Source organism: Asterias rubens, chromosome 9 (genome assembly GCF_902459465.1).
Source record: "Asterias rubens chromosome 9, eAstRub1.3, whole genome shotgun sequence".
Classification (NCBI taxonomy): domain Eukaryota; kingdom Metazoa; phylum Echinodermata; class Asteroidea; order Forcipulatida; family Asteriidae; genus Asterias; species Asterias rubens.
The window spans coordinates 557,162-845,519 of NC_047070.1; the positions used below are offsets into that span (position 1 = coordinate 557,162).

Genomic DNA, 288,358 nt, shown 5'->3' on the forward strand with positions numbered 1-288,358 from the left:
GCTTCAACGTGCCCATCATTAATATCAGTAGTTCATATTATTATTATTATTATTATTATTATTATTATTAATCATAGTTTTTCTTTTACAACATGCCGTACGAAGAGCTCTATTTAAAAGACGATAGCCACCAATACAGTACCATATAAAGGTTTTACCAAGCAATGCCGTGATGCAATAGCCAGACGTGCCAGAAACACCATGTAACCCCTCATTATCACGAGAAGAGTACTGGTTCTTAAAACATGCAATACACAACACATTCAACCAACCGTAACAGTTTATTAACGTCCCGTGTGAAGGACAGAGCAATGACAATCAAGTGTCTTGCTCTAGGGTACACGACCGGGAGCCGAACCCGCACTCCAGCAACGCCATGCAGAGACCACTCAGGCTAGACACTCGACACGTAAAGTTAGCACAAGCGTGCATCAAATAAAACGTGACTAAAATATAAACTATAAACCGTAATTCTCTGTAAACACGACAGCTAATTAAATTATCACAGATTGGTTGACCCGTGCTCACGAAAACCAGACAAAGAAACTATAGAGAATAGCAATGAAAGTAGAGAAGAGCAAAGAAAGTAGAGAATAGCAAAGAAAGTAGAGAAGAGCAAAGAAAGTAGAGAATAGCAAAGAAACTAGAGAATAGCAATCTAGAACATTAAAGAAAGTACATAGTTATAGCAAAGACACCATAAATAGAGATTATAGTGAAGCAGTACATCACAAAACATCGAAGAACTTCTCTTGAAACCAAATCGAAACAAAATTCACTGAATGTTTATAGACCAGTTTTTCTTGTTAAGTGTGTGAAGTCCCCTCACCCTCCCAATTGTTCTTGCACGCCACCCCCCCCCCCCCCCTATGAAAATTTCTAATTACGCCAAAAGCAAATCCGTATTTAAGGGGTGGGATGCGACAAAACTGTTTTAAATTGAGGGAATGACATCCTTTTTTCAGTGAGCTATGCACAAATAAAAAGTTTACTTAATGTGGGCATAACACTTTTCATTTTGTTATCATTAATGATCGCGTAAAATTGCTGCGGATTTATTCTCAGTTGTAAAGCAGCAGACAATTAAAGCAAAATTCATTAGTTGCCGCGTCAAAAAAAGAATGAAAATCTTATAAATAAAGGATAATTTGAAGGTGAGTTGACTCGCCGAGACGGTAATAGATTTCACAAACATAACCTTTAGTTCAACGGCATTCACAGAGTCGATTGCCAAACGACTTGAATTGACATGAGATTATTGCAACGGAAGCCTAATTATTTCATTCCAATGCCTACGAATAAGGTGTGTATAATAAACCTAGCCTAATTAAAGTTTGAATCAGCAAAGGTAGAGTGTTTAAAGTGCGGAATGCCGCCGCAGTAAATACACAACGCCAAAGGAAATCAGGCCAAGTTTTCTTGCATAAAAGCAACCAGTAAATATCACTTCATTAAAGCCTCCATACACGCTCGATTGGTAATCATCAAAATATCGAAAAGAATGCATTTTTCTTACTCCTATTTTGAAGTTGTTGTTTTGTTTTGTGGGGCCCAGTATTTCCAGAGAGTTGGTTCCAAATAAAAATCGGGCAGCGTGTGGTAATTATATTGCCCTCCCAACGTTCAATTGTTATTTTCCACTAATTGAGAGTTCCTTCCACAGAATGTAATCAACTCAAATACAGAACTTTGGTCGATTAGTTCAATAAGGCACCCACAAGTTGGTGCAAAACAAGGTGTACGCTTATGGTTATCGGCTGATTGTACTTATACAGATAAAGTGTAGTATGGGGGCAGTGGCAGCTACTGGAGGATAAGAATAATACCCCCCCCCCCCCCCCCCGTCAGTTTCCCTCCCAACGCCAATCTTCGAGGAAGGTTGCGCCGTATAAATACTGTGATGTAGCGGTCTAGAATTTGAAAATAACACCGTTTCCGGAAATAAAACTACAGACTGAAGCGAATACTTTTTTAATTAAAACACGACGGGCCGAATTTGATGAAACTTGGTCGTAAATGCATTATTCAATCGTTTTCAATCATTCCAATCCTTCAAAGTTTTACATTTACTTCTAGAATGGTTCCTGTATTTCATTAATGGGTTGAGATTTTACTACGAGACTGTACCTGTATGGTGATCTTTGAACTAATTATTCGTCCGATCAGAACAAGACAATTCCATAATCATGGAGATGTGGGTATTACAAGTCGATTGGATTGAATGGCTTCAAGCTGTGCATCCCACGCTGTCCTTCAGAGCCTCATGGGGAGTTTATAATCGTCTTTACCTGATTGCAGACATCCTACAGAGTTGGGTTTAGTCTCTATACTTGCCTGGTCACTTAAAGATGCTATGTCAGATTTTTGGCCCCCAAACATTAAAAAATTGATTTTTTTTTGAGTGAATGGTATTTCAAAGAGCATCACCCGCTCTAACGAAACAAAATTTAACTTTTACTTTTAATGGTCAGGAACCATGACACAAATCTAAAACGTTTCTTATAAAACACATAAGAATTGGTCACGCGAAAAAATAATTTTGAGCACTGAATTTCACTGCTACTAATAATTAGCGGACTTTTTCGAGCTTGTAACTTTCTCGACCTCCATCAAAATACCTATTGAATTTTAAATCAACAAAATTTTGGGGTCAAATTGGCCAAAAGTCTGACATAGCATCTTTAAAAGCAAGCAGCTAAAGGTCTGTATATGAAAATCGTGTTTTGGTGTGCTTCCATCATGGCAAGATCCAGATACCATCAACAGATCGTATAAGTTTCATCCGATCAAAATGTTACACTTGCATTATTTTATTTTCTGGAACATGCCATTCTTTTAGGCTACTATGTGGAAGCTGACATGGGGGAATTGATGATATTTTGAGGGGAAACATGCATAAGTTAATAGTAGAGTATAGTTTAGGCAACAGTGGGGTACGCCTACGACACTAGATAGATCGACCTGATAAAACGGTCAGCAGTGCCATGTGTACTGGGGGTATGTATGAGGTATAAAGAGATAGAGGGCGCAACATTAAAGCAGTGAAGGCATAGATAGATAAATTTTGTTTTGCTGTCGTTCGTTTTCAAAAAGCCAAACTAAAAACATTGCAAACATTTATTCTTCTGAGTGCCGTTTTACTCACATGAACCTGTCAATGTTGATCGGAGGTTTGGCGCCAAACGACTGGTCTGATTTGCATATCGTGACTGTTCTTGCACATTGTTTTGTCCTAAGAAATGTCGAAGCAGAAAAGTCTCGTCCGAACTGAAAGACATGTATTGATTTAGAAGTCACCAAAACAGACTGACTGCTTGGATTTTTTTGTTCTTCTTTTTGGGGGAGGACTTTTGACTGTATTTTGGGGAGACACTGACACTGTTCCTTATCCCATCGTGCGATTTCTGTCTTCTATATTTCGCCTGGGGTTAAACATAGGCAGCTTCATGAGTGACATAGAGTTCAGGTCCTTCTGTGTGATAATCACACGCCTCGTCTCTCCAAGGCGCTAAACTCCCCCCCTCCCCCCACCCACAGCGTTCACTAAACTGTGCCCCATTTCAATCTGCCGGGGTAGAGTGTTTCTAGGCTTCGGTATTGGACACGTTAGTGGTGAAAGTGGTTACGTGACACAAACTGCTTACTCGTTGTGACACAGCATTACGCAGCTCTGACATTGTAATCAGTATGTGGAGACACTGTAACTGGATTGATTAATCTGTGGCAGTATGTGTTTAAAGAAGAGCCACATAGCCTGGACTCGCTGTAGGTACGACTCGGACATCATACCCATGTCCAATATCCTCAATCTTAAAACTTATGGAGATTGTACTGTCTGAAATAAATAATATACCAAAGGAGGGGCACATCTTAAAACTTGTTCAGCAGTCATTACTGTAATTCTTAAGTTTGTGTGGAAATGACGACACAAAATGAAAACAAAATGAACCAATTTGACCAGTGTAGTATCTTGTATGCCAGGAAATGCACATGAAAGAACAAGCTCTCTACTTTATAAGATTATGGTCTGATATGGGGGAAAAGTTTAATTTGAAAGTTCAATGCTAGGTTCATGCTAGTTGTATATACTATCTCCTACAGAAAAATACTAAAAAATACTGTCGAAAAGTATAATAAAAAAATAATATAAAAAAACACTGGCTTCTTTCTATTGCATTACTCGATATGAACCACTATCTTGAAGAATTCGCCGAAAACATCCAAAAAGTAATCACCTTGCTTGATGCCATTCACACAGATAAGTCCATACCATGTGCCAATTGAAATCCCTAAATCATTGAATGTTTGAATGCGCCGATTGATTAAAACGAAGATGTTGAATATCAGGGGAGTAAGCTCTCATGGGATGTACGGTCTGGTTGAGCTGAATACACAAGGGGCTAAGACGGGGGTCTAAGACGGGGGTCTAAGACGGGGGGGGTCTAAGATGGGTCTCCCGTGGTAAGACATTAATCAAGATATGCTGCTTATTACTCAAAGCTAATGACACATTGTCCTCAGAATGGATTGATAGAAATCGAACGCACTTAATGCCAACATTTACGGTTTGGAAACTAGTTGGGTGTGTCACAATTTATCTTTAACAATCTAAGCAATGACTGTGCCCCCCCCCCCCAAGCCTTTGCAATTATGTACAGATTTCCTCGTTGTATGCAAGAAATATCCTCGTTAAGTTTCAGACTAAAATTGACTCTAATCAACTGAAACTTAAGTGATAACTGAAGACGATTTTGTTTCACGTTTCTATCGATTAAAGTGATTTTCAGTTTATTTCTATGAATGTACCTGTCACTCACATTCGATCCTTCCTGCAGATTCGGGATATTTTGTTAAGTCTGAATTTTATCAGAAAGTAAGTCTTTGACAAACTTGAGTGCTGGGAACGGATCCTTTGAAATAATAACACGGTAATGACGTTTGCTTCTACATCCGGCAGTCCCTCAATGTTTGATAAGTAAACTGTCATCAGATACCAAAAACATCATCTGCGCACGTTTTATTTCAAGAATCATACCCAGTCTGTCCTCGAACCATATTTCAGTTTCATTATTTTTATCTTCTTCAATTATTAAAGCATTTCAAACAAACGTAGTCCATTAGGCATCTATTATGCATGGCAAACATTGCTAGCAAACAAAATCGGAGCAGCTCATCCCATGAAAAAACTGCGACATCATTAAAGCAGAAGTAACAAAACGATGAACCAAACATCATTAACAGACCACTTATTTTGAGAAGGTAACCCTGAAATTGGGTCAGTGTTGAGTGTCCTTAGTACTCAATAAAGAATAGTCCTTGGACAGTAAAATTAAAATGCCACTTCATGGTCTGCTGAGATCATAATCCAAATAACATAACAGCGGTAAGCGTTTACACGAACGCGTTATAACTGATTGCCACTCGTGTTAAGGCGTTTCGATTGAGATGATATCTGTTAAATAAATTTCCAAAAGGCCGCCCGAGAAAAACAATTAAAGCAAGAGGAAGCCTGTTTTTTATCCTGACCTAAAAACAGACAACTCTGATTAATTTGATGAGACATAACATGTTACATAGATTAATCATGTTAGTGTATGAAACGCAGGTGCAGCGCTCATTCTGAAATCATTAAATCTTATTCTTGAACCACTGTACGGTAATTGTTTGTACCCCATTTTAGTTCCGAGCCATGTTTTGAGTAGCGCAACGGCAAAAAACACACCACGAATTGGACAAGAAAAAAGTTAAAGACAATTTTATGCACACAAGAAACTTGAAGGCACATCGTTGCACTGTGCAAAGTGAGTTGTTAAAACCGACACCATGATGTTGTCAAAAGGGAAACGTACAATCATACATGTAGCTCTTTGCAAACAGACGAGGAGATGAGAAAAACCGTTTTGATAGAAAAAAACATATGAATATTTGCAGTCATTGGATCACAACTACAAATGGGCCTGAACATCCACAAAGGAATATTTCGGTAGTCAAAGTGATCAACTGACATTGGCCTTTGGCCTATTGGATGAGAACATCCAATAATAATTATCCCCTATGACCAAACTAAACTAAAACTGGCAAACTTTCATAAAAGTAGGTCCGTTACTTTTCGCAAAACACAAAAACACGTTTGTGGCCGTTTCCGAATTTAGCGGCTTTCCGCTGAATCTGCAGCTTTGATCTCAACGGCTTTACACCATATTGAAGTACATGTTCCCCATTACCGACACGGTTCATCGTTCTGTGAAGGGTTTGATGCACGTTGTTATCAGCAAATCGAAATCGAAACAAGCCTTCCCTCCCGTTTAAGACTTTCAAACACCTTTTTTTTTTTTGGGGGGGGGGGAACCCGGGTTTTTTTCTGTTTCCGTCACAATAAAATTGCCTTCTCCCTTTTAAAGATATCTTCCTTCATCAATTAATTACCTTTTCTTCTTCCTCTCATATTTGATTTTGTCATTGTGTGTTTCCAACTTATTGTGCCCAAACCAGCCTTGCCTTTTTGTCTTCACATTCTTTCCGACTCGCTCTCCATCTTTATTCATGATTTTCCATTTGCATATGTCTGTTACGCTTGTTTGCATGTTGATGTGTGTTGCCATTATCATTCGAAAAAGACTCTGCTAGGTCGAAACGTCGGGAAAATAACTATTTTCGCCTAATTTTAAATCATAAAATCTTTTTGCTGAGTGGGAGGGGCATCCTATATTTCCATACATTATAAATAAATGGGAAACCCAAAGTCAAATCGATCTGGGTGGGATTATATTTTGCTCTTTATAAATAAACAAAGTTCAAGCCAGTCAGTTGGTCTCTAAATCAATGTCTCTTTGTGTCACTAGATGAATATTTCAAGGGGAAAACGTGCGAACACAAAAGCCCCCGAGTTGGGCCAGGCCAGTCCAATTGAAAACACATCGTTCCTTTGTACTGCGGACCATTAGCTAGGAAAGACAAGTCGTCCTTCACTTTAAAACCTTCTCTTGTGTTTACACATGTTGACTTCGACATCGAACTTGACTTGTATATAGATCTATAGATGCTTAGGATGACTATGGCATTCATATTTTATGTATGTACCGTGCCATTGAAATGACTCTATTTTTTTTTAATTCAGGAGTACATCCATCCCGTGTGCATGATTTATTTGGCAGTAGAGGGCGCTTTCAAAGCCGAGTTGCCCTGTAGATAGAATTTTGATTGCAAAGTCACAGCCAGAGATTTTGCCAACCGTGGTTGGAGTATATGGACAACCATAAAATGCAAAACAAAAACAGATGGCCACAGTTTGTAACAATCTCACACAACTGTTCAAAACAAATGTTGATTTGTTGGAGACAAAGGCAACCGTTCATGTAACTGTAAGTTTGCAAAAATGTTGATTTAGTCAGAACATCTGTGTGTTTACAGATTTGATTGATTGTCTAACATTTGGCCGTCCATGCAAGCCAGCTCGGTTTGTTTATCAACAGTGGAAAGGTCTATAATTATAAATGCGTTCCGTTGAGGCGAGAGTCATCTTTGTATTATTTTGTTCATGATGCAATTATACAATTTGCCTTTATTCGGCAAATAAATGCTCACGACTACTCATCCCTTTATGCCAACAGAGGGCGCCAGGCAACTACGCAAGTGGCCGGCACAAGATTATTCAGAAGCATTTTCGAGATGATTATCTGTTAGTGAACACCTTCCACACATCTTAACTTTGCAGCTTACCGTACTGAGTACCATGTCCCTGGACTTTCTTTCAACAGAATTAAACTACATATACGCACTACAACGTCATCAAACATTTCTAACAAACTTAATATAGATCTTAATAATCACACTAATTAAAATTTTCAAAGAAAGAATACGGAGGAAGGGGTATCATGGGCTCCGCCTCTCGGTGTGGGGTAAATCTCTGACGTTATTTTGTGTATGGTTTGAACATTCGTTGATGTTTGGTTTCCAAGGGTTGGAGAGAGATGTTAAACTAAAGCTCAGTCGACAGAGCGCGGGCAAGAAACGACAGATAACGAATGACAGAAAACGTAATGTGAGGGCGACTGCTGATATATCAACCATCTTACATCATCTAACTAAACAGGGATTGAGGTTAAATAATAACACAGGCTATAACAAAGTGGAAAGCATGAATCAGACAAAACTTACTTCCAAAAAATAAAGTACATTTTATTGATAATCTACATCCACTTAAACCGCAATTCTATAATCTAATAAAGCAAATAAACAAAAAACATCAAAATCATTAAAAAGTAAAAGTTAAAATTTCCCCAATGCATGTAGTGCATTCATTGGTAAAACACACAATAATAATGTCCTTATAATGGAAACATCGTCGATCTTTTCATATGAACCTCTGCCTCAGAATAAGGAAATAAGTAAACAAACATATAAATAATTCATAATTTACAATATTATCAATAATAAAGTAATAGGGGCCTAAATAATTCACAGTAACACCACGATTGTTTTATTAAAAGAGAAGAAAAACAATAATAAACAAATAAATACTATGACTTATGAGACTTCTTGCGGCCATTACACTCGGGGGTTAGTTTCATAAAACAATCTTGAGAATTACATGATTGGACTTAAACTAAATAATGGCGCTGCAGAACTCCTGCCGTACAATAATATACTAAACGATTGGTACCAAACCCAACTGCGTTATAACAGGAACATGCAAACGTGATGACGGCATTTATCGCTTTTAGAGTAATTCAGCTTAAGAGTAAATGAAACTGCAACAATATGCTGAACTTCTCGGTTGACACAAAAAACAATTAAAGCAAACTTCAACGAGAGGTTATAAAAAATGTTTAAACGGAAAACAAGTTTGAATTTTTACAGAGATTCACCGAAGAAGCTTGACAAGAGCAACTGTGGTAGACCAAGACATACAGTAATGGGAACCGTGACAATTAGGGTTTAATGTAGAATGTGGATTTTATAAAATGTGGGTAGAAATGGGTCTAGTCAGGAGTAAAGTATATGGTACTGTGCTACTCCTGCATAAATTGAACTTAGGGTAAATGGGTCTAGTCAGGAGTAAAGTAGATGGTACTGTGCTACTCCTGCATAAATTGAACTTAGGGTAAATGGGTCTAGTCAGGAGTAAAGTATATGGTACTGTGCTACTCCTGCATAAATTGAACTTAGGGTAAATGGGTCTAGTCAGGAGTAAAGTATATGGTACTGTGCTACTCCTGCATAAATTGAACTTAGGGTAAATGGGTCTAGTCAGGAGTAAAGTAGATGGTACTGTGCTACTCCTGCATAAATTGAACTTAGGGTAAATGGGTCTAGTCAGGAGTAAAGTATATGGTGCTGTGCTACTCCTGCATAAATTGAACTTAGGGTAAATGGGTCTAGTCAGGAGTAAAGTAGATGGTACTGTGCTACTCCTGCATAAATTGAACTTAGGGTAAATGGGTCTAGTCAGGAGTAAAGTATATGGTACTGTGCTACTCCTGCATAAATTGAAGTTAGGGTAAATGGGTCTAGTCAGGAGTAAAGTAGATGGTACTGTGCTACTCCTGCATAAATTGAACTTAGGGTAAATGGGTCTAGTCAGGAGTAAAGTATATGGTACTGCGCTACTCCTGCATAAATTGAACTTAGGGTGTCATAAAACTCTCAATACCAACTTTATCAAATAAATCTTTTAGAGCATCAAACTTCCATCATCAAGTCGCATTACGAGTTTACATCCAGTACATTTGATGTAAACTTGCGACTCATTTATCCTATGACACCACCACCATTACCTGTTCTGTTCTGAGAGCAAGCGAAATGCAACAGGACCCATAATGACTGTTAATTCAATACTATAGCATAAACTTTGTTCTACACGTTGGATCCTCTTTCATTCAATGTGACTGCCGATTCAATATTATAGCATAAACTTTGTTCTACACGTTGGATCCTCTTTCATTCAAGGTGACTGCCGATTCAATATTATAGCATAAACTTTGTTCTACACGTTGGATCCTCTTTCATTCAATGTGACTGCCGATTCAATATTATAGCATAAACTTTGTTCTACACGTTGGATCCTCTTTCATTCAATGTGACTGCCGATTCATATGAAGTTACATTCATGCTTGTTAAAAACCTACACACGCCCAATCAAAAGAAACAAAGTATGGCGGTTTTGATAAGTGTGATTTTGACAGGCAAGTGCTTTCCACTTCAACGTGACGTCGCTTCCGATTAGAGAACATTATAAATTGAGAAATGATGCATTAAGAAAGTAGAGACAAGAGGCTGGGATAGGCTTCAACATAAACATGGACCTTTGGAGCAGGGAACTAAGGAAGTACCCTTTGAGCATAGAACTAAAGAGGTACTCTTGACATACGTCTGGTTACCAGTCAGCAATCAGTATTGAACTTTAAAGGGAAGGTATACGTCTGGTTACCAGTCAGCAATCAGTATTGAACTTTAAAGGGAAGGTATACGTCTGGTTACCAGTCAGCAATCAGTATTGAACTTTAAAGGGAAGGTATACCTCTGGTTACCAGTCAGCAACCAGTATTGAACTTTAAAGGGAAGGTATACGTCTGGTTACCACTCTTAAAATAATGGCAATATGTTTTTTTGTTAGAAGCCTACAGCAGCTTTCGACTGTATAAAGCATTTTAAAAACATCCTACTCCGAAGTAGTGTGGGGTTATATGTCGACAGATAACCGTATTTATGCCAAACAATTTGAATCCAAGGAGCATTACAGCCTGTATTACGTATACATCTACAATCGGATTTAAAGAATCATAAACCAAAAACCAAAGATATACCTTTGCCTTCATTGAGGAAAAGTATACATCATCTATGACCCTTTTCGAAATAACGATTTAATCTTTCTTCAGGCTCTGTCAGTTATTAAGAAAACGTGCGCATTCCTAACGGGGCTTTAAACACAGGGATGTGGAGCCCCTAGACTTGATTCAAGTCCTATTCTCGTGTGAGAGGTCCCTAGCTATTACCGCAATTTACTATGAAACAACGTCGTAGCATACAGTACAGTGCGCGCTCGCCGTCAAAATGGCCTGTCCTGCATGCGGAACAGGTTTTGGAATGTAGAGCATCACAAAACAGTAGTTTTCTGGGGATGGCACGGGATTGGGACTTGGGTCAAGTCTGTGGAGCCCCAAGCTCAAAGCCTTGGTTTCAGAGAAGCATTATTACGTTATAATACACGCCATTGAGAAGGGCGCCCTCGTCTAGAGGTCAAAAGAAGGTTGGCCATTTAACCATACATGTCCGGTCATATTGATGAATGCGGGGAACAATGCCCAACTTTCTTCATGTTCTTATGAAACAAAACCGTTATTTTGCATTACGACAATAAATAAATCATTGATAAGCAAAGTGGCAACAAGCAGCAACAAGCACAACTTTACTGACTGGACCTGTACATTAAGTCAGTAAATGTCAAAACTAAATCAATAACAGCTATATTAGGTTTGGGTAAATTGTCTATAACATATACACCCAAACCAAAAAGAGTACACTCCAACAGTGGCCATCATATCTCAAAAATGCCATAACCGAAAAGTAATCGAGTATGGTTTGCGGTATAGCCACCTTGGACATAACCCTTTTCTTAATTAGTTATTTCTGAAAACCACCAAGACTATGAGAGAGATGTTTCTATATTGTAAAGGATGCAAAACTTTACTATATTATCCCACCACATAGCTTCAAATCATGTAGAGAACTATCGTTACAATGTATTTATTAATATAACTCATAAAAAGTTCCCTTGATAAATTTATCCATATCTGGATGGCTCAAATGCTTTTCAATAAATCTATAACAATTTGCATCGTGGGAAACGGAATACTAATAGTAATATTTTAAGTTTGTACGCCTACACAATACATGTACCTTATCTTTTTTGGCACAGCATTATGTCTGTATATCGGTCACACACTATACATTTTGGGATATCAATAACATCTAAAGATAGAAACAAAAAACCTACTCAGTCAAACTGAAATCATGCACCCCCAAACTACAATTCAAGTCCAAATATGTACAAATTATATCTCAATCAAAGGGATGCCGACAAATAAAAAAAAAGTAACCCTACCACTTAATAAAATCAAAGATCAGAACCCAATTTCACAAAGCTGCCTAAGCAGAAATAATCACTTTAAAAAAAGTATAAAAATCAAAGAGGATACCAGTAACAAATGCCACATGTGGTATGGTATTTTGGCTGGCAACCTTATTTTGGTAAGCTTAATTTGTTTGCAGCTCTATGAAATTGAGCCCTGTGCCTAATATAATAGAGCTTCCAAGCACAAAATATTGCTTACAAGTTTTCTCCTGAACAATGAGGTCCTTGACTTTGTTATGTTGAGATTAAACTGGACGTTATTGGTTCCAATCCCGCTCTAGTCAATGTGTCTTTGTTCAACGCCACATTGTTGAGGTTTTGAGTACAGCAAACCTTGACAATAACACATGAACTCGAGGTCCGTCAAATAAAGCTGCAGTCATCACTGGACGTAAGAGGCTTTCTCTTGTTCAATGTTTTGTCTTATTACTGGTTAGACATTCAAGTGTTGCCTTCTCATCTTTGATTGGTGCTTAATTAACTCCTCAAAAAACAACCGACAGAACACTTTAAGATGGTTGGTTAACCACTTAGACATATCAAGAGTGTCATTATGAGCGTCTTAAACACTTACATCTCTCAAGTCAATTAAACAACAATCTTAATAACTTTAAAATGATTATTACAATAAATTCCAAAAGGACGTTCTTTCTATAAATAGATGATGCTTCAGGACTGAATATATCGCAAAACCCAAGAGAGACGAAGGATTACAAGTTGATGAGGTTAAGTTCGCATCCGATTTGGGCTCGTTCAAAGATGCAAGTGCTAAGAAGTCTTTGCCAAACTTGAGGCATTTCAGCACTTTTCCACTGTATCTCTTATACCCATGGAATAAAGCCAACACTTCTTGCAAGAGTTTTACATGTGGTTGTAGACTAAGTTTACTAACAAGTTTGTTTTCAGAACTCGAGTAAACTGTAATTTTCAGCTCCATGTGGAATATTCTTAAAACATTTTTTTCTGAATAAACAAATGTAACAAATAAATGTTCCAAAACAAATAAATGAGACCATTGTTGTAAATGCATCACAATGACGTTATGGGTAAAGGGTATAGGAACATGATCATCATGCTTGCACAGACAATGCATGCTGCATCAGGCATCATTTGAAAAAAATGATCAGTTAAATACTATTGTGTATGTACAGTCTGCGCAGCCTAAAAAGAGATTTTTTTGTGACTGACAAGTTAAAAGATGTACATAACAGTCAATTTGAAAATTACAAAAATAATGGATGAATACATCGTACAACGAACATCTTCAAACTCCTCAAAATGTATTCAATTATAGAAATATATAGATATATAGAAACTTGTTTTTACATCAATGTCAAATATACGTACAATTTAGTCATTCAGGCCTCTACTCAGTTAGGCCCTGTACTTAATGCTGTTTGGGCAGTGGCTATGGCTGCTGCAGCCATTAGCACCAGCCAGAGTCAAAGTTGTTTCAATCAAACACAACCTTAATATTTTCCCTAACGTGGTAAGTTATCATTGAGTAGATAATTGAGTTAAATAATGTGTCAGGTAGTAGACAGTTACCAGCTAAATTAATGTGTGCACAGACAAGTGACCAAGACTTAGTGTAGTAATCCCATACCATTACCATAACTACATCATAAAATACTTGTTATCATTACGCCAAGATAAGAAGTATTGTCGATATTACTGTAGTTTAACCCTTACACCAACGTTTGGAAATTACTGTATTTTACCCCATGCTTTCCACAAGCTACCGTCATATCAGATTTTCAAAAATTAACATAGGTATGACATGAATCAAATGGTCCCAAGATATATTTACAAAGAAACTTTTACATGTACGTACTTTCAGAACACTAAGCCATTACCCGCACTTTTAATGTTGGATCAAATCACCTTATGTTATTACTATTGCGATCATTAGTTCTTAAGCATTCCTGAAACCATCCCAACTCCTGGAGTATGCAGCACTAAGAGCCAAATGCTAAGCATTTATATCAACAGTCTCTAGCCATACAGGTACTCATTGACTCTATGGTAATGAGAAGCATTTGTAAGTAAAGTGTCAAGACCAGGATTCGAACCCACAGTCAGGTAGCTCAGCCATCAGGAATTGAGTTTGATGCTCTAGACAGAGCCAAACATGCTACGAGCAAACCTGAAGGGGTAGAGAAATTTTGTGGTTTTTGTTCACTGATTAAAACATGCAATAACAAATGCATTATCACTGAGAAAATAAAAAAGATGCGCTTAAAATTTAAATGGTCGGGGTACTTTTTGCAGGACAAAAAAAAAAAAATCTCCACAGATATACATTAAACGACAACGTACACAGTTTGAAGATGATGATAGTAGAAAGCTTCCCTAAAAGTATTACTTGCTGAGGTGCTTGTAGTTTTTGAGAAATTAGTAAAACAATGTCATGAAAATAATTTTCGTCTTGTAAAAACGTATTTTCATGACATTGATTTACTAATTAATTTTCTGTAAAAACTACAGCACCTCAGCAACTAATATTTTACGGTCGCTGTCTACTATCATTATCTTCAAACAGTGTAAGTTTAATGTGAATCTGTGGACATTGTGTTTTGTGTTACAAAAAGTACCCAAATGCTTGTAAATTGACATTGACAGACTTGAATAAATTGTGGAATCGGTTTGTCAACTACTTATAGAGAAAGCAATATAATGTTAGGAACATCCATGATTTGGTCACAAACCAAATAGAATGTTATTACAGCTAGAGTCAAAGTACAGTTTGCAGCATTGGTCATGCTGACAAAACGTCCTCTACAGTTATGACTATACACGTACCTCATTTGAATCAAGCTAAGGTACAGCATTAGTAATGGTAGAAAAGTGTTTAAGAGTAAATCACTTTCTTTGGATAAAGAAGACACACTTTATTATTAGTGATGTAAAAACCTATGGTATTACTTTGTGACATAGTTTGCCATGTGGCTTGGTAACACTGCCCCCTATTGGTCAACAGTGCACAGTCTGGCTCAAGCATTGTTCCTATTACTTTCCTACAGAAGATCCAATAATAATTTTCAAATCTCTAGAGCAACACTTGATGAGACCATAGTAGCCGCAAGTGGCTTGTGCCAAAATGCAAATAGCGATGGATTTGACCAAGCTTTAGTCAACTAAAGAGGTCATAGTTGAGGTCATGTCATCAATTAACAATTTCTCAAGTTCCTTAACATGCTTAAGTTGACAGGCTATCGGTCACATCGAAAACAGAGCAACAATTTATGTTGATATTAACTATTCAGGCATTATATATTTGGTTTGCGGTAACACCATGTGTGTATCTACTTGCTAGGTAGAGTATATAAACCAAATAATATATTGATACCTCACCGTGCAATGCCTCAGGCATTCTCTAAGACAAATAAGTGTGGAAAAACCCAGCAATATCAGACATGCGTGGGCATTTAATATAAAGTTTTAGAATTAGAAAAAGTCAACTTGTGTTTTCCGCATTAATTTTTCGCTTGTGCATGCATCCGCTCCATGCACTCACAAACTTGAGCTAAAGATCTCTTAAGAAATAAGTGAGTCAGTTGCTTTTAAGGGTGAAGCTCCACACCCAGAGATTTAAAATCAGTAAAAAACGTACAAACACCATCCAGAGTGGTGATTAAAACATACAGGTGTAGAAGATGACAACTTCTTAAAAAAGTTGCAGGAATAAATTCAAAGGTGATGACTATTATGAAAGTTATCCGGGTAAACTGATCCATCCAGTTTAACTCCAACAAGGGTGGCCTTGGTTGCAGGCAGCGTACATGTACAAGTTGCCCACAAGCTCAAAATCAAACTGTCATTGACTGTCATCGACTGACATTGACTGCCATGGACTGACATTGACTGTCATTGACTGACATTGACTGCCATGGACTGCCATGGACTGCCATCGACTGCCATGGACTGCCAGTGACTGCCATTGACTGCCATTAGCTGCCAGTGACTGCCATCGACTGCCATGGACTGCCAGTGACTGTCATTGACTGCCATTAGCTGCCAGTGACTGCCATTGACTGCCATTGACTGCCATGGACTGCCATTGACTGATATTAACTACCATTGAGTGGCGCTCAATGTATCCTGGAAGGACCAAATAACCAATGACAACCAACCTCCCTAGGGTCGGAGACAAAATCGCAGCCAGTTGGATGCAGTTAGCAGGCCACTGTTACAGGCACCCAGAGTTCGAGGCGCATAAAGTCATTCCCCGGAAACCAACTCACGGGCTGAGAAAACGTGGAAGATCAAAAATATCTTACACCGGGGTGCTGCAAAAGGACAAGAGTGTAGAATCAACAGACAAACTGGCCACCTTCATGCAAGACAGAATTACTTGGAAAAGCCATACTCGAGCCTGCATGTGGGTAACCGAGTGAGTGGGTGAATGACTGCCAATGACTGCCTCCGACTGCCATGTGTACAAGAAGCTGGAATACATGTCATTACTTACAGAGAATAAAACAAGTTGAGTAAACATTACTAATGAAAGTTTGTAGGCACTGTTTCTGCACGTGATATTTACCCACAGTGGTCTGGTCTAGAGTTCCAGCTCAACAGAAGTAGCAGCCAAACCACCGTCTGTAAACTACAAACAGAAAAACAAAAACGAAAATTAACACATTCTGTCAGTAAAAAAGGTAAACGATTTGGTTTCACCAGAGAAAAATTACTGGAGCAGAACTTGAACCAAAGACCCCTGGATTAAAGTTCAGGCGCTCAACCAACTGAGCTATCCAGCCCTATGTTGGTAGTTGGTTCAAGCATGTAGGAAGGAAGAGAAGGAGTTCAAACGAAGGGATTTCTGAACCCGTGGTACTGCGGTCATTTAACGACACCTCGTAATCACTCACATACCTCATACAAACAATGGGCGACCAGTTTGTGCATGCGCACTTGGTTCTTCACGCAACTATTGCGTTGTATGTCGAATGGATATAATAAAGAAAAAAATACTTTTTTGAGACCTGATAACATTTTCGGGCGCTTTCGCCCACCAAAACGAAAAACACAATTGAGTACAAACCACCCTCGTGTGCTTATACCCAAATTTGGATCCAGCGCTAGTGACAGGAAAGTCACAAAAAATGTAAAAACATGCTATGATATTTCCATGAAAACACCACAACCGGTAAATGAAGAAGTCAATTACAACTCACCATCTACAACTCCGATTTTCATGTGATTAAAACCAAAAGAACCGGCAAAAATAACGCAATCGTTTGTACCATGTGCGCATCTATGAAAGACAAAAAAAAAAACACTGCGCATGCGGAAACCTTCTATTTTCGCAATTCTTGTCTCCAATGATTCACCTTTACACGAAGGCAACGGTGCAGAGTGGCGGTACCACGGGTTCTGTACAAAGAGATCTAATCCCGCTCGCTAATCGGCCGTCCTGCAGGAGGTCTCCTATGGTCAGACAGGGGCATTGTCAGGGTTTTCTTTTGTTACTCTGCGGTTAGTCTCATCGTTCGAACTCCTTCTCTTCCTTCCTCCATGGTTGAAGTTCCGCTCAAACATGTTCAGTGGTCAGTTTTTGTTTTTCTACCCCAAACTGTTTAAATCTACAGTTTCCCTTGTGATTTATAACTTCAAAAAGGCACTTGACGTAAGCGAGGAACTAACTGCTGATGTCAGAGCCTAATTTTTGCTTACTGATAAGAAGTGCCATGGATTGGGCACTGGTTATAAAGTGCACTGGACTGTTATATGTATGACATCCAGGGGAAACAAAAAGTGGGGTCAAATGAAAGTCGCAAGTTCGGAACTAACAAATGCGGAAAAATTGCATGAACACAGAGGTAACATGAAACTGACATAAAATTTCAAGAATTCAGAGAAGAAATAATGCGACTTTAGTGTTTTTAAAGAACGTAATACAGTATGTTGATTTATTTTGTGAAAAAGTAGCTGGTAAACCACAGTTTAAAGGAGAATGCTGTTGAGAGTAAACTTGTAATTTCCAAGAACTTTTAAGAGTAATACATGTATGTCTATAGGGTTATGTTATACTTACTACCAATGCACTACTAAGGCACCAAGTGAAGCCAGCACTCCAATCATCATAATGTTGAATCTGCCTTGCCATACGCCATACACAGAGCGTGGTCCCTCACGTCACCCCAACCCCCATTAGGTTTAGACATCTTCCTGTACAATGCCCTCGTCATTGGAGTCTTGGTGAGCGTCTCAGGGAATAAGAAGTCTGCACTAGACGCGATGACCTTGTCTAATTGATGGATAAGCTCCTCTGAATTGCACTTTCCTTTGTGGTGGATGCCACTAGAGAAGGAATGGAAAATGTACAAAAATACAAAGTGACATCAGTAGGATTTGAAACTTTGCATGGTGGAAATACGATATGGAAAGGTTTGCAGTAACACCATGTAATGACTATTTCTAAATTAGTTGGGGCGGTTCTAAAATAAGCCGGTGGTTTCAACTCTAGAGTTGAAGAAGAGTTGAAACCAACGATTCTTTTCAGAACAACGCCAACTCAAGAAGAGTTGAAACCAACGATTCTTTTCAGAACAACGCCAACTCATTTAGAGATAGCCATTACATGGTGTTACCGCAAACCTTTCAATTAAGGGACATCAGGGCTCAAGCTTCAACAGAGTTTTCAGTAGCGTAAAGCCCTGAAAATACTGAAAATAATGCAATACAAATTTTGAAATCAAAGGGCTGTCTGCGCTGAGAATCTTTCGCAGGAGTTCAGCACAAGTCAAGTGAGTGATGCAAGTTTGTGACGCCAAAATTTGCATCGCATTCGCAGGAAGTATGAACCGGTATGAATGCGATCCTGTGTTAGTTTTGAGCCCTGATATGGGCTAATAACAACACAGTCTGCCCAAAACAGTATGTCCAAGTGAGGCATGTTTTACAGTATATCTTGGGGGGAAAGGTCGACAAATTTTTGGTCACCGGTCTGCGCGTCAACCTAGTTGATTGTTTGTTCTTTTTTTGTTTTTTTTTACACAGAATAACAGACTTGGCCTCTTTTGCCCCTGGTCTTGGCCTGGTCAAAAATCGCAAATTCACTATAACTGCAAATTCAAATACAAGTTTGGCTGATAACATAACAGCTTACCATTCTCCTATATGAAAGATCCTGGGTGCGCGGGGTACCATGACAGTCAATGGTGGCTTCAGACAATTGACACTAATATACTGTAACGTCCAGTCCCAGTTGTAGTCATCATACTTGCAAAACTCCTGGATTACCATAAACAAAATAAAAACAAACTAAAGTCAGAAATATTATCGAGAATAACAAATAGCAGAATACAATCAAATGTTCATAATCCTTATCCAAATTTTACATAAACTGTCAACATCAAGTGTAACATATATAATTGAATAACTCAAATGTATAGTTAAGCCTGAATTGCTGTGTGTATATATAATACAAAATTGAAGCAAGGACGCCCTCGCTCTGTCACAACACCCAACCCCTTGTATTTAAGTCCATGTTTTAAAACCAAGACACACAATTGGTTACATGTGTGCAGTGAATACTAAACACTAGGCCTGCATTACTCCACTACAATATCTACACACAAACCTACAGTGTTAAGTTTAATATTTATCACCAAATTCCTCCTCAATATGTACACTACTCAAACAACCAAATCATAGAATGAACTCCTTTCATTTAATCTCATCTGTTACTAAGCTACAAGCCTACACCCTTCTTTTGGTATTAAATCGACAAATTACTCAACTGTTTAAAAAGAAAACACACAAACAAAATAGCACAGGGCATCAGTGATATGAGTGGTTGGTCTAGGGGTCCATGGAGACTTATAAGCACGTTCAGACTTCCTGCGAAAGTGTATGCGAATGCAATACAAATTTGGCGTCACAAATTTCCCACTCATAATTGGCATTCAGTTAAAATGTCAGCTGAACTCCTCCGAAATATTCAAAGCGATGTCTTTAATTCGTATTGTATTTGCATTCGCAGTAAGTATGTACCGGTCTTTAAAGTCAATAGTCACCAATAGCTCAGATAATAAGAGTTCCAGACATACCATGATACACCACATGTATACCCTTGCACTTGATTATAATAATTACATAGATTAAATATATCTAGTCGTCAGGCTTAATCTTAACCTGGCTGGTTGTTGTTGGTTAATTTCACCGAGGGACAAGATTAGTATTTTCTAGATTAATCAGTTGATTAGAGGGCCTCAGCAATGGCCACAGCGCAAGCATGGTTAAAGACGCTAACACATTCTTATGCTTCGTTTTTTAAAGGGCACGGGCACCCAGGCATTTTCTCCTTGGTAAAAGGGCAACTTTATACTGCAGAGCATTTCAAGGGCATCAAGCCAATGACCCTAGAGCCCTGTTGTGTAAATGAACTTAAAATAACCCAATACATTTGAAGCATTCTGAGGAATTAGGCAGTTAGCCCCAGTGTTTTTGGTAGTATTGGCTACAGATTGCAAGATGCACGCTTGATGAGTTTCATAATTCAAACATAGTTTTTCAAAAACTGTTGTAAAGAAAAACTAGCGCTTTGAGATACCATCAGGTGTGTCAAAGCTCTATATAAAAGAACTTGCACTATTATTCATTTTTTATTAGAGCCACTTACATGTATATGCACCCCTTTAATGCAAGAGTCTCAGGTTTTAACTGAAGGCTCCACTGGAATTTAAGTGCAAGATTCAATCTTTGCAGTGTGGATTCTAATGCATTGGTTTCAAGGGACATGTGCTTTCTTTTTAAACCTCAGGTTAAATCCTGAGATGTAGTGATATATAATTAGTGTTCTTGATTACCAAGCGCCGGCTAGGTAACGCAGCTAACCTTCTGACGAAGTCTAATGTCTTAATTTATCCTGAAGATCATGCAGTCAATGAATGATTAAATAATGAGAGCCTCGAGTGTCATGTCTGACTTGATTTGAGGAAAGTGAGTGCCACAAAAAGCCATTAGAAACTGTATTCTAGCTTAACGCAGGTGCACTCTCTGTGTTTCTTGTCATCAAGTTAGTACTTTTATGTGACATTGACTTTGAGGTTTTTCCCTTTTTTTCATTTGGACTCAAAATGTCTGCAGACATTGACACAGAAATCTGTTCCCTCTTTTCTAATCCATTTGTTGTAGACTAAAGGAGTCTTTGCGAATATGGCATGTATGAGGCATAAACCTGTACACTAGTCCAATGGTGTGGTTATACTACACACATGATGCACTCTAGTTCACAAAGTAACAAACAGCTGCTCAAATATAGCAAGCAATAATTATTATAATTATAATCAATATTACTAGTAATAAAGGAATGGCTGTTACTGTCTCATCACTGCCTAAGGTGGATTTATGATAAATGGTGAATAACTCGAACAGAACAATTTGAAAAAAGCACACTGGTAAATTCATACGACTTGGGATACATCCCTTTCCCCCCTAACAAAAAAATAAATAAATAAACTAAAAAACAAACAAACAATAATAATAAATAATAAAAAAACACCATTTACAATAAACATTGTAGACATGGTAGATGGAAAAGAAAAATTTAAATACAAAGGCAATAACAAAATTTAGTTTTGTCGTAGATGTGTAGAATAAAATGAAAGATCACAAGTACTTTGAGAGAGAAGCAAAGACAAGTGTGGTTAGAAGCATTAGCATCAGAGAATGCACGACATAATCAAAATACACTTGGAGAAAGAAGGGAAGGAAAAAAGAGTGTTATTGTGCACCTGGATAAAAGTTATTCAGTAATACATGAATATTTAAAACACATTAGATATATACATGTATGCAAAAGAAACAAGACTTTTGACAATCTTGCCAAAATTACTTGAACTTTCAGCAAAATACACAACAAAATACAATAAAAGAATGTTTGCATCATCATAAACAGTATAGAAATGCAATAAATACTTGGCAATTTTAAAGATATATTGTGCAAATAATAGGAAACAAGGTCCGTAAAAATCTTACACAAATATTACTTGAATTGTTTGTTTTCAGGCATACAAAATACACACAAAAAGGAAAGACAATAAAGGGGTATTTGCACATTGATAAACAGTATAGCAATGCAGTAATAATGAAATAACTGTTTGTCTTCAGGCATACAAATATTATACACAAAAGGAAGGACAATAACAGAATAAAGGGGTAGTTGCACATTGATCAACAGTATAGCAAAACAGTAATAATTAATACAAAATGATAGAATGCAAACAAGGTAAGAGAGCAAATATCGCAAAAATTATATATGGGCAAATATTTTCAGTTGTTTTTCTGCAAGCATACAATACACACACATGATAATGGGAGTGTACACAATTATCATTATCTTTCAATGCAGTCAAACTTTACATTACAAAATATGCAATAACAGTGAATGATTTCCTTGTATAGCATAATGCTACACAAAATGTGACAATTGCTTTTAAACAATCGTCATTTGCAGCTCAATATCAGCATTCAGTTTGCACTTGATACAAGTTCAGTCTTTACTGCAAAAATACTGAACGATTCCTCGACAAGAAAGAAGGCAAGCATAAAAAATACACCACAAAAGGGGACAACAAGAATGTATCATGCACACATGGTTAAATAAACAAAATACAAATTAACACAGATTGTGAAAACTTTCAGGACATTACAAGTAATAAGCACAAATGCATTAAAAAAAAATATGAATAAAATACATAAAATAATAATACACACACAGAAGGGAAATTAATGGCAATTTATGTACATCTTAAGACAGCTGTTGTTAGACATGTTAGATAGAAGAATGCATTAAAATTTGAAAACAAAATTACAAATACACGCAGCCTGTGAACAAAATTCAGGACATTCAAGTCAATTGTTTCAACATTGCAAATAATTAGCACAAATGCATTAAAAGAAGAAGATATTCAGATACATAAATATATACATGTGTACACAGAAGGGAAATTAATGGCAATATACATGTATACACGTTAACACAGCTGACGTGAGATAGAAAATATGTGAATGCATGAGAATTTCACAAATTACAAATACAAGCAGCCTGTGAACAAAATTCAGGACATTCAATGTCACAAAAAATGAACGCAACAGCATTGCAGCACATTCTAATATCGATGTGACATTTGACTCAAAGACGTACCTTAACACATGGTTGCAGTCTCTGCCAGGTACTTCTATCTAGGGCCATTCCCATGTTATGTTTAGATGAATACCATTGTAAAACATCAACCTACAAGGTGCAAGAAAACAAGCGGATATAAATCATTCACTAATCAAATTAACTCTGAGTCCTAAATGAACTTCTCACAAAGCCTTGACCGCCTCACTGAAATCAATAAAGCAACATCATAATTATACAAATTAATAACACTGGTGTTTAGCTATTTATAAGGCGCACTTTACCGTAAAATGAATTTAAAGGAGCCAGCCATGGGGAAATAATGCTGTCAGATGGTGTGAAGAAGTGTGTTCTCAGTTGGTTATTAGAGACTGATGTTGGGTGCGTGTATTTTCCAAGGTTTCCAGGTACATGTGGTGAATCCTAGAGTCTCTAGGGTGCAATGCATGGAAATGCCCAGGTCTTCGATATTGAATAAGCCAGACAGGGGATTTTGGGCACCTTGGTAGCCCATCTCAGAGCTTGTCTCAGGACTTGTCTTGTAGTATGGGCATAAAAAGGTTTGTATCGGGTGGAACTTAACTCATGCATGCGCCCACCTGTCACTAGCCACCAGTTTAAATCTCTTCAGATGTTTTTTTATAAAACAACAGTTTTTAGAATGGGAAAGAAAACTCTTTGACTTTTGAGGGTTCTAACCATTTTATTTTATTTTATTTTTTATTTTTTACATTTTTTTTGGGGGGGTCACCATTTGCAGAAAATGCTCTTTTGTTAAACCACCCTAAAATTGACATCATGAATGAGCAGATTAAGTTACCTTAGTTTTCCGTCCATTATTTGATTGAAATTTAAGGGTAAGTAACAAGACAAAAATAATAATCTGAAAACTAATTTCAGAGTACATGATGGTGTACATGTAAGCCTGCATCTCCATTCAAATTGTGGAAAACACTTTTTGGTGGTTGTTGTTAGTATTAAAATAAAAATTTCGAATAAAACCTGCAAAACCTGCTCACAGATGTAGAGGGGTCCCCTTTAATGTCTTGTATAGCACAGGGTGACAAGGTTTTATGTCTTAGTATTAGTCACATGACATGCAGCAGCGTTTGAAGTCAATTAAGCGTCATCTGATTATGAGATGCTTTGCCTGTTTCATAAGAATTAAACACCTTATTTTGGCAATGCATCTGAGGTCCACATTAAGGACGTCTGACAGACACAGTATACTTAAAATATATACTTAAAGGCAGGGTGCTTATGGTACATGTATTGTCACTTGGTGTATCCCAACATGGTGTAAAATGTACAAAAAATGTAAAAAAATTGACTCAGTCATCGAAGTAGCAAGAAAATAATAAAAAAGAAACAGAAAATTACTTGCAGAGAATTGTGTGGCTTCTAGCCCCATAAATTGGTCCAATACGGAGTGGATTGGAGCTACGTGGCTTCAATACGAAGTGGATTGGACCGATTTATGGGGCTATGTGGCTTCAATACGGAGTGGATTGGACCGATTTATGGGGCTATGTGGCTTCAATACGGAGTGGATTGGACCGATTTATGGGGCTATGTGGCTTCAATACGGAGTGGATTGGACCGATTTATGGGGCTATGTGGCTTCAATACGGAGTGGATTGGACCGATTTATGGGGCTATGTGGCTTCAATACGGAGTGGATTGGACCGATTTATGGGGCTATGTGGCTTCAATACGGAGTGGATTGGACCGATTTATGGGGCTATGTGGCTTCAATACGGAGTGGATTGGACCGATTTATGGGGCTATGTGGCTTCAATACGGAGTGGATTGGACCGATTTATGGGGCTATGTGGCTTCAATACGGAGTGGATTGGACCGATTTATGGGGCTATGTGGCTTCAATACGGAGTGGATTGGACCGATTTATGGAGCTATGTAGCTTCAATATGGAGTGGATTGGACCGATTTATGGGGCTATGTGGCTTCAATACGGAGTGGATTGGACCGATTTATGGGGCTATGTGGCTTCATGCCTTCCAGATTAACATTTTGTGGTGAAAAATTACCTTTCTCTATGACAACATTACTACAAAGGGTGTCATTTCTAACCATGTTTTACCTTTCTCTATGACAACATTACTACAAAGGGTGTCATTTCTAACCATGTTTTACCTTTCTCTATGACAACATTACTACAAAGGGTGTCATTTCTAACCATGTTTTACCTTTCTCTATGACAACATTACTACAAAGGGTGTCATTTCTAACCATGTTTTATAGTATAAGCGTTTCTTACCAAGTATATTTTCATGATCATTTCTAATAATCAAACTAATTTGCTGACGGTAAAAGCTGCTGGCAATCGGACTGTAGAAATAGGAAAAATATCGTGCCTGCTATATCAAGGTAATAAACTAAGGCACTTATAATATTACCGATATCGTCCTTCACTCGGCACGCATTATCATTTGCGATTAGCGATTCATAGAATCATTAAGGGTAATTGGAAGTCCAAACAGCTCCCAAATGAATAGGAGTGAGGACTGTAAGACTGTAAGACTGCAAACAACATGTAGAATAATGTACACCGGACTAGCGATCATAGTCATAGTGTTAGTTAGACACTATAGTACCATGTGTGTAGTGGTGTATGACCACCATTATGTCTACCAAATCATAATTTATTTATCTTTCTTCGTCTTGCTTTATTTTTAAGGGGGGGGTTAGATATATAACTGTTCAGAGAGCCCTTTCAACAATCTTTTTTTTCTCAGATAATCCTTTGGGAGCTGTTAAGCTTAAGCCCTCCAGTTGTCTAAACATTCCCCCTCTGTATATTGTTCACTTCAATACTACTGTAGCTATTTGAAATCCATGTATCCCAAAGTCAATATGTACTTACCATATCTGCTCTGTTTTTATATTTTCTAGTCTTGTCGTAAGTTCCTAGCGTCAATATATCACACTCAGGACAGTTCCTTTAAAATAAAATTGGCAAATAAAAAACAAAATCAAGTCATGAAATAAAATGTGGTGTAATATCATCAACCTTTGAGCAGTGTTTTCCGTGACATTTAAGCTTGAGACTGTCTTCCTTCCTTGCTACGACAATAAATAACATGTAGTTGTTGCCTCAAGTCATTTTTGGCAATGACACTGCCTCAATATTAAAAGAAAATGTCATACGGGATACGATTTGTCAAAAGAAACATTTTGTGTGATGAGAAAAAGGCTTTTTACTGTAGTCCTTGGTCAGCAGAGCTGCCAACATTTGCAATCTTGCAATCACAGAAATTTTGTATAATGATCAGAGAGATATGTATTAGAACTACATTCAACGTAACAGGGACAAACTTTCCATAATCAGGGAGAGAGTGCCCAGTTTGTTCTTGTTTTCTTTCTGGTCTCATAAGAAAATTTCTTGTCTAGTAAACATTTTTATCTACAAGCCCAACAGTCAACAGTCTGCAAATTCCAACCCTGATGGTTCTATGTAGGTACTATGCACATGATTTGTGGCATACTTGTACATGATTCACTTGGCAGGTACAATTTATTCATCAACTTACGCTGTCACTGATTTCCTTATGAATAATTCAAAATACAATCTAAGATACACTATAGATCACAAGCTTGGGTGTAACAGCAAATATTGTACACAATACATACATGTAACAAAAAAAATACAAGATAGGCCTACAGTACAGAAGCTTGTCCCCAATGACACAAGAGCTTGTCAACTTAAACACCAAAGTTTTCTTTTGTTGTTTGTGAATCAATAAGGCTAGTAACTTGAATCACTGTTATCAAAATAAAGCATCAGATGATGAAATGACTTTGAGAATAACTACACGTAATACAACATGTCCAAACCAGGGCCCAAATTCAAGAAACCATTTAAAGGATGGTGCATAAAGCACGTAGAATTACATGCTTAACAGGACAGCGAATTCAGCGCAAAAGGCAGTACGGTAAACTTGAGCCTAGGATTTTACAAATGTAACTCCAAAGTCATGCAACAAGTATGCTCTTGTGTACACTGCCTGAATCTTTTAAATGTTCCCAAATAATGTCATGCAATTCAGTATAATTGGATGGGGGTATGTCGTCATGATCGAAGCAGTCTGTGGCTGTACATGGAATTATATAACCCTAACAAACTTACTGCATGCACACGCAAAACTCTCCATATATGATACAGAGGGTGGGTAGGGGGATGGCACCCTCTTAGAGTAACTTGGTGAGAGTTCATATTCAATGTACAGCCACAGACCTACTTTGATTATGACAACACAGCCCCTTTAAGTTTTATGATTTTCCAGCAAGTTAACATTCAGGCAAACTATTGTTGTTTGCCAGTGCTTGCTGTCAACAGTTTCAAAACAAACAACCATGAAATAACAGCAATGATAATAAAAACAAAACAAAATTGGAAAGAAAGGTGATCCTTTATCAAATGTAATGTTCAGAAACTGTTATTCCTTTCTATAATAGCAACCTTGCATGCAACCAAGAACAAACAAATAATAAGCTCACCTTTTCTTGAGTTCATACATCTTTTGGAGCACATAGTACGAGTCAGGGGCCATGTAGTGATCTTCCTCTATAAGTAGCACCAGACCATTGTGGTTCTTAGTGACACCCAGACTCCCGAATACATGCTGCAGCTGTTGGTGTTGACAGAAAGAACATGCCAACATCAATACACTTATTTTACTCCAATGTTATCTTTTGGCTGAGACTCAAAGATTAACATACAATGAGAAATGATTGAACTATGGGGGAAGAGAAGTAAATTTGCAATGATTTTTTATGACAAAGTCTGATACAAGATTTGTAGAATGTGGCATATTCAATGGTGATCTTCATTATAGTGAATAGTCTCTGGCAATGCAGTGTGGACACCATTATGAAAGTCCCAGGGGAAATAGAAAGGCACTATTGACCTCATTGCCAGTCAATATATTATATGTACATACAATAGACCTTTCTATACACCACAATTTGTATGGTGGACCTTGAACACCACCAACATTATATAACGATTTATTTGTTACCCAGTACGTCTTGTCTTTGTATTCTGTTGTGTTTTTCTCAGAAGCGCTTAGGGACATGTTTGATTTCTATGTGTTATGCGCTATATAAGAATGGTTAATTATTATTATTATTAACAGTTTTGGAAAAACTGTACCATTTCCAACCAAACTGATACCAGGATCTGTACATTCCACTTTGTCAGTGCCTAGCCAGCAGGAAGTACAATATAGTTAGCTTGTCATTTTACTGGTTGATGAGCTTTTTCACCAGTCAATATTTCATATTTATAACACACCTCTTGCTTTTTCTGTATTCTGGTTGGCTGAAACACGGTCACGTGGGATGAACTAATATAGGCTAGTGATCGCGCGCGTGTTTTGCGGGAATAGTACCAGAGCGGGCACTAGTCTTTGCAAATAGTGCCCCCGGTAACAGCGCCCTCTCTTGACTTGAACCGTGAACAAACTACAAAATTCCTTTTTTTGTTCTTAGTTGACATTTTAAGACCGACCTATGTTATAAAACACATATTGACTGGCATAATTCGGTAACTAGTGTACGTCTATTCCCCCTCGGGCCTGTGAGTGACCAGAAGAGGGGCCTATTTCCCTCGGCCTTTGGCCTTTGGAAATAGGTCGCTCTTCTGGTCACTCAAAGTCCCTCGTGGGAATAGACGTATACTAGTAACCTCGTTGCCAGTCAATATGTGTATAAGAATATTCAACACTGAACGAGCCTGACCACTTGCAGGGAATTATAACTGGTCCTCGGGTGTTTTAACTGGCATTTGGCCAGCGGACCACTAGTAAAGGAGAACGCTGTATAAATACATGTACATGTACGCTATGTTTGTAATGGTACATTTGTTTTGGTAGCACTCTTTTCAGTGCTACAATGTGTAGCTAATTTTACATCTTTCAAAAATAAAGGATTTTTTATTTTTTTTTTCAGTGACAGCCACTTGTCTGGGCCTCTCTTTCGCACATTGAATTCAAACGCTCCCCTGGAGCTTAGCATATTGACACGCCGACAATAGTACAGACCAGAAAATACCCTGGTAGAGCGATTTGTATGAAATATGAAATGTGTATTGTATTGCGGCTTCCACATGAAAACAAGGGAATTAGTTGTTGTGGCAACAACTGGTTGTTAACTGACAACAATGGCAAGTGGATTGAATGCAGACTTTATTTGAAAAACGACTTCCGTTTCGACTTCAGCAGAGTCTTTCTAAAAAAACTCTTTACAGGTGGATAATTGGTGTAATTAAAGCATGAATTAAGCCTATCAAGATAACACATAGTAAAAATGGGTACTCATTGTATATTTTGTTAACTGCAAGGATTTGATGAACTAAAGGCCATCCAAGTTTGCTGGAAAAAAATTTCTGGGTGTCCAAATTGTTTATTTACAAAACATTTATACTAGTAAATGACATTTAAAACATGTCTCTACATGTAAATTTAAAACAGGAATAGACACCCAGATAACCCTCTGGGTAACACTATTGTTTAAAACACTCAGGGCACTATTGGTAATTGTCAAAGACCAGTCTTCTCACTTGGTGTATCTCAACATATGCATAAAATAACAAACCTGTGAAAATTTGAACTAAATTGGTCGTCGAAGTTCGGGATAATAATGGAAGAAAAACACCATTGTCACTCGAAGTTTTGTACTTTCAGATGCTTGATTTCGAGACCTCAAAATCTAATTCTGGGGTCTCGAAATCAAATTTGGTGAAAATTACTTCTTTCTCAATAACTAAGTTACTTCAGCATGTTCAGAGTGAGCCAATTCTCACAATGTTTTATACAATCAACAGCTTCCTTTTACTTGTTGCCAAGTAAGGTTTTATGCTAATAATTATTTTATGTAATTACCAAGAGTGTCTACTGCCTTTAAGCATAATGCTACTCTATTGTATTTAAAGAAGATTTTAAATGTACACACTTCCAGAGCTGCCAGCCTTGTACTTTATAATTAACAGGGAATAGCAGTGTGATGGACTGCATGGTAATGACAGGGTTGGTGGTTGGCAGCTGTTAATGGACAGAGGCTAAAGGCAAGGTTCATTAACACTGGACAGCCACCAAGGTTATAACCACGCACACAGCGGCTAGCTAGTCAAACCATGCACTGGAATACCAGGTCACCACACTGTTATTCCTATTAATAAATCCTTTAATAAAAACAGGGAAAGAGCATTTAACACATTTTTTGTAGAATTTTTCTTTTCATGGTCAAGGACCACTCTTTAGGCAGTTAAACTTTTCGCTTGGCACCCGATCTCTTTCCTTAAATCGTGATGTACATGTACATGTATGCATATTGTCAAAAACCAGACCACCTCATGAACTCTGACATTTACAAATGTAGCAATACATTGATTGGTGTTTGTGCATATCAGTTATCTTAAATGTATTTATTTTTAGAGCATTAATAATACTGTTGGAAGTCTACTCCATGTTACACTTACCTTCCAAAACCAATGATGTTTGGTCATGACAAAGCCAACCTCCCTATAATGCCCATACTTATCAGGGTGTTCCCAGTTAGTACACTTCAGTTTCTTGGCTCTGTGGAATAATAAATAAAGTGTCAAGAGTCAAGAATCCTTTTGACACCGTAATATAAATGACCTGTAAGATACAATACATATTAGGTAACACATGACAGGCCATTGTATATGTCATGTGAAACTTTGTATTGGCGCACAACCACAATGAGTAAACACTTCTTTTTTAAAGTAAAATATAAAACATTTATTACTGAAAATAATGGAGGAAATGTGGTTAGATTAAATGAAACCAGAAATCATCACAATACATAAATTTTAATTGGTTCAAATTAAATGCCAAACGTCCACCATAAAAGTTGCACGGCTCAGCTACAATATTGGAGCAAATTTGGCAAAAGCTGTGACCTTTAAAATTCTTACTGGCCATGGGACGATAAGGACAGGCAACAGACATAAATGAACTATACTGGGAATGAAATGTCCAGTATTGGATTTTGTAAAAATCCAGCAGGACTGGATGATTGAAAATGTTCAATTCGGTGAAGTACAGTTTTACACACATTGAAAGATAGGTATAACTTCAGGGTATGAAATATGTAAAAGTTAATAACATTGAACATTGTTTGAGGACGGACAGGTGATATAAGCTCCTTGAAGAATCGGAAGTTGACAAGCTGGCTCCTGAGGCGAATTGGAGGGCCAATTGAGGGGAGCTAATTTATGTACATGGGCATTAAAGGAACACGTTGCCTTGGATCAGACGAGTTTGTCTATAAAAAGCATTAGAAAAAGTTTGTTATGAACTGCATGGTTAGAAAGATGTTTTAAAAGTAGAATATAATGATTTACACAAGTATCACTCAAAGTTACACGGTTTTCCCTTTACGTCGCGAACTACATGTAACACGGTCGGCCATTTATGGGGGTCAAAAATTTGACTCCCATAAATGGCCGACCGTATTAGTCGACGAGGTAAAAAGAAAACCACGCAATTTCGAAGCATATTTGTGTAGATCATTGTATTCCACTTTTACAACATCTTTCTACCCTCATGCATTTTATAACAAGTGGTTATGGAATGCTTTTCAAAGACCAACTTGCCCAATCCAAGGCAATGTGTTCCTTTAAAGCAAGTCATATGTTTTACTAAATAACTCAAACTTCTCTAGCAACTAGCACATGCTCATTATTAAGCTTGGGAACATGTGGCATTATGTGTACACCATCTTTTCATGTGTTTGTAAGTGATGCTAACACATGTTATTATTTGTGGTTTATTAAAAATCGAGCTTGCTGCCACACAAAAAATTGCATTGAATTGTACATAAAATACAAATAGTGATAATAATGTAATTTATTACTTCCGTGCAACAGTTTCACAGCTGTTTCGTAAAGAGCATGCATTAAAGGGAAGGTACGTATTGTGTACACGTTTGGTAATTACTCAAAACAAATATTAATTTAAAAACTGATTTGGTAACGAGCATTGGTGAGCTGTTGATAGTATAAAACATTGTGGGAAACGACTCCCTCTGAAGCAACGTTGTTTTTGAGAAAGAAGTAATTTCTCACTAAAATATTAAAAGACTTCTAGCTAGAAGTCTTTTATTCCTATCTAAAATCACGCAAATTCGTCCAACAAGGGTGTTTTTTCTTTCATCATTTTCTCGCAACTTCGATGACCAATTGAGCCCAAATTTTCACAGGTTTGTTATTTTTATGCTTATGATGGGATACACCCAGAGAGAAGACTGGTCTTTGACAGTTACCAAACGTGTACAGTGCCTTTAAAGACAGTTGCACACATGTATGCATGCAAAAAGTCTACACTTATTCACCCTGTGTGCCAATACTGGCATGTGCCTTTAGTGAACAGCAAAATAGATTATGATAGTGAATGGACCGGCAACAAATTCAGCTCTTGTTCATGATTAAAGATCGTTTTAGTAACATACATTGTTTAACATTAATTTTGTGTTCTTCATCATGTATGTCAAGCACTGGTAGACTCCGGACTTACCCAAAGTCCTCTGGCATGTCTGGGAAAGAACAAACCTATACGTACCGAGTGGGATTGCAACCCTCAACCTTTGCCATTCTAGGGCAGATGTCTTATCACTACACCATCGTATTTCTTCACTTTCATATCACTCAGAATGATACTAATGGTATCTGGGATACACATGGAATTGAAAGCATTCTGAGACTCTGTACTTTGATTTAAGCTGGATTCCAAATGTACTTACTCATCTCTTTTCATATCTCGCTTGCAGTCACCAGGATCCAGTCCCGGAAATTCACTCTCGTAGACTTGTAATAAATACGGGTAAAAAACTTGCATAGACTGCAAGAAAACAGATGGAAGATTGGAATAAATGAAACAAAATGAAACCATAAATGCAATTAGATCCGTGTAGTTCCTGAAACTGAACACCATCAGTATCAGCAACTAAGGTTTTGGCTTTGAGTTTAGCCAAGCATTCGAAATTGGGTACACAGCAAGAAGGTTCATCAACCAATCATGAAAGGAATTTGATACTCTCACAAGCCGCAAACAGTACTTTCGCCCAAGAATTGCACATTCCAAAATGATGTATTATTACTATTACAGATGGCTTACTTTACACTGTGTGACGCCAAGTGGGAAGTATTAACAAATAGGATTTGTTGTTTATGAACATGTTCTTTTTTTTATCATAAACAAATAAAACTTCTGCAAACAAAGTCCATCCGTCTGTAACGCTTTTTGTACTATAATATGTGCATGGACAACTATAATTTGGGAAGAAAAGAGGGGAAAGAGGGCGTTGAGGAATGTGAAAGCAGAAAAAAATACAAAAATAATTTGTACCTGACAAAAGTCAACAGTTTTAATCAAAGCGTTGATCTCCTCATCGTAGTAATCATGACTAAAGATGATCAGCGCATCTCCAATACCACGCACTTTACGTAACGAGTTAATGAGATATCGTAAATACTCCAGTCTTTTATGCACCATTACTAGGAGTACTATGCTTTCATTGGACCGCGATGGAAACCGAGCGAGGTTGTGCACCTCCTCCTTGCTGTTAATGTCTAAGGCAGCTTGCCTGATTCGTTCACTATCACCTGTCCTGTTAGTTCTGACATTCACAGGGTTATGAGGCACATCGTTAAGAACCTTGTTTTTCTTTACTACTTCAATCGGAGATTGCACAATGACACTGTTCCCCTTTTTCTCAACGTCTTTGATTTCCGGAACTTCGGGCGGATGGGGTACCGGTGGTTCCGGTTGAATGGGGTTACGAATTTGTTCTGGAATGGCGTTGTGATCTCCCTGGTTCCCTGTGTTGAAATCCATTGAAACCTTGTAGACGGTGAATGTTACGAGGCATATCATAGCCATCATGACTTTATGGAATCTCCGGAACCTCATTATGAAGTCAGGGTTCTTTAGTACGTGATGTGGAGAAAACACTTCACTCTCATCACCTACCGATGATCCTCAGTGACACCGGCTAAATCCTGGAGATAAAGAATCAGGAAGAAATTGTTAATTAGTAAGTGGCACATGAAACTAATGACTCATTAACTGCATTCAATCTAACACATTGAGTTTGTGTTCATAACACCTTCCTCAAAGTAATTACTTACCGAATTGCATATTATACATAGAGTGTTTGTACATCTACTTACAATGAACATTATAACAACTGTACAACGACGTCTGTAAAAGCAATCATGGTGGTGTCATTTTACTAACCTAACCAATTCTAACAGGACATTATTATTCAGAGTAATGTACATACATGGAAGCCACTTCCAATCTATATATTGTTCACCAATAATCAATCATTTCATTCCACAACACATACATGTAGACAAATGCATTCCCCCCCTGGGTAAATTAGTCCAACTAAATTTAATGCATCCAACTGCTTACTTACATACACCTGGCTAACTATAATTGTATTCAATGCACAGCTGTTCAGTTAATCTTAGTACATTTCTGCCTCTAAAGTCTGTACAAGTATGTAGCTGATTTAATAGCTGAACTTAAGGTTCCAGGAAACCTCCACTACAGTAGGCCTACATGTACAGTACAGTTACTAGTTCTGTAGCTCAGAAACACCACAGGCCAGAAATATTGTTAACAAAATATTTCTTTGTTATGTTGAACTTCTAGGAGAGGTTTGTATTGAAATGCTGCGTTGTCATGGATGTGTTTGGAAAAGCACAAGTCAGGGGGGCCATTTTTGGTTGGGGTGGCGGTTACTTCAATGTGAGAAAGTACTAATGTACTTGACTAAATGCTGCAACTACTGGACCGTGACCCAGTTAGTATTGCAAACCCTGAAATACGTACATCCTGATGCAACTACTGGACTGTGACCCAGCTAGTATTGCAAACCCTGAAATACGTACATCCTGATGCAACTACTGGACTGTGACCCAGCTAGTATTGCAAACCCTGAAATACGTACATCCTGATGCAACTACTGGACTGTGACCCAGTTAGTATTGCAAACCCTGAAATACGTACATCCTGATGCGCCTGGGTAATCAAGTTATAAAACACTTACTACTTTTATTCATAAGTAAATCAATCAATCAGTATTTTATATCCACTCAATCAAACAATAATACATGGTTAAAGGCAATGGACAGACACTATTGGTATTTACTCAAAATAATTATTAGCACAAACCTTACTTGGTAACGAGTAATGGGGAGGGTGGTAGTGTAAAACAGTGTGAGAAACAGCTCCCTCTGAAGTAATGTATACGTAGTTTTCGAGAAAGAAGTTATTTTCCATGAATTTGATTTTGAGACCTCAGATTGAGAATTTGAGGTCTCGAAATCAAGCATTTGAAAGCACACAACTCTGTGTGACATTGACAAGGGTGTTTTTTCTAGCATTATTATCTCACAACTAAAACGACCAATTGAGCTCAAATTTTCACAGGTTTGTTATTTTATGCATATGCTGAGATACAGCAAGTGAGAAGACTGGTCTTTGACAATGACCAATAGTGTCCAGTGTCTTTAAATATACAGAATAGGAGGAGATTAAGTGGTGAGGGTCTCTAAAAAGCAAAGCTTATCAAGTAGAGACCTCAATGACATGTGTACCCCTGTAGCTTAAATGATGTACAACTATGACTGTACTTGTATCTTTGTAAAGGTTAGAAAGTCTACTTATGTCAATTGTTAGCTGCACAAATATTGCTGTACACATAATGTACTGTCAGCTGCAACCATGTATGTAAACCATTGCAATTCATTATTTACCATTCAGTGTGCACAACACTTTGTCCAGTCTAAATATTTTGCTATTAAGATGTAAACATGAAATAGTTCTGTAGTATCAGGCATCATCACAGACTGTCAATCAAAACGATCACAGCTTAAAGGCAGTGGACACTATTAGTAATTAGTCAAAAATAATTATTAGCATAAAACCTTACTTGGTAACGAGTAATGGGGAGAGGTTGATAGTATAAAACATTGTGAGAAACGGCTCCCTCTGAAGTGACGTAGTTTTCGAGAAAGAAGTAATTTTCCACGAATTTGATTTCGAGACCTCAAGTTTAGAATTTGAGGTCTCGAAATCAAGCATCTAAAAGCACACAACTTCGTGTGGCAAGGGTGTTTTTTCTTTCATAGTTATCTCGCATCTCCGACGACCAATCGAGCTCAAATTTTCACAGGTTTGTTATTTTATGCATATGTTGATATACATCAAGTGAGAAGACTGGTCTTTGAAAATTACCAATAGTGTCCACTGTCTTTAATAAGTGCGTACAAATAGCACTTGTAACTCAGAACTACATTCAACCAGAATCATTTTGAACAAGATATTTCTTGGTTTATAATATTTGTTTAAAAGATTTTAGGGAGAGGACAATTGTAATTGAACAACTTTAACATGTTTAGGGAAAATACCAGTCAGCAGTCATTACCTTGGTATCTTTAAAATGTCCAAGAAGAAGAGAAACATTAAAAGGCAGTGGACACTATTGGTAATTACTCCAAATAATTATTAGCATAAAACCTTTCTTGGTGACGAGTAATGGGGAGAGGTTGATGGTATAAAACATTGTGAGAAACGGCTCCCTCTGAAGTGCCATAGTTTTTGAGAAGGAAGTAATTTTCCACGAATTTGTTTTCGAGACCTCAGATTTAGAACTTGAGGTCTCGAAATCAACCATCTAAATGCACACAACTTCGTATGACAAGGGTGTTTTTTTCTTTCAGTATTATCTCGCAAGTTCGATGACCGATTGAGCTCAAATTTTCACAGGTTTGTTATTTTATGCATATGTTGAGATACACCAACTGTGAAGGCTAGTCTTTGACAATTACCAATAGTGTCCACTGCCTCTAAAGGAAAAGCTGCCCTGTCCTAAAAGGACAAAGTACCAAGCCAGTTTATAATGTCACATTGTGAAGGTTACATTCTTTCATATTTATTTCATATTTCATCTAGATTTGATGTATTTTTGTATGAAGGGTAAATTTTTACTGTGTATTTTTTTATAACAATTTTTAGACACGCAAAACCAAAACGCATTTTACTGTACAAATATTTTTTTTTTTACAAGTGACAATAAAACAATATTCATATTATTCATATATTCATCTTTTTGTCCTTAGATTCTCTTTAACTTCAACATGTTCAATGTCCAATACATCTTGACAACAGCTAAAGCACACGGTGATTGCAACATCCAGAAAAGGCCAAACATCGCTTTTCAAATGTTACTCAGTAGACCAAACCAGCTGTTTTCAGTTAGACTAAGATTAGGAGCAAACACTCCAACAAAAAAGTTGTACCCGCAAGTTTACTATTTATAGAACTTTCTTCCTGTGTCTCCTGCCTACTACATGTATGTATTCAACCACAAAGTGAATCACCTTGTTACTGTCAGTGTCTGACCCCTCACTAATTATTTGCCAATATCACCATCTCACTGTCGGATTGCCACAGTGAAAGAAACATTTAAAGTTACCCTTCATCTTGATGCCCTTACCAGGCTGCAAAAGACCTAAAACGCTCTAAATCCTCTTAGTGTAAAAACAGCCGCTTAGCCCAAGTCCTTTTAAACAAAAACTCATTGTAGCCCAAACCCTTCTCAATCCTCCTGTGAAAAGCCAAAATCCTTCTCCATCCTGAACTTTGGTAATGAGAATATTGAAGGATTTAGGCTCTTTAATGTCCCATTTTAAGGACAAAGTACAATGTAAATATTATGGTGAAGTTTCTTGCTCAAGGCTACAAGTATTTAACAAGTGAGACTAAAACCCACACTCGGCTGATCAGACAAACCAGAGCTTGACTCTGTTGCTCCTTAAATCGCTCGGCAAAGACACACATCATAACTACTGAGTTCTTTTAATTGAGATGTGCACTGCAGGGATAATCATTGTGCAATTGTAAGTACGCAATGATTTCTTATCAGTTTGCAGTCTGTGTAACATATGCTTCAAACATCCATTTTAACTTTACCACCTCCCTCAGTTCATTGGCCACAAAAGACGCAGGTCAGGAACTAAAGCGTTTTGCAACATACAAAACAAAACATTCTAAAAAGTATTTCAAAATCAAAATCATTCCAGACCAAGCAATAATTTCAAAATCACTCCAGACCAAGGAATTATTTCCCATACAGCCATTATTTGTACATGATTTCAGATTATTACCGGGTATATTTGGCACTGGATTAAAGCTCTGGTGTTTCTGATCAGCTGAGGTTAAGTCAGGTCTTGATGCTTGTGTCCTTGAGCAAGACACTTGACTGTAATTGCTTCATCCTTCAGATTGGACTTCAAGCCATTTGTACCATCCATGTTCTATGGTTATGGACTGCAACTGCAAGTAAAGGAACCCAGTACACTTGTCCTTTAGAGAAGGGGTTTGCCCTCGTGCTTTCTAGTAAGGTTTTACAGAATGCTCCACAGCAATTTGAAGATTGTTCCATGGAGCTACAAAGTATGTAAACAAATGGTTTATAGCTTTCTGACTTGGCCTTTGAGAAAAACTCTGCTAAGGTCAAAATGTCAGGCCATTAACCAATTTGTTTGCTGTTTTATACAATAAATATGAAGCTTGCCATTTGGTTGGTAATAGTTTGCAACAATTCTGTTTTCTCATTTAAAGACAGTGGACACTATTGGTAATTGTCAAAGACCAGTCTTCTTACTTGGTGTATCTCAACATATGCATAAAATAACAAACCTGTGAAAATTTGAGCTCATTGGTCACCTGAAGTTGTGAGATAATAATGAAAGAAAAAACACCCATGTCACACGAAGTTGCGTGCTTTCAGATGCTTTTAATATGAATTCCTGGAAAATTACTTCTTTCTTGAAAACTACTTCACTTTAGAGGGAGCTGTAAGTCACAAAGTGTTATACTATCAACCTCTCCCCACTCGTTACCAAGTGAGGTTTTATGCTAAACATTATTTTGAGTAATTACCAATAGTAATGCCTTTAAATAATTATGGGTCTTATATTTCAAACATTGCTAATGCATGCCTTGTAGGGGGGAAACATTAGCACTTAGCTCTGCCCTTGGGTGTGATCAGCACTTAAATTGCCAAGTATTATCAAATATCAATTATGCCTTCCCTTTTAAAAGCTTCACAATAGGCACTTTAGATTATTACATGAGGTGCCAGTCTTGGGCACACTGTTTTCAGATTATCCATTGGCAGATTCCCATGAGGTGCCAGTCTTGGGCACACTGTTTTCAGATTATCCATTGGCAGATTCCCATGAGGTGCCAGTCTTGGGCACACTGTTTTCAGATTATCCATTGGCAGATTCCCATGAGGTGCCAGTCTTGGGCACACTGTTTTCAGATTATCCATTGGCAGATTCCCATGAGGTGCCAGTCTTGGGCACACTGTTTTCAGATTATCCATTGGCAGATTCCCATGAGGTGCCAGTCTTGGGCACACTGTTTTCAGATTATCCATTGGCAGATTCCCATGAGGTGCCAGTCTTGGGCACACTGTTTTCAGATTATCCATTGGCAGATTCCCATGAGGTGCCAGTCTTGGGCACACTGTTTTCAGATTATCCATTGGCAGATTCCCATGAGGTGCCAGTCTTGGGCACACTGTTTTCAGATTATCCATTGGCAGATTCCCATGAGGTGCCAGTCTTGGGCACACTGTTTTCAGATTATCCATTGGCAGATTCCCATGAGGTGCCAGTCTTGGGCACACTGTTTTCAAACCAAGTATTCTACCCATTACATGAGTAATACAACACGTATATAGTACTCAGCAGTGTTGCCAATATTGTAGATCCCCCCATATTGTTGACTGAACATTTTTGTTGATTTTGTACAACAATCCAGGTGGTAAAGATTCAACATACTGTACATGTAATAAAGGAAATGTTTCCATAATGTACACATTACATCTGAGCATGGAAAAGTGGTTATTTCAAGGAAACTTTCTGCAGAAGTTACTGAAAAGCTACATGTACAAGAAAATAATTTCTTTCCTGTCCTGAAATGAAATCTACAACTTCTAATAATGTGCAATTTAAATGGAAACTGTTGTACTTCCTTCAATATGGATGATATGGCATATCCAGTAGCAGTTGTTGAAATAAAAATCATGTGAAGTGTCAGGAAATTAAATTGAATACTGTTACTCCGCTGTCATACAAAATAACCCAAGGGTCAAAACTCAAGGATTGAATTTCAAGTAAACATCTACAAACAAAAGGGTTCTTAGTCTGACATCTCAATCGAAAATAAAAAATGAAACAATTACTAGACGTCACCACTGCCTCAAATCATATAATTACTCGCCACTTCTTCATGACCACAGCCAATTTTTGTTTTTCAGAATTTGTCGCTTGCACCTTTTGGTTTGAGGACATTAAAGCCACAATTCTGAACAAATATCCAAAGCTATGACAAACAAGGTAAAAAAAAAAAAAAACATGATTGGGGAAACTAATAACGGAGGAAAAACAAATTTAATAACAATACACTTCCTTTATCGGTTTTCGGCAAAAATTTGATCTCTGTAGAAAAAAACTTTGTTTGAGGTTCCGCATACAGTACATTGTTTTTTTGTACATACATACTACAAACAAGCATGATCCTGCTGATACTATTTGATTTTAATTTTGGTTTGATTTACTTGAACATCTTTATTTAATTTAGCTCCACTCCACTCAGCACACAGCACTGCTTTCCAAACAGGCCCTTGGTAAAAATATCATATTAATAACTGTAGTTAAATCTATTATTACACGGACCATCAAAATTATTTTCAAAGAGAAAGACACCATAGGCTTCTTTGTTTTTTTGTTTTTTTTGTTTTTCTTTTTTCGAGGATTGAGATTAAAAGACACTTTAAAACAGAAATCAAAAGTAAGTAAAATAGGTTCAAATTAAAAGACCTTCGACTGCAACCTGTCTGCTTGAGATGCTTGACGGAAATATCAGCTCTTTGATAAACTAATGCTAGGCACGTCTATTCACAGATTGTACCAAAATGTAAGGACAGCAGTTTTTATAGTACTAGAATCACATAACGTATACTACAATGTCATGAATGTTTAAATAATGCATCAAGGGGGTACAGCCACAATTATCCCCCCCCCCCACACTTTTGTAATGTCCTCATTTTTCAATAGAACCCCTGGATATAGTCATCGTCTGATTGGGGGCACAGGTCTTTAACCTCCTATCCTATTAAAATGTTGATTGCCATTGTGTTTGATACATCTCAATTCCAGTGCATCCAAAACAGCTAAAGACTTCATTCTGAGAAAAAATTATCAGTTCATAACTTACTTCTCCGTAGTGATATTTGTTGGATTTTAACAGCCAAGGATACAATATTTACACTCACAGGTGGAATGTTTCTTTAGGAGTCCAAAGGTCAAAAAGTCAAGGCCATTTTGATTGGTTACTTGAGTCCCGACTTGAGTCAGACTCTGACTCTTAGTCATAATTCCTTGAGCCTTCCAACTTAAATATTCTAACACTCTCTCTGACATGTCTGATGCATTTAACTAGAATACTGCAAGCACAATGCATCTCAATTTGTCTGTGGGTCATTCCATATCAGACCAACGCACTTTTTTACCTCATGTCTTCCGATTTTGATAAAAATTGCTGTGATTGTAGGTCCTTATGAGCAATGAATGCACAGCAATTTTTAGCCCGATCGGACTTACCATGAGGTCAGGGCAGAAACCACTAAAATCTGACATTTTTAGGGTAAAATACCACCTTTTTGGTAAAAATATGTCATAACAATGTCAATTCTCATCACATATATGCAAATTTGGTATCAAAATGATGAGAATTGCATGTTCAAATCAGTTCTTTTGTCAAAAATAAATTTTCTGAAATGTAGGTCACTGTAATCTTTAATACGTTATCGTGACCTTTGACCCAGTTTTTGAAATAATGTATCATTCCAAAAATCAATGAAATAAAAATCTCTTGATAGAGCATGTCTTCCTCTATCAGAATCCACTAAGAAACAGTTCGGCTCTTCAAAATTTACAACTTTATGACTATTTTTGTACAAGTACCATGATCTTTAATATGTTATCGTGACCTTTGACCCAATTTGTGAAACAATGCATCATTCCAAAAATCAACAAAATAAAAATCACTTGATAGAACATGTTTTCCTCTATCACAACCAACCAAGAAACAACTGGGCTCTTCAAAATTTACAATTTTATTACCATTTTGTACAGTTGTTAGGTCACAAACTAGTCAATTTATATACTTTACATAATAAATCCACCAACAAACCTCACTCTTCTGTTTCTAAAGTTACTTAAAGTGTTCATGGTTTGCGATTTGTTTCTTGTTGAGGGCTGATGTGGTTTAACCAGAATCAGAATTTAAACTATCAGCAGTGACACACCCAGGATTTATTATTTTTGGGGGGTGGGCCATATTTTCCCCCAAAATTTCTTTCGAAGATTGTAAAACAAAAAAATCAAAACAAATCAAACAAACAAATTGATTACCTTGGAGGGGCTGGGATCAATCCCCCAGACCCATCGTCCCCCACCCCCCCTCTTTCGGGTGCACCACTGTGATTATTAGTGATCCCAGTTAGAGATTACATCAAGGTTGAGATGGAGAAGCTGTCGAATGCCTTTCTTCAGTAGATCACAAACTTATGCAGTCTTACTTTAACCCCCTGTGATGAATCTTGAACAAATTAATGCATAGTAACTTTCTGAGAAATCCTCAAGAACAATTTGATTTCCATTTAACCGTAGAGCACACGAAAAGGCATGCTAACCTTCCGATGAAGTCAGAGTTGCAGCATGGTGACATTTTTTTTTTACCATCTTGGAAAGAATTTTGTTTCGTTAGTGGTTTCTGCCCTGACAACATGGAAAGTCCGATCGGGCTGAAAATTGGTGTGCATTCATTGCTCATTAGGACCTACAAGCACAGCAATTTTTATCAAAATCGGAAGACATGAGGTAAAAAAGTGCATTGGTCTGACATGGAATGACTCCTGTTTCCATGGGGAGTAGCAACACATTCTTAAACATTCAGCATCTTCTAAAGTAATCTCCACTCCACTGTATTATCATTCACAAATTCTCCGGCTGTTGCATTTTAAAAATTTGCTGGCTTGATTTTTTCTGTTATAACACCCTGAGGTTCAAGTATATATTTTATAGTCATTTTCGGCATTGGGTCATTGAATTAAAATTTACTTGTATGATTTAGAATAGTCCTACTGAAGGATCTGTTGAAAATGACTTTTAAAACTACAACGTACATGTACATGTACATAGGATTTGAGGCATTGCATGGTGAGGTATATATGTTTGGTTTGCGGTAAGACCATGTGGGTATCTACTTGCCAGGTAGAGTTTGTTCTTAGAGAACTGTCTGTTATTCTACTGCCGCGGAGTAGATAATAGGGGATTCGGGAGACTTCTCAGTTCTGAAAAGAACTGTCCTGCTTTTAACTATTACCCGGGCGGATGGTATAGAAAATAGACTTGGACTACCGGTACTACTTTAACTGTACTGCCGCAGAGTCAGTTCTGAATTGGTCTCAACGTTTCGACTAGCTTGCTCTAGTCATCGTCGGAACTGAGAAGTCTCCCGAACCCCATATTATCTACTCCGCGGCAGTAGAATAAATGCAAGACAGTTCTCTAAGAACAAACTCTACCTTGCAAGTACAATGTAGATACACACATGGTGTTACCGCAAACCAAATATATGTACATGGAATACCGGACACTTCGGCACCTCGCAAAGTCGGCACCTTGCAAATTCGGCACCTTGCACACTCGGCACCCACTCGGCACCAAGAAAGTCGGCACCATACAAACTCGGCACCGGCCTTTTTTTGACTAACAAACTCGGCACCAAGCGAAAAATTAATATCACCTCGAAGAGTTATGTCATTACAAACAATGTAACGTGCGTGTTTTACACAATAAAAAATGGTTTGGTAGTTTTAATAGTAGCTTTGTAAACTATCACTAATTCTATGGGTGATGAAAATTCCAAACTTTCGAGAACATTTGGGCCCCCGGAAGTTTACCGTCCGGTGTGGCCCGCATGTGCCATGTTTAGTCAACAAGTAGGCTCAGTGCACGTCGTTGAAAGTGCGGTGCCATTTTCTTATGATTTTGGCTCTGAACAATTTTAATAAGGTTTTTTTTAGTTAGGTTAATAATTTTCAATGGATTTTTGCCTCTTAACAGAGTGTGATTTGCCGAAAGGCACTGGCCGGATAATTTCCCCGAGGGCTCCGTTTTGTGCGTGATATGGACGGCACGCACACGCCACTAGATCGTTTGGTGTGCACAGTCCTTCCAGTGCTCATTTTTTGTTTGTTTTTACGATAATCATATTCCAATAACATTTGCAATGTTTTTACTAATAACTTTATAACAGAATCAAGGTTGTGGGTGCCGAGTTTGCAAGATGCCGAGGTTGTGGGTGCCGAGTTTGCAAGATGCCGAGGTTGTGGGTGCCGAGTTTGCAAGATGCCGAGGTTGTGGGTGCCGAGTTTGCAAGATGCCAAAGTGACCGGTACCCTGTACATGTACATACAGTACATGAATAATAAATGGAGGAATTTTGATAATATTTGGTTAAATCTTTTGATGACGGCCGATGGTGTTTGATCAAGTGTTGGATTGAGGATGATGGATGAAAAACTCACAAAAATATACTACTTGTTTCATTTTACAATAATTAAAACATTCTGAACCAAAACTGTACTTTTTGCACCCTGCGCAGATAGTTTGTTTTTTTCTCCCAATGTTTTATTGAGTTTTCTCCCAATGTTTTATTGAGTTTTCTCCCAATGTTTTATTGAGTTTTCTCCCAATGTTTATGGAGTGCCGACTCAATTTTCTCATATGACAACATCAAATCAAGGAACTAATTGTTGCCTTTCAGAGTTTCATTGCGGCGACGATAATTTAAAAGGAAAATATTTACTCAAGAAGCTCAAAATTTTTTTTACAAATAATAATGAGGGTGGGCCAGGACTACTCCTAGAACTATGAGGTTCGTTCGGCAATCGTCTCCCGCTACAGGAGACGATAGCCGAACGAACCTCGTCTCCCGCTACGGGAGACGATAGCCGAACGAACCTCGTCTCCCGTTAACGGGAGACGATAGCCACTCAAACCCCATACATGTAGTTCCACGAGTAGGCCTGGACAATTTAATATAATTTATGTCCATGATTTTTGAAAGTGGTAAAAATGGGGCAAATCTGGTGATTAGCAGTCAAAATTCTACGTGTTGGACCATTTCCCTGTGTTCAGACAACTCGTCCATTGGACCACTAGACCGTACGGACAACTCAACTGTTGAGATAGCTAGACTGTTCAGACAACTCAAAGGACGTTTTTTTCAAACTATCAGACAACTCGACTTAGGACCAAGAAAAGTCGACGGATTATTATAATATTATTATAATATAATATATTTATTTGGCCAAGATTTCAACAAACAGGATACAACATGACCGAAAAAATATAACAGTATAAGAAACAACAAATGTAAACTTAAAAAACATGTGACACCTATCAATAGTAAACCAATGATGGAATTCAAACAGAATGTTCCCCACTTGGCAAATCAAAGCAAGACAATTATAAAAACAGACAGGACAAGCCCATTCTAAGATGGCCAAGATAAATAAAAGTGAACCAACCAATGTGACTCAAAAGCCTTTCACGGATGGCCGTGACGGGGGACTCAGCATGGGGCGTGCATGGGGCCGGGAAGGGGGAGGGGGAGGGGGGGGTAGGGTTAGGATTAGGGTTAGGGTTAAAGTTAGGATTAGGGTTGGGTTAGGATTCTCGAAATTCGTGTTACATGTCAGTAACGGAGGTCCGTTTAACCGTCGACTTTTCTTGGCCATCCGTGTCTCAATTTGAGTTGTCTGAACCGTCGAGTTGTCCGAATGGTCGAGCTGTCTCAACCGTCGAGTTGTCCTAACCGTCGAGTTGTCTTACCATCGAGTTGTCCGATGGACGAGTTGTCTGACATCCATTTCCCCCTGATTGAACTGGGTGTCAAAAATCCATCTTGTAAACCTTCAGGCCTTGCGACGGTGTCGGGAGAAGGGTTATGTTATCGCAACTACTAACGATGGTCAAGACGCATGACAGCTAGCAGCGCTACGAAATGGAAATCATGCAGTGAAAGCACAAAATCGGCCGTTAAGCAGCTCTATGAGTATGATTGAAATGGCCTTTATTTTGCCTTGCCTTGATTGATAAAAAAAAGGATTTACCAACCAAATTTCCACATGATTTTCAGAATTTATTATAAGCAAACAACAGCCATGAGTATGACATTGACAGCTGAATACCAGTAACAAGCAATTATGGGAACCCCAATTATGCACAAATGGAAACAACAGCCATGAGCATGACGTTGACAGCTGAATACCAGTAACAAGCAATTATGCACAAAATGGAAACAACAGCCATGAGCATGACGTTGACAGCTGAATACCAGTAACAAGCAATTATGCACAAATGGAAATTGGGTTGGTTCTCCTGTATTTTATCAAGGAAGAAATGTCCTGCTAAGCAATTAAATGTGACAGTAACACATGGTGACACGAACATAAAAATAAAATGTCAACACGTCGTTAATTTTACTTTTTGTTAATTTTTGTTTAGTTAGTCGTTAGTTTTAACTTTTAAGTTTTAGTCCATGCCATTTTTACCCCAAAATTAAGTATAACTTACCATGAAATGTCTTTAAATTGGGCCCATGTTGCCATTGTTTATTGTTCATTTTCAGTTGACATCATCATTGACAAAGTTGCAAGTAAATTTGGGGTTTTCCTGAAGAAGTTGTTGGTTCTTCTCTTAATAAAAGTGTTGCACGGTCGTTCGGTGTCGCTCGGCCGCAGTGCATTGACTGCACACATGATTGTGTATGTGGGATGTGCCTCCCGAACAACGGGTTGTGTCTCAACTGGTAGTACGATTTTGTCATGAAGATTACACATAAACTGGTACCCATTCAATAAATCTAGCATCAACTGTTTAGTGCGCCCTCAAGCGCTAGGCACTCACCGTTAGAAATATTGGAGGACATTCCCTTTCTGGGCCAAATGATTTCACAAAGCTGGTTCAGCAGAAAATTATGTTTGAAAAAATATATGTCTTTGTTAAGCAAAGAATGAGTGGGACACCAGCCATAACAATGCAAACTCAGTGGAATTTTCATTGGTAGCATGTTTCTGCTAAAGCAATTCTAGTTTGTGTTTAGCAAGTTGTTATGTTTCTCTCTAGGAAACTGGCCCTTGTTTTGTCCTGTATTATTTTTTTCATTCGGTATGAAGATACATAGCCCACCTTGTTGAGCTGTAAATGGCTCCGCTTTTAACAGTGATGAGACCGATGTTAAAAGCGGAGCCATTTACAGCTCAACAAGGTGGGCTAAAAGATACATAAATGGAAGAAAATACAAGAACCAGTGTATCCCAATAGTTTGACAAACTAAACTATATAAAGAGAATGAAGCCCTCTTTTTTCATAAAAAAAAAGTATTTTCTTAACATGCCTGAATATTATGTTCTGTCTCTTTTCTCTTAGTCACTTAAAACCTCTAATTACAAGAGACAAACTGAACTTGGGAGAGGGCTAGTCTTATCTCAAGTTAGGACAAGTTCTACCTCCAATAGAGTAAGTACAGAGAAGTTACTCGTCCTAACTTGTAACTAGTCGTACGCTTTAGTCGTCTCATATAGTGTAGGACTGGTCCTAAACTGGTCCTGACTCTGTGATGAGGTCGACCCCTGATATAATTGCTAACGTCTATTTCCGCTGCACACTTTTTTTTTATAAGTATTGGATTTGTAACTGTAACTAATATTTTTGTAGTATTGTTTTTCATAACTTTTTAAATATTGTAGTGTGTGGTTTTAATTATGGGTGGTAAATTTTTGTGGTTTATATTTTTAGAAATCTTTTATGCTCTTTGGTTAATTCTGCCTCTTGTTCTGAGCTATTTTAATTTGTACAGGGCCTTGGGGATCAGCCATGAATGTTAGGCGCTTTATAAGCTTTATCTATTATTATTTATTATAATAATAACTAAACAAAAAGATTAAATAACCAAAATATTGCTTTATTTATTTATGCCGTGTCATTACAGTGCCACTTATGCTTGGTTTTCTGCTGAAATGTTGCTAAGAAGTTTGTTAGCAGTTTTTTAAGCATTTATATACACACAGGGACAGCATTATAAATTATTTCCCCAAGGACTGGTTAGCTCAATGTGAAGAATCGAGGCCAGAAGTCATTTAATACAAGTGTTTGTGTAAATAACAAACAAATTTGATTAAACTGCTGGACTTTACCCCTTGTGAATTTTGTGTAATTTTTAAACAAAACATAAAAATATTTCAAAGAAATAATAACTCAGTCAGAGACATTACATTAGATAAAATGTGACTTGAATATATTTGTCATCATCATTGCCGCAAAGAATATCCCGTCTGATTCAAATCCTGAATAACTTAGAAGCTTAAAGTCTGTAAATAATACAAGTCAACATACTTTGTTCAAGTATTTTAGTGCTGTTAAATTTTAAGTACATGTACCATTATATACAACATAAAACAGCTATTAATTAATGGACGAAAGTTTTAAATCAAGGTGAAATGAAACGAAGTGGTCTCCAAACTTATTTTGTATTTGACTTCGTGTACCTAGGTTTACAATTCATAGAACTCCTATATAACTGCAAATATTACTCTACAGTTTTCTTCTCGACAAAAAACTGACGAGTTTATACAAATTGTTTCTCAACATCACATGTCTTTGTTATTCAGTATGGTCCTGCAACACTTTAGCTTTTAGCTTTGTTGTGGCTTTGTTGCTTAATTTTCATGTTTCGTCTTTTAAAATTGGAGACCAGTTAAGACCACTGTCATGAAGCATCCACTCTTTTTTTGTCAATGTCATGGAAGTGACGAGCAAACAAACCAGTCGAGAAATTTATAATTAAAATTTAGACCCAACAGTAAGTACCTAAACCCACAGATCCTTCAAATTTTCCTTTTGACATTACATAAGGTTGTGTTTTTCCCAAAATATTGAAATCTCACAAACAATCATCCAAAACACAAAACAAAAGACTGCAAGTTTACTTCGATTTTGTCAAAAAGTCATTGCGAAGTGAACAATTCTGATGACAGAATATCTCATCTATATCGACAAATTTGAGAAATTGAAAAAAATTAATTTTTTGATTAGCTGATTGACCTTCATATAAGTGCTCCATGACAGTGTTCCTGTAAATATTTATAACAAAACAACAGATAAGCTACAAATAAAAAAAAAGACAATCTACACATTCATCAAATTAAACCATCAATTACATCAAAAGAAATCAGTACTATTATTACAGGTTTTGCTGTATTTAGAAAATGGAGGTTGCTCAACTGTTCATCATTAAACGAATTACTCAGAAATATTTAGCACTTGTTTAGCAATTTCACAAGTTGGTTTTACAATCAAAGTTCCTTTCACCCTCTGTGCTGAAACTCAATGACTACAATTACCATCCAGAGTTTCTTAGGGATTTACAAACCTACAAACTTAGTCTAAGTACATAATTAAAGAGAAAATAGAATTAGCTGTTGCAAACAACTTACCAACCAAATGGACCGAGAGTATAAATGCAAAAAATAGTTAATGGCCTGACGTTTCGACCCTAGCAGAGTCTTTCTCGAAGGCTCTGCTAGAAAGACTCTGCTAGGGTCGAAACGTCAGGCCATTAACTACCTAATTAAAGGTGACCAAACTTTCATAACAATTTGTTATTAGTCATAGAACATTGCCAGCAAGTAGTTTCCGAAAGGTTTTAACCTAATGCGCCCAATAAAAAAAATACAAAGAACAGAGTACTGGATACGGTATTATTATTTTGCTTCCTTGAACAGGGCACAATACATTGGTATATTTGTTTCTTTGAATAACTTGCTGGCAGTGGATCCATGTAACAACATTTTAAGCTTATCTAACATCTAGACACAAAAAAGGGAATTTATACATTGTTCCTTTACAGGTTGGAAATCATTAATAGTATAATACAAACCACAATGAATACACTGATGTCTGTTTTAAGATGCTACCTGTTTCTTGAACCCCCATCTTAACCCTTTAGAGACCATAATGATCACAAGAAGCTTGTACCAAAAAACCCAAAAGCCGCAAGATTTGACCTTCTTCATTCACACACTCACATATAGAGGTCAGAGTAAAGGTCATGATCGGATAAAACATGAACGTTTCCTTAGTTTCCTATGTTAACATAACGCCCCAATTACCAAAAATAATAAATATGATTTTCACTTCATTTTTGTTGATATTTTTTACTTAAAGCAATTTGAACAATATTACTTAGCGATGTCTGGGCGCTTGGTGCTGATTCTACAGAAATAAACGGTCTACAAAAGGGTTATAGTACTGACATCTCTGAATAAATTATCATTTGAGCATCTCATTATCATTTGAGCATCTCATTATCCTCACAGCTCCTGAAAGAGCACTGTTTTAAGATGAGTGGTTAGCCTGATTGGCTTCGTCTAAATGTGACTTTGATATTTACAGCTATTACAACCATGTCAATGTCAGGGCCGTGTCACACAAGGCAACTTTTGAACGCAACTTGGAGGCAACCATTTGCAGTACAGACTAAAAAGTACCACTTTGATAGCATGTGAGTAATGTTCCAAACAATTTTATACGATCCCAAAAATATGATTTGTCATGGAGATTGCCTGGAACTGTTCCATTACCTGGTGTGACATGGCCCTCACGTCACAAGATACCACCACCTTGTGTACAAGATACCACCACCTTGTGTACAAGATAACACCACCTTGTGTACAAGATACCACCACCTTGTGTACAAGATACCACCACCTTGTGTACAAGATACCACCACCTTGTGTACAAGATACCACCACCTTGTGTACAAGATACCACCACCTTGTGTACAAGATACCACCACCTTGTGTACAAGATACCACCACCTTGTGTACAAGATACCACCACCTTGTGTACAAGATACCACCACCTTGTGTACAAGATACCACCACCTTGTGTACAAGATACCACCACCTTGTGTACAAGATACCACACCTTGTGTACAAGATACCACCACCTTGTGTACAAGATACCACCACCTTGTGTACAAGATACCACCACCTTGTGTACAAGATACCACCACCTTGTGTACAAGATACCACCACCTTGTGTACAAGATACCACCACCTTGTGTACAAGATACCACCACCTTGTGTACAAGATACCACCACCTTGTGTACAAGATACCACCACCTTGTGTACAAGATACCACCACCTTGTGTACAAGATACCACCACCTTGTGTACAAGATACCACCACCTTGTGTACAAGATACCACCACCTTGTGTACAAGATACCACCACCTTGTGTACAAGATACCACCACCTTGTGTACAACATACAATGAGAATCAGGTGTTATCCCTGCTAAAACATTCAAGGCACAATTATTGGAAGTGTCAACCAATCAATATTCAGAGAAAAAGGTGTGATTTCTACCTTTCTAATTCATCAAAGTATTGAGGGAATGAATATCAACTGGTTAAAACATCAACGTTATTTAAATTTATAACATACTACACTGATCCTTGTTATTTGATCAGTGAAACACGCATCACATGTCATCCTTTATCTTACCGTGTATACTGCCACAATGCTTTACTAATTTAGATATAGAAGTCCAATATGGATAACTACTATAGGGCGCTTACGCTTCCAGAATTATTGCTTCCCATCTGTTTGTCAGAACTAGGCAAGGTTTTGACCATGTCCGACTTGGCACCTAGATTTCTGCGTCAGCATCTGTTAAGGTGTTTCTTAACAACACCCTTAGCAAGAGCCATAGCTGTAGCTCTAGAACCGAATTCAGATATGGCCAAATGGTCTCATGCTGTTTAGAAGTTTTTCAGAGTATGGGGGTGGTTGAGTTTCCAAATCTGTTTTGTATTATTGTGAAAAATATTACAAAAAAACAAGGATCTATGTGTAAGTTATAAAACAAAAAATATTGAATGCACTTCGATTGTGCATTGTCGCAGAATACAATCACTCGTTGAAATCTGGCTTTTCCGTTTCAATCAGCTTCACCTCTTGAATTGGATGAGTCCAGATTTTACCCCATGTATTCTGTGACAGTACACTCACATGCATTCAACATTTGTTGAAGGTTTGCAGTACCACCATAGAAAGGATCTTCCTCTTAGTTGTGGTATGTCAGAAACGAACCTGTAGTGTAACAATAATTCCAATCAACTACAAGTAAATGTCTCTTTTCAGAACCGCCACAACTCACCAGAAAGATGTTTTTCCATGGTGTTATTGCAAACCTTACTGGATTGTATTCCCTCCATGCAGTTTAAAATCCAACTGCTTCTTACATTTGTTTCTACATGTATGTGACAAACTAATATAGTGGGAAACCATACATATTAAGACACTTTTCTAGATTTCATCAAAGAGGCGGGAAAAATTACGCATTATCAATTACCAGAGGCAGCAACAATTAAGAAAGTAATAAAAAAAAACACCCTTTGTTGCACAACTTTCTGTGCTTTCAGGAGCATAACAGAAGGCTTCAAGCCTGAAGTCTTTTATTATTTGAGTGAGAAATTACCTCTTTCTCAAAAGGGAGCCATTTACCTCAATGTTTGACACGATCATCAGCTCTCCGTTGCATATTCTAATTAAGTTTTTATGCTAACAATTTATTTGGTTAATTACCAATACCGGTAGTGTCCAGTGCCTTTAATTCATGCATCAATCATTTTAAAACACACTGATTGTTTTACATAACAGGGTTTGCCCTTTTCGGTGACTAGCAAGCAGGACCAGTGAGCTTTTCATTTCACTTGTCTAGTCAGCTTTTACAGGTGGTCCATATTTTTGGGGTTTACTCTAGCATGAGACTGTGTGATTGGTGATTTGAAGCAATATAGACAATCAGTGGTTTACATGAGCAGTGGCAAGTAATCAACTAGCCAGCCGGACTAGTTGGACAAAGTTCTGACTGGTCCTTGGTTGTTTTAACAGTGGCAATTGGCCAGCGGACTTGTGGAAGGGAAAACTCTGCAAGTTTTTACTCATGGGGATGATTGGGTTTATGAGTTTTATAAAAATCTTTTCAAATTAAGCATCTAGCCTGAAACTCTGAGTAATTTACCGACAGGTTGAGATGATAAACTGGTGACTAACTTCAAAGTTTGACACGACTGTATCAGCTGGTACTCACGCTGCTAGACAGTAGTTTCACTGATGCTTGGGTGATAACCATTCACAAAGGATGTCTCAAGGAATGTCTCGAGTTTAACGAGACACGCTCAGTCTCTGAGAAGAACTACTTCTTGGAAATATTACTTTTTCTTTGTCTGTGTTTGTTTTATTACCCAGTCGATACCATCCTGCAAACAAAAAAGTAACCAGAGATGTTGTAGTTTAGTATAAATATAAAAGCTATGAAGATTTGTTATTGCTAAGCAACATTGTCGACAGCTGATATTTGTATCCACACTTTGATACCTTGATACGCTTAAGCCCGGTTCATACTTCCTGCGAATGCGATACGAATGTTGATGTCTATTATTCGCAACGAATATGTCGTAGCAGTTGAGTTGTGCTCAACTTTTGTGAAACATTCAGTGCGAAAACAGGGCTGTGACGTCAAATTCGCTTTGCATTCGCAGGAAGTATGAACCGGTACAAAGAGTGACATAGAAAACATGCCTTGTAAACTCCCTTTCCAGGAGTTATTGTAAAAACCTTTGTCAAGTTCTACAAGTGTGGCATACGAGAATGGACAGACTACCACCCATGTTTGTCATTATATTCCGGTCAAGGGAAGGTAAGTGTGAGTATAAAGAGATTCTAGCCATGGCAGTTTATCAGCCTTGGCTCTCAGCCGAGATGCTGCAAATTATGGTCAGTGCCTACTCAATGTTTTCACACAATAACATCAAAAACGTGAAGCGATTTCTTTTACTTAAAGCGATTTCTGAAATGGGCTGTTCGACAGCTTCTAAAGTAACATTGGGGAGGTAGTGCTTTCTGCTCTACCAGCCAGGCTTCTGATGGATGATACCCAAGCCTACATCCGTATGGACTGTAAAGGGGGTAACCCTGTTTCTGGCCGACGAATATTTGGCAACGACCTCTGGAAAATGGTTGTATATAGCCCACACCTTGAAGTGGCCTTCAGGCCTTGTGTGTCTAGGCGACTTGCATTAAAAAATATTTTAAAAACATCTGTCTAAAAACTCCTTACCGTTAATCCTTCACCTCTTGATGCGGAACAGGCCTGAATCTGCCAAGCTCTGTGTCTGATTTTAGTGAGGTCCATCATATCGGATATTTCACTTGGGTGGGCGGCTAGTGCTAAGTCTTGTTTGTTAGCATAGATCAATACTGGAACATTGTGTAACTTCTCGTCTTCCAGCAAATTATTTAACTCCTGGAGGGAGAATGAAAATATTGTCATGAATAATAATGATTGCAACCATATTAACTAAAATAATAATAATATTAATAATAATAAAACACAGCATTTGTAAGGCGCACTTTCTCTGTATAAACATTCAAAGGCGCCGGTCCAGGTCAATAAAAGAAATCTTAGATGTGTTCAAATGCCAGTCTGAAAAGATGTGTTTTAAGGGAGTTTTGGAAATGAGAAATGTCATGTGTATCTCTTAGACTTTGAGCAGAGTTCCAGAGGCGGGGGGCAAGTTTAGAGAAGGCCCTATCACCTTGCTACACTATGCTACACGGTTAGTTGAGATTCATTTGTTATAGATTCATTTATCGTTTGTTTTATTACACATCCAACAGTGCAAACACCAGGATGATGTATAGAAAAAGAAAAGAAATGCTCCGTTTTAGATGAAGGATGAAAACCCCAAACAGGAAACCCCACTCAATCAGATAGGGTCTGAAAACCCAATCCACATGCAAAGCTCAAGGTCAGCGGTAGAATTCGAACCGGGTTCTACAAAGGTGAAAGGCAAGTAAAGAAACCTTGAGTCAACCTGAATGCCGATATATTACAGTTATACATCAGGCCTGTAATTACACAGAGGACAACAAGACCATTGCCTCCGTTGCCTCTGGTCTTGGACTTGGTGCCCCTTTCAAAAGATTCCCATACACTTTAAGATGGCAGTGCTCTTTGCAAAATGAAAATGGCCTTTGTTAAAAGAGAAACCTTTTTACTACTTATGAACTTCAGCTGTTTACTACTAAGTTTGCCAAGCTAGCAGAATGTTGTCTGAGCTATTCATCCTCCTGCCAGGCATCCCAACTAAGAATTAAACACTTACAAGAGATGCCTCTTCGATTCTCTCAACATCTGAGCTATCAATGACATAGATAAGTACTGATGTGTTCTCGTAATAATTCCTCCAGAACTGACGAATGGTCTTTTGTCCTGAAGATAGAAAGGGGGATAAAACATGTTAGAGGTTTACACAATTGATTATTTCTCACAAATAATTCACTTCAAAAACATTTGTCGAACCGTTCAATCCGAAGATTTCATGAAGAAAACACTGACAATTGCCTCAATCAATGCCCATGGTCATTGCATTGGCGACCACTGAAATGTTCTAGTAGAAATTGATTTTTTTTCTTCGCCCTTTTCTGAGGAAATTGTGAATCTTTAGTATAGCGTGTTCTTTGCTTTGTTTATAATCAAAATATTATTATTTTCTCAGATTTCGGAGGGTTGGTGTCCATTTGCGAAATGCTGCAGCCAGAGATGCAGTTGGTACCTGCTGTCACCTCGCTTAGCGTGGATGGATTAGACGTTCCTGTGAAAAAACAGTTATGCTGTTTTCTCAGCAAGTAGACTCTGCAATCAGCAGAAACTTTTATTGTACCTTTCTTTATAATTTTGCCCATATATCGGCAATCATCGACAAAAGCCAATCTATGACCCTAACTTTAAAGGCACTGGATACTGTTGGTAATTGCTCAAAATAATTGTTAGCACAACAATGGAGAGCGATCAATGGAGAGCTGTTGATACTGTAGTATAAAACATTGTGAGAAATGGCTCCCTCTGAAGTAACGTCGTTTCGAGAAAGAAGTTATTATTATTTTATTTTTTTTATATTTGAATTTGATTTTGAGACCTCAGAACTTGATTTTGAGATCCTGAAATCAAGCATCTAAAAGCACACAACTTTGTGTGACAAGGGTGTTTTTTCTTCCATTATTATCTGGCAACTTCAACAACCAATTGAGTTCAAATTGTCACAGGTTTGTTGTAAGTGCATATGTTGAGATACACCAAGTGAGAAGACTGGTCTTTGATAATATTACCAAAGGTGTCCAGTGTCTTTAAGGTGTACTTGACCTGAAAATAAATGTTGAAACATTTTATACCTCCGATGTCCCAGACTGTGAGATTCCAATTACAACACCTCACACTCTTGACGTTGAAGCCTTGTGTGGGATTAATGTGGGTGATATCTTCACTCGCCAATGCCTTCAGGATTGTAGTCTTACCAGCGTTGTCCAAACCCAAGAGAAGAACTCGTAGATCATTTGTCTGATCTGCCTTAAGGCTTCGTAACAGTTTCAGCAAACCCTGCCAAGCATTGGAAAATAACAGTTAAACAAGGTCAATAACCAATCTAGGAGTATACAGGAGTATATATATTAAAATTTATGGCTTGTAAAGTAGTGAGAAGGTCAAGCGCACTGGACTCAAGCAGAGTTTGGGTTCAAGTCCTGGTCTTAACACTTGTGTAGGTAGCGAGTCCCCCGATCCGCCCCTTTTGGGTATTTGTATCTGTCACACGTAAAAAAGGGCAAACTTCATCGATAAAAAAGTGCTACATATACATGTACGGCGCTTTAGTTGCTCCAAAATACCTTATAAATGTTGTTCAGGATCATGAGTTGTAATCATTTATTGTTTTGTTTTTCAACTTACGTGCACTTAAGATGAGGAAATTTTCGATTAACTTTCACCTTTCAGACAACCACCGCTAACGCGGGCGCATCCATTTTGTATTTTTTCACGTGACGATGTGTTCTCGTTTTCGCCTTATGATCTCGTGAGAGGATGGTGACACAAGTATTATATTTATTTCACACAATTGTTGTAGAGAAATAAGCATTCCCATTCGTGAGAAAGTTGTAAACATTTAGGCTTTCAAAAGGTAAGAAAATTTGCCTCAAACTTTGTATTGTTTGTAAAATTTGTTTCAGATTCATTTCATTTCGTTGATTACTGAAAATCTAAAACCAAATAAAGTCCAATAGGGGTATAATCATACGTGTTAGGGTCACCGCTACAACATGAATCCATAATTTTTGTTGAAACCGCTGGCGCATTTTAGCGCAAGCCCATCTTTTGGAGGCAGGTCCAGACTCCATTTTTATCATTTTAGTTTTCCATTTTCTGTTCTACTATTTGTCGTCAAGCCGCCGTCAACACAACCACTACGCAGATGGCAGTATTTGATTAGTCTTGGCAGAAGACGTCAGTGAGCAAATTACAGAAAGCGATGTACATAAAACTTATGAACGCAACCTCGTCCCCAGGATGTGTCGAGCGGTTACAAGGGTACCCATTTGTAAACATGGTTTAAAATTAAGTAAACTATGGAGACGAGTTTGATATTCACAGTAACGATCATTAACGTCTTTTGACTTCTCAATTTGCTCAATGCTTTATCTTTTTTTTCTTTTGGTCACTCGACCACCAAGTGCTGTACACCAGCCTACTCGCCGAACTGCCAAGCCACGACCGAGTTGGACTAAACCATTCTGTAAAAGGGGTGTTACAAACCTGTGTGGCAGTGCTTGCGCTGTTTGTTTACAATAATGAATCAGAGTCAAATCAAATGCATATCATCGTCAATTGATATGATTGTCATGCAACATGATTGAAACATCCACATCATAATCCGAGAAAGGCGATTTGTTTGTGCAGACATGAAAACTAATAATAATATCAAGAAGAGTAAGACTCAATCATTCAACTTGATAGTTGCGATAACGTAACCCTCCTGCCGACGGCGGAGCCTTCCTTCCTTCCTTCCTGTGAAGTGCAGCCTCGCATATGTGAGGATAAATGCACTGCGTGTTTGCGCATGCGTCCAAGAAAAATAAGCAGGACATGCTGCCGAGTGCGGAAATTTTTAGTGTAAACAAGTGCAAGTAAAAACTGTTGGATATGGAGAGCTACTTAGATGGATGAGCCTCAAGTGCAAGCTTAAAGGCGTCAGCGATTTGTACTCCGCTGGATCTACTGCTAGGCTATTCCAGTCCCGGATGGTACGTGGGAAGAAGGAGTTAGTAAACACAGTTGATTTGGTGTGAGGGATGACAAAGAGGGATTTATGACCTCTTGTTGATGTAGATAGATGGACGAGGTACTGGTTCCACTCAATGTCAACGAGACCATAACGGATTTTGTACATCATAGCCAGGCGACTGCTAGTGCGTCGGTCCTGTAGGGATTGCCAGTTTAGCTCTTGTAGGATAGCAGAGACACTTCTTGTCCTGTCGTAGATCCCTGTGACAAAGCGGGCTGCATTGCGTTGGACTTGTTCCACTTTCTTGGAGTTGCGCTGTGTGTGGGTGTCCCATACAACACTAGCGTACTCGACTGTTGGTCTTACGAATGTGTTGTATGCAGACTCCTTGATCTTATGACTGCAGTGCCTGAGATTACGGGACAGGAAAGCTTGAGTGGAGTTGGCTTTTTTAGTGATAGTGTCGACATGGGTATTGAAGCTGAGATGGGAGTCGATGTGGACTCCAAGATATTTGGCTGAAAGCTGAACGTCTAATGTGTGGCCATGAACGGAGTAGGATGCGTGGATGGGCCTGCGCTTGTTGGTGATTTGGAGCACATTGCATTTCTTAGCGTTGAACCTCATCAGCCACTTTGATTCCCAGTCTTGTAGGGCATCAAGATCTTTTTGGAGGCTGGTCGTGTCGTTGTGGGATGAGATGTGCTTGTATACTACACTGTCATCAGCAAACAGCCTAGTTGTTGAGTGATGGACGCAATCGGGAAGGTCGTTGATGAAGATAAGGAACAGCAATGGACCTAATACGCTACCCTGTGGTACTCCTGATGTTACTTGGGATTCGGCGCTCTTCTGACCATCAACTACAACGACCTGGGACCGTTTGTGGAGGAAATCACGGATCCAGTCCAGGGTGCTGTTGCGAATGCCGTAGTGATCAGCCTTTAATAGGAGGTGACGGTGTGAGACTTTGTCGAAGGCTTTCTCAAAGTCAAGAAGGATCATATCAATTTGTGACTGTCATCCAATCCTCCCGCTAGATCTTGGACCGTGAGGATGAGCTGGGAGTCACATGACCTACGCTGGCGAAAACCGTGCTGTGAGTCTGACAAGATGTTGTTGTCATCGAGATGGCGGATTATTGCACAGTAAATGATGTGCTCACAGAGCTTGCATAGGATTGAGGTGAGAGAGATGGGCCGATAGTTAGCTGCATCTGACCTGCTACCCTTCTTGAATATAGGGACAACGTGGGCTTTCTTCCACTGCAGTGGCACTCTACCTTGGTTGATGGAGGACTGAAGTAAGAGTGTAATTGCAGGAGAGACTTCTTCCGCTATTTCCTTCAGGAGCTTAGCAGGTATGCCATCGGGGCCAGATGCAGTAAATGGCTTGAGGTTCCTGAGAAGTTTGATGACTCCATTTTGGCTTACAGAGATGGATTCCATAGCAGGATAGATGGAGGGACCCAAATCAGGAGGCGCTGAGCCATCGTCCTTGGAGAACACGGAGGTGAACTGTCGGTTTAAGGCATTGGCTTTGGACTTTGGTTCCACATGCAGGAGTCCGTCTTCTTTAAGTGGGGCCACTCCCATCTGGTCACGTCGTAGGGTTACGAGTCACTCCCAATCAATGCAGGGCGAAATGGTCAAACACGTACAATTTCGACAGCTAGTCAACAGATTTGCTCAATTTTTACCTACAAAAACTTACCAGATCCCGGAGCGAAACAGTCACAAATTTCCCAGGTTCTATTTTGAACCTGTCGCTTCGCCATTTTGTGACTTCCCGATGTTCATTGCTGTTGGACTAAACCATTCTGTAAAAGGGGTGTTATAATGCAGCGCGGCAGTGCGTGTGCGCTGTCCGTTTACACTGCCCGCTGTTCACTCACTTAAAGCACTGCCGCACTGCAGCACCCCTTGTAACACCCCTTTTACAGAATGGTTTAGTCAAACTCGGTGGCGGCTCGGTCGGCAGGTCGTCAATTCAATTGGCTGGTACCTGCGGTTGGGTTCAGCGCTTGGTGTCAGCGCATATGGTAACCAGTGACAGGTTCAAAAATAGAACCTGGGAAATTTGGGACTGTTTCGCTCCAGGAATCTGGTAAGTTTTTGTCCTTTTTTTCAAAATATTTTCTCAATTGTGTTTTTGAATGTTATTCATTAGACATTGAGGATTAAGTTCATAGACCTGTTCATAGAATTTGTGTCATTATTTTTTAAAAGTGGTAAAAAATGAGCAAATCTGTTGACTAAAATATTTCCCCCTGCATCGATTGGGAGTGACTCGTAACTCGTAATTTCGGCAGGAGGGTTACGTTATCGCAACTATCAACTTGAATGCAACGGAGGAGTCCAACCTGGGGCTGGGGGAGGTCACTAACTCAGTTCAGTGAACAGTGAGTGTGGATTTCCGTGAGTGTTACCGATGCAAGCCAATTTACAATCCACCTGTACTCACTTCACTGACTGAGTGACGCCTAGCCCCACTTGTGTGGCAAAGGATGGCTGTTCAGCTATCCTTGGCCACACAAGTGGGGCTAAGCATGGAGGAATAAATTACGGGCTAAGTCATAAGTGACGCCTGCATCATTTTTTGCATGATGATCATTTTTGACATTTTGAATAATTTCTGACCATATTTGGTAAGGTTTTCATCTAAAACAAATTGCTATACCACCAATCAATACTCACCATTGTAATGTGGAGGAACTTTTTCAGTAAATGACAAAACAATGACCAGGATAGGAACTCTCTATTTTAATTATTTGTAAATTTTAACATGCGAAGAACGCCGTTTCGTAGTAGTGAAATGTGTGTGCGGAGCTGAGCAGCAGTAACTATGTATGTGACGTCACAACAATCCAGGATAAAAAAATTGTTTTACTACGATCCTACTGGACAACTTGTAATTATCCGAGAAACACTTATTGGGAGTATTTGTAATGTTTATTTCAAACTATTTTTAAATATGCAAGTTTAAAATACTCACTTTAACGTCATAAATTTGTGTGGAAATTATCAACCAATGTGTTTTATTTACCTTATTCCAAATTAGTCGTGGGAATTCAATTTTGTGTACAATAAGGTCTTGTCTGTACCCCAAACTGGTTGAACGCAATTTGATGAAAAAAATCAATGTGCACCAGTCTTTTTTGTATTTGTATAACCTCTTCTCCGGGAGATAGAATTATTTTTGTGTGAAACTGATACGACTTTCTACCTTCTATGAATACGAGGTTTAAAGTTGTTGACGTCGCGATGAGTCTCTCCTTGATTGATTGAGCAGATTGAGTGTAAGTTTGTAAAAGTTGTAAGCAGCGTTTGCGCAAGTTGTGAGTGGTGTTCCCGGTATGATATTTGTTTTTCACAATGTTTTTTTATTACTAATAATTTATATTTTATTATTTAGTGCAAGTATGTTTTGTCCAGACATTAACCTAAGCTGTTTGCTACTCTCTTCAGTTCGACTTCGGCGGGGGCTGATATGAACCCGCTGATATCGAGGGTGTGCAGCGGCGGTATATAGAGCTGGGACTTTTTCAGTGGGCGGGGCGGGTGGGGGCATTTTTGGGGCATTTTTGGGGATGGAGGCGGGGTTAGGGGGCGGTGGAAAAGAGTTTGTCCCTGCCTGGGGGGATGCTATTGCTAGCCCACCTTGTTGAGCTGTTAATAGTTAACATATCGATCTGATGATACCGGGTGTAAAACTTAAAATAAAACTAAAAAAGAGAGCCATTACAATTTACATTATTTATTAACACTACAGCTCAACATGGTGGGCTAGGCTAGGGGGAATGCAAGCTTTTATTTTGGGTGGTTATGCTGCACCCCTGCAGGGGGGCCGCATTCCTGGTCACGATCATTCCCTGGGAGTGGGACCCTGCATTTTTGGTAACTAATTTTGCTTTTATTTTAGGCCTATTTTTTTGTAAGCACTGATTCTTTTTTTTTGTTGGGGGGGGGGGTTGGGGACTGGACATTCCTTTTACAAAGTGCTGGATGCCTGTTTGTCAACAGAATCCTTAAAAAAATAATTCATAGCTCAAGTTAGCTCAAATCTGTTCAATCAAGACTCCCCTTCACTCTTGCTCAGCCTTTCACTCACTGCCACTATCACTCAGTCGTCAAATACATCAGCTGGAAGAATAAAATGATGACATTGTTTTCAGTTTTCTTCCTGTGATAATTTCTCACTGTCATACTTACAGGCTTAAAAGACTGCGTCTCTCTTGGAAAGATGGCTGAATCTCTGGTCAACCAGGAGCAAAATGTTCAAATGACGCCGTTTGGGAAGCCTCCAAGATTGGACTTGTCCAAGCCACGCTGGGACCAAACAACCTTCGTAGGCAGACTGAAGCATTTCTTCAATGTGACTGACCCACGTACTGTTATATGCAGTGACAAACAGCTGTATGCAGCAAAAGATTTGGTCAACAACTACAAGTGAGTCCTAATAATATATCAGGCACTTTGAAAGGTCAAGGGCACCAAGGCATTTTCTTTTTGGTAAAGGGCACCCTATGAGGAAATTGTAAATTTCTACTGGAGCATTTCAAGGGCACGGAGACAATGACCAGGATGGAGGCAATCGCCTTTGTTGCCTCCTTGAAGTGTAACGATGAACTCTACTCCAGTGTGGTGGTTAATAACTTAATTCATAATTTAAGAATTTGTCAACAAGCGGTTATCTTCCTAATAAGTAACACTGTTTACATTACAAATCTCTGTCTGTGAGTTGTGGTGGTTCTAAAAAGAACTTGTGGGGTGACAACTCAATGCTTTGATTTTGTACCAGAATCTGTGCAGCAAACTACAAATGGGACATTCTGAAGGTTTTGTGCCCTGGAAGATAATTGGGAAGATGGTCAAAAGTAGCAAGCACCCTTTGTGAAACATACAAGTTAGCATTTGTGTATTTTTGGTTATAGAAGAATAATTGCCTTTTGTTTTGTTTGATAGAATGGGCCTTGAACCACCGGGTACCACAGAGGAGCAGCTTTGGTTTGCACAGAAGCTTTATATGTCAGCTTTCCATCCAGACCATGGGGAGAAAATGAATCTGATCGGAAAGATGTCATTTCAAGTTCCAGGTGGTATGGCAATAACGGGGGCCATGTTGCAGTGGTACAAGTAAGTAGAATGGCAATAACGGGGGCCATGTTGCAGTGATACAAGTAAGTAGAATGGCAATAACGGGGGCCATGTTACAGTGATACAAGTAAGTAGAATGGCAATAAGGGGGGCCATGTTACAGTGATACAAGTAAGTAGAATGGCAATAAGGGGGGCCATGTTACAGTGATACAAGTAAGTAGAATGGCAATAAGGGGGGCCATGTTACAGTGATACAAGTAAGTAGAATGGCAATAACGGGGGCCATGTTACAGTGATACAAGTAAGTAGAATGGCAATAACGGGGGCCATGTTACAGTGATACAAGTAAGTAGAATGGCAATAAGGGGGGCCATGTTACAGTGATACAAGTAAGTAGAATGGCAATAAGGGGGGCCATGTTACAGTGATACAAGTAAGTAGAATGGCAATAAGGGGGGTCATGTTACAGTGATACAAGTAAGTAGAATGGCAATAAGGGGGGCCATGTTACAGTGATACAAGTAAGTAGAATGGCAATAAGGGGGGCCATGTTACAGTGATACAAGTAAGTAGAATGGCAATAAGGGGGGCCATGTTACAGTGATACAAGTAAGTAGAATGGCAATAAGGGGGGCCATGTTACAGTGATACAAGTAAGTAGAATGGCAATAAGGGGGGCCATGTTACAGTGATACAAGTAAGTAGAATGGTAATAAGGGGGGCCATGTTGCAGTGATACAAGTAAGTAGAATGGCAATAAGGGGGGCCATGTTACAGTGATACAAGTAAGTAGAATGGCAATAAGGGGGGCCATGTTACAGTGATACAAGTAAGTAGAATGGTAATAAGGGGGGCCATGTTGCAGTGGTACAAGCAAGTCAGAGACTTCATCAGGGCTATAATGTGAGGGTGAGGGGGAATTTATTCACAAGGGGTCATGGCTCACATATTTTACTGGAATAACACCAGGGGTCGATTTCACAAAGAAATAAAATTGATCGCAAGACAAGTTGTCAGTATTGCCATAGTGATTTGATTGAATTGCAGTTAAGATCAATCTGAGCTCTTTGTGAAATCAACCTCGGGGGCTATATTTATTAAAGCACTAAGATTCATCATAGGATGACTTGTCAATATAATCAGAGTGATTTGTACCGTAGCATTCAGCAGTAAAGATTGATCCACACTTAATATCAATCTTGGCTCTTTGTAAAATCAAAATGAGAATAAACAATAGTTCAACTTCTAAAACCATAAACTGGTTTTAATTGAACAAACACTAAGAGAAGTCTTATTGGCTGTTCCATTAGCAATGGCTAAAGCTGCAGCTGTCATTTAACTTGGACAAGGCCTTGTATTCTTGGGTTTCCTCTTTTCATGATTTGTAAACTCTTTATTTTTCTTGTCCTTTAGAACAATGCCTGCTGTTATCTTTTGGCAGTGGATCAATCAGTCGTTTAATGCACTTGTTAACTACACAAACAGGAATGCTGCATCAGCAACCACCAGCAAGTAAGTACTAAGGATTGTGTCACCTTGTTTACCAAAATAGTCACCTTGTGCATTCCAGGGTTTTCTTGGTAGGCAAGAGACTATACCAGTTAGATGAGAAATCAGTCAAACTTGTTTTTACAAAATCAACATAGAAGGAAGAAATATGTAAAATATCAGTTGAAAGTTTTGATATGTGCCCCCTTTTCTCGTTTCAAAAAATCTTAAAAATTGAACTGTGGAATCTTTGTAAGGTTTTCTGTTTCTTCCTTTGAGTACAAGAATTGTGCCTGCAGGAAATCTAGAATATGGGTTTGGCGATTGATGTGGGTGCGATGCAGCCAGCATGCACATCAGGAGTGCGCAATTATTTACACACATGAATGACTTGGCCTAAATTTTTTACATTTGTCACAGATTTTATTAAGTTCTCTTGTCGTTTTCAGAGAAATTGGTATGGCCTATGTTACAGCTACCAGTGGTGCCTTGGTAACAGCTCTTAGTCTGAACTCATTAACAAAGGTAAACTCAGCTTAAGCTGTGCCAAATAATAATAAGTAATAATAATAATAATAATATTAATAAATATTTATCCTACAATTTGATTTCTCCAATCAGAAATTAATAAGCTATAATGAACATTACCTGGGATTTTGGCTGGCACTCTGTTTGTAGAGTTTTCTTTGCTTTTAGCCATAGTTTTACAAGATTTAACACAGAGGGGTGAAAATGATGAACCAAGTTTGACTTGACTGCTGACTTATTGTTGATTTTTCAGTTTATCTGAACCGTTTTGTATCTTTATGATCTGTGCAATATGCAGACAAATTGTAATTTTAACAAAGCTGTAAAGGAAATAGAAAACGAGAGACAGTCAAAAACATATGACATGATGTTTTGGCTGGTAACTTTCCCCAGTAAGTAGTTGTTTTTTTGCTCAGTTTACTATATTGCGTAAACAGTTTTATAAAAAGGCAGAAAACAATAGGGTAACTCTCGGTGACATTTTCATTTCTAGGCTATGAACAACGTTTCTGAAAAAGTTTAGATGTATTTTGATGCAAGTCTCTTGGTTGTGTTTTTACAGAAATCCCCACCCCTTGTAGCCCGGTATGTACCGTTTGCAGCAGTTGCAGCTGCAAACTGTGTCAACGTTCCAATGATGCGTCAACAAGAAGTCCTCTCTGGAATTACAGTTTGTGACTCTGATGGGAAGGAACTCGGTAAATCACAAGTAAGTCAAAATGAATCTATCATTTTCCGTCATGATTGTATCCTGTGAATTCACTTAAAGGGTTTTGATACCTTTTGGAGATCAAGTTTTTGGCCATGACACTGTGAATGAAGATGTATGTAATATAGTTTACCTGTAGAAGTTTCAGCTTCATTAGTCCTCAAGTTTTTGAGAAAAAAAGTGAAAATCCCAGAGTGATGTTTTCAGGAGAGTCACGTGTATACCAGTAATCATAATGGTAAATACATTGTACATGCTAAAATAGTGTTTGTCTCCTGAGACGAAACTTATCTTCTGTGCACAGTTAATGAACCCTACACAAACCAGACAGTTGAATGGTTTTGACTGGTTGTTAAACTCAATCAGAAATGTTATGGAAACTAAGAGGCTGTAATAAAAATTGTTCTTGTGTTTTTGTTTTTATCTGATTAGAAAGCAGCTAGGAAAGGTATAGCCCAAGTGGTGGTTTCCCGAATCACTATGGCAGCGCCTGGCATGTGTGAGTAAATCTTGTAAATTTTTGGGAGTTACTTTTCAAGAAAAAAGTACAAAAATATCTGTAATAGATTTTGCATTGGAGATATAAAGTATTGGATTTTACTCTTACAATGGTATGTGTTAAACACAGATACCTTTGACAAAAATATATTTGCCAAATTATTGGGTCAGTACAGAAAGGAAATGTAAAGTTGAAAGTTCAAAACATTTACGTTCTTTCTATTGTATAATAATGGGACAAATATTATCTTCAAGTCATGGAAGTCTGTGAAAACAAACATTTCTATATCAGCATTCTGTACATGAGCCTACATGTACATGTACATGTGTATTACATGTATCTTGCTTTCCACACCCCTCTGCCCACCATGCAGTAAAAGTATTACCACCTAGACATGTTCGATTTCACAAATTGGAAACACCCACAACAAGGTTTTATGTCAGTGTAGATTTGTTGCCCATGTTTGGGCTCCATAATAAAAACAATTTTGTTGTGCTAACATCGGTATCAAGACTACTATTTACTGTCTGTTTTATTTCAGGTGTGTTACCTTTGATAATGGAAAGGCTACTCAAGTTCCCTTGGTTTAAAAGAGTCTCTGTTCTACACGGACCATTTCAAGTCCTGGGTGTCGGCTGCTTGTGAGTATAGACGCTTTTTTTTTTACCCATAGCCATGTCTGAATTAGTGGCTACAGCTACGGCTACATTTTGCCTCTATCATGCATTGAAGTATAGTTTGTCATTAGCAACACCCATAGCAACAGTCGTAGTCGTAGCTGCAACCGCAAACTTTTGTTCTTTGCATTTTAGATTTGTATGATGTCTGCTACAACGACTTGCTAAGTCAAAAGTGCTCGCTTAACTTGGGTTCCTTAGACTTTTTTTGGAGAGGGTCGGTGTGTTGCATGGTTAGGGGGAGGCTTTTACATATTTTATTATTTTTATTTATTTCAAATCTTAAGACATACACAATTATTAAAAGATAATAGATAAGAGACATAGATAAGAGACATAGATAAGAGATGCAAATTTAACATCTTTTATATCGTTGCGGTACCCGCTGCCAAAACATAGGATTCAAACTGCCTCTAGCTGCCGGGCAACCTCGGTAGTCTAGTTGGTAAGACACTGCTCTAGAATTGCAAGGGTCGTGGGTTCGAATCCCACCCGAGTAACATGCCTGTGATATTTTTTCACAGGACTCGGGAAAGTACTGAGTATACAGTGCTAACACACATCGGTGTATGGGTAAAAACCCAAATTAATATTCTTTATCCCCGATGCAAATTTAACATCTATTATATAGAACTTCAAAAAAAAATTGATTTTGGGTCAGGGCCACACCAAGCATGAATAAGATGGAACAAAACATGTCAACGCAGTGTTCTTATTTATTAAAGGTAACAGTGTTTCATTCAGTAGGCTTTCTGCCAACAAACATTGAACAAACTAAATTACATTATTTTCACATGACAAAACCTCTAAACTAAACCATGTCTTTTGAATAATCATTTTTTTCTTCTTTTTACAGTTTGATTTTTATGACGCCAGTGGCATGTGCCATCTTTCCTCAACAGTGGTAAGTCAATTGAATATTGTTAATTACTGTAGATCTTGGAATAACGGTTCGGTCCCAACTTTATAAAGCTGGGTTAAACTTCATTGCCTTGCTCAGCTCAGATAGTTGTACTCGCTGCACCATGTAGAACATTTAATTCAATGGGCTTTAAATATAGAATATCACTCCACACTAATGATGTCACTTTTGCTCAAAATACCCTAATGTCAGACGAACATTCCACACCACTCACACTATCATCGAATAATCCACATGCCAGATCGCAATAAAAGTAGTTAAGTTTGTACACAGGAATAAACACTTGGACAAAGAATTTGCTCAGCAAAGAATGATAAAAAAATGGGAAATTAAAGGGAAGTTACTGAAGTGTTTTTAGAGCGGTAAGTAAAATTTCCACCATCAAGTTTGCAACAAAGACGCTGGACAGCCAACCATTCACTGAATTTGGTGCTCACATTTTAGTGACAATGAAAACACCTGTACATGTTTGGTAAGCCCATTATGAACTGTTAGGATTTTTTATTGGGACCTCCACACTATTTCAGATGGATATATTTCTATGGAGGATTGGTACTAATTTAAACTTTAATGCCAGTGAGCTTTCGGATATGAATCAATGTTTGTATTATTTTTTTTTTCTTTTTAAATTTATGTTTCCCATCTTTATCTTTCAGTTCTTTGGCGGTGAGCAAGTTGGAGCTAGACTTACAAGCTTCAATTAAAGCAGAATTTGGAGACAGTATTCAGACAGTTTACTTCAACAAAGGCTTGTAACGTCAATCACTTCTAAGACATTATACTATTTTATACAAATTATATAAATACTGCAGTTTGTTCTGCAGTTTGGGGTAATTTTCAAAATGATCTCGAGAAGGTCGGATTTTGCGGATGAATATTAAGCTGAGCATAGGATATTGACTGCTTTTACTTGTGCCATGGTTAAAACTACGACCACAGTATTGTGTGCTCAAGACCTTTTCTTGCCCCGAGTTTTTGCCTATGGAAAGCCATAAATACAAAACAAAACAAGATGGCCACAATTTGTAACAATGTTACACAAATCTTACATAATAAAGTTTAATTTGTTGGAAACAAAGCAACCAATCATGTGGGATATTTTATGTCATAATAAGTTTGGAGAAAATGTTGAATTTGGTTAAAGCATGTTGCAACATGATTGAATGTTTTACTAGCATTCGGCCATCCATGCCATTCAGGGCAGTTTGTGTATTAACAATAAAAAAGGACTATAATAAAGCTGATTCTCTCAGGAGGTTGTCGCCATTAGGAATGCCATAGAATATTATCTGTAACCAGTTGCCTGCTAATTTCACTCGGTGACTGTGACTGTATCTGAATGAGCGACTGTGGGCTTACTCCAGGCCTGTCTGTTTCGATTTTGAAAGTCTGCTTCGATTTGGTAATGGGCGTCCTATGAGGAAATTGTTAATCTCTACTGGAGCATTTCAAGGGCACCAAGGCAATGACAAGGGGGCACAGAGGCAATCGCCTTCTTCACCTCCGTGAAGTATCAGGCCTGCTTAATCAATGCCCGTAGCAACAGCCATAGCAGCCAATTTGGACACAGCCTTAATTTCTTTATTACCGTCATTTTTTCTTGAGGTATTTAAAATCGGCCATGGAGGGCAACTTAGTTGCTGACCAAAATAAAATTTTGGCATGAGGATTTGTCTAACAATCATGAGTTCTTCCTTGAGATATTTCAATAATACCTTAAGCTTTATATGATGTATGTATTAAGAAATGTATAATGAATAACAATATATTTCTATCTGAGAAACAAAATCAGCTATTGAGGTCATCGTATATAAAAATATAGTTACTGTCAATAAATTATGAAATTACTAATCAACCAGTTATTGTCAGTGTCACTTTTTTCAAGTTCAGACGCAGGAAGGGATCATTGAACATTTATTTGAACCCCTGTACAAACCCCCATACATTGTACATGTTTTAAACACAGCGTGTTCCACTTCAACTTGTAAGCATATTGCACATTTTAAAACGCAAGCGCAAATCGGAACGGGAATATTGGTTTTTAAGTCACAAGTGAAAGGACCGAAGACAAATCCTTAATATGCTGCAGCAATTGCAACCGTCATTTATTTATTCTTAAAATAATACAATAGATGGTAAAGACACATAACAATACATAACCACAGATTCCTTGTATACAAAGCTATATTTTTACAACTTAAATATCTTACATGTATGCCATGCATTCTCTTGACTGTTTCTTTGTTTTAAGCAAGTTCACTGCTTTGAATAAAATGCCCATTTTTAAATCATAAAAAACTTAAAGAAGTCCACTTCTGAAGACTGCCGTCCACAATTTGACATTAGTGTGCATGTCGATTTTAATTAATTTCCATTATTCACTTTAATATTCACAATGACATCACACAATTATATTTTGTCACCAATAAGACTCGATATGTATCTCTGCAGATTATTTGGTTAAGTTCATTCTTGTACTGTAAACTTTCAAGATTACAAGTGCTTTTCCTGAGACTTTCAACAATAAAATAAGGCACCTAATAATATGTCGGGAAAAACACTTGGTGCATTGTTACCTAGAGTGCATGAGAGAACTTTTAACAGTTGAAACGAATTGCCGGAGACTCGGTTTTAGTGGTATAACATTTCGAACCAAACAAGACCAGAGGACATGCACTAAAGAAGTTAATCATGGCATTAATTCACTTTGTTTTTACGGACTTGGTTAAAAAATTACATTTACATACGTCACAGGTTGTAGGCATTGCTACATACCCAAAGTTCATGGCACTGCTTTTATCTAATCTTAGGGAGAATTTGTATTAACAGGTGGAATGCCAGGAGGCGAACCACTCGAACTAGACTTGGTGAAAGAAGCATGCTCCTACCCAGTAAAAACAACAAACCATACCGTTCCAGGGAACTAGACTTGGTGAAAGAAGCACGCTCCTACCCAGTAAATACAACAAACCATACCGTTCCAGGGAACTAGACTTGGTGAAAGAAGCACGCTCCTACCCAGTCAAAAAAAAAATGTGTCCAATGTGAGAACGATCACAACTTATGCATCTTCTTAGTCCGTCTGACCCAGCGCTCTGTTTCCACCTCATTCTCAGATATGGCAATACAATTTAATGCAGAACGTTCATCATAAAACCAATTAAATACATTTCGGCATGCAAAACTCAACATGAATAATTAATTAGCACAATCTACCCCCCGATTTTCTCAACGGATTCACATTGGTCGACTTTTGAGTCGAAAAAGACGGAATTCCGGCAAAAGCCGGAAAAAATCACAGCCCTGTATCTTAGGGTAGGATTTGTATTTACAGGCGGAATGCCAGGAGGCGAACCACTCCACTTTTTGTACCAACATGAAAAACTGTTTGCCTAAAGCTGGCATAGAAGTTTAGCTCTAGCCTTAAAGTGGATAGTGGTGTTTTATCAGGATGAAATTACAGTTAGCAGTGCCATGAAGTTGGGTCATCTTTGCCTGCCAATTCAACAAGTACGACATACATGTACATGTAGAGAAATTACTTTCAATAAATACCAGTTAACCAGAAAAATACTACGCATGATTGAGAAATATCATTTGCATTCAAAGCTTCAAAATAACAAAATCTTTGTTAAACCATCCCAACTGTAAAAGTTAATTATGAAAACATGCATTTACTTTTTTAAATATCCTACATTAATAATAATATACATTATTGATAGGTTTCTGTGCTTAAATTGACACACGTTGTCTTTACAGTAACCAAACCTGGGAGGCCCTTAAATGTAGGATCATACTTTAGTACGTGACCCGTAAGACGTTTTGGTGTGTACATATTTGTTCATGGCAAACCCATGTGGAACCACGAGGCTGCACAACCCATAACCTAGTTCTGTAGCAGCTTGCAAGTACATGTAGTGCTAGATTATCAAATATTAATTTGCTAAAATCTTGGCATAATTGCACAACATTTTTGTTTATAATGCCGACCAGTGTTTACAGAGTCAAGGGCGGCATCACCTTTCCCATGACCAGAGTCAAGGGCGGTATCACCTTTCCCATGATGTCAACTAATTGATTAAAACAGACCCTTCATGTTTGTGGCTGATAATGCCGGCTGCCAACTTTGAAAATGCCCTCAACAGATTTAAGATGTTGATTCATAGTTTAAAACCAACGCCTACTTTATAGTTGACTTTTGCTGACTATGTAGGCCTAATGCGTAGTCTCCTTTCCATCCAACCCAGATTTGTAGAACTCAAGTCCAGGACCCAGACTCGGGTCCATCTCGAGTCACAATTCCAATGACTCAGACTTGACCCAAAGGATTTGTGACCCGGGAGTCATTTATTTTCACCAACAATACAATTTTTTTTTTCAATAATAAATTCAAGTCTGATGATTTGATTGACATATTCACAGAGAAATATTAACATTTTGCACATGACTCGACTGGCCATGCGTCTTAGACTTGACACAGGTGACCGCAATACTCCAACCATGTGAAGAAAAAAACTCAATCATTAAGAAACAATGGGTTGATGTATTTATAGGCAACAAATTTACATTGCACACGTAAATCAGGTGCATAATCAGAAGTGACTTTGACAGGTAACCCTGGTAACCCTAGTTGGTTACATAAAGATCCCCTATTTAGTCTTGAAAATTAAAATGCTTAGCAAAAATTTTACCTAGAAGCCTTCTGAATTTCATAAAATGTTATACTATACACATACAACTAACCTGGTTTTTTTTTACCTACACTTTTTGAAATCATACTCAAAAGGCCAAGGATGAAGGACCCATATACAGTTAAAAGAAAACAAAGGCAGTAAATACAAACTTTTACTCCTTGATTTCATTTACTTTTTTTTAAGATGTAAAGCTTTGGGTGAGACAGTACGCCATTTATTTTTTTTTTTTTAAAGAAGGAATAGTCATGTCAAGTGACTGTCAATTTCCTTTCCATGAATATTTAGACATGCATTTAATTATAAAATCAGACAGTCCATTTTACGACACCGTTTTAATTATCCCAAATTCGCCTTTTATACATGCAGCATAGTTTAAATTCTTTGGAAATAACTTTTTTTTTATCAACAACAATAAAATAAATAAATGATTGAATCACTTCCCTACAGGTCATGGGGTCACATTACCTAAACAATATGTACCTGGTTTCTTTGTCTTTTCAAGCAACTTCTACCAAAAAACATAATGATTTCACATATTTTTAGTTCAACCAATTCGCCATCGAGGTCAGACACAGTTTCCTCCACAGGTCACACTCAACTAATAACACTGGTTCATATATGGCAGCCACAAAATGTACACTCAACACAGAGCATAAACTTACACTTTTAAACATGTAGTATTAGAAGATCTATCAAAACAAACGGTAAAGTATGGTGAATTGCTTTACAGCAGTTTGTAATCATACATGTACCATTGAGAGTCATAAAGGCAGTTACTGTTGGTTACTGAAGGAGTAAGATGCAGATTACAAAACATAAGTTCCATGGAAACATGTTTAGTTTAGCATTTTGCCACAATTGAGATGACATTCATGGTTTATCGTTAACTATTGTGTGTAACAGACAGCATAACCATGTTGCTATGGTTACAGTTTGGACCTGGGGATGACTATGGCTGTGATGACGAATACACAAAGGAACATTTTCCATTTAATAATGTTACACCCTTAAAGCTGAGACACCTACGATGAGAAATCTTTCAGAACAATAAACTTATCTTTCAAAACATAAACATTGAAAAAATACAATTTCAATATCAAAATTGGAAATGGTCTTAAATTTTATACCAAATTTACCTTCGCAAAAGAGATATTAACCAGTCATCGTTTTTATTTCAAGGCTAGTGTAGAATTCATTGTGAAAAACTCACACAGATTGATATATTTGATTGATAAAACATCAATCATAACTTTTTTCGCTGAAACTCACTCTGGATTTGTGTTCACAAAAAGTAATGTATTCCCTTTGTAGAATAAAGTGAGTTAACTCTTACACCAGTTTACTTGGGGCTCAGTTTCATAAAGCTGTTTAGCAGAAGATGCTTCTAAAAGGCACTGTACAAGTTTGGTAATTGTCAAAGACCAGTGTTCTCACTTGGTGTATCCCATCAAAGCATAAAATAACAAACCTGTGAAAATTTGGGCTCAATTGGTCATCGAAATTGCGAGAAAATGATGAAAGAAAAAACACCTTTGTTGGACGAATTTGTGTACTTTCAGATAGGAATAAAAGACTTCTAGCTAGAAGTCTTTTATTATTTTAGTGAGAAATTGCCTCTTTCTGAAAAGCTACGTTACTTCAGAGGGAGTCGTTTCCCACAATGTTTTATACTATCAACAGCTCTACAGTGCTCATTACTAAGTCAGTTTTTAAGTTAATATTTGTTTTGAGTAATTACCAAACGTGTACCTTCCCTTTAAAAAAAAAATATTTGCTGAGCAAAATTTGACAGGGAACCTGTCAGGAACTACCAGTGAAAACTGCATGTTTATTTGGCTGGTAACCTGTGTTTGTTTGTAAAGCAAGACTTTTTTGTAATATATGCTTAGCAGCTTTATGACATTGGGCCCAAATGAAAGAAGTGCACATAATGTTGGCAACGTACCCTGACCAGGAGCACATTTATTTTGTTAGACTCTTGAGTTTAAAATCAGATTGTAGCGACATGTCTTAAGACTGTTTACAAATCTCTTGAATGGTAGTTTTTTTTGCACTAGTTGGATTCGAACAGGCTACCTTGATGAATGCATTATGCTGCTAAACTTGATACTCAACTTGATCGTGGGGAAATAACACGTAGGCCAATGTAGATACTGCAAAACAACAACAAAAATACCTGATTTATTAAAAGGTATTAACTTTATATGACATGCATGATGGTTTGATGTATAGGCTAATGAAAATTATTTATAAGTTTATTTATTAACATAATTTTAGACACATTGGTTCAACTTTGACTTTTGCTTGTGAAAAGTTTGGCTGCCATTGTTTGCTCTTCTACATGTACTTTTGTTTTGAAATGACAAGACTGTAATGGTCCAATAGCCAAACATCTTTTTCTCATGACACGCTCTGACTGTGCACATAGCGTGTGCACATTAACATTTTGGTTGGCAAAAATGAGGAAACTTCGCGATGTTTTGTACACGGCTAATTGCTGCGTGACGCATACACGATTAAGCGTCTGCTTATTGCACATCTCTATGGCGTTTGCCAACCAACACGGTCTGTACGAATGCGTGAATGTAATTAGCATATTTTCATGAAAAGGGTCCATTGTTGAGATTTTGACATACTTACCCAAGTCCCAAGGTGAGTAAATTGGTGAGGATGAGGGACGGAATGAACACACTCAGGACTTCAGCCGATAAGAAGTTACTTTTCATCGCTTTGGACTTGCGGATACTCAGCCGGGTGTGGTCAGGATGCTTGAAACGAAACTCCCTGAAAAATTAAACCAACAGGCTATGCATAAATACACTGATGAAGACAGTTCTCCAAAAACTAAAAGCCAAATTCTTATGTGTCATTTTCCTTCCCATTTGACATGTTTTGATGAAATCCAACTTCACACACACATGTGATTTGCATTCGAGTATATGAAGATGCTCTACCTTGTCAGACTTTTTGTTTAAATAATATGAATACATAGGCCTAATGTAAAGAACATAACTCTAGCCTGTGCATATGTACCTGTACAATGTATAGTATCTCTAATCTAAACAAATTGGTAACAAAACTAACAATGAATAAGCCTAGTTTAAACACACTAAAGTTAACGTGAAGCAAAATTTTGTGATGCAAACAATCAGTAAGCCCTGTTTTCCATAAATTGTAGTGACTCCAAAATAATGTGCTTTTTTGTCCTCACATTTCACGATAATTTTGCAGTAGGCTTTAGAAAGTTGGGTGTGTGAAGTTTTCAGGGTGTTAGAGTTAAACCTTTACAATCTAAAATTTAGATACACGTGTACGTATTTAAAAAAAATATATATCTCTAATAAAATGTATGCCAAAGGTTTAACTTACAGGACCCTTTAAAAAAACACTTAGACAGTTCACTGACAAACTGCTTATTAAAATGATGGAGAGGTCAACAAACTATTTTAAAGGGGTACATCCCAGGGGCCTCTCTCAAATCTCTGCTTGGGGGCAGGCTCCGCGCGCTGCCAACACAGGTCAGCCTTTAAACTGCACTTTGGAGCAGTGCGTACTGCATGCAGAGCCTTAGCAGGAGCCTAAGCAGAGAAAGCCCCCATATTAATTGATACTTCAGCGGAAATGACCGAGGACATGGCCATTTGATGACCCCTTGACCATCTTATAAATTTACCGGTACAAATTGGTCTATAAGGGCCGCAACAATGACTAAGATATTACTGTTTAAAGCAGTTACTGCATTCACATCAGGGCCCATTTCATGGCTCTGCTTCCAAAAGCACACAATCGGTGCAAGCAGGGAATTCCGTGCTTACGTCAAGCATACTTCAGGGGTTAGCAGGGAACTTTTGCTTGTGCACACTTCACATAACTAGGCATTCTTTGCTTACACAGCTAGCACAGACATTTGGCGCTTACACAGTAAGCAGCAAATGGTGGTTGTGAACGCAGAATTTGGCGGTAAGCAGAGCCATGAAATTGGGCCGAGAAGCCTGAAGGGTAATCCCTGGTTACTGTTCAAAGGGAATTCATACAACAGAAAATAAAAACATTACCTAATAACAGGCATCAATAGGTAAAATATCCCAAAGTGTCTCACAAAAAAATTATTTGAATCAGATTTCCTTAATGCAATCTGTAACAAGGCAATTGAATAAAATCTGAAAATAAAATACAAAAGTGCAGAGAACCATCCAAGTACTTCAAACACATCAATAAAATACAATAAAAGGAAGTTCAAATGCAAGATGATAATGTAGAAAGCTCCCTGAAAAACAACAAATCATGTTCTGATTCACCAATTTGAAAACAAGAGAATATTCCAAGATATTTATCAAGACATTCAAATTATTTAACATTATAAAATAGTAACATGTGACAATTAAGAACAGAAAATAAACTAAACATAAAAACACGCACTAGGGCTAGGTCAGAGGGTAAAAACCCTAGAACACAAAAACAGACAAAAAATCATTACTTGATTTACTTACTTTGGAGGGAGTGGTTCCGGCCTGCTGGACCAATCCCAAATCCACTCTGTACCATGACCCACAGCAGTACTAGAGCCGGGTAGAAGAGGAGCCGTCTAAAACAGAAACGACAAATACCTTCACATTAAAGAAAAAACTCCAACAAAGTAGTTTCAAGCGCCAAAATGGTTTCCAGACAAAATTTGTTTTCAGTGCAGTTGGAATCAATCTCAGGAAAGGTTCTAAAGTTAAAACATCATTTAATAACGCCAATAACTCTTATATGCAGTAGGCCTAACATACACAGCACAAATACAGATTATTGAAATTAATACGTTGTAGGCCAATAACTAATATTAAATTAAATTCTGCTTGGTTACACATTGTTATGACATCCCTAAACTTAGACACCCCTACGTTCCGACCCCCTAGTATATTTTCCTACTCAACCCTAACCCTAACCTTACTGTGTGAATCAAAAGGTTTTTTTTTTAACATAAAAGGGTTGTCAAAACATCAGGGATATCAGATAGAGCAGTCACTATCCACTTTAGTGAACAAAGTAAGAAAAACTCTTCTCCTGTTAAAGGAAATCAATCAAAATCTCAGATATGTGACACAAGAAAATGAAGATGAAACACTGAGAATTTGACAACACAATTTGACCACCTGAAAGTTCTAGAAAAAGTCTTTGCTCTAACTTTCTTCATCTTTTTTAACTCTTTTGGTGACCTTTACAAAAGATCAAAATCAGAGCACACTGTGCATAAAAATGACTCATCAACTTTAAGAGTAATGTTAATCGTCACATAAACTTGTATGCATGTCCTTCATTATGGTTAATAAATACATACAATTACACACAAAGATAAGAAATAAGTGCTGGTACTAAGCTACTCATGTAATATCTACATGATCTAGGGAAGTCACATTATTCATGCATTCATTTTTAAAATAGAAAATATAGTGACAGGGAATGGGAAACACACTAACATCAACAAATTTAAAGTCACCATATTTCAGCACAATCTCAATATTAACTGAATCAGTCTGGTGACAACTTTGGGTTTGATTTTATGAATATATCAAATGCAATTTTGAGTCCGTTTTGTCACAAAATAAACACAATTCACACGGTAAAGTCTTGACTATGGCATGGACGAAGTGACAAGTCAAGTAGTGAATTTTGCGATTGTGACAATGTACGTGTACAAATGATGCATAAAATGTTAATCGCATAGATCTTTTCCTTTGCATTACTTTCACCCCAAAAACAGAGACGAATCTTTTTTAATTCTAGCCAACGTGGAAGACCATTCTATGCAGACATTTCCTGACGTGACAAAAGTGCCATATATACCTTGTTGTGCTGTTTGGAAAAAATGTGCGGGGGAATGCTTATTTTGAAACTAAGCCTTAATTTTAAAGTATCGAGGGCATCCATGGCAAAATAAAGGATGACACTTGACATGTGTACCAACAATCACATTACAAGGATCTCTGTGTGGTATAAGAACAGTGAGTCACCAAGGAGGTTGGAATGCATGTCTCCAGAAGGAAGAACCCCTCCATTCCAATCCATACGGCATTTTATACCCAAAAGGTCACAATGTAAAACAGAGATCACACATAAATTACCAAGGTTAAGGTTGGCATACATGAAATATGTACATACATTCCATTTTTAAATAGTATCATGCATAAATGTGGAAAACATTCAACAACGTTCATAGCTTGAATAAAATGATAAAATAGTTCAGACTCCAAGCATCCAGAGACAGTTGTGACTGGTGTCTGTTACAGGCTGGTACAGGGTGGTATTTGGCACGTAGACATCCTAGACAGACAGCCAGGTTCTGTGTACTTCGATCTCTAGAGTATTGTTCCCAGGAAAATAAATCAAAACAACACATGATTCTAGGCAGAACTGGGTCAACTTATAGACCCAAACCCATGACCACCTGCTACATTTATGAACACTCTACAAGAAAAGTTGCAAATTAAAATTTCAAAACAGGGATACAAAGCACACAAATTGAAGGTCTGCTGGATTAAAAAAAATAGGTTTTGTTTTAAAAGTTTGACTTACCTGTGATCTGTCTGAGCCATTGCTGTAGGTAGACCCTGGGGCACTGTTGGCACCACTGCCATTCGGACTGGGTGGACCTTTGGGGCTAAAAATTACAAGCAAAAAAGAAGGATCAGTCAAATACTCTGCTCTCAGTGTTAACATTTTAAAGGAACCCAAATTTTATTATAAGAAATCAAATGGTCTCTGTGACCTAACTGGCGGTGTGACTAGTGGTTATGATCCGACTAGAACACAGGTACGTCATGGTTCAATTCTTTTCAAACTAATCAATCTGATCCAAACATTGAGGTTACACAATCGTTTTGTTTTTAAGTAGGATTTGAAACTTTGCATGGTGGAAATAAGATATAGAAGAGTTTGCGGTAACACCATGTAATGAATCTCTAAATGAGTTGGGGTGGTTCTGAAAAGAACCGTTGGATTAACTCGACGTTTCGATCATCAGTATGCTCTGATCGTCTTTTGGAGAATGCCGTTTTGTTTTTGTTTTTCAGAACAACTCAAAGAAAGATTTCATGCAGCAATCTCCATCAGTAATCTGCTGGCCAATCTCTAGTTTAAAAATCACCTGTCAAAATGATCTCCAAGCAGTGGTTCGGCTGGCTAGTTCATAGCCCCCCATACTTGTGTGGCCAACTCTCTGAATCCTTGCAGAGTTGGCCACACAAGTAGGGCTAGCTTAGTGTAGAAAAGCATCCCTCTGGAAGCTTTATTTCTAAAATATGAACCATGGACCAATGAAAAAGCTGATGGACATGATGGACTAGTGAAAGTAAAACGACATGTATCTGGTCCTGCGGACTAGTTGCTAAAAAAAGATACTTGGGTAAACCCTGTCATAAATGGTGGTTCTGCAAACCTTAATATATTTTCATATTATTTCAGGCCTGTATGCTTCGTTTTTGAAAGAGCAACAACACCAAGGCATTTTCTCCTTGGTAAAGGGCACCCTTTATGAGCAAATTGTAAATTTCTACTGAAACAATTTAGGGGCACCAAGGCAGTATGACAAGGGGGCATAGGAGCATCACCCATGTTCCCTCTGTGAAGGCCTGTAGTTTGTTTTGTACCTTCCTCCCTGAGAACTTCCCCTTGATGTTGATCTTGACTCCCTCTGAGCTTCCATCAACAGCTTTTCCATGTTACCATTGTAAATAGAGTGAGGTCTGTTGCCATCACCTCCTTCCTGATTGAAAACTACCCAGGAATCTGCAAAATAATCATGATTCAAATCCACAAAGTTTGTTATCGTAATGGTATTGATGGTATTTAATTTAATTAGATTGGAACCAAATACTGTAAAGGAATTTAAAGTCACCTGGAAGTGGTATTTTTTTCAAAATAAAGCTTTTGTCACTAATATGTGTTTTGATGAGTGGAATGTGAATAAACAGTTAGCTAAGGTTTAAAAAAATAAGTTCTTATGTTATTTACAAATTTAAGAGTAGACCCCGACCCGAGAAGGTGCTGTTCGTGACGTCAATCGAGGCAGACTTTGCCTGTAATGCGTAGAGTAAACACAATTGCAAAGTACATGTACGGACCAAATCGTGAGTTGGTACATTTAAAAAAAAAATGTTTTCGTTTTTTTCCGGCAATGCCGACCAGGTGTATTGCTGCTGAATGCAGAAAAACACTTTTTGAAACCAACTCACGACTTGGACGTACATGTACTTTGCACGTGTGTTTACTATACGCATTGCAGGCAAAGTCTGCCTCGATTGACGTCACAAAAGGGGTAGGCGGAGTCAGCCCCCCAAACAAATTTATATATTTTTTAAACATATAAATCGTGACAAACAATTACTAAAAAAAATGTTTTATTGTTCGTAAGCATATACATGTACTCTTATGTTTGAAAGAAAAAAAATTCTGTTTCCAGGTGACTTTAAACAAACAGTTATCAGAATTGAGATTTATACTGCTGTACGGTTCTCATGTTATTTTTGCTTCTCTGGACTGGTGCATGTAATTGTCTGTATGCCTGGACTCTGGATGCCTGGACTGGAGTAGAAACAAGGTGATGTTCATTCATCTCAATCTCCATTGGTTCAGTCAGCAAAATACCCTGCTGGATACATCAATGCTAACAATTGATTTTGTCGATATTGTCATGGAAGTAATTGGAAATAATTATGTGTATACGGAGGATGCAAACCCCTCAAACATATTTTGGTCTAAATTTGTGTTAGTTTATTTTCAGAATCAGTATGTATACTCCCAGAACTTTAAGATGACGTTTCGCAACAGGGAGACGTTAGCAGATCTTTTCCATTTCAATACTGATTTATACTGCCAAGAATCCATGATGTCATATTATGTAGACCCTATTGATTTTGTCATTTGATTAATTTCAAAGGGTTGCCTCACAGTCACATCCTCCTCTAACATTATGATCGTAACCCTCCATCCATCCTCCCGTCATCCCAACTAGTTAAGATAATCTGGATCTGGAGATGGATAAATATTCTCCCTCAATACTCTTATTATTATTATTATTATTTATTTGGCAATTCACATAAAAATACAAAAATACAAAAATTGTATACGTAAAGGATAAAACTCTTAAAAACATTAAATATATAAATATATACATCTGGATTGGAAAACATTAAAAAGGGGGATACATCAAGATATAAAAAAGGAGGACAGTCAGTAAAAGAGAAGACAAAGTACTACACGACTGAGGACAACAGAAAGACAACAATCCAGGTTTGCCACAGGACTGACAAAAGTGCCTGCACTGTCACCAGAGGTGTGTCAGTCCAACCTGGAAGGACAAGAGACAAACAATTTCACATAAAAACCCAGAGCAAAAGATTACAGAATAACAATACAATTACAAGAAGAGCCCATCACTCAGCCCATATAATCTTCCTCCATGATGATCAGCACAAGTGTCACTACCTACAGCAAATAAAATTCACTGTCGAGCAAAAGTTCAAAGCATAGAGAAAAAGAGCAGTAATCTAATAACTTTATTATAAAAAAAAAACAATTTATTGCAGATTAATTAAACAAGAACAACTGCTCGTTTGTTTGTGACCTGACCTGGTATGAGGTGTACTGTTTATTCTAAACTCAATCTAGAACAGTAAATTCACAACTTGTTGATAAATGATCAACGAGCCACGTCCCAGCATTCGAGCTGACGTTGGCGGCCACGCACTACAAACGTCATGCAGTGGCCCCTGGCCTAGAATCCAGATGTTTCTATATTGTTTTTCTAAACTAACTGCAAAATGTATACTGTGAGCCATGCATTAGAAACGAAAGACTTGGACGAAAGCACAATCAATCCAATCTATGAATATTTACCATTTAACGATTCCTCTCCATGTCTTCGTGGTGAATTAGTAGCCATTTTCACGTCTGTTTTTATCTGTCGTATGTGGAAAACCTGTTTTTATTACGCACGTAAAGTCGTACCATACACACAGCGTTGCAATGTTTTGCTTCCGTAATCCGGACAGGGGAGACCCTCCTATTTTTAAATGGGAATGTTTACAAATTGTTTCTTCGTTTGGTATTCCCTTTCGACATTTTAAAACATAAACAAAATATAGTAATAACAAAACTGTTACAACAAATCTAAATTTGGAAGTAATTTGAGTGAAAAGTATAAAAGTGGTATAATTTAAAAAACGTAAATAAACCCATATTGAGACGAGGAGTGTGCACTCTGTAAAACTGCGCTAAACCTGCCTCCCTTAACGTAATTAGCATAATAAATGAATATTTTGACCAATGAGAAAGCTCGAATTGGCAGGAGATAAGATGGTCCGATGAGACACGATTGACGTCATTATGTAAACACACAACATGTGGCAATAACAAACTAAAAGGAAAGGTGTGACATTTTATCCTTTTTTATGCGTTTTTTATAAACAAATGTAGTTTATTTTACTTTCAAGCTATTTTTTTCTCCCAAACCTAATAAAAAGAAATAGTATGAATGACGAACTGTTTTGTTTCTGATGAACATAAATTTAAACACTGTTTTGTAACCAATATTTATTGAAAACGAGTAATAACAAATAACAAAAACACAACAAAAGCATCTCTCGAAAATCAATGTGCTTTTTATTTAATCAATACACTATAAGTTGTATAATTATTATAATCTACACTATAATATTTCTCATTATAGTTGTATTTTATAATTAATATAGTCAAAGTCGTGATCAAATTACAGACTTTGGTGTCAGTAACAGGTTACACGCATGTTACCATGCTACCACACACATGCTCTGACACCCCCCCCCCCCCCACACACACACCCCTAATTTGTTATTTTCTCATCCTGACCATCTAACCTCAAACATGCTACCTAAACCCTGTTGTGTAGATTGAGGGGGTTAACCACCACATGGTTTTCAGAACAATATATAGGGGTGTCGAACACAGAGCTAGCAGTCAGCCCCAAAATCACAAACAATTCTTATTGTCTATAAACCAAATGGGGTGCTCTTTTCAAATAAATGTAAACAAGAAATTTCAGTGAATTGTATGATTTGTAAAGGGAAGAAAGGGAAAATCAATCAATAGATTTTGTTTTGCCTGAAACTGATAGATTTACATGATCCTGCTTAGCAATGTGTGTAAAAATAAATTTGTGTCCAGTTAGGATTGTGAATGGTTTACAGGTATTTTAACTGTTGATTCGGTTACACAGGTAACAAATATTTTCTTGCAATAAACCTTTTTCTAATTATGCAAATATACTTCAAGTGGTGTGTGTTTCAAAAAAGTAAAACAAATTAAAGATAAAATAATTACTCACTTCAAATATATATGTATTTTTCAAAACAAATTATTTATATAAAAAACAAACTATAAATATTGCTGACCACTTTAAACATTCACTGTTGATATATTTATCCAATCTATCCATTCTCACATTATTCCTGCACTAATTTGTTAGTATTAGATCCAACATAAATTGTCTCAAGTTAGTTTTAGCCAACTACCATTGTTAGATGAAAACCAATGATTTTAGAGTATGATTATAACTGTTGTTATTTTGGCAAACCCTTTTAAACAAGTAACTACGTATGTCACCTTGACTACAATCCTTGTAAGATTCCACAAACTAATAATTAATATACAAAAGGTTAAATTTGTGAAAATAGATTATGTGCATAGATATAAGTATAGTTTATAAATCTGTGTGTGCTAACCCTTTAGGCATTAAAAAAAAAAAAAAATGACACCACACCCACCCCAATACATCCCCCACCAACACTTCTTGAAAAGAATGTCTTCACTGTCCAAGTGGACAGGGAGGAAATAATGCTTACCATTTCCAGCTAAGCAAAAATAAGCAAGACACTGGTAACTTTAATCTGATAGGAGTTGCAATGAGCAAGTTTTTCTTAGATGATTAACAATGTATATAGCAAGACTGAACTTGGATTTTTATGTTGTTCAAAAACCTGAGGTCTTCTTATGAGGCCAAAGTTTCTGTCATAAGAAATGCTTTTGTACGATGAAATGGGTGATTTTTACCCACAATTGTATGCCAGCTTGAAGTAACAAAAACTGTGTGCAGCAGATACATAGGTGTTAACTCTGTGCAGCAGGTGTTAGACGCACTGAATACTAATAGGATAGGGTTCATATTTAGAAAGTTATCAATTCATAAACCAAGTGAAGTTAGTAAGTGTTTTGTGATTTTGCTCGAATATGGTACATAAATCAAGGTTACATGTAAAACAAGAAGCTCCTCTGTTGTACATTGGCTTTTTCCTTATTAAAAGTATAATGTTTTATAATAATTAATTACTTTTTAATTGTGATTGGTCATTGCTAAATATAAACTCCTAAATGGCCAAACAGAAAAGATCCATGCACAGTACATAAGTAGAACATAGTATTGTGTTGTAAATCATTACATGTTTGTTTCTGCTTGATCATTATTATTTAACCCATTTCCTAACTCATACAACCTTTATTGAGTTACCTTTACTCCAAAACAATAGCAATGTTCCAAAGTATGACATCCAACTTGTTTTGTTTTAGTCTCCCATGTACCTACATCTTATCAGCTACATCATGACAGTTAGTCATCATTACATTGTGATGATGCACTCTTTGAATCAGACCTTTGAACAAAGTTTCTACAAACCAAACTCTGATGAAAATAAATCCGTCTAAACGGTCTTTATCTGGCATTACACAGAATTGGTGAGAATAAAAAACTCAGATCTAGGACTCTGTATCTGTGTAGAGCACAGACGTAGACGCACAGTCCTACACGGGGCTATCATAGGAGTCAACATTATTTCAAGGGTGTTCAATCTTGAAATTTTACAAGGAAGGCAAAGGAGGGGTCACAATAAAAGATTTAGGCACAAGATGCCGAACTGAAGCTTTATCTATTTTTAAACGTGAAACACGCATGGGCGTCATTTCAGCATGTGAATGTTTTGTTTCCCATTGATAGGAATGGTCATTGTCTGCACTGATCCGCACTGATCAATTGTTGTATCAAAAGAGTTACTTGCCGAAATGGCATCCAGTGGGATTTTACATTTCAGCACGAGTTCCGCAGCTAGCGCTCCATAATCTTTGGTCACAACCGGATAGACCTTTATCATGGTGCAGCCATCTTGAATTTCTCCCGTTGATATCAATGTAACCAAACCGAGGCTGGAAAAACAAAATAGTCTGGTATCCTATTAGCAACGTTGTTATTAGCATTCATTGTTGTTATTGGATACAAGGAACTGATCAAGATGGAGGCAGCATGATAAAAAGTCTATAATGCCTCATTAAAAGAATTGATCAAAATTACACAGTCAAGTGTAATGTACTTTATTCAAAAATAGAGTAAGCAATAGATGCTTACGTTCAAATCTAGCTGCAATTTGAGGATGGGTGGTCAAGAGAAATTAAAGCATGTAAAAAGTGCTAGTTTAGGCTTCAGTCGTTGGTAGAGGCAGCAGCGAAGTACCATATCTGTGATAAGTAAAAAAACAAAACACACAAATAAATTATGTTTGTAAAACTGTCTGACAATTCAATAAAAAATCACTGTGGTTTTGAATGATAGATAAACTGTGCCAGGCTGCAATATGACATCATGTGGTGATTGCAGATCTACACACAGTGCATAGTGTCATAATTTACATGTAGCTTTAGTAGTGCATATTGGTTGCATAGCCTGTAACTCACCAGGGAGCTGAGATGGTTTTAAGGAATGAATAAAATAAATGGCCCAGTGACTAGGGATATAAATGATAGAAGCGCTCTAAGCGCTAAATAAAAACTTTTATTATTATAATTATTATTATCATGACATAAGACCAAGTCCGAGGAAATTTACTCAGTCAACAAAAGGTGTGTTTTCTTATCAATTTTCTTTTTACTTGGTCTCATTTATTTTTGTGGTCTCTGTTTGTTGGTCAACATGCCGATTGTATGAGAGTCTCTATTGAATTATTTTCATGTTAAGTCTCTGGAAGTTTCTGTTGGTCAGTTGGACATGTTGGATGGTTTCACTATCTTGTTGTTTTATTAAGGACAATTAATTGTCTGTCAATTTGTATGCTGTTTAAAAATTTGCAATTTTTGTTTTACTAGAGGGGGATTTGAATCAAAAACCTCCAGATTAATGTATCGGCACTCTACCAACTGAACTATATATCCCTGTGCTGGCATTCTCCCTACTTCATCAAAATCTTTGGAGCTTATTTTAAAACCTTACCTTTTGTGCCTCTACCCATGTGTCATCCACCTGCCTCTCCCATCCTGTGGTCACCATACCTCGTTCTTGAAGCAGACTAGCACAAACCCGACGCATGAAGTGTGATGTCATCGACATCGCCGTGAGACCCTGAGCGTCAAGGAACCGTCCGATATTCTTAAGAACAGTGAATGGTAATGATTCAAGAGTAGGTTGCCAGAGCAGTTGATCGGGCTGTGGGCTTAGTGGGGACAGCATGGCCGACTGGTCACCTTCTGCTGGCAAAGGAGATGTTGGATCGGTCGACGTTTCCATGACTTCTGATAAGAGGCGTTCCTTACCCTCCCACGGGACCTTGCAGAGGTCATTATTGGGTCTGCTGAGGGTCGGTTTAATCAAGAGGGTTCCGAACGTCCTCATTGCTTCATCTCTCTTCTTCTTCTTCTCCTCCTGAATTCTGATGCGATCTTCGTCAGAGACCGTCCAGTTATCAGCCGGGATGTTGAGATCATACTCCGACTCTTCACCAAGTCTCTCCGCTGCTTTGTGTCTGGACATCTTCTCAGCAAGGATTGGAGAGCACTTGTGATCATGTTCGCCATCAGACTGGAAGTGCCTCAGCAGCTCATCCTTTCGAAATTCCTGAAATAAGGCCGGGGTATGAAGAAAAAAGAAATTCAAAATCCTGAAAAATGCAAAATAGTGTCTTTTGGGGGTTGAGATGAAATTTATTAAGAATCAGGGATGAGATTTTCCAAAAAAATGTGAACAATTCCTGAAAAATGCATGCAGTGGGTTCCCACTTACAACTTTTAGACCTGGAACCTACCATGAGTTATTATTCATGTTATTATGGACTGTGTGCATCACCTGTGTGCATCACCCGTGTACATATTGAGTTTTTTTCCCTCTGGTATCTGTTCTACTTATGTCAAGAAAATGTAAAAGATATCAATATAAACCACAAGGGCTACTGACTGGGTAAATATTGAAATGATTTTTGGGGTTGAACAAAGAATTGACTAGAGTGGGATTCGAACCAACGACCTCCGGATTAAAGTGCCGGCGCTCTACCAACTGAGCTATCTAGCCCTATATTGGCGGTGTCCCTATTTTGTCAATATCTTTGTTCGGGGGTACCAGTCAGAAGCCAGTCAGTTTCCCTTGTGGTTTATATTGATATCTGAAACAAAAAGTCGCATCCCCTTAAGGTGATCCCTGGCTGCCGCTTCCCAGGTTGTATCGTAATTTGGGTGTGATCCCTGGCTACACGGCAGTTAACGGTTGTATGGCTTCTGACTGGCACCCCCGAACAAAGATATTGACAAAATAGGGACACCGCCAATATAGGGCTAGATAGCTCAGTTGGTAGAGTGCCGGCACATTAATCCGGAGGTCGTTGGTTCGAATCCCACTCTAGTCAATTCTTTGTTCAACCCCGAAAATGTAAAAGAGATTTCGAAAGAACTCTGAAATCAGGAATTCTTTTGAAAAATCACATACGATGATAGAGTGTGTTGAAAATAAGAATAGAGACCTTTGCATCACACTGAATCTAGAATTTATTTGTCTCTACAAGATCTTCGTCTTTTTGGCATTGTGCCTGTCTAGTTGTCTTAGGATAAAAAGTAGCTATTGGATGCCACACTCCAATGCTTACCACTCCACACATGACAACAAAGGCTGGGCAGTGAATGAGATGTTTAGCCGACTCTTTACGCAGCATGGTGGCGGGGCAACCCTTGTTCTTGTTGAGACACTCAATCCGGGTGTTGGGGCACCGAGTTAGATGGTCATTCAGTTTACAAGTGTGTAGTCGAGATCCGCAGTCTTGGGAGCAGCTAATGTTCAGACATGACACACCCACTTTTTCCTGTTCATTGCACCACAACTTGAAACAGCTATCACAATGGCTGTGAATGGCTGATTGTAATTCATCCATGCTTGCCGTTAGCACCACTGGCCGTTAGGTTTTAAGTTGCAGGTTCACCACCAGAAGGACAGAAGGAGGGTCACTTTCTAAAGATAAAATTGATTAGCATGGATCAATCAGGAAAAAAGTTTCTGTACGGCCTACCACATATAGTATCTAATTTAGCTTAATGAAATATCCCTTTTTGTACAAATGAGTGAAAAAGTGGTGGCGCCATACAGAAAGTTATCCGATCAATCATTCAATTCAATGGTTCTAAATATAATAAACCCCCCAAAAGTTACTTGACTCTTAGCCCCACTTGTGTGGCCAAGGATAGCTGAATCCTTATCCTTGGCCACACAAGTGGGGCTACTTAACTCTATGTTGACACAATTTCAATTAACTATCATTAATTTAGAGTAGACCCAGTGACTGGGGCGCTAGATTCCCTTTTTTCAAAATTTTGTCATTATCGGTCATACAACACAGTCCTTTGTTTGAAATTTTGACATTATCGGACGTATGACAGAGAATGTCAAAATTTCAAAAAATGGAGTACAGCGCCCCAGTTACTGGGTCTATCATTAATTAAACTTACTATTGTCAATAAAAAATTGTATTATTGCAAAAAAATTTCCCCCGCCACTTTGTCAAAAAGTCCTTTAACACAATACAACAGATATAGTCACACACCCCCGTAGTGAGTCATATTCCCACACAGTAATATTTAGTTGTACAATACAGTCACAGTGCGTGGGCATAAATAAAATGATTAAAAACATTATAATTAATATAAATTCATTAGTTTATGGAAAGTTTTACTAGAATTAAACAATGGCAAAATAATAAATGTTCTCACCAATAAGGAGTTGTGGTTGCATTACTTATTAAGGAAACTTACGATAAGATCTTGTATTTTTGAGTACCAGTAGTCAAAAACCGACAAAACAGCACCAAGTTTTCCCAGGATGGCTCGCCCTAAATTCCTTTTCTCTTTTTGTGAATATTTGCGACAGCGCCCTCAACAGTCGACCGATACCGATTTGCCTTTTTCACAAGTCTAGTTTCTGCCTCTTTTATGATGACGGATAACACCATAGAATCTGGTTTCGATCCCATATGACCGGTACGCGAGTCTCTCTGACATAAGATGGCGGGTGCTAGTTACGCTGCGCAAGTAAGTCAAAATTTGTGTTTTAAATCATGTTGTTGGCTTTGTAAAAGAAGTTCTTGAACTCTAGTGTTTGTTAGACTAGTGTGTTGTTAAGACTAATGTGTAGTTTCGGTGTTGGTTCAATTAGTTATTTGTACACCAGTCTGTGCTTGTTTCATTCATTAATTAAAAATTTAGAGAAGACAACAATTAATTATTTTTTTCACAAACACAAATTTTCCGCAATCATTGTATCCTCCATTTGTGTTGTGACTTTAACTTGTGAAACATCTTGGAAAACTCTGTCATATAAGTTATTTTTTAAGCCTATTTTATATGCTAAATGATAAGAAAAAAGATCTGTAAAAACGTACTTTTAAGTAAGTTAGTAGTTGCGATAATAACGTAACCCTCCTGCCGACGGCGGAGCCGGAGGGTTACGAGTCACTCCCATTTGATGCAGGGCGAAATGGTCAAACACGTACAATTTCGACATCTAGTCAACAGATTTGCTCAATTTTTACCCCTTTCAAAAATCATGACATAAATTCTATGAACACGACCTTAATCCTCAATATCTAATGAATAACATTCAAAACACCATTGAGAAAGTATTTTGAAATAAAGTACAAAAACTTACCAGATCCCGGAGCGAAACAGTCACAAATTTCCCAGGTTCTATTTTGAACCTGTCGCTTCGCCATTTTGTGCCTTCCCGATGTTCATTGCTGTTGGACTAAACCATTCTGTAAAAGGGGTGTTATAAGGCAGCGCGACAGTGCGTCTGCGCTGTCCGTTTACTACAGTATATATGCCCGCTGTTCACTCACTTAAAGCACTGCCGCACTGCAGCACCCCTTGTAACACCCCTTTTACAGAATGGTTTAGTCAAACTCGGCTGCGGCTCGGTCGGCAGGTAGTAAATTCAATTGGCTGGTACCTGCGGTTGGGTTCAGCGCTTGGGGTCAGCGCATGGTAACCAGCGACAGGTTCAAAAATAGAACCTGGGAAATTTGTGACTGTTTCGCTCCCGGAAAAGTTTTTGTCCTTTTTTTCAAAATATTTCCTCAATTGGTTTTTGCATGTTATTCATTAGACATTGAGGATTAAGTTCGTGTTCATAGAATTTGCGTCATTATTTTTTAAAGTGGTAAAAAATGAGCAAATCAGTTGACTAAAATATTTCGCCCTGCATCGAATGGGAGTGACTCGTAACCCTCCGGCTACGCCGTCGGCAGGAGGGTTACATTATCGCAACTAGTAAGTTAGTTATTATAATTCTTTATTTTGTATTTGTTTTTTCGGAAAACTTTCCGTATCCTTTTTGTTTTTCACTAATTCAATTTTTTTTTAGTTTACAAAAAGTCAAATTTTCCTTTTTTGACTCAAAAGAGGAATATCTGGTCATTTATTAATATTGCTATTTTACCATGATTACTAAGGTAGTTAAGTTAGATCTACCTGGCACTAAGCTTGGGCGATACCACGATATTATCGAATATCGCGATATTAATTTGGACACGATTTCGATATCGGATGGATTTGGTTTTAACCGGTCCATATACTTGCGACAACCGTCGGGATGAGGATGGGAGTTACAAATTTGCACAACTGAACTAAATTATCAATTTCTTGGCACCACCATAACCATGACTCATGAGGCATAAAAATGCTCAAATAAAATTTAAATAAAAATGGCTGTATATCTGATAATATAGTTTTGATAAAGTGACCCTCCCCGCTTCGCAGTCGGCTTGAGGGTTACGTTATTGCAACTACAGTGTAATAATAATAATAATTATAATATCAATATAATAAAATCATAATCAATACTAAATAACTTTAATATTTTTTTCAGCCAATGGCCATGGAGAGTATACAGCGGCAGCCCCATCCAATCGGCAAAGTTTTCGTCCAAAGAGATTACTCCGATGGTATGGTGGTTAAATTCCAGACCAAACTGCCTCTAGATATTAACGACAGGGTAGGTATTTTTATACAAATTGTTCACCCTTTTTAATTTTTTCTTTTGAAGGTCAAGTAGAAATCTTCAGTTCACTGATTCTTCTGTTTTGGAAGTTGATTATAATGGCTGGTATTTTGGGTAAAGTTTTGGGGTTACACTACAGCATGAAAGATAAAACTGATTAAATTGGTGAGAATACAATGAAGTGAGGTTTGCGGAGCCACTATTGTATATAATTCTCATATCAACTGTGGGGTTCTGAGAAGAACCGGTGAAACACCTCAACATTTACATAGTTTTAGACCAGTCTACTTTGATTACTTTGATTAATGTGTGTGTGTTTATTGAAATGTTTACTCCATTTGCTTCTGTTTTTACTGTTGTGTATTTTGCTATTCCTGCTCATGTTTTTATTCCGTATTCATGGTATTATGTATTTGACTGCAGATCACTTTGAACCCGTATTAATGCGCTTTATAAATGTAGTTAAGTTTTAAGTGCGCTGATCTTCATCAGGAAAAATTGCTTAATGCTTCCAATGTGATGCTAACATGTTGTACTCTTGTGCATTAAGATTTTGAGTCAATAATTATGGTCAATGAGTTACAAGCCTGTGTGTGTGGTCTGCTGGCAATGAGTTACAAGCCTGTGTGTGTGGTCTGCTGGCAATGAGTTACAAGCCTGTGTGTGTGGTCTGCTGGCAATTGTGTTGAAATTGAAAACCTACATGTATATATCAAAGCAAAATGCTACACAAAATGTGTCAGTTTATACTCGACAGCCATGATTTGCAACTCGACAGCAAATTCAGTGTGTACAAAATGAGTTAAGTCTAAATGTTTTGGTAAGCCCAATTCCTCCTGGATGAAATCGTTCCTTGCTGATGCTTTAATTTCCCTACCTCTATGTATGTCATCAGGTGGATCAGAAGACTTTTGAGACCACTATTCACCGTCTGAATGAAATCTACGGCACTGCTGAATCGTTAAAACTACGGGTATTCTGTGAAGGCTGCTTGGCTTGCTTGACTGGCTACCTGGCTCTCATATGTCTAGAAACACATTATGCAAAGGTAGGAACCAGACTACTGGGGTAGGGTTGATTCAAGAAAGCAATGAAGGAAACTAGTTGAAAAGTGCACCTATGCACACCTATAGTCTAATACCCCTATGTTCTAACACCCCTATGTTCTGGCACATCTACAAATATCACAGGTCTCAAAAATAACCGCAACAATTGCCTTGGTGCCCTGTGCTTTTGCTGTTGTGCCCTTTGCAATGTTCCTATGCAAAATAACACTTTCCTCATAGAGGTGACCCTTACCAGAGGAAAATTGTTGTGCTCGTTCAAGAGTGATGTTGAAGGCCGGACTATCAAATAATAAACCACAACGGAAACTGACTTCAAGAGGGAAGTTGAAGGCCGGACTATCAAATAATAAACCACAACGGAAACTGACTGGTTAAATTTTAAACGGTTTTAGATCGAACAAAGACACATTTACAACAGCAGGATTTGAACCAACGACCCCCAGATTAACGTGACGACGCTCTACCAACCGAGCTATCTAGCCATATGTTGTCAGTCTCCCTATTTTGTCAATGTTTTTGATAAAAAAGCACATCTTGCAGATAAACAATTAAATTGTACATGGCGGTTAAGAAAGATTGTACTTAAGGAAGCAAATCAAAATAACTTGATCAGGGTCTTTCTTTTAACCTATTTTCTATTCCGTCTCTCTCAACTTTTTAGCATGTGAAAGAAGCAGCGACATACATCCAAACAATGAACGAGGAAGTCTTCGGTCCCAGGGGGCTCATTATAGTTGACCCCTATGAACGTGGGCTTAGAGTCGTATCCTTTCAAAAGCCTTTTCATATTTAATTTGTAGGTTGGAAGTGTGCCTTCAGGTGGTTTTAAGGCTCCTTTGACTATAAAGACTTAAATGCACAGTCACACGTCACACACATTAGCTGTGAGTTAAATAAGCTCGATGCTCGATAAGCTCCAATCCTCTCTTCCCAATACTCCCTTCCTCGCCACCAACTCCACATTTGGGCTAATTAGGCATGCCATTCCTCCTATTCGAATCGGATTTCCCATTAATTTTTTGTTTTGCTCTCAGAAAATTAGTAAGATCATTACTATAAATGGCCCGAAAAATTCCCCAAAAGCTTATGCCAAAAAGGTCAGCGCTTTTACATAACACAACTTTCCCTAGGTGGCAGCAGACTTACCAGGTAAATCCATTGCTCTTGGTAATGTGCGCATCCTCGGAACTATGTAAGCAATGGAGATTTACCTCGCCACCGAGCATTCCAAAGTCTCCCATTTGGAGTGTGTTTTTATTTGGATCAGCATTCCCATTTTTTTATCAGAATTCACAATTTGATCAACATTCCCTTTTTAAGCATTTTTCCTAATTGGAGCTGAGTATCTAGTTTGAGCATAGACTTGACTCAAGTCCCAATCCCAAGCCATCCCCAGAAAACTACTGTTTTGTGATGTTCTGCATTCCAAAACCTGTTCCGCATGCGGGACAGGGACTTGACGATGTCGCAGTCGCCTGGTATGTAAATGTATTCACTTATGAATATGTAACAATGTTACGTGATACGTTTTGACCAATCAAACGCACCCAAAAAGAAGACTAGATCATTTGTCACTTGTGGGTTAAGTACTTAGTTGATGATTGAAATACATTTTTTAATAACCAATTAATTATAAAAAAGAAAGCACTAAATGTTCATTTGAATTTAAGTAATACATTGTAACATACATTGTGGTCGGTTTTGTTTGCAAAATTTGAATTTTGGGAAGTGCAATAAAACGACTTATGACACCGACACCCCCTTGCCTGCTAATGAGTTTACCCGACCCACGTGCGTGCCGCGTATAGACGCGTGCCTACAACGTCTTCTACTGTGATGTCACAGAGTATAATGAATATTTTACCAACAGGGCAGCGCTTCCACGCTCCCATTGGTTTTGTACATCTCCCCATTTGGGGAGATTTTCCAATAACAACGTGCAGAGTAAGAAACAACTTTGTCAAATCCCATTCTCGGGACCACATCTTGACGGCGAGCGCGCACTGTACTGTATGCTACGGGTTGTTTCATAGTAAGTTGAGGTAATAGCTAATAGGGACCTCTCACACGAGAACGGGACTTGAATCAAGTCTAGTTTAAGCATAGTTCCTAGTAAGATTAGTGTTCAAATAATAAGTAGATTTTGCATTTCCTAGCACAGAAACATCCTTAACTATCACCAACAGATCGAGATTGCAATTCTACCCCAAGAAAGAGGCTGACGATGGGGAACATGATCTCAAGACGTTTCAACTGATGGCATCTTGAGAACCTTTACAAGATAAAAGGAACATTTGTACAAAGGCAGACTACAAGTGCTGATATTGGTATTTTTTGAAACAATGTGTATACAATTTTATAAACTGGTGTTAGTGACTGGAGGTGTTTCCCAAGACGGTGAAGATTGTTCAAGGCGCGCTGATTTACAAACATTGGGACCCGTTAAAATCCACAACTTTGTTTCCATGAGTTTGTTTCCATTAAACGTGAATTTTTACACAGGGTTTTCAAAAGGTTCTCACAAGTTAGGATGTTCGTGAGACTCGCACAATCTATCATGAAAAAAATATGACATTAGGTGGGGCTTTATCTGTTTTTTTGTTGGTGCTGTTGTTTTTTGTTTTTCTTTCTGTCTAACTATTTTCAAGAATATCCAAACGTGTAAAGCAACTGTGTTTTGTAATGTAGATGGAATTTCTATCAGAGAAATTCATTATGAATGTGGTAATTAAACCACATTTATGTTATAAACTTTAGTTGTATGTGCCCTGCCTCCATCCTAAGCAAGCTTTGTTGTGACTCTTCTTAATCCTGCTTAGAAAGAGACGGGACTGTTGAAGATTTTGAAAACTTCAGTTCAATGGTTTTACTGTAAAATCATCACATGACCACGTCCATTGAGTCCTTAAAACAACTCGGAACCAACTGCAGCCCCAAATGAAGGACTGCCGAGAACTTTGGTTATTGAGTCCTTAAAACAACTCGGAACCAACTGCAGCCCCAAATGAAGGACTGCCGAGAACTTTGGTTATTGAGTCCTTAAAACAACTCGGAACCAACTGCAGCCCCAAATGAAGGACTGCCGAGAACTTTGGTTATTGAGTCCTTAAAACAACTCGGAACCAACTGCAGCCCCAAATGAAGGACTGTCGAGAACTTTGGTTATTGAGTCCTTAAAACAACTCGGAACCAACTGCAGCCCCAAATGAAGGACTGCCGAGAACTTTGGTTATTGAGTCCTTAAAACAACTCGGAACCAACTGCAGCCCCAAATGAAGGACTGCCGAGAACTTTGGGTATGACTTGCAGAAAGGCTGTGGACTTTGCTTTTAGTGTGTGGCACACGGTGTATTTGAAGAAAGGCTGTGGACTTTGCTTTTAGTGTGTGGCACACGGTGTATTTGAAGAAAGGCTGTGGACTTTGCTTTTAGTGTGTGGCACACGGTGTATTTGAAGAAAGGCTGTGGACTTTGCTTTTAGTGTGTGGCACACGGTGTATTTGAAGAAAGGCTGTGGACTTTGCTTTTAGTGTGTGGCACACGGTGTATTTGAAGAAAGGCTGTGGACTTTGCTTTTAGTGTGTGGCACACGGTGTATTTGAAGAAAGGCTGTGGACTTTGCTTTTAGTGTGTGGCACACGGTGTATTTGAAGAAAGGCTGTGGACTTTGCTTTTAGTGTGTGGCACACGGTGTATTTGAAGAAAGGCTGTGGACTTTGCTTTTAGTGTGTGGCACACGGTGTATTTGAAGAAAGGCTGTGGACTTTGCTTTTAGTGTGTGGCACACGGTGTATTTGAAGAAAGGCTGTGGACTTTGCTTTTAGTGTGTGGCACACGGTGTATGTTGTGGTGGGTTATCTCACTGTCAGTTTAAAAGTGAAATTCATCAAATTAATGTAGAACAAACACAAAAACATACATGTAGGTGAGACTTGCTGCGAATTCTGCACACTGCTTAATACCAACCAAAATGACCTGTGGTGATAAAACTGATCTAAATGAACATGTAGGTCTTCGCTGAAATGTCTAAGATCTTGTCTGAATCAGCCGCTGTTGCTAAGGATGTTGATATGAGTAGCCTGTACTTCAATACTTGTTGCTATGGTGATCTAGCTGTAGCCATAACAAGTTATAGTCTTGACTAAATCTAACTAAGGACCATTCCAATTGTTGTTTTTCTGTGTTTGAAAAGTACCAATTTGTTTTATTGTTCTTTTCCTTAGATCAACCTTGGTGTACAGAATAAGATTTGTTATATGTGTCCTTCAGTCTCTTTTTCTTGTATTCAAAGAAGTTGGAATGATAGGCTCCATTTGTAGTGGTTATCTTTTATTTGCTGATGTTGCAAAGTATCAATTCAGTTTTGATAAAGAAATAGTCAAACTAGTCGAGATTATTCCGAGGTCATGTGGTAATATTACAACCAAGTGAGCTTTCAGACTTTGAAGACTTTTGAGACCGGTCGGTATCTATTGTGCTTGTCACTGAGGATGTTTACCGTTTATGGCAAAGCTGATCAACAGTGTAATATCAGGCAAAAATCTTAAAGCTGCGAGTAAGGATGATTAGCCCCCCAAATTATTATTATTATTATTATTATATTTGCGACAGTGTTAAATTATAGCCAGATTGTTGAAATAAATTAATATATTATTGAATATAATGCGTAATTACTTTCCAAAGTAGCTTGTAGGTAAGTTAGTCCACAGTTGCTAATGTACTGTTCCCATTTTAGAAACTTCAAACTTAAAAAAAATAAGCTTAAGTTTATTGATTTTCCAAACCAAACTTGTGCTGATGTTTTTTAGGCCTTGTAAATATTAACCAATGAGTCTGTAGTCTTTTGATTTAGTGTCAACTCGAGTCGATTTAGAAATTATCAATGTTGTACAGTTCAATTTGTACATATTAAATGAAATGAATTAACTTATGTAATGTTTGGTAAATATGAACACCATATGTTTGTATGTTTACTATGGAGTAGTTGGTAAAATAAATGTACTCCCTATTTGTATATAAATACAAACATGAAGATGTGAACTGTGTCATTAATTGATTGTATTATATAAAATAAAAAAATATGGTCGAATCAATTAGAGCTGGTAAAGTCACTTTTGGTATTAGGTTACTCATAACAAATGTAGCAAACAAACTCACTTGGTAACAAGCAAGGAAGAGCTGTTGGTAGTACATGTATGTATAACAGGTCAGAAACGACATCCTCTGAAGTAACATAGTTTTTGAGAAAGGGGTAATTTGCAAAAGACTTCAATGAAAGCACACAAATCTGTGCTCACAAGGGTGATTTTCTTTCATTATTTTCTTGCAACTTCGATGACCGACTGAGCCCAAATTTTCACAGATTTGTTATTGTATGCTTATGTTGGGATACACAAAAGAAGAAAACTGGTCTGTGTCCAGTGCAAACAGTTAAACTAAATACAACACAACTTTGCTTTCCAGAACAAGGTTATCAGCCAAAATACCATGTCGTACATTATGTACCGTTTGTACTGACTGATGTCCAGCTAATGTTTACCAAGAAGAAATATTTTAGGCAATATGGACCCTGCTGCCCCACCCCCCCCCCCCCACACACAAAAAACACCCCACAAACAATGAATGCAAGATGTGATACAACCTGAATCTTTAGAATAGAATCCCACACAACAGCTAATGTGTTTTTTTACAAAGTGGTAAGACTGCAGGACTTTCAATCATAATGTTGATGGTTAGAATCTCACCAAGCTTACCACTGATTTCACAATGTCTAGCTATACTGAAACAATATCTTGATTTGTACATTCCGTAATCATAGACCTTAAACCAATGTTTATATGAGAGAGATTGGCTGTTGCCAGCTTGGTGTTATATCCCTTTGTGGGAGTTTGTTAAGTTCCCTTGATGGGAAGATCATCTAAACAAACAAACAAACAAACAAACTAAAATCTTCAATGCAAAATAAACAATGTGATTCCAGTAGTATTTATTGATATGTTACAATTAAAGACGCACTTTACATACATGTGTACACGAGTAGACTTTAATATACAAACTGACCTACTGGTGAACTGCCACTATTGGAGATGAGGATATTATAAAAGCCTAAAATTGGCTACTACTCATTGTACTCCGAATAGTGATGTATGATAAATTCAATACAAGATTCAGATTTCAGAACCTTTGGTTGCAGTATTTTCTTCTCCGAGTTCTTTCCCCCTTCCACTCTCCCAATCAAAATGGGAAAGAATATGAATACAATAAAATAAAAACCGAATTGTTTGATATATATTCATACTTCTTGACAATCCAATGTTCTTCCTAAAACGGACTCAACCACCTTCCTTGTTCAAATTCAGTGCATGAAGTTTTTCACCGTTTGTAATAAGTGTTCAGAATACTGATGCCAGATTGTAAAGGCCACACAGGGACTTAAGAATTAAGAGCATGTTCCAGATGGGCAAAGATAAGAATAGATGGGTCGGTTTAAGCAACATTATTCTGTGCCTAGCGTGGTTTTATTTGCTTACAGGCTCTATGAAATTGGGCCCTGTTCAGTTGCATTTAGTGTAGGCAGAGACAGAGAGGTCCATGTAGAGGACATAAATGAACAGTCTCATAAAATCCAATCAATTACCCCTTATTGAAACAGGTAAAACCTGTGTACAACCAATAAAGCAAAGACAAAAGTTGGAAGTAGATCAGTCTAGCTTCTACCTTTGGGGTGAAATAGTGCTGCGATTGTAATACAGTACACTGGGAGCATTATGATTAAGTTATTGTTATAAGCTGAAAATTAAGTTTCTCTAAAAATAACATTTTTGATCAAGTGTATTTACAACAATAAAAAGACATCCCATTAACGTTGTGGAGGTATAATGGTAAGACACAGTATACAGTTATCACACACTCAAAATAATAGAATATATAATTTGTATAAGTTACAAAAAATGCCTCTATAACAAAAAGCATATGAAGTACACAGACCTGAGAGAACTTCCAAAAAGTATCATAACGTGCTTTGTAATTGTATATCCGCTGTCAACTTAAGTTATTTCTCCCTACCCAACCATGAAAGAAAATTGTGGACTATGTGCCCAATTTCAGTTTCCAATAAGTTGGATTACCAATAACATCAATATTGACACACTTTCATAGCGCAGCTTCATGGTAAGCACATTTTTGACAAAATAACTGCTTAAATTCCTTCGACCATTGAAACAGATAGGTACTCTACTGTCATATGAATAAAGGCAAGCCATTGCATGGTTACGTAAGAGTAGATGGCCAACACCCATACACAATTTTAAATGAATGGTACTAAGGTTTGCTCATTTTAAGGCTGCTTTACAAAAGCTTGCCCCTAAACTATTTGACAAAGCAACTGTCTCTACAGTCGTAGGAATTCGAGGAGTAACTTGTGACTATAAAGCAAGTCACTGTACTAGACTTTATTCAAATCTAACTTGATAACGGCTTACCGCTGAGATAAAAACAATGAACTCCCAGAAAATAAAGGATACAAATATAGAGAACCTTCAAGGATTAAAGTAAAATGTAAATAATATAAACTAGTTTACTTTGCAATAGTATAACAACATAAAAAGCAAACCTGAAGATAAATCTTGTCTAAACCGTATAAGTTGTATAACAATATTTGTATATTATTTTGACTTGTGCGTGTATGTGAACCTTCCCTGCGAACAGTTTAAAACACAAACCTTTCAAGAACTTATAACTATAAGTACATAAATTATTTTACCTTTGTATATACCAATCTACTTTAAGATAAGACTTGAGGATGCATGGTGGAAAATACAAATCTTGATCTTGATGGAATAATTGAACAGCTCCTTTCTATAATAGATGTTAAAGTTGCATCGGGGATAGATAATATTAATTTTGGTTTTTACCCATAGACACCGATGTGTGTTAGCACTGTATACTCGGTACTTTCCCAAGTCCTGTGAAAAAATATCACAGGTATATTACTCGGGTGGGATTCGAACCCAAGACCCTGGCAATTCTTGAGCGGTTTCTTACCAACTGGACTACCGAGATTGCCCGGTAGGACTAGCTACATTGTAGAGGCAGTTTGAATCCTATGTTTTGGCAGCGGGTACCGCAACGGTATAATATATGTTAAATTTGCATCGGGGATAAAGAATATTAATTTTGGTTTTTACCCATTTCTAGGAACAACAGTCAATGAAGTATACGTAAGGTTTGCGGTGACACCATGTAAAATCTCTTTGCGAGTCTCTGGAAGAGTTATGTACGAGGGCTTTCCAGCATTACTGGGATGCCCTCAGCTATGGACATACAAGGCGCAGACTTTTTAATCGCATCATGCCAGTGTTATGTAAACTTGCGTTAATATCATCGGTCAGTGATACCAATGTTGCTTGGCATATTTGCATCCCAGTAATGACAGGAAACATTGATACAGGACATGGTCCAACGGACTGGTCTTTACTGAAAAGTATTGGCTAAAGCATCCAAGGTCATGAAGGTTAACAGGTATGTAGACATCTCTGACATTTAAAACACAGTCTTCCATAACATAAAAATATGTTAATAAATATGTAGTAATGTTGAAGTAATACTCTAGCATATTACATCAGAATAAATTATGGCTGCTAGGTTTGGCGTAAATATTAAAAACAATTACTCCTATTCTTTTAAGTATAACTAATACCGGTACTTGAGTTACAAAACAAATTGAAAGAAACATGAAGAATCTATGAGTGAACTAATGCCGGATTCTTTGTGTAATAAATAATAATAATAACGGGTTCTAATATATAGCGCACATATCCTAGTACCTAGAGTAAGATGCTTTAAAACATTACCATCCCTGGTCATCAGGCATATTTGTGTTCATAGGTTTTAAAACATTACTTTATTTATTTTTTTAGGGGGGGGGGTGGAGGAAGAGAATTACTGACATGATTGTGCGTTTTCACAAACACTATTTAAGTTACATATCTCCAAGTACATGTATATATAAACGTGTTCAATATTACATTATCATAAGGAATATTGTTTCAATAGCTAATTTTTTAAGTGGTGGCAAGTTGATACACAAGACGAACAAATTGTGAACCAGTTCTGGTGTGGCAGGAAAACGTTTTTAAGATGTATGGGCAGTTGGACCTACGATCTTCTGCAAACTGGTAAAACATTAAACAAGCAGTGTTTGCCATTAAATGATTTATTTACTAGCCAGCAGGACTGGTTAATTTGTCTTGTCACTAGTCCGCCTCATTTTTCATCGATCCACATTTGTATATTAAAGGCAGTGGACACTATTGGTAATTATCAAAATAATTATTAGCCTAAAGCCTTTCATGGTGACGAGTAATGGGTAGAGGTTGATGGTATAAAACATTGTGAGAAACAGCTCCCTCTGAAGTGCCATAGTTTTCGAGAAAGCAGTAATTTTCCACAAATTTGATTTCGAGACCTCAGATTTAGAACTTGAGGTCTCGAAATCAACCATCTAAACGAACAAAACTTTGTGTGACAAGGGTGTTTTTTCTTTCATTATTATCTCGCAAGTTCGATGACAGATTGAGCTCAAATTTTTACAGGTAAGTTATTTTATGCATATGTTGAGATACACCAACTGTGAAGGCTAGTCTTTGACAATTACCAATAGTGTTTACTGCCTTTAAATAATGATCATGCTTTTCAGCAGTGAATTAGCCAGCTGGACCACTTGGAGAAAATTCAATTTGACAGTTCCTAAGGTGTTTAGGAAGCATTTGGCCAGAAGGGAGAACGATGGGCAGTACCATATTAAATGCACATGCAAAAATGTCAACATGTTTCCCCCATGTGTTGGGACTGCTGCCATTCTGAGATTGAACTGATCGATGAAACTAGCACACAACTTTTGCACTTACCCTCTGTAAGCAGAATGTGACCATAAAAAAAATTGCCAGAGTTAGCAACGCTCGCTCATGGTCTAGAACTCGTTTTAGCTTTGGGTTGGGCTCTGTTGGCCTGTTTGATGCCCTGTGATGAAATGGACACTTTCTAAATAACTACTGGAGCCTAAACCCAACTTCAAGCACAAGCTCAAACCCAAGCTGTGGTTTCGATAACGGCCCACAATTCACATCCGAGCCACCTCAACACTCACTCCCTGCTCAAATCAGATCATGCTGAATACATATTTATTTAAAACTACACGAAGTGAATGGCAAAACTACCATCATTTGATGAGGTACGTGGATATGCTAGGCAGTAATACAAACTTTGCACTTTGTGAGATTTCGAATACAGACTCTGAAAGTTCATACTTAAATGTTGTATTGTTTTAAATGTGGTGACTTCACTCCAAAATACCATCCTTAATAAAGATATTGCACTGTAATCTAAAACAAGATTTAGTTTTGGTCTCAGACTAGGGATTCCAAACACTCCCAATCAACATGCAGATGTGAAATGTTAATAATTCACAAAGATTTGTTTTAAAAAAAGTCCCTTTCTAGTGTGAAAAGTATTTATCTGCTTGGCGGATAAAAAGATTAAGAATTGATTTTGTTTAAGACACAATTTCTCTAAGATGCTAAAATACGTTAGTATTTGTCTCTGTAGAATGAAGTAAAGGGATTCACAAAAATCGAAGACAGCTATTTTTCAAAAGGCATCACTGCCATAAAAATAAATTAATTTGTTATAAATATAAAACTCTACACAGAATATTACATAATTCACTGAGTGGAGACTTAAGAACTAGCCTGTCTCTAATGAACTAAACTTGATCAGTTAGTATACCTTATAATCAGCTGACTGTAGTAACCGGTTTCATCTAGTTTGCTACAAAAGCTGTGTAAATATTCCAAATACCCGGTAGTGCCCAACCGGACTGGACTAGTTCAGTCCGGTAGGATCTTGTGACCGCTTTAGTATACCTTATAACAGCTGACTGTAACCGGTTTCATCTAGTTTGCCCAACCGGACTGAACTGGTCCAGTCCAGTTGGATCTTCTGACCGCTTGTGTGCTGAAAAAATACACACAACAACACTGGCTTAAACTGGTTTGATCCAGTTTAGAAAGATAAGTACTCCTAGCTAAGTGAAGTTTTTACAATTGGATAAACCTGCTTTGGCATTTCTGAGATCGCAACTGCATCTCGAGCATCATCTTGGCTTTACGTTGGCTCGCCCTCATGTTGTTCCCTCTTGAGAAGTTGAAATTTCTGAATGGGTTTCTGAACTTGCGGTTGATCTGTTCCTCGTCCTTGGCTAGGGTTGTGCTGTCACCTTCCTCTTTTTTTTCTTCCTCGACCGCCTTGCCAGCGATTAGATCGGCAAGAGAGTTCTCACTGTGAGATTTCTGAGGGGATTTGAGGATTAGAGACCTGGGTCCTGTCTTAAGCTCCTTTTTGCCCACTGGGATGGTCTCAGGGATTGGGTTTACCGTAACCATAACATCATCATCGTTAGTGAGATCTGAGATATGGAACTCAGGTTTGTTAGGATCAGATCTTGTCTCTGGATTGGTATCCTCAGACTTTTTTGTTTCATTGTCATTAAGATCTTCAGCTGGATTTTGAAAGTTGACTGGTACACCATTGGGCTCAGTATCTGTTGGATTTGTATCAAGACCCTCTGGCAGTGTCTGATTATCCAGTTTGAGATGGTCACCAGAATCATCATGGGTCTCAAGTTCAAGTTCTTCAACACCACTCAAAGAGTCAGTGTCAAGCTCGGGATCTTTCGGTTGTGATAAAGTATCTCCATGATTTGCGACCGTGTCATTTAATATACATTGATTATTGAGCTGTTCATCATTAAGTAGTGGCAAGATATCATCTCCGTCCGTCACTTTCTTCTTCTCCTTAGACTGCACACCAGGAGCAGCGATGCGATCATCATAAGCTCCATGACTCTTGGAGTGTTTACGGCGAGGTGTAATGTGCCGTCTAGAGAAGCTACGTTGATTCCTTTTGGGATCCGTGGCCAGCTCCCCGCATGTGGGCAGTACAATATCTCCATCATTAAGCATGATAGGGTCGTCAGGACTCTCTTGTGGGTAGTTGGGTAAATTGCCACTCAATATCTCTAAGCAGTCGCCGATGCTGAGAGCATCATAGGAGGTATCAGTCGAAGATGAGAAAGAGCTGTCATCAAACATATCGTCAGTGTCTTCATTCTCGACATCCTTATCGAAGCTGATCCGTACGCTACTCGTCTCCTCCTCCTCGTCACTATTGCCCATGCTCTTCTGGTAGACCAGGGTACTAGGGACGTTGCTGGCATTATTCTTCTTGTTCCGTGCCTTCTGAATGAGATTAAGATTAGTCATCTTGTTGCCAACGTTCTGCAGGTAGCGGCTAACGACTTGGGTGCGTGCGGGACGTCGTGTCTGATTGTTACGGGGCTCACTGTGCTTCTTGATGACCATCTCCGGGACAAATTTGTCCTGAAGCCACATTGTGAGACGCTTCTGAGATGTAAGTTTAATCAACTCCTGTGGGGCCTTCCGGGTTTTCCTTTAATAAAGAAGATAATAAAGATCATTAGTTTATCTTATTCCTGACAGAAGTTGGCTGCACTCCTAACAAACCTCACACTACTAAGGTACTTCTTTTAAAAAGCATTTGGACTCCATTTGAGTGTCGATCTTCCTTAATATGTTAAAGTAATGGACATGAAACCCCAAGGTTTACAGCAAATTGGTTTGTAATAACTCACCTGTCCATTTTATCTTCAAGTACTTTCAGACCGAGACTGTTTGAGGATCTGGCACTTGCAAATGCCTCAATGACATTGTGTAAAATACCTGCAAAAGTAACCAAAATAGAACACAGGAGTAATTTTCAAGTATGCGACTGGCTCATTTCCTGTTCATTCTGTCATGAAGTATTTAAATAGCAACAATAGCTTCTTAACAAAAAGTGCAACAATTCTGTTAGAAAAACTTTCTGCCACCCTAAACCTTAAAAAACTCAAAAAATTAAATCAATATGTGACTTCAAATTAGAATACCATTATTTGTTTTTAAAATGAGAGAGAGAAAACTGATATACATACACACACACTCATCATTTTAACAAACATACAGGTCTTCTCTATTCTCCCGTTTCTAGGTAATGAATACAGTGTTAACATAATCAAGTTATGTATAAGTGCTTGTAAATGATGTGTCATTTCTTAAAACAAAAATACAACTTAGGTTGGGCAAGAAAGCATCAGGAAAGATCTCCCAAGTGATAAACAACAACAAGAAGTAGAGAAAAACAATGACTTTTGATAACTTACTATCAGACTCATTTTTATCTCGTCCAGGCAGTACTTTGAGGGTATGGAAATAATCATTCTCCCCACAGAATGTATGATAAACACGGATACATTTCTCTTTGGTGTTACTGAAGAATGCTGCAGCCGAACCTGTTGGGATTCCAACCAAGAACAAAATATTAGACACTTTCATTTTCCTACTGGGTCCAATTCCATAACACTCGGCCCCCTTAATGCATTGACCCGATCAAAACCCTGGACTGTGCACTCGGCCCCCTTAATGCATTGACCCGATCAAAACCCTGGACTGGCCCCCTTAATGCATTGACCCGATCAAAACCCTGGACTGTGCACTCGGCCCCCTTAATGCATTGACCCGATCAAAACCCTGGACTGGCCCCCTTAATGCATTGACCCGATCAAAACCCTTGACTGGCCCTCTTAATGCATTGACCCGATCAAAACCCTGGACTGGCCCCCTTAATGCATTGACCCGATCAAAACCCTGGACTGTGCACTCGGCCCCCTTAATGCATTGACCCGATCAAAACCCTGGACTGGCCCCCTTAATGCATTGACCCGATCAAAACCCTGGACTGGCCCTCTTAATGCATTGACCCGATCAAAACCCTGGACTGGCCCTCTTAATGCATTGACCCGATCAAAACCCTGGACTGGCCCTCTTAATGCATTGACCCGATCAAAACCCTGGACTGTGCCAAAAATATTGATGTATAATAATAGGCCTATGAATAATAATCATAATACACAGTTTGTAAAGCGCCATTTATCTAAGAACAAAAGCATACATTACAAGATACTAAGATTAATTTAGGGAACATTAGAGAACATTAAAATGTGGGATTTGAACACTAACAAAATCAAGAGAGTATATAGAGTCAGTATAAGAAATGCAAAACAACTGTGTTTTAAGCATGCTTTTGAAAATGTCAAAAAATCAAAGTCTTATTACAAAAATGCATGTATGTACATAAGTCACGCACACAACTCTCAGCCAATTAAGGTCTTGATTTACCTCAGTTAGGGCGCTATTTGGGTTTGTGAAATCATATGCAAATGCAAATTGTACAACAAATAAATAAATGCACATACCGTAATTTTCGGATTATAAACCGCGGTTTATATGTTGATTTTGACATTTTTTTGAACCCCTGCGGTTTATTCTCCGGGCGGCTTGTAGGCCGACGTATAAATATTTAAGAGAAAAACCGCCCTCATTGTTGAGTCCATTAACCTTGAACATGAAGCGGCACTTGTGTAAACTCTCTGAAGGGCAGAGTTTCTTATTTATTACTGGTCTCACAATATTGGGCGTGATTTTAAATAAAGGGTTCTTTTAATGCTAAATCTTGTTGGGTTTTAAATAAAGGGTTTTTATTAATTGTAATGAATTGGGGATTTAAATGGATGCCAGAATAATCGGGCATGCTATACCGCTTATACTATTACTATTAATATTTTTAGGTTCTCTCTTTTTGTTTTTTAATAAATGGCTTCGAACGGATTTGGTTTATTAATCAAAGGTATTTTTTTGTAACTTTACAATTTATCGGGATTCAACAGGGGTTGTATTTATTAAATAAGGGGATTTTTCTTTGTTCAGGGGCCAGGTAATCCACTTTGTTTTTAAATATTTTATTATTTCACTTTGCACGGTTATCTCTTTTTGGAAGTAGTGGTAGCTCTGAAAAGAACTGTTGGTTTTGTTGGATGTCTTGATCTATCTGGTTTCTTACAAATTGAAACCCTCGAAGTCGCTGTCTTCGCTGTCGCTGCAAAACAGAGCGGCTAGCTCCTCACGCAAAATAGATTGCAAAAAGATTGCTATCCTATAATAGATCTTTTCAATTACGATCAATAGTGTAAACTTAAATACATTTCAACTTTAATTACGACGCAACTCGCGCATTGTGGCAACTATACAAGACTGACTGATGTGCCACCCGTCCGTCACTGCACATCGCCACAAAGAGGACCGCAAACAAGCACGGCCCCTTTGTGCGTATGCTGTGATTGGCCGTTTGATGATTGGCCGGTGGTAGTTCCATTCATAAAATCTTGGCTAGACTTCGGACGGATCGGCTCCTATTGTACAACACATAGCCTGAACGTCTGACCCACACTTCGCGGATTGTGGCCAAGTCTAATCAAACGTGAACAACTTTTGTCAACAGAGGGCGATGCGATGCAGGGCAAAGTTCAACTATTTCTAGGTGTGCGTTGTCGACCGATCTTTGATTCACGGAGATTTGTTGCCAAAGAAGTTCACAAAACATGGTCAACACAACCGATCATCAAAATATAAATTCAAATTCTGGAAAAGGGTTGTTGATGGAAACAAAGGATAATTCAGGACTGATAGTGTGAAATAAAAAAATCACCCGTAACGCGGGCAGGTTTGCGTACTTCACTTCCGTGTTTTGAGGTTAGTTTGTTTTCATGTTTTGTTTTTTTTTGGTCGCGGTTTATACTCCGCGCGGCATATACGCCGACATTAAATATTTTTTTGTATATTTTGAGGAAGTGCGGTTTATAATCCGAAAATTACGGTAATAATAATTAAGCAAAAAACAAATCAAATAAACACAAGAAAATACAAAATGAACAGAAACACCAAAAAGGGGCCAAAACAACAATAAATACGAGTATCAGTGGACGAATAAAGTGTACAACCACAAAACAGCAACGGCTATGTGGGTCAGGGCCTGCAAAAGTAAAATAAACTGAAACGCTAACACACCAACCTAGTCTGAACTTACATCGGCGCTACAGTAGTTTATTTTGAGATAAAATAAAATTAAATCAAGGAGGGAGGGGGGGGGGGTTGACTTACCGATTCCAATGGCCTGCATATCCTCTATATTTACTCTCTCATACTGAGTTATCTTTTCAGCCTCGTCATCATAACTGGATAATAATGAAATAAATTATAGAGTTCAGGTATGAATACTGATCAAGTCATTTTGTTTTTCGTTAAGTTTAAGCAACGAGTTAGATTATATTGAAATAATGACACATTGATTTTTCACAACTGAGATTGTTGTATTTTTAAATTGGACACATTCTTAAATGCAAAGAGTGGAAGGAAAGGATAAAGAAAAAAGACCGGTGCGGTGACAATTTCCATAGAGCTGCTTCAGCACAAAAAGCTGCTGAGTACACAAACAAATTAAGCTTACCACAATAAGGTTACCAGCAAAACTACCATGTCACATGTGCACTTTGTGACTGGTATCATGCTCATTTCTGTTTAGAACACAATTGTTAAGCAATATTCTTCTAGGAAATTAGGAAAGCACCTATAGGAAATCAGGCCCTGGTCACCAGGCCGGTGGCCAAACCACAGTATGGCAAGACGTTTTAAAGCTTTTTCTTTACCTTGCAATGTAATAAGCCTTTTCTGTTATAAGTAAGATGACATCTCGATCATCGTCATCCAAATCATCTGAATCCCTGGATAGAAATAGAAATCAGAGTAATAATAAAGAGAAAAAAGTTCAGTGTTGCAAACTGCTTGCCAATCAAAACAGAATTATTATTATATTTTCAGTGTTGCAAACTGCTTGCCAATCAAAACAGAATTATTATTTTGCAAACTGCTTGCCAATCAAAACAGAATTATTATTCTATTTTTTCTCCACAAGTTGAATACAATTACACCCATATGAGATTTGAAAAGATAAGTAGAAGGAAAGACTAAGGAGGACAATGTAAGTTGTCCTATAACCTAAAGGTTCAGTCTGCTGATAAACCACTTTCTAAATGGTACAGACAAGCAAAATACATTTTCACACAGGGGAGAAGGGATACAAAATTACAAATATATACACAGTTAAAAAGTTTGAGTTGTTTGGGTTGAATCAAGGAGGAACCTGTTGACATACATGAACGGAAAAATAGGAGAAACTAGTTAATGGCCTGGGGTTTTGACCCTAGCAGAGTCTTTCTCTTCAGCCCTTGAGGAAGATTATTGGAAGGGGATAAGTAAAAAGCAAAAAGCAATAAATAATCACGACAGGAAGTATAACAGAAACAAATACATCATAACAACTTGGAACATTACACAGAAAACACCAATTACATTAAAAACAAATTAATAATAAATTCATTCAAATTTCATGGTTATGACGATACAGAAATTAATTGTCTCCAATTAGAGCCAAACAAGAAGAGAAGATGATAAAGAAATTTCAGTTTTAGATGTGGGAGGAAAACCCCAGAGAATTATTCCAGGGAAAACCCATACAGTAAAAAAACTGAAAACCACAAAGTGCCCCCTCTGGTGTGATTTGAACCGGGGTCCCAGAGGTGGAAGGTGAGGCAAGACACCACTACACCAACCTGACAGGAAGGAAGAGGATGGATAGTCAATAAACAATCTTACATTGGATCACAGTTGATGAGCACCCATCCTCCGATGTAGTGTTTAACCTCATGTTTAGGTACAAGTAGTTTAAGACAATGCTGAGTCAGCTGAGCGATATTCTCCTCCTTGACGTTACTCCAGACCTCTTCAGCTGCCTCCTCATTCCCATCAGTCTCTGTGATGACAGAGAGGTCTTCAAGGACTGCCTCGTTACCTAGCATCACATCTAAGAAAGTCAAACCAGAAGGAGATTATGGCGGGAACTCTTATGTACAATACAATTCAAATCAATAGAACATTTATTTCCACATGTGTACATAGAGACATCATCCTAACAGCCGAGGCTTGTGATGGATGTGCCCGTTAAAACAATACAAGACAAATCAGGATAATGATAATAACAATAATAATTGTGGCTTCTTATAAAGCGCACATGTCCGTCACCCAGTGACGCTCCTGGCGCTGTAACATACAGTATTTCCTGCCAGATGTGGGACTACGTTTGAATTATGAGACCTAATTCTGATAGCACCATGTAATGCTTTACAAGATGCTGTGGCGCAATTTGCTGTCGATCGGATAAACAACACTAAATTGTAGAACAAGGAAATAATAACTGTTGCAGTAAATAACTATACAAAAGTCAAACAAAGTAGATGATACAAACAATACAATTAGAGATGACAATTAGGTACATGTGTCAGGTTAATAAAAGCAGGAAACCATATAACAGAAAAGTAAAATAAATACATAACAGCTCATTGTTTAAAACATCTGACCATCAGTGAAATAATGTCGTGAGTCACCTCTTTATAATAATAAAGAAATTGATAAAGTTCAGTGTGGTCAAGAATAACAATAATAATAACAATAATTTAATTTATAATGCACCAATTCTCGACAACGCTGTTCAAAGGTGTATGAAAAAAAGTGTATTACACATTAGAACAAAAAACACAGTACAAGGATTTTTACTGAAGCTATGAAGTAGCACTAGAAATATACATTTCAATGTTATATAATTCTGAGAACAACCAAGAAAATTAGAAATAGAGATTAAAAGCTCTAAGTGAGGCAGGCAACATGTACATGAATTTAAACATTAAACGAAAAACTATTAGTTAAAAGGGTACATGTACACAAACTCTCACCTATTGTGACCTGTTTATACGCGTCCTTAAACTGATTCTGTAAGTAGCGGTTAGCTGAATGGTAACCATCCTTCATCATTCCGCTAAACTTCCTCTCTCCAGTGCGGGTAAAATCTCCCTTTAATGCAGCCGTACCAGCGTACTGTCGGCTGATGATGTCACCATTACTGGCCCATGTCTCCTGGTATATGATGCGTATACTTGGTGGTAGGTGCTGATCGGGTAGTAGAATGCCTAGCTTACGAAGCTGTCAAATAGAAACAAAGACCAGCAATTGATATCTCATGGTTTTGGTTACTGTGGAATGTTGTGCTTAAGCAGGTCTATGAATATGGGCCCTGTATGCCACTTCCCAGGGCCGAGTCAGTTTCATATAGCTGCTGAAACACACAGCTAAGCACAACAAAATAATGCTTTCCAGAATAAGGTTACCAGCCAAACAACCATGTCACTTGTATTTGTGATTGGTATCCTGCTCATTTCTGCTAAGCAGATAATTGTTTAGCAATATTTTCTGTTGACGCAGCTCTAGGAAATTCGACCAAGTGTATCAAAAACTTGTGTGTAATCACTGGCGGGTTATGGCAGTTTCAGGTGTATAAAATAATTTTTGACTAGGGAGACCGTCATTTGAAATAGGGAGGCCGTCATCATATTTATGTAGATTAAGTCTTTTGGTAGAGCACTAGCGTACTAATCTGGAGGTCATGGTTCTATTCGAGTTAATGTGTCAATATTCACCGCCAAATTCAATTGTTTGTTAACGGTCTTCTCCTTAATGCCATACCTGCATACTTAAGACAGCTCTAGCTAAAGCTGTTTGAACGACGTTTGTTCTGTCAAGGCAGTCCATGCAGTTTACTCTGAAGACACTACGCTGTTCAAGTATCACTCCTTCTCGATCAATCCTAAAGTACAAATAAGAAAGAAGAAATTTTTATGCTTTTTAAACATGTCAAGCTTCAGCATTCTCCCTGCCCATTAACTTGTGACTTGCTTCTTCTAGTGGGAGTTTGTCTGGTTTAGGACAACAGTGAAAGCTGCTCACGAACCATGTCTCAGAGAAAGAACTCACTTTACGGCAAAAAAAAATGATGTTTAAAAACAGATGCTGCACTTTTACAAGAAGAGTGACCTTGTATTTCTATTTTTATAAATTTTTCTATAGCCCATTTCACAATAACTGTATCAATGTGCTTTACATTAGTGCCCTGGTCATTGGGCCATTAACATCCCTTTAATCTTTCTCAGCTCCCATTAGGGAGTATACAGCCCCGAGCTGCCGTGTCGCTCCGAAGGCTTGTCATACACAATATCAACCTCTATACCCTCGCAGGTACCCATTTATACTCCTGGGTGAAGAGAAGCAATTATAGTAACGTACATGTATCTTGCTACACAAGTGTAATGACCAGGATTCAAACTCACAATCCGGTGACTTAACCACCAGAACTTGAATTTGATGCTCTTAACCACTTCGCCATGACACTCTACCATGTTTAATAGTACTCAATGAAAACCTGTTCAGCAACTTAACAAGGATTAAGGTACGGTGCCTTAAACAGTGGACACTTGTACATGGTGCTAGTTATATAGGTTGTGTTGATAGGATTTTCTGTAAACAACTACAAAAGTGTTGATATCTTACCAGCAGAACCGCATATCTTTAATCACATCACGTATGCTATCAACGAGGACCGACACATTCTCAAACTTCAAGCCCCGACTGTATGGAAAATCAATATCATCCAACGAGTTAGACATTAATGCATCACACAATTATCACAATATCATTGATCCAGGGACCATGATCAAAATTTGTTGTTTTATACAAATACATGAAGGGGAAACAAGAACCTAATGGCACGTAAAGCCTACTTCACACAAGGAAATTTACAGGTAACTAGTTCCAGGCAATCTCGGATTCAGTTTTTCACATACTTCCTCTTAGGGTAAGTAATACACCATTAGATAAGTATGTCTCATGCAACTGAAGTGTTCTATTTGTTTACAGTGCAAGTTGCCTCTAGGCTGCCGCTCAAAAAACTGCCTACATGTGTACAAGGCTCTGATCAATTATAGACCTTTCAAACCGCGCTGTTGGCATGCACAGCAAAATGTTAGCAAAACATTCAATTGTGTTAACAGATGTTGTGACTTGATTCAACATTTCTGAAATTTTCAATTACCGGTATATATATATAATAATTTGGGGGGGCTAATCATCCTTACTCGCAACTGAGAGCTTAATTGCGAAGGACGCGGCTACGTGTTCGAGAAGCAGGCATGCAAGGGTGCCTTTGGCACAACCAAATATCGAAAGTGTTTGATTTTTCCGAGGGAGGAAAACCGGATTGTCTGGAAAACCCTTGTGGCACAGCAGAGACCCAACCTACAACTCAACTCACATATGGCCCGGGCCGGGTATCAAACCGGGGTCACCTTGGTGAGAGGCGAGTGCTTTATGCACAAGCCAACCATGCCACCAATTAGAAAGAACCAACCAATTAGAAAGAACCCTACATCCCATAATTGGTTGCATTGTATCCACAAACCCAGCATGATTTTGTAATATTATGTAACATTTTCACTTTATCTATCTGTTTTTGTTTTGCATTTATGGCTTCTCATATAGTTTTCAAAACTAGGTCGGCAAAACCTTGGGCTCTGACAATGTAATAGAAATGCCTACATAGGATACTTGAAATGGGTTTTACTACTCCTCAAATGACCAAGTGTAAATACAAATGACTTCAGTCATGTTTACTCATGTGGAACACTCTCCTCCATCAACATATGTCATAAAAACTCTTGCGTCAATAACTTAACAATGATCCTGGTGATAAAATGATAAAACTACTTCTTTCTATGACTTTGTTCAGATCACTTTACGAGAAATGAACCCACAGGACAGAAAGGAGAATATGTTTAATCATAATTTGCAGACAAATGTTAAGAACGGCTACAATATTTGCTATGCAAATATAAGACTGTGTATCTCGCTGTAAATTTAAAACCCAAGTTACAGTTGGTTGATGAAAAAAAATCTGAAATGATACAATGTTGAACACTATGCTTTTTTAAACAAGAGTAAATCCATTTGAATCCTCCAGTTGTATTAACATTAACTTTAGGAGTGGTTACCAAAAATATACCTTCCCTTAAAGCTGTTGGTGAGTGGGAAAAGCCCCAACAGCCCAGTTCTAATGGTTTCCAAAAATATACCTTCCCTTAAAGCTGTTGGTGAGTGGGAAAAGCCCCAACAGCCCAGTTCTAATGGTTTCCAAAAATATACCTTCCATTAAAGCTGTTGGTGAGTGGGAAAAGCCCCAACAGCCCAGTTCTAATGGTTTCCAAATATATACCTTCCCTTAAAGCTGTTGGTGAGTGGGAAAAGCCCCAACAGCCCAGTTCTAATGGTTTCCAAAAATATACCTTCCCTTAAAGCTGTTGGTGAGTGGGAAAAGCCCCAACAGCCCAGTTCTAATGGTTTCCATTAAGTTTTAAACCACCAACATGACCAACCCTATCACCATGGTAATAAATTGCAAGAGGGGGAAACAAACAGTGTACGGTGAAATAAAATGTAAAAAGGTTTTATATTTCATAAACATATGCTCAAAATGGTACACAGCTATTAAATATCCCTGTACACAAACATGGATAGGGAGCCTGGTTCCCACTGCTCTATTACATGGGTCATATTTCAGAGCGGGATACCATTCAACAACGGTTCTTCAACCTGATTCCTCTATCATGTCTGTATTGAATGTACACACAGATGTAATAGTGCAACAGGTGGATGGAGATTTATCCTAGCTAGGGTGAGGTGAGGGGGGAGGTGTCTCTTATCTAGAGATTCATTTTAGTTTTGTGGGAATGCATGCAGATTATGCCCCTTCCCACTAGACCTGCACCTGGATCCACCTCTCTGCAAATATGTTTGACTCAAATCATGGACAGAATAGAGAGTACAGATTTAACCCTGGACAATTTAGAATTTACACATTTTGAAGGTTTTTTTTCTTCTTTTTGTTCTCCCTTCACACAAAAATGGATTGTTTGCATAAATATTTATGAATCAACTACATTGTGTATTACACAGGTGGTTTTATACAGGGTGAGAAATGATGTAGAACCTATCATTAGAGCCATGCACAAAATGTGTAGAATCACACGTAGATGAACTTATTTACAACTTGTGTCTAAAAATGGATGAAATGCTAGATATAAAACCACTCACCAGTAATCGTGAAAATCAAATGTGACATATGTGATCAATGGGTTGTCCAGCAGTAACACCTACCAATCAATGAGAAATCACCAAATTACCAAATTACAATAGAAAGAAAAACAAGAAATGATGGAAAGTGTGAATCATGCTTAACTAAGGATGCAAATGCTGGGAACTTCAACTATTCGTTCCATTCACAGTTTGTTCAGTTTTGCAGATGTGCAAAAAAAGAGGAAATGGCCAACACACCAAACTTAGTAGTACTTTTCAGTTTCATAAGGCACTATTATCAAAGAAAATAACAGACATACATGTAAGTTCACTTAAGGCAGGGTATACCTTTGGAAAGTTTTCCAAAATCAATGACCATAAAAAACTTCCTAAGAGCACTGGGGAGCTGTTGAAACTATGAAAACAATGTTAGAAATGACCCCCCTTGGAAATCAAGACGTTTTAAAGGGGAAAGAGGTAGTTTTCCAGCCCAAAATTTTAATCTGAGACTGAAGCCTTTCTCAGGTACATGTATCTGAAAACACAATCTACAACAAGGGTGATTTATTGCTCTTTCATTATTTTCTTTGAGTTCAAATTACCGTTTGAGCCCAAATGTTCACAGGCTTGTTATTTTATGCATACATGTTGGATATATCAGGTGAGGCTAAGAGATCTTTGACAATTACCTAAAGTATGCACTGCCTCAAATGAAAAACTGCATTTTCACAGGATTGAATGATTTTATGCATACAAAAAAGTTGTCAAACTGACCTGCTTCATGAAGGCTTGACCTATAATGTCTTCTCGTCCCACTTGTTCCACTAGATTGAGGATTACAACCCGTCTATAGAGAGTGGTCTGCTCATCGAAGTGGGCCTCACATGAGGGTCGAGTTTCCTCCTCTCCTGCAATTAATAAATTACAATGAAAGAGAAGAATAAGATGTTGTGAAAGCACACAGGGTAACAAGAGGAAAAGGTGGAGAGATGAGCTGAGACAATATTGGGTGACAGGCAATTGGTATCAACAAGCACAAAATAGAGACATTTGGATACATCATGCCGAGGCCTTCATCCTGCAGTGGATCGAAAAGGTCTCACAAATAAAACACAAAAATCAGTACACAGTGAAAATAGTCTCACAGTTTTTTATGAAATTGAGTCTTTCAGTGTGATTGTTGGTCGTTGTTCGAATTGAGTAATTGACCACATACGAGTATCATACACATACGAGTAGTTATATAATAAGCATGATATTTGGTCTGGGAAAAAAAGTAGAACAATTTTATTGAGAATGAGAGCTGAACTAATTGTAATATCGGAAAAGATTGTACTGAGTCTGACTAGTAAATAAAAGAGTCTGCTGATATATCTGAAGGTATACAATATCAGAAAAAAGATCGAAGTAGGAAAAATATCATTTTTAGTTCTTTGTGAAACCGAGCCCCTTAAACCGAGATGAAATGATGAAAATAACGGAGTATTACCCTTCTCAAGTCTCGGTGGAGGTTTATATTTGATACCCGGCTGCGTGAAGAAGACTGGCATTGAGCCTCGCACCTGGACAAATGAGACGGTGTGTTCCGATGTCTGGATAATCTGCTCGGTCTCGACATAATTAGCACAGGCTCCTGTTTCATCAATACCTCGACGTCTATAACGTGTCCCTAGGTGCCAAGAAACAATTTTTTTTTTAAATTGAATGGTACATTCAATAAACATGCTTTAAAAATGTGAAAATTTCATGAAGTGAGGCAGTCATGTTTTTGACATAATTAGCACAGGCTCCTGTTTCAGCAGCTCTTCTATGAAACTCAGCTGAGAAAAGATTGCCACAGATTATGATGTACATGTCTGAAAAACCAAAAATTAAATTGAAACTCCCGCCCTTGATGACCTACCTGCTCGGTGCTTGCTTCTTCTTGAGATTACAATTAACTTGAACTCTGAGAGTTCATCCGGGGTCCAGCTAGAGTTGACTCCATTCTCCTCATCCTCCTCGCTGATCATTTTACAATCCTGGATGTTGACGTACCCTTGAATTATTGGCACTGCCCAGTAATTGGATAGCTCCTTGTCCTACAGTCAGGGAAAAATCAGACGGAATTCTTCATTCCAATTATAATTCCAAGAACAAAATGATAAGACAACTCCCACAAAAAGTAACTACTTTTAATAAGCTCCTTCTTCTGTCAAAAAGAAGCCTAACATTATTATAACACAAAGTAGTACTGTAAATGCAAGGCCATGTAGAACTAATAAACTCGTTCATGTTCCATAAAAGACCACTAAGTAGGCCCAATATTACTGAAATTAAATGAGTGCTTAGTAAGTTCTGACAGGCTTATGACACTGGCAAGACCCAATTTTAAGGAGCTGCTTAAAGGAACACATTGCCTTGGATCGGTCGAATTGGTCTTTGAAAAGCATTTGTAACCGTTTGTTATAAAATGCACTTGGGTAGAAAGATGTTGTAAAAGTAGAATACAATGATCCACACAAACATGCTTCAAAATTGCACAGGTTTCCTTTTACCTCGTCGACTAACACGGTCGGCCATTTATGGGAGTAAAATCCCATTTATGGGAGTCAAATTTTTGACTTTATGGGAGTCAAATTTATGGCCGACCGTGTTAGTCGACGAGGTAAAAGGAAAACCACGCAATTTCGAGTGATACTTGTGTGGATCATTATATTCTACTTTTAAAATATCTTTCTAATCATATGCATTTTATAACAAATGAATACAAACGCTTTTCAAAACCAACTCGACCGATCCAAGGCAACTTGTTCCTTTAAAGCCATTAGACCCTTTCGGTAAACAGTATTGTCCAAGTCCCACACTTCGTGTATCACAACTTATATATAAAATAACAATCCTGTGGAAATTTAGGCTCAATCGGACATCGGAGTCGGGAGAAAATAACGGGAAAACCCACTCCTGTTTTCGCGCGTTTCGCCGTGTCATGACATGTGTTTATAACAAATCCGTAATTCTCATTAACGAGAATTTATATTGTTTTACCGTTTTCTCAAAAAGTAAAGCATTTCATGGACTAATATTTCAAGAGAAGTCTTTCACCATTACCTTCTGTAAACCCTGTAAATTATTTGTAAATCTGTGAACTTTTTTTTTTTTTTCTGTACCGAAAGGGTCCAATGGCTTTAAGCAGACAATATTGCTTTACATTTCCTGCTTTGGAGAAATTAATTAGATAGCAGTAACAAATCATACATGTGAAGATGACTAGAGCAAGCTAGTCGAAACGTTGAGACCAAGTCAAGAACTGACTCTGCGGTAGTGCAGTTATTTACGATCCTATAAGCTGAAGTAGCAGTGCCAGCCAATTTTCTATACCCTCTGCCCGGGTAGTAGTAGTTAAAAAGCAGGACAGTTCTTTTCAGAACTGAGAAGTCTCCCGAACAATCTGATAAGTCTACTTCACAGTAGTAGAATAAAGAAAGACAGTTCTTTAAGAACACTCTCTACATGGCAAGTACATACACACATGGTGTTACCGCAAACCAAATATTTATTGATATCTCACCATGCAATGCCTCAAATCATACATGTAACAAAGTATTTTAGCTGTTAACCTTATTCTGGTAAACATTTGTTGTGCTTAACTACTTTTGTGCTTAAGCAGGTCACAATACACACCATGAAACAGTAAGGACAAGGCTGATATGTATTCAACAAATTCACATTCAACTCTGGTCACATCACCAGAAGTTATTTATTTATACACCAATGCAAATAATGTGCCGGCAAAAATTATGGATCGCTAAACGATGAGTAAATTTGTCAGGGCAAATCTTCTGACAGTGTTTAGTCGCAGAGACAGAATTCTGAGTTAGCTAAATGGCTAGAAATTTGACATTTGTTGAGCTCCTGGAAAACAGTACTCCTACAGTCACCAATTTAACCGAGCAAAACAAATGTCAAGATTCCCCCATCTAGAAAAAAATCTATACAATTTGAAATTTGTTGATTTCTAGGAAAACAAAACTCGTAGAGTGGTCAATTCAACCGGACGTAACAAATGTAAGATTCCCCAATCAGGAAAACAATCTATTCAATTTGATTTTTGTTGAGTGCATGAACCAGCTGACTCTCGGAAGTAAAACCCTTCATTCTAAAAGCCATCGCCCTTTGCAAAGGTCAAAATTTCAATCTGATTATAAGGTCCATGTGATGCGCTATTTGCATCACAGATTGGTCATTACTACTGAGGTAGCTTTGTGCGTATGTAAAACTAGTCACTTGCTAACCTTTAATCCAATTTCCAAGTAACTTGGTCGACGAGATGAGTGAGATGTTACTTATTAGGGAAAGAAGGGGGGGGGGCAGCAGTTTTGATCATGGAGGTAGAAATGAAGTAAATATAGGTCACATCTTTCATTCATGTACATGCATGGCTAAGGGTGATGAAGGAATTTAAAGAGATGCAGAGTTGAAAGATACTGGCTACAAAATCTACTCATGTTATGAGCATGCTTAAGTTACATAATGTTACCATCACCTTGCTCATTTTATACTTGGTGTTTACTGCATTTTTGTTTTTTTTCTCAAAGTAAATGATGAATTTTGGCTGAGCTTTGCATTTCTCTTAAAAGGCGAAAATCACAGAGCAATGTTTTCAGGAGAAACGCGTAAATCCGTTGTACACGCTAAAATAATTTTTGTCTCACTAAGACGAAAATTGTTTTGTGAAATTTACTTACTAATTTCTAAAGCACCTCGACAAGTAATATTTTAAGGGAAGCTTTCTAACATCATTATCTTTAAACCGTGTAAGTTTAGTGTAAATCTGTGGACGCTTGTGTTTTGTGTCAGACAAAGTACCCATACCCTTTAAAGCAAATCCAGAGGAAAGTTTTCTGCTCGATGCACAAAAACAAGGGTCTTAGAATGGGACTTATCCGTCTCAGTCTCAATTACACATAGCATTGATTTGAAGAGAACAAAAACAAGAGGTGACTGCACCATGAGAAGGTCTCTATAAACCTTTATCACTTTCTTACCTTGCATGAACAGATGTCTTGAAGCATGTACTGATTCCAAAAGAATCTTTCATCCCAGTCATGTCCCCCGTCTCCTGCATTCTGTCGCTGTAGGGTATTAGTTAAGTCCCCTGTTCTGGTGTAATAGAACCAATCTACAAAAGAGAGATAACAAAAATAAAGAAGAAAATCACTTTAAAAGCCATTGATGGTTTTTGTGTACTGCACACACTGAGCTATCCTATTGAATATCTGATGGTTTTTCCATGATTGAGTCAAAATTTCTGAAAAACTTGTTAGTTTTGTTAACAGTAATTGCTGAAAAGGGCAGAATTACAAATGTAACTATTAATTTTGTTTTTTCTTTGTAATGCATAATGTACAGTACCAGTGTACTGGCCAGATAATTGGTTTATTAAATGAAGCAGTTTTTTTAAATTAAAATGGCAACCATATGAGAAAAATTTAAAATTTCATCAGAAGACAGGGTGAATGGTCAGGGTCAGCGAGGCGACTGCCTCCAATTCAAATGCATCCGTGAAGTACCAGGTCCTCATGCTCTGTATGAGGTAAAGCAATATTACTCAATCAATATTTTGCTTTGTAGCGATAACATCTCACCATCACCCAGCATTTCCCTAGAGGTTGACATAGTCCTGGGAGGGAAAAGGTGTTTTTCTTGCTTGATTAATTATCGCATCCTTAAACAACCTCGTCAGCTTCCTAATGTTTCCTTTTGTACAGTCAACTCCGCAGGGGACGCTGTGATTTCTATTTTCCTAACATGGTTTATTGCAGTGCTAAACTGCACTATGTACATGTAGGATGATATTAAATGTGTGAACATATTGAAGGAACTTGAACTTTACATCTATGGTTAATAAGCAATTAGCAGTAGATGCTCCTGTACAGCTTTGTGTAGAGCTTAATTGAGAGAGTCTCTTTGGAAACAAGGTGTGTCATTTAAAGATCTAGACAATACGAACCCCTATTAATAAACTATGGTAAAACTTTTATTTATTTATTTATTTTATGTAAAGGCCGAAATGAATTTCTCATCGGGGATAATAAAGTGAACTGGATTGAATTGAATTAAACAGCAAGAAAGCTTTAGAAGATACCTTAATCTTATCAGAGTTTTCTAGTATAATTGGCTTGAGCATTTATGACCCTGTTTTGCTTCTCAATCATTTCCTTATTTTATGAGAAAGAAAAACACATTTTGAAATATGTAGAAATTGCCTCCTGAATTGTACTCAGGTGTAATCTTAGAGAAATTGAAACAATATTGTTCAAAAGAGAGCTCTAGAACAATTTGACTTTCATAACTGAAAGTGGCAAAGCTTCAGAAGAATTTACTTTGCTTTTGCAATTTGTATGAACCAGGGCCCAATTTCATAGAGCTGCTCAAGCAAAAATTTGCTTAAGCACGAAAATAGCTCGCTTATTTTATACATGTTACTCGCCAAAATGTCATGCCAGTTACATGTACATTGCTTGTGGCTGGTATTTAGCTGTTGTTTACTTATCATAACAATTGAGTGGAGTCTTGGTCGGTAATCTGATTTTACTACATGTAAGCAAGGATTTTTTTGCTTAAGCAAAATTTTGTGCTGAAGCAGCTCTATGAAATTTGGCCCTGGCTTTAGAAATTTAACAACAGATGGGTTACACAAACAGACAGATTCACATTTTGTGTGTGTACAATGTACAAGATAACAGGGACCAAAGTCGGCACTAGAGTAGCCGAAAAAATCAAGTTTTTCACATGAAAACAAGGAAATTGTGTTAAAGTGCATGTACGCACTTTACATGTTACTAAGTATTGTTCGCTCATGCAGACAGTACAGAAATGTTGCGCTTAACGGAGAACGCAGACTGTAAGCACAGAATTCCTCAGTAAGCCGTACTGTAAAATTGGCCCTTAAAGGCAGTGGACACTATTGGTAATTACTCAAAATAACTATTAGCATAAAACCTTACTTGGTAACAAGTAATGGGGAGAGGTTGGTAGTATAAAACATTGTGAGAAACGGCTCCCTTTGAAGTGGAGTAATTTTCAAGAAAGAAGTAATTTTCCACGAATTTGATTTCGAGACCTCAAGTTTAGAATTTGAGGTCTCGAAAACAAGCATCTGAAAGCACACAACTTGGTGTGACAAGGGTGTTTTTTTCTTTCATAGTTATCTCGCAACTCCGACAACCAATCAAGGTCAAATTTTTACAGGTTTGTTATTTTATGCATATGTTGAGATACAGCAAGTGAGAAGACTGGTCTTTGACACTTACCAATAGTGTCCACTGGCTTTAAAGGCAGTGGACACTATTGGTAATTGTCAAAGACTAGCCTTCACAGTTGGTGTATCTCAACATGCATAACATAATTAACCTTTGAAAATTTGAGCTCAATCGATCATCAACGGCGCGAGATAATAATGAAGAAGAAAACACCCTTGTCACACGAAGTTGTTGCGTTTAGATAGTTGATTTCGAGACTTCAAGTTCTAAGTCTGAGGTCTCGAAATCAAATTCATGGAAAATTACTTCTTTCTCGAAAACTATGGCACTTCAGAGGGAGCCGTTTCTCACAATGTTTTATACTATCAACCTCTCCCCCATTACTCGTCACCAAGAGAGGTTTTATGCTAAAAAAATTATTTTGAGTAATTACCAATAGTGTCCACTGCCTTTAATGCCAGATTACTGGCACTGGAATCAAACATTTCAAGTTCTAAACCAACACTGCTAAATTTTCCCGTTCAATAATTGATTCATTATGTATTCATACAGTCAATTTGCTTTCTGGTTTCAAATAACCAAATACAAGACTGATTGATAAACACACACTAGATCTTGCCACTCGTCTTAACACTTGCGAATTATTAATGATTCTTTAATCATCTTCAAGCACTGTTATTCCAACAGCTTTCAATTTGAGCATAAAAGCGCATACACTTTCATTTATATCATATGCTGCACGTATACCATTCTTTTTTTATCTCTGAAAAATGAGTATGACAAATAGCCGGGAGCAAGAAACCAGACCCACCTGAATCTGTGAACATCTTCCGTAGCTCCTCCATGATTCGCTTCTCATGTTTTTCTCTTTCCTTCACCTCCTTCTGTGAGACAAGAAGAAAAAGGGAAGAAGCTCAGTGAGACATTTTGCACACAGGGGAGGTTTCGATGGTTGCTCATCTCAATGTTGTATTTTAAGAGCAAGATCGTTAATTATTTTATTATGTAAAGAGTGACTGAATAATTACTAATGACAGATCTTTGACAAGGTTGACATAGCATAAATGTGATGGATCAAGCAAAGAGAGTCATTTATCGACCTAGGTCATTTTAATTTTGTTTTGAAAAAAGCATTATCTATGTTTAAAAACCGTAAAACCCAATGTTGATATCGCCTTTGGTTAACAACTAGAAACACAAAGAGATGAGAGAGAATAAATCTGAGAAAAAAAGGGTTAAAGTCGAGTTGTTTATTGAACATGCATCGGCAGTACGGCACATTTTCTTTCATCATAATTTTAACCTCTTGTTGATGTTATTTATCAGGAAGGAAGTTGCTAAAAAAAAGGGAAAATAAACATATTTTAGCATTTTAGTGAAAATTTCACCCTTGTTAAACTGTTTTGTCTCGTTTTAACTTTATCTCATCACAATGGCTTTTTTGAGTGATATCTTTCACAATGACTTTCACTTCTGTGGACCGTACTTTGAACCAGGGTATTATTTACTGCTCGGCCTAGCCCTATATAGGACTCTTTCTCTGTACACAGGAACAGAGTCCTAACTATTGAGGCCCGTTTCTAGGGCGGAAAAATTTCACAGCTTCATAACTTAAATCTTACCTGCAACAAGCCACTAATTTCCACAGATTCACATTCCATGGCGGCATACATTTTTCTGCGGTGGGTTTTGGTCCTCATATTTTCCTCACAAATCCGTGATTTTTGTGAAATAATGCAGCTTCCAACGTAAACAAATTCCTGTTTCGATCGTTTTCTCACAGTGTTGTCTGTTGTCGTGCGTACGCGTATACATTCGCGTGCAAGACGCATGATGCAAGCTTAGACGCATGAATTCTTGATCACCGTATCTTGACTGCACAGCGTTAACACGCAACACAATTCAAAATTTGCGCGTCGTGCGTCTTGCGTACACACGGCAGACTGTGAGAGTACAAACAAAAATGGGAATTCCTTAACATTGGGAGCTGCATTGTTTCATGAAAATGACGGATTTGTGAAGAATATATGACGATCAAAACCCACCGCAGAAAAACATATGCTGCCATGGAATGTGAATCTGTTGAAGTTGGTGCTTTCTTGCAGGTAAGATTTGAGTTATGAAGCTGTGAAAATTTTCCGCCCCAGAAATGTACCCTGATGTCCAGGACGTCATTGTAGTACAAAACGAAAGTGTAAGGCCGCCAGGGCTATGCTCAGCCATGAAATGCGGCAATATAATAATAAGTAATAAATAAATAAACAACACCAATCCATATGTGACCCCTTTTCACCATGGGAGCTCGTTAGTTTAGTAGTTTTTGAAGCACGAACCTGTCCTAGAATGGAAGAAATGATGGAGGAAGGTCATTGGTTCTAATCCTGCCTAAGGTGATAATTAGACAGTTTTTTGTTTTGTTTTCTGTAGAACTCGGAAAGTAATTGACAACACTGTGCTCATATAATACAATGGTTTTACCAAACTTCACGTATTAATGTGTTTCATTCCACACCCTATAGCGCAAAAACAAGTTCTCAAATAATGTAACCATATGGAGACATCTTTTGCTCTTGGACACGTTGTCCCTGTTTATAAGATTTTCCCACAGACTTTGTACACAAAATTCCTTGTGGAGCACCCTGGTCTTTAGAATTTCCCTATAATGGAGTCCTTTTATTTTCCCTTTTTTGTTTTGTCCTTGGTCTCCACAAACATGAGCACAGCATTCTCCAGAAGATGAGCACAGCATTCTCCAGAAGATGAGCACAGCATTCTCCAGAAGATGAGCACAGCATTCTCCAGAAGCTGAGCAGAACAACCACTACCCACAAAAGATGATGTTTCATGGTGTCACCTCAAACCTTACTTACTTACCTTCCTGACTTGTGTGACTGCCTTGATACTGTTCCATGTCTTGGTGAGGGCTTTCTGTTGAGCTGAAGCAGGCTTCATAATCATCTTAGTCTTCTTCATACCAAAGTGATGTTTAGCACATCTCTGTAGCCAATAAGGAAAGAGAGTACATTATAACATGCTGTCCAATCAGAGCATAAAGATCTACTTCTTGAACATTTGAAAACTCTTACATTGTATGGGCGGAACCACTTCACAGTGGATGAGGTCATTTTCAGCCAAACTTTTTTCAAAATGAATTAAGGTTAATGTTGTGCATGCTCAGATCAAGTTTAGAATGTCCTTTATTGGTTTGCGCCACTTTTTGGACTGGCTGATGTAGCGTGCACAAGCAGGCCCCAAAGGTGCTACTACAATGTAGGTGCGATTCACCTCCCAAATAGAAAGAGGGACAAAGGGTACTGGAATCCATGCTATAAACCTCCCTTTTTTCTGGAGGTAACTGTGTAAAACCTGACCTTTATACTTATAGTTTTGTTGTACGACATTATGTGAGATCCAAAGTTTCACATTTCTTGACAAAAAAACGTTAACAAGTTTAACTGCTCTTTAATACTGTAGGTTGAACTACAAGAAATGTATGCAAAAATTAAATTAAAACAAAAAGTTCAATCCCAAAGCACGCCCTGCAGCCAGCTAAAAACGGGTTGCAATTTGCATTCGTTTGGTATGCTGTCCTCACACACACATTAAATTGCGAGTGTACCATTTTGTACTAGAGGGAGCCTAGTCAGGACTCAACGAGTTCAATGCATGCAGCATGAGTGGTTCATTTCAGCATTTAATGTGCAACACCACATGCAGGGTCACCTGAGTAAGAGCGCATTATATGTCCCTTGGGGTCCGGCTTCAAACCATCAAACCGAGTCTTATTGCATTTAACATGGATTTAAGACTGTACTTTACTCATCTCATGCTACACTACGCTCTCTTTTTTTAGGGTTTGACTCCGGTCTTGGGCTTCGCCGAGGGCTTAGGCTTCATCTGCCCGTTCGGAGCCCAGTACTGAAATCACACAATAACATACAGATCCTAAGGCTTAGGCTTCATCTGCCCGTTCAGAGCCCAGTACTGAAATCACACAATAACATACAGATCCTAAGCCAAGACTACAATTAATTTTTTTTATTTATTTATACTCTTGGAAATGCTTTCTAAATGGGCCGTTAAAACCATCCCTGCTGCCATTCCTTGACGCAGGCACACACTGTACATATGTACTCCACTACACCCAAGCATTGCATTTGAAGCATCACAAGCATCTTCAAGTTTGGACTTAATGACGCAACTACACATTTATATAGCACCAATGTGACGTGAGATGTAACATAAGGCTTAATGGGGTCTACTACATTCACACGGTGCTATTTATTTATTTCAATTCTGAACCAACAGGGCCCAATTTTATAGGGCTGCTAAGCACCATGAAAATTTTACCTTGATAAAAACAGGATTACCAACTATATTTCCTTGTGATTTTCAGGATAAGCAAACAACAGCTGAAATACAAGTAACAAGCAATATGCAAAAAATGGACATTTGGTTGGTAATCCTGTTTAGTCAAGGAAGAAATGTCATTTAATAGATGTTAAAGAAATGTCATGCTAAGCAAATTTTTGTGCTTAGCAGCTCTATGAAATTGGGCCCAGCACATTAACTTAATCCTACAAATGAACATACATGTAAATGAATAATTACTCAAAGGGGCCTATGTATGTGAAACTGTAAATTATTCATCTGATTTGTTAATTTTGACTGAAAGCACGCAATACATACATGTACATAATACAAAAACAATTAACCAAAATAAACAAGAATCTTGAACTAAATTCCACCACACACAAATTGTGTTGAATTCCCTTCAATGTGCCTCCCTACAATCAACATGTTTATAATGTACTGTGTAGCTCGCCAACCTTGAACACTAAACAAGGTAAGACAATATGGAGACAATTTCTGTACTTTCATGTCCCCATGAAATGACCTTCTGTGTAGTCTGGTTTGCTCTACTAATGGGTCCACAAATCACTCTTTAACAAGAGACAGTTTACTCATCAGCAGATTCTACTTGATTGGGCTATTCCTGGGTTTCCTCTAGAGTGACGCCACAGTGTGAACTCAGAGACAGATTGAGCATAATGCAAATCTGGCTCACTGGCTTCGATAGTGACTGCTTCTTGTCTCTTTCACTTGGTTATTTAGCTGTAAATAATCTTGATGTGCAGGAATAACCACATGGCCATCGTGCATGAATTCGTTGAAGCAAGGAGAAAGTATATGGTTGAACTTGTAAAAAGCCAGGCACGACATGCAGGATGTAACACATTGTAAACAATCATAAACAACGCCATTTAAAAATATACAGCTTGTACGCAACTGAAAAACTCAATAACAACATTTAAAAAAGAACACAAATTGGGCATCTGCAAAACTGTTTTTAAATGAAAAAATCTGATAGCAATACTATAGATGATGTGACCTGTGACATCACATGTTTACAAAAGAGCCACAGAGCCTAGACTTGTGGACAAGTCATTAAATCGGCCCCACGCGCTGAGATAGTGCTCTCACGAGATCACTGCTCTCGCGCGAACTGATGGCTCCCCGATTTCGACTCCATCGAAATCGGGGAGCCATCAGTTCGCGCGAGAGCAGTGATCTCGCGAGAGCACTATCTCAGCGCGTGGGGCCGATTTAACGACTTGTCCACAAGCCTACACAGAGCCTGGACTTTCCGCAGGCACGATTTGTACACAGCTCAATGAAAGAAAACATAAAATCTTATATTTTATGGAGATTGCACTGTCAAATTTTTATCAACTTTTGATATGATGATAGGGGGAACATCTCAAAACTAGTCCAGCTTTTACTTTCATAACGCTTGGATTTATATGGAAATTATGACACAAAATGTCAACTTTCCCATATGACCAGTGTAGTATCTTGCCTGCCAGAATACTTAAAGGTAAACAAAGTTCACATGGTCTATAATTATGAACAGTTATCTCACAAACTGATCTAGATCAATTTTAGGGGTGGGGCCACTCCTGGGGTTTCTGGATGAAGGTCATAGCCTGCAGGAGCTGCTTGATTGAAGAGATGTCTTTGGTTTGGCTAAGGCTCTGGCTCGCTCACTAAAGCAGATAAGCCGAATGGCTGGTGACAACATTGATTGACCCACATTATGAATGCAGCATAAACGCAACAACATCTGCTACACAATTTTTGTCTGCACTTTTTAGTGTAAAATTAAAATAATTCTGTTCAACTATGTATGACCATGGTATGACCGATGTGGCACACAAGTTCATCTGCACAATCCACACAATTGTCAGTATCAATAGTCTTTTAACCACAACAAACAAATGCACAAATGCAAAATCACTTTGCAGCAATATGCAGTATTTCACGGCTCAGTGAACTCAGTGAAAGCGCACCCTAAAGGCAGCAGTTCTCTGATATTATTGGAATACGCAGATTGGCCGACGATCCTACACCCAGGATTGAATCTTGGTGGGTTTAATCTCTCAGAAGGCCAAGAGTTTGTATACCAGGCACGATACCTTACCTGCATCCATGCCCCTAATCATTGCCTTTGTGCCCCTAGAGCATGATGAGTTATTGGAGTGACTAATTTAAATTGATCTCTATTTTATAGAGATGCTGTTTACCAAGAAAACAACTGCCTTGCATTACAAGAATGATCGTATCAGGCCTGTAAACCTTGCCTACGTATAACATACTTTGTTAACCATCTTATTTGGATGACAGAAAATGTTTAAGATGGACATTTTTAAGTCTGCTCTTTTGTGCCCTTTCTCCTCATTTTGTACAATTTTTATTTTGATTTTCAGCTTGAGCTCCTATTGTGCTGAAACATTAGAGGTCCGACACAAGTTTACAGAGTTAAAATTATTCCATATTCGCCTTCACCTTCTATTCAAGTGAGATATTTTTCTTGAAGGAATTGATAAAGTTACCTCTTGAGCAAAAGGTGGATTGCCCTTTCAAAAGGCGAAAGAAAAACATTTAAACATTACCTCAATATCGATGTCTGGATGTCCACTGTCGGACAAGGGCAGGATAGCAATCTTTGTAATGCAATATACATTATGGCCTCCTGGTAATGTGCCGACTAAACGCTGACCACTGATCAGTAAAAGTTGCCAACTGGAATCTAGACAGATAAAAACACACAATTTACAATAAATGAAAAATTCATCACAAAAAGGTTACTCATTATTAGTCAAAACAAAATAAAACAATGCAAAACAAAAAGGGTACTTCGTAATCCATACTCTTAACTGCTAATAGACCATAAGGATAATGCCACTATCTCAGCCATGTTCCCTGTATCTTTAAACAAAAAGGAATTCTACTATTCATTGTACAAAAAGGAATCAGCCTATTTCTCCTTCCAGCCTCAGTATGGCTACATTAATTTGAATGGGAGAAAATCAAAATGGCCGCATCATAATAAAGGTCTACAGGGAATCGGGGAAAGTAATTGCACAATTAGCAAAAATATACAGATTTTTTGTTATCATCTCAAAATAACTCCCTTATAGACATTCACACCGGACCCTTTGGATGAGCTACCCATGAAGTGTCTTCCATTTTGAGCTACCCATGAAGTGTCTTCCATTTTGAGCTACCCATGAAGTGTCTTCCATTTTGAGCTACCCATGAAGTGTCTTCCATTTTGAGCTACCCATGAAGTGTCTTCCATTTTGAGCTACCCATGAATTGTCTTCCATTTTGAGCTACCCATGAAGTGTCTTCCATTTTGAGCTACCCATGAATTGTCTTCCATTTTGAGCTACCCATGAAGTGTCTTCCATTTTGAGCTACCCATGATTCGTCTTCCATTTTGAGCTACCCACGAAGTGTCTTCCATTTTGAGCTACCCACGAAGTGTCTTCCATTTTGAGCTACCCACGAAGTGTCTTCCATTTTGAGCTACCCATGATTCGTCTTCCATTTTGAGCTACCCATGAAGTGTCTTCCATTTTGAGCTACCCATGAAGTGTCTTCCATTTTGAGCTACCCATGATTCGTCTTCCATTTTGAGCTACCCATGAAGTGTCTTCCATTTTGAGCGACCCATGAAGTGTCTTCCATTTTGAGCTACCCACGAAGTGTCTTCCATTTTGAGCTACCCATGAAGTGTCTTCCATTTTCAGCTACCCATGAAGTGTCTTCCATTTTGAGTTACCCATGAATTGTCTTCCATTTTGAGCGACCCATGATTCGTCTTCCATTTAACTCTCTGATTTCTGTTTGGATGCCTTCAGTCACATCCTTGTATTTATTTTCAACAGCCTCCAGCTGCGGTCACTGCTCAAGCCATGTTTATTTGCATCCTACTGCTGTGATTGCTTTCACAGTCATTAAACTCCGGCCTCGGCTCCAGCATCAGTTTGTCCTCAACCGTCATTTATCAGGATGGAATTCATTTATCAAATGGCCCAATGCACTAATATTACGCAGAAGTTTTCTGTGAGTGTGAGCAACTCCTGTAGCTGTTTTTCCTGCTCTTCGTATGTTTAAATATCCTGACCAAGGGTCCTTTGCTTTACATGTTCCAAATTGGATTTAAGGTTATGCCTTATCGCGTATCTCATAGAATTAAAGCCAGACAATTGTTTTAAAAAGTTCGATTGCGTTTGGGATTTGGCTTTACACAAATTTAAATTCCTGAAAATGTTTTTCATTATCCTCTTGATCAAAAGAATAAAAACTCCCTGCATGTCAGGGGTGTTGTAGAGTTGTATTTATACACCCATTATAAAAAACTTAAAACAAGAGATTTGGAAACAAGATATTGTCACGGATATTGAAGCCAAAAGAAGACCTCTTAAAAAAACATGTACAGTAATCAAGTAAAATTCTGACAAGCAGCCCTTTTCAATATATCACATAATGAGTGGTCACCTGCCCGATGCAATGTTTTTGGTTACTTGTTCCAGGGGAGCCTCTTTGCTATGGGAGTAAAGCACTGTATGCTCGGTATTTTCCCCAAGTTGTGGGTTCGAACCCCACCCAAGTATAATGCCTGTGGATTTTTTTTTACAGGATTTTGGAAAGTACTGAGTACTGAGTACAGTGTACACACATCGGTCTACGATGTCTTTGCTCCATGGTTTACTACCTCCATGGTTTAACTACAAAATATTCCTGCTGTAAGATCTGATCTGAGTGAGTGTACATGCCCTTTGATGGTCTGTAATCTGCACTCGTACAAGCAGAACACAAAAGGGCTTTATAATCTGATCACTGTCAACTCTGGATGTATTTATTGATTCCCTTGGCCCGTCATAATAGCATTTGAGTCTCAGAAAGGTGACGATCATACTGCATCTGCACGTACTCCCCGGCTGATGCTAGAACATATTTAATCACTCGACTCCCAGAGTGTGCTTCAATCAATGGAACATCAATACATCGTACCTTACCGGTTTTAAAGAGAAGGTTCAGCATTGATGAATACTATGCTTTACATTTGGCTTAACATGCCTTAATTAGAAGATTAAAAAGCACAGACAAATAGTGGACAAGACATCCAATTAGTTGTCATTGGCTTGGAGTGGATGTACTATCTTTGAAGGCAGTGTCAGTAAACGATCTTCCTCGTATAGCATAGTAATGCTAAACAAATTTCACCATTTGCTACTCAATATTAGCATTCAGTGTGCACACAAATACTAAATATTTTGCTATGTAGAAATTGTGGCGGAATATTTCCCTAGGTGTATTGAGAAGATGCAGTTCTGGTGTATGGTATCGTCTCTTACATTTGTTGTAAAAACTAAGCAATTAAGAAATTGAATAATGCGCTTTAAAGAGAATGAAAAGTGAAGGGAGGAGAATAAATGAAATCCCTTTTAAGTCTGTCTGCTGGTTATGCCATAAAATGCCAAGCCATACGCCTGAAATCACACAGACTGCACAAGATTTGAATATATATTTAATGAAAAATCCCTTTGGACGGAATAATCTTTCCGGATGCTAACACCTCTGATTATTATTTGACATCCAGCTTTCAGATGGGGGAGTAAATTCATCTTTGATATGTTTTTTTGTTCAATGCTTGAAATAAATTTAGTCCGTCAAGCTGTGCAACTGACATTGTAGAACCCTGAGAGTACAGTAATGAAAGCTTGAGATTTGCAGGCCTGTATGCTTCATTTCTGAAAGGTAATGTAAAGGGCACCAAGGCATTTTCGCCCTGGTAAAGGGCACCCTATGCAGAAATTGTTTTTTTTCCACTGGAGCATTTTCAGGGCACCAAGGCACTTAGGGAGGGGCATGGAGGCAGTCACCTGCACCTTCAATGCCTCCGTGAAGTATCAGGCCTGGATTTGAAGAATGTGACAATTCCTGAAAAAAATAACTTGGGGCCGCCCTGGGTTCCTGCCTTATTCTGAACCCAGAACCTTTCCATGTAACACTTCAGGTTTACAAACTCTGCGTATTACCAGAAATACAAAATTACATTGACACAATGTGGACTGTATCTTTCTCCCTTTGGAGACTACTTTACTTCTCTAAGACATTTTTATAGCTCAGGGAGGTATTGACTTTGAGAAAAATCCTGAAATCAGGAAAACTCCCAACCCAAGATGTCCTTGATGGTTTCATTGAAACATGACATTGTGGTCAGGTGACAAATGTCTGCCAGAGGTTGTTGGTTCAAACCCCGCTCTGGTCACTTTATCTTTGTTTTACCCTAAATCATTTTAACAAATTATATGGTTTAATAATTCATATCTAAAATATAAAAGTTGTATCCCCTTAAGGTGATCCCCTGCCTCTTACCAGGTTGTATTGTAAACTTGGGTGTGGCGTATGGCTTCTGACTGGTACCTCAAACAAAGATTTTGACAAATAGGGAGACCACCATCGAAGGGCTAGCTCTTTTGGTAGAGCACCAGGTACGTTAATCCGGAGGTTGTTGGTTCAAATTCCGCTCCACTCAAATTTTCTTTGTTCAGAATTCCAAATCATTAAACTTACATACAAGTAATACATACATTTACCTACATCCATGTTGTCTCAATCCCACCCTAGGTGCATTCATTACTTGTCAATGGGTGATCCATAAATTAATTCACAAGCAGATGGACTTTGCTATTTTTTTTTTTACCTTTCTTAGAATAATTTGTACTCTTAAACAAAAAGTCAAAGGTAAACGTACAATTACCATTATGCAAGGTAATGAGCGAGATTACAAATTAAATAAATATAATTCTTGCAAAGGGCACAAGAACAGTATTTGTTTCAATTTTTTTTTATTCTTTCCAAATTGTGAACATTTTATGCACCATTCTCAGTTTGTTTTGCAGAAATAACATTGTTTATAGGAAAATAATTTTCAACATTTATAAATGCTTTTTTAGAGGTAAAGCTGGAGTTTGCCTTTTATTTGTCACTATTTTCAAAAAGAGTTAGGCATGTCAGATGTTGTGTTTTGTGAGGGTTTGCAAAAATTGCACAACAAAGTTTCACTAGTGCACATTCCTTTGTCAGTGTGAAATTTGCGCACACTTTAAATGTGAATATCTCAGAACACTGTCAGCTGCCTTTGTTACATCAGGCCTAGAATGCCCCTGGTGCTGGTCCCTGGTCTTTGCCTTGGTGCCCTTCAAAAGGTCCCCATTGACTTTAAGATTTTCCATTGGAAGTGCCCTTTGCAAAACTAAAATGGCAGTACCCTCTCAAAAATAAAAGTCTAGGCATGTGACATGCCCATCTCCCTATGAAACCAGTGATGAATGCATCAAGTCTCCAGTCTCTATGTTTTCATGTAACATCATAGACTAGTGGCTCTATACCCACCCTAACCCATTCGTATCGTGTTTAGATATTGACACATTGAGTTCCTTTGTGCATTTGGAGCATGAACGAGCCCGTCCGGCCATGAATGACTGAACGTGCGTAGTTCTTAATACATACAGCTTAATCTAATCAAAGGAGGGTTTAAACGAAGTGCAAGGTTAGCCAGTACCAGGAAGACCCAATAGTCACATCACACTACAGTTTAAGGCTGTGCTGGCAAATCATATCCAATGTCAATACGTGTTTATGAAGAGAGTGCCCACATCAGAAATGAGCAGAATAAAAAATACATGTAGTAACAAAAATATAATTGTGCATTTAAGAAAAGTTGAGAATAAAACTTAAAGCAAATACTTCCAGGTAAAAATCTGACCCAGATCTATTGCTCCATGGTAGGACACAACATTCACCACAACAGCAGAGTCAGTTTTTAAAGGTAGGCCTACTGTATGTCATGTTCCTGTCCTGGAATTACTGCAAGACGGCCACAGAGGTCATGGCCTCTGTTGCCCTGGTCTTGGCCATGGTGCCCTGGTCTTGGCCATGGTGCCCTGGTCTTGGCCATGGTGCCCCTTCAAATATTTGTCCAGGCCTGGAGCTGCCTGAACCACTCAACATGCTCTCCAGTTGGTCCAGCTGGCTATAGTTTACTTTTGAAAAGCATAAGCCTACCCATTTAATATGACACTGGCTAGTCACCTTTTATTACATATAGGACCCCCAGTAATACAGGCAGGTAAGGCAGATATGCTGTTTCATATCGAATAACGAAAAACACCTCAAAAACTTTGATGTGCTTTACAGGCAGTGGACACTATTGGTAATTACTAAAAATAATTATTAGCATGAAACCTTTCTTGGTGACGAGTAATGGGGAGAGGTTGATGGTAGAAAACATTGTGAGAAACGGCTCCCTCTGAAGTGCCATAGTTTTCTAGAAAGAAGTAATTTTCCACGAATTTGATTTCGAGACCTCAGGTTTAGAACTTGAGGTCTTGAAATCAACCATCTACATGTAAACCCACACAACTTTGCGTGACAATGGGTTTTTTTTTCTTCCATTATTAGCTCGCAAGTTTGATGACCGATTGAGCTCAATTTTTCACAGGTTTGCTATTTTAGGCATGTTGAGATACACCAACTGTGAAGGCTAGTTTTTGACAATTACCAATAGTGTCCACTGCCTTTAAACAAGATAATAAATTGAATAATGTCTGCATTTCTTTTTGAAAAATAGGGTTTCTTGGTGCTTTATAAATGGGTACTTCCTGTGTCGGTTTTGCTTTACTTGGTTTTGACCAACCCAGCCATCCGTAAAAAATGTTTATTGAATGGCTTCCATAATAAAATCTATACACTCAAAAAAAGAAGTAATGCCTCAATTGAAGCTGATATTTTAGATCATAAGGTCCCCAACATCAGTAGTGTTCAATGGCTTTTCCTGGCTTGAAAACAAGCAAATAGTAGTGTAACCAGAAACAAAATTGCTGCCCTTGGCCATTTTGTTTTTCATTTTAATTTGTTTCAACAAATCAAAAAATCAAAATCAAAATCATAAATTTTATACATTATTTATGGATTTTGATTTTCAGTGATTTTTTTAACCAACCAACCCACCCACAATTTTGAAATGCCATCCACACAACGTCCCCTGATCCCAAGGGTTAAATTTTATCACTTCCTTGGGGGAACTCAGGTAAAATAGAAAATCCTGCAGCAAACATAAAACCTTGGAGCAGGTTTTAAAGCCAGGTCTATCTGATAAGGGAACTTCTATAGAGTGAGCTTAAATGTCCTTCATTATGCTGGAACACACTCTGGCGTCTTTTACTGCCAAATATGACAGAAATGTAGTGCTAAATTTAGACAGTGTACTTGTGCAGTTCCGGTTCAAGGCTTGTGGCAGCATCAGTGAAGATTTTAAAAGAGTAAAATTTCTTCATGTCAAGTTTTTAGTACAACTTGAGAGTATAATAATATGATTTGAGAGTAAGAGTTACCCTTTATTAAGGGGTTATAAAACAATCTTAAGCTCACCTCTGCATGTATACAGGTAAGCCTAGACTTGTGGACACGTCGTTAATGGTCCCACACGGTGAGATAGTCAAGTTGTGGCGGTGCTCTTGCGAGATCAATGCTCTCGCGCAAAGTGCTGGTTGACTTCTAATTGGACCGTAGTCGTGGGAGCAATAGTCTCTCGCGGGTACAGCAGTCTCTCTCGGGAATAGCGCGGGAATCGCGGGAGAGTTGGAACGCTTTCACCGCGACAGGTATTTAACGACTTGTCCACAAGTCTAAGGAAGCCATATATTTACTTTGGCAAATCATAAAGGATTAAGATTGGATTGGGATTAGAGTTTCATTTCTGCGTATTCAGCCACTTCCTCGAAAGAATAACACTATAGAAAACATTTCTGATAAAGACCCAAGGCTAGGCGACCAAGAACAAGGACTTTGAAGTATCCTTCTCTACCTAAAATGTACTTGATACCTATTGCAGGAAGTCCACTGAGTTTCCGATACATTTCAAAAGTGCCTACATGAACAAACAACACACAACAAAACTCAAGCCCTTTGTAAATTTTGCCGTCATCACCTTTTGTCAGTAAGCTTTTTAAAAGTCAAGCTGTCAAGATTTCCATGGCAACGTATTGAAGTCTATTGTTGCATGTAACGCATCCTACATCTTTCATAATGATCCTTAAAGTGGAAGACGTATATAGTTCAGTAGTTTTAAAGCCATTATACACTTTCGGAACAGAACAAAAATAAAAGTTCATAGATTTATCAATAACTTACAGGGTTTACAGAAGGTAATGGTGAAAGACTTCTCTTGAAATGTTATTCCATGAAATGCTTTCCTTTTTGAGAAACATTAAAAGAATTATGAATTCTCGATATGAGCATTACGGATTTATTTTAAACACATGTCATGACACGGCGAAACGTGCGGAAACAAGAGTGGGTTTTCCCGTTATTTTCTCCCGACTCCGATGACCGACTGAGCCTAAATTTTCACAGGTTTGTTATTTTATATATAAGTTGTGATACACGAAGTGTAGGCCTCTGGACAATACTGTTTACCAAAAGTGTCCAATGGCTTTAAGAAGCAAGAAGAAACAGGAGTATTTTGCATAAAATAAGTTTACCATCAACCTAAAATCAGGCTGTACTAACATGAAGAGACATGTATAGCGAGAGAGCATTTGGGAATCAGTAGGTTGCACTCAGCTACATGTACATTGTCTACAAAAGTATAGCAACAAACATGTCTGCCTAATTTTATAACTATAAGGAATAAGAAACTTAACAGTTTTACTTGAGATTGTGTGTCAACCGTTCAACAGGATTTTCAGAAAACAGAAAAAATCTACTGTTTAGATGTTTCAAAATGTGTACGAAAAAAAAAAAAAATAAATAAACCCACTATGACTTCATGTCTCGACTAATTTCCAATGCTACATACGGCGCACTTTACATTTTCTTGCCCCATATACTCCTCTGTGTGAGCACATATATGTCGTGAATTATGAAAAACCCTTGAAAACATCCCGTCTTCTGGGAGTCGGTATGCAGTCCCTGGCTGGTATCCATGGCAACGAGTGTTTGCACAGACACATTTTCTGTTCCTAGCTATCTTCATTTTTGGGTCAACATGATTAGCAAACCACGCCATCTGTCAAACAGCAAAAGTGGCAACGCTGAATATTGTTTTTCATGGAGGCTGGCTGAGCGTCTTCCCATTATTTACATCTGCATACAGATGTTTTGCTCTGAGCCAATAGGCCAATATTCCAATAAATATTTATTTTTTATTAATATTAAATACATTTCTGGTAATCAAACCAAGAATATTAAACTTGCTCAACCTTATGGTTGGGGAGCGCCATTCTTTGATCTATGACGTGCATCCTTCCACAACACAATCAGTCAATCACAAATAAAAGGGATTTTATTTAACAGCCTGTCCGACCGTTTCAAATCCCATGGCTGTAATGCTCACTTCCAGTGTACGTGTCATGCATAACTGCTGTTACACGACTGTACTTCACCTAATGGTACAAGTTATAAAAGCATGGCATGTTATTCTACATACATCCCACTCAAGTCAATTCTTTGTTCAACCCCAAAACTCATTTAAAAATTTACCCAGTCAGTTAACCTTGTGGTTTATATTGATATAAAAAACTAAAAGCCCAGCCAGTTTTTTAAAAATTCTTGTATTATTGTTTTGTTTGTTTGTTATTTTTAAATGATTGGAGCCAAGGTTTACTCGTCACTAGTACATTGTAGGTTTTTTTTTTTTAAAAGCCCAGCCATTTTTTTTTACAAAAGCCAGTTTAAAAAAAAAAGCCCAGTGGTCTATAAAAATGTTTTGGGCAGCCATTTAGGAGGAAAACAGGACGCTTAACATGTTTTTTTGTTTGTTTGGCCATGTGTTACATGTATGTTAACAGGTGCTCAATGAATGGTATCAAACAAGCTCTCATTGTGAAGTGTGTCTGGGAATTTTATGTCTGACACATTTTAATGTAAAAAGGTCACACCCTTCAATAATAAAAAAAACAATAGAGTGAACAGGGTGTTTTGAGTGTCTCTGGGTTTGGGTGTGTCTACGATCTCAATGCAAGGGTGTACTTGGGTTTCACCTATGTAGATGTTCACCGTAAGAACTTGAGAATCCTCTTTACCAATTACCAATAAAACCAAAATAGTATGATTGTGTTGTTTAAGCACAAGCAATGTTACCATATATAATTTGTGTACTACAAGTAAACAATCTGCTTAAATCATCACTCATTTTAACAAGTTGGTTGATGGTGTGTTTATTGAAAGCTAGAGAATATGCCAGAATTCCCTTTCCCGAAAATAATACCCTTGAACTATTGGCCGATTTGAACTTGGCTTAAAACCAATACAGTTTTTTTAAACAACACTAACAAGCAGACATTATCAGGAAGCTATCACACAATACATTGATCAGAACAATGCAAGTCAATTGAACAATTGTATCATGACCTCAACTTCAGAACAGGACGCTGACTATTCATCATACCTTATAGACAAATTGGGCACTTCCAATTAACGTCACCAAACAATGTGATCATTTGATCACATGATCGTCTGATCACATCATCAGCAGGATTCTCATCCATGTACAAGCTAACACATTGGGCTGAGACATTTATGCACTATTTTCTTGCTAAAATGCACAAATTTTTGCCGACAAGCACAACTTAGAAAATATACAGCTAAAATAATTGTGTAAAAACTTAATGAGAAAATCATAGAATGCTCCATGTTTCACTGTAGGGCTTTTAAAACCAGGATAAACACCAAGTACAAAACGTTCAGAAGACTTTGGGTCCAGAGTGCCCCCACATTTTGGAGAAAAAAAACCTTGCGAGAATCGTGCTGATCAGGTACACGCATTCTCTGTATCTTGCTTACTTCATGATTCTGCTCTGTGATACCCTGGTCTAGCAGAAGACTTTGGCTCCAGAGTGCCCGAGCCACATTTTGGAAAAAAACCTTGCCAGAACCCTGCTGATCAGGTACACACATTCTACATGTATCTTGCTTACTTTATGATTCTGCTCTGTGATACCCTGGTCTAGCCGCTTCCCAGATAGTATCATAAGCTTGGATGTGATCCTGGGCTATATTGCTGATACAGGTTGAACGTCTTCTGACTGGCACCCCCCCCCCCCCCCCCCCCCGCACAAAGATATTGACAAAATAGGAAGACCAGTAACATAAATAGGGCTACAAAGCTCCAGTTTTAGAGTGCCGATGTTAATCCGGATGATGGTTCCTAATGTCAGTTTCCCTTGTGGTTTGTTACGTGATTCAAACACCCTTCAATACTTCATGCAGCCAATTTCCTCTTAAGGAAAAACAACCTTGTCCTTAGAACTTGTTTAGTTAAAGAACGATACTCCAACTTCTAAACTGACATGTGACTTTAGGCAGTGTAAACATTGAACAATCGATTTTCATCAGCTATCCATGAACAATGATTAATTGTGCAATTTTTGAGTGAGTCAACAGAAAAACTTCCAGCGCACAAGAGCAGCTAAGCAAGGTTCACTGAACTCGTCCCCAGTGTTTAACTCCTCATTGTCAAGTCTCAACTTATCCCCAGACAGGTGTGCACAAAAGCTCAATAATATTTCTTGTAATAATCAAATCATTATTTTGCAATGCTGTCAATATTAGTCATTGAGGTTTATTGAATGCTTGCGTTCAACCATAAACATTGACCTAAAGGTAGGGTCATCGTTTGTCAATGTAATGCTGACTTTGCTTACTGGCAAATTTGTTCAAGAAAAAATACAATAGAAGTCACCTGTGAAAGTATCAGCTGAATACAGTGTCCACTTGTTGAGAAAACAGCCAAAAAGGCTGGTACAGTACGTCACACCAACAAAGAATCAATCCTTGTTTAGAAAGGTGACAGTTACCAAACGCCTCTAGCTGCAGCATTGCAAACGGACACCAGCTCTAACAAAAATCTGAGATTGAATTGTGTCTCAGATTCAAATTTTGTATCGATATCTAATAAACGGAGGCATTTTCGTTGAAGTACTTTCGCAGGATGCTATCTATGATCACCATAGACCAACAAGTGTTTTCCAATCGCCTGATGACAAAACAAAAATCCTGTTTAAGCCCTTTGCTTACTACTCAATACCGCAGGGGCTGTCCAAAGGACTTCACAAGTCGGCCCTTTCACACTTGGATCTCCTCAACCTCTGATTTTCCCCAGCAAATGGGCATACCCCGGAGAATTCGCAATGCGTACATCTTCAATCATTTGAAGGCTCACATGTATAGCAATAAGCAACGCACCCCTGCTCTGGAGAATGCGCAAGAGGTAAAACAATCATAGTATTCTTGAAATATGCTTTCAGAACCCCGTGGAATAGGAAACTACACAGGAACAGTGTAAAAAAAGCGTTGGGGTAACATCTCATGGGCCTCCCCAGGGCTTTATTTCACAGGGATAAGAGAACACAGTGTGAAAAGGGCTAAAAGACAATGGACACTATAGGTAATTGTCAAAGACCAGTCTTCTCACTTGGTGTATCTCAACGTATGCATAAAATAACAAACTGTGGAAATTTGAGCTCAATTGGTCAATCAAGTTGGGAGATAACTATGAAATAAAAAACACCCTTGTCACACGAAGTTGTGTGCTTTCAGATGGGTTTTCAGATGCTTGATTTCGAGACCTCAAATTCGTGGAAAATTACTTCTTTCTCCAAAACTACATCACTTCAGAGGGAGCCGTTTCTCACAGTGTTTTATACTATCAACCCCTCTCTATTGCTCGCTCGTTACCAAGTAAGGTTTTACGCTAATAATTATATTGAGTAATTACCAATAGGGTCCACTGCCTTTAATACATGAAACACCACAATACACTTCTTATTACATGCTGGAACACCAAGCCAATATCAGGAGACATTATGACGTAACGTAATTGTCAGGTAAGATCCAATTATCTTTCCACAGGAACAAGAATCAATAAATATAAATAAAGTTTGACCTTGCCTTCACTGGCAGCTTGTCTGCTAGGCTTTTCTAAGGTGATAATCTTAACCACTTATTTTTAAACAGCCTTGCCTAGTCAGGTTGGATAGAGACTGGAATTAAAAGAGTTATTAAAATAAAGTTTTACCAATAACATTAACAATTTTACTATTATATGCGATACTTTTGCTATGTTTTGCATTTATAACTTTGCATTTGTGTGCCTGTACTTTTGAAGAATACTCCTCCATTAGATTCACTATTATAATAACACTTATTAAAGGCAGTGGACACTATTGGTAATTACTCAAAATAATTATTAGCATAAAACCTTACTTGGTAACGAGTAATGGGGAGAGGTTGATATAGTATAAAACATTGTAAGAAACGGCTCCCTCTGAAATAATGTAGTTCTCGAGAAAGAAGTAATTTTCCACAATTTGATTTTGAGACATCAGATTTAGAATTTGAGGTCTCGAAATCAAGCATCTGAAAGCACACAACTTCGCGTGACAAGGGTGTACTCGCAATTTCGACGACCGATTGAGCTCAAATTTTCAACGGTTCGTTATTTTATGCATATTTTGAGATACACCAACTGTGAAGGCTAGTCTTTGACAATTACCAATAGTGTCCAGTGTCTTTAACTGACATTACGCATGTAAGAAAACAAAATTTTGTTCTGGACTGAAAACAATCTTTAGTAACCTAAAGACTATAAGATTAAACCATGATTATTAATGTGGAACAGGAGATCACCCAAAGACTGACCACGGAGTGAGGAGCTGAAGAAATAAAGTATTGGTCATCACTTTTGTATTCATCTGTCTCATTATAACTTGAATACGTATCTCTGGCTCAACTGATAAACTACTTTCTCTTTGCAAGAAGTACTGTCTACCACTGGCATGAGAAAGCCATCTTTACTAATACAATCACTACAAATTGTAAAAATTGCAAAGTCTTGTAAAAGAAAGATCACAATAACTGCTCAGGGGAAGGATAAATAATCAAGGAGTTTATAGATAGGAAAGTGAAAAGGAAATTCAAATGGAAAAAAATACAATTATTTTAAAGTAAAATGATAGCACTACACATTTTCATAAAGTTTTTTTCAGAATGATGATTATTCCAAATCATTCCTCAAAGACTCTTACAAACCATTCAAAACTTCAAAATTTTCTCTAAAGTTTTAAACATCTAACTTATTTTTTATAGATTTTTTATTCAAAGAAAATTTATTGTTAAAAGCAGGACCATGTTTCATGGATGGACGTTTATTTATATTATTAATACAAACTTGTGCATAATAATGTTGTAGAACAAACATTACTGAAACACTATAATGTCAGAATGTTTTTTAGAAAAGCACTCCAAACTCTACCCCTGACATTTACACTAAGCATTAATGGCCAGCTTTTAAAATAAAAACTGCCAATTGCTGTAGAGTCAGCTGGCACTAGCAGACAAAGAACTGTCATAGTTTATATTTATTTGTCTTATGACTGCAAGGTCACAATGAATTCAGACAGCCATGTAGACAGCTTTCCATTTTGCTAAACAATGTATCATTCATTTATTCATCCATGGTTGAGAAATGTGCGGTTATTATAATCTTGAGCAATTCATTACAGATGAGGCTTGCAATAAGTCCGACCATGAGGTCCTTCATTCCATGGTCGACTCCTTTCTCATGGCCTGATTAAACTCATGTCTGAGTGAAGAACATTAGTCAAGGGTGTCAATATATAAATAATTGTCTAGGATCGAGATAAGCATTTGAGCGTGAAACCTTTCCGTGCCTAACCCAGCTAACAACTCGGTTACGGTTTGGTCGAAACAGCTGCTTCACCGCAGTTGAACCGAACGTGCGAACACACTTAACCATGTTTTAAACCAATGACCAAAACTCAAACGTGTTTCGGGATGAGGCTGCCGAAACGTCCCCCAAGGACATCTGATTCTCAAAATATGAAAAATCTAGAATTACTTTCTTCAAAATCTTAAATTCAATTTCAGACTAAACTATATAAATATTGACTGCTTTGAGTGCTCTAGTTAAAACCTCAACTCCCAAGGTGATCACCAGAGCGTGATTCATCTTTCCTTGGCTTTGCCTCGGGAGGATGGAAAGATTCATCCAGGATCAACAAGGGAGTTTTAGCTTTAACCGTAGCACGAATAAAAGCAGTTTTATAACACCCCATGATGGGTATACGGAGAAGCTGCCATTGCTTTATTTGTCGTGTTCTCACAGATTTCTAGTAAGAATATCATGTGACAAACTCTAAACAGCAATCGCAAGAACAGAATCTATGCATAAGGGGTGATTTATTAAAGTCACCTGGAATTAGAATTTTTTTTTCTTCAAACAGTAGAGTATATGTTTCTGAACAATAAAATAATTTTTTGAGTAATTGTTTTTAACGATTTATATGTTTAAAAAAAACAAATTGTGTGGGGGGTGACTCCGCCTACCCATTTTGTGACGTCAATCGAGGCAGACTTTGCATCGATCGAACATCGAAAACACGTATGTGCAAGTACATTCAAGTCCTAGTCGTGAGTTTGTACGTTTCGAAAAAGTTTTTTTCTTGCATTTTTCCGGCAATGGTGACCAGGTGTATTGCTGCTGGATGCAGCTAAACAACTAAATATGGCGTCAGTTTGCAAGTCTCTTCCAGCGCTGTGCAGCAAAAACTTTGAGCCGTCGTGCTTCCAAAATCCGGAATACACTACACAAAAGTTCTTTTCTAAAACATGACGCCATCCCAACAGTTTTTCCAGCTAGTGGGGAAGTCGAAGAAGGTACCTGAAAGATGTAACGAACCTGTAGGAGCATTTGCCTAACATGAAACAAATCAGGTATTGTTTCAACTTTGAGGGCATGTTTTTAGCTTGCGCCAAGCGTCACTATCTTGTGTTGGCACTGCATGCGTGTCTGATGGTGTTGGGGGGGGGGGGAGGGGGAGGAGCTGCTGGCGCTAACGAGTACAGTTTATGGCAAATACTCAGCTTTCAAAGAATGAGACATTCATGTGTTGCACTCCAAACCAATAACAAACGAGAATCTATGTATTGTATGGAGTGAAACTCTATTAAAAAATGTCTGTAGTGCATAATATTTGTGAACACTGTTGAGCTGTGTGGTATCCCTGTTGTGTAAAGTACTCTAGGCAGCCATCTGTGCTACATGTACATTGTACATGTATCTTAAGTTATAGTTTAGGTTCACATTATAAATTTTAATAATATTTATAATAATTTAGGTGTGTATCAAAGCGATGAGTATTTTTTCCTGCAAGGTATGTGTAGCTAAGTTTTGAAGTATGACATATTCCTTTAAAGCACCATGTTAATGATTTACAAGGTGACTGTGGCGGTGCAATGCTGCCTATCAGATCATGAACACATTCTTCTTACAAAGTGCACAAGTTGGTTCTTTTACACGCGTTTGGATTGCTGTATATTTTCCTGTTGTAAAATGTTATATTTTTATAATTATTTTGTAATTATTTTGTTATGCGCTTGTGTACATTTTATGGAATGGGCGCAATGTAAATGAATAAATTATTATTATTTATTATTACACAACATATCACCTGCTTAATGTCTGATCCAAAGGATGAAGTGTTTTGCTTTAGGACACAAGTGTGATGATCGGGATTCAAACTCACAACCAGCTCAGAAACACCAGAGCTTGAGTCGGATTTATCTGCTCGGCCATGACATAGGTAGTACATGAAGGTATTTTTTATTTCACGCAGTGATCATCAAAAAAAAAATCAATCGTCAGCAGACAAGGCGCACCGAAAGATAAGACGCATCGATGTTTTTGGGATCTAAAAAGTCAGATAAGACACGTCTTATCCGCAGGAAAATACGGTAACCTGGCTAAGTAAGGGTTACGGAAATCGGCAGTTAATGTATAGTGTTTACATATTATAAGACTGAAATATTAGGGTTAATCAGAATGCCATCCTCCCATTATCAAATTGTTCTGACATGACCTGTGACTGATTTGTCTGGCAACTCATGTGTAAAGCACCCTTCACGCAAAAGCAGGCATGTGTTCATCAAAGACAAATTTTTACAAACTCTGTATGTATTTTCACCATTACTCACGAAGATTTCATATTACACACAAAGAAAGTACAACAAAGTATTCTTCATACATATTGTTGTACTTTCATTGTGGTGTATCAGCCAAGTCGTCTTGTTCACTGGACCCAAGCTCTGGTATTTCAGCAGCAGAGTGTGGGTTCGAATCCCAGTCATGACACTTGTGCCCTTGAGCAAGGCACTTCACCATAAGAGATTCCGTTTCTTATTATGTACAGTTTTACTAATCTCAAGTGATCAACACATACATTAATTTTTATCTTTCTCTTTTCCGTTTTTTTTTCAACTACCCTATAAAAGATTTGTTCTTTCTTTCCAACAATAATTAAGCTTGGCTAGTGAGGTTCAATATTGACAACCCTACATCATTTGTGATCAAGCTTGAGTGCTTTTCGTGTCATCTTAGATGACTAAAGTCGCCTCTGGTAAGGAATGGGGGGGGGTATGAGTGCAGTTGACTGAAGTCCCCTGTAGGAAAGGGATAATTAATTGGCTTTTCCTGTGGCAGCGAATGAAGACGACCGTGGATTTTTTACTCCCATTGCATTTGTTTTGTTCACTTGGTATGTCAGTTCCGATATTTGCAAACCAATTTTTTGTTCATAATAACAGCATGGACAAACTGATGAAATGAACACTGAATAGTGAATAATGAAATAAATGTGTTCCTAGGATAAACTGGAAAGTCACTTGGACAATCATGACAATGAATTGAACAACCACAAGTTTGATATCAGGAACAATATAATAAGCCAGTTGCTGAACATTTTAATCTGCTTGGCCATTCCCTGCAACCACCTCAAGGTAGCCATTGTTCAGCAGAGACCATTCAGTGAACAATAGATCATCAAGAACCTGAACTGTATTGATCACAGACTTACTGAGGACCCTGATCTCCTGTGCCAGTACCAAGAGTACATGTAGATACTCAAGTCACTGGATCAATCTTTTGTTACTGGATTCATTCACCTTTTCTTGAAAGACTCTGCTAGTTATTCCAATATCAGGCCATTTACTATTTTGTGCATCCATGCATGTATGGTACACATCTGTCCTTTTGAGTGTAAGCAACTTGCAACTAACTCTATTTTCTTACTTTCTTAGTATTTGGCTTGTCCCCTTCATACCTCCGACAAAGTTGTTGTTGCTACGAAAGCTCATGCATTATTATTTTGTAATTAGTTAGTCTTTAAAGGAACACGTTGCCTTGGATCGGTCAAGTTGGTCTTTGAAAAGCGTCCTGTATCCAATTGTTATAAAATCGATATGGTTAGAAAGATATTGTAAAAGTATAATACAATGATCTACACAAATAATAATATGCCTCGAAATTGCGTGGTTTTCGTTTTACCTGGTCGACAAACACGGTCGGCCATTAATGGGAGTCAAAACTTTGACTCCCATAAATGGCCGACTGTGTTAGTTCACGACGTAAAATGAAAACCGTGCAATTTTGAGTGATACTTGTGTGGATCATTATATTCTACTTTTAACCATGCATTTCATAACAAACGGTTTCAAACACTTTTCATAGACCAACTCGTCCGATCCAAGGCACATGTTCCTTTAAGTGAGCAGTTCTACCAGTGCTAACTGCTTATGCTTACTACCTTCCTTGGTAAATGCATGTACAACTCACCAGAATGCACCTTGATCTTGCCAATAACTCCCTCTATAGTTCCGAGACAGACAGGGTTCCAAGCCGTCGCAAGTGCAGATCCTACATAGAAATAGTTGTGCAAAAAAAGAGTCAGTTCAATGCTTGCGTTTTACCATGTAATAGAGTTTTAGGAACTAAAGGCAAAAAATTTATAATAAAGCTTGTAGGCCTATACCTGTAAGAAAATTCAATATTAGGTAGTTTTTATTTTATGTTAAAATTCAATATTAGGTAGTTTTTATTTTATGTTATTGGTTAAAATCTAAACATTTTAGGCCTATGTCTTACACAGAAAGGCACTAATCTTTTCAAGTTCATCACAGCAAATTCCCTTGGATTGTATTGTTTCTGTGAACAAGGGAACATTAAATACTTTACATTAATTTTTTTTAAACAATCTCCATTGCCCAGAGCCCAAATTTATGAAGGTTGCTTCTACGAGCAAAAACAGTTAGCCAACCAAACAAAATCTTGCTTACCAGATTAAGGTTACCAGCCAAAAAACCTTGCTTACCAGATTAAGGTTACCAGCCAAAAAACCTTTTCACAAGTACTAACCTGTAACTGGTACCCTGCTTATTTTCACTTTGCTTAGCAGAAAACTGTTAGCTATAATTTCTACTGTTTATTAAAGCAGTGACATTTGGCCCAGGTCAGAGTTCAGATAGCCAGCTTGCAGAGGGAGTAGTGCATGGAGGAGGAAGTGGTTAACTAAATAACTGAACACTCAATATTCAACGTTATCCAGGTACACCTGTACTAGGGTCTACATGATGGTCCGCAAGCCAAATGCCAGTAAACACGTGGGAGGTTTTACTCCTGGTCAAGCTTACAAGTTTAATGTTGAAATGAAAAGCCTATTATATGAAATATGGACCAGTGAAAAAAACTGGTGGACTACATGTAGTTAAATGACAAGCTACCTGGTCCTGCTGGCAAGTTAAATGACAAGCTACCTGGTCCTGCTGGCAAGTTACTAAAAAGTTGAAGGCAAACCCTACTACTTGACCTTTTTTCTAGTCATGGCAACCAAAGGTTTGATTATCACAATAATCACAGTCAGAACTGTGCTGTTTTTACATAATACCATTCATGGACAATTCCCATGGTTTGTTATCAATGAGATAGGTTGTTGAGTCATGAACTTGAACCAATGGTTATCATGATAATAGATAGCTGGAACTATACAGATTTTACACTCAGAGTTTGACCTTTAATTAAAGAGTGGGCTCTAAAGGTCAAACTCAGTCTTGTGATACACTCCTTGTCCAATACGAAAATAAGTATTCAAGCCTGTGTGTTTCGTGTTTGAAAGGGTAAGGGCACCAAGGCATTAAAAGATGTAAATTTCTACTGGAGCATTTTAAGGGCAACAAGGGGCATGCAAGCAATTACCTTTGCTGCCTCCGTGAAGGAGCAGGCCTGTAATTACAGCATGCACTATATTTTCACACTCAACTCAGAGTAAACCACAGCACAATCAGCTGAAAAAGTTGTGCGAAGAGATAAAATCAAACACTGTGATTTCTAAAATCATGTGTTGAATTTAAGCTAAGCTATGTACACTTGATGTGCCTGCAAATGTGGCTCTGGGGTACTGGTGACTGGTGTGTAAACACACATCAACTATTATTATTAATAAACCTGTCAAACTCACAAGCCCCTGCCTGTATTAATTCAATCCATCATCCATGAAGAGTACAACAACCTGGGACCAATTACAAATCATGGAGCTGCTAATAAAGGCGGAAAGCGCAAAAAGTAGCTAACCTCAATAAAATAATGCTTACCAGAAAAAGGTACCAGTCAAATCACCATTCCACAATCATTATTATGTAACTAACCGCGTCCTTCTCATTTTTGCTTTAAAGAAAATTGTTAAGCACCAATTGCTGAGTTTTAATTAAGTAGCACATCTTGTTTGTTATGGCTTAGTTGCGACGTTGCAATAACGTAACCCTCCTCCCAGCAGCAAAGCCGACTTCGCCTTCGGTAGGACGGTTACGTTATCACAACTATTATGGCTCTCTTTTATTTTTTTATTTTACTACTGTTGGTATCATCATGGCACAAAAGAGAAATAGCTCCATGGTATCATCTATGAGTAAAGACCGATGTTGAAAGAAAGCCATTATCATCTTTTCATACACAGCCTTACGTTTAACAAAAAAAGCTAAATTACAGCAAGTCCATGCATTAAAATAATAAGTAACTGAGAAAACACACAAGAACAAATACACTGTGGACGTGGTCACACAATATGTAACTGGCACTAAGCTGCTAATTTTCTTTAGTAGTTCTGGTACGTAGAAACATACATAGAGCAAGTAGAAACTTGTACTACTACAACCTAGGTGATGTTGTTAATGTTACTGTTGTTTAGTTAGATCATGGAGGAATGGTTAGATAGCATTCATAACAATTTTATTTAACTCTCTGCTTTAAAAACAATTAGGCCAATCACAATAATGCAACACAGTAACACAGTGATCACTGATTGATACCGTGCTTACCATGCTGAGGGATGAGTTTTCCGTCGGCCGATCTACTGCACCAAAGACTATGCTGTCCATCCTGAACGATGTAGTGATCATCGGTTTGAAAAAGCTCCATTTTCCCCCATACAACACTCACAAACTCGTACAGTTAATACACGGTACTCAACAACCCATGCACTACACAGGTGCATGCAGCTCCAGTGGCACAGTGACAGTAGTACAGACGGTCGTTTCACTCCATCGATGATAGGCTGTGAGGCCAGACAGAGACAGAAAATGGGGTCACATTAATCTGTAATTCCCTTGTCACCATTTAGATATGGATGTGTAGGCACAGGACAGCCAGGTGAACTTTGCTTTGATGCCTTTTGTTTTAATCCTACCACAACAAACTGGTCAGATAGCCGGTCGGTACACCACGTCCATAAATCAACAAGCGCGCGGTTGGTTGTGTACTGTTTTCGCCTGTAACGTGTGGTGTGTGTACGGCCCACAACATCAACACATTACATGCATTGAGATGGCACCATCACACAAACCACACACAGTGTACAGAAAAAAACCTTCGATAAGTGGCTTTGATCACGCCCTCTATTGACATTGGTATATCTTTTTAAATACTACGATTGAGCAGGACCTATACTGTATAGCTTTTGCGTGTACGTAGTACCACAAACAGCGTAGTAAGTAAAACAATAACCTACAATCCATTTCCGGGAAAATCAATGCGTCATTCGTTCACTCCGGATCGTTGGAAAATTGGAATCCCACGGCCACAGGTTTTGTGGGTGGCGAGAAAAGTTTGCCGAGTTGTTAGTTTCCTTCGGTCGACAGTCTTTAGTGTCCTCAGAAGTTGTTTTGTTTTTCTCTGTGGATATATTCAGCAACTGGTGTACTTTCTGTCGACATTTCCTCAAGATTGGAATACTTTTGTAATCAACAATGATCGAGACAAGAGCAAGACAAAGTAAGAAGAACTTCGGTTCAACAACCCATGAACTTGGCCGCATGTTACGGGTGGGTTTCTTTGTGATGGCCGCTGTTTGTTTGGTGGCAGTATGGTGTGTTCAAACAACAGAGGCAGTAAGTGCCGATTCTGAAACAGAAATACCTGTAAATCAACAGGCAGGTAAGTTGTCAAAACTTGTTATCTGTGACATAAATTACTGGCTTGTCATAATTTGTTTATTTATTTGATTTGGAATGATAAACATCATACAATACATTAATTAATTGTGTGTCAACTCGAAAGACATTTTATTGTTTGTATGACTTGCCGGGTGGGTGTCGGGGGGGGGTTGAAAATTGTATTATTTATTAATACAAATGTTGTTCTCCTTCTTTATTCTTTATTTTATATTTTGTTTATTATTATTATTATTATCTGACCAATTTCATGAGCAGAAATTACTGCTTGACAAACTTATTTGCTATTAAGAAAACATGCATTAGGGGACCAGTCACAGCAATGCAAACTTGTTTGATAGCTAGGTTACCCTCGGTACTTCATTGTTGTAGCTGGTAAACCTGTTTCTGTTTAGCAAACTAGGTTGTGCTTAACAAGATTTTGTGTTTTTACAGGCTCATGAAATTTTGCCCAAGTGTCAAAGAATTCATTTACCTATTCAGCATTCAGTGGTGGTCTCTAAAAAAAACCTGCAAAAATTTCTAAATGAAAACAAAACAAATTGTTATTTATTATTGATAACCAACAGCAGATAGCCGCCACTTACAGGTTAAACAAACAGATAAAACTATATATAAAATATGTAGGCCCTATATAGAACAAGTTGAAAATTACAAATAAATAAAGAGAACAAAATCAGAGTTGACATTCAGGGCACTATAATTTGCCAAAGTTTGTATTTTGTGATCAGCTGAAATACTCATCATTCTGACTTAAACATTCTCTGATTTTCTGGTATTTGAAACAATCACATGTTCATACTTTTTATTTGTCATTTGTTTTGTTTTCTGCAGTTCCACCTTGTGTAACATGTGACAAACATGAACAACTTGTGAATAAACTGAACAATTTAAAGGAGTCAGCAAGAGGTTTAAACCACAGAGTAAGTTCAGTTGCCTCAAGTTTGAACATTTGAGAATGTTTATGGAGGCTTATTATTATTGGTCTTCAAAAGAGTGTTCAATCAACAGTATTAGTATACAATAAAAACCTTTCAAACGAAATTTAATTTAGTTTGTTGGGTACACGCAGGCAGCAGGGTTTTTGGTGCAGCTTCTTACAATTACATCTATTATTAAATAAATGCTTTTCATTTATGTTTGTTTGTGACATAGTTTTCCTTGCAATTTGCAAATGACAGATTTCATAGAACCAAGTAAAAAAAGAGCTGTTGATTTCATTTAGCAGATGTACAACCAAGCACCAATCCGCCAAAGTTGATGACACATCTGAATAGGTCGCTGTCAAAGTCGAGAAAACAGAAATGGAGACTCCCAAAAAAGATGCTTACATTGTATTTAGATTTTCGCAGTAAAATAAAGTGGATATAATACCAAAACAGTTTCTCTCCTTTTTTGGCCAAAAAGTTACCATGGAATTTGAAGAAACTTTCACTGATTGGTTTGATCATCATGGTTTGATGTTGTGCTATTAAAAATAAACTAGATAGGTGATGGAAAAAGGGGACTTAATACATGTTTCTTCTTCCTCTGTACATTCTGCTGTACACTGTAAGTACAGAATTGACATAATATTTTCTCAACAGTTTTTCCATTTATTTGCATAAAGAAAGTAGTGTCTGTGTCTTGTTATGCTTGAACTTTCCTTTCCCAACTTTCCTTTCCCTTTTCTTTTTTTGGATCAGGTGGAAAAAGTTGGAAGTAAACTGGACAACCTTGAGGATTGTAGCTGCACACAATAATGAATACCATCTGGACTGGGCTGCAAGGTTGTAGGACTACTAGCATTAAAGGGGCGCACAACCAATGCCCTGATCCAAGCATTAAAGGGGCTCACAACCAATGCCCTGATCCAACCCGAATCTTCACTCCATGACCACACAGTATTCCTATTTCAATCTACGCTGCTAAAATTTGTGTTTGCGCTCACAAATAGACGATGTGACCTATGTTTACATTCAAACCGCCCCTCTGTTGACAAAACACTGTATACGACATGTTTCGCCGGGCAAAAAGACGCGTAGTCATGGTAAGATTTCATACACTTTCTAGCTGGCTGCCAAAATACAAAGGTTTTACCCGGCGGTATGTGCGCTATTTCATGGTTTTCGAGTGACGTCAGAGGTCACATCATCTATAGAACTGCCAGTCAAACAGACATTCTACATTGCCAATGTTTCTCATTGGTAGGGAAATATAATTGGTCCTTAGGGTGAGTATTTAACAGTAGATTTGAATCAATATAAGATACTCGTCCAAAACCCATTGATGCCTAGCTGTGTTCTCTACCTAGAAGCATAGAGGAAGGACATTCTAGAAGCAACCTTCCAAGCTGTTACGTAGTTATTTATACATGGATAGCTCCAAGTTTATACAGAGGGTATCCTAACCAATGTTCCCTTACTTCGTTGCTCTACGCTTGGTCTTTTCTCTTACCAATTTCCCTCCTGAACAGAAGTACCCCCCCCCCCTCTACAATACTCTAAAGAATTCAAGCATACAATGTAGACACAACAGGGGTACCACCTGTCCCCCATATCCAGAATGATACCCAATTGTGAGGTAATTATTTGCTAGGTGGATGGCCACTTTAATAACCCTGACCTGACAACCACAGTGCTCTGTGTGGTCACAATGGCTGGTAATAATTACATTCCCAGACCAGCAGGAAAGATGGATTGTTGGGCACCCAAGGTAACCTAGGAAACCACCACTAAACTATACCTCAACATGCTTCAAGCAAGGTCTAGTTCACATCTTTGTTTGTTGGTTCTGCATTTTGCTTTAAGTGTCTGCACTTCAGTTTGTTTTCAGGATAGGATGCTTGCAATGATTCATCAGTTATTTTTGTCATTTTGTTTTTGTTCTACCGCAAAAAGCTGTCTTTCCTTTACTCTGCCAGACTACATGCAATTATTTGACCTTTGCACAAAGACAACATTCTCCTGTCAATCCCCATCAGGCCTGGAACTGTGTTGCCCTAGTTTGACCCTTTGTGCCTCTTCAGAAGTTTCCCACAGAGCTTAAGGTTTTCAAAAAGATTTATGCTCTTAAATGAAAACGGCCTTTCCCTACCAAAGTTGCAACTCCATGCCTGTAGGCCCGTACAAATAAAGGTTGTCATATTTTTAAAGAAATTGTTGAGTTGAATGTCACACACCCATCTCCTCTTGTTTTTATTGATTTTCAAATTCTCCTGTCTACCTAACGACAGACGCCAAATAAGATGTACATGTACAAGGTATTGGATGGACCTCACATGACAACTTTATTTACATCATTTCTGACATTCTCAGCGGTTTTTTTTCTTACTGAAGATTACATACTTTGTTTCTAAACCAACTATTTTTTAGGCCTATCCTTTAACAAATGTTTGTTTCGTTTTCCATATTTTTACTTAATACTTACTTAGATTCTGAAGGTAAAATAAATGTTCTTAAACTAACTGTTTCTTGAAACTTCCTTAGAAATGCTGCGAAGAAAGGTGCTAGGACAGCTTTTAAAAGTCCACTTGTTGTAATTTAAAAACAAAAGACTTAATTATTTTACTTTGTCAGAATTGTTAGTGGTTATTTTATAGCTTACACATACACTATTGTTCGGCAAACATCTCAGAGTTGTGCAGGAGGTAGACACGCAAATGCATGGGTCATGCCCATCCATTGATCTCCTTTAATACTGATCACATCATCAGCCCCATTCAAAAATGTGTGGTGCCAACTTGGTAGTTTTAAAAGGAAGCGCACACAATGTGTAAGTTTAATATTTCAATTGAGGAGTGTGTTCATCCAGTGAATTCTGACCTTTCGTCTGCAAGATTCAGAAAAAGCTCACAGAATACCACAATATTTTATGTCAAAGCCAAATGGCCAAACACAAATTATAAGTAGCAAAGTGTAATCTGCCATTTTATTGATTGTGAATACTATTTGAGTGTTTGATTTTGTATTTTTGTGCTCTATGCTGAAATTAAAACAGGATGCCTAGTGGGAACTTATACTTTCAGACTGACTGTGGTAAGGCGATGGAAGAAATCCTCCATTTAGATATGATGACTAAATGCAGGAAGTTATTGGCTGAATCAAAACTTAATCACAGAAGAAGCTGATAGTAAAACAAGTATAGCTATGTGTCGGTCTGTGTTAAAATTTCACAGAGCTGCTACAAGCAGATAATTTTGGTTAAAGGGTTTATGTACCCTTTCTTAACACAAAACACAATGTCCACAGATTTACATAAAACTTACACAGTTTGAAGATTATGATAGCAGAAAGCTTCCCTTGAAATTGCACTTACTGAGGTGCTGTAGTTTTTGAGAAATGAGTAAAACAAATAATTTTTGTCTCAGTTTTAGCATGTAAAAACGTATTAACCAGTGCTATTATTTTGTGACTCGTTTTACTCATTTCTCAGAAACTACACAACCTCAGTTAGTACTATTTGAAGGGAAGCTTTCCATTATCATTATCTTCAAACCCTGTAAGTTTAATGTAAATCTGTGGCCATTTTGAAAAAGTACCTGAATCCTTTAAAGTCACCTGGAAATAGAATTTGTTTTCTTTCAAACATAAGAGTATATGCTTACGAACAATAAAACAATTTTTTTAGTAATTACGATTTATATGTTTAAAAAATATATAAAGTTGTTTGGGGGGCTGACTCCGCCTACCCCTTTTGTGAGGTCAATCGAGGCAGACTTTGCCTGCAATGCGTATAGTAAACACACGTGCAAAGTACATGTACGTCCAAGTCGTGAGTTGGTACATTTCAAAAAGTGTTTTTCTGCATTCAGCAGCAATACACCTGGTCGGCATTGCCGGAAAAAAACAATTGTTTTTTTTTTGCTACGTACCAACTCACGACTTGGTCCGTACATGTACTTTGCAATTGTGTTTACTCTACGCATTACAGGCAAAGTCTGCCTCGATTGACGTCACGAACAACACCCTCTCGGGTCGGGGTCTACTCTTAAATTTGTAAATAACATAAGAACTGATTTTTTAAAACCTTAGTTAACTGTTTATTCACATTCCACTCATCAAAACACATATATTAGTGACAAAAGCTTTATTTTGAAAAAATACCACTTCCAGGTGACTTTAAATGATGTTTGAAACAGATATAGTAGATTGAAACATATATATTTCTTCCTCCATTGTTTAACCATTTCCTGATCATCAAAAACGAGCAGGAAGCCAGTAGCATATGCTACACATGACATGCTGTTTCTTGTTAACCTAACTTATCATTAAAATTTATATTTTTGTACCCATTGACACTTGTGACAACTTATTTTGTTTAATGAAAATTATATGCAAACTGTAAGCAAACCTTTTTACATGAACACACATGTACATAATATATAGACCATGTTACCTGTTCATACATAACATTTTATGGATTTTGCGCAAAATCAATTTTTATCCATTTTTTATATGAAGAACTGGATGTGCACCTTTTTATTATTTTGTTGCCATTCACTTTACAATTCGTGACTTTTTTTAATGTGGTAAGTTTGAAACAAATTGTAGAAATTCTCATAAGACAATTATAGTTTCTTGCCTGCCAGTAAGTGCCCTGGAATGTACAAAGTCACTTTATTTGTGAATAAGGTGACATGGTCAGTGTGATCAGCTGTAAACTCTTTTTCTAACATACTGCCTGCTTTGAAAGATTAATGGTTCTCTCTTGAATCTTGGCAACTAAATCGATTGGAATGAATGGTTTTTTTTTAAGTCTAATTCTTTACCCAATTATTTTGGCATATTGATGTGTGGGGAGAAAAAAAACTAACGTAACCTTGAATTGTATTTTTAGAAAAGGGAACTTTGTTCAAAGTTTGATGGATGAATTTATCCAAAAGACACCAAGTTGTGTTTTGAATTTCTGCTTTGCCAAATCTGTATTTTTAATAATTATATTATAAATCAGGCAGTTGTTCAATTCAAGTAACAGTATTATTTATTTTGTGTATTCTGCATTACCCCAATATTTCACACAACATCATTATGTTTATAAGCAGTATTTTGTTCAGTGTTTATGAAAAGTGTAGGCATACATTTTTTTTAATAGTATATTAATAATTAAAAAGCAACTCCTGTATTTTCCAAATACAATTTGTCATGTTTAAGTAACTTATTTTAACTGGACAATGTAAGTGCCAATTTTTGAACTAATGACTTAATAATTTAAAAGCAAATAAATATCTTTTAACATTAACACATTAACAGGACATTTGTAATCATTGGTATAGGGAACCATCGGATCAATTAAATCAGGCATCAGCATGCAAAGCTTGCCATGGGTTGATGTATTATACACTTTTCAGTTTCACTGTATATGCATGTGATGGTTTGTTTGTTGGGTATAATCATGGAGCAATAAACTAGTTTATTGCTCCATGGTCTCAGATGCTGAAGTAAACAGATACCTCCCCCCCCCCCCCCCCCCCCCAACACCCCAGTGTAGTTTATTGAAACAATCGTGTGCATTCATCCGTGTATTAAATGACACTGGCTTTAAAGAATTCACACGTGTTGGATGCACAACAACAGCGCTGTGGGTATGGTACCCGGCCGCGTGGTAATGTGTTCATCTCGCTTGCATAAAAAAAACACCCACATGAACAGCACAGTGGTCACTCAAAGTTTGCCGTGTCATTTTTGGTTACTCATGCTCTTTTCAATATTGGTTAATTCAATTTTGGATCCACAATAAAGTCTTTACTTTTACCAACATATGTCTGTACTCATCATCTGGGAAAACAACCGAGACCCAAGTGACATTGAGACCCTTATTGGTTCAATTCAAGGCTAAGTTTAGGAAAAGTTCTGAACGAAGATGTCACAGTCCTACAGTTACAAGTGGCCTAGCAGGGACCCACGACAGCAGCAGCCGCAGCAGCAAGGGGCTACCACCGGTCAGCCAGCCCCGCAGTACGGCATCAACTGGGGACCGTCAGCACCTCGGCCACCGGTGAAAGGGATGCCTTTATACCACCCGGTCTCACCACCATCTTCCCCACCCCATGTACCGTCTTACCGTGTATCTCCACCTCCGGGTTTTCCTGCAAAGGCACAGGAGGTCCCTGCGAGGAGACTGAGCCTTCCCGTCTCAACCACCATCAGTCGTCCCCGAGTGGAGATGACATCTCCCCCTGTCTCAACCATCAGTCGCCCCCGAGTGGAGATGACATCGCCCCCTGTCTCAACCATCAGTCGCCCCCGAGTGGAGATGACATCGCCCCCTGTCTCAACCATCAGTCGCCCCCGAGTGGAGATGACATCGCCCCCTGTCTCAACCATCAGTCGCCCCCGAGTGGAGATGACATCGCCCCCTCCACTCTTAGTAGCCATGGCCAGGGTATGTAGCTTAGACTTAACTTGTTAATAGTGACGATAATGTTGACCCAATCGAATAGTGTTTTTGTTCAATGTTTCTTGTTTTTTTTTGTTTTTTTTTGGAAAGAGCGACAAACTTTGTTTAGTTTTTGAGATTTAAAACAAGGAACTGTATTTAAGCTTTTTTTGTAGTTATCTTATCCGTAGAACTTGTTTAGTTTTTGTTTTTTTGAAAGGTTAACATATTAATGTGCAACTGGTTGCATGAGACTGAGAAAAAGAGTGACTAAATATCTAAGGGAAAAAGTCCCAACATTCTTTAAAAAAAGAAAAGTGACTGCTAGTAAAAGTTGAAAAGCAGAGGTCGGTAACAACATTTGTTTTTTCTTTTGCGTTCAATTGTAAGTTTCCCAGAAGAAATGAAGTACTTTGATGGATTTGTGCTTATTTATATTTTGATAATTAAAAAATCTGCTACTAGCATTGTTATACCAATTAATGACGTCTTTATAACAATCCCTTCTTAGTAGAATAGTCGTTTTTTGTTCAGGGTAACATGGAGAAGGAAGACTTTTCCTGCATAAAAGCAATCAGGGTCAAGCATGGCAGAGGACATTTTAGGAGTAAGGCTAGCCAAAATGTCTTAAAGCCGTTGGACCCTTTCGGTAAACAGTATTGTCCAAGGCCCACACTTCGTGTATCACAACATCTATATCAAATAACAAACCTGTGAAAATTTAGGCTCAATCGGTCATCGGAGTCGGGAGAAAATAACGAGAAAACCCACCCTTGTTTCCGCACGTTTCGCCGTGTCATGACATGTGTTTAAAATAAATCCGTAATTCTCGTTAACGAGAATTGATATTGTTTTACTGTTTTCTCAAAAAGTAAAGCATTTCATGGAATAATATTTCAAGAGAAGTATTTCACCACTACCTTCTGTAAACCCTGTAAGTTATTTGTAAATCTGTGAACTTTTTTTTTTTTTTTCTGTACCAAAAGGGTCCAATGGCGTTAAGTCTAAAGGGTTTTAAACAATTTCTTTTCTCCATTTTTGTTTTAACCAGCAGGTATCCCAAACCAAGAGGTCTTCCCTCTCACCAAGAAATAGATGTATCTGCCAACGAGCTCAATGCAAGGTTTTATGCTCCATCTGCAAGCAGGCAAGCAGGGGGCGAGTTCGTCTACAGTGTCCTCAACATCCACACACTATTCACTTAATGGACTACGACTGTTGTCCGACATGTAAAGCAGTCAACTTGACCGAGGTTGAACTCAGACCCAACTAAAACAAAGACCCCTCACAGTGAAGCTCTTCTAAGGCAAAACATCCTAACTCCAAAAATGACATTTTTAGTAAAGCAAGCAAAGAAAAGCTATTTTGCCTTAAAAACTGGCCCAGATAAGGTTTTATTTGAAATTTTGATAAGGGAAAAGCACCCTCAATTTTACCAAGTATGATCTAATGTATAACAAAAACCACATTTTTTCAAGTTTGGCTGTTTTTCCATAGAAGGGCCACGGGAATAGACATTTTATGAAAACAAAAGGGGAAGTTTTATAGGTAAAGGTGTGGGTGCGGTTGCAGGTTCACACAATGTTTAGCATTTGAGAAAAACTCTTTGCAGTTTGGGGGACTTAAAAATGTTACGTTACCACAGGTCATTTTGGTTGGTAAGCAGTTTGTAACATAAAAAATTACTTTGGCTTGAACAAAGAATTACTGGCTAGAGTCGGACTTGAGCCTGCAGCCTCCCGATTCACGTTTCAGCACTCTTCCAACTCAGCTATCACACCCGTCTCCCTATTTTGTCAATATCTTTGTTCAGTTTCAGGGGTGCCAGTCAGAAGCCCAAACAAAGATATCAACAAACCCCAGGGAGACCGCCAACATAGTGATTGACAGCTCAGTTGGTAGAGCGTTAGAACGTTAAACCAGAAGTCGCTGGTTCGAGTCAGTCCCCCCTCAGAATTTTTTCTTGATTTTCCTCTTTTCACTGGTGATCTGTTTGGGGGAAAGTTTTAAAGAAGATTTCAACCGGTGGTTAAAAGTGATGCTGACAGTACAATCAAATCAATATTTTGTAATATAGGCCTAAACTTTGCTTTAGTTTCCTACTGGGATTTTCAGTGACGCTTTAGCTTGCCTCTTCTATACATGTACAAGCAAACAATAAAGGCCTGTTTTATGGCCATTTCTTTTTCACATCACAAGTAGAAATGGGGATACAGGCGCAGGCCTGTAGCTTCGTTTTTGAAAGGGCAAGGGCACCAAGTTTTAATTGGTAAAGGGCACCCTATGAGGAAATTGTAACTTTCTACTTGAGCTTGTTTAAGACAATGACTAGGGGGCATGGAGGCAATCGCCTCCGTTGTCTCTATGAAGTATCAGGTCTGGGATTACAGTGATGATTTCCAAACAGCATTCTTTACACATATGATGCACATGTACATAGCTGTAAATAGTTTATGTTAACTTTTAAAAACATTTGCTGGTTCAGGGAAAGCAATGTATATTATTGGATAATGTTTGTTTCTTGTGGATAGTAAAGCAGGGAAGTTTGTATTTAGTTTCATTATTGCTGTCACAAAAGGAGGGATGGTACACAATTTTAAAGGTATTATACAGGTTTGGTAGGGAACAAAACAATGCTTCATTTTAGTGAAATGGAATCAACTCCCAGAAAATTTTGTCTGAAAACCTAAAAAAAATCAAAGCTGATTTTGGTTTTTGTTTAAACTTCCCAGAAACAAGACTATAGAGGAGTGTTTGATGTTGGTCTACACAATGTACTTGAGTGATTTATGAAGGGTTCAGTATGCACATTTTTCTTTGCCAATTTATTAGAAATTGCCAAAAATATTTTGTTTACTTCATATAAAGTTTATGTTTTTGATACTACTCAATTTATTTTCCTTATCTTTATTTTTTCATCAGTACTCATTGTTTTATATAAGTTTAGACAGAAGACAAGATTTTGTTTGTTACACTTGTTTAAAAATATTGTGCCACAGAAAAAGTTAAATATACCCCAAAAAGTTGTATTTGTTATCATAAGAAGGATTTTATGTTGATCATTAAATTAAGTGTTCATCAAATTATCAGAATAGTTCAGTGTTTGTTGATCGTTTATGATGTTGATTTTTTACTTGGAGTCGACCTGAAATGGCGAGACGTCTTGGTTTATATTTTATGGCAGTGTTTACCGCTGCCCTTATTGGGGATATTGTATATGGTTGAGTTGGTCTATACAAAGCGTTTGTAACCGTTTGTTTTAGTATGCATATGAATATAGAAAGATGTTTTAAAAGTAGAATACGATGATCCACACAAATTTGCCTCGAATTTGCGTGGTTTTCCTTTTACTTTGCAAACTAACATGGTCGGCCAATGAATGGCGGACCATGTTATTGTACGAGGTAAAAGAAAAACCGTGCAATTTAAAGGAACACGTTGCCTTGGATTGGTCGAGTTTGTCTATAAAAAGCGTTTGTAACTTTGCGAACTACATGTAACATGGTCGGCCAATGAATGGCGGACTGTGTTATTGGACGAGGTAAAAGAAAAAACGTGCAATTTAAAGGAACACGTTGCCTTGGATCGGTCGAGTTTGTCTATAAAAAGCGTTTGTAACCATTTGTTTTAATATGCATATGATTATAGAAAGATGTTTTAAAAGTAGAATACAATGATCCACACAAATTTGCTTCGAAATTGCATGGTTTTCCTTTTACTTTGCGAACTAACATGGTCGGCCAATGAATGGCCGACCATGTTAGTCGACGATGTAAAAGAAAAACCGTGCAATTTCAAGGCATGTTTGTGTGGATCATTGTATTCTACTTTTACAACATCTTTCTACCCTTTCCTACCATAAGTTTATAGTCAATAAGTCTTCAAGAAAACAAAACTATACCAATCTCTTTTTTTCAAAAAAAACCTCCGCCTTGCTTCTTTAATCCTTGCTCACTACTGTAGCTACTCAACACTAACAAACTACAAAACAAATCACGATTTGGGATTGGTTAAATTGTCAGATGAATGCTCATGAACAAATCAATTAACATTATCTTTCATTATTAGTCAACAACTAATCACAACAACAATTAGCGTTTCCCTGGAAACCAAAACTAATTTCTAGGCTCTCAGTAAAAAACAAAAACATCTAAATTTACAGAAAAGTTATGTATGGCAAACGTCTGCACAAAGCCATGGTAACCAAGCTACAAAGTAACCTTGTAAAGGATGTGACAAATCGATAAGCTTATGACAAAAATATGAAGGGTAAAATTGTATATTATGTTGGCCGAGCAAAATTTTCTATGGTATAACCACAAGAAGACTGTGCAGTATCCAATAATTTGCATCCACTAAAACATGTGCAAAATAGTTCTGAATTTTCAGCTACATTGTTTCAGCAAAGAACGCATGAACTTATTTGTAAATTTTGTGCAATATGATTTCATTTAATTTTATTTGTTCTGGTTGTGAAGTCGAGGAATCTCAGACGAGCAAACTTTATCACTAAACTAGCCAAGAACCCCATGGAGATAAGTTTTAGATGTAGGAGGAAAACCCAAGAAAACTACTCCAGGGAAAACCCACGCCTTCAGGTAGGGATTCAAAACCCAATCCAGATAGTGCGCAATTAAAAATAACACACAAACATTCTAGTTCTTGTTGAACTAATAATATCAGAACAAGTAAAATATTGGATACAAATCATTCACATTATGACATTTATCAATTTGTATGTTCATCAACAATTCTTTGCTTCAGTGTCGACTCATAATTAAAAACTCTCCAAATTACCCAAATGTACACATCCTTACAAAAGCAACACATAGCAGCGGTCCCTGGACCTTACATGTGCATACAGTTTGCCCATACACAAGTTTGAATACATCTGCTGGTTCCATTCCACATCATGAAACATACTATGTGCAGTACATGTAAATACAACATGTCCATGCAAATCCTTATAGGATCATACCTCATTCTTCGGTTTTTGTCAATCTACATGTACTTCTGATTTATTGGCAAAATTATCAAGACAGATTTTAACAACAATTTTAGGAGACATCGCCCAACCCAGAAGGCCAGCAACCACTTCAAAGTGAGGGCTACACTTAACTATCACAAATGACACATTGCCACATGGCAACACACTTAGCAATAGCCGCAGCCGCCCAACCCAGCAGGACGCTGGAAGCAATTATAGTCTGGTCCCTTTGTGAATCTAAAGATCAATATGTTATGTCATACTTCCATACACAGGGAACCTAACAAACATGGTGACAGCATGACAAAGATTCATCATCTTCCGCAAGAGAGATATCACAAACTGGTGCACAAAGTGGATATAAATCCACGTATCTAATAAAGGCACACACCACTAACGGCGGACTGTCATCTCTGCCTCCCCCCCTCTCTCATCACACTTAATTCTGCATCACATCTCCATAAGCCTTTTTGAGGTATGGTGGACACTATAGACCGTATTGAATAACCCCTTTGTTGTTATGAAAGTTGCCATCTTGTAGGGCAAACAGTATGCGCGTCTTAATGCGTACATCAAAGAAACACGCAATGGCAGCGCTACCGGTTTGATTTCTACGGCACATGCACGCGCGCACACACACGCTCACAGACGCCATGTAGTAGGGCAGATATTTGAGTAGTGACGTAATATTCAATACGGTCTATAGGGTATACTGTTTGGTTTGGGTGTACACCGACAAATTCACCCAAACCTGATAGTGCCATATGAATGTGTTCACCTTATCTCAAAATGGCTTATGCTGAGACTAAGTCCCTTATATCATGTACCCTTGGGTTTCTGTAATGCGGCGTGTGCGCTGACGTAACTACTTTCTGGGAAGAATTCATCAAGTCTCTCTGGGTGTGCTAAATATCTGAAAGAAAAAAAATAGTGGTTTCTGTTAGTAACCTGCATCACTAGTTTGAAACAGGGATAAGATTTGACAACTGTGACAACTCATAAATAAATAAAGCTTGGGGGTCTGGATTTACTCTAAATGCCAGGGTTTAAACTTTTTAGTAACATGTCAATAGGACCCCTTAGCTTGTCATTTCCTTACTCTATCAGTATTTTCACTATTCTCTCAGTTTTTTCACTGGTCAATGTTTCAAATGAAAATAGGGATGTTTTTCAACTATAAACTAGTGTGCCCGATTATTTGGAGAGATGTGTTTTAACTTGACTAGGGAGAATGAGGAATGCTAGACCCAGAACCTCACAGGTGTTACAACAGGGACCCAGAACCTCACAGGTGTTACAACAGGGACCCAGAACCTCACAGGTGTTACAACAGGGACCCAGAACCTCAAAGGTGTTACAACAGGGACCCAGAACCTCAAAGGTGTTACAACAGGGACCCAGAACCTCAAAGGTGTTACAACAGGGACCCAGAACCTCAATGGTGTTACAAAGGGGACCCAGAACCTCAAAGGTGTTACAACAGGGACCCAGAACCTCAAAGGTATTACAACCAACAACAGGGACCCAGAACCTCACAGGTGTTACAACAGGGACCCAGAACCTCACAGGTGTTACAACAGGGACCCAGAACCTCAAAGGTGTTACAACAGGGACCCAGAACCTCACAGGTGTTACAACAGGGACCCAGAACCTCAAAGGTGTTACAACAGGGACCCAGAACCTCACAGGTGTTACAACAGGGACCCAGAACCTCACAGGTGTTACAACAGGGACCCAGAACCTCACAGGTGTTACAACAGGGACAACATGTGAGTCATATTTTAAAAAGAATTGCATACAAAAAATAGATACAAAGGACACGTCGAATGCTAACAAGTGTCACAAAGTTCACACAACTTTTGTTATGATTTGTTAACAGTAATTTGCACTCGTTTCAAACACTGTTTTAAACAAAGATGAGAATAAATCAAACCAATGATGGAAAGTCTTTAAGAATCTTACTTGAGGAACAGTTCAATATGTTTTAGTAGCGGTCTGAGTTTCTTTGGTGGTAGTTCCATCTTGCCAAGAAGTTCCGGAAGCTTAACTGCAGTGTTTTTAGAGAAGGAACAAAAATCGTCTTAAATTTATCAGGGCATTCAGAGATCGACTCGAAAGCCAAAACAAGGTGAGCAATCTTGCAATTGAAAAATTATCAAGAACACAAATCATCATATCACAGGCTAGCATAATAATGATAATAGTTAGTTTTTATATAGCGCTTTTCACGCCCGAAGGGCGTCCCAAATGCTTCACATTATTACCCCTGGTCACTGGGCCTTAAATCACTCCTTAAACCATCTCAGCTCCCTGGTGAGTATACAGCCTGTGCAACAAATAATGTGCTACTCGGCTATAAATCACAAGAACCATCTCTGCCCTCACAGGTACCCATTTACCCATTTCTATATAATTGAAAACCATGTGGTTGATATTGAATGGCCAGACAGTAGCAGGATCAATTCACAAACATTTAGCCTAATATTCCCCATAACTGGGCTTGATTGAATTTCCTCAACTCACCAAATAGCCGTATCAAATGTTGTGCTCCATATATCTTACATGGTGGCATCCTCCCATCATAATGGGCATTGTCCGCTAACAGTTTACACGAGGGGAGCTTAATATCACACACATTGTCTCCAGAAATGATTCCTTTGGAATTCTTCCCGTTATGATGCGGCGTTTTGCCGTTAGTTGAGGTAGACTGATTGGTTTGAGGTTGGGGCGTTTCCGATTGGGTTTGAGGAGTCTCTTGAGGAGGCTCTTCATAGACGATGTCCGCAGAGGGACACGAGGCTACGCTGGATACAGAGGCAAGTCTTGTTGAGTGACGCACCGCTGGTTTAGGTAACGATGCATGACCACTAGCAGTGTCCTTGTTCTGAGTTGTGGTCGTATCCGCAGAGTGCCTTCTGGATCTATGTTGATGATCTTGCTCAGAGCAGCGCCTCTTCTTGGTGGGCGGTAGAGGCGCTGCGAGGGCAACATGCTCACTTGTTGATAGCCTCCGAGTTACTCTCCTAGAAGGACTCTCTTGAGATTTGTCTTTATCACTTTCAGGAGATGGGACAGCCTTAATTGGTTCAGACTTTATTGGTTCAGACTTTATTGGTTCAGACTTTATTGGTTCCTTGATCGGTGAAATACTGTGCTTTCTTGGTCTTCCTCTTTTTGCTGGTGATCTGTCAGGGGAAATTTGTTAAGAATATTTCAACTGTGGTTCGTTGCGATTCCGACAGTATAGTAAATTAAAATTTGAATGAGAATTTAAATTATTCCAACTATTTTAAACAAACAATCCAGTTTACTGCTGTGTGTTTTATCGACAAACCCCATTCTCAATTACTATCCAATCTAAAGTTGGATTTAAAACTTTGAATGGTGTGAGTATAATTAGGAGAGGTTTGCAGTGACACCTCGTGTAAATCTCTTTGGAGTAGAGCTGGTTCTGAAAAGAACTGGTGCTTGACAACTCTACTTATTCAGCATCTAACAACAGAGTCCAGCATTCTCCTGAAGACGATCAGAGTATACTGATCCAAACGTTAAGTTGTCAACCACTGGTTCTTTTCAAAACCAACATTACTCAAAAGAGAGATTTTCACATGGTGTTACCGCAAACCTCACCTAATCCAATCTCAATTCAACTACAATCAGAAAGAAATCAAGTCTTACTTGCTCGGTACTTTGACATGGTCCTGAACATAACTTGTTATGACTAATTTCTTGTATTGTTCTTTCTCAGGACCGTAAAGCAAATTGGTGGGCAGAAGGAAGTCAAACAGAGTGCGGAGTCCGTCCATGACTTCTTTACACAGATCCACGCTGAAAATAAAGAGGAATTCACACAACGTTAGATTTCTGGCTTTGCTTGGTTGGCATAAATATTTCACCAGTTTTAAGTACATGATTTAGAAATCTCTTATTAGATTATTAAGGCAAGCCGCCAATGACAGCATGAACTATAAGTGGACAACTCTCACCAAGACCCAAATTAACTCTCTCTGTGGCCTATTTCAATTAAAGGAGAGCGCGTCACGTGGGGATGTTTAAACGAGTAATATAAACCAGGCTAGAAGTGTTTAAACATAGGCGTGGGGCGCAAGCTTTACAATTGGTCCTTTATCGCACGGCCATGACCATGCCGGTTTAAAACCTGGTACCACTATTTTATTCCCTTATTAAATACCAAACTTTGCACTTAATAATAAGGGAAAGGTTGTATTACAAGTCTCATTGTTGTGAAACTCACTTGTACTTTGGTTGCGGTGGTAAGACCATACCCTCCTTGGCCACAGTGCTGATAACATTCACTGCTTGAGACTTCTTCTCATGGGTGTGAACGTTGATTGCAAAATGTCTGACGTAGCCTTCCATGATCTCAAGTATGGTATGTTTGCAGGGTATTCTCACAAGCTGCCAACAAATAGGTTAGGAATGAAAAAAAAACAAACTTTAAGACAGGTTCATGGACTGGTTTTGTCAAGGTAATATTTTTAATAAGCATCATTATATAGAAAGATAGGACAAAAGTCAGGCCGAATCCGAATTGGCGGCTACGGCTATGGCTGCAGCTGTTGCTAAGGATGTCCTATACCTCAACACATGGTGACGCAGAAATCTAGCCATAGCCGTAGCTGCAGCCGCTAATTCGAACAAGGCCTCACTTGTGAAAGTTTAATCATATCAAGCGAACTCGGGAATTATTTTTTGACATTGGCTCTCCACTGGTCTTTTCGTTCCATGATTGCTGGTAGGTCTTGGCGATCAATGCCAGAGTCCCGCTCCAGGGTATTCATGATTGCTGTTGCAGGAAGCCCTCTTGATCTTCTGCCATGTTGAGGCTCTCAACTAAAAGTTTCAGATGAATACAACATCTACTTGCTGAGAAAACAGCAACAACTTTCTCCTGAAGACGAGGAGAGACGTCTCGAAACGTGGAGACCAAACCGGCTCTTTTTAGAGCAAACCCTCACCCTAAGAGATTTACACTATTTTTTAATAGTTTCTTCTTAGCACCAACTTTGTGCATCTCTTCGCATTTAGACAAAAATGTGGACTTTTTCTCCCTCCCTTTGCTGGTTGTTTTACTGTCAATACAAATTTAATGCTCCAAGGTGATTTTCAGAAAATCCTGAATTCAGGCAAATTCCTGAGATATCACATGATTCCAGATGGACTACTGCAATGAATAAGCTGGTCCCAACGAGCAAACCCCGATAAACTTATGACTGATATCTTATCAAGCTCACCTGTTGCTTCCTCGTAATGAAGTAACAGTCATCTTCAAGTTTGATCTTTAGAGCATCAGGGAGTGGGATTGGAATCTCCAAGGCTTCTAATTCCTCACCCGAAGACTTAAGACACAAAATAAAGCGGGGGAGAAAGAGTTAGCAATTGTGAACGTCAACAAAATGTACAATTTGTGAATTTTACCTCAATAAACGCATAATCGACACAAAAACTTGTTCATGTCAAATACTTTCTTGACAATATGTTTTAACAACTTCTAAAAAATCCTTACAAATATAATTTGTTACCTATCTCGCCAAAATCATGGATAAAATATGAAGCGTGGTCCACCAATCAACAAAAGGGATCTGTTATTGGGGAGGTAGTGCATTCTGCTCTACCGGCCAGGCTTCGGATTGATGATACCCAAGCCTAACACATCCGTATAGACTGTAAAAGGGGTAACCCTGTTTCAGCCCTAGGAGTAGGTGGCAATGGCCTCTGAAAAAAAATTAAAAAATTGTAGCCCACACCTAGAAGTGGCCTTTAGGCCTTGTGTGTCTGGCAACTTGCATAAAAATAAAAATACAAATAAAATAAAAAAGTTAATGGGTATATACACTCACATTGCCATCACTATCATCACTGTCGGCTGCTACACTGCTCATATCAGAATCAGACCCTAAAGACAAATATCAATTACAAAAAAGATCAAAATAATCTAACAAAAACAGACGCTGGCCATTTTTTATAAGCAGCTATGTCTAACTACTCTTCTAACATATATGATGAAGCATAGGTTGCCATTAGCAACAGCCATTGCCATTAGCCACAGACATGCCATTTGGGGCAGTGTCAAACAAAAAACAAAAACACAACATCAAAAGAGTAATTGAAAAACACATTAAACAAACTTCACTGTTTTTGCCGTATCACATCTAAGATGGTATTTTAAAAGGTCACATGCCACCATACATTTGCAAAAGGTGAACTTATGTTATGATAATGTTTGTACAACTAAAAAGAACTATGTTTTCATAACAAATAATAATAAAAACAGCAATATACATACTGCTATACAATTTTAAGCAAGTTAGAATACAAAGATATACTTGAGAAAATAAATACTAGACCAGCTGACAAAGAAATATTCAAACTCAAGAAAATGTGGGCTCGAATAAAACCTGAGAAAAAAAACCCAGCATGTAACACGCACAAGATAACATTGTAAAAGTACACAACACATTACACAAGACGATCATGAAATGTTACAATCAATAAATTCAACAAACAAGATTTAAATAAAACTTCTTGGCAGATAAAATGAAATGAAAATACTTAAAATAATAATACCAAGAAACTAAATTGAACTGAAACACACCAGTAATGATTTAAAACAAAAGGCCCGCTGTATACAATGTTAAACAAAGTTAATACAATTTTGACGAGGTACACCCGTCTAAAAAAGAAGATACAACAAGAAACATGTATACAACAGATACTATTCAAAACTTTGAAAAGAAACTTAGAAGATCAGCAAACGTTACACACAATTTCAATTCTGCAGATATCAACGGCAATTGGTTTCCATCAAGGCACTTGAATTAATTGCACTATTTGTATGAGTTTTAGTGAACTGTACACATTTACATAAGTTCGGCAATTCTGCATGGACATGCTGGATGCTAAAGTGAGAGGACTAAATGTAATATTAGCCTATACCTTTGCCAGCTTGCCTCCTCTTTGCCAGTTCAACAAGTTCTGCTATTGTCTTCTTTTTCTTCTTTTTGCCCCTGAAACAAAAATTGAAAGACAATATGATTTAATTATATTTTGAGATTTAACCTTTGATTATGTGGGACCCTGAAATGATATCATGTGGTAAATGCATAAGTACAACATCACAAAGTCAACCCTCCTACTGTTATGCTCACAGTTTGTACCATTTGTACCAATTGGTTTGTTTTAGAATTCCTTTTATCCATGTTATTGATAACTTCTCTATTAAGTCTGCTCCATCAGTGGATATGTTTAAGAAGGTTCTTAAAATATACCTCTTTCCTAGTAATTGATTTTTGTTGTTGTTTTGTTTGTATAATGTTTAATATTATTGCTCTTTCTAGTGTAAATGCTGTGATATAGTTTTACTATGAATAGCATACCTCAATGAATAAAAATAGTAATAAATAATAATAATAATATAAATAGTTGCCGTAACACATTAATTGCTTCATTGACCACTCACATTTTGGCCAGCGCCTGCCGGTGGAGTTTGCCTTTTAGCTCCAGGTTTTCGTCTGTGTATCGTAAAATGAAGTTTGCAGGAGCCCAGCGATCCCAGCTAGAAGGAAAGAGAAATCAAACAATGTTTAATTACTTATAGTTAACTTATTATCAAAACTTGTCAATTACCTTTCTTGATCCATTACTCGTTCGCTTCTGTCGTTGTACAATCCAAACAAATTTTCTCAGTACAAATGTGACTTATATTGCAGCCTTACCTGCTGTTCCAACCACTAAAATGAACGAGATATTCAGGAACTCTGCGATTAGTATTCTCCTCTTTGGTCCACTCCAATTCTAAAATCTGCAACAAACAACAACATCAAACTTTAAAGACCCTTCTAAAATGAGGTCAATATTTATGTAGTGACTGTGTAGTAGTAATCTTAATGCAATTGCCAAGGATAGAGCATGCAACGACTACCCTGTATCTTAGTTGCAAAAACATCTACAGCGTTTTCAGGGAATATCTAATGATTTTCGAGAGAAAACTTTTCAAAACATCGATCTCATCTTGGCATCTTGTCAGGAGTCGTACACACACGTTCTCATAAACACGTTCAAAGGTTTGTTTTCAACGTTTACGTATGACAGGGTCGAGCACCTGGATTACTTGCACCATGTGTTTTTTCTTGTGCGCATGCATGGTAGCTCCAGCTACACAAGGGTCCTTCGAGTAACGCGAGCAATGTTCATTTACACGGCACGCACGGACATTCGTGGTATAATTTACAAAACGTTGTGTTTTTAAGACGGAGGTCTCGACCGTGGTCTTAAAAGGAGCAGGGACCCGTGCCTATTTAAGCAGATGTGGATTAAACAACGTTTTGTTCTTAAGACCAAGGACCCCCTGTTTATTTTCCTCGTGTGAAAATTTTCCTCGTGTTGAATCACACCCGCGTGGACACTGTATAAAAAGTGGTTTTGTGTATGTTTTAGTAGAATCATTTTAGCGAACACATATAAATCTAGCAAATAAAACAACTTGGGGAATTTGTAACATTAGAGATGGTGTTGGGAGACTTGTAAACAATGGTCATCGTGGTCCAGTGGTCAGACTACAGGACTGGACTGCAGGACTTGCAATCACAAGGTTATGGACTCGAATCTGTACCAAGCTAACCACCGATTCCACAAAATTGACTAAAATAAGTACAGTTACTGCGCAATTCATAAATAGATGTCAAAGAAATGTGCTTGTATGAGACAGATTGGCTGTTATTCCCTTCGAGTTTGCAGAGTTCCCTTGACAGCAATTAAACAAAGAAACAAACTCAGGGGGGATGGTGTTGAGGGATTTGTAACATAAGGGGAATGTGTTGGGATTTTTAACAAAACATGAGAGGATGGGTACATGTAAGAGTAATAAGAGAAAGCTACAGTGGAGTTTGGTATTGCTTGTGGAGGTTGAGACAACTACACTTGTCAGTATTCCTTCCTTCAATAGAAATGAATCAAAACTAGACCATACAGGGCCATAGCATACCATGGTATATTCAACTACGTGAACAGCCCTTGTTGTAGAATTAATAGTTAGCAACCTTTCCTGATTAATACTCAAGTTCAAATACATTCAATATTATTAATCATACAGCCAGCCATTCAAGTTAAATATTTAACAATCAATCAAAATGACAACAAAAAACACACTATTCCCAACATTTGACACACAAAATATCCTGAAAATTTACATACCCCTAGTGTTTCATCAATAAGTTGTTTCACTTTGGCCATGAATACACATGTAATAACGGTCCTTTTACCAATACAAAGAATTGAACATAAACTCAGTGTGGCTTTGTTCAATGCCCCGGGCAGGTGCAGTCTACATGAATATAAAGGCCAAAAGATCAACTTGTTTACATTGTCAGGAAACGTCAACAGAGGGCGCTAGAGCACCTCACCGTAAATTAATTCACAAACTCGCACGGCATCACGCTGAAATTACAACTGCAGCAGATCGCCTTGCATTCATAGTTTTGATGTTTTTCGAAGCCCTTCTTTAGTATATCAGTACGATCGAATAGCATATGAAATGTAAGACGTTGAACCTAAATACATTTGCAATCATACCATGTTAAATGTTCTAAAATCATCTACGCTAGAGGTGAATTCTGACCAATTTAAGTTGTTATTTTGTACCACTGATGAGATCTATTTCATGATTTGTGGCTAGCCTCGTTCTCAACCTTCCCATTTTCAAGTTCAATAAACATCACCTACTTGGTACTTGAATAACCAAAATAGCTTACCTTGGAATCATAAAGAACCCTCGCTTTGGTAGGATCGGGTTCGAAGCATAAAACATGTTCCCCAACAGTAAATTCTGCGGGTTTTAGGCCCCTCGTCGCAATCACAGACGTCGCCATACTGGTCTTTAAAAAAATATATTATTTATATGTATGGCACCCAGAACATTGCTGTAAAGATTATTAGAAAACATTGAATAGGCATCAGACTAACAGAAGCACGCTGAAAAAAAAAATCAATAACTAAACAGAAGAGGGCGCTGTTTCAAACGAGTTGCCGCAAATTTTATGAGAGAAAGGTTCCTGAGCAGACGACAGCAGTAGTGTGGTGAGATTTTTTATTTTTTTAAAATGTAAGTAGGCACTCCAAATGCAATATTTAAAAAAAGAAATTGCGCATAAATTCGTAAACACCGATATCGAGAATGTTTTTGTAAAGTTTTAGCTTTGGTAGTTGTGCTCAAATTAGTAAATTACAGACATTTGTTTTGCAGACGACATCTTCCAAAATTGGAAGGAGGAAGCAAAAGTTATACACATGTGTACAACTACATGGCATGAATGATACATATGTAAGATAGTTTATATTTCATAATTCAAGACTACACCAGCATGACCAGTACTTACTACAGACATACCTTGGTCGTGGAGGTGGCAGAGACAGACAGACAGACAGACAGACAGCGTGCGCTCCAACCTCACATTGACAACGTGCGTTATCTTCAAAATGGAAGTGCGGGTCTGCACTATGTATCAGATATAAGCCAATTCGCAATTGCAGCTGCGCATGTCTGTTAGTGTTAGTTAGTGTTACTGGTGACAAAGCAATTTGTATATCTCCCAAGACCTTTTGACAATACCAGGAGGTACTGTCAAAAGGTCACGGGAGAGAAAAAAAAGGCGTTGTCAGCAGTAACGGACATGCGCAGCTGCAATTGCGAATAGGCTTATTGAATGGAATACTTTCTTGCAATCTTGGATTGGAAGAAGAAGACAGTCCTATAGAGAAGTCATACTGCCGATACTGGGTAATTTTCCGCACCTCACCACAAACTTATCCGCCCTAAATCTACTCAAATTCAACTCCAATGAATGTTTTCTTAGCTTATACTAGAAGAAGGGTGACCGCATACATCCAGAGAAAGAAGGGAAAAATAGCGTAAATAGGTAACAGTAGCGTAAATCGTCCAAATTTGTCCAGTTTTTACCAGTTCTCTAAGTTGGCCACGTAGATGAAAGTCGTGACAGTGGTGAGTCAGTAGCCACTGAGTGACATTTGGTGACATTTGGACTTGGAATATTCTTAACGCTCTTATATTAGAGCCAATTGAGAAGAGAGAAGACAATGAAGAAACTTCAGTTTTAGATGTGGGAGGAAAACTCTTGAGAATTATACCAGGGAAAACCCACGCAGTCAAGTAGGGACTGAATTCTGAAAACCCAATCCACATAGTGCCCCGTTTGAATTCAAACTAGGGTCCCAGAGGTAGAAAACCAGGTACAAAGACACCACTACACCAACCTGACCACCGACATAACAGTGACAGTCAGGAGTCGCTTAAGTGTCAAACAATACGACAAAATTATATCCGACTGCCATTTGATAAGGAATTTTTTAGATTTTTAAATAAATGCAAACTTGCTTTTTTCAAAAAAAGTTAGGCCTAAACTGAGTAACTGACTGGGTCAAATTTCAAAACTTTCATCCCCTAAGTTGATCCTTTGGTTGGCTGCCTCTTCCCAGTATGGTAAACTTGGCTGTGATTCCTGTCTACACGACGGAGGCTGTATGAATTTTGACTGACGCCCCCAAGCAAATAATAAACCAAAAATAAATAAAAAATGCATAAAGTGTACTGTAATCGTTGTCAAGCTGGGCATAGGTGAGAATTCCTCTCGACTACTACATCTTTGCCCTTTCATTCAGCAATCTCATGATCTGACATCAATTGCTCTTTAGTATTTGTGAAGTTGAATAACCTCAGGCTGCCAAGTCCCATTAAGCTGTGGTTTTCATTTGAACAGAGCGTTGTTCTGCAGCATTCAGTTTCCTCACCTCCTCCCCTCCCAAATTGTTGAACATGCCCCGCCCCCTACTCCTAGAGCTGTGAGGCTCGTTCCACTATCGTCTCGAACCTCATAGTTCTGGGGGAACCCCCCCCCCCAACCCCCATTGATTGTGTAGGTAGGACTTGCATTTTGGTCTTCTAACAAAGGAATTACTTTTAAATGTACACTACGCATGTTATCAAAATTGCATTGTTCACATTAATTTCTCAAAAGGTGCATCAAACTTGTTCCTAGTTGAAATCTATTCTCACATTAAACTTTTCACCTTTCAAATCACAATTCATATGGAATGCTCGAGTGAACACACAATCACTGAAATACTGAATAACCATTTGCATTTATTTATTTATGGTTTATTAAGTCTGCACGTTGTCTGAGAAGTACAGATTGCCTCTCAAGTTACATGTTTACAGACTGAGTTAGAGCGATAGTCCAGCAAAGTACATACCATGACAGTGATTGTACTTTGTAGGGATACAAGTCCTTATTGGACTTCACATTTAATCTTAAGTTGTATCAATACAGCTCTCTCAATAATATAATTGTTTTTACTAAATTCAGCCCGAAAACATTTGTACCTAGTCACAAAGTCAGTGACTATTGTCATCCTTTTTTGATAATTGATGAAAAGAAACAGTCATCTGAAAACGTTAGCTGTTATTTTTACATAATGCAAAATTGATGTGAAATTTACAGTATGAAATTGGAGCGCAATTTAACATAGCATTGTAGGACTGATGCTCTACATGTATGTCAGTCTAGGTGAAGTTATCATTTTAGTTTTACCCATGTAGGTGAAATGGTGATACCTGTTAGCAGCTTTTTTAAAAGGACATTTTTTACAGGCAAACAATAGGGACAATTAGTTTTTGGATCATCACAATGAATGAGTGGGTTTTCCCGAGAATAATTCTCTGGGATTTTCCTCCCACATCTTATTCTGAAATTTCTTCATCATCTTCTCTTCTCCTTTGGCTCTAATTAGAGAGTGAGAATATTTATCCGGATCCAGGCACCTCTGTGAGGACATTGTAAATGTATATTGAACATCTCTAGGGCACCAAGGTACTGACCAGGGGCAAGGACAAAGGCAATTGCCTCTTTTGCCTTTGTATGCAGACGGATGCTTTGCTTTTGATAGGGCAAGAGCAGCCAAGGCGTTTCCTCATTGGCAAAGTGCACCTCTGTGAGGACATTGTAGATTTATATTTGAACATTTTTAAAGACACCCATGTGATGACCAAGGGCAAGGCAAATGCAATTGCCTCTTTTGCCTTTGTATGCAGATGGATGCTTTGCTTTTGATAGGGCAAGAGCAGCCAAGGCGTTTCCTCATTGGCAAAGGGCACCTCTGTGAGAACATTGTAGATATTGGAACATCTCTAGGGGGCACCAAGGTGATGACTAAGGGCAAGGGTGGAGGTACAGTGATGTAATTGCCTCAATTGCCACTGTGAATTACAGGCCGGTATTAATCTCTCAGTTGAAGATGTTATCTTGGAAGAGACCACGATTACATCAATACTTGAGCTATTGCATAAAAATAACTGACGTTAAATTACATGTAGCTCTATGTAGCTCTCTGAGAGACAGGTTTGGATGGAAGTTGGATAAGGGCGTTTTTTTTTGCTTTTAGACACTCTGTGACTGTAATATAATGCAACCCCATTTTGGTAATATTACAATCTAGACAATACTTTTAAATGTATTGCATATATTTTGGCCTGAGCGTCTTTTAATTAGCTAAGCATAAAAACAATTAATATGCTTAATAGACAAACATGCTAGAATGGTTTCTCCAAAAAAATAAAATAAAATGTCTTTTATCATTTATGACTGCATGGTATCCTGCTCATTTTTGCTCTCAGATTTTTTTTTTTAAGCGATTGCCTTTTTCTGCAAGCTAAAGTTTACCTATCCACAGAATGCTGATTTATAGTCTTTTAAAAAACAAATATTTTGAGGAAGCTTATTCCAAGGCATGGACCAACATTAGAGAATGAACGATCCCCCAGGTATTGTGAGTGAGAGAGACAACAAGCAAGGAAATAAATGTCTTGAAATGAAATGAAAGGAAAGGACAAATCTGAAGATCTCTTGAAGGAGGGAGAACATGGATAGGGTAGACAAACCAAAACTGAGAGGTGATTTATATTTCCAAAGAGTGTGTTCATAATGTACATGATGTGACATAAGTTTGTGATTTTTGACATTAGTTTCAGAGATGGATAATGAGCTGTATGACGATGACAGCAATGGGCCTCCAGAGGATGACGTTGTCCTTCAATCTAACACTCAATCTGAAGCACAGCTCTGCGTTCAGAGGATGCTTGGCCAGCAGTTAGACACGGACATATCCCTAGAACAGTATGTTAATTTTACACTTCTTCTTTACAATTATGGTTTTATCTAACATTAAAATGTAAGATCAAAATTACTCTTCCTTGTAGTTATTGCAAATGCCAAGCAGGATGTCAATTTAACTTTTTGAAATGTATTGGAAATGATAGTCCTTACACAACTACCCTCTAAACACTATAATCAAGAAATTAAAAATGTTTACCCTCTCCCACCCACAAACAAATAAATAAAATAATGATCAGGCCAAGTAATTGCAATAAAGGGCAGGAGAGGTCTCCAACCTTCAACAATTTTTTACACAAATGCTTTGCAACAGTTGTGCAGGTCACATCCATTATTTTACATTTTGTAATTAAAATCATTCCAAAAGGAGGGCACTTGTTTTGTCTTGTGTACTTTCTTTTTAAGCAATTCCTTTCAGAAGGAACTCCCATGGATCAAAAACACAAAAACTGCCCCAGTTCGCCCCTATTAAACAAGCATTAAATTCTTCACACTCTAGTTTCTGCATTGTTTTGGGGTGGTTTAGCCTCAGAAAATCAGTACAATAATTATCAAATAGCCTTTAAAAGCCCAATCCGAACAAACACTACATCTAAGATAAGTAAGCCCTTCTACTCAATTAGATATGCTTTTGTTTCCAGGGTCAAATATCATACTTCCCTAGACGCCTCCCCGCCTCAGCCTACAATGTTTTCTCAACTCTTATATCTTAATCTTCTTTATCTCCCAGATATGCAGTCAAGCATAAGTCATTCACTCCGGCCGTAACCTTCAGATCTTTTATAGAGCAGGCCAGCGGAAAATTATCGCTTGAACAGTTTGAGGTACTTGGAAAAGAGCACCGGAGTTTGGACAAGCTGAGAGCATGCGGCCTCTCGGACCAGGAAATTGCCCTTAAATTAGAAAATGAGGGCGGTCACCTGTCCAGTCTACTACCTGTAAGTTAGATTTGGTTTTTAAAGGGTTTGTGTGTGCACTGTGATTCCTCCTGAAGCTATGTGATGGAAGATTAATTTTATGAGTTAAGCTGGTTCATACACAAATACTTCCTGTGAATGCGAAGCAAATTTTGACGTCATAGGGTTGTTTTTTTGCCGCTGAGAATGTTTCACATGGGATAAAGTGTTGAGTACAAGTCAATCGCATCTGCTTTTGCAGCGGGGGGAAGAACTGTCTTTTACATCTAAGTAATTTCGTGTGAACATACAGGTTTGCGTTCTCTGTCTCTTTGTTAGTCAGGTGCTTCCCCCCTTGTTTGTAGTCAGGACACTTGTTTGTAGTCGGGTGCTTGTTAATACTTTTATTAAGTTGAATTTGAAAATAATTTTGTGTGTGTAACTTCAGATGTATTTATGAAAAGTTGTAACCCCATCCTGTTACTGTTAGCTTATCGTTGTTGGTTGGCGATAACATTTTCAAACAAAAACAACAATTTATCTACCCTGCTTGACTCAAAGGACTCCACAAAGAACTATGGAAGAAAACCTGATGCATCAAGCCATGAATAAAATATATACTCTGCTTTGTAATAATCAATCAACTGTTGAAGGATTTGTTTTTTTGTTGAATGATGCTCACGGTGAGCACCAAAAGAAATTACAATATCAAAAGCACGCTGGCGACACATGATGTATTTGGTCCAACAGTACAGTTAAAAGAAAAGAGCAAAGTGCATGAATTTACGAGTAAAATGTCAACATCATTTTAATAATCTCATTTCCTGGCCCAGGAAGACCTGATGGTTGCCAGAGGGATGGTAAAATAAACCAATAAGAATAATGAAATATGAATATAACAAATAACCATGGTTGTAGAAATTGTCATTTCAGGGCAAATTAAATTTTGCACGGAACTTTTGGAGTCAGTCTATATTGCTTCTGTTAGAAGATTCAGCATATTTGAAGATGTATGTTTTTGTGTTTGTGTAACCTTTGCAGAGAAAGACTCTGCCTGCCTAGGGTCAAAATGTCAGATCATTTACTTTTTTTTGCATTTATACCATAGGGCCTTTTTGTTCGCAGGCAGTTTGCCACAGAATTAAATTTTCTCGTTAAATATACGTGGAGTTTCTTGGTACTCCTACATCTATTCTACCTATAACATTTGAAAACAAAATTAACTGTTGCAAACTGGTAGTTATGTCAAAAACAAAGTTAATGGCCTGACGTTTCAACCCATGCAAATTTTTTCTCAAAGGCTAAAAAAATGAATTATTAAACTTACTTCACCGCCTAAGATCTGTTTGAATTTGTCTAAATTGATTTATTGGTGTATCATTTACCTGTCTGGGTTTGTGCTTTCACATATTTGCTTATCCTCTGTCTCTTCTTTGCTTCTTAATTATTTTAGCCATCCAAGCGTAGCAGTTACCTTGCTGATCCCATCGCCAGAAAAAAGCGTCTCATAGAAGTGGAAGGGAAAATCCATCAAAGGCAAAAAAACCTTGGCCTGACCTTAGAGGAGCACCCCACGGATAATAAGGAAGAGTCGAAGGAGGAATCTAAGGATGGGACAGGGAGGGAACAGTCTGGAGAAAGTCACCCTACCTCCTCAAGACTTCTTGTCAGGCATCCCACCACTTTAGGTGAGTAAACTAAAAAGAGAAAATAACAAAAGAGACTCGGCAATTCGAGCTGGCACTTGAGGTGACTAGCCTCTGCAGGTTATTGCTTTTTTGAAATGTAAAAGTTGACAGAACTCTTCCACAGAGGTACCCTTTAAAGGGAGAGTGTACATTGGTTTTGGAACAGTTCCATTGTTTTAATCCTATGTAAACATAAAACTATCGTGTGAGAATGTCATTTCAAAAGGTGGTCACTTTTTTGAGATATTGCAAAAAATCCGGAGTGAATATCCACGCAGGAAGAATAACCCTTAATAGGAATATACAACCTGAGAAGGGTTACTGACACTAAGGATTTTGTTTTATCCTTTTTAAACTTTAACAATGAAGTTATTGCACAGAACTACATCTTTGGTGTAACACACAGTTTCATTGACTCTCAAAATGGCACAACCTAGTCAAGGTGATGTAATAATGAGGTCAGGTGAATTGGGTCAATAAGCAATTCCTATATTTTGTCGAGAGAATATGACTTGATAATCAGATGTAAAAATATTATCACAAGTCAAGAATCTAAAGAGGAATTCAAGGAATAATGGCGATAATCATTATGACACCCTCATCTTCACCTGGGTAAATTTGTAACCTTCAACAGGTGTCTAACAACCCTGTCATTATAGTAGACTCTAAGAACTATAACCACACTACAGCTGAGTCCCACTCTCATTGCTAACCTGATGAGTATTCTGATTCTGGGTCAACGGGCGGTCAAGGTACTTGCGATTCGCTGCTCAGGGGCTTACAAACACCATGTCAGATGCAAGAAACATAACTATAATTACTTAAACCAGCCAGGAGTAAAACACGTGACTGATTTCTGTCTAGTGATTAATTAGGAGTTTAAGCGCCTCGGCAGCTCAGGGGTATACTCCCTAAAGAAGATGAGAGTGTCTTAAGGGAAGGTTTGTGTTTGTTAATCACTCAATCATCGCAACTTCGACGACCGATTGAGCTCAAATTTTCACAGGTTTGTTATTTTATGCATATGTTGAGATACACCAACTGTGAAGGCTAGTCTTTGACAATTACCAATAGTGTCCACTGCCTTTAAGCAAAGTTACTTCAAAACTAGAAGATTTGATTTAATGAACCCCACAAGTAAAAATTTTCATAAAATACCATACTGTAATTTTTAGTGACAACATGCTCTCGAAATGCTACACCCTCAATTTAAAGTACATGTTTGTTGCCTGCTTTTACAAATTTGCCTTAGTTGTAAAATGTTAACCTTAAAGGAACACTTTACCTTGGTCGAGTTGGTCTTTGAAAAGCGTTCTGTAACCATTTGTTATAAAATGCATATGGGTAGAAAGATGTTGTAAAAGTAGAATACAATGATCTACACAAATATGCCTCGAAATTGCATGAGTTTCTTTTTACCTCGTTAACTAACACGGTCGACCATTTATACAAGTCAAATTTTTGACTCCCATAAATGGCCGACCGTGTTAGTTCGCGACGTAAAAGGAAAACCGTGCAATTTTGAGTGATACTTGTGTGGATCATTGTATTCTACTTTTAAAACATCTTTCTAACCATATGCATTTTATAACAAACGGTTTCAAACGCTTTTTATAGACCAACTCGACCAATCCAAGGCAACGTGTTCCTTTAAAAACAATCAAACAAAGATTTGGAAAATACAGCTTTTGTAAGGCTTTAGTAGATTTAATGACAGGTTACAAAAGTAACATGTATCTAACATTGACCTAATCAATGAGTTCAGATGTGGCCATGGCTATGGTTGGAGTGGCTAAAAGGCCCATTCGTCAACATTGTCATGGCACCCAATAGCTTACATTGACTTTAAAAAATAGATTAAATTAGGGAGAGCAGTGTACAATTTCAGGCAATGCTTACCACAAGCGAAAAACCGCTGTACTTAACCGGAAAAATTAGCACTTAACTTTAAAGCATTGAATGATTTGTTCTTACAAGTTCATATAAACTATATAATTCTTTGCTTACAAAGCTAGCCCAGAAACTCGGCGTTTATCCTGTATGCAAAGAATGTTGACAGTGAGCATATAATTTCATGTTAAGCAGAGCTGTGTCATTGGACCCATGTCTAAAATTATTAGTTTTTTCAATGTTAATATTGTGGTTCTGAATTACTTTGTTCAGGTCTTGCTTACATTCACCCTGATGATCCCATCAACCACCTAGATGATATTGCTGCCAGCTTGTTTGGGAAGAACAAAGATAAACAAAATGAAGATGTTTCTGCAAGTACAGAAGATGCCACGTCCCCTGGGTGTGGGGCCACCAGAGAGTTGAGTACAGGTTGCTGTGGTGATAAATGTCGCTCAGGAGAGATGGTTTGGACTCAGAGTAAGGGTTTCCTTAAAGAGACATTAGAAGATGCAGATCGTGGGGGATTAAGCCAAGGATGTTCGTCAATGTCTGAGGGGAAATCACAGAGGCAGGACTCTGTCCTCACGAGTTTTACTGAAACCGATTCACACGGCAGAAGCGAGATCAGAAATCTCGCTAATACCCCTCATGTGGGATCATCCCCCGAGGCGGATTCCAAAACTAAGATTTCAAATCATGCCGTTGGGGATTGCGGTACGGGACTGGAATCACAGTCAGCCGACCCCAGAGTGCCAGGAACATGCGGCAGTGTGCAGGTTACGGATAATGAGCCTCGCAGACTGGCTGGCGTGGTCAGACCTTTGTCACGAGAGGAACTCCTGAAGCACAGACTAACGACGAATGACATTTGCAAGATGGATAGATTCAGGGACTATTCAATGGGCCAACCCAGCAAGGTAGTCACTGTTTAGAACCTGATGGTCTATAAGCTCCTTAAGATTATCTGAGTCCCTTAATTGCCATCTAAACTTTAACAATGTACTAAATGATACCCAAAAGACTTCTGTGAAGTTAATTTGCTTCATTGTAAGTAAGGGGGTTATCTTTCTACAAGTATCCTCCATCTATTCTTCAGCATCAAGTATTGCCAGTCCATATTTTGATTAGGCAATGCCAAAATATGCAACTGTCTGAAAAACTTAACAAACTGAAAGCAAATCTAAGCAATGAGGCTCTGAGCTAGGAAAAAAACACATCCAGAGTTAAAAATAGAATGTATGATACCAAAATAATACAAACAATTGCAATGTTAATTTTAGGCCTGGAATTTTGTCTTTGATAGCAAGGCAATTTCTGTTTTGAAAAGGGCACTTCTATTGGGAAACTGTTATATGGGGCACCAAGGCCAAGACCAGGGGCCAAGACCAGGGAAAATTAGTAGATCAGTGTCTTCCATGTAATTCTAGGCCTGAATCTATCCAATATAAATTTGATGCCAGAATCAATTGAATTGGAAAATAATGCTGTCAGAAAACCTCTCATTGTGTACAAAATAACCCTTTATATTTAATTCCCCCCTAAATAACATTACAAGCAGATTATTTTCATGAAGAATTTTTTTAAAAAGGACCTAGGGCCTTTTTCAAACCTCGGCTTGGGCTCCGGCTCTAGCTTGGGCTGCAGCTCTGGCTTGGGCTGCGGCTCTGGCTTGGGCTGTGGCTCTGGCTTGGGCTGCGGCTGTGGCTTGGGCTGCGCTCTGGCTTGGGCTCTGGCTTGGGCTCCGGCTCTGGCTTGGGCTCTGGCTTGGGCTGCGGCTCTGGCTTGGGCACCGGCTTTGGCTTGGGCTCTGGCTTGTGCTCTGGCTTGGGCTCCGGCTCTGGCTTGAGGTCCGGCTCTGGCTTAGACTCTGTCATTAATATTGGAGCAGTGTACATTTTGTATTGTGTTTCCATTATCAAATAGAGCCTGGAGCCAAGCCGAGGTTTTGGAAAAAGCCACAATCATTCTTTTCGTTTTCTTGAAAACTTGACGACCCAAGTTTATGAGATTTGTATGGAGGCTGGTTGTTACGTGTTTTGGTCTTGTGTGCTGCTTTAAATTGAGCTATGGCTGAGACATTCATGAATTACAAATCTAGAAATCAAAGATTTTCACTTTAATTTATTGCTTTCGTGATGAAATGTAAAAAAAAAAATTGTTGTACATTTAACAGGTTTTACAGCAAGATGTGGAGACAATATAAATTGGTGACTATCGATTTAGTTTTCAGAAAGTGCAAACAATATATGTGACCAACCTAAGAGTAATCAAGCAAGAGACAATCATAATCCACCCAGAAACTTCAGTCTGACTATGAAGATAAGATTTTGAAATTGAGAAAAACCCTTACTCTGATTTTCATGGAAAGAAACATGAAAATCAATGCAGGATGCAGCAGTAATGCAGCAACGAATGACTTTGAGGTGTGTTCAGTTTATCATGAACAAAACAAATCTATGTTTTCTCAGTTGTAGAGTTGGTACAAAGTGTGGTAAGCTGTGCTCGGTAACTCCAGTTTCTGTGACCGGTGCATTATATTGATCTAATCTTTCACAGTGGATGATAACGTCTCTGTGAACCGAAGCAGAAATGAAAATAGTCTTATTTTTACAGCACCTTCTCTGCTGAAACCTCTGCGCAATTATTGGCATTGAGTATTCAGGAATTGAGCGCTGTAGCCAGAGGGTATGGAGTCGTGGGATTGCGTATAAAGATGGTTTAATGTATCAGTGACTGACAAAATATTGATGTTGAGTTTCCATGGAACTTGTATACGTTCTTGTTGGCAATTTGGATAGCTTCTCTTCAGTGGCTTGTTGTTGAGAAGTAAATAGCTGTATGAAGATAAATTGATTGAATTCAAATAATAGGCCTATTTGTTACACCATTCTCTGAGTTGTACAATGCCTGAGTTTCATTTGTATAGAGTACAGTGCTGGCATTTATAAACAGAACTACAAAACATAAAAAAAAACAGTAAAAATGAGTGTGCATTATTGGCAAGATTAAAACAATAAGTGTTCACAGATTTGCATATAACTTACATAGTATGAAGATCTTGGTCAGGGAGGAAAAGTTCCCTTAAAATATGTTTGCCTAAAATGCTATATCTAGCATTAAACAATGAGCAAAACAATTATCTTCGATCTCTTAAGACCAAAACTTGTTCTTCAAAAACTATTTCAATATTTCCTCCTGACTCAAACAACCGATTGAGCCTTACTTTTCACAGGTTCGTTATTAGATGTAATTGATAGGTCACATAAATTGAAGATACTGGTCTTTGAAAATCACCGATGTTGTGTACTTTAAATATTTTAAATGTCAAAATTTACAAGAATAATAATGATTACTATGTCTTAATGCGTTTGATTGAAGGTACTGTTTCTAAAAAACCTATCGGCTAAAGTGACTGAAGAGGACTTAGCGTCTGTATTCATGAGCTTCCAGCATCAGGACAAACCAAAGATTGTCTTTAAACTACTAAAGGGAAGGATGAAGGGGCAGGCTTTCGTGACCTTTGCAGGTAATGCTTTTAGCGTTATTTTGATTGCCAAATTCAACCCAATTGGCCTATGTAATGCTTTTAGATTTCTATAGTTTTACTTTGAGAAGTGGTTGTGAAAGGGGTAGACAAATATATTTTATAATTGAACATTTTATGTGATTGGACCTTAAAATAAAATGCTTTATTAGTAAATGTCTTATGGATTGATTTCAGTGTAAAGTTGAATAATTTATATTGATTGACTGAAATGAAACACAGGTTGCTGTATATGTATATCATTTTTGTAACATACATGTAAACTCAGTACTTTCCGGAGACCTGTGGAAAAAACCAACCAACAGGCTTATTACTTGGGTGGGATTTCAAACCAACGACCTTTGCTACTCTAAAGCAGATGTCTTACCACTATACCACTGAGGTTGCACAGTAGCTGGAGGCATCTTATCATTTGAAATGAAAATTTTCCTGATATGAGTGGAAAGGCGGTGGATGAGTGGTTTGTGGGGTGGGGGTTGGGGGTGGGGATATGTGGGATTTGAACCCCCAACCTTTGCATTGCTAGAGCAGATGTCTGATCGCTAAACCACTGAGCTAGCCCGGTGGCTGAGATTAGATGTACTCATGTTTTATTTAAAGTTTGTTTAAATCATCAGTATTTTTTTACCACTAACACCTTGGATTTTTATTTTTGTTCAGATTCAGAGACAGCGGGTGAAGTGCTATCTCATGTCAATGGTTATCCATTGAGAGGGAAGCCATTGATCATACAGTATGGAAGCAAAGGTGATTGAGAAGAGAACCGGGTGATTCAACTCTAAGACATCAAAAAAGAAAAGGTACTTCTAAATTTTTGTGGTTTGAACAAAGAGAATTTGACTGGTTGGTGACTTGAATGACCTCTGGATTAATGTATCAGCAGTCTACTAACTGAGCTATCCAGCCCTATGTTGTTAGTCTCCGTATTAGTCAATTTCTTTGTTCAGGTTGCTGGTCAAAATCCATATACATGTAACCATTAACTGCGGTGTAGCCAGGGACCACACCCTCACACCTCTGCACGTTCTTTTCACTGCACTTTCTCTGGCTTGGGTTTTATATTAATTCCTGGATATGTATGCTCTTTGTTTTGTAACAGTTTTAAGGCAGGAAGATTACATGCATTGTTATGGTGATGTACCATTAAGGCCCGGTCACACAGGCCCCGATAACGAGAACGAAAACGAGAACGATACAAATGCACTCCTACGATTGGTTGAAATGCTCCACGCAGAATACGCCCACGCTCATTCAACCAATCGAGGGCTTGCATTTTTATCGTTATCGTTTTCGTTCTCGTTATCGGGGCCTGTGTTACCGGGCCTTTACCCTTGTACTCTGGGTTGAAAACCTAAGCTGATTACTCAGCATGGTTTCTAAGGACAGAAGAGATAATAATATCAAAGTCTTATAAAGCGCACTTATCTACCAAACAAGGTACTCAAGACGCTGAGTATATACAAACTTTCAGAAAGATAGGTAATATTCACTGATAGAGATTCACTGATGCAAACCGTTGCTCAGGATGTGTCAAGTACCTCCCATAACTGTAATTTAGACACTATTTGCCATCAATTCCCAGAAATATGCCATTGACATGGATTGTCCACTTCCGCAGTTTGCCACCATGAAATTGAGACTTGAGAGTCAGTATCACAAGGAAGGATAAATCTGTTATCGTTTACTTTAATTGAAGGTGTACTATAAATTATTAAGAGGGAGGTCACACTTAACAGTTTCAGTAATGAAACGCCTCTATCGTTAAATTTCAAGCAATATTCAGTTTCTAATAGTCTTTGTAACATTCATTAAGATGCTATCTAATTTGTAACCTTATCTTTTGAAACACATTTATGAATTTTTTGAGGTGATTAGCTCCATAAGAAATGAAAGTTGTGTTGTTAACGTGAGAATCAGGTAAATCTACTTTGTCCATTGACATAACGAACCTCACAATCCTATATTTTTTTGACCAAGTAATAAATCATGTCATAGCTGTACCCTGATAGTGGCAATTTGGCGTCCTTGTAATCAGCCAAACGTGAATAATTGCACTTCCCTGGCCGATAACGAGATTTATGTAAGAGAACAGCCTCCCCTTAGACCATTAGTTGCACACATTTTAATGGATGAAGTCTGTGTGCATGTATAGCGGTTGGTGTGAATAAACCAGATACCCACCGCAGCAAGTGGCCTGTGACAATCACCCCCTACTTGAATTGTCTCTTGTCACTACTTGAAGGAGTTGTAGACCAGCTGTTTGAGTCTCGGATATTCATCAGCGCTAAAATGGAACTTCACCATGAGACTGTAGAGAGGCTTGTATCATTGGGGGAGGGTGGGGGAGGAGCCATTTTGCAAGCAATTCACCATAGTAGACAGTTTGTGCAGTAGTGAATGGCAATATGGGTATTGAAGCAAGGGTTTCCCCGAGGCTTGTAGAAATTGTCTAACAAAATGATGAAAGAAATAGGAAAGGGTCAATGGGTATTGTAGAGGTATAATTGTATTTTACCTATCATGCAGACATTTTTTGCAACTTGTGAAAGCAGGAAAGGGTCAATGGGTATTGTAAAGGCAAGATAGTTCCCCAGCCTTTCATTTTTAGCAAATGATGAAAGAAATAGGAAAGGGTTGGTCTTGAGATGAACTGTTTGCAACTTTGCTCCTGAGCAAAATTGCAAGCAGTTGACTATGGCAAACAGTAGTGAATGGTAAATTGGTTTTATAGAGGCATGATTTCCCCCATTCTTGTAGAAATTTGTAGCAAATGTTGAAAGAAATGGGAAAGGGGTTTTCTTACACCCCATACATCCCCAACAAATGCACCATTGGTAAATAATAGTAGTAGTCAATTAGAGCTTTGTAGAGGCGGGAAGTTAAGCCAATCATCAAGGATATGCCCAAGCCTTGTATTTGTAAAAGAAATGATGCAATAAATAGGAGAGGGTTGATCTAACCTCACAAATAATGGCACCAATTGTAAATAACTGAGGCGTTGTATTGGCTTCTTTCAATTTTACCCCCACCATTCACACAGAGAGATAGGAGGAGTAGCAGATGGTGTGTTGTAGAAGTGGACTTTGCTTTTCTTTGATCGAACTCAATTGAGACGGTTCTAAATTATATAAACGCTGAAGTGTTAGATAAATAGAACTCAGCTTGGATATCACTGTTCATCTTGCAAAACATCTGAGATGCACAGCCAATTGTGTGTTTTCTTTACATTTTCTTAGCAGAAAACAGGTCAAAAAATATATATATGGTTTTCTAAAATTCATCAAAATGCAGGATAGATGCATTTAGACAAAGATTGTATCACACATTGCTAAACAATTTGAACGATTTTCCCCACATTGTATATGCTTGGCGATTTCTAAAGATAATATCTATATCCTAGGAAAAATAATTTGAGTGCATAGGAAATGTATGCGTGCGTTTTAGAACCCCTCTGATGACACAGGTTCTTGTAGCCTGAGTGATTACATTATGCTGGACAGTGAACAATCTTGGACAGTGGACAATCTTGACCTGTCCAATCTTCTTCACAGTCACCCAAGACATAATCTATTCATCAGATTGTAATCAATCATAATGTCCATCCTCTATGTATTAAGGAGAGTGCTCTGAGATTTCAAAGTGTGGCTATTACGCCTTGTCCTTCTAGGAGGATGTCTACTGACCTAAGATAAACATGAGATGGGATGTTAGCCTGTGGCGAGTCAAGCCATGGTGACAAGTAAGACGCATCCGGTTTGCTTGACTGACCAGAGGTGTCTTTTTGGAATAATTGGCCGGATTGGGTTGCTTTTGACCGAAGACAAAAGTACCCTCTTGTCAGCTTTCTCCACGAGAGATGAGTGGATCGCAATCGCTACTGACTTGTACAATCATTAGTGTTAATTTGACTTTTGTGTAAAATTACTACTTGTGTAATAACATCTTTAATATGTGTCTTTTTGGAATAATTTGACGGATTGGGTTGGTTTTGACCGCAGACAAAAGTGCTCCCCTCTGGGCTTTGACCATCAAAGACAGTTTGAGAGATGAGTGGATCTCAATCGCTACTGACTTGTACAGTCATAACTGTTAATTTGACCTTTGTGTGAAATTACTACGTAGGTGTAATAACATCTTTAACCATCTTTTTTGAATACTTTTTGGCCCGACTTTGTTGCGTTTGACCGTAGAAAAAATGTCCTCTCTCTATGCTTTGACCACCAAATTAAGGATGAGTGTATCTAAATGACTACTGACTAGTACAGTCACACTGTTAGACTTTGGTGTGAAATTATATCATCTGTGATCAAATTTTTAACAGACTATTCAAAATTGAGCATCACCCTAGATTTACTTTGCATGACTTTTATTTGCTAAGCAGAAATTATGAGGGAGCTAGTCATACTGTATACATCCCATGACATTTTGGTGGGTTACCTATTCCTGCTATAAGTACACTGTTTCAAAGCTTATGAAGCTTTTAGGAGACATACGCCTTTTGGCGACAGTTATTTTTTTTTACTTTTATGCTCTCCTGGGCACCCCACTGTTGTTTTACTTTGTTTTCTTAAATATGTTTAATGTATGTACATGTGCTTGTAAATGTGATTGCCCGAATAAATATTATTATTAAATATTATAGCACCTGTATTGAAGTACTATACTCTAAGTTCATGGCTGCAGGAATAAACACCTTTGATTACTATATTGATATTCACTATAGCTGCCTAAAAGATTGCATACTAATGTACCCAGGGAATTGAAAAAGAACAAGGAATGGTTCAAGTACGCCAAGTGACCATGGATAAGATGTTGAGATCTCATGATAACTAACCCATAGCACTTCTTGAGCTTTGAAAGCAGTGAGCAAGTAGCCAACAATGATAATTTGTTTTTGTGGCTGGAAATATTTTTTTTTTTACAAAGCAGGAGATTTCCATGCTGCGTATAGTTTGATGGTTGTTTGTTTGTTTGTTTGTTTGTTTGTTTGTTTGTTTCTTTTGTTTGTTGTTGTTGATGTGTTGTATAACTTTCAAGTTTGACTTTCAATCAGAATTTTCATACATCTATTTTGTATGGTACAATTGGCAATTTTGGCTGACAAATTACCCTCCCCCCCCCGCCCTTGTGTAATTAATCTCTGCCCTTTCTCCCTCCCTCTTGGTCTAATTAATTACTGTTCCCATTGAGTATCTGGGTCATCCCTATCTTGTGTTTTTTGCCCTTTCAATCAAGCAAGACAAATCCGATGGTTAATGGTAAGGAGTTATCTTCATTCAACTTTTGTTTTTATATCCGGCATTATTAATCATGAGAATATATGTTAACACACCCACGCTGTATTTTAACACACTGAGATGAGTTTTTTTTTTTGCTGAAAAGGTTTCAGCCAAATTGAACCTATAATCATAAACTGCTTAAATTTTGTGTGACTTTTGACATTTAAAACTTGTCTCAACTACTTAAATATCTCTTTTTTCAGCCAAAGGGGATTAAGATTAGTATTACATATAACACCAGAAGACCAATTTAACATCACATGTTTACTAAAGAGCCAGATCGTGGACTTCCTACAGTCATGATTTGTATACAGCTCAAAATTTAATCTGATATTGCCATAAAATATAATGTTTATCCACTTATGAAGATTACACTGTTTGATTTACAAACTGTTGAGGTGAAGAAAGTTGGCACATCTCAAAACTTGTACAGCTCTTGAATTAATGTGGAAATTGTAACACAAAGTGTGAATTTGCCAATTTTGACTCTGTAGTATCTTGTCTGTCAGAAAGGCACTTGAGTGTAAATTGGCACTACTTTTGTAAATTAATTGCTATACTAATAATCCTAGACAAGTAGACCCGATGGTCGTTTTTTTGGTCTTAACCTTTAAATATGTACCCTCTTAAATCTTAACCCACATTTGCTCAGATGTTGTAACCCCAAATAAACATATTCACAGCCAAGAAGAAGAAGAAGAAAAGGTTGCATTGATATTGAATTGTCACAGCCAAGAAGAAGAAGAAGAAAAGGTTGCATTGATATTGAATTGTCACAGCCAAGAAGAAGAAGAAGAAAAGGTTGCATTGATATTGAATTGTCACAGCCAAGAAGAAGAAGAAGAAAAGGTTGCATTGATATTGAATTGTCACAGCCAAGAAGAAGAAGAAGAAAAGGTTGCATTGATATTGAATTGTCACAGCCAAGAAGAAGAAGAAGAAAAGGTTGCATTGATATTGAATTGTCACAGCCAAGAAGAAGAAGAAGAAAAGGTTGCATTGATATTGAATTGTCACAGCCAAGAAGAAGAAGAAGAAAAGGTTGCATTGATATTGAATTGTCACAGCCAAGAAGAAGAAGAAGAAAAGGTTGCATTGATATTGAATTGTCACAGCCAAGAAGAAGAAGAAGAAAAGGTTGCATTGATATTGAATTGTCACAGCCAAGAAGAAGAAGAAAAGGTTGCATTGATATTGAATTGTCACAGCCAAGAAGAAGAAGAAGAAAAGGTTGCATTGATATTGAATTGTCACAGCCAAGAAGAAGAAGAAGAAAAGGTTGCATTGATATTGAATTGTCACAGCCAAGAAGAAGAAGAAGAAAAGGTTGCATTGATATTGAATTGTCACAGCCAAGAAGAAGAAGAAGAAGAAAAGGTTGCATTGATATTGAATTGTCACAGCCAAGAAGAAGAAGAAGAAAAGGTTGCATTGATATTGAATTGTCACAGCCAAGAAGAAGAAGAAGAAGAAAAGGTTGCATTGATATTGAATTGTCACAGCCAAGAAGAAGAAGAAGAAAAGGTTGCATTGATATTGAATTGTCACAGCCAAGAAGAAGAAGAAGAAGAAAAGGTTGCATTGATATTGAATTGTCACAGCCAAGAAGAAGAAGAAGAAGAAAAGGTTGCATTGATATTGAATTGTCACAGCCAAGAAGAAGAAGAAGAAAAGGTTGCATTGATATTGAATTGTCACAGCCAAGAAGAAGAAGAAGAAAAGGTTGCATTGATATTGAATTGTCTTAAGGCAGTATCATATTTTCTCTTGTAGTATCCGTAGAAGGTGGGGGGATGTTGCCTCGTACTTTTAGCTCGAACCCTCAATATTGAATTTATTAATAACAACAGTGATTTTAATTGGGGACGATGGAACATCGTCACGTTTCTGTCTTGAGTAGTAAGATCAGTGGCTCTGAGCGCCATGAAAAAGAAAACACAATACAGGGAAAGATAAACATTTGATTTAGGGGATGAGGGGGATCCATTTTTGGAACCCGTCGGCAGTGCTTGATGCTACCTTAAACGGATTTGTTATTTCCCCTTCAAAACCAATTATGCAAATGACGTGACCTTGAGATTTAGGGTTTGAATTATGTAACTTAATGAAAATTCATCGAATCGAGTTGGCCATAACACAACAAATTCCCCTGTTCGGCAAAGTTGTGGCTAGACTTCTGCATCTCAATAAATTGGTCGGTGGTTGGAATCTGAGAAGACATGACTTGTCTTGTTGCTTTTGGTTGTTATCCCTGTTACACATTGCTACCATTTGAGATCAAACTGGATTATTTGGCCTCTGATGGGTGGTGTTCCTGATTTAAGGTGCTAATTGCAACGTTCATTTTGAGGCTTGTTTTCTTTTCTTTCTTGAAACAAACTCTGATTTCAGAGAGTGTTTTTTTCTGAGGGTACGTTTGAAGTGGTTGTTCTTGGATAGCCCGTTTGCCTTTTTTATAAACTGACAGATTTAATAAAGGTCTTCTCACCCACGCAATTCCAGCAGTTATCTAAGATAGCCATGTCAGCATCTTAATTTATCATCACTGAAAAGAGGGTCCCTGTGGGTTATAGAAAGTATCACGGGGAACCTTGTTTCCAAAAGACCCTATGGGGACACACCAGTAATGTTTCAAGTCTACCAACCTCAATTCAGATCAGTTCAATTTAAATCAACATTTATATCCACATTAGTGAAAATAGGAGAATAAAACAAAAACAAATTTACAACAATAATATAAGTCAAAGACAATCATATAATTGAGAAAAAGAATTAATGAAAACAAAAATAGATTTTAAATGAAAATAAAGCAAACCAATGGGGCATTTACAAAAGCCAAATAAGCTTGTTTTAAAATGCCCACTGACAAATACAAAAGAAACAAATTACAGCAAAAACAAAAGCAAAAATAAATAAATAATATGGTTTAACCAGGCCTGTATGCTTCATTTTTTTAATGGGCGAGGGCACCAAGGCATTTTATCCTTGGATAAAGGGCACCACATTAGGGAATTGAAAATTTCTACTAGAGCAGTTCAAGGCAACGACTAGGGGCCAATTTCCTAGAGCTGCTTAAGCAAAAAATTTGCTTAAGCATGAAAATAGCTTGCTTATTTTTCACATGACATATACATTGCTTGTGACTGGTACTTAGCTGTTGTTTACTTAGCATAACAATTGAGTGGAGTCCTGGCCGGTAATAATAATAACCTTACTTATAAAGCGCTTTTTACAAAAGCGATACAAAGCGCTAACGAAATACAATAGCAACAAAAACAAAAGATAAACTACATGCTTTACAGACAAAACAATGCAATTAACAATGATAAAATCTAGAGTAACTTAGGATAGAGGTGGGTTTTTAATTGGGATTTGAAGGAACACAGGGAATTGGCTAAACGAACAGATTGAGGGAGACGATTCCAGCATTTTGGCCCAGTTGCAGCAAAAGCTTTAGATCCTACATTGGTACGTGATCGTGGGGCATTCAATACAATCTTAAATTATACAGAGACTGGCGGGTGTGGAGAAGGTTGCCCAGATAAGTTGGAGCTTGGTTAGAGAGTGGTTTATATGTGAGTACTGCGTTCTTATATTCAATCCGTTGCAAAACTGGTAGCCAATGCATGGTCTGGATGAGAGGTGATGTATGCGTGTATTTCGGTTTCTTGTAGATAAGACGGGCGGCTTGATTTTGAAGGAGCTGTAGCGAGTAATCTGATTTTACTAAGCAAGGATTTTGTTTGCTTAAGCATAATTTTGTGCTTAAGCAGCTCTATGAATTGGGCCCAGTAGGCATGGAGGCAAACGCCCCGTTGCCTCCCTGGAGTACCAGGCACGATTTAACTCAATGTGTAGTTCATTGAACGACAATCAAACCAAAATGAAGGTGGCATGAGGAGTTTTTAAGAGGAGGGTGACAGATAGAGATCCAGTGACTGACAGATAGAGATCCATTGACTTCTTATTAATTTTATTTATGATTTGTGTACATTATAAAATATCCTAACGAACATTACTCTATCAATCAGATGCCAAGAAAATTAACTTGAGTTGCTTTGATATCTCCATGGCCTACGGTATCCTATTCTCAGTGCTCCAGTCATTCACTGTTCAGTTGCTTTGATATCTCCATGGCCTACGGTATCCTATTCTCAGTGCTCCAGTCATTCACTGTATAAATAAAAAACTCCCTCCGGACGCGCTGTTTCATCGCCAGGTATTACTTGATGTGTTGTCATAAATTGTTCATTTGCTGACATTTGAATTTGTTATCAAAGTGCACAATTGCAATGTCCAGTATGCAATAATTCGTTTGATACACCTTGGAGTAAAGGTATCCCACAATGACTGTTAGGGTCATACGTTTCAGCGTCATGGACACCATTTGACAGGAAACTTGTCTGTGTGTATATGATGGTGTGCGATGGTGTCGCACTACACGATATCGATTATTTATTCTCAGATATCATTTTGTGTTTAGATAAACTTACAGCATTAATTTTTTTTTATTTTGGTAAAAGATTACCGATGCGCCCATGCTGATTTAATCAGTAGCCAACTTGATGTGGTATCGGGTTCCTATAAAAATATGCTGGACTAAAGTGTGGTTTCCTGCATAAATATATTCTGGACTACTTGATAAATTATTCAGTAATTTAGGAAACACTATACCTCGACCACAAGCCGAGTTTTATAACTGATCTATTCTAACGGGATAATTATTAAACTAAGAATGGAAGAGGTGAATGGATATGGAGCATTTTTGTATGGATATTTTAAGAATTTATAGAGGGCCCTGTATGGCCAGTTAATCAGGAAGTTCTAAGCATCTTGGACGTCGGTGTTTAAAATAAATTCGAGGCGTTTGATATTTTGCTATTTACTACAAAAGTAAGTGTGGTGTAACATGTGCACATCATGCACCGTATGATATATGTTCTGCGTTCATATGATGTTGTTGTTACTTTCGGAGTTAATATAGTTAAAGTTGTTCCGTGTGTTTCGTGACCGTGTTTTCAGCTGCCAGGTGTACGCGTTTGTTTAAGACTTGTCTCCTGTTTGTAACCAATGCTCACGACACCTAGCAACACGTCAATGTCAATTGATGACTATTTGGCTGTGTTCCTATTGGCTGATACGGCTATGGCTTGCCACTGTGTCAACAAGTGTTGAACCATAAACAGCAATTACCAACAATGACTTAACTAATCTGTCTAAAGTTAACTCCCGTCACACAGAATTGCTCACTTTTCATCACCTAAAACCTAGGACGGATGCTTATAAATTTTCTACCATTGTTCGCTTTCCTAAAATGTTCTCAGAGCTCACATTGGATACCAGGAATGTTTTGATTTTGGAGGGGTACAAGTCATTTCGTATGAAGCTGAGGGGGGAATTTTTAGTATGTTAATAGTGCTAGTGGTTTTAATTGTTGTTTTCTTTAATATTTGTCTAAGGGGTCTTTGTGCTTTTTTGGGTGGTGTTTGGGGAAGCTCTCTGCTATCATTGTCATCGGGCCCAGTGGGTTGGCATGAATCTGTGAGGGTGCACTCTGTGCCAATTTTATTTTTATTTTATTTTTCTGAGGGGTTTTAGTCCATTCTATGTTTTTTTATTTTCAATTGTTGTCCCTTCCTCTTATCGCTGCGGTGTTTTGTTGTGGGTGTAGTTTTTTGTTTTCAATAGTCTGGTTTTGCTTGTGTTTTAATGATTTCTATTGTGTGATTCTAAAATGTTTTAGTGTAATCTCCTTTTTATATTGTATAATTATATTTTTATCGTTGGCAGGGGTCTGGTTTTACACATCTTTTGATGACAGTTTTATACTTTTGTTTTAACCTTGACAGCCCCTGTACAACTTGTAACTATTGTGTATGTCTAAAGATTTAAAATAAAAAAATGTAAATTTAAAAAAAATCCGTACATGCTATTTGAACACAACCTCAGTTGCAGATTGGTTGATCTGGCGTCATCCACGTCATGATGACGTCAGATGTGACGCATTGTTGTATAAGCAAGTTAGTTTGATGAGTTGTTCTCATTTTATAACACCCCTCATGTGACCTTGTTATTAGCTATCTTATACGCAAATGTGCCTCCCCCCCCCCCACGCGGTTTGTGATTTGATTTTAAATTATGACGAAGGCTTCTTTAAACTATGTTACAGTTACCTGTAACAGGGTTGACATGATTTAAAATGATCTACGTGCATGCGGTTCGTTATTGTATTACTTTGAAAAAAAGTATTAGCTGTTTCAAACTGGTCATACCAACCATGAGTACAAATGCCTACTTTTTCAAAATGATCCAGTAGAAATTTACAAATTCTATAGGGGGTGCCCTTTATCAATCAAGGAGAAACTGCATCGGTGCCCCTGTCCTTTCAGAAATGAAGCAAACACAGGCCTGATGACCATTATGCAAACAAATAGTTAGTGACCTGTTTTTTTTTTACCTTAGGAGAGAAGGGAGACTGTACTGCTAGAGGTCCAAACGTCAGGACACTAACTATTTTTATTATGTTGTATAACTTAAGCGATAATGATACGGAAATAATCATCACTCTACTCGTTGTCATATTTTCTGCAGTTTTATTAACAAGTCATCCTCAGCATGACCACTCAGCACAAACCACCCAAGGGTAACCATGAAAAACAAGTGTGTATTAAGTGTATTGAGACACTGAGACGGACACAGAGAGAGACAAGAAAAGACTTCTTGTTTTTTGCCTTCTAAATGATATTATGCTTCGGTCATCCAGGCCTGTTTAGACAGCTGAAAATGTGCGGAAGCTTAGAGACTCGGTCCCCTCGGAGCACCTGCCGAGTTCCCCGGCTATTGCGTTGCCATTTACTCCTGCTTCTTGTTCCTTGATTTCACTTCTGGAATAAGAAGAATGGTGCCCGTCACTGAGTTGATGCGCCATAGTTGTTGTCCATGTTTCCTTTTTACGTGTGTCTTATAACTGTCTGATTTGTTAAGTCGGGATACCGTCATCCGGCGCACTCTTTGATATGTAGTTTATCTCCGTAAATAATGTTCGTGGTGGTTGTTTTTGACAGATTGAATGCGTAGCTATGACGTATTTCTGGTCTTTATTGATTATCGCGATTGTTCTGTTGTTGTTGGTTCAATACCTAACATCAGTCTTGTGTAAGATACATTCTAAATCCATGTACAATAATGGTAATCTGTAAATGTTAGTTATCACAGGTTCTTCTGAAACTTTATCTTTATGGAGTGAAGACGATGAACTGAAAACTTTGTTGTTTTCGAGATGCGTGTGATGGGATGCATGCATACCAAACTTACTCGTAAATAGATAACTGTTGGAGGACACCTTTTCATATTTCATTTACACGCCCACAAAGAGACAACAACTGTACAATAACCCACAATAAACTTGATCACGCGTATCCTATTTTGTTTTTAAAGCAATGCAATTGAAAGCTTGGAGAACACTTATAATATTTCCTTCACACAACCTCAAAGAGGCAACAACATGAAACAACACATAAAAATATTTGTATCTTCGGACTATTTCCCCGTTTTCATCATTTTTTTTTTTAAATCATGGCAAAGGTTAATTTCATCGGGACAAATTTGGAAAAATCCCCCATGTCTATTTCACTCCGTACACGCTACGCTCTTCTCTCGCACGCGGCCAATAGCGTAAAGTCCATTTTGACACACTGTTAAATATCTCAAGGGACGATCTTAAGTGTGCATTAAGACCTCGTGAGAGGGTCAGGTCAATCACTTCAAGTGCCAAGAACAACATCCTCCTTCCCATCATCAGACATATCTGGATCCCTGTCAAAGGTGTGTACGGGGCTAAATTAAAGTTTGAACAGTAAAGGCTGCTTCCAGAAAATCTAAGCAAATATCCTTTAGATTCACCTGTGTTTATGTTGGGCTCAATGTAACATGATGTTGAACTCCTTATTTTCATTGTCAAGGAAGTAATACGTACATTTATTGTTGAAGCAGAGCACACTCTTTTGAGAAGATCTGGTTGTTGACCGAGGGGCCCTAAAGGCTGGAAAACTAGAGTCGTTTGTGGGGATCAAGACACGTCACAAGTCATTTTGGGTAAAGGTGTAGAAATAATTGGTCGTGGTGTTTGACATAAAACGATTGCCCTTTTTTAGAAGTTGACAGACGAGGTGGCGAGTTGATTGTCAAAACATGCAGGAGGCCAAGATACGTGCTAAGTATAAATAGTCTGAGTTAACTAAACACACTGTAGGTGTTTCCTCTTCTGAGGTATGACCCCTTAAGCCTGACGTACGTGTCGGCGATTACTTCTGATTCTAAGAAGTTGTCTCTCTTGACAATACTATCATGTCATCTTTTTGATCAATTGGCAAGTCCAGCAACCACTGTCAGTTAATCTCAGGTGTCTCTTTAGACATCAATTCTTTATGTGACGTTGCTGTCCATTTGCTCCAGCCTTTCTGTCTGTCATTGTACTCTCTCTTACTCTTTTCTATTGCTGGAAGTTGACGTCTTTTCGTTTAATTTTGAGTGATTTTGGGTTGTGTTTTTTCTAAAAGTTGCAATGGGTTGTTATTTTAAAAGGCAGTGGACACTATTGGTAGTTACTCAAAATAATTATTAGCATAAAACTTTACTTGGTAACAAGTAATATGGAGAGGTGGATGGTATAAAACAATGTGAGAAACGGCTCCCTCTAATGTGAGCTAGGTTCCGAGAAAGAAGTAATTTTCCACAAATTTTATTTCGAGACCTCAGATTTCGTTGAAAATTACTTCTTTCTCGAAAACTATGTCACTTCAGAGGGAGCCATTTCGCACAATGTTTTATACTAGCAACCTCTCTCCATTGCTTGTTACTAAGTAAGGTTGTATGCTGATAATTATTTTGAGTAGTTACCAATAGTGTCCACTGCCTTTGAGTTCAACTAAGAAAGGTTTGCGTTAACACCATGCGGATATCTCTTTTGAGGTAGTGTTCTTATCAGAAGAGATATTTACATGGTCTTACAGCAAACCTCTCTTTGGTTGAGAGATTCTATTGCATGCATGAGACAGATTTTTAGATTTTTATTTTTATACCAGTGTTTTTTTTTTTGTTTTTTTTTTAGGGCATCGCGCATTTTGGATTCTGGCTCTATGACTTTTGGCTCCCCATGGATACGCCCTCTAGGGTGAACTTCCTACAACATGAAGTAATATCCTTCAGAGATGAGTGAACTTATATCTCCACAATCAGCGGGGAGAAACTACACATTCATGTTTTTCAAAACAATAAGCGAGAGTATTTCCACAGGTGCTTCACGTCCAAACAGACATTAATTGCAACCTGGTGCAACACTATCATCCACTATCAACATCAATGCTGCATATGACTCGAATGTACTTTTACCCAATAACAAAAATGTCACCCTAAAAAGAAACCTCTAAACACTCTCTTCTCTTCAGAGTGGTGCTCCTGCTATAGCAACCCCCTTGTCCCTTCGGATGTGCCGTATCCTGTCATAATAAAGGGCGATGTCATCTCTTGGGTCTTGTTCAAGCGCCCTCAACCTTCCTTGAGTTTCCTGCAGTTTACCCATGGATCATACCGTTGACTGGTCGTGTCAAATCAACGGTCGTAGTTTTCTCAATCGATCTCCTGCTCTATTGGACTAGATGAAGTTGTTATTGAAGACTTGATGCCATTTTTGACCCAGTGTCTTCTCTCAATCTCTTGCTCAGACGATTGATAACTTCACATCTTTTTGGCGGGGAATGTGATCGGCTTGACATTATAGTTGTTATTCTGTTGTAGGTGATTATTCCGAATCAGTGCCGTGTGTCTTTTCAACCTACATCGATTCACCTTAGAGTTCCCCTTCTCTTAAATGGATACTCCGAAAGGGTCATTCTTTGTTGGATGATACTAATGGGTGCGTTCGTTTAGCTTCCCCGGGTCGACCCCGGTGTGTGGCAGGTTTTTTTCCCAGTACGAACGTGTGCATATAATTACCCACGTTCGTCCTGGGAAAAACTGCCACACATCAGGGTCGACCCAGGGAAGCTAAACGAACGCACCCGTTGTCTCATTGCCTCATTTCCTGGTCTTTTTCTGTTTTGTTCTCGGTCTCGATAAGGTACCGTTAGTGAATCAGAAATCACCAATTCTAAGTCCAAAATCTGACATGACTATCCTGTAAGCTCCGATTGCATGTCCAAACTGGAGACGAGCGAAAATTGGTATGCTTGGGTCATTTCGGAATTACTTTGTAAGTCATCTTAAAGGTGATGACTTTTGCTAAAATAATTGTATGTATTAAATGAGAGAGAAAAACCGAAACGGATAGATATTGGCGTTGTGAAATTGAAGCTTTTTTTAGTAAAAGAGTAAGCATATATCCAATCCTCAGTCGTTTATTTAAAAAGAAATAAATACAGGAAATCCTACATATCTTATGCTTTGAGCTTCTCAATGATTCTTCATATGATATTTACTATGATCTGTTATTAATTACATTGTCTCTTGTCTCGAGTTGGGATTAATGCTGAAATAGAGGATTAATAGCAAGATCCATCTTTTTGTCCGGGATGAGGAAAAGTTTGTTCAAAGAGCAAGATGTTGAATAAAATTCCGTTCACGATGTTTTAATGAAAATTAAATTGACTGAGTTGATTGATGAATGTATGTAGGCCTTTGTATTTTGTTTAAAGTTTGTTTTTAAATCTATGTTTTTGTGTGAGTTGGCTTCAAAATGTGATTGGAACATTTCCGTAGAGGAATAGTACTGGTATAAAGTTCATAATCAGTCGGCTTTCTGGATTTGTCCTCAACTTTGACCCCTTGCACTGACGTCACACTCGGTTACGATCTACCCATGTTCTTCCATTTATTGAGTCACAATGCGTGTAAAGATAATGGTGCACGTCTAGTCATAGCACGCACGTTAAATGTGCCTTGCATGTATTAGTGTCAAGGGAAACTTACTACTCAATTTGAGAATTTAGAACGCTAGGTGGCAGCAGATTTACAAGGTAGATGTTCATTGTGTACGTAGTTCTGAGTACGTTCACATTACCGAACACAACGTGTTTAACTGGTAAATTTGCTGCCACCTAAATAGCGCAACCAAGATTTATTGTTGTGATGACGTCAAATGAGCACTCTCCTTTTGCTTCGGTGAGGGTGCTGTTTGAGAGTGTGACGTCATACTCAAGGGGTCTATTGGGTAAACAGTGGTTTCACATGAAATGGTTTGGTAGTGAATACTATCCATTTGGCTGAACCTGGATTTTTTTTTCAGGATATACATTAGTCCTTTGCGAACATCCTACAACACAATCTCCCAATGCGTCGTCAGTGATTAGCTTAACGTGATTGGTGAGCAAAGCAACGAGTCCGCTCTGTATGAGTCAGAAACAACTCACCTGTAGTGTGTATCCCTTTTAGGTCCTACTCCAGAGTGGCTGTAATCAACGTGTACCTGGAATCCTCTCAGACTGACCTCCTAGGAGCTCTCCAACCACCCCGTCGTACTCCATATTCCCGTTGAGGAATAAAGTAGGTTATTGCCCCCACTGGCATGACGTCTTTCACTGTCGTTCCTTGTTCTGACCATGTAGAATGACTGGAGACCACCGTCATTCTTTGACAAGAGCTGTGGTGGTAACTCGTGGTGAAATAAGTGTCCGCAGAGTAGAGGCATCCACATTTCAGTGCAATCAAGCAGTTGATATTGTCGGCGGAAACAAACGAGTTATGGTTTAGCGTTCTGTGAATTTGCGTTGAATAATGATAATAAAATTAGGTCATTATGGGCGTTTAAAAGCGTTCAGTATTTTTCCGAACGTATAGTATGTGGACCTAATCCTTATAATACCATGTAATGGTTTACAAGGTGCTGTGGGGCATTGTGCTGCCGAACAAACTAGGAACACCGGGGGACGAACCACTTATTTTTACGATAAGTACACTGGTTTGTTTACGTGCATTACACAACACACGGGACCAACGGCTTTACGTCCCATTTGCTTTTTCAACAGAAAGGTCTATGCACTGTGACCTGAAGCCTTGAGGTCAACTCGTTGTGTGTTCACACAAAAAAGACGCTGACAATTTTAAAGTAGCGTCTACTATTCTCTTTCCCCATGCTCATCCCATGCCACCCTTTGTCCTCGCTCCGAGCCATCTAATTTAGAAAATTATTCTTCGACGAAAATATTTTCGTGTGACTGTTCTATGAATCTCATGCACTATTCGATCCCGTGTCTGCAATTCAGAGACGTGACTGCTGCGTTACCATGACAACCAGGACAAGATGTCTGTCTTAGTTCTTCGATTGACACTCAGGTTCAACTTGACCTGTTATTTAATTCCTACCTTTTTTTCCTTCTTCTTCTTGGTTCTTTCTTCTTTTTGATGATTTGTCTGCTTCGCTGCGTGGTTACCGTCCTATATAACCCGGACTTACCCTAAAGCCATGTATAACGGGAATGTACGGTGTCCCCATGGAAACACGAATACCTTCCCGAAATAGGCCGAATTGCCGTTAGACACAATGGCATAGTTCAAGCATGTAGCTATAAGGAGAAATAAATTGCCTCTCAAAAAAAACCGTCAATTTATATTTATTGCAGTATTGTCAAATTCTCAGTAAAATTGCAAAGAGTTTTGTTTCTAAGTGATACCACTGGACTGAAACCAAGCCTGACCGAGCCAACAAGTCGGTGTTTCGGTCGGAACAGCCGTGTCACCTTTAAACCAATGAACAAAACCAATTCATTGTGGCTTCTGTAAATAAGCGCCACAATAATACATATAAAAGGTAAACGCGCACACGCGCAGTCAAATCCTCTCGATCGTTTATGAAAAACAATTTTGCTTACGTATGTCTTGTTCACTTGAGTAAGCGCAATAATGTGCTTATCTGTAAGCATCTTTATGAAATTGGGCCCCGATGGGTAATTGGAGGGCCGCAAATCTATCCTGACGTAAAATCACTTGACCAGAAAATCTTTAAACAAACGTTGGGATCAAGCATCACTCATCAGGTGTTAATACATTGCCATCTCGTCCCCAGTCTGGAGTGGAATAAACCCCAAAGGTAAATGAAGACAGGACAGTATGGGTTTTGAATGTTGATTAATTCCAAGCAAGTATTTTACAAGTACTTCTGCTTCTCCTGCTTGATCCTCTGCAAACATCAGTTTGATGATAAACGCACATGGTTCGTAGTACATCACTGAACGCCCGTTCAGTTTGTTAACTCATAATTCATTATAGATCGTGCTGGTAAAGTTGTATACATTATGCCATAATATTTGTGTTGTCCTGAAGGCTTTATACATAAAGGAGGTGTTATATGGAAATGCAGCAAATCAAGTTGTTAAAGACAGTAGACACTGTTGGTAATTGTCAAAGACCAGTCTTCTCACTTGGTGTATCTCAACATATGCATAAAATAACAAACCTATGAAAATTTGAGCTCGGTTGGTCGTTGAAGTTGCGAGATAATAATGCAAGAAAAAACACCCTTGTCACACGAAGTTGTGTGCTTTTAGATGGTTGATTTCGAGACCTCAAGTTCTAAATCTGAGGTCTCGAAATCAAATTCGTGGAAAATTACTTCTTTCTCGAAAACTATGGCACTTCAGAGGGAGCCGTTTCTCACTATGATTTATACCATCAACATCTCACCATTACTCGTCACCGAGTAAGGCTTTATGCTAATAATTATTTTGAGTAATTACCAATCGTGTCCACTGCCTAATATGTACTGTATGTGAATATTTTGTATCATTAATTGATGCTGATGTTTTTGTGAAAGCAAATTACAAGTTGTTCTTGTTTGTAATATCTTTAACTTCATATTAAACGGGCCTAATGTGTTAATTGTCTCATCAACAAATTATATAGACCCACTGCGTTCAGAAACAAGAACCTCTTTTAGTTAACTTAGTATAGGGATTCTAGAAACTTGGAACAAAATATATATGTACAAAGTGAGAATCTTAGATATCTCACTCTCAAGGAGGGAAGATAAGTTGTCTTTTTGAAACTAATCTGCCTAAAGGAACATTACAGAATTGGTTTTTCTAGCAAAAAAAAACTTGCTGGCAGTGTAAGCACTTTATGTAATCCACCATACATAAACTGACAAACCTGTAGAAGTTTGAGATCGATCGGCCATCTAGGTCACGAGAGAATAGTGAAACACCGATTACAAATTTTCCTTTGCAAAAATGAATAAAACGCTCACTGAGAGATAAACTCCAAACGCAAAATTAGATTATTTATTTCTCATCAAATATGAAATTTCCGACAGAAATATTTCAAGCGATGTTTTCTACTTTGATCATGATAAGACCGTATATTTTTTTAGTTAATGTGTGATCTTCACGATTTTTTTTCTCTTACCAATTCTGTAACGTTCCTTTAAAAAATAAAAATAGATCCGTGGAAAATTATGATATTTTGATTTGAATGTGGTACCTCTGGGAAAACCTAATATATTTCCTTTTTTTTCCTGTTGATAACCTTACTCGTCTTAAAAGGAGGTGCTGCCAGCACTACCCGTACGTGACATGTCACTGAATGTGCTGTGGTAGTCCTCATCTGTCGTGTTTTCATCTTCAATTTATGACAGATCTGTGGAATGTATTGCCCATGGCTTTTTTTATTTTCCTTCAATAAATGCAGGTCACCAAAGGTATTATTTCAAAATTACATGGTATGGTTGCACCTGACGACACACTTAGAAGTATGCAGCAGGCATATAGTTACATGGGAGATATCAAGTTAATAAACGTAAATCGAATGTAAATAACTGCATCGGGCAACGACTTGGTCGTGTTCCTTGCATGCAACAACTAGAGTGAACCACTGATTCGGGCTTCACAAAGAAGGGGTAGACTGATTGTCCTTGCGGCAGAGAAGGTTGTGTTATAGTTCTTAAGCCGACAGTGGCATCAAGTTTTCCTTTTAAAAAGGCTGTAACTCTTCAGAGAAGAAATTATCGTGGAGTGTCAGTTTTCAGTTTCAGATTCTTAATACTTAATGTATTACACAAAGAACTAAAATCACATATAAGTTTATCAAAACAAAAGAGAATTGAGAAAAATACAAGGAAAGGAAAATAGCTTCGTTACATGCAACAACATGCAAGATTGATATAAAAACACATAATTATGCAACAACAAACAAACAAATAAACAAACAAACAACAGGAAAATTTAAAATGTATTCTTATAGACAGTTTGTGACCTAGTTGAGAAAATTATTTTTGACAGTCTTGTGAAACATCACCAACTGCGCGTTTCACACCTTAAATAACTTCCCTGATACAACATTAATGAACACTCAATATTCTGTCACCCCAGGACTATCCCAAATAGCGGTAGGTATTTCCAATGAAAGATCTATTTCCGGTGACTTTGTCAGGGATAAGCAATTCAATAATTGTGAGAAGGCCAACCGATTTCCCTGGATTTCCTAGAAAATTCATCTGGTGTAAAAAAGAATACGATTATCCTTTGAGTTTTTTGGAACTGTCAATATTTTTGAATCCTATCATGTAGATTTCAAACATTGTTGAGATATCACCGAACATCCAGAGCTATGTCAACGCAGGAAGACTAATCCGTAATTGGAGTTCATAATCTTAAAAACGTTTCTGATAGTAACTTTTCTCAGATTCAAATTTGGGGGAATAAAATGATGTACTTTTCCATAGCCACATTACTCCGATGTTCAATTAGTCTCAAAATGCTTAATACAACCTTGAGCTGCTCTAAGTATTTTTGATTGCCATTCATTTTAAGAGTTAGTACCAAACGTGTACATTCCCGTTAATACCACCTTTAGTTAAAAAATACACATGATTGTACATCGCACTTAAAAACAGTCACATTATTCGAGGAAGTAGCGTTGCTTGAGCTGCCTCTTATAATTTCTTTTTCGGTTACCGCACTTTTATGAATAAAAATGTGAATATTTTATTCATATTGATTGCCATGTCTTGACATGTCAAATAACGACGACGAATATGTCACGTATTGTTTAAGCTTGGATAGATCACATAGCTATACATTTTAAAGGACCTTGACACGTTTGGTAACTGTCAAAGACCAGTATTCTGGTCGGTGTATCCCAACGTAATGCATAAAGAAACAAACCTGTGAAAATTTGGGCTGAAATGGTCATCGAATTTTCAGGAGATTAATGCAAGAACAAAACATTTGGGTGCTTTCAGGTGCAAAATAAAAGGCTTCAGCTGAAGTATTTTATTGAGAGACTATGTTACTTCAGAGGGAGTTGTTCCAAGTAAGTTTCTATGCGATAACAATTGTTTCGAGTAATAACAAATAGTGTCCACGCCTTTAAAGGCCGAAATATGGATGTAATCGTCTCGTTAATAAAACAATATATATAACATGATTGCTTTTTTTTTTTTTTTTTTCCCAAGACGTTATGAATCTGTTACAAGATGTATTTATTTGTAAAAAGGAAAAACGACAAGATTAAAAATGCGGGATTTCCTCTTTATCAGATTGGCCAATCTAAAACAAGCGCTTACTCAACTGCATAGTTAAAGTGATGGGCATCGCCATAAAGCTATGTTCTTGTGAGATTTCAGCGATACTAAAAAAAACGGAGATTAAAGAAATAACAGAAAGTGATGCTATCTGGATCAGAGATTATGCAAATTATTGTGGGGAGAGGAGTGGGATGGTGTGATTTTCAATCATGCCTTAATTTCCATCTTGCTTATTTGACACCGTATCTAATTATGTGTTATGTTTTTATTGGCGTTTTAAGTGTTGAGGTTGAATTGGCTATATTCTCGGTTGTTTTTATTTTATTCTGATTATTTTAACGGCTGTGGTTCGGATTGTAATGCGCTTTTAAACAAGCTCAGGGTGAAATGTGCATAAAACTTTAATTTCAGTAATTATTAAAATTGTAATGGCCTGACGTTTCGACCATAGCAGAGTCTTTCTCGAAGGCTCACAATTGAAACTTTGTAAAAAAGGACGCCTGCTGTGAACAGAAACATCTTCTCTCATAACGGAAGTCTCATTTCCAATAACCACCAAGATGTTGACATTCCATACAACAAACATGTGTTGACAAAAATATCTGTTTGTCTGAAGTCATATGTCACTGAAGAATTATCAATTACTAAAAAGGTAGTTATTCCCGTGATGATACATCGTTCCGTGTGGCTCTCCCATCCAACTTATCTGTCCTACTTATCACTTCCAGCCATTTTCAAAAACTCCAATCCACTCTCTGGCAACCCACGTTATTTGACAGTTTTCATTAAAGGCAGTGGACACTATTGGTAATTACTCAAAATAATTATTAGCACAAAACCTTCCTTGGTAACGAGTAATGGGCGAGGTTGATGGTATAAAACATTGGGAGAAACGGCTCCCTCTGAAGTGCCATAGTTTTCGAGAAAGAAGTAGTTTTCCGCGAATTTGATTTCAAGACCTCAAGTTTAGAACTTGAGGTCTCGAAATCAACCATCTAAACGCACACAACTTCGTGTGACAAGGGTGTTTTTTCTTTCATTATTATCTCGCAAGTTCGACGACCAATTGAGCTCAAATTTTCACAGGTTTGTTATTTGATGCATATGTTGAGATACACTAACTGTGAAGGCTAGTCTTTGACAATTACCAATAGTGTCCACTGCCTTTAAGTGTCCCCCTCTTCTTCTCCAAGCTAATATGTACACTGGTATTACAGTGCTTTCTGATTAGTAGATGCACTCCGTAATAGACTGCTCGCCAGTCTCATGGCTTCAGTATAACGGTGATTCCACAAAACGAACATGTCAAGACTGCCATTGAAGTTTCCCATCAAAAACAGCTATAGATTATGATGCTGTCGCCATCTTTGTATTGTACGTTGTATCCAATTAAAGTGATAAATGCAAATGTTCTTGAACAAAAGGGAACCAGACTATTCTGCTTGCAACTCCGGTTTGCTTTTCTCTTGTTTTGAAAAAAGAGGTACTTGTAGGCATGGACGGCCGAATATTGGCAAAACATTCAATCGTGTTAACAATAACAGACAGTCTGTAGAGTTAGGACTCGTCTTATCGCGAGTCTGACTCGAGATAAGACGAGTCCTAACTCTGGAAATCGACCCATGCTCTTTGATCGTGTATATGTATTGTGTTCTCTGTAACATTTTTCTCGCGTTCAATTTGGTACACGCAACGTCTGATGGGATGACAGTCATGGCTTGTCTTATATTGATATTGAACACTTTGTTGATATCATCCATTGAACAATGCGGGTTTCGATAATTAAACAAAATGTACATGAGACCAACATGTAACGTTACATTGATTTCATTTATTGAACTAAGCCTTGCAAACATATTTACATATTTGAAATTCAAAACGTAAACGTTGACAGAAGAAAAAACAGGTATCAAGATGTATAAATGTCTCATATATCCCCATGAAACACCGAACGGAACATTTTGCTGGTTGTTTCTCTATCCCATTTTATATTTTTCTCGAGAAAGTATATAGAACATATATCATGTACACCTAAATTTATTGCTTTTAGCATTTTAAATGCTTGGTTTGTATCACACATGCAGAGTAGTTTTCAAATGGTTTCACGGTTTTGTACGTCTGTTTTTGCACCGAAGTACTGTTGGTAATATTCATTATAACTACCTTTTACAGGGCCAGTCTGGATGAAGGATTCAATCTTTCTACTGGATCATTTTGAAAAAGTTGGCATTTGTACTCATGATTGGTATGACCAGTTTGAAACAGCTAATACTTTTTTTTTTCAAAGTAATACAATAACGAACCGCATGCACGTAGATCATTTTAAATCATGTCAACCCTGTTACAGGTAACTGTAACATAGTTAAAGAAGCCTTCGTCATAATTTAAAATCAAATCACAAACCGCGTGGGGGGAGGCACATTTGCGTATAAGATAGCTAATAACAAGGTCACATGACGGGTGTTATAAAATGAGAACAACTCATCAAACTAACTTGCTTATACAACAATGCGTCACATCTGACGTCATCATGACGTGGATGACGCCAGATCAACCAATCTGCAACTGAGGTTGGTTTCAAATAGCATGTACGGATTTTTTTTAAATTTACATTTTTTTATTTTAAATCTTTAGACATACACAATAGTTACAAGTTGTACAGGGGCTGTCAAGGTTAAAACAAAAGTATAAAAACTGTCATAAAATGATGTGTAAAACCAGACCCCTGCCAACGATAAAACAATATATACAATATAAAATGGTGACTGCACTGAAACATTTAAAAAATCACACAAAAGAAATTATTAAAACACAAGCAAAACCAGACTATTGAAAACAAAAAACTGCATCCACAAAAAAACCCCGCTGCAATAAGAGGAAGGGACAACATGAACTAAACGGACAGATATTTAACCATCTTTCAGTCAATGACATGTAAATAAATTGCTGGAGATCAGCTGGGACTATTGAATAACGTAACGAATAAGAAACCGTAGGAATGTTCCCGTTAATCCCAAACCCGATGTCTCCTCACGTAACGCGGGACATTGTCCCCGTCTAAAACAGAAGCACTTTCCCGAGACCCAAGCTCGTCGCCTGAGAATAAACAGTAATCCACGGCAGCAATTTCGCCCCTGTAGTCCTCATGTAACTCATCCGGGGATGCCAGGAAGTGAATCAAACCGTATCCATGTCTGCTTAGAAGGCATGTAACCACTGTTCCTCTAACTAAAAGAAAAAAATCCAAATCACGTACCTGCGTCTTACAGAACTCTTGTAATGGCCATTTAGATTTGTATCCATTTCATAGTTTCTATTTAATGGGCACAAATTGATCGATGAAGGGGTGTAAGCGAGCGTTGCTTGCTCGCCCAGGCGGTACTCAGAAGACGTATCTCCTACTAGACCCTCGGGCACACTCGCTCTTTTCTCTAGACAACGTTTTCCCTGCCATTTTATTTTTTGTGTGCTGCCCTTAAACGAATTTATCAATAATTTGTCATAATGGAAAGGCTTTACAGATCTCTCTTTTCTTTAAGTGTCGTTTGGTCTGAGTGAGGTGTTTTATGATTTCTTGACAGATCTATCAAGGGATTCACGTCAGCTTTCGAAGACATTCTCTCGCGCAGTCAAACCATTCAAGATGAAACTTGAAGTACACATTTGTAATCTTGTATTATGTCTCAGTCTGTAACTAAGTATTTTATGAGCAGGTATTGCCACTACAGTAGCCAATGTGGGAAAGAGAGAGCCAAGATCAGAACGACAATCTGTTCGTTAAATGTCTGTTTGTGGTGGCCCCATTAGCACATAAATAATAATATTATTATTACTGAATTTTGTAAAGTGCCTTTTCACACGTGATGGTCGAATTTAAATCGCTCAATATTGTTTTCCTGTACATGGTATGCAGAGGCACGTTTTTGGAGTTTGAGACCTAGGTTATTTCTTTACAAAGCACCGAATATATGGTTTACAAGGTGCTTCGCCGTATTATACTGTCCGGCGATCAAAGCCGGAACACCGGAGCGAACTACAATTTCTCTTTAAAGACACCGGACACTATTAATAATTGTCAAAGACCAGTGACACTATTAGTAATTGTCAAAAACCAGTCTTCCCACTTGGTGTATCTCAACTTATGCATAAAATAACATGGGTCGATTTCACAAAGAGTTAGGACTCGTCTTATCTCAAGTTAGGACGAGTAACTCTTCCTAACTTAGGATTAGTCTTAAGGTCTGCATGCTACAGTGCAGGGTTGGGAATCATCCTAAGTCCTAAGATTAGTCTTAAGTTAGGAAGAGTTTTGTGAAATCGACGGCAGACCTGTGAAAATTTGAGCTCAATTGGTCGTCAAAGTTGCGAGATGTGAATGAAATAATATTGCCACCACACGAAGTTGTGTGCTTTCAGATGCTTGATTTTTAGACTTGTATTTGTCATAAGGGCTCTATAGAAAATGAGTGGGTCACAAAACTAAACTTTGACATTGGCGCCTCTCTTTAAGACGCTTTTGGTATTTGCTGTATCTGGTTTCCAATTCCATGATAATCTTGGAGCTAGGAAACTTGATTTGGAGAGTCATCTTTTTTTCCTGGTAACGAAAACCCGAAAAGACATTTCAGCTGTCGAAACAATTTTACGTCTTCCTACTAAAATGTATATCTCAGTAACATGGACACGTAGGTGGTTACTGTATAGCTTGGCGCGTGTCAAAGACAGTTTTGATAATGTCAATTTATCATATTATTATATACAACGCTGACTGTTGAGACGGGCCTTAAATTCATTATAGAAATTACTCTTTCGAACACGATTATACCTTCAATTTTCATCATCCGTAGATTTTAATAAGACATATGATCTAGCCATCTACATGCATTCTATGAGCTCTTTTTGGAATTATGGATCCATAAGTGCAGCGGAAACTGATGGAGAATACTCTCATATTACAATATTAATTTCTTTTCGTGTTAACGCCACTTTACTCCCCCTAACCTTGAAACGCTGTAATTCCTCTTCTATTCGTTTTGTGGGCGTGCATATTGTATTGATATTTCATTTTGTTTTGTTCCACAGCGAATGCATTGATGTATTTTGCAGTCAAACGGAACGAAACAAATCCCTTGTAATGTCAATGTGCGTGTGGCGAACGTGCACTTTCTCTTTCATTTTTATGGGGATACCAGTCTGAAAATTGCCCTGTTTCCCGACTCGTTTACTGATTTACTTTCGTAAATAATGCGTCTATAACTTGTTTGTTTAATAGCAATGTTTATATAGAATCGAGAATGTTATACACCTTCGTGTTTCGATATTGAACGAAGAAATAACCAGGCCATGCCACTTCACTGTGTAATGTCAACTTACATCTTGTTTAGTTCTTAAATCAAGTTTGCAAAAGATTTAATTGGTTAAAACGTGTCAGCCTCTCCTTACTATTGCATTATCTTCACAAAACATTTCAGAACGCTGCTATGACGCTGTATAATTTGCAAACTACACCATTACAATAAAAAGGAACTGGGTTAATACAGTCTCATGTGTAAAGTAACGATCAACAATTTAACAAACGAAAGGAAAAAAACGCAATACAACCGAAAGCATTTGCAAGAAATGGCCAGGAGGTTTGGAACCTCGATCCGAGGTTTTATTCGATCGCCACTCTGATCTTTGCACCTTCCTTGAGATTCATTGCTCTTTAACAAAGATAAATCAAGAACAGTTTTTATCGGACAATAACATTCTCAACTCATCGTTTATATGGATGTTGCTCCTCTCATACCAAAGGCACTGGGGTGTAATATCCTCTAATACGTGCTGTCGCAAAGGCCGTGTTTTGTTGCTGTGTTGCAATTTTTCATCCGGGAGGCCCAAAAAATGCATTTCGCTTCAAGACGGTAAAAATAAAAATAACGTTTTCGCTGAAGGGTTTTGACTATCGAGCGTTCTGGTGAGGAAGATATGAAAAACTAGCCTGGGATCCATCCTTACTAGTTAGTTTCATGCCAAAGGTAGTCGTAGAGCATGCGTGATCAATTAGGCGTAAGGGTCTGGACCGAAAGCTATCCCGAAGTCTTTATAAATTCTAAACATGCTACTCCGCTAGGATGTGCCATTGGGCGCAGCTGCACTGCCTGAACACGTAATCTTGACGGTGCGCACAATAAAATAACTATCACAGCCTTAAGTAACTGGATTATTGCAAATCTTAAAGTTGCACCATCACTACTTTCCGACTGCGCCACAATGCAGTCTTTGAATTTGGACACTAAAAATATGTCAAACATGTTTTCACAGTTGATGAAAATGTATCTCCTTAGGGTCAAACTATAAACTATCAACAAGTTATTAGCAATGCCTCTATAAGATGAATCTTAATGCTTGTCATAAGTTAGAAACATGGGTGAAATGTTTATACAAGGTATGAAAACATCTTACGTAATTTGGTTGGTTTCTTTATTACAGTGATCTTCTGGTTGACAGTGTAAGTAATATTAATTTGGTTATTATAGCACTTTATCAGGCCCTTATCAAAGCACGCAGTATTTGAGACATAGGCCTAGATGGATTTGTTTACCTTAATTTTTGTGGAATGATTTTCGTTTGAAATGATGACTTATATTATAGTTTGGGGGAAACATACTTTGAATTAAAAAGAAAATTTGGGTAAAACAAAAGTCGAAAAAGTATGGGGAGTCTGCTTTTTCTGTTTCTAGAAACGGACATTATTGATTATGTTGCCTGCATGCGGTACATCCGATGGCGTCTCCAATCTTTTGTATCCTCGATGCAGGCAGACAGCTTTGGGTCTGGATACCAGCATCACCCCTGAGGACACCGACCCGTAGCTCTCCCTCTGTCTGCCCCTTAAGCATCACCCCATGAGTTGGTTCCCACAGAACCAGTCGGCTTGTCAGCAGTTCTGGGCCCAATTTCATAGCGCTGCTAAGCACACAAATTTGCTTGGCATGAAATTTCTTCCTTGAAAAAAACAGGATTACCAACCAAATTTGTTCTTGTTGCATATTGCTTGTTACTGGTATTCAGCTGTAGTGTGCTCATGCTAAGCAAATTGTTGTGCTTAGCAGCTCTATGAAATTGGGCTCTGGATGTATAGCAGTGTCCCGCCACGATTATCCGTCTGTATGCAATCATTAGTGAGATCCGATCGTAACATGGAGTTGTTTGACACGTGATATCTACAGTTGATGTTGAGCACCAATCTTAACCACATCCTTGACGTATTGTAACGGCATTGTTTGGTTTTTGGAACTATTAGATTGTTTTGATGCTTAATAAATGTAAATTTTTTACAATGATGTGAACCTTAGAAAATATCATTCCCAGAGGTGTTCACGTTTTTGCAATATCGCTGACCACACAATCTGAGAAATGCTACCGCGCGCGGCAATCTTCTTTATTATATTCAAATTGTTGGTGATAAAAGTGATATTTTGTTTTCTATAACCGCAGTAAATACTTGGAGGTGACATGTTTCTCAAAATGCATCTTCCAAAGCTGATGTACTTCTTACGTACGTTTGTATAGCCATTCATTTTCAGAGTCATTACCAAACGTGTATAGACTATTTAGGTCGAATCAATATTTGAGTTGTGACACCAGAGGGAAGAGAGGGCGGACTAATGTAGCCCCAAGATTGACTTTAGTAACCTTTTTTTTCATCTACAAACCCAGTTTGGTCAACACACATTCGGTTTATCCCTGGACCAGGAAAGGTTGATGCAAGTTAAGACACGTAAACACGATGTGGAAGTCATGTCCATTTGCAATGTCATCAAAAGATCTATGTCCTATATAGGCTGGTGCTTGTGATAAGATCATCCACTTTATAGTGCTCTGCTGCAATCATGCCTTCAATATACTATACTTTCGATATTCCCCAGCGTGTTTCAGTTCTAAAAACTTCGATATCCCAACGTCATGATGCTCGCCTTTAGCTCGCTACCCACAATTACAGTTCGTGTATCAAAACACGTCCGTGGTATTCCTTTTCTTGTTTTTAGTTATTTAATTCAACTGTATGTCCCCTGAATCATTTCACTGTGATTTGTTAACTCCCCACAGGGTAGAATTACAACACAGCTTGCGTTTTCCATCCCTATTATAACTCATGAGTTGTAACAACATCACATCGCCACGCAAGCCGGTAGAGCTCTCCCGGTAGTGAAGCTACTGCACTGTGGAGAGAGAGTGACTCTATAGGCAACACTGGTGGCGTGTTGATACTGGTTTAGAAGGGATAAGCCTTCCATTAACTACCATGCCATCTTCCACCAAACCTTTATCTCCGTGACAAGTTACACGTTGGGATACAGCATCCATCCCCGAGCCTGATTAGTGCATGCTTGGACGGTAGGATAGTTTTTCTTCGTTATAACCGAAGGCCTTTTTTATCCTCAGCCACCGTGAAAGTTCCCTGTTGAACGCGGTCACTAACGGAGATTCACCCCGTGTGTTACTGGTATTGGTCTGACGTGTGGTTTTGCTTCAACTGCCAGGAATAATTTGCATAAGCTTTGAATTTTGAATACCGCCTCCACAGCATGTTGTTGAACTGCGAGACGAGGCGAGCCATCCGTATCAAATCTGCAAAACGTTTCAATTTAATAAGAAGGGTTTGTGTTGTCAAATCGTGACGGGGTTGTGGAGTTTATCATCATTTCTTTGCACCGAATCAACTCTTGTGCAAACCTTGCCACCGGTCGGTGAACATGTCGTGACAGTGTGTTATTGATTCAAACACCAGATATTGAAAATTATCTGTCGTTCGTAAATAATCTAGAAGCCGATTTCAAATTTTGGAAGACTGTTTTTATTGGGGTAGCTTTTTATAGAATGCATACAAAAAACTAGTAAAAAACACCCAAACATTGAATGACAAAGGGAGGTTATTTAATTTGTATGTTTGTTGTCATAGGCCTATAACTTGTGTGAACAACATGGAACGATGGTTCACATCAGTGGTATCTTCAGGCGTAACTGGCAGCTAGTTGAAAAAAAATGATATCTGATAATATGACTAGCCAGACATTCGTCTGCAAGAAACACCGAATTTGAAAGATAAAAGCCACAACGTCTGCGGATTATTACAAAGAAAATAGTGTGGGTCTTCGTTGTATCTACTCATGTGTAGTAATATTAGTCTCTTGCCTTTCGCCCCTTTCGAACCAGGTTCGAGTTCCGTTTCGGACCAGGGCATTGCTCCAAAGTGCATGGAGAAACTTTGGAACGCTTGGGTTACTATGGACTTTACCAGCTGACGAGTCTGCTGCAGTTTAGCTTATATTTGGTATCTTTAAAGGGGGGTACACTTTTGGTAATTCCTCCAAAAAGTAGTGGCTTTTGGACTAAAATGTATCTCATCAGCTCAATATACCCCTGATAGATATTTTGTTTTCAAACTTTCGTGTTCCAATCCATGATCTTGAGGCTATATTTTGATATCCAGACACGTAAGGGATGCATCTTTTATTGAAACTGCTGTACTTAAACTAGCCATCGGGCAATGCCAGAGGTTACGTACTTCGATGTAGGGATATCGTTGTGCAATTAAACTCACCAATTGTCTGGTTTTGGTAAATCACCCTCCCATCTGAGATGGTATCACAACCTGGCAGTCTTTGACCCAAATCCAAACTGCTCCCGCATTATCACTGTTGAAAGTCTCGAATTACCGATGTTTCGCCACAAATGTGCAATATATTTTCAGCCGCCAGCGGGATGGCGCCTTCCGTCCTGCCCCCTGAAGCTTAGAGCCGTCGGCTCGCTTCCGCAAAGCGAGCAGTGTTTCGGCTCGTTCGTGATTTAAACCGAGATGGTTTCGTGCTCATGTGGCACGTCCGACAGATTTATACTTATTTTACGAAACGATCATACCTAGGAGGTTCCGGAGAGGTAAATGGCCTGCTCCCACCCAACCCTTCAGTCCTTATCAGTATTCTACACTAACTACCCGGAAAACCCTCAGCTGAAGACTTCCGGAACGTATGGATCTTTTGGAACCAACGAGCAGTTTTATTTCTAATTTAATTGCACTGCAGAGGTCTTGCTTTTATGAAATTAAAGCAAACACTGAAACTGCATGTTCCACGTTGTACAAGTGACAAGTGAGAAGGGAGAAAGTGATAAAAGAACCGATAAGTCGATAGTATAGATGGTCATTATGTGTAAGGCAGACCGACTGCAGTTTTTTCAGCTCATCGGGAACTGTTTTCAAGTTAGTGGGTATCAGCATGGTATCAGCGAGGTTTTCTTACCCATTACTCGCCTCGGCACAAGGCAGTAACTGTGACATTACTCCTGTGATGAGCTTGACACACGTCCACCATCGCACCCACATTATCTATGCTGTAGGATTAATCATACCAGATTCTTCACTCCCTCAACATTCATGTGGCTATTTTGTTGTAGTCTTTTCTTGTCTTATGTATCAATGTGCGTACCTCGTTCCTACCTTCCACTAGTGACATTACAGTTCAAGCCACAAGCATAATCATTCTTTGTAGCTGGATGTTCACGTTTCATTGGAACAACCTTGGGAAAACCTTAATTTCCCCAACATTACATGGTATCCATTTACTCTCTTTTGTCCCTTTTCCCCATCCTCCCTTTTTGACAAACTCTTTTCATTACTCCACCTTTCCCGGCCTCCTCCTACGCTTTACACAAACTGACCTGTTTCTCTTTGTTGTTTCACGTCGTGATAATCGTGAGCCTCTCCCCACTATTATTAAGGTCACTGAAGCGGCATAATACCGGTTTCCCCTACCGTGTTTGCGCGCCAAAATTACTTGTTTCGTGTACAACCCTGTGTATAATTGGTAACGCTATAACCCAATTCACACCGAAGCGCGGCAATTTTCCCGGGACATAATACCCAATCAGTGGCTGCCGAAAGGTGATCCAGACATATGAGTGACGCCAGCACGACGCCTGCAAAGGCAATTCCTTCGTATAAAACACAAATTTCTGGACCGTATGATCCTCAAAGACTTAATTTTACTCCTCGGTAATTTTCTATTTAGACATTCTTTTGAGATGAAAATATCTCGGTTCACTTGATGTAAAACCATTTTAAGGTAAATGAATGAAGAACAAAAATTAGTTAACGCGACTTTTGGCAGGGTTCTTGGGAGATCTCATTTGACGTCATGGGTGTAACAGGATTGCAACTGATACAACCCATGGCTCAAAACCCGCGTGTGTTTCTTCTCTCTAAGAGTTATCGGTTTACTTTCTTAATGTCTATAACAACTCAAGCGAAAGTGAGTGTTGGTTTTATTCGATAGAAAAGTTAAAGTGATATGGTAACGTTACATTGATTTATATGTTGGCGTCTAAAGCTGCCCCAATCAGTTGCAAGACAACAATATTCTACTTTCTATTACATTGTAGGGATAATTCCTAGAACTCCTGCTCCATTTAAGTTTCTTCGTGTCCCTCTGCTGCTCAAGAGAGCTCTGCTTGCAACATTAAAGCCCTTTCGAAAACACGGCTTGGTTTACAGGCTCCGACTTGTGAAAATGCACACTCCTAGGTACGCTTCGAGCATGTGGAAGGTTGGCAAGCTGGAGCCTAAGACGAGTAATTGGTTTCAAAAATTGCCTTTAAAAAAAATCAAAGTTTTATACAAATAAAAGTTATATTGTTTACAACCAGGTCATTTTCACAGCTGTGGCTCATACACAATTTAACTTATTTTAATTATGTTAACAAACTGTTCATCTAAAAGTACTTGCAGTTCTATAGTTCGTTCCATAATCAGGGTGTGATTTCTCATGATCTCCCTTGATTTCAGGACTGTTTCTTTGCGCCTTTAAGTTTTCTTGAAAGAAGTAAAGCTAATTTAAAAACCAGAGAGAAATAGTTTTATCTTAACAGTGATTGACAAAGTCTGTAAACCCAATTAATTGTGAAATACGAGCAGTTCTGCTGGGTGCAGAATAGCAAAACCTAAAGCCCTGTCAGCCATTTTATGAGGGAATCTCACCCCGTTTCATGTAGTGTTGAAATGCTTGTCCGGGCTGGTTATCAACTTGATCCACTTCGTCCCCGATTATGACACCCAATTATCGCACGGCAATTTCAGATAACTCCCACCTGATTGTACTTTCGTAAAACAAGAAATTCTGAGATTTCAGACTACCGAGTGGGAAAGAAAACACAGCGCAATAACAGAAAATCTCGTCGTATCAAATCCCCTGATGAGCCGAATGGAATTGCAGATTTACTGCGTGCCTAAATGGAGGTTTAATTCTGAACTGACTTTGGTTTACTGATGTTACTGTTTAGGTATTGGAACGGCAAGCCGGCTTGAAATTACACATAATATGTGTGTTTTGGTCGGTTTTTATAAATTCGCTTATTCGTGCATCTGCTTATACTGTGCATCCCAGCTAAGGTTAATAGTAAGCTTGAGTCTGTCAATGGTTGGGAAAACAGGTTTGCTGATGTACGGTAACTTTGTTGAGCAGATTATAAAGCGGTAAACCAACTTGCTTTGTAAATGGTGCGGGTCTTTTTTCCAGGAATGGTTAGCCTCTTGTTTACGTCAATACACTAAAACTGTTTTTGTGAAAACATGGGATGAATGAAATTACGAAGGTTTGCATGTCCAATAAAATGCAAAAAAAAAGAAGTTATGAGTTAAAAATAAAAAAAAAAATTAAAGCTAATAGTACAAGGAACCTATTAAGTTAGCTAACTTGTTTCGCAGTTTCAAACTTGTAATGTTATGAATCTACCATTAACTGGCTAACGACCGGAATATTTCAGAAGAAGAACGCGAACACTAAAAATGAATGAGGGGTGGGCGTCTTAAAGGATTTGGATACTTTTTCAAAATTTCTATAGATTTACATTAAACTTGCAGGGTTTGAAGATAATGATAGTGGAAAGCTTCCCTTCAAATCTTACTTACTGAGGTGCTGTAGTTTTTGAGAAATGAATAAAACAATGTCATGAAAATCCGTTTGTAAATGATTAAAATAATTTACGTCTCATGAGGCGAAAATTATTTTCATGACACTGTTTTACTCATTTCCCCAAAACTACAGCACCTCAGTTCGTAGTATTTTCAGGGAAGCTTTCTTCTATCATTATCTTCAAACTGTGTAAGTTTAGTGTAAATCTGTGGACATTGCGTTTTTTGTCCTACAAAAGTTACATAGACCCTTTACATGGCCGTTTTATATTAAATAAACTAAAATAGTCCAAATATCTTCGTTCAATTAAAAACTGATAAACACTGAAGGACATGTATATATTTCAAGAACCGTACTATATCTATAAATAACTCATCTGGTATTTGAATGACAGGTGCTAGAACCAGGCTATATAGTCCTTGACGACGTATCGCCGTGCCTGATTTCACTTTCATGAAATGGCCCTCACAGACTCAGAGTCCGCTCAAGAAGCTCACAGCACGCCGGCCAGCCTGATGACATACTTGAGAATATTTCTCTCTACGGCAACATTAATGTGATATTTTGTGCGGGTGGATCGGGCTGTCTGTCATTCTATTCGGGCCACTCAGTGTCCTACTACGGTGTCCTACTACGGTGCCCGTAGGAGGTGCCCACAGGGGGCAAGGAAGTACTGAATACGGCTCTCGTTGAGATTACAAAGCTCGCTTATCGTCGTACCTCGCTACACGTTATATGTTGCTGCCCTGGGAGATTCCACCACTATAAATCAAACTCAAGTTGAGCAATCTTAGCTGTACTGTGAAACAAACCTTAATGATAAAGAAAAAAAATGGAAATCTCTAATGGCTTTACAGCCAAAATCGCTTGGTAGCCGCAGCCAAAGGCCTTGAAAGTCGCAGCCACAGGCCTTTATAGCCGCAGCTAAAGTTGCTTGATACGGACACAGCTTTTGTTGAAGCTGTGTCAGGGGATATTGTTTCCCCCTGCTCATCAAAAGTCTTCCTTTTTTCGATAATTTACAGCTTCAATCAATGTGGCGTGTCGTTCATCGAACCCAACCTCTGTTGTTGTCAACAGCAGGGTGTGGGTTCGGATCCCGTTCATGATATTAATGTATCATTGAGTAGAAGCAAGGCACTTCAAGGATTCGGGTACTTTTTCAAAATGTCCACAGATTTACATTCAACTTACAGGGTTTGAAGATAATGATAGTGGAAAGCTTCCCTTGAAATACTACTAACAAGGTTGTGTTAACATCTCTTATTAAGGTTGTGTAGTTTTTGAGAAATGAGTACCAAACTCAATAGCATAACTGGTTAATACGTTTTTAAATGCTAAAACTAAGACGAAAATTATTACTTTTACTCATTTCTCAAAAACTACAGCACCCCAGTAAAATTTCAAGGAAAGCTTTCTACTATCATAATCTTCAAACTGTGTAAGTTTAATGTAAATCTGTGGACATTGTGTGATTTGTTAGGGAAACGTACCATAATTGCTTTGTAAAAGGATGAAAAAAATATATCGTGCTCTATATCTGCCATGCTCGTTTATAGTGGATGATTCAATTCAATTATAAAAACTCGCATGTATTTCCATACTTCTTGAAACTGTTCAAAGCCATAACAATAATTTATAAAGAAGTAACCAATAAACAAAGCTCTTTTGCATGGCAGAAAATATATAAATAAAGAACAGAGGCATCATAGAAGCCGATGCTTGTTGTGTGATGCCTGGCGGACAGACAAACATAACACAAACATCATGGAAAGGTTTGCGGTAACACCATGTATAACTCTAATGAGTTGGGGTGGTTCTAAAAAGAACCGTTGGTTTCAACTCGACGTTTCGATCAGTATGCTCCGATCGTCTTTTAAAGAAAGCATAAACATAACATAAACAGGAACAAGATTGTACAGACAGACAATTAAAAGAAAGCCTAATGCCCATGTTGATATCCATGCCTATCCTAACGGACTGTGAAAGGGGTAATGGTTGATTTGAGTCGACAACACAAATCGGTTAAGTGTAGCCGTCACCTTGAACTGGCTGTACGGATTATAGACGATCTCTCATAAAAATACATATGAATATTTCGTCTCTACAGTGATAAAGTTCGCAATGCGTAGTGGTAATTTTGAAAGATTTTTAAAGTTGCCAGGTTTGTTTATTTGGACAATATCAAACTAAATCAATGACTACAAGGGTTAATGGAAACATGTCTCAATCAGTTATGTAAATATTGTTTGACCGGGAAGTAAATTGTGCCTGACGTCTATAGGCGCCGAGGTCGCTATCACAATTTCACCGTGACGCAATCTAAAAAATTAATTAACCCATACAGTGTGCCATCAGTTTTAATGAACGGTTTAGTATGCTATGAGAATTCACTATATCATAAGTCAATCGGGTTGTAGGATTTATGGCGTCTGTTCTAGATCGTCCACAAGCGTGACTTGGTATTATTGGAAAGTGTTGTCATTGTTATAATAATATGACACTTATAATGGTATATTGGGTTTGCCCACTAAAAACGGAAACTCTTGTGATAACAAATATTCTTGCAACTGTGGGCAACTTTGCCAGGAATGTTGTTATATTGAGTTTAACCATGTTCCAATATACTTGCTGATCAAAAAATCCAGTGGTTTATGGCGGGTAATTTGAATTTGAACGGTGGGGGCGTGGACAAGGCAGCTATATATATGACTTTTGAAAACGTATATGATAAATGGTAAATCTGGATTCGTGATTAGTAAACAATTGCTCAGGTGTCTGCGTCAATTGCATGAATCATGTGTACGTTTCAAGATACTTCAATGGTTTAGTGGTTTATCAGTCAAAACGGTAAATATTCCCTAGCCTGTGTACACCAGGTAGGGGTCACCAGCGATATCAACTGCGCTGTGTCCTTGGCATGGGATGTTGTTATCGGAAATCGTAATCTTTAAGAAGTAGACCCTTATAGATTTATGTATATAATGGGACTGAAAAGGGGCGTTGTTTTTTCTGCATTGTAGTAAAAGATGATTGAATGCAGATGAGGATGAAAATTTTACCAGTGATTCTACTATTCAGCTCAATCGCAGCAGACAAAACATTCTGGTTTCTCTTTTGCGTCAATTTATGCATTGAGGATTTAGAGCATCAACCAAAATGTCTTAAAGGAACACGTTGCCTTTGATCGGTCGAGTTGGTCTTTGAAAACTGTTTGTAACCGTTTGTTATAAAATGCATAGTGTTAGAAAGATGTTTTAAAGTAGAATACAATGATCCACACAAGTATCACTCGAAATTGCGTGGTTTTCCTTTTACTTTGTGAAATAACACGGTCGGCCATTTATGGGAGTCGTAAATGACCGTGTTTGTCGACGAGGTAAAAGGAAAACCACGCAATTTCGAGTGATACTTGTGTGGGTCATTATATTCTACTTATAAAATATCTTTCTAGTCATATGCATTTTATAACAAACGATTACAAACGCTTTTCAAAGACCAACTCGACGAGTTCCTTTAATCTGGGGCATGAAGCTCTTCACCAGAACTTATCAACTTGAACTTCACGATATCTCATCGTTAATTATTTAATGTATTAATAATTAAAAGTGAAACGAGCAACTGATGGTGGAGTTATACACATACGTCATCAGTGACACGTCATCAGTACCAGTTTTATAGCGGAAGTAGCAAACGCCTTAGTAAGTTCAAACAATGCCATCAGTGTGACGTATAATAGAGGGGATCTGGTTCAAAAGTTGTTTACTTTAGTAAAGCTACCGTCACTACTTTTGAAAAATATGAAAAAAAAAATCATGTTCTTCTACACATTGTGGACCACATTTTGTTCGCAGGTCCTCACTTTGTATATGTGTCACTTCTGGAGCTGCGCGTGTTTTTTTTATATTGTAACATCATTTATTCATACTGCTGGTTGACGTGCGTTTGGTTCCCCGCCCACACAAATAAAACGCCACATTTCTTCACAGTATATTCTCCTTATGAGAGGATTCCTTCACATTCACATGATGTCTGTGATTAATCGATAAAACCTGTACCACACCTGATTAAAAGTTTGAATAATGTTTAAGTTAGATCAAGTCATGAATATTACTGGGGTCGAATATGAATACGCCACGAGATATGTGACGTTTATATAATGTTCATGTTTATTCATAACCTGCATAGTATCAAAAAAGTCGCAACACGTTTTAAACAGCTACCTGAGCGGAATGTTTTCAACAGAAATGGTATTTTTACTTGTTTATAATGCACTTGTTCACCATTTTAATGTAATTTTGATATGTGTACACTTCTGAACTTTTCGTAATTATCGGTTACAAAATCAGGCCCCTACCTACAGGTTTTTTGAAAAACTAAAAACACTTCTGCCGTTGAGAGCGGGCGTCAAAGGTCAATGCCGCTGACGTCATTTGTGGGAGTTTGCTTTGTTATACATCCACTCTGCAACAAAGCGGCTTTATCTACTTATGACGTTTTCAGAGAGATTACGTAACAGGGCTTTTCGTAAATCTCGCAGAAAAGCTGTGGATAAGGGCATACAAAAAGATTGTTTTTTTTACACAATTGAAACCTATTTATAATCATATGACTCGATTTCCTTATTCATCGAAAACATTTTAAGTGGAATTAAGCAAAGTTCACGACTTGACATTTTCGTTCAAGCAGGTCTTTTAAACAAACTACAACACAAAAACGTCTACAGGGCGTTTGTATAACTTAACGATTTAAAACCATTGATGTTCCATGATTGCATCAAGGATAAGCCTATCACCTTAAGAAGGCCCCCATCCATGAAAACCAATATGGAAGCCATTTGCTACACAGTGTTGTCACGTGATATCACGCATTTAGGAAACATCATTCACTCTTGAAAGGTCGACACACTGTATGCGTGTTGGACAAAGTCGCAATGGTTTGAATATCTATAGTGTATCAGTTTCATTAAAGCAAAGGTTCGGGGTTTCAGGGAAATTGTTACCAGACTGATTTTTCTCTAAACTTTGAATGAATTATTCATTTCTAAAATGAATTATTCATTCCTGAGAAGAATTATTTGAGGGTCAATTGCATTAAATACATTAATTTGTATCTAATGCATGGTAACCCAAGCAGTGACACGAGATGCATACGAATATAGTGTTATTGTATGTATTAATTGCTTTACTGCATACTGCATCTTTAAACATCAACTCAACTTGACATATGCTGACGTCACGGCTTACCGGTGTGTAATGACGAATGTGCATCGTAGGAGGTACTCTTTAACATCTTAAAGCCATAGTTTGGCAGATTGACTAATGAAAAGAAAGAACAAAACATCGTGTGGAATGTATAGCCACTCGCTGACTGTTCCTAATTAGCTAAATTACTGTGTAATTAGATTATATTACTACTAATTATACATTGAGAAAACCTGCTGGGATCTGCAGTTTCGTTTTTGTTAAGCTATCGAATTAGTCACCCCTATTGCGCTGAATTCTCGAGCACCCGAAAACATACCTCACTGTAATGTTCACCTGTTAAATTAAAGGCACATCCCCTTAAAATGTACCGTTAACAAGGGGGCAGTTGATAGGTTTATTTTAAAATATCTGTATTTTTTGCAACAGTTCCATCGGATGCAAATATTGTTTGCTTAGATGATCTTCTCGTCAAGGGAACTCGGCAAAATCCCTCTAAATTGCCAAGCTGGCTACGTTACTCTCTCATTCAACCAGTGGTTTAGTGTGATCAATATAAATTGCACAAATCAAGATATCGTGATTCAGTTACTAGACGACGATACATGGTCATCGTAAAATCAGCCAGTTATCTTTGTTAGGTTCGAACCACAACCTTGTGATTGCAAGTCCTGCAGTCTAATCGGGTAACAATACCCGGCAGCTGTTTGCGTCACATCACCTTCGTACCCATACACGGTGCTATACTAACCATGTATAGCTTCGTCTCAGAACTCCAAAAACATGTCTCATAGAACATTATCTCGTTTCCTATGGCAATTTGCCGCTTTATGCATCCTGCTGCCATTGTCTTCGTGTTATTCACAACGTTAGAGAAACGTCATCCTGCCTTGTAGATGAATGGGCAAGCTGATTGCTCTGGCACTGGGCAAGTTCATTGACAACTATCAAAAGAAGAATGTGTATGCATTATCAAGTTACAGCGTGTAGGCATCATGTAACGATGTTGGTAAATGACTTCAATGTTTACATACCTGGTTATAGCTTCCAATTTCAAATGTTCGGAGTGTATACGATGGCTGGTATCATTGCAAGCATTAAAATGGTATTCTTATATAAATTAAATGTTTTTAAATATTTAGTTTATATGAGATAGAATTCCATTTTAATAATTTGTTTTTATTTTAAAAATATATATAAATGTTTAAAATATGTTTATATTATCACTCGCGTCTGATTCTAGGTTTAGTTTGCTTTGCAAATCGTATAATATCATTTCCATTAAACGATTTTTTCCAGATGTTAACCATGATATTAAGGTTAGAGAAGCAACTTGTGACCAAATTGCTTTCAGCTTCCATATTATAATGTGTTGGGGAAAACAAAAATCGTATTAATAGAAAAACCTTCTCGTTCCGGGGAAAAGAACCTTTGGTTTTGAAACCGGGATCAGAAGCCTTTTTGATGAACTGACCTACAAAGCAGGAGGACGAGTTGTTCTCAATGAACGAAAACACTACAAGAGAAAAAAGTAGTATTTTTGAAGTGACCATTTTCGAGGGAACCAACTAGAAATTCGATTGAACACAAGGAATTTCCCATGCAAGGACAATAAAGTCGTATTGTATTGTATTGTATTGTTATGTATTGTATTGTATTGTATTGTTTAATGTTTATTTATATTGTTAAAGGCAGTGGACACTATCGTTAATTACTCAAAATAATTTTCAGCATACAACCTCACACGGTAACGAGTAATGGGGAGAGGTTGATAGCATCAAACATTGTGAGAAACAGCTCCCTCTGAAGTGACGTAGTTTTCGAGAAAGAAGTAATTTTCAACGATTTTGAAATCAAGCATCTGAAAGCAAACAACTTTGACGACCAATTGAGCTCAAATTTTCACAGGTTTGTTATTTTATGCATAATTATGTTGAGATACACCAAGTAAGAAGACTGGTCTTAAACAATTACCAATAGTGTCCAGTGTCTTCAAATATAATGCTAGCCAAGTAGGGGATGTGTGGTACAATCACGTTCAGCGAGTGTTTCTCATAAATTGTTTTGTTTACGTTCAGCTGTTTTGTTCACCCCATATACCCACTCCATGAAACTCCGTTTTTTTACTCACCATTTCCGCCCACTTTGTTTTCATTGGGGGGGATTAAAATCCCACATTTCCCCGTCGCTACATGAGTTTGTTAGTTGAACATGAGTAATGATAACAATGCTGTTGCGTCGTGTACCCCGACTACGAGTGGATATACTCAGCACACTCAGAAACAGTAAACTGACCACCCTGTCTCTTTGTATTAAGGAAACAAGCTTCAAAGAGTTGACTACATCTAAGTATAGAGCAAGATCATCTAAGCCATTTCGAGTAGCGTGGACACAATATTATTTGTTTTAATAGTCTTTAAAAAGGAATGAGCAGTATGACAACCGATGGGTTGAATTGCACTGGAACATGCACAGTATAGACAGTATAAAAAAGTAGCTTAAAGATTAGTTGAACACACAATAGTTTTAGATTTTTGTCAATTTGTTTCTAACACCCAAACCAAACCAAACGCTGTACTCCTATAGTGTCCACAATCCCTCAAAAGGGCTCAATATGAACATCACTTATGGTTACGTCATATTTATATGATGCGTTTGTACACATGATGTCTGAAATGGACATTCTTGTGTGGAGCATGCAACATATCAACTTTTAGCCTGTGTAACGTTGCTTTACCATTTATTTCTTTTTGAAGCGACCTGATATCACGGTATCCTATACACAACGTCTTCCCGTGCAGTGCGTGACTTTCCCCTTGATCTGCCCATTTAAGTGGTAACCGGAAAACCATCAGCAAAATGGTCCACTGTTCCTTCACAAAAGCATCAATAATCTATAAAGATCTTTTTTAATACCCATTTAGTTATTACAGTACAGATCGCTAGGCCAGTCCAAGGCCCTGGGTCCGCAATGACGCAGGAACGGCCGTCAGAAATTGGTTTTTCCTTTCATTGTGTTTGGGCTATACATCGTCCAAGCAATATATTGACAATTTGTTATGTGAGTGAAGATGTGGCCATGCATTGCCTGCTGCATTTAACGCACCATGTAATTTCACATAGAGACGAAACTCATCCCCCGTGAACCATCTGCTTTTATAAATCCATCCCTAAACAATAAATCGCTGTCTTCCCGTCCAGCTATCATCTTAAGAACAGAAGACTAACCAACATGAGAAAGAAGAAGGGAACATTAAAGGCACTGGATACTATTGGTTATTACTCAAAATAGTTGTTAACATAAAAATTATCTTGGTAACGAGCAATGGAGAGCTGTTTGTAGTGAAAAACATTGTGAAAAACGACTCCCTCCTTTTTTTCGAGAAGAAGGTAATTTCTCGCTCAAGAAATAAAAACAACTTCAGTTGAAGCCTTTTCTGTGCATCTGAAAGCTCACAAAGTAATGCAATAAAAGTTGTTTGTTTCATTATTCGATAACAAATTAAACCCAATTGTTCGCAGATTTGTTATGTTATGCATTTGCTGGGATACACCAAGTGGTTAAGTTGCATGGTCTTTGACGACAATTACCGAATTGTGTCCAGTGCCTTTAAAAAAGAAGCGAATTCATCCAATCATATCCCCTTCTTTATCTCTAGCGGAATGACGAGGACGGGAGATCGACAGCTGTGTAATCACTACTCACTGGTTGAGATTAAGTTTCTATCAGTCAACGATTCATTTGTCAATTTCAATTGTAAATTTGACTTCCTGGGCCAAGGGAATATTAACCGCTACATGATTTCATACATATATTCCTTAGGTCTATTTTTACTTTCTTTCTTGCAGTCGTGCGGATCTTTGAAGTAGCTTTTTGACGGGATAGAAAGGATAAGAGAACTCGCCGAATCAGATTCACGGAAATTGAGGTAACTAAACTAAAATTTGATACACTAATCGATTTTTTTTTTTTACAATTGCAATAGCTTTTTGGCTGGAAGTCTAATTTAACACGTCCGTTACGTACCATTACGTCCTACACAGACCATAATGACCAACTTAATTGTTTAACCATTGTGTCCTATAAATCATCGTGTCAACCCCATTGTGTCCATATTTTAAAATTGCAAGCATGACTTTGTGACGTCACATTTTTTACAAAGATCCCGCTAGTAATAACAGATGCGGAGGTTTCGCTGGTAAACAACATCACGTAGTTCGTAGACATTCTGGTATGTTACATGTGATGACTTATCTCAAATAATTATGTTACTAGGTTGTTTAATTATTACGATAAATCTTGGTGACATGTAGACCTTTTGCAATTTTGTGGCACTGTTTTCACGAAGAGACGCTTTATTAGCTCCTACAGCCAAACGTTCATGTTAAGAGAAAACCGCGTTTAAAACTATACACTAGTTTTAAAGTCATTGCTTCGGAGACTGTTTGGCATTTTGAACTTTGACTAAGTCTTGTAATGAGCTTCGTTCGGTCTTTCTTGGATTTTGTTAATTACTTTTATGTATCTTCGTTCCCCACCTGTCATTTTTCATTTACATCTTATGGCTGTTAAAGGCATAGACACTATTGGTAAGTATCATAGACTAGCCTTCACAGTTGGTGTATCTCAACATATGCATAAAATAACAAACCTGTGAAAATTTGAGCTCAATCGGTCATCGAACTTGCGAGATAATAATGAAAGAAAAAGCACCCTTGTCACACGAAGTTGTGTGCGTTTAGATGGTTGATTTCGAGACCTCAAGTTCTAAATCTGAGGTCTCAAAATCAAATTCATGGAAAATTACTTCTTTCTCGAAAACTATGGCACTTTAGAGGGACCCGTTTCTCACAATGTTTTATACCATCAACCTCTCCCCATTACTTGTCACAAAGAAAGGTTTCATGCTAATAATTATTTTGGGTAATTACCAATAGTGTCCACTGCCTTTAAGCCACATTGCACTGTTTAGCCTAATAATGTGCTGCACATGCACTATTTAACTGGAAACTGAAAGCTCAATGATTTGCCCAAGTTAATTTGAGCTAGGTTTTGTTGTTGTCTTATAGAATCAGATCTAAATCTTAAGATCTCTGTTAAATTTTCTTAACTTTACCTTCATATCAAAAAAAGTATGGAAAGTACTATCGCTCTGCCATTTTGTGAATCCCGTATGTATAGTCCTCGGTTGTATGTTTCTCATGCAATAACATAGCATTGTATCTTCATCTGACGTTGTCAGAAGCTCGTGTACAAAGTTCTCTTTCCGGATCCCTCTAGAAAATCCCATGGAGTGCCAGTGCCAACACCACTTGTAATGTCAGACCGAAACTAATACATTTTCCCTCCTTCATTCTAGCGTCAACATTTTTCTATGTTCCTGTGTCAATACGTCTGTGCAAATTCCCCAACTCCACAATGTTTCCCCATCGTCCAATTATGCAATGTTCTTGGTTCACCAGTTATTCAGGGACATGTGATGCCACATGCAGCCGGGGCTCTTGGTAAACACTGTTGCTCTAACTCTACCATCCTGTAGTTTGCCACCGTCTTTCCATCCATTTGACATCCATTGGGATTTACAAATACAACTGTTTTCTGCTTGTCACCTCATGTGTGTCATCGTGTAATCCTACTCCGGAATTTGTTTGCAGTATTCTCTAAAAACTCACCGGTCAAAATGCATCCGGATTCCGGGTCCCAGGGGGACATACCAACTTCTGGAACATACTGACCCGGAATTTGGTAATCAAAAGATGGTTTTGACCCGGATTATGCGCAATCTGACATATTTCTTGGTCATTTTGGACACAGATTCCTGATCAAACTAACCCATGTTGTTGTCAGTTTCAACGGGATCCGGATTTGGGGCCAACTCTTACCTATGAGTTCTTCAAGTGAACCTGATACAGATGCAGATACACATTACCCTTCTTTCGCTATTATGCTAACAGTGGTCTGATTGCCAAACCACACCCATGATCCTCCCTTCTCCATTGTTCTTTCTCAATTTACCACCGTGTCCTACTGATCTAAGTCTGATCAACTGAATCGGATCAAGCCGCTTGGTTTTAAGTAAAGTCAGTAAACATTTCGAACAATTAGTCAGTAGTGGCAGAGAGGCGGCTACAAAGACAGTGGACACTATTGGTAATTGCCAAAGACTTAGTCTTCACAGATGGTGTATCTCAACATATGCATAAAATAACAAACCTGTGAAAATTTGAGCTTAATTGGTGGTCGAAGTTGCGAGATATTAATGAAAGAAAAATACACCCTTGTCGCACCATGGTCACACACGAAGTTGTATGCTTTCAGATGCTTGATTTCGAGATCTTAAACTCTAAATCTGAGGTCTCGAAATCGAATCCGTGGAAAATTACATCTTTCTCGAAAACGACGTCCCTTCTGACCTTGTAATCAAGAAAGGTTTTATGATAATTATTTTGAGAAATTACCAAAAGTGTCCACTGCCTGTAAGAGCATCCATCGATTGATGATTCATCGAAGTTTTGACCCATCGAAGTTTTGAAGTCAGTTATTGTCGTAGTATACCTGGTTCTCTTGCCGTTTGATAAGAAACCTTCTCTATGGTGGACATCAAGTTTCTTGCTGCAACATAAGGACACAAAGCACATGCCCCCCCCCCCCCCCCGTGACCAGTCGGAATATTGATCTCCGTCTTCATCAAAGGCGGTTTTGAAAGTGGACATCTGCTCATTTACTAAAGAGCAGGCCAGATGTCCACTTCTCGGTTTCCATATCTTTCAGAAAGACCGAAGAATTAGTGTCCTCCTCGAACAACGACCTGTAACTCAATTACATCGCATTTGCGGAGGTATGCAATCGGTAAGAGCCAAGTGTTTATAATAAAGAAACTTTGTCCTTGAGTGTCCCTCTTGGACTTTTTGATTTGAAAACCTTCATCTCAAAACCGAAGCCAGAAGTAGAACGTAATCTGTTCTCTTGTATCCCAGCCATAAATAAGCCTGAAGAAATTTCTCTCAGTTTCCTGTAGTTTTGCGTTTGGGCAAAGAATATTGAAAATCAATAAATCAATAAATAGGTTTACCAATAATCAACCAACTAAATATTTTGCAATCAATCAATTGATCAACTAATTAAACAATCAATCAATCCATCAATTAATCACACGATACGTCAATCATTGAAATAATCAATCGATTAATTAATCAAATAACAAATCAGTCGTGCATCAATCAATAGCGTAGCGCAAAACAAAGAAGCTTATAGAATTACAGAAATACAGTCGCGTTGATTTCATGTCTGCTGGTAAAATATTTGTAACGTCGATAAAAATTTTAAAATAAATGAATACTCTTTGAAAATGTCACTTTGCAAGATGCCTTTAATAAATTTACCATATGTGACCCGCTCTAACGAAATGAGGAATGTCTAGTGAATTTCACATTTGCATATTTCATAATATTCCAAACAAGCAAATCTTAATATTTTAAATGAAATAAAAATCAAGATCATACGACCTTCCTGTCTGAACCAATGTGGAATTTTCGACGCCCTTGACGCTTAATTTTACGACCCGTTTTGGAAAACACAAACTCCATAAAAATTAATTTGAAAAAACGCGACGTCTCACACACTCATTAAAATAATATTAATATTTTTGTTTACGATAATGAAAACATCAATTTTTAACCCCCCGTAGTCAGGCAAACAAAATTACCAAAATGAACAAACAACTCAACGAGAAGTTAGATTATAATGTGTAGACAATTTCACCAATAAGTTTGACAATGTTTACCTGAAATTTTAGAGCAATTTGCGTTGATATTTCCAACTTGAAATGCGAGTTTTGTTCCGTCAAGTCAAAACATTGTAAAGACAGCTGTCACTCAGCGCATAGCATCAATCCCCACGGGTATACTCGGCTTGAAGACCCGGGAACATTCGCAATTTCCCCGTGCATGTTTCTCATGATTTTAGCGAAATTTCTTACCCAGCATGAAGTTTAACTGAAAGATTATTCCTTTAACATTCAGAATTATTTTGGTTTGGAACAATTCAACCTTGAAAAACCACAAAACAATGATGGAAATTAGACACTGTTTTCCCAACGTTCGATAAACATTCCACTGTTCCATACGTCGTACGTGTAGCAAAGTTTGTGCATGGTACCCGCGCAGTCTTCGTGTGTACATTGTCGTATTACCAGCGCTGCAACTAGCTATGGCAACAAGACCGGGTCGGGTGATCGGACTCTCACGCTGCATGGATAAACAACGCCTCGGTCTGTGAGCCATACTAAATCTCGCGACGCGGATTTATGAATGGGAGATGTCATCGCTGATAAAACAGGGTTTGCCTTTGGTGACCTTTGAACCCCTTTCAGTGTTGACACATGTTTTTGGTGGCTATATTTAGACACCTCTAATCTTTGGCTTTCCAATGGTACTCTTGGTGGCGCTATGCAAGTTGTGTGAAAAGTTTTGCGACGCTCGCCAAATTTGGTGTTTTCAATGAATGTTCGCTGTCTGTCCCGTGGGATTTGGAACATTTTTGGATAATTACGTCAAGAACATGGCTCAGAAATCGTCTGTTTTTACATCTTTAGTAATCTTTTGACGAAAAGGTAAGACCATTGTAAGTTTAATCAAGATTTAGGCAACCTAAAAGTGTAGTAATAAAAAAATTAAAAAATTCAATAATTTTCATTAATTGTTTGTTATGATTATGTTCGGTGTCAAATTACACGAAATGAAACTTTACTAGACATTCCTCATTTCGTTGGAGCGGGTCACATATAGGTGAGGCATGAACTATTTTGACATTGCTTTCGGGTTTTTATGATGAAATTTTCATCGGCCATTGGAGTTGAAGTAGAGTGTCTTGAATTGGAATGTGTAGGTATTTTAAAGACATAGGCCTATGGCAGAAAGTTTTGTACAATCTAAAAAACAAAAATTGATTATTAAACTGGAAATTGCGGGTTTAATACAGCTGTAAATACCATTCGGGTATATACTTGACAATCATTGACTTCAAAAAAGCAGAGCGCTGTGCGCAATTTCATTAAAAGCACAAAAACCTACTAAAGCGCAGAAAATTATTGCTAAACAGAGAACTGCTAATATAAGTTGACATTGTTTTGACTGGTGCCTCACTTTGCTTAGTGAAGAAATTTTTTCAGGCATTTTTCTGTTTAACAGCTTCATGAAATCGGGCCCTGGTTCGAGTCCCACTTTCGTCAACCTTAGCAAACTTGGGTTGTGTGGTGTCCCAGTACGGCTGCAAAAAACACAATCCTTATGGAACGCGCATGCGCAGTAAGAAACAAAGCATTTGATTATAAACACATTGTATTGATTGGTTAGGTGTTACTGCCAAAGCTAATGCAAGTGTGGCCGCTGCCTCTTCCACTTTAATTCCTGACTAATTCATTCGATGCTGCGATTCTAATTGTCGCCTAGCCACGCTTGGATCACACCGTGCATTGCAATCATGCATCTTCAAACCTGTCCAACTTATGACACTGACAGCTTAATATTATTGCAAGTTTTCATCAGAAAAACTTGCTGATTTTATGACGCGTGATGGGCTCAACCGGGCGTACATCACGCTTATATTATAAGGCGTCTGCGTCCCCAGTCGCTTCTTAGCTTTGAAGCACCTCGCCTTATTACAAACTACAATGTGTATTTCAAATTATGTTCTCTCCCGGACACCCCAAGCCTACGTCGGCAATCTAAGAATAGAACTATCTCCCTTTTATATACAAAAAACATCTCTCTCACAGAGGAATGGGGTGGAAATTATATTTTGGGTGCATCGCTCCTATTAATGTGCCCTTCGGTGGGCCGTGTACTGTAGCTTTCCAACGCGGAGTTTCTTGGGTTGGCTGGGGCCATCACCTGCCTGGAGCTACCCGAGGCGTTTTACCGGTCAGCGCCCGCGGGGAGTGAGAGCGAGAATGCCTGGGAACGGATGATAAGCAACCGAAATTCAATTTCCAATATTCTCGCATGGCGGGATTGCCCGTGCCTAAATGAATTAATCTTTGCAAGTGGCACTGATACATTGGGGCTTGGTGGCTCTGGCATGTTGTTTGCCGCAGACAAGAAAACCTCCAAAGATGAATGGTCTATCGTTTTCAGTCAATTGATGAATTATCGCGAGAAGATAGCCCCCGCATTATATCACGTTTTCTCTCGAGAGTTTATTCGTATGGCATTCCATAAATAAACTCAAGCAGTTTACAGATAGAATCAATCTCGACATCAGAGTAAACTCAAATATAACAAACCTGTAGTTTTTGATTAATTTTCAGCTAAAAATTGTCTGGACAAAAATGCTGTGTGTGTGCTTCGTGTGTGTCGCATTGACTGACAAGTTTCAATGTTAAATTGGCAAACTTTTCCTTTTCCTGTTTGAATTAAAACGGAAATTGGAAAAAGATAATTCGCCGAAGTGCCATTGAAATATAAAACCATTCATTCAACGAGATTATCTGCGCTTAGCTTCTAATGTTAAAGACACCAGACAACTTTGGTAAGTGTCAAAGACCAATGTTATTCTCACTTGGTTTGTCCCAATACGCATCAAACAAAATGTGAACATTTGGACTTAATTGGTCATCGAAGTTACAGGAGAATATTGAAAGAAAAAACAAGCTTATTATAGATTGTTGCTCGAATTTGTGTGCTTTCAGAAGCCTAATAAAAGGCTTCAAGCCCGAAGCCTTTTATTATTTGAATGAGAAATTACCTCTTTCCCAAAAACTACAATACTTCAGAGGGAGCCGTTTTTCCAATGTTATGCTTAAAATCATATTGAGTAATTACCAATAGTGTCTAGTGCATTTAAAGCTGGTCATTAATTTCCCTGAAATGTCACGCACTTCGTCCATCGCGAAGACAGGCGAATCTCATCACCTCTTAATCCCGAAGTTAATCAATCTATCTTGATTTTCATTATTCAAATGTTTGTTTTTATTCTTGAATTTTTTTTCAAATCTTGTAATCTTTACTCTGCCCTACATACGGGTTAGATAGATGAAAGCGTCCCCAATGCGAGTCATGTTCTTCTGAGGCAATTAGTTGTTCGCGGGCCTTATGCGGATTCTAGCCCTCAAAGTGCTTCTCATGTATAATGATTGATAACGTTTTCTTCATTAGATTTAACAAATACGTTTGAATAAACGATTCGAAATTCAATCAGAGGCCTAAATACGTGTTAAAAACCATCGCGAAATGCCTTTGAATAATTTCAGATGCTACCCGCATTTTATTTCTTCATCTAACAATTTGTTTTTTTGAAAGCACATTTTCATCTCCGGGTATTAACTCAGCCTCATGTTGGCTAAGCCTCATCGGCAGTACTTATAGGCAGTATTAACATCACACAGCAATAGTCTGAAGACGATCAGAGCAAACTGATAGTAACTTCGCGTTTTATATCCACCGGTTCTTTTTTCTTTCTTCAGAATAACCACAGCTCCGAAACAGTTTTATGTGCATGGTGTCTCTGGATAAACGTTACTCGTCGGGTTTCTCAGTTTTACCGTTGTTTTTCTTTCAAGACGATTTAGCATGAATCTTGGGGACAGAGTTCACCCGTTCAAAAATACTGTTAGGTTTTTTGTCCGATTTCAGTTTGAAAAGTAAAAACGTTTCAGTTTATCGTGGTGAGAGCCATCAGTTTATCGTGGTGAGAGCCATCAGTTTATCGTGGTGAGAGCCATCAGTTTATCGTGGTGAGAGCCAACCCACAAATCTTGACCAAACCTACACACACAACCTCAAATAATATTGTAACAACTGTCAGTTATCTTGTTTCGATAAGATTTTGTTGGTAACTAATATTGTTTAACAGTCTTTTTTTTCAAAAATTTCCATGGCTTGTTCTTATATAGTTTTTATTATTAATTTGCACTGACGGCTACCAAAATAATTGGTTGACCAAAGCAAACAAAACGATATTTTTTTTGTGTGTCATCTTTGTTTTCGTTTCATAAGTAAGTTCTCACAATTTAACTCAGAATATACTCAGATTTCGCTTTTGCATGATAATCGGAATGTTCAAAGTCTTATATCGAACCATGAAGGAAGAACATGATTGAACTGAGATCGTTGAAGGGTAGTCGGTCTGTAATAAAGTCTCGATTATTTATTATTTATAAATTTACCTTCCATTGTCTGAGATTGTAGACCTCTATAGAAAATCACTCGCCCTCATTCGAATTATTGACGTTCCTTTAAATAATACAACGATATGTTTGATTTATAATGGTTTGACCCCAATGCTTCAAGTGGAGCCATTAGTAATACTCAAAATAATATTAGTCAAGCGAGAGGCGGCCTGAGATAAAGAGTAATCCATTAATTCTGTCCTCGACTTTCATAAATGAAATAATATCGTGTCAAGTCTATACATCAATAATAAAGAACGCAAAAATGTTTTCCCATCATCGTGAGTGGCTGCACTATTTTCGCATATGAATAATAGCTATACTGCGTTTATTTTTACACTGCTGTGGTTAATCATTCCTGTCCCTACTAGTGCAGCTAAGCATTCGCAGGAAAGATTAATGTCTTGCGATATGAACAAGAAAACGGTGCTGAGATTCGATCAGTCTGTCGTCATAATATACATTGATCCTGACGGAAATGACTTTTGCTCGTGTCGTAGTTTGCCATGCACGTGTGATTCACATGAAGCTGCTCTCAACCAATTCAAGTGTGTTAAATTCAAAACACTGCGGTAGCAGCAAAATCAAAGTTATGAAAAGTGAGCATACGTTATTGTCAAAACAGGATATTTCTAAATTGTATAAGGCGAGAGCCTTGATAAACGCCCACTGTTATAAGAGCTTGTGTGTATTGCTAATGGTTATCTGCGCTAAGGAGGACGTACCAATATTGGTGATCGTGTTCACCGTTTGCGATGATGCGTGTCTGCTCTTAATGGTGTTTTATAATTAATTGGGCTTAAGCATATCGACATGGGACTCTGCCTTAATTGGGACTAGTGGAATCCATACGCTATGTCATTGTGTCCTTCGTGAGGAATAACTCTTTGGAATGCTTGTTCTCGATCCGGCATACCGATGCAGTATCGCCCAATTAGGGTTGCAGTGTCCCGATTATGGATGATCCCGGATTATTTCCTAGAATTCCCGTGATTCCATATGTTTTAGAGCCTACGTATTCAAATCAGCATGCAACACCCAAAGTAAATCCTTGTTATTTGGTTGGATGATTGTTGGTCACGTGGAATTAATAACTCAAACCAAAATGTGACCTACGTTTATACCATGCATTTTTATCCTGTAGCGTGCTTTTTGATACCTTTAAACGTGCATTTTAATACTTTTAGGCGTGCATTTTCACGACTCGTCGTAGATGCCATGAACTCAACCTGGTACACATTGTTGATGGCGTGCTTCCCTCCACTCCAAACGACATAGAGGTGGATGTTAATTGAAAACAATAATGAATGCTTCGCATTCGTGCAACCGAGATTTTCATTCGTTGTGAATGTTCCAATTCTACACGGCTTCGCCTCGTTGAATGGAACTTCCATCACTCTTGAACTTCTACTTCACACACATAAACATAAATTGTTATATACAGCCTACTATTAAAGACACTGTATTGACACCTTTGGCAAAGACAAATATTCTCACTTAGTGTATCCCAACAATTGGCAAAACAAAATCTGTGAAAGTTTGGAATTATTTAGTCATTCATTGAACTTACAGGAGAGTGATAACATAATAAAAACCTTTTTGGACAAATTAATGCAGTTTTTGCAGTTTATAAGCAAATATTTTAATGCCAAGTTTTATATTTAAACGAACACCAGACTGCGTTTCTAATAAGCATCCGACGTGATTAACATTGATTTAAAAGCTAGACGTAATCAATGGCACTAACAGCTTGCTCAAATATCTCTCATCGTAGACTCCACTGTAGTGCTCAAAGTTGGCAAATTAAATCCAAAATATCAATGAATACAAGAAATGCATTCGTAAAGACTTTGCTTTGAGAGAAACTGGAAACCTCACCTGACAGGCAAATTAGACTCTTCTGGGTATCAAATTATACTGTTTTCACCAAAATAAATTGTGAAAACAGGACTGAAAGTAAATGCGCCTTGCAATATAGCTAATCATAATATTCCACCCTAAAGAAGTTGTGCGTTAGTTGCAAGATAGGTTGCGATACACTCTTTAATAACTTATTCGGATGCCATCGATAGAGTGCTACTGGTATAGCTGTGCTCTGGTTTAATCAAACATAGAAACATAGAACCATCTTATGTGTTTCGTAGGAATAGTTCATTGCAAACATTATTTGTTTGTTTGTAGCAATCATTCTGTTGGAACGTTTAAGACACTGGACACTTTTGGTAATTGTCAAAGACCAGTCTTCACACTTGGTGTATCTCAACATATGTATCAAATAACAAACCTGTTGGAATTTGAGCTCAAGTGGTCGTCAAAGCTGCGATATAATAATAAAAGAAAAACACCCTTGTCTCACGAAGTATTGTGCGTTTAGATGGTTATTTTCAAATTCTAAATCTGAGGTCTTGAAATCAAATTCGTTAAAAATAACTTCTTTCTCGAAAACTATGTCACTTCAATGTTTTAAACCATCAACATCTCTCCATTACTCGTCACCAAGAAAGGTTTTATGCTCATAATTATTTGGAGTAATTACCAATAGTGTCCACTGCCTTTCACGGTTGTTTTCATCGAAGCAGTTTATTATATGCCGATGATACTGAATGTTATTCAGGGTGGCGAGATACAGCAGGCTGTTTTGCATTCCGTCTGCCGGTTGAAGCAACTTTGAATATAATCATTGTTTCAGCAAACGACGTACTTAATGGAAATAGAACATTCCCTAAAATGTATAGCTAACATCCCAAGTCAAGCAAAGTAAAAAAGAAGAAGAAAAAACAACATATGGTGACACCTGCATCGTTTTTAGAGCATAAAATCGAACGGTTATGGTTTCCTCGAATTGATAAAAATGCAAGGTTATTACAGCTACGGCCAGTGGCTACTTCGTATGCAACGCTTTATTAGGGACAGCATTTGCTTTGCGGTGCCCTATAAGGCATGCGATTTGTTGGGCATAATTCCGCTCTATAAGCAACGCTGTGATTGGTCCCTTGCCGTAGCCGCCTCCAAAGCCAACAAATCAGACGCGGTCTTACTTGAACCTGGTAGATGACTGTACTGAAAAACAATACCCTCTAGCGCTGTATGCTAATAATATGGTAATAATACTGACACGTAGAATACATAATATTTGAGACAATGTCCGTAAAAAGAAGACGCTTGTTGTGTGAGGAATGTTTCTTCGTTTTCGGCATGTTTTTTATTTTCGTTATCACTTTTTTGTGTAGAAAATAGCGATAGTTTTAATCAATAGACGTGCAATAGATCTGTTCAAATAACTCAATTCCATGGGAAACATCTAAACTCCCAAATGTCAATACAGAACTCATTGAAATAGTTTTTAAAGCATCCATTATGTATTGCAATCTCTACTGAAGCCATGGCAACTGTAGCTAATGTATGTCGGTTAAGTGCGTTTTATATTCTGCAAAAAACATTCAGACCTTAATATTAGATTTAAACTTGTTTAGAGCTGCTAAGGGAGAGATATTTTAACACGGTTATTGGAACTTCTTGTTTCCAACCACGGAAGCTGTCGCAACCGTATACTCTAAAAAGAACCCCTTTCACATGCAAGCTTTCATTACCTTTCACATAAGCTTCTATAGAAGCTTTGTCACAAAATTAAACATGAAAACTTTCACAGCCTTTCACATAAAAGTTCACAACCATTCACATGGAAGCTTTCAAAACCTTTAACATAAAAACGTTCACAGTCTTTCACATGAAATATTTCACAACTTTCCTCATGAAATATTCATCAACCTTTCTTATTATAGGTTTCACAACCTTTTACATGAAAGCTTTCGCAACCGTTCTCATGAAAGCTTTCATGACCGTTCACATAAAAGCTTCATAACCTTTAACATGAAAGATTTTACAACCTTTCACATGAAAACTTGTACAACCTTTCACAACCTTTTACATGAAAGCTTTCACAAGTGATGTTTTCTCCCTGAAAGATTTGACATTGAAACGTCACCCTTAAAAAAGAGCAAGAAAAGAGACCATGTTTGGTTTCTTTGACTTTTAGAGTTTATTCAAACTAAAGTTGGGAAGCTTCACGGAAGCAAGCGGTTGCATAATCTTATTTTACAGAAAGCATTAATTAAAACGGAAACATGGTTAAAGGCAAAGTATATCTGTAATTTCTGGAACCGTTCAATTGTTATAAATACAATACAACTAACCTGGAGCGGTGCACGCAGGAAGAATAGTCCGTTAATGGAATAGACAATCTGTGAAATGTTTTATGTAGAAACGTTTCTTAGATTGACAATCTTTTTAATATCTTTCTCTTAAACCACATTATTTACTGGAGGGAATTTTTTCCTCGAAAAGATATACATTATCAACAGCTGCACTGTTTCTACGACGGTTAGTTTATATGGTCATTAGTTTTTACGTAATTACTAAAGGCAACCTTCCCTTTAATACTTTCAGCATTGCCCACTTGAGGTTGGGTAAAACTGCCACTTCCATTTTTTACAAATGAAAATATGTGAATATCTAAGTAAACACCCGAAGTCATAAATATGGAAACATTGTGACATTGTGAATATCTAAGTAAACACCCGAAGTCATAAATATGGAAACATTGTGACATTGGAACGCAGAGACCGCGCATGCATTGTGCTTTTACTGTCAAAATGTGTTTATCAGTCCAGCTTATAATAGCATGAGGCGGTGTGCTATGTCGCCTACTTTAATTGGCTCAAGTTTCTATTTTAACAGGAGAAATTCCCCTCTTTGGCCAAACAGAAAATCTGCATGAAGTAAAATGATATGTAGTAATGTATGCAGAGGTCCAGTGGAAATCTGTTTCTGCTGTCTTGGTTAAACCTGAGTAAAGAAATTATAAATTCATAAATACATAGTTCATAAATAAATAAATACATAAATAAATCGATAAAAAAAAGAGCACAGTATTAATAATATGGTCTCATAAATAAACAAATAAATAAATAAATACAAACAAAACCAAATAAAAGGCCCAGTTGAACTTCCTGTTTGTATTATGTTAATCAAAAATATCCCCTAGCTGATTTGCCACTCGGCAAAACAAAACAAAACTATATGGAAATTGTCGGTTATTGAATAGATTATTGTCAACGAACGTTAATAATTACACACACAGACAGAAAACGATTATTTTGGGAAACGCTGAATACGGTGCGTGTACGTTCAATTATAATTAACTATAGAACTAATTAAAAAGTAAATTGGAAAAACAAAACCAGCTGACCGAGACCCTTTGATTAGCAAAAAGTGATTGCACAGATTGTAATGTTTCTTGAATACACGAAGCTTTAAAGAGGGGTAATAGAAAATCCTTCAAATGTATGCATTAAAACGCCGAGTGTGGACTGTTCTATGCGGTAGTCACCTTAAAGGCAGTGGACACTATTGGTAATTACTCAAAATAATTATCAGCATAAAACCTCACTTGGTAACGAGTAATGGGGAGAGGTTGATAGTATAAAACATTGTGAGAAACGACTCCCTCTGAACTGACATAGTTTTTGAGAAAGAAGTAATTTTCCACGAATTTGATTTCGAGACTTCAAGTTTAGAATTTGAGGTCTCGAAATCAAGCATCTGAAAGCACACAAATTCGTGTGACAAGGGTGTTTTTTCTTTCATAATTATCTCGCAACTCCGACGACAATCGAGCTCAAATTTTCACAGGTTTGTTATTTTATGCATATGTTGAGATACACCAAGTGAAAAGACTGGTCTTTGACAATTGCCAATAGTGTCCAGTGTCTTTAAAGGCACTGGCAACCTTTGATAATTTTCAACGACCAGTATTCTATCTGATCTGTGAAAGTTTGGACTCAATTGGTCATCGAAGTTGCAAGAGAATAATGAAAGAAAACACCCTTGTTTCACAAATGTGTGTACGTTACATAGGGAGCAGTTTGTTATACTATCAACAGCTCTCAATTGCTCGTGAGTAAATACCAATACCTGTGTCCAGTGCCTTTAAACAATTAGCATTGGTAAAACACAACATCTTGTAATTAGGCCCTATGTTACATATTGAACTTATTCGTAGTACTGTAACTAAATAGGCATTTGACCTATGGGCTTTACGCGAACTATCAGTTTTACTTACTCATGGTTTTCACTTATAATTTGAAACCAGTTGAAACCTTTTCTCTTCCATACTTTGATGATAGGTCTATAAATAAATATAGTAAAGTGGATCTCTAGATTTAACCTTTTGATAGATATAACTGTGATATGAAATAAAGTGTCAATGATTCACCATAGGTTTCCAAAGAGTATAACAATAATGCAGTATAGTACATTGTAATCATTAATGTAACTATGTACAATAAATACATATACAATTCATATTGTCTTTATTCTGAACTGACTATTCTTTGCGAATGTTCGTACTTCCTCATTGTGACATGATTGCCATCTGCTTCATACAATTTAAGAGCAACAGATTTAACAGTGCCATGAGAACATATCAAACTAATTAGAGTCTAGATCTATAAATAAATCACGTTTTAGGTACCTCACTGAAATATTAGAGTTGGATAAATTCTTAGATATGCAAGGCCATCTGCTGAGCAAATCCTTTTTGGTCATTGCTTTCATTTTATTGGCGCAGGATCCTAATTTCACGGCGCCCTGGGTTTCATCTTACATTGATGCGAGCTCGAGGGAAAGATCTGCAGAAAGCTATCACATTTTCTTCTTGTTTTTATGAGCAACTAAGACTTATTGCATTGGCTACAACACATTAAAAAGGAACCAAATACCACATCGTAATAATAAAAGTATGTACCATTCGGCCTGGATCACACGTTATTATTAGTGACACTAAAGTAGATTTTTGTTTAACTATTTGCAGTCAATATATGGACCATGCAAGGCTCTTGTGTAATTATAATAATTGGGAAAAATTGGGTTTTTACTTACATTGGTTTGTGTGAAGGTAACATAATACGGATTTTATCGAAACCCAAAGTCCGACTACGAGCAAGCATTCCACAGTCAATATTTAAGACAGATTGAGTCCCGACGCAAAATTCATAAAAATGTCGCTGTTAGGCAGTGCACACTATTGGTAGTTACTCAAAATAATTATCAGCATAAAACCTCACTTGGTAACGAGTAAATGGGGAGAGGTTGATGGTATAAAACATTGTGAGAAACGGCTCCCTCTGAAGTGCCATAGAGTTTGAGAAAGAAGTAATTTTGCACGAATTTTATTTCGAAACCTCAGATTTAGAATTTGAGGTCTCGAAATCAACCATCTCACTGCACACAAATTCGTGTAACAAGGGTGTTTTTTTTCTTTCATTATTATCTCGCAACTTCGACCACCAATTGAGCTCAAATTTTCAAAGGTTTGTTATTTTATGCACATGTTGAGATACACCAAATGGGAAGACTGGTCTTTGACAATTACCAATAGTGTCCACTGTCTTTAAGAGTAAAATGACATGTTTATTCATTTTCTAAGTAGAAATTAGCTGGACACCGGTTTAGTTAAGTAGACAATAGGTGATAGGAAAACAGTTAAGAACATGCCACAATTGTGCTTAGCTTAAAGACAGTGGACACTATTGGTAATTACTTAAAAAATGATTATTACCACAAAACCTTACTTGGTAACGAGTAATGGAGAGAGGTTGATAGTAAAAAAAACATTGTGAGAAACGGCTCCCTCTAAAGTGACGTAGTTTTCGAGAAATAAGTAATTTTCAGATTCAGATTTTGGGGTCTCGAAATCAAGCATCTGAAAGCACACAACTTCGTGTGACACGGTGTTTTTTCTTTCTCATTATTACAACTTCGTCCACAAATTAAACTCAAATTTTCACAGGTTTGTTATGTTATGCATATGCTGAGATACACCAAGTGAGAAGTCTGGTCTTTGAGACAATTACCAATAGTGTCCAGTGTCTTCAACTATTTGTTCCATCTAGTAGAGTTTGCATTCTGTGAAATAACTAAACAGTGTTATGGTGGTTCTGAATCGATGATAAATCTTAACTCTGATCATAACAATCACGTACGAAATATGTCAACATTCTGAAGTTATACACTACGAAATGAATGCTTTGTGAATGCTTTGTTGTTGTGAAACTACGAATTCGTGTTGCAACTCGTTTGCTCAGAAACACAAGGTCCTGAGTGCAATTTGTATAGATTTTATAAAATTGCGCTAGCATATTTTGGAGCTCCTGGTTAATAGGGTGTATTGATCAAGAGTCGTCTTCAAAGTATTTGTTTGGCAATAAGTAACATCCGATTTCTAAGTAAAACATTCATTTTTTATTTGAATTTATTTTGTTCAAATGTATACGCATATTTTACTTGACGACCTTTTGATCATTACGTATACGAAAGTGTTATTAATGACCTCATAGTTCTGAGCATGCAGGCGAACTGCAATTTTGTTCATGTGGTGTTCGGGCGTTTTTTTTTACAAGTCCCCTGGATACAGCTAGTTTGTGTGTGGAGCTTTTAACATAGAGTACAATTAAGTGGATGGAAGGACACAGTATACTTTCGTAATCAACAGAACAATGGGCTTCCTAACTCAATGGTCTTAAACTGTTACTCAAATTATCAATATAAACCACAAGGGAAACTTTCGTAATCAACAGAACAATGGGCTTCCTAACTTCATAGTCTTAAACTGTTACTCAAATTATCAATATAAACCACAAGGGAAACTTTCGTAATCAACAGAACAATGGGCTTCCTAACTCCATAGTCTTAAACTGTTACTCAAATTATCAATATAAACCACAAGGGAAACTTTCGTAATCAACAGAACAATGGGCTTCCTAACTCCATAGTCTTAAACTGTTACTAAAATTATCAATATAAACCACAATGGAAACTAACCGGGTTAATCTTTAAATGATTTTTGGGGTTTAACAAATAATTGATTGGCGGACTGGGATTCGAACCAACGACCTCCAGATTAACGTGCCGCGCTCTACCAACTGAGCTATCTAGCCCTATTTTAATGACAATTTATGCAAAGTACTTAGCGCTTCTGTCACATCTCATCTTATTAATTTATATATTATACTAGATTTATAGTACAGTTTTACATAAGGTAGTTTCCCGCTTTAATGTCAATGGGCATCCAGAACATTGCAACAATTAGTTTATTACTTAATCAACTTTCAACCTACTTAACAATTTAGTAGTCCCTTTCAACTTCGGATCCCTGTTCGATTATATCAGGGGCATGCACCTCGACAAACATGGACGGGACAGAACCATTCTTCGCTGTGTCTGTGGTACCTTGCCTAGGTGTGGCTGTTGTCGATAGTTCCAATTGCGTCATATTACTTTCCACTCCAAACGCGGGTATCTTCGTCATCCGTAGTAGTTTACGGAACGCCTTTTTGAATTCACTATTGAGTGCCGCATACAGCACCGGGTTCAGCATGCTGTTAACATAGCCTAACCACAACACTACCATTTGAAGCTGTTCTGGCACCAGGTTTTGCGTGTCGTCAAACAGCTTAATGAAAGTGAAAATGGTGAAGTATGGAACCCAACAGATAATGAAGCAGCCCATAATAGAGGCAAGCATCTTGGTTGCTTTATGCTCATCGACGACGGCTCGATTCCGTGAGGATATATCACCGGCTCGTGAGGAATGGCCGCGTGAGGAACACTCCCCGCGTGACCCGAGTCCGTTCTCTTTTCTTCGGGATGGATGGAATGAAGATGTCTGGGCGTTTATTATTCTAGCTTGCCGCCTGGCTATCGTTAGGATTCTAAGATACAAACCGGTCATAATCCCAAGTGGAAGGAAGAAGAGTGTTACCCCGTCTATGAGACTGTACCACTTATTGGACTCGAGGGAGCACTGGGTGGTGTTGTAGTTCTGCACCGAGCCGTCTCCGGTATTCCAGCCGAGGTGCAGGGGAAGGAACGAGATAAAAACAGACACAACCCACATCAGGTTGATAATAAGCAGTGCCTTACCCCGTGTTAGTCTCTGGTGGTACGCCATGGGATCCGTTATAGCCACGTACCTATCTATACTGATCGCAAACAAATTCAAAATGGACGCTGTGCAAAACATGACGTCACACGATACGTACAGATTGCATAGGATAGGTCCGAACGGCCAGTACCGCCAGATCTCAAGGAACGCGCTGAACGGTAAGACGATTATACCAAGCAGCAAATCCGCCACGGCTAGAGATACGATGAAGAGCCCAGTTACATTCCGAAGACGTCGATTCACGGAAGGCGCCAAAATGACAAAGATATTCCCAATAATTGTCATTAGAATGATAATGAACAGAATGACGCCTATAAATATTAGCACAGGCAATGAGCGGTTGTTGAATAGGCCAGGTTCGGTTGGCTCTTCAGATGCGGGCCAGGTAAAGTTGAATACAGAAGATGGGTCCAATGTCGATTCTTCCTTATATTTTGCCATGTTTTGGAAGAGACGTTGGGTCTACCGGCTTCACATTCAAGCAGGAAGTATTGAAGCAACTTAGCAGGAGAAGTCCGCAACGAGTAGCAATGTATTTGCCGACTTCTCTCCAATGTAACACACACTGCGTTGGAGACGAATATTCATCATCAGCTTAAAATGGTTAACTCGGTAGACTGACTTCTGAATATTGTTGTCCAAGCACAATACACATTGGTGTCGGAACAGGAAGATGTAGAAGTCCACCCTGCCTACATCAATGGATATAGACAGATTGATTTAGAGCAATCCATTAGCACAACACTTTCACCACACCGCACGAATAATAGAGAAAATGATTTTGCTTTCTAGTGTAAAGTGATTTGCAATCAGCACACGTGTAGACCTTAAGACCTTGGTTAGTTCACAGTGTCTGCATCCGGGCGAAATGAGCAGTCCATTTTACAGTCCGTCACCTTATATCGTGGCATACCAGCGTGACTACACTCATGGGTGATGTTCAGCGTACAGACAATCAGCGAGTGTGTGTTGTCTCTCTGTGCATCTCACTACACCGTCATCCACTTAGAATCCCCGCATCACCGCTGACCACTGAAGTCACTCACACACTGAGAGTTATCCGAACTGACGCATAACTCTTAATGGTGTAGTCCACACTCAATGCGGCAACCCGTAGCTCTGTGATTCAAAAGAAAAAGAAGAAAAAAGACACCAATCGGAAAGTGTTTCTAAATATACACAACTCAAAATAAAGCATTTTGAAATTAGTGAGTGTGGAATATTTCAATCTGTGACTGATATACTGTGAAATTCACCACAAGCTGGTGTGGGAATGCCGTTGTGAGTGTTACAACGGCCATGAAGGAGCGTTAGCGTACGTAGCATACCAATCACCGCTAGGGCTCTGAAACTGTCACCATTGGTTTGAGTTTGGGTTCGCAGTAGCGATGGACACCCGTTGAGACGTACGCCCAATCCAAGTCAGCGAGCTGCGAGTTGATTACTGAAGAGTCTACATGTCTGGAACAATGGGACGTCCTAGCTACGTAATCAAAGTTCCCCATCCTCCACAGTTCATCGTTGGTCAATGGTAACCGAGGTCATTAGCAGACCAACACGGTATTCGCCGTCTGCCATCGCGTTGATTCCTCGTTCTAATTCCCACCATCCTCGCACAGTTTATTACTTGTTATTTATACATTATATAGGTCTATATATCAACAAATCTACATTATTGCCAATAACCACCAATGGGTAGCGATGGCACTACCGTATATTTGCGCCAAGCAACGGGGTAAACTCAATGTGCCCGACCGCAATACAGCACTAATTTGAAGATTTTGTGCTCCGCGTTGCAGGTGCTTGGCCCTGCTCCTCTAGGCCTCTAGGACATAAACCAAACCAGATTTGAAAAGCCAGTATCATTATGCGAGATGCCTAAATACTAATACGATTTTTTCTTCTCCCTCGACAAACCTGTGTGACCCCTAAGGGTAACGGTTCAAACTGACGGAACTATGCAAGTTGCCGAGGTCTGCTTTCTAAGGTGAGGGAATTTAAAGCCGGCACAAAATGCGAAGGATCAATATAATTGGAATAAGAAAAACAAAACGCAAACTTATTATAGGTCATACTAATCTTACAAGACGTCACTCTAGGCTAACGGTGATATTTTCAGGAATAAAAATTCTGCGTTGTATAACCTTTCATGCCGTGTGCATAACGCTCAATTTGCCGAAAGTCTAAAATGCGAAGTTTGAACTTTCGTCAACGTTTAATCTGGCGGAAAACTTTGGCTTTAAAAAACATGTTTCGTGTCTGAGGCCCCTTCTTATAATGCAATTGTCGTTAACTTCAAATATTAAATCCACATTGGAAAAAAATGTAAAGGTTTGTGACGCACTTATTGTCAATTAATTGTGATAGAGTCCTTGTGAAAGTCTCTATTGTAACATTGTGAATTAAAATTAGTATGGGATACCTTTCAGAGTGACATTTGAAACATGACGTCATTGTATATCAAAATCAAAAATCGATGAGAATTATCATTCCACGCAGTAACTTTTCATTTGTCAAAAATATGACAAAATCAATGCCGTTCTGATTTAATACTGTGGAAACTAAGGAATGAACTTAAAATCCCCCCCCCCCCCCCTCAAATGCACAACTCAAAATATTATTTGAAATGTGGCGCCAGTTGATGTCTCGAACTGGTTAGGTATCAAACACAATTTGCATTTTTTGACACAGTTTCACCGTGAGGTTTGGAGATTAATAATTGTTTCCAATTTTAGGAGGACTGTGTCTATTAGAAAATAAGTACGTGATGTGAATGTAACCTTTACAGTACTCATTTGAAGGGCGCCTATGCAGTAACAATCAGTGTCCACACCTTGAAGTACAGCCGGGGTCAATAGTGTAGAATTTGCTGTTGATAATTTATTAAGGGCTCTCATCGTGTAAACATAAGGTATACTTAACCATATTGTTCCCCTTAAAAACATAAGTATCGTGGATTTGTTGTTTTTGTTTTCAATGAAACTAATTTTCTTGCGTCCCTGATGCTATTTTAAACATCTTTTCGCCTTAATACCAACCGTTTGTCATTCATATCAAACTTAAAAGTTCCGATTTTGAAATAATGTTGAGTTATACTAACTTTCTCTGACCTGTCGCTTGGTGGCGCTCCAGATTGTAATGTCTGAATTTTGCGACCACTTCGCGCACAATAACGGGTCCGAATGTTTCAAAACGCGCGAGGTTTGTACAGTCTCTTCAAAGTGGTGTTACTTTCATTTATTACAATGTTGATCTAATGTTTATCTCGTGTTGACTTTTGATGAACCGACTTGTCATCAATTGTAATACGTCTATTGTTATATAAATACCTCTGCTCTATGTAACGTTTTACAACATTTTAAAAGGAATTTACAGCTTCATCATCTGGATGTTATAAATATCGATGAAGCTTCATCTAATTCCAGATCTGCAAAAAATCATCGGTTTCCTCTACCGATCCTCAGGTTTTGTCTTGACTTGGTACTTTTTGTCGTCTTGCGACTTTAAAGTGCCCAACGGGGCATTGAACCGGAACTGGATTTAGAGTGAAAATCAGGTATTTAAGTTTCGATCTTGAAGACCCAACAGGGAACCTTGTGGGTCCTCACGGTTACAGAAAGTTACCTTCTATCGTGGAACGTGACCATTAGCTGATTAGAGGACGCAATTGTAAGCCTATACTGAATATTTTATCTAGGTAAATTAGGCGTTTTGCCTCCAATGGTCGCATCTGGAAGGGGACTGATATGCAATTAAGGTGTTTTCCACAGAGACTTACATGACTAGTGGTGACGCAATGATCCACAAGGGCAAAGTGAATCAATGATTTAAAGAGACATCCAATTTACTCCACTATTGCTTTAAGGTCAATGCGTCAGACCAGTCACGTACCCGCGGTGTCGATATTTAAATTTCATACGACGTAACAGCTAAAGCGACATTTTTTTTTAACAAGACGCGCACGCATTTCACATGGCGAAACTCTGAGAACGTGGAAACACAATGCCGCTAAATTTTAACAAAAGAATAACAACAATAATTGTGTTACTACATAAAACTTCTTGTTGGCAGAAAACAGTGTTTAGCAAAAGGTAAAAGCCGCTATGAACTTGAGCGTGTAGTCACAATGACCGTAACTCGCACCCAGAAGCAGGTTACCAGACGAAACACAACGCCATTTGTTACGTTGTTGCGACTGGTGCCAAGCTTTTCATTTGCTTTGATTGAATACATTCGCTGAGTAACACATTCTTTGACAGCTCGATAAAATAAATGGTGGTCTTTGATGGTGATTCTGCTCAGCAAGTGTGTTTAATTCAAGTTTTCCCCAACACCGGGCTTAGCACATCCTTCGGAGAATCGTTCTGCTTGGTCTAAGATAAATCAATCATTCGGTTCTGGCCCGATCGCAAAGTAAAAAATGACTTTTAGCATTTTTAGCGCGGTGACTGTCAACGGTGGCATTCTCCTGTAATTTGTTATTAAGTCTGAAATGCGTGGGAGGGGAGGGGTCAACATAGGCCAGGATTCATCTCTCATACACTTAAATTCTTCCTAACTTTAGTGCTCCAATTTCTATCAATGTCTTCTGATTTCTCTAATTCACTTTGTAGGAGTGAATGTTGTGTTGTCTATTGTCGTCTTAAAGTCTAAGTACCCAACATCCTTTACATGATCCTCACGCGTTTGCAGACAGATTTATATAAAAATCCTTTTATTGAACATCCAAAGCCAAACAATGCCGGTAACTTGATTATCACCCATCCGCATCGGCGCCGCCTGTAAAGCTGATTCCAAGAATCGTCAATTCTCCAATCGTAGTTGTCAAATTCATCCTCTGAAGTACAGACTAATTTTGGTGATTTTTTTAATAAGTTTATCTCGACTCTTCACAGGGTTCTTGTTTAGACTGTTTTACTCATTCTATTCTACCTTGTTAAACATAAATTTCTTTTTGTAAACAATGTTGTTTCAGCCACTTGGGTTGCAGCAAACCATTTATTTATCTTTAATTATTATTCTTTAAAAAAATATATATATAAGATACATAATACACAACTTGTCAGAAACGGTTTAAAATGGCCTGAGGGTGGTCTTCACATTCTTGACGTGACACAATATCACTGTTTTGTAACACCTCTCTCTGGCCTTGCTGAACTTGTTTCCTTTACCCCGCTACGTGGCACTTTAGACAGTTTGTTTATTGTCGTCAGTGCGTAACGAGTTTTAACTTTGTTAAAGACATCTACAAACAACCTTCAATCAGCTCAGACAGCTGATGTCGTTGTATAACTTTTACTTCCAATCAACCCTTCTACTTTTAACTTCTACTTGTCCTTTCCTTTACGTCTGATTATAAATAAGATAAAGTTGCTTCTTACATTGCGCTGATATCCGTCACTCAGTGACGCACAAGCCGCTTCAACATTCAGTTTCTTTCTGCGAGGCATTGTGGAGCTACGTTTTGAAGTATGATACAAATTCCTTGAAATAGCACAATGTAATGGTTTGCAAGGCGCTGTGGTGCAATATGCAGCCAATCAAATCAGGAACACCGGGTCGCTAATTTTTCCCCCAAACAACATTGCAATGATTTGGTGAAAGAGCAGGCCAATTTCATTATGAGTGCGTAATTTTGACGGAAAGAACCAATTTTGACGGAAAGGGAAAACAAATATTGCAATGTCGTTTGGGGAAAAAAAATCGCCACCGGGTCGAACCCCATCGACAATTGCACTTGGGTATTTCACGCGCATTACACAACACACGGAACCAACGGCTTCACGTCCCATCCCGAAGGACGCAGCAATAATGGTTAAGTGTCTTGCTTAAGTGTCAGCACTGGGGCGCCCAGGCTTGAGTCCATTGATCTCAAGCGTTATACGCGCAGTACCTCTGTAACAATTGTGTTTACAAATTGCATCGATAAATTTATACCTCGAATTAAACCTAGCTACTGTCGAGTCTCAAAAGAAAATGTTTCTTTTAGTTTTGATGTATTGGAACATCACTTCATTCCGCTCCGCCCGGAAAGGGAGACATTAGAAAGCACTGGTTTAAAAATAGTGTGATACAGAAAGAACAAACACACCAAGGACAGTTTCTGGTCAGAACTCGGGGACCTTGGGGCTCAAAATAGACTCGGAGTGAGCGAAGTGGATATAAACAAACAGCAACATAGCTTTAGGTTAAGGTTGCCAAAACACTACTGTTACAGGAAAAAGAAGTTTGTTGGTTTTTGCATTCTTGGATTTGTTTCGTTCAATTTGGTGTTTCTTTATTTTCGTTTCCTTCTGGTGTGAGTGCCGAAATGACCTTGTGTGACCCTCACTTTGTAAAAACACCATCTAACTGCAATATCGGCCAAAATGTTTGGGCCACCCTTTCGCTTCGTGACAATAAGCATTCTTTCCCCGCACGGCTCAATGTTGATGGCAGCGCATACTGCGCAATGATAGCCAACATTGATGCAGCGCAGACCGCGCAATGATAGCCAACATGGATGGAAGCGCAGACCGCGCAATGATATCCACCATTGATGCAGCGCAGACCGCGCAATGATATCCAACATTGATGCAGCGCAAACCGCGCAATGATAGCCAACATTGATGGCAGCGCAGACCGCGCAATGAGAGCCAAAACTGAAAGGGGTCACGAGGCCTGGAGAGTTAGGACTAGTCTTGTTACGGGTTACTCGTCCTAACTTAGGACTACCCATGCATATTTTTGTATATCTCCTTGGACTAGTCCTAAGTTAGGAATAGTCTTAAATCTTTGTGTAATCGACCACCTTGGTGCGGGGGCCAAACCAGATTTTGCTAGGATTGAAGCTGGTAGAGATCAATGCCTGGAGTGAAATGGTTGGTTTACTGTCCAACCAAACGGGACTTGTAAGTCTTGGTCTCGATTTCACAAAGCAACCGAAGATTCCTCCCAAGATGAATTAAGATGCCTTCTGAGAAAAATCCATTAGCACATTGTTCAATGACACATAGCATTCCTAGTAACCCATTCAAGAATCCTTTCAACATGTCCAAATGTCCGGTTTCTTTAGGAATTTGTTAACACTCTGAAAGAGTTATCGTCTTGGCTGTAAGGCATAATGGTATCTCCCGAAGAATAAGAGTGACATCTTAGCCGTAGGACTTCAGACATTTAGCCGACGATAAAGACGTTCTTTTGTTTATATCAAACCTTATGTTATAGACTTGGCATACTTATCAAACAAACGAAATTTTTGTTCAGAAAAGAGAACAATTTGAGAGTAATTTGTCTACTCATAAAACAAACGATTTGTTTTTTAAAACGAGAACAATTTGAGAGTGTCTTGTTGAGATAACATATGCTCGCCGTCTCACCGTGATGACCCCCACGAGGGGGAGGGAGGAGACGTGCGTAGATTCCTTGAGAAATTCCGCCAGGCCTCGTCCAGAAAGAAGGAATTATCAATCAAGTAAATGGAAACTGGCTTCCGAAAGAAAGAAAGAAAGAAAGAAAGAAAGAAAGAAAGAAAGAAAGAAAGAAAGAAAGAAAGAAAGAAAGAAAGAAGGGAGAATTTCCCTTCTGATTCAAAGCGGTACTGACAAGCATGGGATAATGACTAGACGGTCATTGCACTGAAACGATATACCCCTTTTCATTAAATTGATTTTTAAATTATTGGTTACTTATAACTGAGACATATTGATATATTGCAATAAGAATATCATGTATGTGTTTCTCGTTTTACCCTATCCCGCATGGCCAATTAGGACGTGAATACTTCTTGAATAAACTAATGGGTTAGTGAAATTGTATACTTCAGTACAACAAGACATTGATGAACCATTTTGTCACAGAAATACCGAGATGTACTGCTAAAGAATAACCTATATATAAGTGTGTCTTGTTTGTCTTTATACCTCATTGCCGACTATCAAGGACTTAAATATTGATTCAATCAGGATATGTGACATATTGTTAGTGGCTGATTAGATTAGTTTTGGTTATAGACATGTTGAATAAACTAATTACAAAATGTTAGATGGGTTTGAAACTTGATACTTCTCCCTTTAACAATGTCGAACCATTTGGTCAGAGAATGAGAAATATTGATATATGATGCTAAAAATAACATGTATGTCTTGTTCTTGCGCTCCCTCGTTGCCGATTAGAGACTTAGTTATTGCTTCGATCAGGACATTGGACATGTTAGTGGCAGATAAGAACAGTTTTAATTACAAATATTGAATAAACTAATCACAACCTTGTTAGATTGTTTGAAATCTGATACTTTCTCCCTTTTACTTTGGTGAACCATTATGTCAATGGTGTCTACATGCCTGTCATTGTGCCATGCTGATAGTTCGCCCAGCCATTCAAAGAAGTATGTATTTATCATTGGTATAATTACTCCATCATAAACAAATACACGATATGAAATTTGTCTATTTCAAATGAAATGCTATGAAAACTACGGTAACAAGCAGGTTATGTTTAAAGGCGGTGGACACTACTGGTAATTACTCAAAATAATTTTCTGCATAAAACCTTTCTTTGTAACGAGTAACGGGGAGAGGTTGATTGTATTAAACCATAGAGCTGGTCCTAGCTCTTTGATTAAACATTGTGAGAAACGGCTCCCTCTGAAGTGACGTTTTCGAGAAAGAAGTCATTTTTCACGAATTTCATTTCGAGACCTTAAGGTTTAGAATTTTGAGGTCTCGAAATCAAGCAAAAGCACACAACTTCGTGTTACAAGGGTGTTTTTTCTTTCATAGTTACCTTGCAACTCCGACGACCAATCGAGCTCAAACTTTCACAGGTTTGTTATTTTATGCATATGTTGAGATACAGCAAGTGAGGAGATTGGTCTTTGACATTTACCAGTAGTGTCAATTGTCTTTAATACACTTGTTTAATAAACAGCAAATAAATTAAACTAAGGTCGACTATCACAATTGTTACACAATTTTGTTAATGCTTTCTTTGTTTTGTTTTATTAGTTTTGGCATTTGTTGTGATAAATATTTCGTGAATAACTTAAAGTGGACGAGCATTTAGGTTTGTTTGAACCTTATGATCAGTAAGTTATCATATTGGAACACACGGCAAATGTCGTGGGTTCGAAGCCCTCCTTGTAACTGTTGTATGTCATGGCCGGCAGTTAAAGGGCACCGGACTTAAGTTCGGGTGTTTCTGATCAGCATGGTATGGGATCGGGTTCCAGTCATACGAGTTGTGCAGAATACTTAACCATAAAATAGGTGGGACCTTAAGGCGTATGGTTCCGTGTACTGGTACCCCAGGGTATGGTTCCGTGTACTGGTACCCCAGCGTATGGTTCCGTGTACTGGTACCCCAGCGTATGGTTCCGTGTACTGGTACCCCAGCGTATGGTTCCGTGTACTGGTACCCCAGCGTATGGTTCCGTGTACTGGTACCCCAGCGTATGGTTCCGTGTACTGGTACCCCAGCGTATGGTTCCGTGTACTGGTACCCCAGCGTATGGTTCCGTGTACTAGTACCCCAGCGTATGGTTCCGTGTACTGGTACCCCAGCGTATGGTTCCGTGTACTGGTACCCCAGCGTATGGTTCCGTGTACTGGTACCCCAGTGTTTCTGGTTCACGCATGCACCTTTGTTTTATACAGTATATAAAACCATGCAAACAATTACTGGCATTAATCACATTGCACTACAAAGGGGTGCAAAACCATTGCATTACATGATACACCACTCTCTGAATCCCACGTGACCTCACATCACCTTCAAGCGTAGCCGGCCGTTTCTTTTTCGAATTGCAATATCAAAAATCAAACTTCAATCGATCATTTTTAACGTCAAAAGGTTCCCAATTTGTTTCCTTTTTAATAGCAAAACTCTCCAAATGGAAAATACCGCAGGGAGATCCCTTTGAAGACGCTATATCCTTTTCACCCACGCGATCTTGGAGCGAATATTCTGCTGATTTTCTTTTCCGTGTGCCCTTCTGGTCTTTCGCTATGTTTGACACCGTCTGAGACGAATCTCAACTTTGGGCGATGTATAAACAGATTTCAGGTATTAAAATGGATGACTTGAGATGAATCAAATGTAAGAGCGAGAGGGTGTCAGAACGTTGGCTTTGTCAGTTCTAGCTGTTTAGAGTGCTTCGTCATTCGGGAAAGATTTGCATTTCAGGCTTTATGCTGTAAGCAGTCGCGCAGAGGAATATTATGTGCTGTCACTTTTGCTGTGACCTTTCGAAACATTTTCGTTGAGAAGCATCGATCTGTAGATTTATTTAATTTTGCATCTTTATTTAGTCTGTAGGTTGCCTTAAAACACAACAGATTGACATAAATGATAAGAACAATTAGAAATGTATAACTACCTAAACTAAACATGCAAGATATGACTTTATTTTTTTGAATTGATGGTAAATCTTCACTTTGTGACTCTTTAGGTGGGAGTTTTCATGCTTTTACAATTCTTGAGGCCTTTGCAACTCATCTTCAAATTATGGTCTGAGCATGTCAAACAATTTTTGTTTGAGTATAAAGGTGACCAGCTCAGTGTTGCATGCACTCTGTGGACATTCATTGGTTCCGTGCACTTAAAGCCATTGGACCCTTTCGGTTCAGAAAAAAACAAAACAAAAATCACAGATTTACAAATTACTTACAGGGTTTACAGAAGGCAATGGTGAAAGACTTCTCTTGAAATATTATTCCATGAAATGCTTTACTTTTTGAGAAAACAGCAAAACAATATTAATCCTCGTTAACGAGAATTACGGATTTATTTTAAACACATGTCATGACACGGCGAAACGCGCGGAAACAAGGGTGGGTTTTTCCGTTATTTTCTCCCGACTCCGATGACCGATTGAGCCTAAATTTTCACAGGTTTGTTATTTGATATAGAAGTTGTGGTACACAAAGTGTGGGTCTTGGACAATATTGTTTACCGAAAGGGTCCAATGGCTTTAAACAAATATATAATCCTCAGTACTGAAAAACACTGTGTGGACTTGTGTCCATCCATGCATCGTACTTACCTATTTTATTTCATAAGTAACATGAGAGTTATATGGACCTTCAACACCAGGCGTTCATTTTATGTAAAGTAAGCAAGATCTTTTTGCATACATCAGCTTAGCAGCGAAAGAAGAGACTATGATTGGAATAGTGTTCTGAGCTGCATTAAGATTAAGCTCCCCGTGCTGTTGTTATACATGCATGACTATGTTACCACTGTTTTTATAATGTCTGGTATAATAAGGGTCGCACCTTTTGAGCTCCATGGGACGAAAATCACGCCAAAAATCTCACTTTATATCACGAAGTCCTTGCCCTGTGGTATCACCATGCAGCTATAAGGTATCAGCCCCCCCCCCCCCCCCCCCCTCCACAAAAGCTACCATGTGAACGAGTCAGGTATCTCGACATCAGTAAACACGTTAATTATCTGTAAAGTTTTGTTAATTATTTCACAGCTACAGTTTGATAAGACAATAATTCTAGTCGATGTCTTCTCACTATCTAATAAGTTTACGTGGCGTGGTGATTGATGGGGCCGCTGAGAAGACAACGCGCGCTGTTTGTTTCTAATTTAATAACTTTGAGTTTTTTACAAACAGAACTTTGTATAATTGGTTCGTATGGCGGTTTGTGTTGGTGGTGTGACGTGTAATGTCAACTTAAGCCTCATGCACCGTTCGTCGCAGAACACAAATTAAATTCTTACATTAAAGTGATCCATCAAAAAGCTTTGTTCTTTATGTGTACACATACTATGTCCACGACCTTTGTTTAAAAAAACTTATCTTTATGGGGGATACACTTTTATTAATTTCAGACAGAAAGTTCGAAAAACAAATCTGTTTTTCTTAGAAGATGTTGTGAGCAATATGGTGCAATATACATCATTACAAATTGCACTTTTTGGGATGGTCGTCACCAATGAAAATGCAAGGACACCACATTTAAGCGCCATATACGTAGTGTGGACCTTGTAACACAAGAGTTCCACAAAGTGTAGGGAAAAGATACACTGTGTGTACTTACTTGCCCACATAGTATTGTTTACACAGTGTAAAACCAATATGTTTTTACTGAAGTGCTCAAAACAAAGTAATGTCCACAGAGTAACCAAACACTAGGCTGTGTGCTCCGCGTTGTGTGTGTTTGATAAGAGTTTTGCAATCGTTAGCTAGTCAATCTTAAAAGGACTTGACATGGGTGTGGCCCTCCGTTAAGGGATCAAGTATAAAATGGAATTTCGTATCTATTGTCATTAACAGGTTGGGAAAATATATGTGCATTTTACGCATACATTACCAGAAACAAGGAGTTCACAAAGATCTTTAATCATTCCAAATTGTGATTAACACTAATGACATACATAAATCGTTTACTATTCGATGTACTTTGTGTGATTTGCTCTCAACATTTGAATTCCTGTAACCTCTTCCGATGTTGAAAAAAAATAGCATCTTCAGTTTGCCGAGACTGTCTGATAAGATGGTCCCACCGTGAGTACTGCTGTGTCATTATTCACGCACGTCTTCACCCAAGAGCCAAGTCGAATTATCGTAGACTGTGGATCATAACTTGATTGCCGTTCCTGGCCCGACAGTTTGAGATGCACTCGGGTGTGTCAAGAAGAAATCGTCTCAATTTGACAGAGTCTTGACGGCCCTTAAACGTGTTATACAGGTGTACGCCCATGTACTGCGCTAAGGGAATGGCTGCGAAGATTTTGTGAGATTTGTGCAAAATTCAATATTTTTTAGTAAGACCTTTAAAGGCAAAGTATACAATCATTTGGTTTTTGAAACAGTTCTATTGTTTTTATTCCTATACAAATGTTTACAAGAAACTAATGCGTGAAAGTTTCGTTTCAAAATGTGGAAGCTTTTTGAGGTATCGCTGACAAGAAAATTGAGTGGTTATCTGTGATTGGAAAAGAAAAAAAAACTGAGAATCGATTTATGCAGAATTGTTTTTCAAGTTGAAATCTCTCTCTCCAAAACCACACTCCTTAGGAGGGAATCGTTTCTCAAATTAAATTTTTTTTTCAACAGCAGTGCTTCTGACCAAGTAAGTTTTACGGTTATTATTTTTTTCTGAGTAATTTCATACCAAAGGTTAACCTAACCCTTTCTGGAATGACGCACAGTAACACAACAAGTTATTTCATCAAAACTTTTACTTTCAAGTCAAACATAAAAATAACTTCACATCGATTCTGAAATTACTCGTTAATTTGTGTAAAGCGCTTTTGGATTGTTGTGTGAAGCGTTAATAAGTGCCTTTCATGATTATTTTATTATTTTAAACCTGTTTATTGTATACATACTCGGCACGACCACTTGAGTCGGGACAACATACTGTCTGCAACATGACTTTTTGAAGAAGTTTTTTTCTGGCTTTAAAGAATGATCGCAGTAGACGGAGGCCTTGATTGAAGTCAAGGCGTGACATACTTCCTGGGATGTGAAGGTTGTTAAAGACGGTCCTATTGTAAGGCATGTTGATATTGCGATGTTATAAATATCATTAAGAACATCTATAATTATCATAATTTGCATACGTAAGTTTCACAAGTGCTTCAACTGTACTCATCAAATAATTATTAAATATTTACTAAAAAGATTAGACGGGAAACTGAAAACAAAAAATTTCGTGTAACAATGAACAGTCACTTTCGAATAAATGTTCAGCGCATTAAAACTTTCTTCTTGTTTAAGATTAGTCAAGTCGTGGTCTTAAATCAAGTCGTGCAAGGATAAATACTTGGCACAGATTTGGGTCAACTTAATCTGATTGTGTAAATGTCCATTCAGCTCGATCGAACAATCTGAAGTAAGTTTATTAAGTTATTATGGGTAAGGGTCAGGGTCACGTGTTATTATGGGTTGTTGCTATGTCGTAATGATAAATGCACTGGACACTATTCGTAATTGTCAAAGACCAGTCTTCTCACTTGGTGTATCTCAACATATGCAAAAACTAACAAACCTGTGAAAATTTGAGCTCGATTGGTCGTCGGAGTTGCGAGATAACTATTGACGAAAAAAACACCATTCTCACACGAAACCTCAAATTCTAAACTTGAGGTCTCGAAATCAAATTCGTGGAAAATTACTTCTTTCTCGAAAACTACGTCACTGTAGAGGGAGCCCCTTCTCACAGTGTTTTATACTATCAACCTCTCCCCATTACTCGTTACCAAGTGAGGGTTTATGCTAATAATTATTTTGAGTAACTACCAATAGTGTCCACTGCCTTTTACCATCAAAATAATTGCTAGCATAAACTCTTACTTGGTAGCGAGAAATGGAGAGCTGTTGTTGGCACGACAAATTGTGAGAAACGGCCCCCTCTGAAGTAACGTAGTTATTGAGAAAGAGGTAATTTCTCACTCAGACAATAAGACACTTCAGGCCTGAATCCTGTTATGGTGCATCTGAAAGCACATATCTGACATTATAAACTTCGATGAACAACTGACTCCAAAACTTCACATGTTTGTTATTGTATGCATATGTTGATATACACAAAGTGGGAATGTCTTTGACAATTACCAGTAGTGTCCAGTGTCTTCAAAGAATATTCATTCGTAGATATTAAGCGGCCCTAGTTCTAACTCACACCGAGACACAGTTATAAACCAGCCCCAGTCAGTTCTCTATCCAGCGATGTTTAAATCGCACTAAACATCACAGTGCACTAAACAGAAAAAGGTTGTTCTGATCAATGCCAATTTACATGTCCATCAATTTCTAATTCGCTAACCGAATACCCACCATGTCTAATAAATCGATGGTCACAATCATTGCTAATTGCGCGGGTTGTTAACTCATTGTCTCTACCTAAAGAATCATGGCCTCTCACACATCTTAGCCAATTTTCCCTTTCGGCTGTTTCGCCTTGCTCCTTTTATAATTGATATCCGACAAATTTGATTTGATTGGATTCGGCTCTCCATGAAATGTTGCACTATCACGATGTAAGCCCGTGTCTTTAATTAAAACAAACTGAAAGATCTACTTCCACGCGAGCGAGACGCTTTGCCTACACACTGTATCTCTAATCGTAAATGACAGTACCTTGGTGAAGAGAAAGAGCTTTCTTTATAGCTGTATACTTACCCAATGTGATCAAGTTTATGTGCATAAACATGTGTCCCTTCAACTGTGTAAAATATGTCTGGGTGTAACTGTACTTCCTCTCGGACAATCCTCTTAAGATCAGAGTGAAGCGGCACCGCCAGCAACCTTTCCGATACCGCAAGACAACACCGTCCTTACCCTTAAGATCAGAGTGTAGCGGCACCGCCAGCAACCTTTCCGATACCGCAAGACAACACCGTCCTTAGCCTTCCTTATGACACGAGATTTATTCCCCCGAAAAATCAAGTGATTCCATAACCGCGACTCGGACTTTTCCACCCGTCGTCATATATTAATTTTGGTTTTGACCCATACACATCATATGTTATGAAAGGGAAAGGTATTAAACTTTGGCACTGTGAAAGGTTAAGGCCTCACTGTATGGTGTAACGGGAATGCCTGATCAAACAATCATAATACAGTTACCGTCCTTCAATAGTCGACAATAGATTGAACAATTGTTATCGGGAGAAATGGGATATCATAATACATGTTGGGTAATAGCAGGTGTCAAACCAATCCAGCTCAGGTGAAGTTGCATGTAACTATACACCACGGATTTTATTTATGGCTATGTTTGTGATAACGAAGCTTTTATTGCATGAATCGAAAAGTTGAGGAAACCAAAAGAACTCAAACTTTTTTGTTCTTCATTATGTTTATTCTTAAAAAAAAAAAATGGCGACCAAGGTTTGAATTACTGGCAAATATACAGAGCTCTCACAATTCAAAAAGAAGAAAAGGATTACACAATGTTTGAAAAGTTGGATTTAGATTTGGATTCGGATATACTCGCAACGCTTTTATTAGAGCCAAGATGTACGTTTAAGATGTGATGTGAGGAAGACCCCAAGGGAATAATTCCATGGACAACCCACGCGGTCAAGTAGGGATTGAAAACCCAATCCACATAGTGCACCCGATGGGATTCGAACCTGGGTCCCAGAGGTTGTAAGCGAAGCAAAACACCACCAATCTGATCACCATGGGCATTTCAAATTGCTCGTCACAATCACCAGGATGCTGATATGCAATGATCGTTCATCGCTGAAGGACGTACGAGTCGTTTGTTAGTCGTTTGTACTTTAGACAGCATGTGGAGTACTATTTATGATTTTAAACTGCTTTAACCTCGTATTTATGTGTATTGTCTGCATGTATGTCGTTATTAATGATATTGATACCCATTCAGTCTATTTATCATAATGTAAATTGATAATTTCCCTTGTAAATTACATCTGCTTCTATTAATCCTGTGTGGCTCCACTTTACACAAAACCATTGACATGTCTACGGACACGAATTGGGATTTAGGACGGACTGAATACAGTTTCAACCAGTTAGGCCTATGGCAAATGAGATTTTGAAAATATAGATGTAGGCCTACACAATTAAACTATCATCAGAAAATTTCATTTGAAAAAGTGGTCGCGTTTTTGGAGATATCGCTGAAAATCCGGAAAGTGGATATTATGTACTTGCATCCCTCATACAAACTGAGAAGCGCTACGCGGTAACGCGTCACAGATGCAATTTTTCGGGAATCAAATTTGTTATCTTTTTACTTTGAAGTAACATGTTTCACAACATGCTTTAGACTATCAAACGTTGCTGTACATGCTTCTAATGAAACAATTGTTTTTTCCATTATTTTTAAGAGTTGATTATCAAACGTATATCTTTCCTTTAAAGGCAGTGGACACTATTTTACTCAAAATGATTATTAGCGCAAAACCTTCCTTGGTAACGAGTAATGGGGAGCTGTTGATAGTATAAAACATTGTAAGAAACAGCTCCCTCTGAAGTGACGTAGTTTTCGAGAAAGAAGTAATTTTCCACGAATTTCATTTCAAGAGCTCAGATTTAGAATTTGAGGTCTCGAAATCAAGCATCTGAAAGCACACAAGTTCGTGTGACAAGGGTGTTTTTTTTCTTTTATTATTATCTTGCAACTTCGACGACCAATTGAGCCAAAACTTTCACAGGTTTGTTATTTTATGCATATGTTGAGATACACCAAGAGAGAAGACTGGTCTTTGACAATTACCAACAGTGTCCACTGCCTTTAAAGACACTGGATTTTATCGGTAATTGTCAAAGACCAGTCGTCTCACTTATTGTATCTCAACATATGCATGAAAAAATCACTGTGAAAATTTGAACTCATTGGTCGTCAAAGTTGCGAGAAAATAATGGAGGAAAAAACATAATTGTCACACAAAGTTGTGTGCTTTCAGATGCTTGGTTTTCGGGACCTCAAAATCCAATTCTGAGGTCTCAAAATCAAATTGAAATATTTAAGTGGAAAATTACTTCATTCTCGAAAACTACGTTACTTCGGAGGGAGCTGTTTCACAATGTGTTCTCCTATCAACAACTCCCTATTGCTCGTTACCAAGTAAGTTTTTATGGTAAAAAGTATTTTGATTAATTACTGATAGTGTCAAGTGAGAAAGTGTCAAGTGAGAAGCTTGAAGTTAAAACTCAGTTTTGTGTTGCACTCACTGCCGACATACAGAGACAATATAAAACTGGAACAAATAACAAGTCTCTAACCTCACAACAGACAAGTGTTCAATGCCATTGTGTTTTATGCCCTTCCTGTGCCAATTTTGTCACCTAAAACACTCAGTGACGTCACAAACGTGGGTCTGTACATTTTGTTTCTTTCATTATTTTGTTCATTATTTTTTTTATTATTTTTTTCATTCTCGCAATTTTATCAGACTGGCGCACAAGTTCATGTTTTAAACTTCGCTCTGAAAAAATGAGTGCTTTATACAACCTAATTTGACCTTGGGGACGGAAACTCTCTCTGACTCACACGGCTCCACCAATCTATGGTTGAATACAAAAGATGGGCATTTGTTTCCAAAGGCTTGCGTCGAGCCATTGGCAGAAGACATGCACTATCACACAATCGCTAGAGAAAACCCATACCTTTTCATTGGCGTACTTTTTCTTAAACTGTTTCTGTGTAATTTTCTTAAGGCTTTTTAACTGTTAGAATGTGCCCTCAAACAGGCTGGTCCTGGAGAGACCGCATTATAAATTCGATAAATTGTTATTATTTTTATATAGATTCACGCCAAATTCCTCAAAAACATACAGTGCAGCTCAAAATGAAAGCAAACACGTTTTGCAGTTACGAAACAGACGCCTGTTAATCCCTATTTACTTGTATACTCAACTTTAACTAACAAACCAATCGGCATCCGAAACCTTATCATCAGGCAGCCTTACACTAGCCCGGGGACTTGTACACATATTACGCGCATCCTACGTGTTCTTGTGCACACATTACTATCATCTTTAAGTGTTTCTTTTTGTTTCGGCGCCTTGAGAACCTTCTTGGTGGATACGTGCGCCACATAATACTCGTTTTTTATTATCTGTAGTTTAGACACGTACATAATTTCTTAGTAAGTCAAAGCATGCTACAAAATGCATTGGAAAACAGTTCTTCACACGTGTCTTCCTGATGTAACAAAAATCTGAAGTAACCCGTTAAACCATCCCCCTACATGTGAGACATTCCACGCGCGTACACTAAGAACGATTTCTACTGCTTTGATGAGCCGTGGAGACAGGTTTCTCCAAGTAACCTTGGATTAGGCTAGGTATTCTTTCTCTATCGTCAGGCGACTCCAAGCATCCTTGTTTGATCCAACGTGGATTCTGCCTTGCATAATAAAGCTTTTAAATTGACAATCATTTTTTGTATGACCTCTCAGTCTCAAGGTCATGATTTTCCCACAATCCTCGTACTCTCTACAAATCAGGTTTACAATTACGTCACAACCTTGCATGTCCGTAATGAATGTTCTACGCGTTTTTTTTATCAAGTAGACACGACTAGTGCCTAAATACTTTCCAGGCTAACTAGTTATATGACCTCTGATGAAGTATTTCACGTTCACATTACGTAACTACCGATATAGTGTTTGTTTGAAGGAAACGGGGTAACCATGACCACAATTTTGACAAAAGTAAAAAACAGAAAAATAAATTTATTTTAACAATTATTGTTTTACACAATTGTAATGTGCTTGGGCCCATTGACCACACAATTTGAATGTTAAATTATAAACTATGGTAATACAAACATTAATATTCATAATGACAGTATAACAAACGAACAATACTGGTCAATTGTTGTATTGTCTTCTGAAATCCTTATTTTCAGTTCGGATGGTTTTAAAATATAGGGATAGTGCAACATGAGTGAACTTAATTGCTCTTTGCTGCATTTCTGCAATGCCGTTATCTAATAATGCCCGATACAATTATACGTTTTAGTAAAACATAATGAAATTCTACTACGCAAAAGTCACTGAGAATAAATATAGTGCATAGTCATGAAATCTCACTGACGATTCTCCTGTTCTTGTTGATGATTCAATTATTTTGAATTTTATAAGAGAAATTAAACTAATTTAACCTTGACTCTCAGTTGTATACAGATTACAGAGGGCGACTGATTGCATATAAGATTGCAATCTAAAAAATGCAATACATTTTAACAGCCAGCAATATCTGACACCAAAACGGTTGCATGTTAAGTTTGAAGATGCACCCTAGACAGTGACAAAACACAAATTTAGAACGGACATTGCCATGGTAACATACGGTCAATAATTGTGGAAGTATTCTCCCGCTTGATTGCACAGTCATATTCTGACGTTTTGAACCACAGTTCCTTACTAAAAAAAGACATCCGGAGGCCTGTGTAGTTATTTGTATGAATATATATTTTGGGAACATTAGAATTAGCTGTTGCAAACTGCTTACAACTAACATGACCTATGCTTTTGCTGTATGCTATCCGACTATCTCTCGCTCTATTCATGTATTTACACTTGACTGCTTCATTACCTGTTCATGTGTGTGTGTGTTTTGTTGTCATTTAGTCTTCGAAACAGACTCTGCAAGGTTAGAAACGTCAGGCCATTAACTATTTTTTGAATGTATATTTTGTTATACACAATTTGGCTGAAAGCTTCCACGTTCTGCCTCTCCTGTCTATCTACTCCTCCTTTCCTTTCACTCCTGTTCCACCTGGATGCACATTTGTGACACTAATCATACTTGTAGGGGTGTGTTGTGACGTCATCTTGCCTCAGAGAAAAGACTCTGGTGCTCGGGTCAACATGTCAGACCATTAGCAATTTATGTCTACTTTCTTTGAATGAAAACATATGGAAAGACACGTAGGGTCAGGCCATTATCAATTTATGTCCTTTTTCTGTGCATAAAAATACATGAACAGACTCTGGTGGGGTCAGCATGGGGTCAGGTCATGTCTATTTTCATTGCATGAATGTAAACTGAAATCGAAATTAATGATAAACTTATCTTAACATTGCATTTAAGAAGATGGAACCTGACTGTTTTGTTTCATTACCGTCAACCTACCCAACTCTTACTTTATTGCGAGGGCATTCATTACGAGCCTTAATTTTTTTAATAAAAAAAATACTAGTTATACATTGTACAAATTAACTCAGAAATTACCCGAATTCTGGGCCGTTAATGGACACCATCCATTTATGGGTATAAAAATGACCCAGATATGTGTCAAAACTGACGCAGATCCCATGTGGAAATCTAAAAATAAAATCAAAAATCAAAACCGGTTTCCTGGTCAGCTTGACTCGGAATGGGTCAGGCTCTACCTGGGCACAAACTTCGCGTCAACTGACCCTGGTGTCACGTAAAACTACACAGACAGGTGTATATGGTTACTCGATATAATTTCAACCTGTACATCACACCTTTAACAGTGCTGTTTAATTTTGAGACGTTTAATCTTGGCATCGGCTGTCTGGTGTTCCATTTCTCGCCCCTGTTCATCTACTTTGTTTTCGTTTTTGCGACGACAACATTTGCATACGGTTAGAGGAATGTATACCCTTTAAGCAGCTTTACTGTAAAAACATAAACACAAAGTGGTGCGTGGGAAAAGTAATTTCTCCTCCTGTCGATCAGTAATTTAACACCAGAGTACGTTTATTTTAGGAAAGCGCTTTTGTAAACACCATGTAATAAGCCTCAACGGGTTAAAGGTACTGGACACGTTTACAAGCAACGAAGAGCTATATAGCATAAAACATTGTGAGAAACGGCTCCCTCTTAACGTAGTTTTTGAGACAGAGGTAATTTCGCACATTTAAATGTGAGGAAGACTTGAGGCCTTAAGCCTTTCTTGGACATTTTAAAGCACACACATCTGTGCAACAGGGATGTCATAACTTTCTTGCATATTCGATGACCAATTTTAAAAAAATGTTCGCTTAAAAGCGAACATTTTTTTCAGGTTTGTTATTTTATGCGTTGGATACACCAAGTGAGAGTACTGGTCTTTGACAATTTCCAAAGGTGTCCATTGCCTTTAATGTATAGAACCAATATTGGCCAACAGCTAGAATCACCAGTTTGTTTGTAGTGCAAGTCGGAGAGTTTTTGAAAGTGACATAAATTTGTCGAAAGTCTACTTCACCCCTTTAAAAATACGTAATTCACGTCAGTCGGATCACGTCTGGGGACTGATTAGACCTCGCACAAAGCCTAGCATTAATTGATTTGTTTTAATTTAGTTCACAAGATTAGTTTGCGTAAGGCTGAATCAAGGCTCGTCTTACCAATTAACCCAGTCCTAAAAAACTGCCAAATCCCAAATCCAAGCGGATTGCAGTAAAGCTGTGCAAATAGAATTGTAAGGTTGGATCTTATTGAAGTTGTAGATCCATGATCTTGTTGAAGGAGAAAGGGCAGGTTTCTTGACGTCATTTAATACAAGATTTACTGAATTCAGTAATCACAAGCTTACTATATACAAAAATAATTACCAATAACCTTAACAACAATCACCTTATTGGGAGCTCTCGTTGGAATGATCTTAGTTATCTAATAAAACGTATTTTTCATTATGTGCGGACGTAGAAGAAACGTACATTTTATGTACAAATTCTGTTCTGATTATAATAATCTTGATGGCATATCTAAAAATATATTTATTTTTCAAGGCTCTTTTTCTTTTTAAGAAGGGTGTAGTAAAACATGGTACAAAATGTTACGACAGACTCATCTGCGCAAGGCGTGTGACGCGTACGTTTCAGCCATCTATAAGTGTTGCTTCGGATCGGTCGAGTTGTTCTTTGAAAAGCGTTTGAAACCGTTTGTTATAAAATGCATATGATTGGAAAGATGTTTAAAAGTAGAATATAATGATCCACACAAACATGCCTCGAACTTGTATGCTTTTCCTTATACGTCTTGAACTAACACGGTCGGCCATTTTATCGGGCCATATTGAGTCGCGACGTAAAAGGAAACCTTACAATTTCAAGGGATGTTTGTGTAGATCATTCTATTCTACTTTCAAATATTATCTATCTAACCATGCGCATTTAATAACAAACGGTTTTCAAACGCTTTTCAACGACCAACTCGACCGATCCAAGGTAACGTGTTCTTTTAACTACATGCACGATTCACACACACGTCTAGCCAACGCAAGAGGGATCCCATCTTGACGATTGCAACAATACAACTGATGCAGAAACTTACACGCAATGAAAACGTGTCTATATGCACGGAGCCTGACACAAGGCAATTAAGAGGCAACAAGTTCCAGGCAATCTCCTCTTAGAAAACTCATTCATATTTCAGTGTTCTCATGGTGTTCCTGTGGATAGTAAGTTGCAGCATAAATAATGTCCCGTGTGCTGCCGAAGTGTTCCCTTTTTGCATGCTGTGCAGTTGGTTGTCCATTGCCTGAAAACATTGCCCTGCCTGACATGGCCCTATAAAGCCCAGTTTATTTTTGCCCATTGCATGCACAACCTGAAAGCGAATGCAATTAATGTAATGTACTCGATGCAAAACAAAATTGTGACGCAATAGTCCGTTTTTTGCAATTCACATGAAGTATGAACCGAGTTTGAAAGAGGCTTTTGCTCAGCACAAGGATGACATGGGCAGATGATATGATAATGAGAATGATGACGAACCGTGCTTAAGACTTTAAATATGACGAAAGCTAAACTTATGTGTTTATTACCGTAGAATGACTATGGGCGTAACAGGTGGACGACTGCGCAAACCAACATGTAGAGTTAAACCCGGTTCATACTTACTGCGAATGCGATACGAATTTTAACGTCACAAATTCGCAACGAATAATTCGCAACTTTGTGCTCACCTCCTACGAAACAGTCGCTGCGAAAATATATTTGTGAACGTCAAAATTCGCTTTTCGCTTTCGCATGAAGTATAAACCAGGGCTTTATGATTATATTCTATCCCCTGCGCAGTAGCGTGAGCAAAGATCCAAATTCATATGATACGCTTTTAGTTAAAATAACTAATAAAAGATCTCCCTTCATATCTAGTAACTTGAAACCATAATTCTTCTGCTGAATTAAATTTGTTTGTACAAATAAATCATAAAGTAACCTGACCCCCATCCCCATATACAGGTATTGTTTTCATGGGCAAATAACTAAAGAGGGGGGGGGGGGTACACCGTACTTTTGGTAATTACTCTAAATTGTTGGGGACCAAGAAGCCTGAGAATTTCAGTTCGGCGTGAGATTCATCTTAGGTCTCTCCCAAACTATCGCAGCATAATACAAAAAAAGTACAACAACAAAGTAAAACAACGAGCGTACTAATCTGTTAATTAAAAACAGAAGCAATCTTTGTATGAGAGAGATTGGTTGATGCCAGCTTGGAGTTTATATACCCTTGTGGTTCTCTTGACGGGAAAATCCTCTAAAAACAAACCCGACAGTTCTTCCTTTAAATGTTGTTCTGACTACATTTAATTGACTGGCAGTGCAGTTTGATGAAGTACTACACTGATACGACCAGACATTACTTGGTCTCCTGATGGAGTTCTGTTCCTTAAAGGAACGAGCTTTGATTAACCGACTTTTTAACCTAAATGGTTCACCGATCTTTCATCTCGCCAGTTCGCACAATATTCACTCCAGATTCATCTATACGAGTGTCAAGATAACAAATTCATACTAATTGCGCTCGTTCGCTCTGCTATGCTAAAATAAAGCACCGTTAGGTGTCGCTGTTTCTCAGAAAATTTGATACCATCGATTGGGCAACAGAATGTGAATAATAATTTGTTGCAAGGGACCAATTCTCTACTTCGGAATAAATTAAACTCTGGGTCTTAAAATCTGATATTAACGTCTCAGCCTCAGCCTGATCTGATAAGCAGTCTGGACCACGTAGACGTCTGGGATCCAATCCAGATATTCTTGGGGATTATATCTCCGAATGCAATTATCAAGGAATCAAAATAAGAAAATCGTCTGGTACCAACAGGAAGTGCCTGAAAGCTATCAGCAGATCGGTGCTGATTGACGAATAAACAAGTTAGAGAACCGAAGACTCTATCTTGGGCAAAGTTGCCATGAAGAACGGTTAAAACTTGTTAACAAGAGTGCCCGAGGAAAAGCTTTGCCGCGTGGGATGAGAGGCTCTACGTATAAGATCTGATGGGAGTATGGGAACTCAACGAAAATAAACCTGTAAAGGTTTCCCGTAATTCATTTCCTAGTGAATTTTTTAGAACTTATAAGTGATTGCTCAGAGGCACAACACCTGTATTGGGGCAGACTTTGTTGAGCTGACAAAAAATGAGCTTTTATTTATTTATTTTGAACTCGTTTTTTAATTGAGTGAAAGTTAGATGTAAGCTTTTATATCATACGTGCAATCCATCATCGCTTAGGAGTGGTTGATTAGAAAGAAAAAAAAATAACTGTGACACCATTTTTGTCAGCATATCGACTTATACCCTGCATCGTACTTTTTTGTTTAGTTTCGTTTCCAAACAATTATCATGTTTCAACGATCTACATTGATGTTGTTTGTTTACTCGTCTCTGCGAAAAGACACAGAGCAATGCTAGTAATCGAAGACAAATCTCAAACTTGTGATGAAGTAGTTCGCCAATAAAATACTCAGATAAGAACAGCCTATAGTTGAAGCCTGCGAGACCATTAAATCGGACACTATATCAACTTGTTATTCAGTCATCAGATAGGTTGGGTGAAACATATATCAAGAGAAAATGTTTCGTCAGATTTGTTATTGATTTTCCTGAAGACTTTATAGCATAAACCATCAATATTAGAACCTTCGGAGAGCCCCTTCCCAGCGTGCGAACAACTTTATTACAATTTTCTGCCTTTTAAGATCATTGCAGGGAAAGAAATGCATTTGAGAGTGGGAGTTTACGTCCATCTTTTTAAAACAAATTAAGTTGTTTTTACTCTGTGTGTAAATTACTGGGTAGCTAGAGGACAGATTAGAACCGGAACATACTTGAAAGTCAACCAGAATTCATTCGGCAGCAATTTGGATAATCAATGACTTAAAACTTAAAATGACATAAAATGTACGAGAACATTTTCACGCTTCCGCGCACCAAGTAACACTAACAGACTGCCAAAAACAAATGTGTGTTGTAGTAGAACTGCAGATAACCTGACCCAGTGAAACTTTGAAATATTCCTGCTCTTGATTTGTGCATTTCACAATCACTGGGGCCCAACAGGTTACCCTTGAAGGAGGGTGCATGAAGTTATAGAGTGGAGATTCACTGAACTTGACTATACAAACTCGGGACATGCAATTCAGAAAGTAAAAGCAAACTCTTGAACAGGTCCTATGTATACACAACGCAGGGGTGCATGATACACCATATCGAGTTAGGTTGTTTAAAGCCACTTTAAATGGAGCACCTTTAAGCCACTACTCATATTTACCTCTAGAAGGTTGCTATTTATTCTATCTTATAAGCTGCCCTTCTTTACATTATTAACGGGTGGGGAGAAATGTCAAGTAAGTCATCCCAGAGATTGAGGATGGTGAGGAAGTCAGTGTTGCGAAACGCACGGAGAGCAACAGCTCAAGAGAATATTATAATGTGTTTCATAATCATCGTCTAAGTTGTGCATGTCTTGCACTTGGGTCCGTTCCCTGCGATCGGGTGTTCCTCGGTGGGACTCGAACCACGACCATCTGTATTTCCCTTATACACTATTCATATCCGACAAGAGAGGCCATTTTGAAGAAAAAAAACTATTCTGCCTTTTTTTACAGCATCCGTTTTGGAAGACGGCTTGTCAATGTTCTTGTTTAATAGAACTTCAAAGAGTAGTTTGGGGTTGAACAAAGAATAACTGACTCGAGCAGGAATCTAACCTGCGATCTCTTGATTGACGTGCCGGTGCTCCAGCAACTGAGCTATCTTGCCTAATGATGGCGGTCTCCCTACTTTGCCATATTATTTGTTCGGGAGTGCCATCAGTTAGAAGACCTTTAAAGAGAATAGACGAAGTTCTGAGAGAACATTATTGCACAAGGTCGATCTTCGAACCTTGTTTGTGTTGTAACGAAGTGCAATTACATCAGTGACGATGTGAACTGTTTCCATGTCAAGACCTTGCTCTAAAGAGAAAGTACAATTTGCGCATTAATGGAAACGCGATCTGTCGATTGCTCTCTGAGAAGAGTTCGCAAATGGAATATAAAGTCAACAACAAAGAAGAGTTTAACTGAGAGTAATTTAATAATGGTGCCGACAAAAAGGACAATACAATTTTGTTGTTGTCTTGAGCGATGTATGAAGATGAAGATTAAATCGCACTTACTGAAGTTCATTCATGAGTTCTCTATAATTGATATTACGCGTCAGTGCCAGGAGCAGAACAATGAAAGTGTGTTATAAAGGTTTTATACTGAGGTGTTACAAAGGTGTCGCTATAAATTTTGTTTATGCTTTTTTTTACATCTAATGCGCGTTCACATGTTCTTAAATACGCAACCCTGTGGAAACATCTTTTGTTCTTTCCCCTGTCACTGTTCTTAAGATTTCCCCAAGACTTTGTACACCGAATTCCTTGTGGAGCGCCCTGTCTTTAGACAATTTCCCCGTGGAGACCTTCTTATTTTCCCTTTTTGTTTTGTTCTTCGTCTCCAGAAGTTTAACCGACTACGAGAGCATTTTCTCTCGTTGGTGGGACACATGTATTCTGAATTGTACTACTTGAATTATTCAAATTAAACGCAGTCCATTATAAAGGGGCGTGGTTATGTGCTCTAGATATGAGGAGGGAATTCTACACCCACAGTTCCTCTCAAATAAAGTGTTGTTTGAAAAAAGAAAGGTTGTGGAGAAAGTACTTAAAAAAAAAAATCCCGGGTCGGAATTCACCTGGATTCTAGGTCATAGGGGCGTGACCCCTTTCTATGTCAGCCTGGTCCGGAGTGTGATTAAAACTTGGATTTCAACTCGAAATCTGCGTCAATTTTAACAATTTATATTTATTAATAATATGTATTTTTGACACAGGTTCCCGTTCACATTGACACTAACATTGGTCAGACCCCAAATGACCCAGATCTGGTATGTGGCTTTATAAAATGAAAATGGTGAAATCTACTGGAAAATTCTAGAAAGTTTTGTATCCTTCTGATCTAACCTGCTCTGTGATGAGTGATTGCTCGGTGTTTCATTATCCGAGTTTATACTTAACCTGATTGGTAAAATATTAGGGGATGGTTAGGGGGGGGGGGGGGTTCTCTAATTACGATCGGCACGTGACTTATAATCATAAAATATGAAGAGTTCCAAATTTGCTTAAGGTAATACTAAGATTGCAAACTGTGATTTCTTCCCATCGGCTGAAGGAGAGTAATTAAAATCGATACGGAGAAAATTAGTCGTTGGGAGTTGGTTTGACTTAAACAAACAAAAATGGAAAAGGAAACAAAAGTTATTATTTTGGGACACTAATGGATTTGATCAAAAGACCAGCTCGTTGTTTAGTTGAGTTTTGACGTCCCTGACCACTTTATAAAAAGCATATTCTACTTTTGGTAATTGTCAAAGACCAGTATCCTCACTTTGTGTATCCCAACATATTCATAAAACAATAAAATCAATTGGTCATCGAAATTGCAAGAAAATAATGAAAGAAAAAAATTGTGTGCTTTCAGATGCATGCCGAAGCCTTCCTCCGATTCAACTCTATTGGTTAAAAATCACTTCTTTCTCTTAATCAATACATTTTAATTTGATTCTCACAATGTTTTATAATCAACAGCTCTCTAGTGCTATTTGCCAAGGAAGAATAATAATAAATATAACCAAAATGTACCCTCCCTTTAAATTTACCAAAGGTACCCTCCCTTAATAAGTGTTTCAATTCTTATACAGTATCTATCATAAAGCACTCGCTGAAGTGCATTATGCTGTAAATACCCAGCGTTATTTTATAACATTGTTAGTAAAGCCAGGTGGTTGACGAAGTAAGATTTTCCTCGTGTGTCATTTTCCATAACCCCTTTATAGAAATACAGCTTATACTCGAGGAATCTCATGCCCTTTTCTAACCATTGTTATGATGTTAAAATTCTCTTATAGTTTCTTCAGCTGGTTTTGCATGTGGACTTTACAAGTAATGAAATTTACGCAGCCCAAAACATGTATAATGTGTCAAAATAAACTGTGCATAACAAAATGGCGTCCAAGTCGCGTACATGAATGTAGTTTCACCTGAGAAAATTCTGAATATATAGGGTGTCTATTCCAAACTAAAGTTAAAAAATCCACTGTGCCATCAATTTATCATTTGGCTGAAACTATGGAAGGAAGTACAATTTTACAAATTCATGATAACCCTGTCGTATTATATGCAATAAAGGACTTCGTAAAAGCCCACCGGAAAATTTGACACATGGGGTGAGGGGTGTACGACTGCGAATCTCAAAGACCCAAGAGAGTGACGAGACTCTTTAACAATCTCGGAGTGCAGTACTTCCCCGGAGTTCGGGGATAAAACGTTATTAAATTATCATTCCTAATTAGTTTACAGATTGCTAGCAGTGCATGGTGAATCACAGTATGTGTTAAATTGCATGTCAATGTTAGAACTAAGTGGATTGCTAACCATAATTAAGGAGAGGAATGTACTTTTTATGGGATTGTCGCATTTCACAACAACCATTGATAAAATATAAATGTTTGCATAAACATCTGTTGATTATCTTCCATTTAGGTGTGAGTATGTGATGATCTTCCACGATGAATAATAAGCAGCGCATTTCCTTCTGAATAATTGGTAAGTAGTCGTTTTTATTTTATTATTTATATTTTGTCACGATCGGCTTAATCTCTTTCGTCACATGATCTTCATAACTGGTATAGCATGAATTGTTATGCCTTGCATAAGTTAGTAACCCTAGACATAAATGGCGGATATAAAGGTTACTCGTTCAGTTAAAGTACGCTTGTGATTTTCCTAACCTCTTTTAGTAGGACATATTCTATTGGATCTGAAATAAGTAGGACAAAGTATTGCCAATGTATAAATAAACCACACTTTTTATGTGTGAAAACACCCTTAAGCAGGTTGACAGCCACTGAGAGTAGAATGGCTGCAGCAAAAGATACAAACGACACCATTCAGCCGAACGTAAACGTTTACAATCCCCTTAAACTAAATCTAGTTGAAGTTTAAAGGACAGTGGTTCAATATATAGCATCACCTTCATACCCCCAAAACATTGACTTTCCTCTGTCAGCATTAAGCCAACAACAAACCAACATTCCGCAGGGGCCTTTTTGTATGAATAACATCCTGTGGTGTTTTAAGGGATGGATACATTCACAATCTCAAGGATTTAGATGTATCAGCGAAGGATAGCCCCCAGCACTACGTAAAGCCTTATAAATATTCACCCCTCAAATGTACATCGACACGATATCAGCAAAAGTGCACAGGTTTTAACGTAAGGTTGTTTTGATCATGTCTTGACAAACCTTCAGCGTGTGGCTAATGTGGTGACTTACTGTCAGTATAGTGGTTTGTTCACTCGCCTAATGTAGTCATGTTAATGACAACCATAACCAAATTTAATTTTTATATTTAGCGAGATGATGTATTAGTTTAAAGGCACTGGGCACCGTTGGTAATTGTCTAATACCAGTATTTTAACTTGGTGTATCCCAACATAATATCCGTAGAATAACAAACCTGTGAAAATGTGGTCTTAATTGTTCATAGAATTTTCAAGAGAGTAATGCAAGAAAAACACGCCCTTGTTGCACAAATTTGTGTGCTTCCATATGCCGAAAAAAGGCTTCGGGACTATAGTCTTGTAATTTTTGGATTGAGAAATTACCTCTTTCTTAAAAACTACGTTACTTCAGAGGGAGTCATTTCTCTAAAGGGTGTGATTCCCCCAATCGTTCATAATAGCCATTTTCCACTCAAACTTAGCAATTTTTACAACTTGTGTGGAAAATTCAAGAGCTATCATGTGGCTTTGTTAGTAACCATCTGGCTTCGTCCCAGTGACGATTTAAGAGTGGTCTAAAGTCATTCGTGAAATGCTTGAAGAAGGAATCCCCCGGTAGCAGAAACAGGATTCCAATTTGATCGTTTCAGCTCATCATGACTACGGGTCCATAATCTGGCCATCGCTCGACCAGTCACGTAGGTAAACGTGCAACAACTGCCAATACAGAGAAATGACCCTCACATTTTGGTATGACGGCCACGGATAGTCTATGCAGTCTCTGAACAGTTTACTCATACCATAATAGCAGAGCATGGAAATTAGATCAACCCACAAAATATCACATCTCCAAACACGAGCGTTGAGGCTGTTAAAGTACCCCTGGAATATACACACATAGTGAACAAGGGACGTAATGAGAGTAACCTCGAGCCCACATCGACCCACTCCCACCATCAGTCATTGTCATTGGCAAAACTACCTGCGTAATGTTTGCAAAACTACAAGCGAGGAACTTGACCAGCGCATCATCACGTTGTCACTTGTTTACCCGTCGTCTCGCCATCTCGTTTTGTTGTTTTCCTCTCTCGCATTACACCACTTAACTGCAAATGTAGTTTCTGACTTTTCCTTCACTCGCCCTCGAGAAAAAAACAGTGACTTACTGAGGAAACATATAAATGACTCTGCATCTTGAATTTCCACTTCCTGTTTTGATTGTATTGGTCAACGATGCCTCAAATTGATGCTGCCTCGTCTTTCAACCGATGGTGAACGTGCTTGAAATGTTGACCTTAAGCAGAGAAATGATAAAATTCAACTAGGAGCTGTTTCATATTTGCTAACTGAAGCGGAAACCATCCATAACACTTTAAATTGCATGGTATTTCGTTTGGTACTCCTGCTCTGCTTGTGTGGGGTTTGTCTGTTTTAGTGACAGGTGAGATGGTTGGTATGCTGAGCCCCAATTAACGGGCAACGTAGCTTCATATTAAAAGCCAAGTACAAAAAATATATCTACTATAAGCAACTTACAACCACATATGACTGCAGGAAACACACGTACGGATTCCTCATCAGAAAGAAAGCAAATTCCAAGAGTTTGAGACTGAAATCGAATCGGAATCAGCTCAACTTTTTTTCTTCGAAGAGCATACTTATTGGGAAAGACAAAACAAAAAGAAAGCCAGACCCGTGTTCTTTTTACACTGGGGTGATTTTTTGACACGCTATCAATCCCTTAAAGACATAAGTGCTACTACAGGGACTCGAACCCCTGATCAGAAACACTGCGGGGCTTTGATTCCAGTGCTCTTGACCTCTCTCCGTCACGGCACACCTTTCCCTAATTCCGATTATCCTCAAATGAGAGAAATGAAGGTGGTGAAAGCAACCAAACTAATTTCAATGGGAGACTTTGGAACGCTATGTGGTAGCAAACTTACTAGGTCAATTTCCATTGTTTACGAAGCTCTGAGCAATCGCACCTACCAAGGACAGTACGTGGTTTTATCTGGCATTTCTGCTGCCACCTAGCACCAAAAAGGTCCCCATTTTAATCTGTTTCACCCGCGATGACAACTTCACCCCAGGAGGACTTCAGTGGTTTGCAGTCCAATGATTTTTGTGAAAACAACCAAACTAGCCCAATTGGGAATAGTATCCCAATTGAAACGAGGTCACCTGATCAAGAAACGCAAAGGGTTGACAATCGAGAATCCTGGATAAGCACTTTACGCTTTATACGTTGGTTACCATAGCAATCAGTGGAATGTCCTTTGATTCATGAATGTGTTTGAAATCTGAAACCGCAAAAAACTTCCACGGCATTAGATTTCGTGAGTACATGAATTTGTTTAATTTCCTCAAGCAGAACTTGTTGGATCAAGGATTAATGTTGCGAGAGGGGCTGGTCGATCCAGGGGGAGTCGAGTACATGGTTAAACGGGGGTGTGTGATGTGGGTTAAGCAAGCCCTAAGCCAGCCGCCACAATCACCCATTCAAACCTCTACCTTGATGTCTCACTTCCCCGTTCTAGCCCCCCTATATACAGCAATGGCATGAGAAGGATAATAGATGCAACCCTTCAACCAGTATACATCCGCACTTACTTCCCCCACCCCCACCCACTGCCTCGTACGAGAAGAGTGCACCATAGTTTCCTCAGAATGTATTCACTTAAAGTTGGACGGAACTGAGAGGCGTGAACTGTTAGCCAGTTGAGGCGCTTGTCTTTTAACCGGCTCATCAATTTACCGAAGTGTTGCGCGTCTGAATTACAAGCAAGTCTATGGGGGCAACACACACAACATACACGCAATCAGTGTATGATCGCCACCTAATGGCGGGGATGGATCCCATGTTCTGATTCAATTAATAGGAATCGACGACACACTTGCGCCTGGGGAACCGAAATAGTTGACCGACTAAAGCTAACTCTAAACCCGGTCCCAAGCACCATCGAGAGCACCAAACCCCCAGTCATGAACAGACAAATCACGGGTCAATGGTTGATCTAAATGCGTCAACGTACTTTCGCTTCCTTTTATGTTGTACTTTTACCTCTCAAAGTCTGGATACTGAGGGATTTTCTCGTTGTATAAAACTGTAATCCAATGTAATGAAGTAGCGTTAAGCTAGGTGCATGGGAGCATGTGAATTTTGTAGTTGAAAGACTTTTGGGTTACTCTACGACAACCCAGTGTGTGGAGTGACTTTTGACAACAAGTGGAGTGAGATGTAAACTCCTTATAAAATGCCATGGTCAGATTCGGTCATTATTCCGGCTTGAGTGCCCTTTCGTTTTGAAAATCACTTAGGCATACCTTTTTGGGGTACGCTTAGGTTTATGGGTCACGATTCCCGTGTGAGGGAACAACGTATATGATAAAATAGCTCATTTTGTATTATTAACCTCATTTTATACGGGAATTCGTTACTGCTTTTTAAACTAATCCCATGTTACCAAATTTGTATTAACCACGCAAATATTGCCCTACTCAATTGATCCACTTATTTAACTCTATTTTAGTACAAATTTCAATAACTTCATCGGGAAATCCACACAACGACCCTATCAAGTAATTACAATTAGCATTGTGAGTATACCGCAATATATTATCTTTGGCTCTTTATTCATTTTAATTTGTTTGTTTAAAAAGAGATCAAATTTAGCCCTACTAACTAGTGGCTATGACTTTTGTTTTAAATAAAAATAAGAAACATCATGTAAACAACCCTAATGCAAACTGAAACTCAACATAGTAAAGAATTCATGGCACTAGAAAGAGAAATCAAATCTACATGAGATAGCCTACTTTCAAGCCCATTCATACTGAGACATATAGTCTGGAAATGGTGTTCTTGATAGATCAAATACTGGTAGATTATTGTTTCGTTTGTCGTTAAATCTTCCCCTGATTATATTTTCCTTTCTTATGATAATATGTAACGAATAGGACATAATTATAGTGTATTGCTGAATGAATCTTGCATGAGTTCGGAGTGGAACTGTTCACTTGGTCCGCTTGCCAACCCTCCGATGGACGCTTGCATCTAAAGGCATGCAGCCTCGTCTGGAGGCGGCACTTCTCTCGGATATTATTAGCTTAATAAACTCTCGCCATCGGTCTTTCACCCAGTCTCCGACAGCTTTCCCTTTCATACACTGGCCTCGTTTATATGGTTTTCAACAACTGTTATCTCTATAAATATTATGAGTAGGATATTTAATATGAGCCGTTTACAAACTCAGTGAATAACTTTCATTATGGTGGCCAAGACGCCCATACAATCGATCTGCTAATAAACAAATCTCGACTTTCAACTCCAAGACTGTCTGTCACCCACAATTGATTATTTTCATTGCCTCTAAACTCAATCGCATCAGGTTTGGTCTGGCAAAATACAAACAACACACGCTCTATAACATGCACCGCTCTACTTACAGCGGAGAGTACACTTACTACATGAAGTTCATTTGGAAAAACTACGATGCCCAAACTTTCCTGTGTTATTCCATGATCACATCACAGAGTCAACATCCCAATCCAAGTGGTCCTCTACTGGGGCTTGAAGTAGGACGCCCTCCGGGCCGAATCACCCGTCCAAAGGGAACCGACAGCACCGCTGCGACCCAGGGACTCCACGGGTCGATTCTCGCCGAATCTCCCATGACTTCTAGGGAGGGACGAGGGAGGGAAAGAGATCGCCGACGGGGAGAGAGTCCCTTCTCTCTACTCTAGAGGCTGAATATTTGGGGCAAGTGGTGATGAATATGTGCAAGTGTAGTATCATTACAAGTACATACGAGCCAGTCACAACATTACACCTTGAATCAGCGAGGTTAGATTCAATCTAGAACGACTGCTGCAGTACGTCCCTCAACCTAAACGTAGAGACACGAGTGCACACAGTCCCTCATGAGTGGTGAGCGTCAGTAATGAATATTCCTTCATCATTGCTTGACCTAAAACCCCAAACCAATCCGGAATCATTACTTGATTTAGGAGTTCATGAGCTGCTTATCTTCGTCTTTTTTTCTCTCTCAAGGTAAATCCCCATCAAGTCATCGGTTAAGACCCTACGGAGCGGTCTAGCTTCATAATTAATCAGATATTAGGGGGAAGTTACCGACAGATGACATAAGCTCCCAGATCAACCGGATTAGGGACATTATGCGTGCCAAAGATTGTCTCTATAGTTGATCCAATGTGTGGTTAAACCAATACCTGAATATTTGGTCTCATTTTCCCTTTTCTTACTACATCTCAGTTGTCTTAAAGATGATTCCCTCTCGTTCTTACTGTTGTCTTGTAGGATACTAAGTCATCAGTTCACCATGGTCCAAACAAAATAATAAAAAATCCTTTTACCGTTTTAAATTCTTTTTCCCGAAGAGAAAGGAAAGATAACACGAACAAAAGCAATATTGATCATGAATGTGTTTTGCAGCATTTTGGCCCCAAATGACTGACCAGTTAAGGCTAATGCTATTCGTTCAAATTAAACATTTTTAATTGTGATGACAAATCCTCTTGCATACAACACTTTTGTGTCGCCCATCCATTGTACACCTTGCAACAACTGTGGTGTCACTATAGCCTAATTATGGACATGCAATACAACTACAGTGACAAGTTTTGGAAAACATGAGTGTACCCACTTGTTTTGAACAAAAACATTACAGCATTTTATATAGAGATACAAATATGCAGGTAAAAATACAGAAGTTCAAACGTTATATATACATACCAAGAGTTGCTTTGTTTTCCATTAATGCATTTATTTCTGGATGTCCAGGAGGAAATTGGCAGAAATGACAGTGAGAGAGCAGACAAATTGAATAAAACCTCCCCTCGTCAGCAGAAGTCAGTCCTGTGTGTTGGACTCTTGTCTCCCTAGAGAAACCTCTCTGTCTTTTGAATGTTGATAAAATAAACACGAACTCGGTGCCAGTGTTTGCCCTGGAATGGTCTCTGCCCACTGGGGACGGTACGTTATTGCCGTTTGACTCTGTGTGACTCTACGCTTTGCAAGCTGGCATGGATGCTCGCGTAAATAAATATGAATATAAGAAATTATGATCGCCTGACCTACCAAAGGTAAATACAAATAAATGATGTTGTACAATTAACAGTACTATTGTGTTTAACGTGTGTAGTGGAAGACTACAACGATTAATAGTATTCATAATAAAAAAGTATTGTTGGTGGCATCTTGTGACGTCCCCTCACGGCGTGAAGGGCGCCCCTCTCGGTCATATAGTGTAAGGTGCTTGTTGTGCTGTAATAAATGCTGTTGTTTTTCACCTAATGATATATAGATTGGCATCTAAATTGATTCAAACTTACAGTTACTCAGCTTCAACAAACAAGTTATAGACATCATGTGATATTGACGCGTGACGTCACGCCGTAAAGAGCGCCCTCATTGATGCAATAATTGTTTTATGATTTGCGGTCAGACACCGCCGACTAGTGACTGTCATATTCTGAAACACGTCACAGTATCGTATGGCTAGTTCATTAGGAACATAGCGCTAAGATTGATATTGTATCACTCGTTATTGCTAAGCAAAGAGTGATTTCACAGAACACTATGGACATTTTGACAATTCATCTTAAGATGAATCTTTAAGTGCGTTTGAAATCAAGCCCTCGTCATGTTGTATATGATAATCTAATTTGATGTCCCAAATCTAATTTCATTTATCTTGCCTTGAAACACAAACAAGCGTTGTTGAATTGGAGACAAGACATAAGAAAAGGTTGTTGTCTTTTCTCTTTTTAAATTTAAAGGGGACATTTACCTTTGGTTTTGTTAAACCCTTTTTTTTTTAATTCTAATTAAATGTAGATAAATACCTTATACTTATCGCATTTGTGAGGTATCGCAGAACATCCGAAGCGGTTTTATGTGTACGGCACGGAGGACGAGTATTCCGTAATTGAATACACAAACTGAGATAACGCTAAACTCTAGATTCAATTTTTCGGCCATACAAAAAGATGTTTCTCAAAATGCTTTATACCATCGGAAGCTGATGCAGGATTTTAACCAAAAGTTTGTCTCGCCATTAATTTGAAGAATGACTACCCAACATATAAACTTCCCTTTAAATCTGGAGGACAGAACTCAAACTCACATTTTGAAATACAAAGCAACAAAAACAAACACATTGATATCCCCCAGGGAGTAAGTGACTTCTTTTGGTACATTCAGCAACCCCCAGGTCCGTGCAGGCAGGTGGGGTTTCATTCATTACAAAAACCCCTCCAAGGAGTTTACCACGTGGGCTTTTTCAAATGCTGATCATCAACCGTTTGTACAATTGTGCAGTGTTTGGAAAGAGTGCAGGAGATTGTCAGTGATTTCCGACGCATAAGAGATAACTGATATCAAATCAATGTGGGAAGTGCAGGAAAACCGTAATGAAAAACGGGTTAGTTTTTGAACCAGTACAAAGACTCAACATGGAAGTGCATTTAAATTGAAGTGCATTTACCGCAAATTTTACACAATATTGCTCAGAGTTTAATGGGTAGTTACAGGCTTTGAAACCTTTTGCATGTTGATACGGTTGGAAAAGAGGTCACTTAGATTTGAAAAGGGAGTAAACAAGTTGGAACCGTTTGATTGTTTTAATCCTATGTAAATAAACTCTTGTACAAAATAGAAATACATATATTAACACTAACCTGTGAAAGTTTAGATTGATCACAGTTTTTAAATATCGCCGAAAATCCAGTGCAAATATCTCAACGCAGGAAGAATAATCCGTAATATTGGAAAACACAATCTGAGAAACGTTTCTGAAATTGAATTGTGTTGAGTTTTCTCTCTCTAAAACCACATTCCTTTGAAGGAATCTTTTCTCAAAGTATCCTACATCATCAACAGCTACAGTGCTTCTTGCAGTAAGTTTTTATGGTCATCTATGTTTGGAGTAGGGGTATATCCTTCTTTAAAAGGTACCACCGTCCATCTCCATGCAAAACCGTGAAATGCGTTTTTGCACGCGTAATCGTTTTTTGGTTATTCAACTCACGCCCCTCAATGAAAAGAGTAGGGTTGACTTTGTTTGAGTTCAAGTTTAAACGGATCAAAATGACTCCTCTTCTGCAACTAAATAAAGAACGTAAGGGTTGCTGAACAACGTTCTGCACATACGGTCACTCAAAGGCTTGCTGATTCGGTTGCATTTTAGTTATGCGGGACAGGTCTTTTTCTGACTAAATTGAACTTAACTGTATTTACCTTCAAGTGAAACCAGCTAAAACTACTGATCTTCACATTAAACTGCATGGATAGAAAACTTTTGTACAGGACATTTATTGGATTTTGTGCACTCCAGGATGTGGGTAAGAGGTTATGGTAATACCCCAAGAGGATCCAAAAGCAATGAAAGTCAGTGTGCCGTGGGAGGTTTCAATTATATTAGTGGCTCCTTGTTTTTGATTCGTTTCACTCTAAACTTCCTTGGGTTTTATCGGATCGATTAGGACTGACTGTAAATACAATGAGGATGTTGGGTTCGCAAGACTAAACGGTTATCCTTGATAGAGCAAGGTCAGAGCTCTCTTTGCTCAAATAAATAGGATATACCCTCTCAATGGAATTATAAAACGCGCCACGAAATCGCGTTTAATAACAAACGGGGAAAGTGGATTCCCCGTATGTATAATAGCTTAATTACACCAGGTAGACATCAATGACCCGGCGTTTTAGGCCCCCTTCATCGACCCAAGAAGGGCGAGGGACTCAGCTCTGGTTAAACATACACCCAGTCCACCACAAAGTCCGGATGGCGGTTTGGTCCATGCAAACATAATATAAGCCACTTCGGAGTTCCAGCTGCGCATGTCTGTTACTGCTGACAACGGGCTTTGTCTATCTCCCGTGTCCTTTTGACAATACCCGGGTATTGTCAAAAGGTTACGGGAGATAGACAAAGTCCGTTGTCAGCAGTAACAGACAAGCGCCACTGACATTCCAAAGTGGCTTATTATAAGACTGCTGGGACGCTGGTTCAAACATCTTTTAAGATGTAAAACATTGAAAGGTAAAACATGTACAACTTCCTTAGAG

General features: G+C 38.1%; 12 protein-coding genes, 1 long non-coding RNA gene and 1 other non-coding gene across 21 annotated transcripts; 6 read left to right on the forward strand and 8 right to left on the reverse strand.

Moving 5' to 3' along the window:
- Window positions 1–8,149: 8,149 nt before the first annotated feature.
- LOC117294533 lies at window positions 8,150–12,204 on the reverse strand. Its single transcript, XR_004519545.1, has 2 exons — window positions 10,570–12,204; window positions 8,150–10,519 (listed from the first exon to the last, which is right to left on the reverse strand). It is a non-coding gene; the product is annotated as an uncharacterized LOC117294533 (long non-coding RNA).
- Window positions 12,205–15,477: 3,273 nt separating this feature from the next.
- On the reverse strand, window positions 15,478–47,430 carry LOC117294874 (alpha-1,6-mannosyl-glycoprotein 2-beta-N-acetylglucosaminyltransferase-like). Of its 3 annotated transcripts, none has more exons than XM_033777420.1 (10): window positions 47,377–47,430; window positions 33,656–34,308; window positions 33,051–33,148; window positions 30,763–30,862; window positions 27,783–27,913; window positions 26,149–26,224; window positions 23,286–23,375; window positions 19,245–19,369; window positions 18,171–18,436; window positions 15,478–16,739 (listed from the first exon to the last, which is right to left on the reverse strand). In XM_033777420.1, the coding sequence occupies exons 2-9, from the start codon at window positions 34,217–34,219 to the stop codon at window positions 18,217–18,219; spliced, it is 1,404 nt and encodes a 467-aa protein (XP_033633311.1). In that variant the 5' UTR covers window positions 34,220–34,308; window positions 47,377–47,430; the 3' UTR covers window positions 15,478–16,739; window positions 18,171–18,216. The 3 variants fall into 3 exon arrangements, with proteins under 3 accessions (XP_033633311.1, XP_033633309.1, XP_033633310.1); XM_033777418.1 differs by lacking the exon at window positions 47,377–47,430 and adding an exon at window positions 47,044–47,214; XM_033777419.1 differs by lacking the exon at window positions 47,377–47,430 and adding an exon at window positions 34,731–34,822.
- Window positions 47,431–53,002: 5,572 nt separating this feature from the next.
- LOC117294423 (ADP-ribosylation factor-like protein 3) lies at window positions 53,003–61,486 on the reverse strand. The gene is made up of 5 exons (XM_033776814.1): window positions 61,350–61,486; window positions 56,771–56,975; window positions 55,705–55,811; window positions 54,657–54,842; window positions 53,003–53,796 (listed from the first exon to the last, which is right to left on the reverse strand). Exons 1-5 carry the CDS (start codon window positions 61,350–61,352, stop codon window positions 53,749–53,751), a joined length of 549 nt encoding a protein of 182 aa, XP_033632705.1. The 5' UTR covers window positions 61,353–61,486; the 3' UTR covers window positions 53,003–53,748.
- A 381-nt stretch (window positions 61,487–61,867) lies between these two features.
- On the forward strand, window positions 61,868–70,416 carry LOC117294422 (sideroflexin-2-like). 2 transcript variants are annotated; one of them, XM_033776812.1, is made up of 10 exons: window positions 61,868–61,951; window positions 62,867–63,101; window positions 63,618–63,788; window positions 65,165–65,263; window positions 65,689–65,764; window positions 66,330–66,476; window positions 66,909–66,975; window positions 67,517–67,616; window positions 68,509–68,556; window positions 69,231–70,416. In XM_033776812.1, exons 2-10 carry the CDS (start codon window positions 62,896–62,898, stop codon window positions 69,328–69,330), a joined length of 1,014 nt encoding a protein of 337 aa, XP_033632703.1. In that variant the 5' UTR covers window positions 61,868–61,951; window positions 62,867–62,895; the 3' UTR covers window positions 69,331–70,416. The 2 variants fall into 2 exon arrangements, with proteins under 2 accessions (XP_033632703.1, XP_033632704.1); XM_033776813.1 differs by having other exon boundaries at window positions 61,923–62,006.
- A 4,566-nt stretch (window positions 70,417–74,982) lies between these two features.
- LOC117294849 (BCL2/adenovirus E1B 19 kDa protein-interacting protein 3-like) lies at window positions 74,983–83,286 on the reverse strand. The gene is made up of 6 exons (XM_033777389.1): window positions 83,148–83,286; window positions 80,900–81,038; window positions 79,827–79,911; window positions 77,759–77,853; window positions 75,909–76,052; window positions 74,983–75,421 (listed from the first exon to the last, which is right to left on the reverse strand). Exons 1-6 carry the CDS (start codon window positions 83,191–83,193, stop codon window positions 75,379–75,381), a joined length of 552 nt encoding a protein of 183 aa, XP_033633280.1. The 5' UTR covers window positions 83,194–83,286; the 3' UTR covers window positions 74,983–75,378.
- A 1,964-nt stretch (window positions 83,287–85,250) lies between these two features.
- On the reverse strand, window positions 85,251–90,420 carry LOC117294931 (F-box only protein 30-like). Of its 2 annotated transcripts, none has more exons than XM_033777483.1 (4): window positions 90,333–90,420; window positions 89,177–89,535; window positions 87,538–88,158; window positions 85,251–86,789 (listed from the first exon to the last, which is right to left on the reverse strand). In XM_033777483.1, the coding sequence occupies exons 2-4, from the start codon at window positions 89,456–89,458 to the stop codon at window positions 86,754–86,756; spliced, it is 939 nt and encodes a 312-aa protein (XP_033633374.1). In that variant the 5' UTR covers window positions 89,459–89,535; window positions 90,333–90,420; the 3' UTR covers window positions 85,251–86,753. The 2 variants fall into 2 exon arrangements, with proteins under 2 accessions (XP_033633374.1, XP_033633375.1); XM_033777484.1 differs by having other exon boundaries at window positions 89,177–89,531; window positions 90,333–90,418.
- On the forward strand, window positions 88,867–88,939 carry Trnan-auu. Its single transcript has one exon. It is a non-coding gene; the product is annotated as a tRNA-Asn (tRNA).
- Window positions 90,421–90,520: 100 nt separating the features above from the next.
- On the forward strand, window positions 90,521–98,666 carry LOC117294253 (golgin subfamily A member 7-like). The gene is made up of 5 exons (XM_033776610.1): window positions 90,521–90,608; window positions 92,443–92,568; window positions 93,470–93,622; window positions 94,303–94,404; window positions 95,828–98,666. The coding sequence occupies exons 1-5, from the start codon at window positions 90,582–90,584 to the stop codon at window positions 95,861–95,863; spliced, it is 444 nt and encodes a 147-aa protein (XP_033632501.1). The 5' UTR covers window positions 90,521–90,581; the 3' UTR covers window positions 95,864–98,666.
- Window positions 98,667–103,254: 4,588 nt separating this feature from the next.
- Window positions 103,255–151,655, reverse strand: LOC117294254 (phosphatidylinositide phosphatase SAC2-like). Its single transcript, XM_033776611.1, has 19 exons — window positions 151,485–151,655; window positions 148,951–149,031; window positions 130,856–130,992; window positions 126,777–126,899; window positions 124,714–124,786; window positions 121,686–121,819; window positions 118,562–118,739; window positions 118,148–118,327; window positions 117,433–117,566; window positions 116,677–116,735; window positions 114,082–114,159; window positions 113,221–113,341; window positions 112,434–112,680; window positions 111,301–111,508; window positions 110,295–110,369; window positions 109,750–109,823; window positions 106,917–107,045; window positions 106,350–106,437; window positions 103,255–106,147 (listed from the first exon to the last, which is right to left on the reverse strand). The coding sequence occupies exons 1-19, from the start codon at window positions 151,582–151,584 to the stop codon at window positions 104,737–104,739; spliced, it is 3,630 nt and encodes a 1,209-aa protein (XP_033632502.1). The 5' UTR covers window positions 151,585–151,655; the 3' UTR covers window positions 103,255–104,736.
- A 670-nt stretch (window positions 151,656–152,325) lies between these two features.
- LOC117295045 lies at window positions 152,326–156,892 on the forward strand. Its single transcript, XM_033777617.1, has 3 exons — window positions 152,326–152,598; window positions 153,450–153,538; window positions 154,301–156,892. The coding sequence occupies exons 1-3, from the start codon at window positions 152,412–152,414 to the stop codon at window positions 154,355–154,357; spliced, it is 333 nt and encodes a 110-aa protein (XP_033633508.1). The 5' UTR covers window positions 152,326–152,411; the 3' UTR covers window positions 154,358–156,892.
- A 2,264-nt stretch (window positions 156,893–159,156) lies between these two features.
- LOC117294369 (merozoite surface protein CMZ-8-like) lies at window positions 159,157–163,207 on the forward strand. Of its 3 annotated transcripts, XM_033776747.1 has the most exons (3): window positions 159,157–159,898; window positions 159,944–159,977; window positions 161,023–163,207. In XM_033776747.1, the coding sequence occupies exons 1-3, from the start codon at window positions 159,456–159,458 to the stop codon at window positions 161,242–161,244; spliced, it is 699 nt and encodes a 232-aa protein (XP_033632638.1). In that variant the 5' UTR covers window positions 159,157–159,455; the 3' UTR covers window positions 161,245–163,207. The 3 variants fall into 3 exon arrangements, with proteins under 3 accessions (XP_033632638.1, XP_033632637.1, XP_033632636.1); XM_033776746.1 differs by having other exon boundaries at window positions 159,157–159,977; window positions 161,026–163,207; XM_033776745.1 differs by having other exon boundaries at window positions 159,157–159,977; window positions 161,023–163,206.
- A 2,406-nt stretch (window positions 163,208–165,613) lies between these two features.
- LOC117294831 (male-specific lethal 3 homolog) lies at window positions 165,614–174,857 on the reverse strand. Its single transcript, XM_033777367.1, has 11 exons — window positions 174,729–174,857; window positions 172,695–172,780; window positions 172,439–172,534; window positions 171,916–171,986; window positions 170,820–170,875; window positions 170,214–170,318; window positions 169,214–169,377; window positions 168,637–168,786; window positions 167,482–168,143; window positions 166,921–167,005; window positions 165,614–165,871 (listed from the first exon to the last, which is right to left on the reverse strand). Exons 1-11 carry the CDS (start codon window positions 174,843–174,845, stop codon window positions 165,778–165,780), a joined length of 1,686 nt encoding a protein of 561 aa, XP_033633258.1. The 5' UTR covers window positions 174,846–174,857; the 3' UTR covers window positions 165,614–165,777.
- Window positions 174,858–179,016: 4,159 nt separating this feature from the next.
- LOC117294833 lies at window positions 179,017–203,116 on the forward strand. The gene is made up of 7 exons (XM_033777368.1): window positions 179,017–179,162; window positions 179,890–180,097; window positions 181,509–181,743; window positions 183,907–184,553; window positions 187,015–187,162; window positions 187,841–187,980; window positions 201,569–203,116. Exons 1-6 carry the CDS (start codon window positions 179,020–179,022, stop codon window positions 187,933–187,935), a joined length of 1,476 nt encoding a protein of 491 aa, XP_033633259.1. The 5' UTR covers window positions 179,017–179,019; the 3' UTR covers window positions 187,936–187,980; window positions 201,569–203,116.
- Window positions 203,117–248,231: 45,115 nt separating this feature from the next.
- On the reverse strand, window positions 248,232–264,590 carry LOC117294353 (histamine H2 receptor-like). 2 transcript variants are annotated; one of them, XM_033776720.1, is made up of 2 exons: window positions 264,415–264,590; window positions 248,232–250,415 (listed from the first exon to the last, which is right to left on the reverse strand). In XM_033776720.1, the coding sequence occupies exon 2, from the start codon at window positions 249,735–249,737 to the stop codon at window positions 248,478–248,480; it is 1,260 nt and encodes a 419-aa protein (XP_033632611.1). In that variant the 5' UTR covers window positions 249,738–250,415; window positions 264,415–264,590; the 3' UTR covers window positions 248,232–248,477. The 2 variants fall into 2 exon arrangements, with proteins under 2 accessions (XP_033632611.1, XP_033632612.1); XM_033776721.1 differs by lacking the exon at window positions 264,415–264,590 and adding an exon at window positions 250,625–250,707.
- Window positions 264,591–288,358: the final 23,768 nt, after the last annotated feature.

Excerpts from the sequence above, each read along its gene's own strand:
- LOC117294874 (XM_033777420.1), bottom strand. The coding sequence starts at position 34,219 with ATGAGGTTCCGGAGATTCCATAAAGTCATGATGGCTATGATATGCCTC. Across the intron at positions 26,225-27,782 it reads ATGTATGAACTCAAGAAAAG|GAACTGTCCTGAGTGTGATA; the intron begins GTGAGCTTATTA and ends TTTATTTTAAAG. Across the intron at positions 23,376-26,148 it reads ATAAAAACAGAGCAGATATG|GTTGATGTTTTACAATGGTA; the intron begins GTAAGTACATAT and ends TGCACCTTGTAG.
- LOC117294423 (XM_033776814.1), bottom strand. Across the intron at positions 54,843-55,704 it reads GAATCGAAGAGGCATCTCTT|GAGTTAAATAATTTGCTGGA; the intron begins GTAAGTGTTTAA and ends TTCTCCCTCCAG. Across the intron at positions 53,797-54,656 it reads CAAGAGGTGAAGGATTAACG|GATGGTATCGACTGGGTAAT; the intron begins GTAAGGAGTTTT and ends TTTTGTTTGCAG.
- LOC117294422 (XM_033776812.1), top strand. The coding sequence starts at position 62,896 with ATGGCTGAATCTCTGGTCAACCAGGAGCAAAATGTTCAAATGACGCCG. Across the intron at positions 65,765-66,329 it reads GTCTGAACTCATTAACAAAG|AAATCCCCACCCCTTGTAGC; the intron begins GTAAACTCAGCT and ends GTGTTTTTACAG. Across the intron at positions 66,976-67,516 it reads TATGGCAGCGCCTGGCATGT|GTGTGTTACCTTTGATAATG; the intron begins GTGAGTAAATCT and ends GTTTTATTTCAG.
- LOC117294849 (XM_033777389.1), bottom strand. The coding sequence starts at position 83,193 with ATGGCTACTAATTCACCACGAAGACATGGAGAGGAATCGTTAAATG. Across the intron at positions 77,854-79,826 it reads ATGGCTCAGACAGATCACAG|ACGGCTCCTCTTCTACCCGG; the intron begins GTAAGTCAAACT and ends TTTCTGTTTTAG. Across the intron at positions 76,053-77,758 it reads CCGGAACCACTCCCTCCAAA|GGAGTTTCGTTTCAAGCATC; the intron begins GTAAGTAAATCA and ends TTAATTTTTCAG.
- LOC117294931 (XM_033777483.1), bottom strand. The coding sequence starts at position 89,458 with ATGGATGAATTACAATCAGCCATTCACAGCCATTGTGATAGCTGTTTC. Across the intron at positions 88,159-89,176 it reads TTGTTGTCATGTGTGGAGTG|GAATTTCGAAAGGATGAGCT; the intron begins GTAAGCATTGGA and ends GCCTTATTTCAG. Across the intron at positions 86,790-87,537 it reads CATGGGTAGAGGCACAAAAG|ATATGGTACTTCGCTGCTGC; the intron begins GTAAGGTTTTAA and ends TACTTATCACAG.
- LOC117294253 (XM_033776610.1), top strand. The coding sequence starts at position 90,582 with ATGGCGGGTGCTAGTTACGCTGCGCAA. Across the intron at positions 92,569-93,469 it reads CTCTAGATATTAACGACAGG|GTGGATCAGAAGACTTTTGA; the intron begins GTAGGTATTTTT and ends GTATGTCATCAG. Across the intron at positions 93,623-94,302 it reads TAGAAACACATTATGCAAAG|CATGTGAAAGAAGCAGCGAC; the intron begins GTAGGAACCAGA and ends TCAACTTTTTAG.
- LOC117294254 (XM_033776611.1), bottom strand. The coding sequence starts at position 151,584 with ATGGAGCTTTTTCAAACCGATGATCACTACATCGTTCAGGATGGACAG. Across the intron at positions 126,900-130,855 it reads ATCCAGACATCGATATTGAG|AGATGTGCTAAACATCACTT; the intron begins GTAATGTTTAAA and ends TATTGGCTACAG. Across the intron at positions 118,328-118,561 it reads AAGAAGCAAGCACCGAGCAG|GGACACGTTATAGACGTCGA; the intron begins GTAGGTCATCAA and ends CTTGGCACCTAG.
- LOC117295045 (XM_033777617.1), top strand. The coding sequence starts at position 152,412 with ATGATCGAGACAAGAGCAAGACAAAGTAAGAAGAACTTCGGTTCAACA. Across the intron at positions 152,599-153,449 it reads ACCTGTAAATCAACAGGCAG|TTCCACCTTGTGTAACATGT; the intron begins GTAAGTTGTCAA and ends TGTTTTCTGCAG. Across the intron at positions 153,539-154,300 it reads CAAGAGGTTTAAACCACAGA|GTGGAAAAAGTTGGAAGTAA; the intron begins GTAAGTTCAGTT and ends TTTTTGGATCAG.
- LOC117294369 (XM_033776745.1), top strand. The coding sequence starts at position 159,456 with ATGTCACAGTCCTACAGTTACAAGTGGCCTAGCAGGGACCCACGACAG. Across the intron at positions 159,978-161,022 it reads TCTTAGTAGCCATGGCCAGG|CAGGTATCCCAAACCAAGAG; the intron begins GTATGTAGCTTA and ends TGTTTTAACCAG.
- LOC117294831 (XM_033777367.1), bottom strand. The coding sequence starts at position 174,845 with ATGGCGACGTCTGTGATTGCGACGAGGGGCCTAAAACCCGCAGAATTT. Across the intron at positions 172,781-174,728 it reads GGGTTCTTTATGATTCCAAG|ATTTTAGAATTGGAGTGGAC; the intron begins GTAAGCTATTTT and ends TGTTTGTTGCAG. Across the intron at positions 169,378-170,213 it reads TCATTACGAGGAAGCAACAG|CTTGTGAGAATACCCTGCAA; the intron begins GTGAGCTTGATA and ends ATTTGTTGGCAG.
- LOC117294833 (XM_033777368.1), top strand. The coding sequence starts at position 179,020 with ATGGATAATGAGCTGTATGACGATGACAGCAATGGGCCTCCAGAGGAT. Across the intron at positions 180,098-181,508 it reads ACCTGTCCAGTCTACTACCT|CCATCCAAGCGTAGCAGTTA; the intron begins GTAAGTTAGATT and ends TAATTATTTTAG. Across the intron at positions 181,744-183,906 it reads CAGGCATCCCACCACTTTAG|GTCTTGCTTACATTCACCCT; the intron begins GTGAGTAAACTA and ends TACTTTGTTCAG.
- LOC117294353 (XM_033776720.1), bottom strand. The coding sequence starts at position 249,737 with ATGGCAAAATATAAGGAAGAATCGACATTGGACCCATCTTCTGTATTC.